The 288358-nt window shown below is 43.3% G+C and overlaps 1 protein-coding gene and 1 non-coding gene across 9 annotated transcripts; one reads left to right on the top strand and one right to left on the bottom strand.

The window, feature by feature from the left end:
* Positions 1 to 133860: 133860 nt before the first annotated feature.
* On the top strand, positions 133861 to 284466 carry TMEM164 (transmembrane protein 164). Of its 8 annotated transcripts, none has more exons than XM_037512074.2 (7): positions 134015 to 134048; positions 135493 to 136162; positions 195919 to 195968; positions 222901 to 222967; positions 255056 to 255134; positions 282405 to 282505; positions 284167 to 284466. In XM_037512074.2, exons 2-7 carry the CDS (start codon positions 135773 to 135775, stop codon positions 284371 to 284373), a joined length of 894 nt encoding a protein of 297 aa, XP_037367971.1. In that variant the 5' UTR covers positions 134015 to 134048; positions 135493 to 135772; the 3' UTR covers positions 284374 to 284466. The 8 variants fall into 8 exon arrangements, with proteins under 8 accessions (XP_037367975.1, XP_037367971.1, XP_054551589.1 ...); XM_054695613.1 differs by lacking the exon at positions 134015 to 134048 and adding an exon at positions 134732 to 134749; XM_037512072.2 differs by lacking the exon at positions 134015 to 134048 and adding an exon at positions 135047 to 135101.
* On the bottom strand, positions 164241 to 164344 carry LOC119246847 (small nucleolar RNA U13). The gene has a single exon (XR_005125598.1). It is a non-coding gene; the product is annotated as a small nucleolar RNA U13 (small nucleolar RNA).
* Positions 284467 to 288358: the final 3892 nt, after the last annotated feature.

Raw genomic sequence — 288358 nt, 5'->3', positions numbered from 1 at the left:
GAAAACTTAAAAAAAATAGAAGATCAGCTGTTGGTGACACTGTTGTTTTATTTCACATTTTGGCCTACCACCAAGCTGTGTTGAAGGAGTCTTACTTTTGGCTGGCCATTCCACATTTGTAATTGATCAGTCTCCCCTTTTAGTGCCCTGCAGAAACCCGAGACAGTATTTGATGTCTGTTTCTTAAATTAAGGCTGCTTTTAATCCAACTTACTCCTCCTCACACCAGATCTTTTAAAGAATATAGGTCTGATGATCAAAGCTCCCATGAACTCCTGGGTCATCCCAGGAGCACTCAGGCAGAGGAAGCAGGGGAGTGAGTTTCATACCCTCTGAGAATATAGGAGCTTACACGGTTTCAGAGATCAGATAGAGCTGTTAGCCACAACGTCCAGAGACTAAGGGTGAAAGACTTGACAGGGCAGTCATAGAATCAGGATCAAGTCACATGTGCACACCTATACCCACACGTCTCCTGTGCCCGTGGCAAATGTGGGGACACTGACACTCTCCTATCCCTTACAAATGATAACAGTCTGGATTTGCAGGTTCCCTGGGGATCACCCTGTTACACTGGTTCTCTGTTTATGTAGTTCCATGGAGTCTTCTGCTTCAGTTCTCCAAACAAGATTCCAAGAGAATGTCAATAGGAACTCCTACTTTTCTACTAAATACAAAATAAAAATTGTGGTGGCTGTTGAGCAAGATATATAGTTTGTTAAGGGTCCTGTACTTCCAAGAGAATTATCTTGAGCTGTAAGAGGTAAGTTTTAAATCACATGCAAAATAACCAACATTGCATATGTTGGGCATTTCCTGACCTGAGGATATCATTGGCACCTTTTGGGGTGCAAAAGAAACTATCCCGTACTTCCTATGGATTCTTTTTTTTTTTTCTTTTTTTTTTTTTTTTTTTGTGGGACCCTCGCCGGTGGCTGGGGACCGAACCGGTGCTGCAGAGGCTGCGGGCAGCCTCGCAGCCCAGCTCTCAACCGCTGTGCCACCAGAGGAGGCCCACCTCTGGATTCTTTTAGACAGGAAAATAATCAAATAAGCATTAGACATATTGTCAAGAGAAAAAAGCCACAAAGAAGTTAAGTTATAACATGTAGACCTCCTTTAGAATGGGAGAGAACTCATAAAACTTAGTAACTGCACCACACGGCTTCAGACACCATCTTTTTTTTTTTTTTAAAGATTTATTTATTCACACAAGAACTGGGAAATAGGCCAGAGGTGTGGGGGGTGAGAGGATTCACCAGAGACAGAGTGGGGAACAGAACAGGCAGATTGCTGAAATACACTGCTGAGGAGAGCAGTGGGCAAGTCAGGAGAGGTCTGCTGCACCATGTGGGCAGCTCCCTGGTTGGGGATCGAACTTGTGCTGCAATGGCTGCAGATAGCTTCTTAGGTGTGTCTCAACCCCTTGCACCACCAGGGAGGACCTTCAAACACCATCTTAAAAAATTTAGCTAAGGGGGTCTCCCTGGTGGCACAGGGGTTAAAGTCAGCACCATCAAGCTATCAGCAGTCACTGCAGCATGAGTTCGATCCCCAGCCAGGGAGCTGACCCACATGGTGCAGCAGACCTTTTCTGTCTTGCTTGCTGTTCCCCTCAGCAGTGTTTTTCAGTGGATCTGCATGTTCTCCCCACTCCATCTCTGGTGAATCCTCTCACATTCCCCACCGCTCCCCGCCCACGAGGGAGGCCCTCAAGGTGATGATCATTACCCCAAGTAGCTGGTTCACAAACCAACGTGCACATCATTTGACTTTTTAAATTAGGCATTGGGACAACTTTGCAGAAAAATGAAAGTCAAGTCCCTAATTTTTGAGAGAAGAAAGCCAACCAGTCTTTCAACCTCTGCTTTGCCAGAGCTGTTTACAACAGCATGGGGGCAAGGTGGAGAAGATTTAGATATGATTGTTTGGATACTCTGAAGATATTTTTGAAATCTCTGAGGTCGAGACTTAATTGGAGTGTTGCATTTCATCCTGGTGGCTACCTGCAGATTCCAATGGCTGGTAAATAAAGTCAAGTTAGATTGTCTAGAAGATTGCAATGACTGACAAAAATACAGAATCAAGTTCCGTGGTGGAGACTCCATTCTTCAAGTTAGTTCATGTCTTCTATATACAAAGAACTTAGCTGAGGGCCTCCCCGGTGGCGCAGTGGTTGAGCACTGGGATGTGAAGCTGCCTGCAGCCTCTGCAGCACTGGTTCAATCCCCGGCTGCTCCCCGGCCACCAGAGGAGGGTCCCACATGGCGCGCAGACCTCTCCTGCCGCCCGCTGCTCCCCTCAGCAGTGTACTTCGGTCCTTCTGCCTGCTCTGCTCCCCGCTCTGGCTCTGGTGAATTCTCTCACCCTCCCGCTCTTCTGACTGTACCCAGTGCTTGTATAAATAAATAAATAAATAAATCTTTAAAAAAACACAAAGAACTTAGCTGAAAAAAAGTCTACAAACAGGGCCTTCCTGGTGGTGCAAGGGGTTAAGTCTCAGCACTATGAAGCTATCTGCTAGCCATTGCAGAGGAGTTCAATCCCCGACCAGGGAGCTACCCACATGGCGCAGCAAACCTCTCCTGTCTCACCTGCTGCTCCCCTCAGCAGTGTACTTCAGTCAATCTGCCTGTTCTGCTCCCCACTCTGTCTCTGGAGAACCCTCTCACCTCCCCCAACACCTCTGTCCTGCACCCCAGCTCTTATATGCATGAATAAATGACTCTTTTTTAAAAAAGGTCTACAAACGTATGCATTCTCCTTTCTTTTGTTAGTCTCTCTTTCTCTACTTGCTTTTTCTCAAAAATAGGTCAGAATATATAAACAGAGTGATTTCTACTATGTACAGGAATAATCTATATCAACTTTCTACTCAGCAGGTGACTTAGAGAACATTTCATGGAACTTACCTATGCCTCTTGGTGGATGTGATGCCAGCTCTTGTTCAAAGAAGTTTTTCAGCTGAATGCACAGTAAGTGAACTAAATGTTTTTAGTCTGAGTAGCTAGCATTCTCTAAGCCCAGCTATATAAGAGTATTTTTACCTATGGTTCTGACAACACTATCTTTCACCCATCAAACACAAAGATAATGAATTTTTCTCAGATAATATCACATCTACACAGTAACTGTATGTAGTAATTCTTAATTATGAATCCAACATTGATGTGTAACTGCCAAAGATTCTGGGGACATTTCACTAGAAAATTATGACCCTTACAGTTGTCACTTAAATCATTTTCTTAGTTGACGGGCAAAAATCAGAGATTGAGTTCAGGAATTCTGAGTATACTAGAAACTATAAATGTCTTTCAAATAGAAGAACCCAATGGGATAGGAAAGTATCCATTTTACACCATCCTACTATTTTGTCAAGACAAGGACCTCTTTGGAAAATCAAGGGAAATGTCAAATGACATCTGGGTCAGGTTCCTTTACCCAAGGTTCATTCACTGGTCATGGGCTTTTCTTTCAAAAGCTCATTGTGCAATCGCAAATTTCAGGAGATAAGGGCTGTTTGGCGAAATGTCATGGGGCCTCACCTGACTGTATATGTGTGGGAGTTCCATTTGGTATATCCAGCCCAAGTTCCAGGAAGAAAAGGTGCCTTTATTCTACAGAATTCTATTAACATGTAAGACTAGGCTTAATGTTCAGAGAAAAAAGTGATCATAAAACAATGTGGATTAGATGCTACCACAGGCCTCCCTGCACTGACACTTCTGTTTCTGTGTGTGTGTGTGTGTGTGTGTGTGTGTGTGTGTGTGTGACTCCTTGGAATAAGATCTAAGAGCAGGGAGAAAGCGATGTCCTTGAAACATGCACTCCATCTGTCTGTATGAAGCACCTCACTTCCCCCTCTTTCTTTCGCCTCTCTCATCTATCCTCACCTCACCTCTAAGCCAAACCCCAACAATCATTTAGGGAATAAAACCTTGAGTTGGTACAGAGTATAATTTCTATAAAAAGGGGAGCTTCCATGTTCCCTGCCTCAGCTGATGAAGGGTGGAGTGGAGCGGGCAGAAGCTGAAGAAGATGGAAGGAGACTTGAAGAAGACTTGGAGGAAGACACAGGAGGAGGCACATGGAGCACAGAGACATGTGAAGAAATCATGCTTGCTTCTCAGCCTTGGATTTGCACCGGGGACTTGTGGGACATGGAAGCAGACATGTGGAGTCGAGGCATATAGAGACACTTGGAAGAGAAGCGTGAGAGAGAACGGGGGGGGGGGGAAAGACAGTGGTGGCCTTTAACTTGATTTATACTTTGACTTTGCTCCTTTCATCCCAGACTTTCCTGGCTCCCTTCTGCCCCTCTCATGGTTGCCTGCCAGAAGGTGCCTTAGACTTGTGGCAAGATTTTGGGCCTCAGCAGTCCTGCTTTGGGTCAACCCTGTTCAACTGGGCGTTTACCCATGAGGGGATGGGTAACTTTGGGTGCTTCGTTGGAGCTTCTCTCTCTATGCTATGCACATTAATCACATCAAAGTTCTTTTCCATTAAAGGTCTTACACACTAAGAGTTTGCTTTGTCTTTACATGGCAGATGGCAGGATGCGTTTAGAGTGTGCAAGTTTGGGGGCTTCAGGGTGCCCCTCAGTCTGCATACTAACAAATACACTTTAAAAACAATCCTTTAGGGGGTTCTTAATGTCGTGTGTGGCTCAGACCAGTTAGTTCATTATTCTCAGTCTTCTGACTCAGCTAGTCCACAATAGTTCTTGATCACATAATCCACATAGCTCACGGCACAGAAGCACAGGCCTATGGTACTCTCTCGGCACAAAGGAAGTTAAAGGATTGTTCATGTTCATTATCTATCAGGGTTCAGGAACCAGCCCCCTCCCTTTGTCCAAAACAACTAATCTCTGTGCCACCCCAGTGACTCACAGACCTCCCTCCAGATGGAAGGATATTTATCCAAATTGAATGTGACAAATAAACTTGGCAGAAGCCTTGGAAGCCAAAGAAAGTGAGGGGCTCTCATGAAGGGTTCTCAAGGAGCGAGTGTCTGCAGGAAGGACTCAACAGAAGAAGGGCACCCTAGCTGAGGAATCGACCCCAATTCAGCTATTACATATAATGGATTCATGTGCACATTAATTTCTTTTAACCTCTTGCTGGTAAAGCTCTTGCTTCCGTGCCCTCCCTTTGCTCTGCCCCTACCCCACCCCCACTCCAGCCCCCATCCCATCAACCACCTGGTCTCTGCTGCTGGGTGGCAACTCCCAGAGTGCAGGGGGATTAAGAGGTCAGGGCAATCACCCCATTAGCCAGACCCTTGGGACAATGGGATCACTGCCCTTTCAGAACGACAAACCTAACTGAGGGGGCGGTGCTGGAGGAAGGTCTAGAGAAGACTATAGAAAGAGATTAGGGGCACAGGAAGGGGAGGGCTTGCCATATGTCAGAAACGAGGCCTGATTAAAAAGATTAGCTGCCTTTCAATCAGAAAAGTGGGGTGGGGGAGATGCATCAGAAAGCTGTGAAATCACAAAGAGCCTCTTGGAGTGAACAATGAATTCCAGGAGAAAAAAGGAAAACTCCACTTTCAGTTTATGAGGCAAATTTAAGCCAAATCAAGGGGAGTCTGATTTTACACTGGAGAGGAAACTTAAGAGAGTCCATCACAATGAGAGATGGCAGAAGCTGGGAATATAAATCACGTCCTCAAAATGGCATTCATAGTAACAATCCCACAATAGATTATTAAAGGGAGTGAATTCTAAAAGGCTTCCCTCAGTCTCCCTCTAACCCATCCTTCAGAGCCTCTGTGAAAGATAAGACCCCTGAGCTGAAGAAGGGAGCGGTCTTTTCCATTCTTAGGTTCTTGGGCAATGCAGTGAAGATATTTTTGTACTCCCAGCACCTTTGGGTTGGAAAAGAATCAACTTACATGTCTTCTAAAGATCTTCCAAGTCAAATTTCTGCAATCTACTGTGTGATTAATAACTTTGAACTTGGAGCTATAAACATCAGTTGTACAAACATCCTGTCCTACGTTGTAAAAATCATGAGTTCGGGTCCAAATGAAATAAGGTTCAAAGACCTAAGACTCCAAATAAAAGTGGAAATCTACCACACGCTTCACTTTTGCTAAAGTGAAGGAAAGGTTTGGGCCAATTACCGGACTCATTGTAAAACTCCATGGGCAAGTTTGAGCAAGGCTGACTCAGAGAATGATCTGCCCTCGAGAAACGGTCACTTCTGCAGCTCACAGGGTGGTAAGCAGCAAATGGAAGGACAGGAGAGACTTATTCTCACATTATTGCTACCGTGGGTGTCTCTGTCTCCTTCACACACGTGATGCCTAGCAGGTGGGAATGATCAGAATGATCATTGATGGAGACTCAGAGTAGAAAACTTGGGATGGAGACATCACAGCGCCAGCAACTGGAGGTGAGGTAGAAATGATAAACACCGTTGTTAAACCAACTACAGAAATGAAAAATTCTTAGGTGCAAACTGCTATAGCACGGATCAGATTGCAATAGAAGGTACCCGGAGGTACAGACAGAGGTGGGGATACCGAGATGGAGGGCCATTGTGGAGAATTACCAGCCCTTACACATCAACCTAGTCTCAGCCTGAAAGTAATTAATTTAACAATAGATAACAGTTCCACAAAGAACGAACCCCTCCCCAAAAGAAGAACACTGTATCAGTACAATTTCTGCACTAGCAAAACACAGCTCTTGTCCCAAGACTGCCCATCTGTGTCTATGCAGGTGTTGCTCTTTTTCTTTCCCCTTTTCCTAACAAACCTATTTCGGTCCTTCTGCCTGCTCTGCTCCCTGCTCTGGCTCTGGTGAATTCTCTCGCCCTCCCGCGCTTCTGACTGTACCCAGTGCTTGTATAAATAAATAAATAAATGTTTTAAAAAAATAAATAAATAAATAAAATGTAACTTCTGGGGCCTCCCTGGGGGCGCAAGGAGACACAAGCTATCTGCAGCACGGGTTCAATCCCTGGCCAGGGAGGTGACCCACATGGTGCAGCAGACAGCAGACCTCTCCTGTCTCTCCCGCTGCTCCCCTCAGCAATGTATTTCAGTAGAGCCTCCCGTTCTGCTCCCCACTTGTCTCTGGTGAATCCTCTCACCCCCTGCACCTCTGGCCTGCACCCCAGCTCTTGTATGCATAAATAAATCTTTTTAAAAAATGTAACTTTCACCTAGTGCCTGTGTCTGTGTATAAGTCTTGTCCCCTGGGTAAACTCGCTGTGAGCTGCTGAAAGGGGAACTCTGCTGAACCTTTTCTCAGAGATTACCCAAGGACCCCACTGACTGAACCCCACATCACATCAAAACCACATCAGTTAGGGTAGCTGAATTCTACCTTGTCACAGGTAATCCCAGAAATGTCAACTAGTCAACCAGATGGCACTCGAACTTCACAATGGCCCCACACAAATGCAAGATGTTTATGGTGCCCTTTTAGAGTTGACTGTGCTAGCATAACTTTTAGACGTTACAGAAAAATTTGAATATTTTCCTGAGGGGTGCTTTTGATGTTTTTCAATCACTTGAATAACCACCAAAGGGGACATTAAATTGGATGGATAGTGTTTTGTGATTTTTAAAAAGATTTTATTTATTTATACAAGAACTGGGGTACAGGCCAGATGTGCAGGAGGGTAAGAGGATTCACCAGAGACAGAGCAGGGAACAGAACAGGCAGATTAACTGAAATACACTGCTGAGGGGAGCAGCGGGCGAGACAGGAGAGGTCTGCTGTGCCATGTGGGATTCTCCCGGCTGGCCAGGATCAAACCAGCACTGCAGAGGCTGCGGACAGCTTCACAGTGCAGCGCTCAACTGCCTGCACCACCAGGGAGGCCCAGTTTTGTGTGGTTTTAAGGAACTGGCAGGGAACCTGTTGAAAGAACAACTTTACTTTGCTCTTCAGATTTATTGCCAAAGATAGTGCCATTTGTTGGGATAAAACCAGTTAGGTTTGGTGACTGAGGCCAAGTGGGCTGTTAAGAGAAATGCCTGAGCATTGTTGCTGGGGAAAATAGAACTTTTACTAAGAATTCCAGGAAGCCAAGAGGCTTCTGGGTAATGTATAAATCACAGAACAAAAATCTCTTTTTCAGACCCAATGCCACTTCTCCGGTGATGTAATAAGTCAATAAGGTATGAGGCCTTTGTTCTTTTCAAGCTGCTTCAAATTGTCCATTTAAAGATCTAATACTCTAATTTATCAGAAACACCCTATCTGAAGGTTTCAAGGAATGAGTAGGAGGAGGGAAGCTCCATCCTTGGATTGAGGCTGTTAGGAGTTGCTCCTTGTGACCTAGGGACTTCCTCTCTCCAGGAAGGGGCCCTTGGTCTTTACGAATGTCCCCCTGGGACTTCTTAAGCCATCTCTCTTCCCAGCAACTTGCATTACCAGGAGCGTTTATGTTCACTTCATGTCTTCATGTCCGCTTCTGACATCATCTTACTTTTTGTAAGTGGTTTTGGGAATTGATGTGCCAAACATTTCCACAACTATATATATGCCTTGGGATTATATTTTTTGATGTCATCTTTATCCTCATTAGTAATGTGGATCCTTAAATTAAAAAAGAGATATGTTATATATGTTAGTTATACAAAAAAACGACTCATACACAAAAGCAGGGGGAAGAAATTTCTCCATAGTTGCACATTCGCCACTCTCAGATTACCACCATATACCCTGTGGTAGTATTAATTGTTCCAAAGTTACCAACTTTGCCCTTTCAGATTTCCTTCCCCTGAAGGGGAACATGACCCTAATAACATCTCAGTCGGATCCATATTAGGGTTGCCTCTGCTCATCCAAACAAGCCCGGTCCAGTTCTTAGGGCTTAATTCCATTTGTTTTGCAACTTTGCACTCCTATTTGGTTCAAAGCTTTCCTCCTCCTCCTCCTCTCTGTGCTCCTGGCCCTGCCTGCTCTGTGGCATTGACCCTCTGTTGTTTCGATGAGAAGAAGAAAGAGAGAAAACAATTCAGTGTCGTGGATCAAGGCTGCCGCTTGAGCCCTTCCCACAACAAGCCTGCAGTTGGTGCAATCACAGTCCTTGCAAACCTGCAGTTGGGCTGCTGAGGGCTCAGTGCTTTGCACCCCTCCCAGGCACTGATGTTCCTCTCTGGACTGGTGGCCTCTCTCTGCATTCCTCTGATGCACATGCTCTTAACTCCACGAGAGGGGTGTGTGTGTGTGTGCGCGCGCGTGTGTGTGTGTGCTGAGAGCCTGCAAAACTTGTACCTCCCAGTCTCCTGGATTGGGAGGATCTTGGGATCCAGAAATCCAAGGAGAATATTTTTGCACCCAGTTCATCTGACAGTCCCATCATCCCTTGGAGCTGTGTGGAGATTTCTGGACCTACTAAACATAGAGCTTCCATATGACCCAGCAATTCCACTCCTAGGTATTTACCCAAAGGACACAGAAACATCAATTCCAAAGGGCACCTGCACCCCGATGTTTATAGCAGCACTGTTTACAATAGCTAAGCTTTGGAAACAACCCAAATGCCCAAAAATAGATGACTGGATCAAGAAGATGTGGTGCATATACACCATGGAATATGACTCAACATTCAAAAAAGATAAACACATGCAATTTGCAGCAACATGGATGGAGCTGGAAGGGATCATGCTCAGCGAAATAAGCCAGAAAGAAAAAGAAAAATACCGGATGGTCTCACTCATAGCAGGAATCTAGAAAACTTAAATAAGGGACCAGGAAAATGAATAACTATAAGAAAGTGAAAATCAAAATCAACAAAAAACTATGAACCAGAGACACTCTGTATGGGGGGTCGGGGGCGGGGAGGAGAGGGATTGGGGTCAAACTAAGGGGGTTGCAATTGTCTGGGGAATATAAAAATAAAATTTATTTTAAAAAAATAGAAAAAAAATAAAATAAAATTCCTGACTCCTTTCCAGTGGCTATAGGCCTGGTCAGCACAGCAGGATGGGGAGGTAAGCAAACTCCTTATCACCCGTATGGGTCCTTTGAGGCCTCCCTCCAGTGGGCTAGGTGAGCCAGTTCATCCCAGCTCACAAAATTGGTTGTTAAATTTTCAGAAAATGTGTTAGTCAATTGACGCCACATTGGTAGCTTCAAATTGACCATGGAAGGAGAGTTTACACTTCAAAGATATCTCCAGTGGGTTGTTAAACATTTACCAAGAATGTCACTGCTTCCCTTCCACCAAGAACAGGGGAAGAAGGGATGGGGTTAATCTCTCACCATCACTGCAGTTCCCAAAAAGCAACCTCTATTTTCCTTTCAACCCAGTTCTAAGTGGGAGGCTGGAGTGGAGGTAATGACAGAGCCAATTCAATTGAAATGGGACCTCTATTATGTAGTTTGTCTCAACAACTGGGGCTATTAGATTGTTTTAATGGCTTCCTACCATTTCATTGTACCAATACACTATGATCTTTGACATTAACCTTATTTTAGGCATTTAGATTATTTCCAATTTTTCACTATTTTAAACAATGGTGTAAAGTACATACTTGCATGAATTCCTGTGTTTGATGAAGGGTTCAATAAATGTTGGTGATGATGATGGTGGTGATGATGATGATATTTAAGTGGGGTTACCAGGCTCGATTCAGAGCCCCTTCTTTCCCATCAATACCTTAATGCTGACATTCAGGCTTATTCCACCAGGCAGGTAATTGGAAGTTTCCTTGAGTCAAGGATACACTCTCTCTCTCTCTCTCTCTCTCTCTCTCTCTTTCACACACACACACACACACACACACACACACACACACACACACACACAATTTCTCAGTTGCTTCACTCACAAATACAAATGAATAGTTAAGGATACTCTTTGTCAGAAAGAGACTAAAACAAACATTGAATTAAAAAACTACAAAAAAAAAAAACAATTCAGGGAGCAGAAGAAACCTTGGACAAAACTATGCTATTAATATTCTCAGAGAAGAATATTACATTGTATACATGAATAATACATTTTATACATGAAACACTGATATTAGAAACAAAAAGGAAACATTCTGAGAACAAAAATGAATTCTTCCGGCCTTCCTGTGGCCTAGGGGTTAAGTCTCAGCCCTACAACCCCAACCGTCTCAGCAAAGTGAGGCGGGAGTTAGATCAGTGAGTTAGATCCCTGATCCTCCACCAGGGAGCTACCCACATGGTGCACCAGACCCCTCCTGTCTCACCTGCTGCTCCCCTCAGCAGTGTATTCTAGGAGATCTGCCTGTTTTTCTCCCTACTCTGTCTCTGGTGAATCTTCTCACCCCCCCTACACCTCTGGCCTACACCTCAGTTCTTCCAAGCAAAAATAAATAAAATTAAAATCTTACAATAAAGGAATAATTCTTTTTTTAAAAAAATGAACTTCAAAATACAAACTGAGTAGAATTATTTCTACTTCAGTAGATAGAAGATACATTTAAATAAATTTCCCAGAATGCAGAAGACAAGGAGGAAGGGGTGAGAAATACAGACAAGAGAGGAGAACCAGAGAACCAATATCCTTTAGGAGACAGAAAACAGAAATATGAAGAGAAGAAATAATTAAAGATACTGGCAAAACACAAGAGAAAAAACTCTTAGACTCTGTAAAAATATGGTGATTGCCAGAAGGGAACAGGGTGGATGGGGAGAATGGAATGGGGAGGGGGTATCAGCTTGATAGAGAGAAGGCACTAGAACTGGGGTGGTGGGTAGGTGAGGCATAAACACATATGCAGGTGTGAAGCTGTACTCCCAAAATTATATATTCTTATAAGTCAATGGTAAATCAATAACATTTCATTCAAAATAATCAAAGTGGGCCTCCCCAGTGGTGCAGTGGGTTAAGGTGCAACCTATGAAGCTGTCCTCAGCCTCTACAGCACGAGTTCGATCCCCTGGCTGGCCAGGGAGCTACCCACATTGTGCAGCAGACCTCTCCTGTCTCACCCGCTGCTCCCCTCAACAGTGTGTTTCAGTCAATCTGCCTGTTCTGCTCCCCACTCTGTCTCTGGTGAATCTTCTCACACACTCCCCACCGCACCTCTAGCTTGTACCCCAGCTCTTACTTATTTATGCATACAGGCCAGAGGAGTGGGGAGGGGGTGTCAGCTTGATAGAGAGAAGGCACTAGAACTGGGGTGGTCAGAGCAAGCTGGCGCCCACCCATGTCTGTGCTAACCCCTTTGCAGACCCTTGCCCAAGTCCTTGTTCTTTTTTCTATCTCCCCCTTTTTTTTCCTTTGTAAAAGTCTCAGGTTCTACTCCCTTGCGTGCATCACTCTAAAGTGAAACGGGCCTGCAAGCCAGAAGAAGAAGACATTCCAACCAGTGGATGGACGGCAGCCCCTGATCCAGAAAGTCCTCTCCACTTGAAACTGCGAAAGGATCCGCCCTCCAGACCAGGGTTAGACAACAGCCCTGCTCTGGCCACAATTGGGAAGCCGGTCAGTCCACACACGGTGGAAGATTGAGGATCCTCTACATGTGTGATTTTTGGGTCGTTATTCCAGTTGGACTAGTAGCAGCCTTCTTGGCAGTTGGTCTGGCCACAATGGACTGGGATTGGGAGGCCTTCTTGCCTTAGGTTACCTGAGGTGGTGTGTGGACATAATTGTTTTCAAATGTTTGCTAAAATGAGCCTGCTTGCCAGTATCCTCCTACACCTGCTCCTCACCCTTGCTTCTGTATGTGAGGACTTATCTTCCATACCCCGAGTAACTGCAATGAAGCCAGGGTTTGTACCCAGCCTGACAAAAGGGCCACAAAGAACAAGGGAGCGCTCTGGTATCCCACCACCCTGGGCTTCTTCTGGTTGCTCCCCACAGATGCCTGTGTCCGAGCTATGAGACATAATCAGTGCTGCACACATGGCTCTCAACCGCTCTAATGCAGCTCTTGCTTCAGATTGCTGGATTTGGGTAGGGCCAGGTCCTGTCCAGTATGAGGGAGTCATACTTGACCCAGGTTTGTTCCCTCCAAAGATATCACCTAACTGCTCCTCGATCTGTGCCACAGATGGCACTTACCTGGCCTGTGCTCAGGGAGTGTATCAATGTGCTCCTCACCCCCTACCAGCCAGTTGATAGTGAGCTGGACACCTTGGAGGATGATGCCTTATGAAATAACAACTCACAAAGGCGTCAAAGGGGGGAAATGAAAAGGAACTGCTAAGCAAATCTTTCCTTCTAAAGGGTCTTAGGCCTGGTGCAGTAAATAATCCAATGCAATTGTAAATAACAAGTTTGCTTACTTGATAAACCTTTCCTTAGAGAGCTTTCCATCTAAGTTTTAGCTTATCTAAACGAGGTTGCATTTTAACAAGGTCAGACAGCCAGCCAAGTGATTTATCTCTCGAAGGACATCCCCAAATGTCCATATTTCCTCCTTTGTCTAGGAGTTTTAGAGCAAATAGTTGTGCTTGCTAACCGCTGTTATCAATGTAAGACGGTTGTGTATAAAACAAACCCTTTGTCTCTAGATGGTTGCTCAGATCTTATGGGACTACCCAGTTCTGAGACCTCATGCACGAGTAATAAAGCTTCTCCTGACCTCACCATTGCTGAAGTACTGTTTGTTCTTCCCTTGCCTGGGTAAAAGGCTAGAATTTATTTCTGCAACAGTCCTATTGTTTTGATGATAATATCAACTGCCAAGAAGGATTTGTGTGGGGTTTAAATAACATAATCCAGATAGAACTCTTAGCACACTACTTGGAGCATATATATGTCACAATTGAAAATCCTTGTTACACAGTAGGTAGTCAGATATTTTAAAGTGCAAAGTTGTTATAAGATTAGTTACAGAAATTTATAGTCAGGAAGGTCAATCAGTTGCATATTGTCTTCAAAGTCCAGTGATTCCTGGTCTTTTAGCCATTTTGGATTCCTTTTTTTAAGATTTATTTATTTATGCATAGAAGAACTGGGGTACATGCCAGAGGTGTGGGGGTGAGAGGATTCACCAGAGAGAGTGGGGAGCAGAACAGGCAGATCTACTGAAATACGGTGCTGAGGGGATCAGCACGCAAGACAGGAGAGGTCTGCTGCTCTATATGGGTTAGCTCCCTGGCCAGCTGGGGATCAAACTCTTGCTGCAGTGGCTGCCAATAGCTTAATAGCACTGTCTTTAACCCCTGTGCCACTAGGGAGGCCCTATTTTGGATTCTTAAGGCTACTTCCCATCTTCTATTTGTATACAAGATTGAGAGTCATCACTTCTGGTGTTCTTCATTATACGCCCATCTCCTGCATTATGAAAGCCAAGAAAAGTATCTGTTTTTGTTCCTCTGACATTTAGCCTCAGAGTGGAAGTGCACTACAGCAAAATAAATGATGTGGCTTTATTTTCTAGAGCTCGAGAGCTTGATTCCTTCAAATAAATGTCTCAGACCAGTTGGAGTTTTCTCCAGCATTGCAAGGTGCTGGTTCTTCTAAGACTGAAGACACAGCTTTCCCCTGACAGCCGAATAATGAAATCTTTGGACTCTCCGGCTGTGAGAATGGAATCAGAATGAACAGCCTAACAGAGCCGTAGCTAAGATCTTCACGACTGAAGTGTGGATGGGGAAGTTCTCTTCCTCCTCAAACAGCCCCTCCTTTTTAATCCTGTTTTATTTATTTTTTTGTTTTTTTTTTCTTCCTCCCATTAAATTGCATACTAGATGTATGGTTTGAGAGAGTCTGATGTTGATTAAAGGTCTAGTCACACTACAATCAGGATAACTTTTCTTATACTACAAAGTAGCAGAAAGTTTGTAGACTAAAAACAGTATATAGGGGGTATGGCACTCCCTGACTCTGGACCTGGTTTTGAGACTCATTTCTACCATGAACTGCCACCTTAAGCAACTTAACTTAACCCTTCTGATGGAGGATAAAGATAGAAAGGGTGGAAAGGAGGCGCCACTAGACCAAAAATCTAGCTTACACAATACCAGGAGCTGGAGGTGGGGGTAGAAGTGATTAACATAGACGTTAAACCAGGTATAGGAACTAAAAATCCTTAGGTACCTCAGATTGTTGTTAGTGTCTTGGGGCACAGACTGGAGGTAAAGATATGGAGATTGAGGGCCATTGTATAGTCTCCGATCTCTTTCAAATTCTACATAGTCATCGGAAATGAACAGCAAGCAGACCACTCCACAAAGGAGTGAGCCCCTCCCAAAGAGCAGACTCTATCACTGCAATCTCTGCGCCCTCAAGGGGCAGCAGTGCTTCTGCCCACCTGTGCCATGCAGGTGATTCTTTTAGCCAATTCTCTCCCTCAGCAGAGGCAGCTCTCCTCAAGTCTGCCCGCCTGTGCCCATGCAGGCCTCTCTCTCAGCAAACCTGTGTCTTTCAGGGCAGCCCTTTCTGCCCACTTGCGTCTATGCAGGTGTCCTTTCTTCTTCTCTCCCTTTTATAATAAACCTGCCCCTTTGGATATAACTAACGTCTCTGTGTTGTGGAGAAACTTGCCTGGGAAACTCGCCTGTGCCAGTGAAAGGGGAGCTCTGGTGAAACTTTTCTCAGAGTGAATCCAAGGACCCCTCTCTCGGCACCCAACAACTCCAAAAACGACTTCACTTACATGCCTTATTTTTCTCAGCTGGAGAATGGGGATAATGATAACATCTCTTTAAGATTCTCATGAGGAATAAATGAGACACAGCATGCAAATCGCTTCACACAGTGCTTGGTGCACAGTAAGCACTGAGAAAATGCAAGCAATTATCTTCATTCATCACATTTCCTTGGGAAGTGTAGCAGTTCCTCTCCACTGGAGATATGGGAGTCGAAAGGTACATAATCAAGCCGAAAGTCTCTTCGTTTATTATCTACAATGAAACATCACAAAAGCTGAAGGATCGCCAAAATTATTAAAAACACTTTTTATTTCTTCAACCTGGCAAAACGAAAGCTGCCTTCTTGAAATCACCTATACTTTCTCACTGAACTTCTAGCGCCCACTAGTGGTCACATGCTAAAAATGTCCCCCAAGTTACCCTCTGCCTAGAGAGAATAACAACCCAAAATGTGAGCTCTAAATTTGAGGTGGAGGGTTAATTCCTTAATTTGCAGTTGTGGTGCTGTGTTTTTGAAACCATGACTCAAATCAAGGTGCCAAATATTTTAGGTGTGTTTAAACTCTTGTTTGTGAGGACGTTTGAGATGGGAATTCTCTAAGTAAACGGGTGAAAATACAGTAACAACCTCAGAGAACACTAGGCTGCATCAACAGAAACCACACTAGGCCGCGATACTCAGTCTTCAGAGTGGCCACAGCAGCTCATGGATGCCTTTGATGTAGAAAACAACATTTTCTGCCCTTAAGGACTTCTGGGAACAGTCATTCAAAGCTGTATGAATTATTCAGCAAATTATATTTATATCTTCTTTAAAAACTAAGAAACTTAGATTGACTCCGTCTAACTGAATTCTTGAGAGAGACTTCAAGAGGTCAAGACAATTCAATTTTCAATTAAAGGGCAATCTCCAAACCTTCTAATTTGGATAGCCATGCAACATTGAGTCTGAGGGGAATGGAAAGGCCTTTTTAAAAAAGATTTATTTATTTATGCATACAAGAAGTGGGGTACAGGCCAGAGGTGTGGGGGTGAGAGGATCCACCAGAGACAGAGTGGGGAACAGAACGGGCAGACTGACTGAAATACACTGCTGAGGGGAGCAGCGGGTGAGACAGGAGAGGTCTGCCTTGCCAAGTGAGTTAGCTCAATCCCCTGGCAGAGGATTGAAATCATGCTGCAGTAGCTGCGGACAGCTTCACAGAGCTGTGCTTAACCTCTTGCACCACCAGGGAGGCCCCAGGGCATTTTTTATTCCAGTGACATCAGTAATATCATGTGTAAGAGTTTTATTAAAGGTTCAATCAAAAAGAATGACCCACGTTGCCTCACGTATTTTTTACTGCTTATTTTTTACTGCCTTCTTCTGATATTTTCCTTTGTGGCTTTTCTTATATCTGGTGCCTCTCCCTCCTCTAAACCTCCCTCAAACCAATTCAAATTTATTTTACAAGAGTTGGGTTTAGGAGTCAGACTTCAAATTTCCTGAGACACCATCTCCATACAACCATTGAGTTAACATAATCACTAAATAGTATATTCCAGAAAATGTGACTATATAACCAAAGTTGCCACAGTTTCTGAGTTCCTAGGAAGGGAGTTGCCTTTCTGGCAGACTCCCAAATGGATCTGAATTCTCTGTAGCCTGCCCCATACTCCTTACTATTGCCACATTGCCTAGGATCTCGATTTTTGTGAGCTTATTTGTATTTCTGCATATTTGGCAAGTGAATATTAGAACGTATTGTACCTACCAGGTGGTGCTGCACCCATTATGAGCTGAGTACAGAACACACCAGAGAGTTTTAATGGGGTACAGAGAGAACATCTAAACAGTAGAGATCATATGAGAAAATTTTCACCTATTAAGCTGAATAACTTCTGTTATGGCCGTTTTTGAAACTGGTTTATGCTATTTAAAATATGAACCTTCCAAAGCCCTGCCAAAATGTGCTGCAATTATACCTGCCATGGATGATAATGACAATCACAACTGAAAAAGGAAAAATCAAGAAAGAAACAGAAACTAGGTCTCCCAAAACACAACCGAAAAAAAAAAAAAAAACTAAATGATGCAAAGGTATAAAACTTGCCTGTTGTAAAACCTAAGTTTACTTTTAAAAGACAAGAATTTGAGCAGAAACTGTATGTTCTGGAATGTTGTTATGTTCTCTCATAACCAGAAGAATATTTGCAACCGGCTCTGAGCATGACAGATATGCTCGATGAACCCTCTCTTTGTTTTATGGAAAAGCAGCAGTTCAGGTAGATGGGTTACCCACTTCCAGGAAAGTGAGCTTCTCTCACTTCCCTAAGACTTGGCAACATTTTAATTGCTGTTTATAACAGGAACAAGATTCTGCAGGACTTTTTGAGCCCTCAAAGAAACTCAATCTTGCTTAGCAGAATTTGAATGTTAAATATATTTTATTGCCTAGGCATTCTTTTACACTGGTAACTGTCATGCCCGACACAAGCAATTCCAAGCTTACAAATAGAGCTGGATCCAAAAATGTCTTAGTAAAGAGCTATTTTGTACTCTGATTCCTTTTTCCCAAGAATTGATGACAAATGATGACACGTTCCAAGTCAGCCCACAAAGAGCTTATTTAACCTTTAATGATGATGAAATGGGGAAGCGTGTCCAAAGCAAACAGCAAAAAAAAAAAAAAAAAAAAAAAAAGGTTGTAGCAAAACTGGTAATTAAATGAAGCAGAAAGAAAATTGAATAATTATTTTTCACCTCTCCCCCACCCCCAAATGGCAATGCAGAGAAAAGCAAGTCTAATTACGAAGGATGAGGGTATCAGTGGAGATTTTGTGTCAATTTAAATGGGGCGGTTTCTGCAGGAGTTCTGGCACTTGGTGACCCGGTGCTTAATTATGCTTTACTGTTAACATTCCTCTAGTACTTCAGAGTTAGTTTAGTTTGTGGTGCTGAAGAATACACCCCATTCCTTATTAGAACAACTAAATGGAATGACATAAGTGAAAGCCTATTGTCTCCTGCACAGCATCCAGTCCAGAGCCTGGCCAAGTGGGAAGCAATTAGTGACCACAGGGTGAGTCTGCACTATAGCAGCAGGTATTAAGCCAGAGTGGGGTGGCATTCCCAAAGAGGTGGTCATGAACCCCAGAGTTTGACATCATTAAAGGCAGTAATGGCATCTTTTTTTTTTCAAATTTCTATTTACAGAGTTGATATTTTTAATAATTTGGTTTTTTTTTATAAATTTGAGTTGAAGTGTTTTTTCTTTTTTAAATTTTATTTATTTATTTATACAAGCACTGGGTACAGCCAGAAGCGCGGGAGGGTGAGAGAATTCACCAGAGCCAGAGCGGGGAGCAGAGCAGGCAGAAGGACCGAAGTACACTGCTGAGGGGAGCAGCGGGCGGCAGGAGAGGTCTGCGCGCCATGTGGGACCCTCCTCCGGTGGCCGGGGAGCAGCCGGGGATCGAACCAGCGCCGCAGAGGCCGCGGACAGCTTCGCAACCCAGCGCTCAACCGCTGCGCCACCGGGGAGGCCCTATTTTTAATAATTTGAAAACTCTCACTTTTTTTTCAGTTATTAGCTTATCAAATATGATAAAAATTGATTTAATTTAAATTTCAAGCCATAGCTATATTCATTGCTAAGCTTTACTGCTTTTTTGTTCTTTTTTTATTTAGGATTGTATTGTACCATTCTGTAAGTTTCAGGTGTGCATATTAAAAATCAGGATGTGGGCCTCCCCTGGTGGTGCAGGCTGTTGAGCGCAGCGCTCTGAAGCTGTCCACAGCCTCTGCAGTGCTGGTTTGATCCCCGCCAGCCAGCGAGGGTCCTACATGGAGCCTCAGACCTCTCCTGTTGCGCCTGGCAGATCCCTCCTGTCGCATCCGCTGCTCCCCTCAGCAGTGTATTTTGTCAGTCTGCCTGTTCTGTTCCCCGCTCAGTCTCTGGTGAGTCCTCTCACCCTCCCATGAATCTGGCTTGTACCCTGGTTCTTGCATAAATAAATAAATAAATCTTTTTTAAAAATAAAAAAAATAAAAAAATAAAAATCAGGATGTGTATTTACTGTATATACACAGTAAATTTACCACTACACTACAAGTGGAATTCTAACCACCATACTATTATTCTCCCTTTTACCCACCCCCATCCCCTTCCAGTCTGGTAACTGCTATTGATCTCATACTTTAAAAGTTTGTTTTTGTTTTATTTAGTTCATCTGTTGGCTTGGTTTCTATGTTTACCACATATGAGTGCAATCATATGGTGTTCGTCTTTCCCTTTCTGAATGATTGCACTAAACAATATACCCTATGGGTCTAACCATGATATGGCAAAAGATAGACTTTTGGCTTTTTTAATAGCTGAGTAACATTCCATTTTGTATATATACATCTTCTTGGTCCAATCATCTGTCAATGGACATGTAGGTTGTTTCCACCTTTTGGCAAATGTGAATAGTGCTTCAGGAAAGATGAGGGTGCATATATCTCTTTGAATTTAATACTTTTGAATTTGGTGGTTAAATACCCAAAAGTGAAATAACAGGGTCATATGGAATTTCCGTTTTCTTTTTTTTAAGATTTATTTATGCATACAAGAGCTGGGGTACAGGCCAGAGACATGGGGGGGTGAGAGGATTCACCAGAGACACAGTGGGGAATAGAACAGGTAGACTGACTGAAATACACTGCTGAGGGGAGCAGCGGGTGAGTCAGGAGAGGTCTGCTTCACCATGTGGATCACCTCCATTGCTGGGGATTGAATTAGTGCTTCAGTGGCTGCGGATAGCTTCATAGGCTGCGTGGTAACAACTTGAGCCACCAGGGAGGCCCCATTTTCAATCTTTTTGAGGAATCTCCATAACTGTTTTCTGTAATGTCTGCACCAATTTACATTACAACAGTGCAATGTAATTCTCCAAGAAGATATACAGGTTGCTAATGGGCACATGAAGAGATGTTTATCATCTCTTATAATCAGAGAAATGCAAATCAAAACAATAGTGAGATATTGTTCCACATCTGTGAAAATGGCTATTACCCAAAGATAAGAAACAAGTGTTGGCAAGGATGTGGAAAGAACGTGGCTTGGAGGGAAAGGCCATTGGGCTGCAAGTGACAATATTCAGTGATGGCAGGGTGGGAATGAAGTCAGTGGTTAAATATTCTGCTTGTGCTATCACAGTTCTGTCATAAATAATATCTAGAAATCAATGTTCCCAAGGGAGGCCTGATAAGGCATGGGTATCAGGCATTTTGGCCTGTATAGTAGTTGATCCCTGGCTTTTTCTTTCTCTGCTATGTCCCAGTGAGCAGGCTGATGAGATCTGTGATAGCAATAACAATGAGTCCCATTTCTGGCATCTTGCTATACTCAAGTACTTTGTTCAGTTCTTACCATGTGTCAGCTCATTCAATGCTCATAAAACCCTGGGAGGCTAGTACATCTCTAGTGTCCATTTTATACACGAGGAGACGAAGGTTCAGAGAGGTTGAGCATCCTGCCCCTGAGCCACAAAGTTAGAAGCAGCAGACTTTGGACTCATCCCCAACATCTATGTGACTTGCAAGGGCTGGGACCTGAAGCTCTTGTATCACTTATTCCCTTTGGCTAACACATTAGTCACTGATACTAAAAATAGCAAAACTGGGAGCATTTCTTTTATTCTAGACTCAGGACCTGCTCCCTGGGATACAGGCATTCTTGAGACCCCAGGCCATGGCGTGGGTATCCTAGTCTACCGTGGTCCTGCCTACTCGGTTGCTCAGGTCACAAACACGCTGGGCTCCCTGGCTGCAAGGACTCTACCTGACTGAGCTAGTCCTCAAGGGCTCCTGGGCCCGGCAGCAATCTGACTTGGAGCTATTTCAGCCCTGAAATAGAAACAGGAGCTAAGGATTTGCTTTCTAACATTTTGAAGCATTCACAAAAAGAAGCCTGTACAAAATATGCATATAATTCTTTATTAAATAACTGTAAACACTTCACTGCAAAAATCCACAGAAGTTTGCAAACATTTTATAAATAGAACCTATATTACAGTAAAAGAAATAACACAATTATTTACATGCAATACTGACAAAATTGGCACTTATTGAAAAGCCATTGTTGTTATTCCCCCTCTCATTGTCTCCTCCTTATGAGTGTCCTGATTCTGCAGGGTACCAGGCCTAAGAAAGTTGAGGGTTCACAGAATAAAATTCAGTGAGTCTGTTTGTGAGAGGGCGATATAGAACAAGGTTAAAAGCATGGGCTCTGAATTCAAATCCTGGCTCTAAGATTTATGGATCATGTGACATTAGCTACATCACGTATGCTCTCTATGCCTCAGTTTGACCATCTGTAGAATGGGCATAATAATAGCTCCTACTTCATAGGGTTATTATGAGGATTATGTGAATCAGTTCTTGACAGTCAGTGCTTTGTAAATGTTAGCTATTGTTTCTTCAAAAGAAGTTTAAACTCTCACAGACCAGGCTGGAAAAAGGATGGAGGGCAAGGGAACAGATATGATTCTTTTTGTGACTTTTCTCAGGAAAAATCATGGACCAGTAGTGACATTTGGAAAAAACAAGTAAAACCAAACCTTCCAGCGTTACTATCATCATGCACTTTGCTAATATCCCAAATGCATTTATGGCAGAGTTAGCAGAGAGCTCCAGGCTGCCTGGCAATATTTCTGTAACACTTAATGTGCTTCCATCAGTTTGTGGTAAAACCACTTGAGTGTTGTCAAAAATGAGGTTAAATGGCATATTCTAAACTAGAAAAAAAAATACCTCTGTGAAGTAGGGAAATGAAGAACCTGTAGGAGAAGATGTCGGGAGTTCTGTGACCCTCATAACCGGGAAGTAACAGTTGCTCACAATAGCTCATTTTCCAGGCCCAGAAGCCAGGGGACATGGAAGGTGGTTTTAGCAGGGACTGGAGGCGAGAGACCCTTCAGACTTTTAGAACACAACAGGCCACATTTGCCTCTTCTGGATTCAGAAGAGAAAGCAGAATGAGGCTCCATGGTGGGGGAGACTGGCTGACTGTAAGTCAAAACCCATGCAAGGCAAGAAGTTTGGGGGGGATTTGGAGTTAACTGGGGTGTGTTTTATCTCCCTGAGGAAGTTCTCAGGGATTGGTTCTGGGACCTCAGGGATTTCACAAGGAAATCATTGGGAGATTTAGGCCATCCTGGTCTGAAAATAGGACTAAGTCAAGGGTCACAGGTCAGGATCAGAGACTCGGGGTTTTCTATGGGTTCTTTGCAAGCTTTGGGGAATCTCAGAGGGGATATATCTCACTTCAGCAGTCTTTGAGGCTGGGAGCTAGACTTTGGTAGTAGTTTCTGGATTCTCTCGCATTTCTCACACTCAATGCCTGTTTATTCACAGCCTATGGTGAGAGGGGCCTCTAGGACAGCATTTCTGAGGAAACGGCCTGGGAAGGAGTGGCTGCGGGAACTTGGGGGGTTATCTAGGGTATTGAGTTGCAGACAGCTGTTATTTCCTGTGACCGTATTTCCAGAATTTCTGGGTCATTCTTAGATCACATCTAGGGACAGAACGCAAGTAGGCATACTGTTGTTCCTAAAAGGAATAAAGGAGGTGGTAGGGAAGAAGCTTAGGGGTAGTTGGGTCCTGGGCTAAACCCAAGGTAAACCTCGTCCCAGTGTTCATTCTTCTTATTTGACAATCTAGTCATATATGCCACACAAATCACATACATGGCTCTAAGCCTTTGTACATGCCCTTCCCCTCATCTTCATTTCCTATTTCTTTCTCTTATTTTTTGTTGGCTGTTTTCTTCAGTATCCATGTCAATTCATCTCTTTCTGGAAGACTTTCCTGATGTTTCCCTCAATTCTGTTATTTTACCTTCCCCTGAGTGATAATGTATCTTAACTTCTACAACAGCATCCACTGCCATAATTCTGCCTACCAGAGCCCTGAGAGAAATGTTTCCTTCCAGAATCCTCCTCCCCTGCAAATGATGAGACCAGGAGAGGAATTCCATTTCAGCTTTCACCTACATTGCTCTTTCTGATTTGTAAACATTTCTCCCAAAGTAAGAGGAGCCTCTAACTCACTGATTTATGACTTGAGACCCCACAGAGTGAAGTACATTCTTCACTTCTCCACTGCTCTTAAACTCCAGAAAAGGTTACTCTTTGAAAAGAATTGTTACTCAACTCTGCCTTAGAAGAAAGTCTGTTCCCACTTCTTCTATTAAACTAATTCATGGGTTGGACAGGAACTGGGTTAAGAGTGGTGGCAACATATGAAAAGAATAAGCCACAGTACTTGACCGGAACCTTCAAGTAGGCAAGACTTCTTCACCTGCAATGATTATAGCATAGTTCAACAAGTGGTAGTTCAGTGAGTCTGTTTGTGAGAGGGCAATATAGAACAAGGTTAAAAACATGGGCTCTGAATTCAAATCCTGGCTCTAAGGTTTATGGATCATGGGACATTAGCTACCTCATGTATGCTCTCTATGCTTCAGTTTGACCATCTGTAGAATGGGCATAATAAAAGCTCCTACTTCATAGGGTTATTATGAGGATTATGTGAATCAGTTCTTGACAGTCAGTGCTTTGTAAATGTTAGTTATTGTTGTTATTCCCCCTCTCATTGTCTCCTACTTATGAGTGTCCTGATTCTGCAGGGTACCAGGCCTAAGAAAGTTGTGGGTTCACAGAATAAAATTCAGGACACTAATGTGCCATAGGCCAACTATAGTCAAGGGAGTCAGGAGCCTGGATTAAGGCAGAGGGACCCCATACCGATACAAATACCGAACAGTAAGAGGCCTACTAGAATAGCTGCTGGGCATGAAGGCAAGAAATTAAACACGAGGCTGAGTCAGCTTGCTGACCTTATTTCTCTTGCCTCCTCCTCCTTACCCCACCCCCACTTCCAACTTGGGCAAGGCCCAATCTTAAGCAAGCCTGGTACAGAGGCAGCAGGTGGTAAGAGCTAACTAACCAGAGAGAAGTAGGGTCAAGAAACCAACGCATTCCAGTCCACAAAGGTGATTTCCAGATGCACCAATGGAAAGAGCTAAAATGTACTCACCGCAGACTCTGCAAGTTTACATAGTAAGGGTGGATCTTCCAAACTTGCAACATTTGGAAGAAGCCTGATGGGGGAGAGTGAGTCATGAGTTTACTTTGCAATCAATATTTTTATAATTTATCCTTTCATTGCCCAATTTCTAGCCCTAAATGAGTAATAACCCTGCCTTCTCGACCCTGTGGTGATTTTCAACCAACTTTGGGGTTTAGTATAGTTCATTCCAATGAGATCACACTGCCAAAGTGAACACTGAGTCGTGTAATCAGCAGACAGCAGCTGTTTCCAGGCGCTGTCCCCGCCAGCATGTGAGGGAATGCTGTTGTCTGGTAAAAGGAAGTTATGTCTAGATGGCATGTAAAAAGTGTCCGTACTTTTGACTCATGGGCTCCAAATAAAATATCATGCAAAAATGATTCTGCACTCACGTAATAGTTGTCTTGCTATATTGGCCATACGGTTCCTTTGATGGCTGAAAATAACACAGACATAATACGTGTAACATTTATGCTAACTAACTTTGTTTCCCTGGCCCCTTCATTCATTTTCAGTCTGCCCCCTCTTCTTGGGAAGCAAGCATACTCTCTCCTTTTTTAAATATAGTTTTTATTTTTATTTTTTAAAAGATTTATTTATTTTATGTATACAAGAGCTGGGGTGTAGGCCAGAGATGCAGGGTGGGGGGTGAGAGGATTCACCTGAGGTTGAGTGGGGAGCAGAACAGGCAGATGTACTGAAATACACTGCTGAGGGGAGCAGCAGGCAAGAGAGGAGAGGTCTGCTGTGCCATGTGGTTATCTCCCTGGCCGGCGATTGAACTCATGCTACAGTGGCTGGAAATAGCTTCATAGTGCTGAGACTTAACCCCTTGCACTACCAGGGAGGCCCCAAACTCTCACCTTTCTAATTTAACTTTTATTGTTGATAATTTCAAACATACACGAAAGGTAGAGAGGCTACTGTTATGAACTCCTATGTACTCACCTTCCAGTTTTAACGATTGTCAACATTTTGCTATTCTTTTTTTCATCTAGCTAAGCCTCCTTAAAAAACCTGTTTTTTGTTTTTAAGCCTCCTTAAAAAACTTGTTTTTTGTTTAAAGGGAAGAAATGCTTTAAAGTGTGTCTCAGATATTTTCTCATTTCAATTCTAAATACATCAGTGTATATCTCTAGCAGATTAAATGGTTTTCTTTTTTAAAAACAATCACATTTCTTTCTAGTCAAAAGATAAATATATTCTGGGGACAAGATGCCCAGCAAAATAAACTACAGTTAGCAACACTCTTATATTTGGAAATTACTAACAGAGTAGATGTAAAGAGTTCTCATCACAAGGAAAAGTATTGTAACTATGTGGGGTGACCATGTTAACTACATTCGTTATAACTGTTTCACAATATGTATATATAGCACATCATGATATTGTATACCTTAAACTTATGCAGTGTTACATCTCAATAAAACTGGAATAAAAAACATGATCCTAATACTACACTTAAAAAGTAACGATAATTTTTTTTTTTTTATTTTTTTAAATAGAGGCATGTTTTATTTATTTATTTATTTGTTTGTTTGTTTTGTTTGTACATGCACTGGGTACAGTCAGAAGTGCGGGAGGGTGAGAGAATTCACCAGAGCCAGAGCAGGGAGCAGAGCAGGCAGAAGGACCGAAGTACACTGCTGAGGGGAGCAGCGGGCGGCAGGAGAGGTCTGCGCGCCATGTGGGACCCTCCTCTGGTGGCCAGGGAGCAGCCAGGTATCGAACTGGCGCCGCAGAGGTCACCGGCAGCTTCGCAACCCAGCGCTCAACCGCTGCGCCACCAGGGAGGCCCAGTAACGATAATTTTTAAGTATCAGTTGATACTTAGTCCAATTTCAATTTTGTCTCATTGCCAAGTTCTGCTTCAGCACAAACAGGTTTTTCTTTTTTCAAAGCACACCCCAGCTTGAAACAGAAGAGATTTTTGAAATGAGGAATCAGAGGCTCTGAGATGTGGCGCGGGTTGCCTAAGTGGAGTGAGTGAATGAAAGGGCTGTGACTAGAATCCTGGCCTCTTCATCTACGGTCCAGTGCTCTTTCTGCCTCCTTCATGTTTTGTTTCACTTTCTACTCTCCACAGACCACCTCTGATGGTCTCTCTTAGCACCCTCATCCCCCCTGCTTTCCATCTGACAGAGCAGTCACCAGTCAGTATTTTAGGGTGAGAAAAGCAACAATAAGAAATGACATCAAAATCTTAGAAGAGGGCCTCCCCTGTGGCGCAGCGGTTGAGCGCTGGGTTGCGAGGCTGCCCGCAGCCTTTGCAGCGCCGGTTCGATCCCCGGCTGCTCCCCGGCCACCGGAGGAGGGTCCCACATGGCGCGCAGACCTCTCCTGCCGCCCGCTGCTCCCCTCAGCAGTGTCCTTCGGTCCTTCTGCCTGCTCTGCTCCCCACTCTGGCTCTGGTGGATTCTCTCACCCTCCCGCGCTTCTGACTGTACCCAGTGCTTGTATAAATAAATAAATAAATCTTTAAAAAACAAAACAAAACAAAACAAAAAACAAAATCTTAGAAGAATGCTCTGTATGTTCTCAACAGATTTAGTAAGAAATCAATGCCAGAGCTGATTGCTAACCAGCTTAGAAAACTCTGACAACTTCCTACTCATATATTAAAACCAGTGACATTCCCATGCCTCTGTCTGTACATGTTTGCTCTTGTGAGGACACTGCTTCAGCCTTCGGACACTTGGGAACTTTGCTAATACTTGCCCAGGATTCCAGCACTTCTTGAAACAGTGGCACACCCTGGCACATGCAACAAGAAATGTTGTAGGGAACAGACCAACTGTATGACAGAAGTTTGGAGAGTTTGGACAGTGAAAGCTCATCATAATAGTTGCCGACTGGGATTGCTGGAGGGTGGGCAGGTGGACCTTAAAGGCCAAGGGAACGGTCCAGGAAAAGAAGGGCTGGATGTGTTCTGTAGGAGTACTAATATAAAGATCAGTCTGATTAAAATCTAGGTTCCGTGTTGAGAGTCTGTGAGATTACCAGTGGGCAGAGTATGGAGTGCCAGATGTGTCTGGCACTACTAACTCTTAAACAAGCAAACAAGTAAACCAACCAATGACTGAGCCAACTCATGATCAAATAGACATCAAAAATAAAGTAGAGGGCCTCCCCGGTGGCGCAGCGGTTGAGCGCTGGGTTGCGAAGCTGCCCGCAGCCTCTGCAGCGCCGGTTCCATCCCCGGCTGCTCCCCGGCCACCAGAGGAGGGTCCCACATGGCGCGCAGACCTCTCCTGCCGCCCGCTGCTCCCCTCAGCAGTGTCCTTCGGTCCTTCTGCCTGCTCTGCTCCCCGCTCTGGCTCTGGTGAATTCTCTCACCCGCCCGTGCTTTGACTGTACCCAGTGCATGTATAAACAAAAACAAACAAACAAATAAATAAATAAATAAAAACATGCCTCTTGAAAAAAAAAATAAAGTAGAATGTTCTATTAAAACTTGGGTTATAGGGCCTCCCCTGGTGGTGCAGCGGTTGAGCGCTGGGCTGCGAGGCTACCTGCAGCCTCTGCAGCGCTGGTTCGTTCCCTGGCCGCCGGCGAGGGTCCCACAAAAAAATAAAAAACAAAAAACCAAAAAACTTGGGTTATAGATTACATTAAACTGCAGGTAATTTTGTCTTTCCTTTGAACAAATAGCTCCATGCAATGTTCGCATGATTTCAGTTTTTCCTCACTGTGTTATTTAAGCCGAATGTAATGCAGCTGCTACATTGGTCTGAAACCAAACTTTGAAAATCGATCCACCAGGATATCGCCCCTAAGTCAGGCTGTGGGGTGGGCTCCTGGCAGCCTAGGTGTGTCAGATGGGATTTGGGCAACACTTAGGTGCCTAGATTTTTGGTAGCACCTGGAAATCATTAGCTGTAGGCGTGGAAGAATGCAGGCTGACCCCTTCATTGATAGGAACATGACAATTAAATAGTAGCAGCCCAAAGTTACGTTCAAATAACCTCACTGTCCTATCACACTGAACTCAAACTATTTCTCAGACCAGCTGTTTCCCACCATTCCTAAAAAGACAACATTTAATTTTGTCTGGCCTGATTGTTATGCATAATCAGGGAGAAATAGAGGTTTAAACAGCTCAGCCCATTCACCGCAGTTATTCGTATAGTTCCTATTAGAGTCCAGAATTCAAATCTCTTGATTCCTTTTTCTCCTTCTACCTTAGTTTCTTTATTTGTTAACTGAAATAATGATAATTCCTTTCTCATAGAATTGGTGTTAAGCTTCAATGAGTTAAAACATTAAAGCGCTCAGTAACTATATTTATTCTCTCACTCATTTACTGGCTCACTTAACAATTTCTTTACTACCTACTGGGGATGCACACAGAACCGAGCTGGGCACTGCAGGTAAAGTAACAGAGTTAAAATAGGCCCCTTTCTTCAAAAAGTTCAGTGTTGTGGGCAAAGCAAGACATCGTGGATCTGTGTTAAATGTGTAAAACAATATGAGCTATAAGAGGGCAGGAGAAGACATAACTTCCAGCTAACTTTTCCTCTTATTGAAAGCACCTCAGTTTTCATCTCCTCCAGGAAGGAAGATAATTTCCTTCCTACCATCTCTCTTCATCCCACCCCTAATCTCTGCTGCCGGTCCTTCCTCACTCTCCCTAATGCCCTAGGCACGACACTCTTCATTCCTGCTCCATTCTGCAGGAAATGGTCAATTTCTCTGTGTCCTCCAGTAGACTGTCAGGGTTTTAAGAGCCCAAACCGTGACTTACTCATCTCTGAGACATCATACAAATACAATGTCTGGCCAATAGCAGGTGGTTAGTTCTGTTGAATGGATGAGAATTTGCTGTCATGAAAAATTTACTGGAAAGAGAGTCATAAAACATGGGTTCTGGTCCCAGCCCTGCTACTAGCCCTAGCTCTCTGAGCTTCAGTTTCCTCATCTGTGATACATGAGGATCAAACCAAACGAGTTTGAAAGCATTCTCCCAGTCCTATCATGCTAATGTGGACTACATGGGGCTGAGCTGGGACTGCCCTCCTCTTCCCTACACTGACGGTGGGTTAAAAGTTGTCATAGAGGGCCTCCCTGATGGTGCATGGGGATAAGCACAGCCCTAAGAAACAATCCGCAGCCTCTGCAGGACGCGTTTGATCCCCGGCCTGCCAGGGAGCAACCCACAATGGCACAGCAGACCTCTCCTGTCACAGCAGTGTATTTCAGTGGATCTGCCTGTTCTGCTCCCCGCTCTGCCTCTGGTGAATCCTCTCACCACTCTCGGCACCTCTGGCCTGTACCCCAGTTTTTGTATGCACAAACAAATGAATCTTCTTTTATAAAGTTGTCATAGAAACTCTAGGCTCTCAGGAACATTGAGCTTTTTCTCTCCAAAACTCCTCCTATGCAAAGCCATATTTCCAGATCATGTCAGCAAGACATGATCAATAAACACTACAATAAACACTGTAGTGTTGCTTGTGGTATGTATAGCTATGTGAAGACCTATACCGCTATTTGTAATAGCAAGAAGCAAAACAATGGATATTCCAATACAACTTTACCTTCCTTCCCCATTCTAGGAGGCCCACCTCAGAGCCCTTCCTCTATGGGCAGCTTCAGTTCTGTAGTTTCTATAGTTCATTTTTTGTGAAAGAACAAAGTATAGGAAAGTCATTCTCAGCCAGAGAAACCACAAACCTACCTTTGCTCATCCCTTCTCTGCAACTTTCCTGCCTTTCCCATTCTTAATCCAATCTCTGGCTCATCTTTGTCCAGGCTCCAATGCCCTGGAGTCCTCGTTCCTGACCTTTTCACCCTTGACCCCATGAACTACCTTTCAGCCTTTCAATGCAGTGGCCCATTTATCAATATTCATAAGTAACTCTTCGCTAACAGGGCCAAGGAATGGATCTCAGAAAGCTTCCTAGACAAGACATTTGAGCTGGGTCTTGAAGGAGAATAGGAGTTTGCTCTGGATGGGTGGGGAATGAATAAGGAACCCTTAATCTGGCAGAGGTGCTAAAGTTATACAAAGTCAATGGGGCATAAAGCTCATAACCTATATAGGGGCCCTGTAAGTAACTCAGGCTACCTAGAGCATAAAGAAAGTGTTGGAAATGATCCTGGAAAAGTGATCACATGAGAGAGGTTTCAACTCAGTTGATTGGTTGGAGGACAGCGCTGTTGATTAGAATTGGGGACACAGGCTTGAGGGGAAAGTAATGAGACACACTGTGGATATGTTTGGTGCAAAAGGACTTCTTTTTTAAGATTTATTTGTTTACGCATAGAAGAACTGGGGTACAGGCCAGAGGTGCGGGAGGGGGAAAGGATTCACCAGAGACAGAGTGGGGAACAGAACAGGCAGACTGACGAAATACACTGCTGAGGGGAGCAGTGGGGGAGACAGGAGAGGTCTGCTGTGCCATGTGGGTAGCTCCCTGGTGGGCCGGGGATCGAACTCATGCTGCAGAGGCTGCTGATAGCTTCCCAGTGCTGTGCTTAACCCCTTGCGCCACCAGGGAGGCCCCAAAAGGACTTCTTTCAAGTGCTATTAGATAAACATTACATGAAAGAAAGGCAAACACCTTCTAAGTAGCTTAATGAGAAGTCACATGATTTGGTATGGCTCATAAAACTGAAGATTAAGTTAATATCAATTTCTTGATTTCTTAGTGAGAAGTCTATTGTATTTAGAAATCGTCATTAATTTAATAAGCAATTTAAGAAACCAAAGCTTTTATAGAACACAAGAGGGAAAAAATACATTTATCTTGACCTTATTAAGTTTCTCCTGTAGAGCTTTTTAGCTGAGTTGCATGAAATAAGTAGGCCAACCCTTCACTCTTTATTATAAAGTCTCTTTCCAGAGACTTAGAGCCAACTCAATTAGCTATGCTGATGGAAAGCAGAATAGCACAAGTAATTGAAAACTACAGATCATTCAAAGCTCCATGGGCGACTCCTAGGAAAAAAATGCGGCCTCCTGTAGCTCTTTGGAACTCTGAGTTAACATCACTGGCAGATACAAATGGTCAGGAGGAGGACTTCATGGAAAGTTTATGTTCTAGAAAGTCTGAGTTTATAAGCAGGAGGTAAGACAAAACAGTGGAGGAAGTAATCACATAACAACAACGAAGCATTAGATTAAAATGAAAAAGACTATCTGTCGTTGGATTCTATGATAGAGCGAAGGGTGAAAACATGGAATAGTGAGTGAGTAACCAAGGCAGCAAGGACAGAGCTACACACTGCTTTTTTTGAGTTACAACTAGACACAGTCACATGTTTTCACAGAGCCCAAAAGATCTCTAGAGTGATCTGAAGTGAGGACAGTTATTTATTTGTCATTCAACCCAAAACTCTAGAAGTTATATCTGTTTGCTCTTTTTCCCTCACACACAATACTTGGTACATTAGTATGCTCCGATGTAAAATATGTTCTGCAAAACACGTCCTCAATCCACCCACTTCTCTGTCTTCTTTGTTACCACCTACGTCCAGGCCACCATCACCCTCACATTTGGGTTTGTGCAGTCGTTTCCAACCAGTCTCCACTCTTACCCCACCCCACAGACTCTTTTCCACCTGTAGTCAGAGGACTCTGCAAAATTCCAGCCAGATCACGTAATTCCCTTGTTTAAAAACCGGCAATGTCTTCTCCCTGTTAAGAAAAAAAATCTAAATTCACTAAAACTGCCTAAAAAACCTCTGTACTATTTTCTATCTACTTCTCCATCTTATCTCTTATCACCCTTTTCCTCATTATTAACCAGCAGCTACATTAGTCTTCTTTCTGTTCTTCAAATAAACCAAGGTCTCCCCACCTTCGGGGCCTCTACACTTGCCATTCTCCCTGCCTGCAGCCCCTATCCCTCACTTACTCTGTGATTCACCCGCTCCCGCACTGTTTTTCTTCTTTTAACCGTTCTACTGTCACCTTCAAATCAGTAGCAAAGATTTTTTTCTCAGGCATTCATGATAGGTCTCTTAGCACTTAAAAATTGAGTTATAGGGCCTCCCCGGTAGCGCAGCGGTTGAGCTCTAGGTTGCAAAGCTGCCCGCAGCCTCTGCAGCGCGTGTTGGATCCCCGGCTGCTCCCCGGCCACCGGAGGAGGGTCCCGCATGGCGCGCAGACCTCTCCTGCCGCCCGCTGCTCCCCTCAGCAGTGTATTTCGTCAGTCTGCCTATTTCTGTTCCCCACTCTGGCTCTGGTGAATTCTCTCACCCTCCTGTGCTTCTGACTGTACCCTGTGCTTGTATAAATAAATAAATAAATCTTTTTAAAAAACTGAGCTTTAATTCATACACAACAAAATTCACCCATTTTAAAGTGCTTCCAGCAACCCATACTCTGTAGCTCTGATTGCCCACCAACTCCTCCCCATTCTAAGCAACCATGACTCTCCTGTGTGTGTCAATTGGCCTATTTTGGATATTTCATATAAACAGGGTCCAATAATATATAAACTTTTCTAAAAAAGATTTATTTATTCATACAAGAACTGGGGTACAGGCCAGAGGTGTGGGGGTGAGAGGATTCACCAGAGACAGAGTGGGGAACAGAACAGGCAGAACAGGCAGAACTGAAACACACTGCTGAGGGGAGCAGCGGGTGAGACAGGAGAGGTCTGCTTCGCCATGTGGGTAGCTCCCTGGCCGGCCAGGGATCGAACTCGTGCTGTAGAGGCTGCGGATAGCTTTGTAGGTTGTGTCTTAACTGGTTGCGCCACCAGGGAGGCCCAATATACAAACTTTTGTGACCGACCTCTTGCGATGAATGGTTTTGAAGTTCATCCTTATCATAGGAGAACTTTAATCCTTTTTACGGTTGGCTGTTATCCCATTGTAAAGATCTATCATCTTTTCTTTATCCTGTCATCAGTTAATGCACATTAGAAAGTTTCCACTTTCTAGCCATGATGAGTAATGCTGCCATAAATATCCACGTACAAGTTTTTGTGTGGACACAGGAGGATATGGGGGCATTACATTGCTTAGTCATAAGCAACTCCCTGTATAACTCTTTGATGACTGGCTTCTACTCAGGAGTCTGCTCAGATGTGACATCCTTTCAAAGCCTTCCCTGACCACTCCATCAAAAATAATCACTCTGGGGCCTCCCCGGTGGCGCAGCGGTTGAGCGCTGGGTTGTGAAGCTGCCCGCAGCCTCTGCAGCACCTGTTCGATCCCCGGCTGCTCCCCGGCCACTAGAGGAGGGTCCCGCATGGCGTGCAGACCTCTCCTGCCGCCCGCTGCTCCCCCTAGCAGTGTACTTCAGTCCTTCTGTCTGTTCTTCTCCCCGCTCTGGCTCTGGTGAATTCTCTCACCCTCCCGTGCTTCTGACTGTACCCAGTGCCTGTATAAATAAATAAATAAATAAATCTTTAAAAAAAATAGTACTTAAAAAATAATAATAATAATCACCCTGGGCCTCCCCTGATGGCGCAGGCAGTTGAGGGCAGCGCTGGGAGGCTGTCCGCTGCCTCTGCGGTGCTGGTCGATCCTGGCCGGCCGGCGAGGGTCCCACATGGCACGGCAGACCTCTCGTCCCGCCTACTGCTCCCCTCATCAGGATATTTCGTCAGTCTGCCTGTTCTGTTCCCTGTTCTGTCTCTGGTGAATCATCTCACCCTCCCACGAATCTGGCCTGTACCCTGGTTCTTGTATGGATGAATAAATAAATCTTTAAAAAAAATTAACATTACATTTAAATAAAGTTCAAGTTAAAATTAAAAAAAAAAATTACCCCACCACTACCACCACGTTCCATTGCATTATCCCATTTGGCTTTTACATAGCCCTTACCACTCTCTAAAATAACGTTGCCTATTTTGTTAGTTTACTTGTTTGCCATCTGCATCTTCCTACTAGAACATTAACTCTGTAAGGACAGGGGCCTAGTTGGTCTTGCTCACTGCTGTTCCCTCAGCACCTTGCACAATGATCACCACACAGTGGGATTGCAGTTTGCATTTATTGAGTACCTGAATGAATTTATGGCAGAAATCTTTGTTTTTTTTTCCACTTCAGGGCCGATCCACAATTCCACTAATAACTATTTTAGTGTTTTTCTATTCCCTTAATAGTTCTTTGGAAAAAATAAAAACATACCCATTTAAATGATAAGAAGAAGTACCTGTAGCAAAGAATAGGGAGTGGTTTGGCTTAGATTTTACCTGGCACCACACCCATGACTGCCCCAGGGATTAAGAAACAACACCATATCCCTTTTGTGACAGCTCCCTAAGATCACAATGGATAAGGATGTTAAAAGAAAGAAAACTCTAGAAATGGGAACTGAGATACCCAACACTGCAGAGCTATTAAATGAGCCTATCTCCTTTGAACAATAAGTACTCTGTGAAATGCCTGGCCTTCCTATCTTTAGATAAAAATGAAAACACATCTTGCAGTTTTGATATGTTTTTAAAATAGAAATCTTTCTAAGAACAACAGTATTAGTTCGTTATATTTTTATCTGGAAAATGACAGAGAAGTTGTGTGATAAACTGGTTTGACCCTGATAATCATCCATTTGCATAAAATAAATGGTACCAGTGTTGGTAGAGGAGAGAGCAGATTATATGAGGGTTTTTTCCGCTTGGGTCTTAATAGGGAAATGAGATGCAAGAGGTTTTCCTAACTTGCTTCAATTTGCCTTCATCTGCCCCTGTTTGAGAATGGAGACTTAAGAAAAAATCAAGATGCAAAACTGAATAGGTGTGAATTCTAAGAGGTTAGATCATTAACATTTTATAAGAATCTGAGCTGCCTGTCTAACATCTGCATGCTAATACCTTCCCAGCACGACTTTGCATTTCAAAGATGCTAAGAATCCCTTTTAGGAAATGTTCCTTGCTTGAAATTGCTGGTTGGATATTTTTATTTTTTTTATTTTTTTTATAGAGGCATGTTTTATTTATTTATTTGTTTGTTTGTTTGTTTGTTTTGTTTATACATGCACTGGGTATAGTCAGAAGCACAGGAGGGTGAGAGAATTCACCAGTGCCAGAGCGGGGAGCAGAGCAGGCAGAAGGACCGAAGTACACTGCTGAGGGGAGCAGTGGGCGGCAGGAGAGGTCTGTGCGCCATGCGGGACCCTCCTCCGGTGGCCAGGGAGCATCCGGGGATCGAACCCGCGCCGCAGAGGCTGCGGGCAGCTTCGCAACCCAGTGCTCAACCGCTGCGCCACCGGGGAGGCCCTGGTTGGATATTTTTAAATATCCAGTGCAGGCTTGGTGGAGAATAGAGGCCTGGCAGAGGAAGTAGGGGCTGTGTCCCAGAGAGTCCTTCAGGATGAGTGATTCCCCCAAATCTAATCACCTCTTCAAAAGTTTCAAGTACATAGACCCAAAGAACACAAGAAAAGTAATCACAGGTATAAATGTAGATACATATGTCACCATTATTTCCTTTTGCAAGCATTCCTAGTAATTATAATAACACAGCAAGCACTCTTGAGCAAAACATATTAAAGAAGGCTAAATTCAGATCATCGTTTCTATGAAGTTTAAAATAATCCAAAACAACATTACATATTGTTGATGGATGCATGTATATGTAGTAAAAGTACAATAATGTGCATGATTTTTACAATAGCTAAGCTATGGAAACAAGCCAAATGCCCAAAAATAGATGACTGGATCAAGAAGATGTGGTCTATATACACCATGGACTATTACTCAGCAATCAAAAAAGATGAACTCATGCCATTCACAGCAACATGGATGAAACTGGAAGGGATCATGCTCAGTGAAATAAGCCAGAAGGAAAAAGAAAAATATAGGATGGTTTCACTTAGAGGAGGAATGTAGAGGAAACAAATAAGGGATCAGGGGGAAAAAGCAATTATAACAAATTAAAAATCGAAATCAACAGGCAACTATAATTCAGAGACATTCTGCAGGGAAAGAGGAGGGAGAAGGATCAAAACAGGGGAGGGAAGAGCAGAAGGGACTATGGTGATGGGACATGGGTGAATGTGGTAGGAATTTCACGGAGACTACTCCTGAGAGGAGAAAACATGCATTGTACAAAAATGAAGAATGATGTAAAATATATAAAAAATAAAAGTGCAATACCATGCATGGGAATGAGAATCGTTGCATTCAGGACTTCTGTAGATAGTAGGAGAATGAGATTGGGAGAGAATACTAAAGCTATACTTGTATCTATCAGTTTTTTGGTAAATGATATTAAAATGTAACATTCACCAAAAAAGAGTTCCAAATTAAAAGGGCACAACTCAAGAAATGTTCACATAAAGTACATACCTGTGTAACCAGTGATGCATCTATAGTTTTGATTGGGTGGTGGATATATGAGTGTTGGCTATATTAGCTATACTCTGCACATGCCTGAACTATTTAAATAGCATTTAAATATTTGAATGTTTTTTCACTATTTCTTAACTCCATACGGCCACAAATAATAGACTACTAGGATTTCAAATTTCCTTTCAGTTGTACAAGCCTATGAAAATCCAGTGCAATAGGGCAAAATGAGGTTAAAGCCCTAACTTCTACAAGTTATAACATAATTTGTCATCTTGTGTCATTTTCATCTAAAGTATAATGCTAACCAGTAAACAATCATGTTGACTTGGATCTAATGCAAGGGAATTTAATGTATATGGGAGTAATGCTCCCCTTTTCCTTTTTTGACCACCTTTCAGATCAACCCCGAATTTCCACAGAGCTGAAAGGGGTCTGTTGCCTGTTGTCAGGGAATCCCTTTCTCCTCCACCAAGGGAAAGGAACTATGAATTTAGGAAAAGGGACTTGAACTCCACGTTACTTCAACTTGGGTAGTGCTGGTGCTGCCCTCTTCTGGCAGAAGTCTCAATGTGCAGCTGACCAGTTGCTGCATTCTTTTCCTGTCATCAATCTAGGCCATTCCCTGTTTATAAAATAAAGTGTGCATGTTGAAATCTTGCCTGCATTTCCCCAAAAACAGAAGCACTGTTTCACATAGTGAAACAGATTCATTTCCTGAAATCAGATTCATTCTCTGAAATCCGCCAAATATTCAAAACCTACCCATGTTGCTATGGGCTAAACGATATGATTCAGATAGAGCTCTTACCTCTAAGAGAGTGATTTATTTCGAAGGGGGTGATAAGACACTAGCATGAATGATTATGGGAGACAGACTTTTTGGAGTGACAGTTGGAGGGATATACACAGAGAGCAGTGAAGATGGAAAAGAGGAAAATAGAACATCTGGAAGGAGAGACCAAGGAAAGCTATAAGAAAGCAGTGGAGGGCCTCCCCGGTGGCGCAGCGGTTGAGCGCTGGGTTGCGAAGCTGCCCGCAGCCTCTGCAGTGCCGGTTCGATCCCCGGCTGCTCCCCGGCCACCGGAGGAGGGTCCCACATGGCGCGCAGATCTCTCCTGCCGCCCGCTGCTCCCCTCAGCAGTGTGCCTCGGTCCCTCTGCCTGCTCTGCTCCCCGCTCTGGCTCTGGTGAATTCTCTCACCCTCCCGCACCTCTGACTGTACCCAGTGCTTGTACAAATAAAAAAATAAATCTTAAAAAAAATCTTCTTAAAAAAAAAAAAAAGAAAGCAGTGGAATTTAAGATGAATGATGGAGGTAAAAGGGATCGGATGTTTCAAAGAGGGGAGCAACAGCAGCAAAGGCATGGCAGTAAGCAAAGGCAAAGATCTCTCCAGTGGAACTGGAATATTTTACGTGCCTGAATAATCCAGACTGTGTGTGACAGCTGGAAGAGAAAACCTCCACCTCCAGCCCACTGTTTGGAGCCGGATATTGCCTCCTCTGGTTAAGTGGGGCTGGGTGAAGATTGGCAGCCTAGTGCATTGAAGGGTGTGGGTTGGTGGGGAAATAATCTGGGATGTAGAATGTCTGTAGATTTGGAGGAGAAGCGCTGGGTGTAGGACACATTCTGCCTCTCTTCCCTTTTCTCCTCTCCCTTACCTCTGGCCAGGCCTAGAAACTGCCACTGAAGCAGCAAGAAGGCAAAGGGGAAAACTTCAGCGGCAGCAGGATAAACAGAGTAGGATGACCCTGCCATCAACTGCTGGGATGGAGACAGGTGGTGCCGGTAGCAGTCATAGGGAGTTGAGAATAGCTGTAGAAGGCAGTGGTTGAAGGAGATTTCCCCCTGAATCCTTCCTCACTTTTTGAAAGTTGGGCTTGGTCATTACTGCCCTGCCAGACCTCATGCAGTGGACCTGCTGTGGGGGAGAAGTGGGGATGGACATGGGTCTCCTCCAGCCTTGCGATTAGAGTGGCAGTTCCTAGGGGGCAGGCACAGGTAGTTGGTTACTCATACATACATCAAAGAGACTCCCTGCCTCTTTCTTCCGCTTGAATGGGAGGAGACATTATGGCTACATTTGGAATATTCCTTGTATAGGAGGAGAGAACAGTCTACTGGAGAGGCTAAGGAGGCCTGCATTTCAAATTCAGTTTGATAGCAGTAACAACAGTGGTTGGAATAGCTACCATTTGTTGAGGAAATGGCTTGTGGCAGGCACAGAACATTCTTTATCTCTTTCCATCCTCATAGAACAAGCAGTACAGATGCAAGCCCTGTGGAAAAGTCAACCTGACTCTCAGTCTTGGCCCTGCCACTTGGTAGCTCAAACAGTGCTTGACATAAAGAGCTCAAGAAACACGAGACACACATTAATCAACTAAATAAACAATTGGTTTTAATAATTAACTCATATCAAAATGTGTTGTGTAGAAACACACATCCATTAGCTATTATTATCTGCTTCTTACAAATGAGGAAATCGAAGTCCTCCAAGTTTTTACAAGTTTACACAACTTCTAAGTGGCAGAAACTGAATCACCCTCCCACGCCTCTGGCCTGTACCCCAGCTATTGTATAAATAATAATAAAAAAAAAAAGAAACTGAATTCAAAACCAGTTGCCAATACGGATTTTCTGCTGGGGTTAATGCCAAAAATTCTGGAAATGGGAGACAGTGACGGCTGCAGAGTATTGTGTGAATATGCTTAATACCACTGGATGGAACACTTGCAAATGGTGAAAGTGGTAAATGTTGTGTTAGATATAGGGGATCCCACATATCAAAAAGAAAGCCCCATTTGTCAGAGGCTGAGATCTTAATCACCATGTTATATAGACAGCTTCCTAATGAACATTTTCTATCCTTCACAAGGTCCCCCAATGACATAGACCAAGGACTAAATTTGCATTCAAAAATTTCAAATACCACATCTGCTTCTTACTGTGTTATCAGGGAGTGACTAAGCCTTGTCTCGAGCTTTCTTGGGTGAAAAAGGGAACCAAGGCCCATGCCAGCTCCTGTCTGAGGGTTTCTATCAGTTGCAGGCACGCAGGCCCTGGTTACACTGCTGATTGGCCTTGTGGAGTTGGCACCCAGGCAGCCTTGAGCTCCCCAGGAGGAGGGCAGCTAAGATATGAGCCAGTTTACCCATTCTTGGTTACTCCTTTCACCAAAGAAAAGTGGAGCAGCAACTGGGTGGGAAGTTCTGAAGGGAAATGAAAGAGTTGCGGATAGGGGAACTTGAAGAGGGCCTCTTTGGAAAGGGGAAGGAAGAGAAGCTCATAATGAGATAAACCCTTTTGGGGGGGAGGGGAGTATGAACACTAGATTAAAAACTGTTTTCACATACCACAGAAGAGAAACCACACCGCAAGTCATCCTGGTAGCTACTTTTGCTGCAGAAATTGTCACTTTCATACAAGGATTTTGGGAACGGAAGTTTGAAAAATCCCCATTAGCCTCTGTGTTCCCCAGGTGTCTTTTTCTCCATACTCAATGGAGAGACATACACAAAATGGCCGGGTTCCCAGATTCACCGTGACACGGTGGTAAGAGAGTATGACACACGAGGAAATCCACCCTCCTGCCCATTTTGCAGACCGCAGCCCTCGGCCCCCAGTTCCTCTAACGCTGTCATTAGACTTGTTACTCGCAGTGCTGCCCTCTGCTGGAAAGCCAGGCTGCGTCAGAGGCTGCAGGACCAGCCTTGGTTCCTAAAAGCCCTTTTGTGTGTTAATGCTTTGAAGTGCATAATACATGCTCCTATGAAAAATCAACTCAGGGTACCCAGTGACGTGCATTTATCCAAAGGAGAATGTGCAGGGCACCTCGCCAGGGCACAAGGAGGGCAAGTCCATTAACCGGCGCGACACAGGACAGAGAATGCCTATTACAGCTCAGAGGAGGAAAAGTACAGCCCACCTCACTGGTAGTTTCCCCACCATGGCCTCATTAAGTAGGTTCAGTCCAGGGGCCTCCCTGGTGGCGCAACGGGTTAAGACACAACCTCTGAAGCTGTCCACAGCCACTGCAGCACGAGTTCAATCCCCGGCTAGGAAGTTACCCACAAGGCGCAGCAGACTTCTCCTGTCTCACCCGCTGCTCCCCTCAGCAGTGTATTTCATCAACCTGCCTGTTCTGTTCTCCGCTCCGTCTCTGGTGAATTCTCTCACCTCCCCACACCCTCTGGCCTGTACCCCAGCTCTTGTATGCATAAATAAATAAATCTTTTTTTAAAGAAATGTAGGTTCAGTCTGTCCACAGAAGGACAGGAATGCAACAAGCCAGCGGGGCCTCCCGTGCCTGTGTTCCACATTCGCCTTTGTCAGCTCTGTAGTCTTATTTCCATGCATCTTGGTCCTCTGAACCCCAATGGACTCAACACATCCAGTGTGCCCCTCTGCCTTCTGCTCCCAAATCTCATGTGCGCTGGGCCCCTCCATCTCAGCAAGTTCTCTCCAATGCCATCCTGTTAGTTTCCGCACAGCCTCACACACTCACCTTCTGCCCATCCTCTTGGACTGAGCTGAGGTGCTCCCTGAGTCTGGGGATACCAGAGACCACCTATTACTGACTCAGAAGCGAGGCTTCTATGCCATCTTGTGCTTCAGTGCCAGGCAGGAAGGCTGTGGATCTATTCTCCCGTTCATCTTGACCCGCCCCCCTCACCACCGTCGGGGCAGCCACCTAAGACATTAACAGGAAAACCCACTCGACGCAGCCTGTTCCGCTCCATCCAGGACTGAAAACTATGGGTCAAAGTCTCCTATGGGAATACTGCGTAAGTCATACTCCTTGTCCCCTCGCTGGCGCACATACATCCCATGCGTCCACTGCCAAGTTATCATCAGGCGTGCAGGAAAGGGGGTTAGCTTTGCCTCCTCAAGCCATAAATGCCACAAGTGTGGGAGGTGATCTGGCAGTCCAGTTCCTCAGAGAATGAAAGGGATCGTTGTGCAGCGAGTTTCCTAGCTCTGCCGAGCCTGAGAGCTTCTGGAAGTTAACAGAAGTTATCTGAAGGTGAAGGCGGTCCCCATTACTTGGCGACCACATGGGCCCTTCCCATGGAAGCCCAAGGGAAGACAGAACTGTTGTACTTGGCTGCCTCCTGGTGTCCGCACGGTAGCAGCAGCAGCCGCAGCGGCTGCCAGTAAAGCATGCCTCGGATGGCCGCAGGGCGCCCGGGGTTTGTGCTTGGGCTAAACGTGCTAGGCTCAGGTGGTATGGGGCTGAAATTTAGCCCATCCTCTCTCTTCATCGAGGCTGGTGCCACCCACAGGGCTGCACCCACCTGGAGGTTGACCCCCCCTTTTATAATTTGCCCACAAGGACTATCTTTTACTAATCTTAATTAGTAAAGTTACCATGTAGGTTCCTGCTGACCCTATCTGAGGAGCCAAGCTGTGCACGTGCAGCCAACCTGTGGGAGCACCATCTCCATTTTTGAAAATTCACTTATCCTAGAAGAATAGCTCAGAGTGTGTGTGTGGACGGTGGTAAAAGGAGCAAGAAATGCCTAGTGTTTTCCTGCACGGTAGATACACTCAGAAGCTTTGGAAAATCGCTTGTTTCAAGCCTTAGTTCAGCACCTCTGCTGTACATCTGACTCGGCTGGAGCCCGCTCCTACATGAGTGGACACCTCCCCCCAGTTGGATGTACTTATGAAGGTGCCAGTGTCGCTGAGCCTCAAAACCCACTTGGCATCAGCTGGCTAGAACCAAGTGGGAGAAACTTCTTTGATAGAGCTCACATGCTCTTTAATTAACTCAGACTGGTTCACTGTTTTATCTGCCTGACGCCTATAGACATTTGAGTTCATGATTCCTGTGACCTACATCAGAAAGAACAAAGAATGTTGCGCTGTTGTGGGTAGCTCCCTGGCTCGGATTGAACTCGTGCTGTAGTGGCTGCTGATAGCTTCGTAGTGCTGAGTCTTAACCCCTTGCACCGCCAGGGAGGCCCCAAATAGACTTAATTTTTTTTTTTAATTTTTAAAAAGATTTATTTTTTATGCATACAGAACGGGGGTACAGGCTAGAGTAGCGGGGGGTGAGAAGATTCACCAGAGACAGAGTGGGGAACAGAACAGGCAGACTGACTGAAGTACAACGCTGAGGAGAGAAGCGGGGGAGTCAGGAGGGGTCTGCTGCGCCATGTGGATTGCTCCCAGGCTGGCTGGGGATTGAACTCGTGCTGCAGTGGCTTTGGTTAGCTTCATAGGTTGTGTCTTAACTCCTTGTGCCATCAGGGAGGCCCTAGACTTAATTTTTAAAGAAATTTCCAAATTGTTTTCCAGCACGACTGTACCATTTTTTAAATTCCCATCAGCAATATATGAGTGATCTGGTTTCTCCCATACTCACCAGCACTTGGTGTTGCTGCTATATTTTATTTTAGCCATTCTAATAAGTATGAGGTGATATCTCATTGTGGTTGCAATTTGCATTTCTGATGATTAATGATGCTGAATACACTTTTATCGGCCTGTTTTTCCATGTGTATATTCTCCCCATTTTCTAGCTGGATTTATTGAATGTGCAATTTGGAGAGCTCATTATGTTTTCTAGCTATGAGTTTATTGTCAAATATGTGGTTTGCAAATGTTTTCTCCTAATCTGTAGCTTGTCTTTTCATTGTCTTCCCATAGGCTTCCACAGAACAAAACATTTTTAAATTTTGATGAGATCCAAATTATCCATTTTTCTTTTGACAGGCTTCTAGCCTTGGGAGTTTTGGCACAGAGTAGGTTATGCAGTAAGACAGGGACCTAGTATCAGATCTGAGTAGCAGAGTGTACTTGTCTTAGAAACAAAGTCCATGTACTAGAGGTAAGATGAAAAGTTTGCTGCCAGTTGCTAACCAAATCTCCTTGCCCTAATACACCTCATCTGACAGCTATAGGTCTGGGGCAGAAGTTTCCAGTCAGTGGGAAATATGGGAAGAGGAAGAGTGTGCACAAGTAGGGCCATAGTGTCATGGTTCAGAGGATGGGCACTAGAGCCAAAAGCCCTCTGTCTCCCATGCTATGTGGTCTTCCACAAATTGATGACGCTTTCTGCATCTCCATTTCTGCAAAGAGGAAGATAATGATAGCACTACCTACAGGCCTGGGGTAAGAACTGAAAGAGGGCCTCCCTGGTGACGCAAGGGGTTAAGATGCAACCTATGCGATCTGCAGCCACTGCAGCACAAGTTCGATCCCCAGCCAGGGAGATAACCACGTGGCACAGCAGACCTCTCCTGACTCGCCCGCTGCCCCCCTCAGCAGTGTATTTTGGTCAGTCTGCCTGTTCTGTTCCCCATGCTGTCTCTGGTGGATCCTCTCACCCCCACATCCCCTGGCCTGTACCCCAGTTCTTGTATGCATCAATAAATAAATCTTAAAAAAAAGAACTGAATGAGATCTTCCATGGAAAGAATTCAGTCCAGAGCCCAGTCCATGGTAAGTGCCCAGAAAATGTGAGCTGAATCCCTTATCCCTTGTCTGAAACTGACCTTGAATAATGTAAGCCCCTTCTCAGCAGTTCCTTAATTAGTGACAATGAAAGCAGGAGCCTTCATGGTTGCTTAGAAGTTACAAAATCGCATTCTAAGGAAGGTCTCATTAATATTCTTGCCACCATTTCTTACAGACAGCACCAGAGACTGTAAGACTGTCAGAGATTTATCTAACGTGGACAACTTAAAATCATAATTTCTGTAAGCATACACATAGCCAGCTTTCAATTACTCACTCTAATGGAGAAAATCAGCGCCAGGGGTAATCCAACACTGTGCCACCTCCAAAGTCATCTTTGTTTGACTTGAAAATGAACTGGATGACCTTCTTTTGCAGCACATTTGTCTTTTGGATTCTTCTCTGTTTGTGCTAATAATAAAATGAATTTACATTCTCTGTGCACACTAGCTGGCAGCTAGTGAAAGTGTACATAAATATTCTTGGGGAGAAAGAGAAGCTAAGATCATGATATCAAATTTACTGCAGCAAAGAGTGAATTTATTATACATTTTGTCAGTGGTTCTCAAAGTTTAGAAGATGAAAATCACATGGAGAACTTGTTAAAAATGCTTATTTGCAGCACCAGTCCTTGAAGTTTTGATTCAGTAGCCCTGGGGTGGGGACTTGAAACATTTTTTTAATTTATTGTGGTAAAAAATACATAGCACTAAATTTACCATCTTAAATATTTTTATGTATTGTAGGGTAAGTAAAAGTATCTGGCTTGGGCCTCCCCTGGTGGCGCAGCGGTTGAGCGCTGGGCTGCGAGGCTACCCGCAGCAGCCTCTGCAGCGCCGGTTCATTCCTCGGCTGCTGGCGAGGGTCCCACAAAAAAAAAAAAAAAAAGAAAGAAAGAAAGAAAGAAAAGAAAAAAAAAAAAGTATCTGGCTTTTCTGCCCTCCCGATTGATGATGGATCCCTGTGGTCCTGAAGGCATACCTGGAATAGGGTGTGGGCATGCGTAAGTGGTCACACCTCGGCTAGGACTGGGCTGATAAGGGCAGTGTCACGGGGATGCCAGCAGAGCAAGAGTGGAACAGGAGAGTGAAAGAAAGAAGCAGAGTTGAGAAGCAAAGCAAAATAGAGACAGAGGCCTCCAGAGAATGCTGGAGAGATCAGAAAGAGTGAAGACTTAGCCCCCCAGCACTCTGCTGTGTACCTGGTAAAATCCCAATAAAAGCCTGCAAAAGCTACTGAGGACTCCAGGATTTCTCCTTCACCCCGTCTGCTCGGGTCATAGAAAACCTGTCCTGTGTCTTCCTGCCGCTACATGTATGTAGTTCAATGGTGTTAAATCTATTCACATTGCAGTGCAGCAACAGATATCCAGCAATTTTTCATTTTGCAACACTGAAACAAATACCCATTAGACATTCATTTCCCTGCCCTCTTTCTGAAGCCCGTGACAACCTCCTTTCTATTTTCTCTTTCTGTGATTTTGACTAAATACTTCATATGAGTGAAATGATACAGGATTTGTCTTTTTGTGGCTGGCTTATTTCACTTACCATAATATCTTTGGGTTTCATCTGTGTTGCATATGTGACCTGATTCACTTCTTTTTAAGGCTGAATCCTATTCCATTGTATCTAACACCTTTTCTTTATCCATTCATCTATTGGTGGATGTGTTTTTCCAATAAACACCTGGGGTGATTGTTACGCTGGCCCTCAGAAACATTGTGACAACTCAGTGACTTGAGACTGGAGTTGGCCAGCCTCTGAGCTGCTCTAAGTGAACCCTCTCTCTGAGCAGGGAGAGTGTGGCATTCTGCTTAAGCCTGCAGGACTTAGCATTACACTGGTCTGGCTTCAAATTCTGCCTCTACCACTTGCTAACTAAGTTGTCTCAGGCAAGTTCTAAGTTCTTTGCCTCTTTGTGCCTCAATCTCCTCATCTGTAAATTGGGGGTAATAATAAGGCTGTTTTTCTTAAATAAAAATGGAACATTTTAAAAAAGATTTATGCATACAAGAGCCAGGGTACAGGGCAGAGGTGCAGGGGATCAGAGGATTCACCAGAGACAGAGTGGGGAGCAGAAGAGGCAGATCTACTGAAATACACTGCTGAGGGGAGCAATGGGTGAGACAGGAGAGGTCTGCTGCGTCATGTGGGCCACCTCCCTGGCCAGGGATTGAACTTGTGCTGCAGTGGCTGCGGAGAGCTTCATAGTGCTGTGACTTAACCCCTTGTACCACCAGGGAGACCCCAATAATAAGGTTGTTTTGAGAGTGATATATAAATATCTTTTAGCAACCACTCAAATTGCATTTAGTAGTATTACTCAATTTCAAGGTTTCTTGAGTGGTGGATTCTTTCCTCTGAAAATCTGAATGGAGATAGAGTGACTGAATGTACATATTTGCCCAGAACTCAGAGTTTTCCTGGAACACGTAACTTTCAATGCTAAAACCAACAGAGCAAATTGTAATGGCAGACCTCTTTTGAGCTCTCAAAGTACTTATTTTTTATTTTATTTTATTTTATTTATTTATTTATTTATCCAAGCACTGGGTACAGTCGGAAGTGCAGGAGGGTGAGAGAATTCACCAGAGCGGGGAGCAGAGCAGGCAGAAGGACTGAAGTACACTGCTGAGGGGAGCAGCAGGCGGCAGGAGAGGTCTGCGCGCCATGTGGGACCCTCCTCCGGTGGCCGGGGAGCAGCCGGGGATCGAACCAGCGCTGCAGAGGCCGCGGCAGCTTCGCAACCCAGTGCTCAACCGCTGCGCCACCGGGGAGGCCCTCAAAGTACTTATTTTTTTTTAAGATTTATTTCTGCATACAAGAACTGGGGTACAGGCCAGAGTTATGGGGGGTTGTGAGAGGATTTACCAGAAACAGAGTGGGGGACAGAACAGGCATATCTATTGAAATACACTGCTGAGGGGAGCAGTGGGTGGGACAGGAGAGGTCTGCTGCACCATGTGTGTCACTTCCCTGGCCGGGGATTGAACTCATCCTGCAGAGGCTGCCAATAGCTTGATAGTGCTGAGACTTAACCCCTTCTGCCACCAGGGAGGTGTTCGAAGTACTTATTTGCATGCATTATTTTTTACTGGCAAACAGAGCTATAAGCCTCCGGCTTTGCTAATTCAACAAGAACTAGTTGCTGAAGGTTATCTCAGAATCTATGAGCTACTCCAGCTAAAATGACTTGGAAAGAAGCACAGGGGAGGGAGCACATTTCTAGGCTCCCTGGAATTCCCTATTTCTGGGATGTGCTCAATATATTTCTTGATTAGGTCATATTTTTTTTCAAATATGCAGGTATGTCTCCCAGTGCTATTTGATGACTCAATAGATGTTAGCTGCATGAATAAATGACTTCCAATCAAAACATCTTGACTGGGGCATTTTGTGGACTTTATTTATGAAATTGGGAGATGATTTGAGAGTTATCTCTCTTTTTTTTTTAAAGAAATCAGACTTCAAAAAAAAAAAAGAAATCAGACTTCATAATTTTTTTTTAAGATTTATTTATTTATTTATACAAGCACTGGGTACAGTCAGAAGCACAGGAGGGTGAGAGAATTCACCAGAGCCAGAGCGGGGAGCAGAGCAGGCAGAAGGACAGAAGTACACTGCTGAGGGGAGCAGCGGGCAGCAGGAGAGGTCTGTCGCTCCATGTGGGACCCTCCTCCAGTGGCCGGGGAGCAGCCGGGATCTAACCAGAGCTGCAGAGGCTGCGGGCAGCTTCACAACCCAGCGCTCAACCGCTGCGCCACCAGGGAGGCCCCGAGAGTTATCTCTTTCTCAGACAGCAATTTCATTTGTACAGCACTAATTCTCTCTTAATGTGGCTTCCCAAAATAAAGATATGATGCAAAGCAGTTCTTTACAATGCCCTGATGGAAAGACCCTTGAGATACCTGTAAAGAGAATTTATGGAGTTTTTGAATTTGGCCATCATGTCATCTGAGATATAAATTTATGTGTATACATATATATAAAGCAAATTGACCGAATTTATATATAAATACTTATGTATCTTTCAACAATACCAACTTAAATTCATGTATCACATCCAGCTGTGTTCCCAGTGGGACATGACCTTTGCAGCACATGCTTTGTTGTAGGATAATGTTTTGTACCTGTAACGGTTTCAGGATTGAGAATGGAACTGGTTTTTCCTTTAAAGGTCCACCGTATATTTTGAGGGTGCAGGGACTGTCATTCACCACTAGATGGCTCATCATTCAAAAAAAATCCTCATAAAAAAGGTTTATCGGACAAGTTTCTCATAATCATTTGATAGATTGCATAGTACTATATACTGCTTTTAATACATTTTTAATTGGCTAAACTTTTAAATATGCCTATTTTAGAAGTTAATTGGAAGATGGGGGTGGGTGAAAGAGAAAGGTATTACATAGATGAAAGGCACAGTGGCCTCAGAGAGAAAAAGCTGTACCGAAGATTCACAAGAAGGGGTAATGGGTCTAGAACTGGAAAGCCAAGACTCAAGGGACCAGGATCAATAACAGAAAGATGGAGGAAGCAGGCAAGAAAGAAAGGATATTAAAATTGAGAGGGAAAAGCTGGCCAGAGGTAAGGAGAGGAAGACAAAGAAAATGACAGATGGGAAGGACCTGAATCAAATACAGAAAAGTTGACAGAAGAAATTTGCCTAAGATGAGCCTGACACGGAGTTAGGAAAGCAAAAGACAGCAGAAAAGATGGGGCCTAAGGAAGAGGTGTGCGGGTGGGCCCAAGAGGTTCCAGAGGATGAAGAGGTATGCCAGACACTCAGCTTGTCTTCCAGGGTGCATCTCCTTCCCGGCCATCCTTCCTTTGGGGGACATTCAGAAGCCCTGCTCGGTAAGTAGGCTCCAAATTGTGGCCCCCATACATATATCACATACTTACATTGCCTCCCCTACAAACCTTGTGACCTTGTGTATTTTGCAATTCAGAATTGTTTGGATTTTAGAAAGGTCATACGAGTATATATCAGACATTAGGTCACATACCCAGTGTGGTCTGGGGGAAATACCACCTAATCATACCTGTTAATATTTCTGCAGTGAGAAACAAGTTGTAGGGTAAGTGAAAAATTATCAGGCTTTTCCGCCCTCCTGCCATTAGCATTAATGATGGATCCCTGTGGTCCTACATGCATGCCTGATGGTGGCACCTGGAGTAGGGTGTGGGCATGCATGGGTGGGCACACTTGGGCTGAGACTGGGCTTTTAAGGGCGACATCACAGAGACGCCAGCAGAGAGAGAGGAGCAGAACGAGAGCAGAACCAGCAGAGCAGCGAAGGAGAAGCAGAGGTCATGAGAGAACGCCAAAGAGCCCAGAAAGAGTGAAGACGCCTGCCACCCTCCCAGCCCCCTGGCCCCCTGCCTTGTAAAAAGCTCAATAAAAGCCTTACAAGCCACTGAGGGCTCCCTGACTCCTCCTTTAGCCGTCTGCCCGGAACATAGAAAACCCGCACTGTGCCTTCCTGGCACTACACATGTGATTTATGAAAATTAATGGAAAAAGACAGGAGACTATAAAATAGTCTCAGGCCAGTCCAGGTTAGGTTTTGTTACCAAAGGAAAACACCTTTTGACTTTCAGAGACTTTCTGAATATGCATTCTGCTTATGTCTTCATTTTTAAGCTGTGTCATGGGTATGTGGATATTTATCATATTACCGTTTGTACCTTCCTGTATTCCTGAAATATTAATTTTGAAGACCTTTGAATTACATGGGCTCATGTCTGATCAGAGGGTGGGTGACATGGTACTGGATGCAGAGCAGGCTTACTGAATACTTAATGAATCGAGTCAACTTGGTTTAGCCCTCCCACACTCGTTGTTATCCCTGTCCTAGAAAAAGCAACAGGTGCTCCGCTGGTTAGGGAGGTTAGTCTCGTTCTGAATAGGAATAAGACAAGGACTAGTCCTAGGAGGAATTCATTCATTCTTTTATTCATTAGTTCAAAAATACATATTGTGGATTACTATGAACCTAGCACTGTACTAGAAACTGAGAAGCTGTGGGAAACAACACAAAATTCCATCTCTGCCACAGATATTTCTGGTCTGGTAGAGGGGATGGGCTGGTCACACCTGCCTGTGATTTCATTGGCCTCATGCCATGGGAGAGGAGCCACCCAATGCAGTGATACCTTCAAGCAGATATGCTGTCTGCCCGGCATATGGACACCGAACCCTGCATGGGACTCTATTTTTTTATTTTATTTTTTTAAAGATTTATTTGTTTATTTATCTATACAAGCACTGGGTACAGTCAGAAGCGCGGGAGGGTGAGAGAATTCACCAGAGCCAGAGCGGGGAGCAGAGCAGCCAGACTGGCAAAGTACACTGCTGAGGGGAGCAGCGGGCGGCAGGAGAGGTCTGCGCGCCATGTGGGACCCTTCTCCGGTGGCCGGGGAGCAGCAGGGGATCGAACCGGCGCCGCAGAGGCTGTGGGCAGCTTCGCAACCCAGCGCTCAACTGCTGCGCCCGGGCTCTTTATTTCTTTAAAAAAGATTTATTTATTTATGCATACAAGATCTGGGGTACAGGCCAGAGGTGCGTGCATGTGCGTGTGCGTGTGCGTGTGCATGTGCGTGTGTGTGTGTGTGTGTGTGTGAGAGAGAGAGAGAGAGAGAGAGAGAGAGAGAGAGGATTCACCAGAGACAGAGTGGAGGGACAGAAAAGGTGGATTGACTGAAATACACTGCTGAGGGGAGCAGCAGGTGAGGCAGGAGAGGTCTGCTGCGCCATGTGGGTCAGCTCTCTGGCTGGCCAGAATAGAACTTGTGCTGCAGTGGCTGCTGATAGCTTGATAGCGCTGTCCTTAACCCCTGTGCCTCCAGGGAGGCCATGCATGGGGCTTTTAAGAGAGGAGCTGAGATTACCAGTCTCCACTCCCTACAATATAAAAAGGCAACCTGCTCTCTCTGCTCCCTAACCTATGGGGTCTTGCATCTTTGTAAAATTAGATTTCTGAGGTACCCAGAACTTCCTCTGTACCCAAGAAGGAGAGCAATGGAAGATGGTGGTTAAGGACTTTCTGGTGCTTAATGAGTATCGACTCAAATGACCCCCTGGGGCAAGTGATCATGGCTTCCTGAATGATATAGTCTAAAACCTTCCCCTCCTTGACAGCCTCCATTTCACTGAGTCCTACTCCAATAACCTACTTCCTCAGAGTTTTTCTGGAGCCTAGAGGCAGTGGAAGTTCTCCAATGGCTGAAGATCCTCGTTTATCTCTTCCTTGATCCTGGCTTAACTCAGCCTGGGTCCACACTATGATGTAAGCCACTAGATTTTTATCTGGAGATAATAAGAAATTAACATGTATAGTACTTAAAATAACACTTGGCACGCAGTAAGCACAGCAGCAGTATACATGCCGCATAGGGCTAGTGTCAGACTTTAAAGGTTATCCTTGTAAAATGCTTAACATTCAATGGTGTTAGCAACTATTATTTATTATTATCATCTTGGTCAAGGCATACCCAGTTCCTGTGCATTCCACCCCTGAATCTACATCTGTAAGAAATGGGTCCCAGTGAGGTGCATGCTTCTATTTGGGAAGATAACCTAGCTCTCAACACCAGGTCTATAAAACCCAAGATAATACACTCATACCCTCGAGGAGCCTGGGGCTGGGACACTTCCCATGACTTTGACCAAGATCATCAAGCACCTTTTTCTTGGTAAATTCAGTGGATGGTTTTCAACCCTTATCTCCTGTGACCTTCCTCTTTTGGTAGCCAGCACTGGCACTGTTGAGTCTTGCTTCTCTCCTTCATGAGACCCCGGGTTGACTTACATGACAGGTCACACTCAGCCTTTCCTCTTTCTCTCTGACACTCCTGATTCTTTGAAGGTTTTTCTTCCTCCGTGCTTTTCTTAACTGCTGGTGAAGATCAGGATGATTAGGGTTATTTCCTAGGAAGTCCTTTCTTTTCACTGCACATATTCTCCCCCTGGACCATCTTATACACACACATGACTTTAGTGACTCATGTGCTAATGACCCTAAATTTCTAGCCCAGATCTCTCTTCTGACCTCCCCATGTGTATAGCTCACTGCCAGCTGGATATTTCTGCAAACACCCTGCACTCCACATGGTCCTAATTTAACTTACTATCCCCACCTCACCTCTACAAACAAAAGACCTCGTCCCTTTTGCTACGTTCCTCTCTCCCTCCCTCTCACCACCTACATCGTTTTTTTTAAAAAAAAAATAAATTTTATTTTTATATTCCCCATACAATTGCAACCCCCTTATTCTGACCCCAATCCCTCCCCTCCCCGCCCCCGACCCCCCATACAGAGTGTCTCTGGTTCATAGTTTTTTTGTTGATTTTGATTTTCACTTTCTTATAGTTATTCATTTTCCTGGTCCCTTATTTAAGTTTTCTAGATTCCTGCTATGAGTGAGACCATCCGGTAATTTTCTTTTTCTTTCTGGCTTATTTCACTGAGCATGATCCTTCCAGCGCCATCCATGTTGCTGCAAATTGCATGTGTTTATCTTTTTTGAATGCTGAGTAATATTCCATGGTATATATGTACCACATCTTCTTGATCCAGTCATCTATTTTTGGGCATTTGGGTTGTTTCCAAAGCTTAGCTATTGTAAACAGTGCTGCTATTTTTTTGTGGGACCCTTGCTGGTGGCTGGGGATCGAACTGGCACTGCAGAGGCTGCGGGCAGCCTCGCAGCCCAGCGCTCAACCGCTGCGCCACCAGGGGAGGCCCTCACCACTACATCTAATCAAAGCGACGATGGTTCTACTTCTAGAATATACCCTGCACACATCCACTTCTCCATTTTCAGTCTCCACCCTAATTCAGCCCACTGTGATCTCTCTCACCTCCTAATTATCACCTTTCCAATACACCCTCCCAACAATGAACTTGGAAGAAGTTTTCTGAAACGATAAAGATGATTAGGTCACTCATATGCTGAAAATCTTTTGACAACTCCTTATTGTTCTTAGGTCAGAATAAGTATAGCTTATATTTAGATAGTTCTTAATCTCTATCAGGCATTCCTCTGAGATATATATTGGCAATATCCAATGAAGATCTAAGGATGAGCAACAACTATGTGAGTGAGCTAGCAACCGGATGATCCAGTCCCAGTTGAGCCTTGAGATGACTGCCCCAGTCAACAACTTGATTATAACTCTAGCCCAAACTACTGGGATAAACCACTCCCAGACTCCTGCCCCAAAGAAACTATACAAAATAATACATGTCATTTTGAGACGCCAATTCGGGGAAAATTTATTACACAGCAATTAGAGAACTAAAACACCACTCTAATGTATTACCTCAGACTTTATTTGTTCATTCACTCATTTATTCATTCATTCGATCAACCAACCAACCAACCAATATTTAGTGAGTACCAAATATGAAAACTACGCTGTCCACCCTCCCTTACCTTTGTCTCCTCTCATGACAGTGATCAGGAACCACCCCTCAATTCCAAAAGGAGACATGAATTTTCATGTTCCTCTGCTTTTGACTGGAGCTATGCTTTGCTTCTCTCTCAGTGAGGCTACTGCCTTGTTTCTCAAAGTTGGGCTCCTGTATTGCCTCCTGTCAGAGTCACATACTACCTTTTTGTGCTTCATTAACACTTTGGATACATAACTCTTATAGGATTTACCTCTCCATAGCATAATAGACCCTTTCCTTGTCTAACCACACTGAACCTTGAGGAAGGAACAATGCCGTACTCATCTACACATCCCCAGTGCCTGCTTATGGGGTCATGGAATGACTGAGTCAATGAGAGAATCAATGTAAGTCCTAGGGAGGACAGGTATATTTGTCTTCTTTGTTCACTGATGTAGCCCAAATGCCTAGCACAGTGCCTGGTAAAAAATTTTAAGAGTTCAATAAATATTTGTCTAATGAAGAAACAAATAAATGAATACACACAGCCCTTAAACATACACAAAGGTGGTCAACCACACATTCATAGTAAGTATAAGTTAAAACTAAATGCACATATGATTTTCCTCTTATCCAATTTGCCAAAATCTGAATGGTTAACAACACTTGGTTGTATAACAGGAAAATGAGTATCCTCGTGTTGTTTTTGGGAATGCAAAATAGTACAACCCCCATGGAGGACAATTGCGCAATATTTACCAGCACTCCTAAAGCTCTTACCCTTGTGAGTATTTATCTTATACATGAGCCCTCACATTTAGGAAACAACTCATGGACAGGCCTATTCATTACCATGTTGTTTATAACAGTGAAAGTTTGGAAACAAAGGTGTCATTGTTAAAAGGCATGACTAAAGAAAATTTCTCGGGCCTCCCTGGTGGCGCAGCGGTTGAGCGCTGGGTTGCGAAGCTGCCCGCAGCCTCTGCAGCGCCGGTTCAATCCCCAGCTGCTCCCCGGCCACCGGAGGAGGGTCCCACATGGCGCGCAGACCTCTCCTGCCGCCCGCTGCTCCCCTCAGCAGTGTGCTTCGGTCCTTCTGCCTGCTCTGCTCCCTGCTCTGGCTCTGGTGAATTCTCTCACCCTCCCGCGCTTCTGACTGTACCCAGTGCTTGTATAAATAAATAAATGAATAAATAAATAAATAAATCTTTAAAAAAAAAAAAAAAAAAGAAAATTTCTCTGTACTGATACTGAAATCTTTTTTAAAGATTTATTTATTTATGCATACAAGAACTAGGGTGTGACAGGAGAAGTCTGCTGCGCCATGTCGGTCAGCTCCCTGGCCGGGGATGGAACTCATGTCACAGTGGCTGGTGCTAGCTTGATAGCACTGTGTCTTTAACCCCTGCAGTACCTGATACTGAAATGTTTTTTGGTAGATTCCATAGTGAAGAAACATACAAATATGTTTGCACAAATAATAAAAGATTATATAACCAGTTAACAAAAGTGGTTACCAATTAGAAGCCAGAGGATTAGACATAGAAAGGGATAAATTAAGACATATTACATTAGGGCCTCCCCGGTGGCGCAGCAGTTGAGCGCTGGGTTGCGAAACTGCCCAAAGCCTCCCCGGCACCGGTTCGATCCCCGGCTGCTCCCCGGTCACCAGAGGAGGGTCCCACATGGGGCGCAGACCTCCCCTGCTGCCAGCTGCTCCCCTCAGCAGTGTACTTTGGTCCTTCTGCCTGCTCTGCTCCCCGCTCTGGCTCTGGTGAATTCTCTCACCCTCCTGCGCTTCTGACTGTACCCAGTGCTTGTATAAATAAATAAATAAATCTTTTAAAAAAAAAAGACACATTACATTAAATTAAGAACATTTCTTTTTCAAAAAAAAAATTGATCAAGGTGACATTGGCTGATATTATGTAAATTTCAGTTGTACAGCATTTATGATTCAACATCTGCATACAATATATCATAATCACCACCAAAAGTTTACTTTCTGTTCATTAACATACACTTCACCATCTTCAGCATCTCACCCATGCTCCCAACTCTCTTCCTTTCCCTTCCCGTAATCACCAATCCATTTTCTGTATCTAAGAGTTTGTTTCTGTTTTGTTTTGTTTGTTCATTTGCTTTGTTTCTTTATATTTCACCTATGAGTGAAATCATACTGTGTCTTTGTCTGAGCTATTCATTTGACATAATGTCCTCAAGGTCTGTCCATGTTGTTGTGAATGGCAAGATTTTGTCTGTTTCATAGCTCAAGTATTCTCTTGTGTATATATACATGGCGTCTTATTTATCCACTCATCTGTCACTGGATACTTCAGCTGTTTCCACAGCTTAGTTATTGTAAATAGTGCTGTGATGAAGAGAGGGGTGCATGTATCTTTTCAAATTTGTGTTTTTGTGTTCTTTAGATAAATACTCAGAAGTGTAACAGCTGGATCATATGGGGGGTGGGAGGGGAAGACTTTCATGTAGCCTTTTAAAACAGTTTTGAATTTTGAATCTTATGAATGTGCAACCTATTTGAAAACATTAAATTAGAAAGAAAACAGCCCTGCTTGTAGCTCGTTATTCATTTGACAAGACAAGCTCATTCCCTGACACATATTAATGTGCTTCTCTAAGGACATGTACATTCGAACAAGGAATTGAACCTGAAGCCAAAGCAATCAGACATGCATGGTGAAATTTCAGGCAGCAGTTTTTTCTGTTTCTGGAAGGCCTCTTCAGCGTCCCTGTGATGTTAGTGTACCCTCTGCCTTCCCACAGGCCTGGCATTTGTCTCCAAAGCACAGCCACTGCTCTCCTCGCCTGCTCACCACCTTGCCCACACATTCAGCAAACGGCTGAGAACGTAGGCCCCTGTATCCCACGACTTATACTAGGCCCCTGGATGTCCCAAGATCTGCAAACGCTAACCCTGGGTGGTACAGATGGATTTCTCTTTTTACTAGAGGATCAACTTTTGGAAGAAATACAGAAGTAGAAAGGTGCTCTTGGCCTTCCAGAAACAGAAAGAAGAAAAAAAAAAGATAGGACAAGGAAAAGCTGTTGCCGGTCATTGATATCAAAGCCCGAGTTTATTTGGTGCAAATCCTATGATCATGAATGTCTCAGAGCTGTAATTTTATCTGATCACCCTGTGCTGTCTGGGAGGTGGAAAATCCCAGAAGATTAATGTTTTGTGTAGCAGTAAGGTGGCAAGCCTGCAACTCTGAGCTTATCTCCCATGAATCAGGATCCTTGCGGAGAGGCTTCAAGAGACAGTGACATTTTATAGTGATTTTTTCTGCGTGGAAAAAGACCTGTCGAGCCCAGACTCATTAGTCTCTGCCACTGTTGGCTTATTTGGTAGACAGGCCAAATCTCCCTGTGTACAATGCTTTTCCGCTTGCTTTGTGGCATCTGGGTATCTAGGAAAGGGTAGTATGTCTGAGCTTGGGTTCCTAACTTCCTTAAAAAGCATATGCCCAGAAAAGGTGGTAATTGTTTCAATGGGAAGGCAACTTTGTAACCACTTACAGTTCTTTCCCAGGTCACACCAGGAAAGGGTGGATTTTTTTTTTAATACCCCTGCTACCCCTGGGTGGCTCGTTTTACTGTTTTTAAAGATTTATTATTTATTTATGCATACAAGAACTGGGGTGTAGGCCAGAGGTGTGGGGGGTGAAAGGATTCACCAGAGACAGAGTGGGGAACAGAACAGGCAGATCTACTGAAATACACTGCTGAGGGGCGAAGCAGGCGCGACAGGAGAGGTCTGCTGCACCATGTGGGTCACCTCCCTGGCCGGGATTGAACTCATGTTTCAGTGGCTGCTGATAGCTTGACAGTGCTGAAACTTAACCCATTGCACCATGAGGGAGGCCCGGGTGGCTCATTTTAAATGAAATTGACTATTCAGTTGGTTTCTCTGTTGACCTAAAGCCTTTAAGCTATGGCACCTAGAATTTATGTGTAAATCTTGTAAATCTGCCCATTTCAATAGCAGTACTACCTCAAATTTGATTGTGGAGCTTTATTCCATATAAGCTGCATGAGTTTGGAAAAGTTAACTTTTCAGAGACTGAATTTATCTATAAAATAAGTCTATCTAGCAAGGTTGTTACGAGGATGAAATGAGATAATCCAAGTGTGCGGTGCTCATTATATAGCCATCTGCAGGGTAAGTGAAAACTGTCAGGATTTTCTCCCCTCCCGCCATTAATATTAATGATAGACACCTGTGGGCTTGCACGTGTGCTTGAGGGCGAACACCTGGAGTAGGGTGCGGGCATGCATAGGTGGGCACACCTGGCCTGAGAGACTGGGCCTATAAGGGCGATGTCACAGGGACACCAGTAGAAACAGAAAGAGCAATGGCAGCAGAAGCAGCAAAGAACGAGAGAAGAACTGGAGGGAAGAACTGCAGAAACAGAAACCATGAGAGAAGGCCAGAGAGCCCAGAAAGAGTGAAGATTTGCTGGGGGCTGGGAGGCCTGCCAGCCTACCGGTCCCCCAGCACCCCTGCCTGCCGTGTACCTGGTTGCCACACTGCAAGTGCTGGAAAAAGCTCAATAAAAGCCTGCGAAAGCCACCGAGGGCTCCACGACTCTCCTTTACCCTTCTGCCGGATCATAGAGATCCTGCTCTATGCCTTGCTGGCACCACACCATCGTTGTGGCAGTCATCAGGGTTCCTAAATTAAGCCCACCATTTACTAATGGTGTGACCTTGGGGCGATGACTTAACTTTAAACTTCAGTTGTGACATCTATTAAGTGGAGATAATAATCTTCACAACGCTATGAGGTAAGTACCACAGGTGAAGAACTTAGCACAGTTCCTTGTGTAATAATAAATGAAGAAATGAAAGCAGGGGCGAAGGAATCCAAATGAACTAAAATGAAGGCCTGTGGGAGCTTTGGTGAGGGTGGTATGGTTACATATATCTGAAGAGGTGTGAACCTACTCCCCTAAATCACACACAGTATTGTCAACCAGGCCTCCCCGGTGGCGCAGTGGTTGAGCGCTGGGTTGCGAAACTGCCCGCAGCCTCTGCAGCACCAGTTCGATCCCCGGCCACCGGGTGAGGGCCCCACATGGCGCGCAGACCTCTCCTGCCGCCCGCTGCTCCCCTCAACAGTGTGCTTCGGTCCTTCTGCCTGCTCTGCTCCCCGCTCTGGCTCTGGTGAATTCTCTCACCCTCCCGCGCTTCTGACTGTACCCAGTGCTTGTATAAATAAATAAATATTTTTTAAAAAAAGTATTGTCAACCAATGTTACCTCAATAAATGGTAATAAAAAAAATAATGAGAGCTGGTCAGAACAGTAATAGATGGACGAGGAGGCGGAGGAAGAAAGAAAAAGGAGGAAGAGGACAGATGTGCATGAAAACTACAGGAAGAGAGATTTGCTTCAGACATACACTTAGTCATTGCATTTTTCTTCAAAATACAAAATCCTTTCACTTCTTTTCCTACCCTTACCGCACACACACCATGAATCAGTCGTAACGCTGACCTCTGGAAGTGGGGAATTGCTGGGAACTAAGGGTGGGGTTAAGCTGCCATGTTTGGTATAAAACGGAACACCTGTGGGCCTGTGGGGGCTCTTGTTTACACCTGCCTTCAGCATGCACCCAGGATCCCAGCTCAGGCAGAATCCCTGGTAGGATGTATTGACCAATTAATCTCTTTCTCTCTCTGTCCCCCCTCCCTGTTCATTTCCCTTGTAAATAAGCCTTTTATTAACCTTTCTCCGTGTCCCTACCCATGGGCCTTTTTCTGAGATTTTTTTTTAAGGTATGCGTGAGGACGCCCACCCAGCCCAGCCCACTTCCCTTTGGGGTTGCCTGTAACAGTACCACATGCTCAGCATCTTACCTGTATTATTCCCATCACACCATAAGTTCCATGAGGAAAAAGACAGCCATCTCCGGCTATTTCCCACTCTCACCCACTTCTAGCGTCTAGCCTGGTACACAAAGGGCCCTCAATATATACTTCTTGATGTCTGTGTGACCCTAATCTTCACAATGAAGCTATAGGTAGTGTAAGGGGCAGGAGGACACGGAGCAGGATCTTTATGATCCAGCAGACCGGGTAAAGGAGTCCTGGAGCCCTCAGTGGCTTTTCAAGCTTTTATTGGGATTTACCGGGTACACAGCAGGCAGGGGTGCCGGGGGGCCGGGAGGCTGGCAGGTCTCCCAGCCCCAGCAAATCTTTCCTCTTTCTGGGCTCTCCTGTGTTCTCTGGTAGTCTCTGCTTCTCTGCTCTCTGCTCTTCTTGTGGTTCTGCTTTCTCGGTTTCTGCTGGCATCCCCGTGACGCCGCCCTTATAAGGCCAGTCTCAGCCCAGGTGAATCCCATCTGCCTATGCCCACACCCTACGCCAGGCGCCCACCATCAGGCATGCATTCGGGACCGCAGGGTTCCGTCATCTCTCCTAATGGCAGGAGGGCAGAAAGCCTGATACTTTTACCTTACCCTACAGGTAGGGATAACTATCATTCCCATTTTACAGAAAAGAAACCAAGGCTTAGCTACATTAAATAAGTCATGAAAATTGTGGAACTGTGATTCAGACCTCAGTTTGACTGCATAGGCTCTGCTTGAGGCCAATCTCTTGCCCACTCATTTCCCCAGTGCATGCCATCAGCTCTCATGCCTGCATTCCCCTGCCCATGCAGCCTAGAACGTTTTTTTCCTCTGCTCATCTGATAAGTTCATCCTTCAGACCCACCAGTGTCATTGTCTCTTAAAATAATTCTACTTTTTATGTTGTACTTAATCCTGAGAAGTATTTGAGATGGCTTTCAAAATGCATAAACTGGCGAAATGACAAGTGATAAAATCATGGGGAAAAAACTACACAGCTATAAGAATAAAAGATAAAATCTTGCCATTTGTAACAACATGGATGGACCTTGAGAAAATTATGCTAAATTAAACAAGGTAGGAGAAAGACCAATACCAGATGATTTCACCCATATGTGGAATAGAGAGAAACAAAGCAATCAGTCAAACAAAAACACGAAGACTTAGACTCTGATAACAGAATGGGGGTTGCTGGAGGGGTAGGGTTTGGGGGATACAGGTTAGTGGTGGATGGCAACTAGGTATTTAGAGGTGGGTGTGATGTGTATAGTTATTAAGGTGAGAAGCTGCACACCTGAAATTTACACAGCTTGGCAAACCAATATTACCTCAGTAAAAGAAGTTGCAGCAAAAAAAAAAAAATCACATAGAAAAGGAAATAAAAATTCAAGGTGGCAGGCCTCCCCGGTGGCGCAGCGGTTGAACGCTGGGGGGTTGCAAAGTTGCCCGAAGCTTCTGCAGCCAGTTCGATCCCCGGCCACCCAGCGAGGGTCCCACATGGCGCGCAGACCTCTCCTGCCACCCGCTGCTCCCCTCAGCAGTGTACTTCGTCAGCCTGTCTGTTGTGCTCTCTGCTCTGGCTCTGGTGAATTCTCTCACCCTCCTTTGCTTCTGACTGTACCCAGTGCTTGTATAAATAATGTCGGGGCAGGAACAGACCGCAGTGCAGGTTTTCTGATTGCATGCAGACCGGGTAAAGGAGGAGTCAGAGTCCTCAGTGGTTTTTGCAGGTCTTTTATTGGAATTTACCCGGTACACAGCAGGCAAGGGTGCTGGGGGGCCGGTAGGCTGGCAGGCCTCCCAGCCCCCAGCAGGTCTTCACTCTGGGCTCTCTGGCCTTCTCTCGGCTTCTGCTCATTCTTGGCTTCTGCTGGCGTCCCCGTGATGCCACCCTTAAAAAGCACAGTCTTAGCCCAGGTGGATCTCATCTACCTATGCCCACACCCTACTCCAGGTGCCCGCCATCAGGCATGCATACAGGACCGCAAGGATCCATCATCTATCCTGATGGCAGGAGGGCGGAAAAGCCTGACATTTTTCCTTACCCTACAAATAAATAAATAAATCTTTAAAAAAAAAATTGAAGGTGGCAAGATTCACCTAAAACAATGCCTGCTAAGATTCTTCTGTTCCTTGGGAGGTAGACCATGAATTTATTTCTAAGCTTGCTGGTAGCCCACCCAAGGATGTAAACCTGATTAGGTATAGGTGCAGAGTATACATAAGTTTTTTTTTTTTTTTTAAAAAAAAACCTCCATTATTTTTAAAAAGAAGTTCCTCCCCCCCCTAGAATTTCCCCACTAGGATTTGAGACAAACACCTTCTCAGAGCTCTCAAACAAGGGAGACTATAACATAGAGTGGTAGCATTTGTAACACTGGCCTCCAACAATTTTGGTAGCAAATTGCTTTGTTCAATATTCATCATAAAACAACAGCTTCCTCTGAGAAATCTTTCCCAGCTCCCTCCCCGAAACTTTCAGGATGGTATAGTGGTCCTTCTGTGTTCCTATAACATCTTGTCTATTCTTCTCTCTGGTTTCAGCACAATTATTTATACATCTATATTCCACATCAGACAGAGAGCTTTTAGAGAACAGGTAGCATGTATTGGTTACCCCTGCATGTGCCTCCTTATCCGTAAAAAGGGAGATAATGGTACTTACCTCCTGGAGTCATTACAATGAATAAATGAGTTAATGCATGCAAAATGCTTGGAGCAGTGCCTGCCTGGTGCCGAGTAACCACACAGAAAGTATTAGCTTATTATTTTATCCTCAGCAAGCACAACACCTGGCACCAGGCATTCAATCAATAGGTGTTGAATGAATGCATAAATGGATCAATGTGTGAACTTAGGATGGAAGCTTGTGGATTCTCTTTGCCTAAAGAGCTATCAAAGAATGGGAAAAAACCATTAGTCTAAAGTTGTTTATTCGCCTTTATTCCAAGGTCACTTTTCAGTGAGGCTTTATTCTGACCTTGCTATCTAAAATTACACTCACTTTTCGAAACAAGTCCTATTATCTCTTTCCCTGCTGAAAAATTTTGCCTTAGCACTTCACACTATCTATGTGTGATTGTTTAATCTTGTCGATTCCTGGGCCTCTGCATTAGATCATAAGCGCTATAAAGCCAGGGATATTGTTTCAAGATAAGTACCTGGTAAATAGTAGATGATGGATACATATTGATGGAAAACATAATTGTATGGAAGCAAGGCAGGTGGGTGACTAGGATGAGGCGGGGTGGGATGGGGTGCCTCTGCGACATTTAGGGAGATACTCTGAGGACAGTGTGCTGAGCGTTTAGAGGAAGTGCCACCTTACATTTTGCAGTTATGTTGTTTATTCACCCTAGTCCTAGCCCTGAAGCAGGGAATGGACCAGATGACCTAGTGGGAAGTAGTAGGGTACTGGTAAATGATTATTAACCAGTTCTTTAGGGGTGGGGAAAACCTGATTTATACTGTTTGTCAGTGGCATAAATATTCCCATCATGACTGATTTCAAGCTATCAACAAGATGTCTCTGCATAGAGTTGGGAAACGTTCCCAAGCAGCTCTTGTGCAACTGGTTCAAGTTGGTTCCAGCATACCACTGGCCAGGATTCTTGGACTTTTACTAAATGCATCCAGGGCCAGCACGGAGAACTTCAAAGAGAGATTAAGAGCAAAAGGTGGATCAGCTTTCTCCATTCCCACCAGAGAAACAAGGTCCAGAAGTGCAAATCCCTGAATGGAGGCCTAATCGCATCACTTCTAGATTATGAGGGAGGGAAGGAGCAACTCTAGTATCATCTGAGGAATATGGACCAATCCCTGTGCTGAACATACAATCCTACAAAGTAGCTACTAATATCACTCCCATTTTACAGATGAGGCAAATGAAGCATAAAAATAATATGTAATTTGTCCAAGGTCACATATGTAACAAGTAGCAGAACTAGGACCTCAGAATATGCAAAATCTTCCCAGGTATTATACATAAAAGCTTCTGTGGATGCAGACACATGTCACAGTGTTGGAGTTCAGTGTGTGGCGTTCTTGGGTTCCTCTGACAGTGAATTCGGCAGTCTCCATTCAGTGGCACATGGCAAGTTTAAGAGAAGATTGCTGCATAGATACAGGTGGGCAGCAGTCTTAAAGGGCAAGAGTTACATTTTGCCAGAGCACGGGTTGTCCATATATATTGCTCTTTGATGGAATTACTTTGTGGAATGTATTACTTTGGGGTAGATTGGGTTGTTTTCTGTGACAACTGATAGTCCCTTCTGCCCCCACCTCTGTTTTTTGACCTTGTGAAAACTTCCATCCTATATTTTCTACTCTAAGCTTCCATCAGTGGTGTATTCCAGTGAATTCTCCTCTGGTCTGGCTAATTTTCACTCACACCAGAGAACAGGAATCACAGCTATTTTGTTCACTCTTCTATACTCAGTGACTAGCACAGTACCTGGTTGGTAGTCAATAAATAATTGTCTAAGATGAAAGGAATAAAAAGAAAGGAAGTAAAAGGGGGGTGAAAATATATTTTTGTTCCATGGATAATGTTTGTGTTTATGGATCACTTGAAAAGACTTTAGACAAGATATTTGCAGAGATATCCCAAAGCAAAGTCCCCATTCTAACTTGTACGAATTACAGGAAATTAAAGCCTGGGTGGATTCCTTCTTTAAAAAAAAAAAATTAATATTTTAAAAATATTTTATTTTATATAATTCTTACATCATTTTTCATTTTTGCACAATGTATGCATTTTCATCTGCTCTGCCAGAGATTCAGGAGAGCATGGAATTTGGAGATGAATTCTGGGGTTATCTTCACTGCTGATTTGCTTTCCTAACTGTTGTGTGCATGGGTTTGTACTCTCATCCCTGCTCCAGTGTGGGTGAATGGCAGGCAGCATTTGGGACATCTCAAGTGTTAGGAGGAAATGGGCTTCGAAATTCCCAAGACTAATTCCTAGAGCAGTCAATCCTTCTGTGGATAATTCAGTAGTGATGGGTTTACTTACTGGTTAAATTTCAGGACTCTTCCACTTGGGAGGCTTACCCAAACACCACCTATCATAAAATTTTTTTAAGACATGCAGAAATTGTTCTAACTTGATCTCTCTCTCGCTCTCTCTCTCTCTCTCTCTCACTCTCTTCCCTCCCCCCCCCAATTCCCTCTGAAGCCCTTCTATTTGTGGACATATAATCAGTGCCAGGCCAAAAATTACCCAAGCTCCACTAATCTGTACTGATTCAATACCTGGGATTCTATATTCTCAGGACCCCCCGTCCAAAGTGGCACACAGGCTGAATGCATCCCAAAGATGTGTTTAGCTCAGCTCGCTCAATATCTGAAATCTCTCTTTTGCTAATTGGGAAATAATAAAAAGCAAGGAAAATTTTTTAAAGATTTATTTATTTATGCATACAAGAGCTTGTGTACAGGCCAGAAATGTGGGAGGTGGGAGGATTCACCAGAGAGAGTGGGGAACAGAACATGCAGACTGACTGAAATACACTGCTGAGGGGAGCAGTGGGCGAGACAGGAGAGGTCTGCTTCGCCGTGTGGGTTGCTCTCTGGCTGGCTGGGGATTGAACTCATGCTGCAGAGGCTGCGGATTGCTTCATAGTGCAGCGCTTAACCCATTGCGCCACCAGGGAGGCCCCCAAAGCAAGGAAATTTTGCATTAAAGAATTTTCTTGAATTTGCGGGGGTGGGAATTTGGAAGCTCTGCTAACCTTATACACACAGTCTGACATGCAGCCACACTGGGCTGGAGCTGAGTAGTGGTTGCCTGTTTGAACAGAGCGTTCACTCCCTACGTAAATCACCTTTCCCTCCACTTGGTCGTGCATGCTTGCCAGTGAGGCAGGCTGTCTCTCTTTGCACTGCTATTTCATAATTTGGGTGGGAACATGCTCTCCAGTTTGCCACAAAACTCCCCTGCCACACCCATCAGACTTATCTCATTGCCTACCTGGCTCCTATAGTCACCAAGTCTGTGTTTGACTCTCTGACCCCTCCCCCAAGAGCACAAAGCTGGTCTCACACATAGGCAGGGTTTGTAGCTGACAGCATAGAAGGAGGGGCTCAGTCACTATCAACCCCAATGACTCAAAAATGGCTCCTTGGTGGGCCTCCCCTGGTGGTGCAGCGGTTGAGTGCTGGCCTGCGAAGCTGCCTGCAGCCTCTGCAGCGCCGGTTCCATCCCCGGCTGCCGGGTGAGTGTCCCACATGGCGCGAAGACCTCTCCTGCTGCGCCCACTGCTCCCTCAGCAGTGTATTTTGTCGGTCTGCCTGTTCTGTTCCCCACTCTGGCTCTGGTGAGTTCTCTCACCCTCCCGTGCTCCTGACTATACCCAGTGGTTGTATAAATATATAAATCAATCTTTAAAAAAAATGGCTCCTTGGTGGCTGACAGGTCTAAAATCCACACCATCACCAGTCACTTCTGAGGGTAAAGAACTGAGTTTTCCCCTTTCAAAATGAAAGTGTGTTACTTGGGAGGGAAGGGCCACCCGCTAGGCTGTTGGGCTAGTTGCTAGAAAGATGAAGGTGAGAGGGTCTTAGAAGGGACTTCAGATTGCTCATATCGGCTCAGGTTACTTGGCTTTCAAAAGAGAAGAGAACGGGTCCCAAAACAAACCAGCTTTGCTGAGGCAGGAGGCATGGGGAAGTGCTCAGAGCCTGAGGGCACAATGGGGCCTGTGGGCACTGTTGGGCAGCAGAGGTACTGCGGCTAAAGGAGGGCTGAAAGGCACTGCCCAAAGGAGGACAGAGCAGCACAGCAAACCACCCACCTCTTGTGGCCAGTGGGACCATCAGAGAAAGAATGAATTCATTCTTTAGGAAAGACGGCTTGGTTGGGTGTAACTCACAGGTGGCATGAAGCCTGGGATTCTATAAACAGATCCTTTTATAGTTAGCAGGGGCTATTTTTTTTAAGATTTATTTTTATTTATGCATACAAGAACTGGGGTGTCGGCCAGAGGTGCTGGGGGGAGGGTGAGAGGATTCACCAGAGACAGAGTGGGGAACAGAACAGGCAGATCGACTGAAATCCACTGCTGAGGGGAGCAGCGGGCGAGTCAGGAGAGGTCTGCTGTGCTTGCTCCGATGGGTCAGCTCCCTGGTGGGAGATCAAACTCAGTGCTGCAGTGGCTGCCCATAGCTTGATAGTGTTATAGGGCAGCCCTGATACAAAATGGGGTGCACTCCACCCTCAGGTCCCAGCCACCTTCCCTTTGGTGGTGACAGGATTTGTCTTTCCCAATGTCTTGATGACTTTGGTCTGGAGTGGGGGTGGGGTCCACAAAGCCTGTATGGGATTAGCTCAGAACATCCTTTCCCCCTAACAATAGCGCTGAGACTTTAACCCCTGCACCACCAGGGAGGCCTGTGGAGGGGGGGGGGCTGTTTTTGATCCTTAAAACATCATGTGTTGGGCAGCCAGTGGCCCTGTTGGGAAGCACAGAGTCAAGCAACACAGCAACTGGCAGCTCCCTGGGGAGAAAGGCTTTTTGTTTTTTCCACTCCCTCCCTGCACACTCTGCATTTCCCTCCTGCAAATCAGGCATTTATTGGCTACAATCTCCCCTCAGCGCCCTTAGGCCCCCAGCAGTCGAGCAGCCCATGTTAACCTGAAGAATCTCCTTCGCAGCCAGGCAGCTGCCCCAACCAGCTCTTCCACCAGTCCTGGCCCTGTTTCTCCAGATGCCACCTGGGCAGCTGGGTTCCTGGGCTCTCCTTCACCTCCCACCCATCACAAGCCTCACTCATGGGCATGTACTTCTTGCTTCTCTGACCTGGATTTGCTTTGGTCCTTCCATTAGAATGGGCTCAGCATTCCGGGGAAATGGCATTTTTGAATCCATAGGGACAACCAGAAGGGGAGGTGTTATTTTGGGGTTTAGGGAGCACTGACCAGAAAAGATCTGTGGAACCTTGCAGGAGACCCAGTGTGGTAAGTGGGGAGGCAGTGGAGAAATTGAGGTAATGCAGGCAGGTGGTAGGAGGGACAGAGGAAAAGGCAGGGGAAAGACTTTCCCTACTGCAACATTTCAATCCAGCTCTTCCTCTATAACTGACTTGCCGCTTGGGCCATGTCCCCTGTGTCTCTCTTCCGGCCCCCAACTTTCACTTGCCTCCCATTGTTCTGGGGCCCAGTTCTTTTTTCCAAGTTGCCTCCTACTACCTGGGCACAGGCTGCATCACGCTGATTTACAGATTAGTCAGATGAACACTTAACACCCACCTCCCTTCAGCCTTGGCAGCTTGCATTTCCATGAGAGTGACGAGAAGGGTGGAAATACTTATTATCTACTTTATTTTACATTGAAGCCAAACCTCCCAAGGCCCACACTATTCTCCTCCAGCAGCGGTAGGTACTTGGAGAGGCTGCATGAACTTTGCAGGCCACTGGGACTGCTTGGGAAGTAGTAATTTACCCAAGTCAATCCTTGATTCCTTTAGTGATTTATCCACTTTGTGGATTATCTGCAGATATTGTCTCTCTCTAACCTGACTTCCCCTGCCTCCCAGCCAGGTTCTGTCTGAACTGTCTTTTCCCTTGCTCTCTTGACAGCCAGTAGATGTGTGCTTAAGAATGCAAACTTTAACATTTGCCTACGCAAAATGGAAATACAGAGGAAAATTGGATAGGGGGTGAGGGTGCAATCCTCTGGTTCCTTCCCTGTAAGCCAGAAATGGTTTGGGGGAGTTCATATTGTGTGCAAAGACCCTATGTTGGTGGCTGGAGAGAAAACACTTTTATTTGCCCTACTTGGTTTCTTTTTTTTTTTTTAAGTTATTTATTTATTTATTTGTTTGTTTGTTTATACAAGCACTGGGTACAGTCAGAAGCGCGGGAGGGCAAGAGAATTCACCAGAGCCAGAGCGGGGAGCAGAGCAGGCAGAAGGACAGAAGTACACTGCTGAGGGGAGCAGCGGGCGGCAGGAGAGGTCTGCGCGCCATGTGGGACCCTCCTCCGGTGGCCGGGGAGCAGCCGGGGATCGAACCGGCACCACAGAGGCCGCGGGCAGTCTCGCAACCAGCGCTCAACCGCTGCGCCACCGGGGAGGCCACCTACTTGGTTTCTTTTTGTTCCTCAAAGGTCCCAGGGATAGGAGAGAGATAAAGATGATTGAGACAGATAAACTATATGCAAATTATACATCATCCTCATCATCACAAAGATGGCTAACACTTGTATCGGACTTACATGCCAGGCACAGTTCAAAGGGCTTTCTTTTTCTTTTAGATTTATTTTTATTTATTTATGCATATAAGAACTGGGGTATAGGCCAGAGGTGAGGAGTGGGGTGGTGAGAGGATTCACCAGAGACAGAGTGGGGAGCAGAACAGTCAGATCTACTGAAATACACTGCTGAGGGGAGCAGAGGGTGAGACAGGAGAGGTCTGCTGCACTTGCTCGTGTGGGTTAGCTTCCTGGCCGGGGATCCAACTCATGCTGCAGTGGCTGGTGATAGCTTGATAGTGCTGAGACTTAACCCCTTGCACCACCAGGGAGGTCACACTGTGTTACTTCTACCACATTCTACTAGTCAAAGTAGGACAGGACACCAAACCAGCTTCATGAGAAGAAAAACATTACAGGCTCTACTCCTTGAAGAATGGAGTGCATGCATATATATTGAAGATGTAATTGCTGGGGGCTATCTGTGGAGACTGCCATGTCATTTGTATATGGAACATACATGTCATTTACATTACAGGCATTCTGGCCAATACTCTGCAAGCATTTACCCACTTCAAGATGCTTAGTGGGTATTGAAATCCATCCTAGGTCTGGATCCCACTACGTGTTTCAGTGCCTCTCTTTTCTACTATACAGTTCTTTTATTTCTGTTGTTTAAAAACTTATTTATTTTAAGTGAGGTAACATTTGGATACCCCTCCCCCCATCAGGTATTGTCACCGTAGTGCACCCAATGCCTCTTTCAGTAGTAGTAGTAGTAGTTCAGTCAGGTTTACTAGATCCCAATAACCTAAGAGGGCTGACCCTGGGTCCTACCTGCATGGAATCATTGTTTTCTTCTCAGACAGAAACTGCAGGGATCCTCAAATATGGTTCTATCCCAGGGCAATAACCCACTGGGATGTGCATAGAAAAAAACACCCAGGCTGGGACAACCCATTGCCTCAAATAAGGTTTCAGCCACTGAAGACGGCAGGCAGTGTGGCATGAAGGGAGTCGAATGGACATAAACAATGCAGGAAACCTGAATTTGTAATCCTGGTTCTGCTTCTCAGCATGGGAATGGGAGCCAGGCAGGAAGGAGGGAGCACATGGGTGTGGCAGGCATTTGTTTGTGAGTTATCAAATCATCTCATTGCTTTTCCACACCCAAACAGCCATGAATAGTGTGAGGCTTTCTTATCTCTACCTCTCTTACCCCAGAGGCGTTTTTGTTATCTCCCTTTTTCCCTCCTCCAAAATAGCAGGGCCTTTGACATAAGTGCCACATTCCATGCCATGCCCATCTTCATTCCACCCTTTTTTTTTTTAAAAAGATTTTTAAAATTTATTTATTCATGGCAGGACTGGGGTGTAGGCCAGAGGTTCAGGGGATGAGAGGATTCACCAGAGACAGTGGGGAGCAGAACAGATGGATTGACTGAAATACACTGCTGAGGGAAGCAGCAGGCAAGACAGGAGAGGTCTGCTGCGCTGTGTGGGTTAGCTCCTGGGCCGAGAATCAAACTTGTGCTGCAGTGGCTGGCGATAGCTTGATAACGCTGAGTCTTTAACCCCTGCACCACCAGGGAGCCCACTCCCACTCTTAACCTAAGGTTTTTCTTGCCATTGATGGCTCATTCATTCATTATTTATTGAGGGTTACTCCATGCCAGGCAGTGTTCTAAGCATTCAAGATACAACAGTGAACACGTCAGAGCAAAATACCTGCCCTCATGGAGCTTACATTCCATCAAAAGGAAACAGAAAAAAAAAACTAAATAGGCAAAATATGTAGTATGTAGGATGGTAAGTGCCACTGGAGAAAAATCAATAAAACAAGAAAGGGGAGTAGAGCATTGGAAAGCTGGGGGGGGGGCGTTGCCATTTTAAGTAGCATTTTTTTTTTAAGTAGTGTGCACACGGGATGCCTCTCTGACAGTAACATGTGAGCAAAGATCAAATGAGGTGCGGAGGGAGTTGTGTTGAAAGTAGACTCTAGGAAGAAGAGGACAGAGCAGTGAGAACAGTTAGGGGACATGGTAGATTGATTATTGTTCTGAATTTTTCACTCTTCCTGTTATAGAATTTTATATACATTATATACAGGAGGTATTTGACTCTGCCATACCACCTTCTAGAGCAAGCAGGGTATATTCCACCACCACATTGCTGCTGAACAAAACCATGTTAATGTTGTGTTGATGAGATGTAGGGTTCAGTGAGCAGGGTCCTTTGGTTACCTCTGAGAAAAATTTCATCAGAGTTCCCATTTCAGCCGCATGCAATGAGTTTACTCAGGAAACGAATATGTTTGTACAGACACAGGCAGGTGAAAGTTACATTTTAAAAGGACAGGTTTATGAGGAAAAATAGGAAGAAAAAAAGAGGCACCTGCATAGTCAGAGGTGGGCTGGAGAGCTGCTTCTGCAACAGGGTGGTCCCCAGGAAAGGGGGAGGTTCCCTGCCCCACCCAAGGGAGGGTGGAGCTGAGCAGGAAGAGGAGAAGCTGCAGAAGAGACTGAGGAAGGAAGCAGGATGGAGCCAGGAGACCTGGAGGAGGCACATGGAGCCTAGAGACACGTGAAGAAACTGCGCTTGTCTTTTGGTCGTGGACGGGGTGACACAGATGTGGGTGAGACCCGTGGGGAGGTGACAATGGCAGCTTTTATCTTGATGTTGATTTTGCTCTTTTCCTTCCGGGCTTGTCCGGTTGTTTGTGACCCTTTGCTGTGGGTCCCCACTGGAAGATGCTTTAGACTTTTAGCAGGCTTTGGGGCCTTGTTCTGGGCCAATCCCATTTGGATGGACTTTTACCCACGAGGGGATGGGTAACTTTGGGTGCTTCATTTAGAAACTAGACTCTTTGCCTTACCTGTATTGTTTCCTAGTTTTATTAAAGTTCCTTCCCATTAAAGTCTCCTATGTTTTGTGTTGATGCGGCGGATGGCAGAACCCATGTAGAATAGGCAGGTTTGTGGGGGGCTTGGGCTACCCCTCTCCCTGTCCTATAACAGATTTGGCGTCCAACATGATTTAGGACAGAGCCATCCGTGGTTAGTCAGCCCCATGGGGAAATTGGGCTTCCCTATGGCACTAGCTACCATAAGCGCAAATGTGATTTTTGGTTTTTCTAGTGTGTTTGTTTCATATGTCGATTTGCTGTTGAAAAACTGGCTTGGGCTTTGTGAAGATTCTGTGTGTTTGTGTGTAATTTGTTTGTAGTGACTTGCTAAGAGATTTTAATTTGTGGAAATTTTTTCTGTGCCAGTTTTACTCAAAAGATTAGGCAGTACATTAGACCATGTGGCCAGATCAAAGATGGCGTCTGAGGCCACTTGGAACTTTTTTTTTTCTTTCTTTTTGTAATCTCTGCTGTCTCATTAGCATTTCTAAAGGCAATAATGGTTCTTCAGTGGTATGTTGCTTTGTCTTTGACTACTTCCTGCCCTTGTGTCTGATGGGTTTTGCAAGCCAACTGTGGAGCAGTGGTGTTTTAATTAGCAAATGTATGCCTGGGTGTTAAGGAAAGAGTAGCCTTAAGCAGTAACTGGTAATCGCTGGTATCCTTGATGGATTCTTGGAGATAACTTGAATTTTTGCAAAGTCTGGATCAGAAAAATTAACAAGATTTTGTCTGAGTCTTGAAGGATTTGCTACTGTGAATTTTGTCTACACAATTTGTTTTGGGCATGTTTGCCATTTTGAATACTGGATTTGTTCAATTGCTGGTGTAAGACAAGATTCTAAGTTTCTGCTTCCTACTGAGGAAGGTCTGTTGTGGAAAGCACTCTTTAGGGTGCATCATGTAACTGTACCAGGTTTTCATACCTGTGTTGTTGTTGCCCCTCCTAGTGTGGGGGAGGTGTAATCTGTGCTTAGATGTTTACTCTGCTCTTTCAGCTTCTGTCCCAGAGTGGCTAACAGAAGTAAGGAGATGACTCCTTTTAATTGAAAGTTAATTACTGATAATTTGATTTTGGTTTTTCAGGTTCTATTCCAGGAAACCCAAGGAGTGCCTGCTTGGTGGCTAACAAGAGATGACTCCTTTTGCTTGAAAGTTAACTGTTACTTTTATTCTTTCAGTTGCTGTACAGAATACCCCAGGATTGACTTCTAATAAAAAGTCTTCAACACTGAAAACCCTAAGGTGATAAACAAGGTCATGTAACTCTTGTGATTAATAAAACTTTTCCTTCCTATTTCCAAAGTCTTAGGTTTGCAGGATGACAACTGGAAATTTTTCTGCCAGCAACACTCCACATTTTTTTTTGGACTTTGACATTTTTTTTCTGAGCCTATGGAGTAAAACTGCAGTTACATAACATATTCTACGTGGCATAACTAAAAAAAAAAACTGTCTTTGTCTATACGTTGTATGTCTGTATGTCCTTGTGTCTAACTGTCTTGACCTCCAGTGATTGACAAATTGGTATACATGGTGCCCATAGACGTTGAAAAAAAAAAAAAGAGTCTCCAGTTATGAGAAAAACTAAAGGTTATGGTTTGATTGTCAACATTGTGCTACTGAACTAAGCCGGTGCCTTCATAGAGATTGAACATTGTTGTTTCTGTTATTTTTCTGATATTTATGGCAAAGCTTCCCAGAAATCTAAATTCAAGTACAAATTTGGTAGCCTGTCATTTGGCTGATGCAAGGAAATTTTGTGGAACCTCAGTAGAGCTCCTGAGACACTCTACAAAGTTTCTCCCTTTCCTCCTGGGAAAGGCATTAGATGAATTTGTTCTATTTGGATTTTACCTAATGAAGTAAAACTGGAAGGGAAGCATTGTCACTTGGGAAAATGGTAAAACTTTGGTATGTACAAAATGTTAACAGTAGTATCTGGTATGTATGTAAATTGTCAATGGTGATTGTCACCTTGTAATATTATAGTTCAATTGTTTCACATCTACAGAAATTGTTTCTGAAAATATAGGGAGAAAAGGTCTCAACAGATTCCTATTGATGGAACTGTTGAGAGTAAAACTTTTCTACTAAGGACTGAATAGACTTGGAAATACACCTCATATTTACTAAGTTTTCCTTGACATAATAATACTGATGATTTTTTTGCATTTTGCTCTAAATCCACAAAGTTTTCTTGTTTTGGTGACCAGGATCTGCAGCAAGGTTGTAATTTTTTTTCCAACAAAGCTAACTTGTGTTTGCATTTTCTCTCCCCTTGATACCAACACGGCATAAAAATAGTGGTAGTAATCTTTTACTACTTATCTCAGAGTCTGTTTTTGCATAACTTCCATAGGGATTTTGTTTAAAGTGAAAAAAATTGGACATAAGTTTCATTGTGTGGCTTTCTGTGTGGAGCTCTTCCAGAAAGTTGAAACAGAGCTGAACCAAGAAGAGGAGAACCTGTTTGCCTTGTTTGTAGGGTTCCAGAGACCTCCAAAGAAGGTGAGGAAGCTTGCCTCCATTGGCAGGACTGGACAACCCGGCCAACGAAAAGTCCCTGGTACCCTCAAGAAGAGGAAAGCCCAGGTGGAGTCTGATGAGACTAACTTTGTACCTGAAGCCTACGTCGACTGGATGCCAATGGTTCGCTCTGATCCTATATGGAGTATTTCAACAAAGCCAGCTAAAAATTGCTGTTAGTTATTTCTGCCCTGTGATTTTATGCAAAAATAGGAAAAATGGTTTAAAAGTAGATTTAATTTGCAAACTTTTGCTATGCTGTTAAAGTTTGGGATCAAGGTTGAGAGAATTCGTTTTTGCATAAGTTGAACCATTTTAACATTTTTTCCCTGTGATTTTGATATATTTGCTGTCTTGTTTTAGCTAACGCTCCAATTTTTTTTTTTCTTTTGGCTAGTATAATGGACTATTTTTCAGAATGGAAAACTGTCATACTGGACATTCATAGACAATGCTGCTGACTAATTGTTGCTTCTCTTACACACATTGTAACCCTAAAAAAAGACTGTCTCCTAAGACTATACCCTGAGATCTGTGCCACCATAGATATGGTGGAATAAAAATTAAAAGGGGGGATTGCAACAGGGTGGTCCCCAGGAAAGGGGGAGGTTCCCTGCCCCACCCAAGGGAGGGTGGAGCTGAGCAGGAAGAGGAGAAGCTGCAGAAGAGACTGAGGAAGGAAGCAGGATGGAGCCAGGAGACCTGGAGGAGGCACATGGAGCCTAGAGACACGTGAAGAAACTGCGCTTGTCTTTTGGTCGTGGACGGGGTGACACAGATGTGGGTGAGACCCGTGGGGAGGTGACAATGGCAGCTTTTATCTTGATGTTGATTTTGCTCTTTTCCTTCCGGGCTTGTCCGGTTGTTTGTGACCCTTTGCTGTGGGTCCCCACTGGAAGATGCTTTAGACTTTTAGCAGGCTTTGGGGCCTTGTTCTGGGCCAATCCCATTTGGATGGACTTTTACCCACGAGGGGATGGGTAACTTTGGGTGCTTCATTTAGAAACTAGACTCTTTGCCTTACCTGTATTGTTTCCTAGTTTTATTAAAGTTCCTTCCCATTAAAGTCTCCTATGTTTTGTGTTGATGCGGCGGATGGCAGAACCCATGTAGAATAGGCAGGTTTGTGGGGGGCTTGGGCTACCCCTCTCCCTGTCCTATAACACTTCTGCTACTTTGCAAAGGGAAAATATTTGTGAAAAGAAACACCTGCATAGTCGCAGGCAGGCAGGAGAGCTGCCTCTTGCCAGTACAGAAATTGTACTGATAGTGTTTTTTTGCGGGAGGGGTTCGTTCCTTTGTGGAATTGTTATACATTGTTAATCATATTTAGGGTGTGACTTAGGTTGATTTGTAAGAACAGGGATTCTCCACAGTGGCCCTAAATTTCCATATCCCCAATTCTGGTCTTCGCCTCCAGATACCTTTTTTTTTTTTTTAAAGATTTATTTATTTATTTATACAAGCACTGGGTACAGTCAGAAGCGCGCGGGAGGGTGAGAGAATTCACCAGAGCCAGAGCGGGGAGCAGAGCAGGCAGAAGGACCGAAGTACACTGCTGAGGGGAGCAGCGGGCGGCAGGAGAGGTCTGCGCGCCATGTGGGACCCTTCTCCGGTGGCCGGGGAGCAGCCGGGGATCGAACCTGCGCAATAGAGGCTGCGGGCATCTTCGCAAACCAGCGCTCAACCGCTGCTCCACCGGGGAGGCCCTCCAGATACTTTCTATAGCGGTCTGTGCCTAAGATTTTCGTTTCTATAGCTGGTTTAACAACTGTTTATCATTGCTACCCCACCTCCAATTTCCAAGCTTGTGATGCCTCCATCTTAAATTTTCTACTCTTAGCCTCCATCACATAGGACTTGCTATGTCTAATGGAATGACAGTGGACATGATGCTAGCAGAGATTTTTAATGTGCTTGCCTGATTGAGTTTGGCCTCTTGTGCACCTGCCATCTGCTGTGAGAAGAACAGGCCCCAGCTGGCTGCTGGTCTGAGAATAAAGAGATACACAGAGAGAATATGAACTTGATTCTCAGCCTGAAGCAGAATATTGCAGCCAACCCATGAGCAAGCAAAATAAATGTAAGCAATTAAGTTTAGGGTTGTTGGAGATAACATTGTAGCATTAGTTGACAGAGGCGAACATGCAATAATCCAGCTAAGAGATGATAAAGTTTTTAGACCAAAGTGATAGCAGTGGAGATGATAGAGGATTATCAGATTCTGAATATACTCTGAAGGCAGAACTGATAGAATTTGGTAATGAATTGGATGTGGAATATGAGAGGAAACAGAGACAGACAGAAGGAACATTCCAGGACAACTCCAAAAATTTTGGCTTCAGAAACTGGAAAGTTACTATTTCATAAAATGGAAATGTTGAAGGTAGAGAAATTTTGGGGGGAAGAAGAATATCAGAAATTCAGCTTTGGGCATGGTTATCATGGCATGCCTATCTTTCCCACCGACTGCCTTAAATTCCAGACTTTGAAAGAATGGCACATCTTCACCCCCCTGAATTGTCTGGAAAACTCTAAAGCCTCCACCCTAGCCTGACCCAGCACTCCATTTCCCATTTCGTGATGGTTTTGAAGTTTTTGTGTTGAAGGAGCTTAAAGGAGGCAATCTGTTTGGAAGGGAGCTAGGGAATGTTTTTTGAAGCTGCCTGTACATAAAAAAAAAATACATGGTTTTAACTTGGACTATGTGCTACAAAATAATAAAATGAACAATTTTTTTCTAAGGATGCTTTTGTTTGCACTTTACATAAGATTGATAAAATACCAAGTTTCTATATCACATAATACAAACCAGGAAGAAGTTTTTATGGCCAATCTCACAATACACATTAGACCAAAGTCTCCTAACAGCTAAGTGCCACAGAACACCATTTATAGAATATCCCAAGAATTATTCAAGGTGCTGAGAATGCGGTGGTGCACAGTTTGCATTGCTGTTTAATATCTTTTGTCACCCAGGCCTAAGAGTATGTTATAAATCCCCCACTCAGGAGACGCCATGTGAATTGCTTAGGTCAATTAAATGTGAGTGGAAATGACTATGCTACTTCCAAGTAGACGCTCTCAGAGACATAGATTGATGAACACTATGATCTGTCTTCTCTCTGCCATGAGAAACTCCATATCACAGATAATGGGTTACTTTGAGAACCTGTGCCCCAAACTGAAGACACATGGAGCACAATCAACTCACAGTCTACCCAACTCACAGTCAAAATGCAACATGAGAAAGAAACAAACCTTTGTTTTGGGGAGTCATTTGTTACTGCAGCATAACTTAGCTTAAACTGACTACTACAGGTTGTAGATGAGATAGGCATGGTTATTGCTCTTATGGAAATTAAAATTCAGCAGAGGAAGCAATAAATAAGTACAGAAAGTGTGTGTGTGTGTGTATGTGTATGTGTAGAACTACTTTACTAGGTAATCAACTAAAGTAGCTTACTGAGCCCTGATCCATAGAACAAAAAGTCAACCCTGTCTCTGTTCTCCATCTTCTCCCTTTTCCTCTTGTCATCCCCTACCATCAGTCTCATCTACCTCACGTTCTCCCTTCCTCTCCATGATACTGTTACCAAATTCTGTCCTTTCCTTTTGACCATCCACATGTGTGTACATCCACACATGTGCGCATATGTGTACATTCATATCCACTTTCACAATGTACACACATACATAGAGGCAGTGCTTTTGAGACTGAACTTGATAATCATAACCCTGGGAGCCCTGCTTATCCTACCAGAATTGCTGCACTGCTTTAATTAGAGCCATTATTCACAATACCTCGCACATTTCTGTCTTGTTGACAGTATTTGGGAAGCAGCAGCTGCTCCCTTACTTTCACATTGATTGCTACTGTTTTGCCTTGCAAAGGAATATTAAATATAACAGTTAAACACAAATCTTCTTCAAGACAGCTTCTGCTCCCAGTCATTCAGATTCTCTCTCATTCAGCTTAGCTCTAAAGAGCCCTCTCAGATTGGCTCCTCTGATTGAGCAATTTCAAAATGTCTAGTTTTGATTTGATTCCAGCCACCCTTCAAATCCTTTTACATCTCTATTCCCTCTGTTGTGGCTTCCTCTCCAGTTTCCTTCAGTCCACCTCAAGATGACATACTTATCCAAAACCAAATCTCATGACTTTATTCTGGAAGAACTCCTGCCTTCCACCCAAGCTCATGGCTCCTGAAATGACACAATTAGAAGGGCATGCCTTTACTTTAATGTTTACTAAAATGTTTGCACATTTTAAAAAAAAGATAATGGACCCACTGATGTAAATTGGTACAGCTACCATGGAAAATAGTATGGAGGTTCCACCAGAAAATTAAAGGTAGAGCTACTATATGACCCAGCAATTCTGTTTATGGGTATTCAGCGGAGGAAAACAAAAACACTATATCTTCACCCCTGCATTCATTACAGCATTATTTTCAAGAGCCAAGACATGGAAACAACCTAAGCACCCATTGAAGGATGAATAGACAAAGAAGACACACTGTGGAATACTATTCAACCATGAAAAATAATGAAATCTAGCCATTTGCAAAAACATGGTGTACCTTGGGAGTATTCTAAGTGAAATAAGGTAGACAAATAGAGACAAATGCTGTATCATTGCATCATTGCACTTCTCTGTGGAATCAAAAGAGCAAAAAAAAAAACCTAAACAAAATAAAAATCATAGACAAAAAACTGATTGGCGGTTACCAAAGGGATGGAGTGTTGGGGAGAGTAGGTGATGAGGGTGAAGAGAATCAAGACATACAAACTTCCAGTTACAAAATAAGCACATTCATGAAAGAATCCCAGGTGAGATTAGCTGTTGAGAACACCAATCTCCCTGAAAGAATCAGAATGTATCAGTGGGAATGAACATAAAAAAATTCATTCCAGAGGTTTCAACGATGAGGGTAACACAAGGATGCAGGCACTTAGGTGTCTGAAAAAGCTTGCCTAACTTCAATGCTGCCTTTCCCCCATTCTATGCTTTCTACAATCTGACACATAATCAGGCCCTTTCCTCATTACAGTCTTCTTTCTTTTTTCTTTTTTTAAAAATTAATTTATTTATTTATACAAGCACTGGGTACAGTCAGAATCACGGGAAGGTGAGAGAATTCACCAGAGCCAGATCAGGGAACAAAACAGGCAGACTGAGAAATACACTGCTGAGGGGAGCAGTGGGCATGGCAGGAGAGGTCTGTCACGCCATGTGGGACCCTCGCGGGTGGATGGGGATGGAACCAGCACTGCAGAGGCTGCAGGCAGCTTTGCAGCCCAGCACTCAACCGCTGCACCACCAGGGGAGGCCCATTACAGTCTTCTTTCAAAGGTCCAAATGCCTAATAGCATTTCCCCAAAGCGTGCAGGATGGACCACCAGATCTGAGATTTTCCCTTGTGGTTTGAAGCTCTGGGCCAGTTGTCAAGGCTGATCGAAGGACCAGCGGGTTTCCCTGAACCCATTCTTTTTATTTCTGAGATCTATAGGAAGCATGTATTTTCAACCTGAGGCTGGATTGATGATATGGCAATGACAGCAGTAGACATTGGTCTCTGGATTTATCCTCTTAGCACTTATTCACACAGTTTTGTATTCATGCTGGCCAGTGTTAGAAAGCTGCTGTTTTTTCTCTGTGACTGGTGAGCTCTGACAAATGGTAAAAAGTAATGCAGGTGGGAAATGATGTGCTTCCTGCCCTGGAAGGCATTCTAAGTCTCCCCTAGATTTTTATAAATAAACAAGCAGGTCTAGGGTAAAAAGAGTGAATATAGAAAATTGATGCCAAGAGGCTGAACTGAATGAAAAATGAATGGAAGAGCACCTTCTCAACTCCATAAATGTAAAGGAGATATTGGGGAGTAGGACTATTAAGGCTGATTGGAGGAGTATGGGAGGCTATAGGGGAGAGGGGAGGGAGTATGGAGGATTCCCAGGCCACTGTTAGCTTTGCAAACTCAAGCAAACCACTTTCTCATCCTGAGACTTAGTTTCTTGAATCTCAGAATCAGGCAGACTGATGGCCCTTTTGTCACTTAACTATGTCATGCAGGTATTTCTTGAAACTTCTCACCCAATCAAGCAAGTAAGGTCGCTGCCTGGTTCATTATCTCCCCTTCTCTTAGGAAGGCATCATGGTGAAGTGGTTAAGAGCACAGAATCAGAGAATAGACTGGATTTCTCACCCTTAGTTGTGTGACTCTATAGGTAAATCCCTTGTACCCGCTCTGAGCCCCAGTTTCCGCATCTGGAATATGGGAATGAAAATATTCACTCATTAATTTGTTAGATGGCTTACATGCAATAAAGCACACTAAACAGGCCAGTTCCTGAATACAAAAAGCATTCAATAAGTACCAACCATGATGATTATAATCTAAGAATGATCCTTTTATACATAAAGGCAGACCACTCCCAAAAGACATGACTATGCTAAGTGACTGGCCTTCAGTCATAGCTGACTAACTCTGGAATAATCTTTGGCTCAGACTGAGTCAATGGAATTTTTTCCTCCAGGAAACATGAACTTTGAATGCAACAAGAGAGAGAGGCCAAGCTGTCAAAGTTGAGTCTCTTAATAGCAGCCCTTTAGAGCAGAGACTGAAGACATGCTTTTTTTTTTTTTAACTTTACAATGTTTTGCTTATTTTTTTTAAATATGGCTTAGTAGTTTTTAACCAGGAATATTACACAATCCACAATTCTGACTTCACTGGATCTGGCATCACTTGGCCAAAATCTTAGATGGTGATAACTGACGAGAGGGAAGTAGCAACTGCCCTGGCTCACCATCACCTATTTGAACCCCAGGGGACCCCCAGAGTTTGGGATCCTACCTCCTCAGGTGCCCTCTTTCTGCTCTTCTCAGACCTTGACTGTCTCACTCCACCTTTGGTTTATAAGATACCCCAGAACCCCACAAATCATTCCCCTCAGCACTTTTTATCCCCCTGAACTACCCTAGAGGCTCTTACATAGAACTAAAAGATGCAAAGAATATCAGAGTGGATGCAGACCCATGATATAGCCTCCAAAATAAATAGCCAGTAGAGTCACTGTAAGTTCTTTATTGCAAGCATTTTCATCCCATAATTAATTGGCCAAAAAGCAATTTTGCCTTATACCCATCAAGAATCACATAACCATTTATTTGGGGTTGGGGTTGGATAGTAGAAGCTTAATTCTTCATGTACCTCCAACATCTAATGTTCTGTGATCAATTTGGTAAAGACAGCATTAGAGAACAAGTTGTTCTATCTGAATTAGCTAAAGAACTGATAATTAATGCTCTCAAAGACTGTTGTGAGTTACTAGCTGCCTCTTGTAAATTTATCATAGACTGGTAAACTTTTGCTTTTGCTAGGTGGGAGGAATGACAGCTCACCCAAGGATTTGGAAACTGATGTTATCATTTTCTCATGTAGTTTAATCTAGCTTTGTACTCTTTTATTTCACACTTCCAGTAAATTTTATCACCATGTTTTCTATCAAGTTGATATACATACTTGTTATCGGCCACATCTGCTTATCACTGTATAGGCCATTATGAAGGCTAAAATTTATGATATAAAAATGGGAGTACTCCATCAGTTGAAGCCAATCTGTCAAGTCAAACTGTCAAGCTATTTAATTTTTATGATACAATTGCCTTATAGCTAATTAGTTACAGGGCAGAAATGCTTGTGGCAAAAATGCTCAAGGCAAAGAACTTATGGCAAAACTGGCAAATTCCATGAAGCAGTCTGCAGATATACTGAGTTAGTTCTCTAAATGTTAATGGTTGCATTTATAAATTTCTCCACCTGGAGTTTCTACATACAAATACTAAAGACAACTTTTGTTTTGATATGATTTCCCTAGACAGATCGAAATTCAAGCACTTGGTTCTATTATTCCTAAAAATTACATTGTGTTTTCTGATCATGTGTACTAATCTGGGAATCAAAAAATACACTTATCATCTACTTCAAAACCTAAAACTTTTTTCATAATTTGAAGTATCTCTAAAACATTAAGAAAAGATATAATGAAACTACTTGAAAGCAATTTTTTAATCTTTTTAAGTTTTACTTAAAAGTGGGGTTGGATATCATTTTGGATGTGCATATTATCCTCTTTCTGCCTAGAATGCCCTTCACCACATGCGGAACTCCTATTTATCTATCTATCTATCTAGATATCTATCTATCTATCTATCTATCTATCTATCTATCTATCTATCTATCTATTTATTTATACATACAAGCACTGGGGACAGTCAGAAGCACGGGAGGGTGAGAGGAAGGGGAGCAGCGGGCTGGCGGCAGGAGAGGTCTGCGCGCCATGCGGGACCCTCCTCCGGTGGCCGGGGAGCAGCCAGGGGTCGAACCGGCGCTGCAGAGACTGCGGGCAGCTTCGCAACCCAGCGCTCAACCGTTGCAACACCAGGGAGACCCACGAAACTCCTATCTTAAGCTTCAAGGATCATCTCAAAAGCTACCTTCTAGATAAAATTTCTCCTACCTGCCTCGGGAGACTATTTACTTTCACGTTGTATTTCCATAGCTTTTTGTATATACTTTCATTTTAACACCTAATTATGATACCACAAATATCTGTTTACTTCTCTTTCACACACACAGAAAAGTAAAAGCCGTTGTCTGTGAGCTTCTTGAAGGTAAAACCCACATCTTAGTCATTGTGTATCCCCAATACCTAACTCACAGTAGATGTATCACCAACACCTACTGTGTAGATGTTCGCTGTTGAATGCATTGAAGCTAGAATAGAAAACATTGCTGAGAACGATGTTCCCATAGGGTTTGCAGGAAGGTAATGAACACAGATTACAAATACTGAACGGCAATGAATATCAGAAAATTTGGTGTCATCTGCACATGAAAAACAAATGATATACATCCAAATAACTGTTGTGGGTTTTTTTTTTTTTGTACTATGAAGATATATAGATGAGAATGGCATAGTTATTAGGAAGAGATAGAAAAAAATGAACATATCAAAGCCTACTATACTTCCATAGTATAAAGTTTTATGAAAACAATATTAACTTTAAAAATTATTTTTAATGGAAAAGCACCTGTGCCTTCAATTGAGGGTGACTGGTTGACAAAACTAGAGGTTGCTAAAGCATATGAAAATAAAATATGGAGCAGAAGTAGAGGTAGACTTGGGGAAGAACATCAAAGTTTTCAGAAATACTTCCAGAATGGGAAAACTTATTCCAGAGACAGAATGGCGACATGGATAGTCTGAAAAACCTGGAGTGGAACCCTCTTTCCTGGAGGCTATGATGTCCAAAACAAGATTTAAAGAGTTCTATGAACTGAAGCCAACTGAATAAACCAGTCAAGGCTCTGAGAGGTACTTTGGAGCAGCTACCAACTTTATAGTCGAACTTCCTTAAAAACTCAGAGCCCAGGATAACTTTAGGAGGAACTGAACACACCGAGATAAAAATATGTAGGAGCAATTAGGAAAAAAAAGTATCCAGATTTGAAAGGAAGAAGTAAAACTGCCACTATGCATAGATGTAAATTACATGGGATATTCAACACTGTACTATATAATAGCCTCCGTGTTAGATGATTTTTCTTACCTGTAGCCTAAGTATTCTGAGCATGTTTATGGTACGCTTGGCTAAGCTATAATGTTCTGTAGGTTAAGTTATTAAATGCATTTTCAGCTTAGTGATAATTTTAATTTACAATGTGCTTACTGGAACATAACCTCATCTGAAGTTAAGGAAGATATGTAAGAAGTCAGACCATGAGACTCCAGAACTCACATTCCGAACTTGTAGGTTATATAAAAATTCTTCCTCCTCCTTCTTTGGTAACTTTTTCCTTTTTCTGTGGACCACTTCAGACATTTACAAAAGTTGAAAAAAAAATAGTATAAGGAATCCCTGATATATGCACAATCCAGATTAAGATATGATTAACTTGCAGCCAGTCTTGTTTCATCTATAGTTCCATTCCCTCACAATTATTTTGGAGGTGATTTTGTTTGTTTAACTTTGTATGCAAATCTGAGCCATCATATCATTTCAGCTGTAACTATTTTCACTACATATCTCTATGACAAAAGAACTAACTAACTTCAAGTTAGGACCCATTTAATAATATGAGACGTGTTATGAAATAATAAAATAAGTTAATGTGAAGGAGAGTGACTGGGTGGGGTAGAAACAGGGGTATATTTTATGTAGGGTGGCCGAGGAATACCCCCTGAAGTAACATTGCACCTGTGAACTGGAAGGATGAGGAGATTTATGGAAACACCATTGTGCACAATTATTTGATTTTCCTTACCTATGTTCAACAGCCCAGGTACAGGAATGGGGAAGGTTACTTGAATTCACTTAAAATTGGAGTTTTTTCCTGGACAGGTAACGCGGAAAGACAACAGGATAAGGATTTAGGTATAGTTGGAGTAATGAACAATGGCATATAAACTGAATAGGAAGGGAGCTGATAGACTGAGGTGAGATACACATGGTGATGTGGCGATGTGCCAACGAGATCATCTTTCAGTACAGGACTTATTGCCTTGGTTGCTGGAAATGCTGTCAAGAGCTGTCTTTAACTGTGTTGCTAGGCCTTCCAGGGATTGCTCATAGCTGCAGAGAACTAACTGATTTACTCTAAGCCACTCCCTTTCTCCAGTGGCCCACATCCAGTGACTGGTTGACATAGTAGTATAAAGAATTGGAAATCCTGGCCCAACTCAGAACCACACTTAAGGGTCTTTATAGCTTCAGAGCTTCTCTATGGGATTGACCAAGACTATCACTGGGCTTGTATTGCATCCCAACTTCTGCCCAATTTTGCTTCCTTCTCCTTTATGTAGGTATTAATCCCAAGGGCACACTTTAATAAACATCTAGCACACTAAACTGCCTCTGAAAGTTTTCTTCCTGGAGAAACCAACCTGTGACCTATTGTCTGTGTACTGAGTCCCAGAAGGTAGAAGGACTAGTATATAGGGGGTAACTGTGTACTTTGAAAGGACGGAAGAGTATGGTCACAGAGTGGAATATCTTAACTTATGATTTCAGAAATGGAGCAATTTTGGATGATGACAAGGACAAGGGTGTGGCCAAGAGAGTAGGTGGTTGAAGTGGGATGAAAGTCATGTCATTGTGGATGAAGGGGTCACACGGATGTGGAGGTCACCAAAAATCCACTAATTTAAGTTATTTATTGAGATCTGATATTTACTTCTAGAGGTTTCAAACAACAAGTATTTATTATATCAGTAGTGTCTATAAATCAGGAATCTGAGTGTGGCTTAGTTGCCATATCTCAGCATATTTCCCAAGGCTGCAAAGTGCTGCCCAGGGCTATGTTTCAAGGTTTGGATCCATTTCCAATTCCCTTTCAAGCTCATTCACATGGCTGATGGCAGTCCTCAAGGACTCTCTGAATATGACCACAAGTTTCAGTTCCTTGACACATGGCCTTTCCCATGTAGGGAGAAACTGGCAGCTGGTTTCCTTAAAACATGGCGGCTGGTTTCCTTCAGGGTGAATCAGCAAATGAGTGAGGGAGGGCATTCAAGACAGAAGCCACAGACATTTGTAACCTAATTTCTGAAGTGACATCCATCACCTCTACTGCTTTCTATTTACTTGTAGGGAGTCAGAGTTTAACACTCACTCAAGGAGAGGGGATTGCACCAGGACATCTTTGAAGCTGCTTATCACACCTACTAAGGGCAGGGCATCATTTTAGATTCCAGATGACCTAAGAGACAAGTTTTTTTTTTTTTTAACACATTCAAGTTGGGGGAGACAGACTAAAAAATAAAAAAGACAAGGTCATTTAAGAATATGAGAAGTGTTTTGAAATAATAAAATAGGTTAATGTGAAGGAGAGTGACTGGGTGGGGTAGAAATAGGGGTATATTTTATGTAGAGTGGCCGAGGAATACCCCCTGAAGTAACATTGTACCTGTGAACTGGAAGGATGAGGAGCAGCTATACGTGCAAAAATTGAGGAGAATTTACCAGACAGAGGGAAGGGCATAAGAGGATGAGCTTGGTGAATTCAGGGAATCACAGGTTGTCCAAGGTAGTTCATGCAGAGTAAGGAAACCCAAAAACCCTGGAAGAGGGGCCAGGAGTAGGTGGGAGCCAGATTACACAGGGCCGTGTAACCCACGCCTGGTGAGTAATATGGACTTTTTCCTGAAAGCAATGGAAAGTCATTGGAAGGTTTAAGCAGATGGGAAATATGATCCAATTTATGATTTAAAAATATTACTTTGCCTGCTGTAGAGAGAATGTAGACTGAATTTTTGAAATGCTGATTGGAGATGCAGAAAAATGGCAAGGTTTGGGATGGATAGGAATACGAAGAACCAGATGCCTACATGTATTCATTGAATCGTGGGGACTTTAGTAGATGATTGTAATGCACAAAGGGAATTGTGGTATTGCTGGCTGGGGTGCAAGGAGAATATCTCCTCCATCTCCAGGCTTGGAAGTTGGTAGGTTGTAAGAGAGTGAGCGGCCTCCATTACAAAACAAGGTTTCAGTTAAGGCATCATGAGTGAAGAACATTCAGTGAGGAGATTAATGCTGGGCCAAGCGGTGGGAAGGCCTTTTGTTATCTGGCATCTCTTACCCATAACAAAGATTGTTGAGGGCACGCCTCTAATTTAGAGTACCCTCATCTAATTTGAGGCAGAAAGAGGCACTATAAATTCTGAGACTTCTAATTTCTGTTAGCAAGATAAGCTGCTTTTTGAAATTAATTTAGGCTTTAGGCTTCATTCTTTGAAATTCTAATGAGGTTATTAGCCGGCCACCCATCACATATCTTCAACTCTTCTTCATCCTTCAACTGACAGTTTCTCTGTAAATGACTCAGTGAGGGCAGTCTGCCTAGGAAAATGTTATGTTCCTGCCTACTGCCGCAATGACCAGAGAAATAGCAGGCTAAGCTGGAAATAAGCAGGCCCACAACCAACTAGATGGGGGCCTGGATTTATAGGTTCTTTATCTTTCCCTTGCACCAGTGTTTCTCATCTTTTTCATTTTTGTATTACTGTTCCTCTAAGCAGCTTTTTCAGACATCCCCACCCCACCATACCAGTGTCTTTCTGCCTGTGAGATTCTAGTACCGCAGATGTGGTCTAAATCTGTTCATGTACTTACCCTTGAGAAAACCACACATCAGTGCAATGTCTAAGTTCCTTTCACTCCTAAGAACCAATTGTTGACCCCATGGGGGTTGATATCACTCACATTGAGAATACATTCCCCCTAATGCAAAGAAGCATCTCCAACAGTCAAAATTTTAGGCACATGGTCCAAACATAATATGAGTGAAATGTTTTAGATTTGGGAGCTGGGAGAAGTTGGGTTCTCCACTGAAACCATATCAAGAGGGAACATATTGCTGCTGCAGATAGAACTGTCGATAGTACTTAATAAACTGGAGGTCAAGTTTGGAAATCAATTTTCTGAACTTACTTATTTTCTTTGGTTGGTTCCATTGGGTCCTGATGGTTCCTCTTGATACTGATTGATGGGTGGAGTTCTGGGGTAGTGAAATAGACCCTACACCAAAGTGACTATCTTGAAGAACATGGTAGTGCCATGAAACAAACCTCTCTCCCCACAAGACCTGGCAGTGTTATTGGGTGGAATCTTCCATTCTTTGTGTGCATGCTAAACAGCCTGTTCATCCCTGCCTCCTTCCCCCCCCTGCTATGGCTCCTTCAACAAGCTAACAAGAGGACCACATGCAACTCTCCAGGAAGGTTGCTCTTCCCCATCTTCTCAAATATTTCTTATTAACTGAAAGGTAGCAGTGCAGCTAGGGGCCTGCACTGAAGAGTTGGATTGTTCCCTAGGTAGCAGCCTCTGTCTGAGCTGCATCGAGGGAGCTGGGAGCTCTTGCCTGGGGAGTGGAGATGGGGAAAGAATGCCTGCCCGCCTCCCGGCCCCGCTCAGGCTAGTAGAAGCTAGGCAGGCTTCCATGGCCAGATGCTCTGTTATTAACCAGGCTTTGGCTCACCTGAGCCTCCTGTCCCTGCTGAGTAGCAGCAAGCTGTCCACCTCAATTTTCAAGCCTATGTTTATAGTACAGAGGGCTTAGATAGACTGCATCTATAAAGAGAATCATTGAATAGCTCTCTCAGGCTGTACTATCTTATTTTTCCATCTCCCAAGCATACCCAGTCTGCCAGCATGCCAGCCAATACAATCTAATCTGGGAATATGAGACTCACATGAGTCTCATACATGAGTCACATGAGTCCCCAACATGGAGACTCACATGTTGGGCCCATATGATGGATGCATTTTCCTGAGCTCACTGATTTCCCTCGGAGAAGGGTCCCATGGGAACTCAAGGATTCCCAACAGGTAACACAAGAAGGACCAATCTAGTAAGGTTTTCGATTCTGACCTAATGGGTCCCACACTTCAGCATATATCAGAACCATTTAGAGAGCTTTCCTAGACAGAGGCCCCAGAGATTCTGGCTTAGTAGGTGCAAAGTGAAATGTAGGCCTTAGAATTTCTACCAAGCTGCATGAGTGACCCAGAGGCTCAACAGTCAGGACTAGAGCTTGAGAAAGTGCTTTCAGGAGCTCACAGTTGTGCTCAGAAAGTTCGTGGACCACCAGTACTCTGCAAATTGTGACTTTGGTGCCTTTGTCCAGGTAGAGGCCCACCCAATTAAAAGAGACTGCTATCACAGAGTAGTCAGAACATACTGTGTATTTCACAGGAAGAAACAGTCAACAGATACTGACTTGGTCAACAAAGAGGCCCATGGATCTCCTGCCATTACCACAATAGCATGATCAAGTGGTCCCCAGAGAGCAAGGTCTTATGAGGTCTTCATGACCAAGTGACCATTGCCTGATAGCACAGTCTTCTGGGGCAAGAAAATCAAGTGCTTGTCAAATCACCCTTATCTACAGCCTCTTCCAGCAAGATTTGGGTCCCTCCTAAAGCCTGCCTTGTACATGAGCCACTATACCCTTCAACCACCTTTCCCCCTGGAGTGAGCATGTGCTTTGCTTGTGTTTAAATGAAAGAAGAAGGAGAAAGGATGGGGGAGGTAGGGAGAAAGATGAAGAAATTTCGAAAAGGGCATTTTTGATCTTCATTTAAAAAAGAGATAAAGATAACTCTGCATGGGACTCTCCCTTGGCTTCAGGCATGTGCACACACAGGCACACACTCAGTGGGATGGTGTTATAATTAAGCATGTGGTATAATTTGAGAGTCCTCTGCACAAAAGTGTCATTTTCCTCTTAAGTCACTCTACCTTTATGGCTTCATTTGAGTCTTGAATCCAGAGGTTTTTTCTCTTTCAAATTTTCCTACTTGGAGATTGAAAATTAAACTAAGAATTCTTAAATTGAATCAATGGTTGCCCCTCAATTGTGGGATGCCTTAGTATTTATCGGAATTACTAGAATATAATCTGCTAAAATGCAGATTCCATGCATCCATCCATTGGCAAAGAGTCAGTGCCTTCACTCTCAGGAGGGGCTCAGGAGTCTGCATTTTTGAACAAAGTTCCTAAGAGATTCTGGTATAGGTAGTCCTTAAGTCATAGTTCAAGAAGCACTACTCTTCATAGGAGAAGTCCCTGAAAGTAAATGCAAAATTACAGGCATGTTATATGTGAGTATATTTCTGGGAATTGGGTTCATAGCTCTAATCCTATTCTGAGAGATTCCATGATTTGAAAAAGGGAGATAACTATTACTAACCAGATAATATTTTAGGAAGAAGTAAGCCAAAAAAAAAAAGAGAGAGAGAGAGAGAGCGAGAGATCCAGAATATAGGGTGGCATAAGCAGGAAAAGATCCTCAATAAAATCACTTTGCTTCCTACAACCCAAATGCCCAAAAATAGATGACTGGATCAAGAAGATGGGGTACATATACACCATGGAATATTACTCAACAATCAAAAAAGATAAACACATGCAATTTGCAGCAACATGGATGGAGCTGGAAGGGATCATGCTCAGTGAAATAAGCCAGAAAGAAAAAGAAAAATACCTGATGGTTTCACTTTTAGGAGGAATGTAGGGTATCCAAATAAGGCTTCAGACTTGTGCAGGGAAAAAAAAGTAATTATAATAAAGTAAATATCAAAATCAACAGGCAACTATAAATCAGAGACATTCTACAGGGGGGAGAAGGGTGTAGGATTAAAACAGGGGTGGGAAAAAATAAATAAAACAGGGGCGGGAAGAGTACAAAGCTATGGTGATGGTACACGGGTGAATTGGTGGTAGGAATTTCACAGGAACTATAAGCAAGATGAGAAAGCATACATTGTACAAAAATGAATAATGATGTAAAAATATATATAAAAATAAAAGGACATAACCCAGAAAAAAATAATAAATTCAAAGTAAAAAAAAAATCACTTTGCTTCCTACTATGAGAAATGTGAGGAACTGTAAGAAATATCACAACTAAAGTGAAGGATATTTAACCTGCGGGGAGGCGGGGGAAGTTCACAATTTATATCACAAAGTGTAAATTTCCTTACTATATAAAGAGCTGGTGTCAATTAATAAAGAAAAGACCACTAAGCCAGTAGATAAATGGACAGTGGATGTAAGCAAACAATTCACAGAAAATACCTCCAATGGCTTCTAACATGTGAAAAGATGCTCAATGTCGCTCACAATTAGAGAAATACAATTTCATATTGCAACGAGATCTTATTTTTCACCTATTAGAGGAATATGAAAATGTTTATTATTGGTAGGTATGTAGATTGGTATTGCTAGATGTGTAGATTGAAACATCTCTGTGGAGGATAATTTGGCAATATATAATGAAAGTTATAAATGCCTACACTATTTGAGGCAGCCTCTACACTTTTAGGAATTTATCATAGAAATATACTCCCACATTTGTAAAGAGCATTCACTGGCAAAAGATGGAGGAACACCTAAATAAATACCTGCAAATACTAGCCTGGTTAAATAATTACAGCAATCCATACAAAGGAATAGTATGCAGCTGAAAAATGGCTAATCTCTTTATGTATTAATGGAAAATATCTCCAAGATATATGATTCTGTGAAAAAAAACCCCACAAGATCCCATATAATGTGTATGATACACTGCCATTTGTGAACAGAGCAGATACATATTTGCTTGTGTTTATATGGATTCTCAAGCACAGTACATTAGGAACCGTTAGCAAAGATTAGATGAGACAGGGTTGGAGACAAAAACTTACTTTTTACTTATGACCTTTTGCATCTCTTCTATCATTTGTATGTATTTCCACTAAAATAAATAAAAGTTTTATAGTGTAGTGTTTTCTCAAAAGATTAAAAATGGATCTGCCATGCAACCCAGCAATTCTACTTCTAGGTATCTACCCCCAAAATACAAACACTAATTTTTTTTAAAGATTTATTTATTTATTTATTTATTTATATAAGCACTGGATATAGTCAGAAGCACGGGAGGGTGAGAGAATTCACCAGAGCCAGAGTGGGGAGCAGAGCAGGCAGAAGGACCGAAGTACACTGCTGAGGGGAGCAGCGGGCGGCAGGAGAGGTCTGCGCGCAATGTGGGACCCTCCTCCAGTGGCCGGGGAGCAGCCGGGGATCGAACCGGCGCTGCAGAGGCTGCAGGAGCTTCTCAACCCAGCACTCAACCGCTGCACCACCGGGGAGGCCCTACAAACACTAATTTGAAAGGAAACTCCCGCTCTCATATTTGTAGCAGCACAATTTACAATAGCCAAGATATAGAGACAATCTAAGTGGCTAAAAACTGATGGGTGGATCAAGAAGTGGTATATATATATATATATATATATATATATATATATATATATATATATACACACACACTGGATTACTCAACAATCAAAAAAGATAAACTCATACCATTTGCAGCAACATGGTTGGAGCTGGAAGGGCTTATACTAAGTGAAATAAACCAGAAGGAGAAAGATAGATATGGGATGGTGTCACTTACATGTGGAATATAGAAAAAAACAAAGGGTGAGAAAAGGCAAACTTTAAAACCCACCCTTGAAACTGACCGTGGATATTTGGCTTTCAGAGGGGGAGCAGGCAGGAGATGGGTGAAAACAGGATAATGGGGGAAGAGCACAATGGACTATGGCAGAGGACTATGGGTGCCTTGGTGGTGGGAGGGCTATGGTGACTATGCCTGGAGGGGAAGAGTCCTGTATTGTCAAAACACTGGCAAGAATGTTAAATAATGGTATTTCAATGATAAATAAATAACATGCTTTAAAATGGAAACTAAAGCAAGCAGCAAGCAGGCAAGCTCTAGCTGCAGTGTGAAGGCTAGGCTGGTAGAATGGAAGAAGTATGGTCCCCTAGGGGAAGGGTAAGTCCACAGCCCAGCACCCTGCCAGCATATGACCGAAGTCCTCCTAGGGACATTGAGACCCAGGCATGCTATAGGCGCTCACAAAATTTGACAGATGAGTGGTATGTTGGGGTGTGCTGGGATATATATATATATGTGTGTGTGTGTGTGTGTGTGTGTGTGTGTGTGTGTGTATTATTGAGAACTACTGGACTACAGGAAGGGACACCCTTTAGGGAGCAGTCCTAAGTGACCTATTTGCACCTTACAATCTACTTCATTCTTCAATGCCTGGTTCCAAGGCTAACTCTTCCACTGGGATTTCCATGATCTCCATCTTCGAAGCCCAAACCCCATCTATGAGGGATGAAAGCTCATTTCTTTCCACTATGCTCCCAAAGCATTTTCCTTAATCTGTTCTTAGAGAATGTATTTCCACCTGATTTATGGTTTAGATAATAATTTGCATGTCAGTAGATTGAAAGGAACATAATGGCTAGGACACTCTCTTCCCCATCTCTGCCTATACCCCCTCATATCCAGCGCAGTGACTATAGATGATCCACACTGAAAGCAACACAGGCCTCCCTACAGGACATCCTGGGCAGAAGTATGGTCTAAATTGTACCATAGAAGATATCAGCACAGTGGGCAATAATTGCCACAATAATAGCCCTTAATTGGGCCATATTCTTAGTCACTTGATTCCCTCAGATGTTTGAGATCCAGCACTAGCAGATGGCTCAGTAAATAGCCTGCATTTCTTAGATACCCTTTGTAGTTCTCTGGGCCTGGAGCAGGCTAGTATCTTTATGCTTCCCCTCCTTCCACCCAGTCCCATAGCAGACTTATTACCCCCTTCTCCCCAGGTGTAGCCTCAAAAATCCCTCTAAAAAGATAACAGCCACCCACCAATCAGGTGTGATTGGCACACAAAACATGACCTATATGTCATCCCAGGCCATGATGGATTCATACCTTCTGGAGCAAAGCACCCTGCTAGCATATGACCCAAGTCCTCCTGGGGATATTGCAACCCAGGCATATTCTTGGCCTGCGAGTCTTGTGATCAAGCCGTTTGTGCACTTGACACTAATAGGTAAGTCCTTGGCAGTGCTAAGCCCTGATCCATGAGCCAGCTTGCTTTACTGTTAACTTGGAGGTAACAAGAGCTCAGTTAACTGGAATCCAATTCATCAGAAACCTCAAGTCACTGCAAACCTCCTTATCTTCTTTCTGTCTCATACCTCCCTAGCAAGCAAAGTACATTCTGCTAGGAAGAAGAAGAAAAAGAGAATGAAGCAAACTCCTAATTGAATTTCTGCTTTAAAATATAACCTGTGTGTCTTCAGGTCTGGCCTCACTGGGCCTAATCCCTTCTCTAGCTTGATTTCCATGGCCATGTCTGGATAGTAAACAGGGGTGTTCACAATGATCTGTGAACCTACAAAATACTCAACAGAGACTCAGGGAAGAGTCACACATTTATGAACCGTAGCCTTCCCACTAATTCTGATAAGGATCTGCAAAATACAGCCTGCAAGCCCAAAATCCAGTTCTCTTCCCATTTTAATAAAGCTTTATTGAAACACGTCCATCTGGCCATTTATAGAAAAAGTTTGCAGATCCTTGCCTTAGATTACCCTTGAAGCTAGTCCTAAACCAGTGATTGATTGTTCCCCTCTTCCCTTCTCCTTGCCCTCCAGCCCTCCCAACGCTCACTCATTCACTGCTGAAGGAAAGCCATTTCTGGTTGGGAAAAGGAGCTGAAGTGTGGGAAAGCAAACTTCAATATTCTTCATGGGTTGAAGTACCTTAATATGGAACACAAAGCCAGAGAACTGTGTACTTCTGGGTGTATATTTGTGTGGGTGGGGGTTAAAGTCAATGTGAGAAAGCATGTGTTTGAAATGGTGTTTTCATGTACACGTACCAGAAGGTGTGTGGTCTACAAGCATCACTAAATCTCAGGCTGAATTGGGAGAGCCACCTGTTCCCTTCCAACCTGAGCCACCTTCAAGTGTCTAGTTCCATTTTCAGTTAGGAGTTGGGCCTTGGAATAAGGATGGTGCGGAATGGGGCATAAAGGGAAATTCTCTTTACACATCTCTTTCTGCAGCTCCTCTTCTCTTTGCTAGTTTAGTCAACAACATGGGAAGCCAGCTGTTATGAGAACACCAATGCAGAGACAATTCCTGGACCGTAGATAAAAGGCTTAGCTAATAGTGGACATGGAATATTGATTTGTTAGTTTTCTCTGTCTTTTCAATTGCTCTGAGTGGGTGGTAGCTGGTTCAATCAAATCATCAATTTGGAAATTTCCTAAAAGAGGAATGGAATGAACTGAGGGCTGAAGACAGCATGGCATTTATGCTCTGACTACATGAGACAACAAGATTATATTAAAACCAGCCCATCCCAGTCAGCCTGTAGGCTTTGTGAAGGTCCATTAAGACACAGATTGGAATATGTGGTCCTCAGTAGATAAGAACTGAATGGTCTGGCTGAACTGGAATCTCTGGCAATTATTCGCTTTGGTTGCTCAGGAAAACAGATTTGCCTTTAATCAGAGAAAGCGACGTGGAGGAAGTGCTAGTATGGAGGAGTTTCAAGGGAAAGGCTTGATAACCTGGTTTTTATGAAACAAAAACATACCAGGGGGAAGGAATGGCCTGGTTCACAGCTTAAAGGAAAGACATCAGACACTGTTCAGAGTCAGGAAAGATACCGGAAATGAAACATCCTAGAGTCAGCTCTCTGGCTGTTGGTAAACATTATCTTAGTAAATGTCTCAAAGTTTGCTCTTTCACTGATTATGTCCTCGCTGTCTCCACTTTTCTGCCAGTCAAGACCAGCTCATGAATGGATCTGAGGTATGTTAATTTCAATTAAAGAATGAAGGGTTGAGAAGACTAAATGTATTACCTCTTCCAGAGATATCTGCATTTTGATAAACCAGTGCTTCTGTAATCATGGGGATTCAGGTAGGAGGGAGATATCCAGAAATGTTCTGAGGAACAAAGAACTTTCCTCCATCCCCTGAAGTCTCATCAATCTTGTTGGAGCTCTCGCTGTTCCTGAGTCTTCATTTGTTTCATGGAGATAACAGCATTATTTGCTTAAATTAAGTTAGATAATGCATGTAAAGTATTTAGCACAGTGCTTGGCACATAATGAAGAATTCATCAAATGTTAGATCTTTATCTTGATTACACTGCTTACTCATAGTGGCAGCTTTCAACGAAACACATAGTTTTACCCAGGTTGCTGCCTGCCCTGGAATTATTGTACATAGGTTGCATCTCCAATTATGCAATGGACTAGAGAAGGTACTGAGAGGGAGATACTGATTATATTGAAAGCAGGAGCTGTTGCATAGGGGAATCCTAAACAGATTACTTCTTTTCAGTGGGAAAAGGTGAAGAGGATGTCATCAAAATGTGTAATTCAAGGGGCCTTCCTGGTGGCACGGGGGTTAAACTCTCAGCACTATCAAGCTATTGCCAGCCACAGCAGCATAAGTTCGATCCCCAGCCAGGGAGCTACCCACATGGTGCAGCAGACCCCTCCTGACTCGTCCGTTGTGCCCCTCAGCAGTGTATTTCAGTAGATCTGCCTATTCTGCCCCCCACTCTGTCTCTGGTGAATCCTTCAACCCCACCCCACCTCTTTATATAAATAAATAAATAATAAATCTTTAAAAAAATGTGTAATTTAGAACATCCTGAAAGTTTGTATGGGAGACAGAAGAGCATATTGGTTAAGAACTTGGGACTCTGGAATATGCTAGACCAGGGTTTGGATCCTAGCTCTGCCACTTACTAGCTGTGTGGCCCTTAGGATGCTACTGTGAGAATAAAGGGAGAACAAACAAAGGTTATTTATTATGAACTTGCTATAGCAAGAGGGTCAGCCACCATCACTTAGGTTTAAGGCAGAGACTCAAAGGCAAGGCAGAGACGTGGGAAAGCTTTTTACTGGAAAAAGGGAAGGCTTCTCGTGAGCCCTGATTGGAGGCTTTTGGCATAGGATGGCTGTAGACAGATTAACTGGAAGCAGAATGTTCTATGGGATTGGTTGGGGTGCATATTTGGCTCTCTCTGGTTGTTGTTTTTTAAAGATTTATTTATTTATGCATACAAGAACTGGGATGTAGGCCAGGGTTGTGGGGAGTGAGAGGATTCACCAGACAGAGTGGGGAGCAGAACAGGCAGATCTACTGAAATACACTGCTGAGGGGAGCAGCAGGCGAAACAGGAGAGGTTGCTGCGCCATGTGGGTTAGCTCCCTGGCCAGGGATCGAACTCATGTTATAGTGGCTTGTGATAGCTTGATAACAAGCTATGTGTCTTTAACCCATGTGCCACCAGGGAGGCCCTTTCTCTGGTTGGTTTTAAGTTAAAAGCAGGGATAAAATTAGAGATGTTGTTGGGCCTCCCCTGGTGGTGCAGGAGGTTGAGAGCTGTGCTGTGAAGCTCTGCAGCCTCTGCAGCGCCAGTTTGATCCTGGCCGGCCAGTGAGGTTCCCACAGGGCAAGTAGACCTCTCCTGTTGCCCCTGCTGCTCCGTTCAACAGTGTATTTCGTCACTCTGCCTGTTCTGTTCCCTGCTCTGTCTCTAGTGAATCCTCTCAACCTTCCGTGCATCTGGCCTGTACCCGGGTTCTTGTATAAATAAATAAATAAATCTTAAAAAAAAAAAGTAGAGAAATTGTTAATCGAGTCCTGGCCCAATTGCTGTAGGGGTTATTATTTGGATCCAGGGTTGTTAGTAGAGATAGTACTCTGACTTACAGCAGGCTGACTTCCTATACTGCTTAGTGTAGGTAAGGGGTTGGGTTTTTTGTCATCTAAGTAACTTGCTGAAGGTTACAAAAGTAGTACGTGGAGCAGGGCTGCCTGGCGATAGTCTATGCTTGGACCATTTCTACTACCCTCACAAGAGTTTGTACATGCTGAGATTAAAAATAGCTTTAGGAAAAAACTGGATAAAAATATTGATTTTTTTCCCTAGAGAATTACTTAATAAAGGGTAAGACAGGGATATTTAGGTCTTCAAGACAGCCTTAGTCTTTGGGGATGATGTCAAAGCATCACGCCCCCCACACCTCATTCACCTGCTTAAGTAAACTTTGAATCAGTTGGAAACTGCTGCCTCAGAGAAGCTTTTATTGACCCTCCAGAGTAGGCTGCACCCACCCTTGCTCTCACCTGCCCCTATACTTATCACAATTGATAACATGTGCAATTATTTTTAAATTACCTTCCATGCAGTAGAGCTGAGTATTTGCCACAGAGATCATGTAGCTTGTAAAGTCCAAAAAATATTTACTATGTGGTCCTCTAGCTCCAAAGTTTGCCAACCACTGGCTATCACATGGGATATTGAACAGATATTGTGTAATGAATGAACAGACTCACTATGTATTTAACATTTATATATCACTTACTCTAATCAAATACTGTTTAAGTGCTTTACATATATATTAGCTTATTTATTCCTCATAATGACCCATCTTATGGAGGAAGGAATTAAGAAACAGAGAGGTTTAGTATCTTGCCCAAAGGTACACAGTAGGGTAAATAGTAGGACTGGGATTAAAACTCAGGCATCAAGCTCCAGGGTCCATGCTACCTATGGCGTGTAAACACACCCTAGGCGGGACTTAAAATTTCTGGTGTTCTGATGAGAAAACTGCTGATGGTTTTCAGAAGGGGAAGGATGTGGTCAAAGTGGCTAAAGGAGATAAAATAGCCTAAGTTCACATAGCCCCTAGGACTTGGTTGATGTCAAGGAGATGTTAAAAAATACAAATTAGCAAAGCATCATTAAGTTATCACCATAGTTAATGGAATCACGATGTCTTCCCCAAAATTAAGCTGATGTTGGCATCATCTTCCTACCGAGGACTGGTTAACACCACTGATTAAAACTTCCATTTATTCTGAAGCTAGACCAGTTTGTTTTGCTCTGTTATTTGGCCAAACCCTCTACCTCTCCCCGACCATAGCCAACCATCTTCAAATACATGCCACATGGGGGGCCTCCCTGGTGGTGCAGGGGATAAATTCTCAACACTATCAAGCTATGGCAGCCACTGCAGCATGAGTTCAATCCCCCACCAGGGAGCTAACCACATGACACAGCAGACCTCTCCTGTCTCACCCACTACGCCTGTTCTGCACCAAACTCTATTGCTGGTGAATCCTCTCACCACCACTAACACTACCCTCCCCCCTCCCCCTGGCACCTCTGGCCTACACCCCAGTTCTTGTATGCATAAATGAATAAAAAATCTTAAAAAAACACACAAATACATACCACATGGAACAAGGCAAAGTAAGTGATTGGTATAGTGCAAATTCATCCCCACTCCTGGAAAAATCAGAAGGTGCATGAACTACAGTTGTAGTAGTAGACACTTCCTGTCTACACACTGCCTGGGCTGTATCCCAGCTGCTTGTAGGGAGAGACAGCAAATGCTGTCAAATGAAGTAATAGCTGGAAGAAAAAATCCTGGACCACCAATGACTCGTTGCTGCTGGCTTGGCTCCTTTGTGGTATGCTGGAGGAAGTCAACTTGTTCGCTCTGTTTGGGAGACCTTATTGCACATGGCTGAGCATGAGGGGTCAGCAGAAGTGGTTAGTTGAGAAAGAAAATTCTGAGAGAACACAAGAGAATGTGTCCTTCTTTTCCTGATAGGGCAAGCAGGATGCCGGGATACTACCTCCATCCTGGGGCTAGACTGGGAAGATGGGTTCAATTTGGGGTTGCACCTGCTTGAGGGCTTCAGTTCTTGAAGCCAAATGTGATCTAAGAGTCCAGGATCAAGGGAAAAGCTGGAAATTACATCCAGACAGATAGACCAAGAGTGCCAATCTCAATGGGCAGACCAAAGAGAGAAAAATCTGGGCTTTTCAATGCTATTAAGATGACCAAGCACAGCAGACACGCAGGAAGAGGGGTCAGAGTCTGTGGAGTTTCCCTGATCTGAGAGGACAGAGTTGCAGCAGCTTTTTATTGAGTCACTGGGCTTTGACTTTGAGTAGGGATGATTCTCCCTACCACCACCAAAGAGAAGCAGTATAACAAAGTGGTTAGGAGTGCCAACTCTAATAGCAGCCTGCTAGAATTAAAATCCCAACTGTGCTGCTTATTAGCTGTGTGGCCTGTGGCTAGTCACTTAACCTAGTCTAGCTTTGTTTTGCATATCTGTGAAAGGGAGAGAAAAACACTGTAGTACTTACCTTGCAGGGATGAAAAAAAAATAAGATAACATTGGCAAGCATTTGTTGTTTCTTAGTACATTTATAAGAGCATCAAATTGTCTTAAAGGATAAGTGCAAGGCAGTTCCAGAAAAAAACCCTGCATATCACCCACCCTCATAGTGCGCCAACGTGTTCCCTTGCAGTAGGAGGCGGGGTGGCACCAGTGCGGTTGCTCCTGTGGCTGGCTCTGCAAAGGGTATGGGGCACGGGCCAGGGGCAGCAGAAGTGTGAGGCAAGTGAAATCACTCTTTGATTTAATCTTCACTAGGGATTTTCTCTTTTTCAACAACCCTTATTCCTCCAAATGAGTGGTTTGTGCCAGTCTGATCTCATGAAGCCACACAAATTTGGATGCTAGGTTCTTAATGTTTGCCATTGTTCAGAAATATCAAGATTACCCAAAAAAGTCTTGGTCACAATGCTGGAAGATGTAAGAAAATAGAAAGGTAAGGCATGGATCTGGAAACCTTATAATTTCAGAATGATATGGTACTGCTTGCTAGAGATATTTCTAAAGAGAATGCTCTACCTTAACTTATAAACATTTTTGTTCATCCTTCCTGTTTTGAAAAATGTTTAGGCCATTTTCCCAAAGTATATTTTACTCACCATTTACATCAGACTCTACAGGGGGAACCAGCTAAAGATGAAGATTTTGACATCTGAGTTCAACCTCATGAAGCTCAGCGTTTTCCACTGATTCTGTTATTCTATTATTTTTGTGTGCATGTGTGTGTTTTACTTTTCTCCTTCCCAGTTTGTTTGTTTTTTCCATTTTTATTAAAGTAACATTGATCTGTATTATGTAAGTTTCATGTGCACAGTCTTAAAATGCTACATCTGCATATATCACATTATAATCACCACAGAAGTCTATTTCTTCGAACAAGTAATAGATTCCCATGGCACAAAACTATTAAAATGTAAAAATGTATAAAGTCTCCCACCCCTGTCCTCATACACCCAGTTGCCAAATTATGCCACCACCACTGGCCACACAAACCTGGGTAAGCACCACTAACCATTTCTTGTGAATCCTTTCAGTGTTTCCTTTTCTTTAAAGATTTATTTTATTTATTTATGCATACAAGAGCTGGGGTGTAGGCCAGAGATGTGGGGGTGAGAGGGTTTACCAGAGACAGAGTGGGAAGTAGAACAGGTGGATTGAATGAAATACACTGCTGAGGGGAGCAGTGGGCAAGATAAGGGAGGTCTGCTGTGCCATGTAGCTATCTCCCTGGCGGGGATCAAACTGGTGCTGCAGTGGCTGCAGATGGCTTCATGGTGCTTAGACTTAACCACTTGCACCACCAGGGAGGCCCTATTTCTTTATCAGATGCAATCAAGTGCAGGTATATATTTTTCACCCCCCCAAAAAAAGTTAGCATTCCTTACACACCATTGTGCATGTTTTTACAAAAATAGTATAATGTAAAGATTGTTCCATATCTGTCATAGAGAGCTGCTTTACTATTTTTATAGCTGCATACTATTCCATTGTGTATGTACCAGTCTTTATTGAACCCATCACCTTTTATTTTTAATCACACATTTTTCTTTTTTATTTTTATTTTAACATTTACCGTTTTTAAATTTTTTTAGACAATATTTGCTTCCCCCTGCCCCCTCATATTGAGTCCCCATAGAATTTCCTTCCCCAAGGCACCCATGCACTATCACCACAGTGCCCTGTGCTCCTCCCTCTCCCTCCTCCTCCCCTGCAGTATGTCTCTGGTTTATAATTGTTTTGCTTTGTTATGTTTTGTACTGTTATTATTATTTTTTACACTGATGTCTTATTTGGTTCCCCTATATTCCTGTTATAAGTGAAACCATCCGATATTTTTCTTTTTCCTTTTGGCTTATTTCACTGAGCATATTTCCTTCTAGCTCCATCCACGTTGCTGCGAATGGCATGAGTTTATCTTTTTGATTGCTGAATAATATTCCATTGTGTATATGTACCACATCTTTTTGATCCAGTCATCTATTTTTGAGCATTTGGTGAACCCATCACCTTTTGATGGATATGGACAGAAGGGTTGTTTCCAATCCTATGCTAATTCATACAATCAATGGATATAATGAATTACCCTCTATCTGCTTCAGTTTTCAGCTGTAACATAAATTTCCAAAATTGCAATTTCTTCTCTGCCTGATTCTGATACACACTGGAACTTAGGAGCCACTGGTTTAGGGGTTGCTTATGTGAAAGGGCTAATTTACGTTTGATTAAACCATTAAAATTCATAGAAAGACAGTGCAGGAGAGATCCTTTAAGATCTTTTCCCTCATTTTAAAGATGAGGAAATCAATTCTCAGATGGGGAAGGGACCTTCTCAAGGTTGCAAGGCATCTTGGTAGTAGAGATAAAATGGGAACCCCGGTCCCAGGGCTCCTAGGCCAGTGCTCTGCTGCCTGTATTACCATCAAGAAACAAACATGGGGCCTCCCCTGGTGGCACAGGTGGTTGAGCGCCACACTGTGAAGCTGTTTGCAGCCTCTACAGCACCGGTTCCATCCCAGCCGGCCGGCTACGGTCCCACATGGCATGGTGGACCTCTCCTGTCATGCCCGTTGCTCCCCTCAGCAGTGTGTTTCGTCAGTCTGCCTGTTCTGTTCCCTGCTCTGTCTCTGGTGAATCCTCTCACCCTCCCGCGCATCTGGCCTGTACCCCAGTTCTTGTATAAAATAAATAAATAAATCTTTAAACAAACAATCAAACATGGAGTGTCTTGTGCTGTGTACTGTGGTGTTTAGCTGGAGCGATGGGGCTTGCATAGCAAAGATAATGCAATGCAGCTTGTGTGAAATACCAGATACCTGGGGGTGGGGGGGTGTGTAATAGGCAGACTTTCAAAAGATATCAGCGTTAAACAGGGAACATGTTCTAAAAACTATTGTATGGAATATTATTCAGCGATCAAAAAAGATAAACTCATGCCATTCTTATCAACGTGGATGGAGCTAGAAGGAATTATGCTCAGTGAAATAAGCCAGAAGGAAAAAGAAAAATATCGGATGGTTTCACTTACAGCAGAAATATAGGGGAACCCAATAAGACATTAGTGTAAAAAAATAATAACAGTACAAAACACAACAAAGAAAAAACGGACAATTATAAATCAGAGACATCCTGCAAGGGAGGAGGAGGCAGAGGGATCAGAGGGAGGCAGGGAGGAGCACAGGGGACTGAGGTGATGGTGCACGGGTGCCTTGGGGAAGGAAACTCTATGGGGACTCCACCTAAGGGGGTGGGGGGAAGCAATATTGTTTAAAAATGAACACTGACGTAAAAAATTATTAAAAATTAACATTAAAAAAAAACCTTGTGAACCACTGACCTTTTCCCACAGCATGGAGAAATCCTATGCATCTAATTTAATCCAGATCCTGGGAAAAACAAAATGTTGAGTTTCTACGCTGTTTGTTTAATGGGCTTGCCGGAGAAGGGCAAGTGTAGCTAGTGACTTGTTACTGAAAACCAAACTCCTGAGATTTTTTGGGGTTGGTAAATTTCCATGGAGACCTGATTCTTATTTTGAGGATCCATTTGGCAATGTAGAGAAAGCCTCCTTAAGAAAATTTAAGATCTGGGCCTCCCCAGTGGTGCAGCGGGTTGAGCGCAGGGCTGTGAAGCTGTCCGCAGCCTTGCAGCACGGGTTCGATTCCTGGCTGGCCAGGGAGATTCCCACATGGCGTGGCAGACCTCTCCTGTGTGGCCCGCTGCTCCCCTCAGCAGTATATTTCTTCACTCTGCCTGTTCTGCTCCCCACTCTGTCTCTGGTGAATCCTCTCACCCTCCCGTGCCTGTGGCCCGTACCCCAGCTCTTGTATAAAAATAAATAAATCTTTAAAAAAAATTCAAGGTCTTTCAGAAGGGACAAGAGACCTGTTAAGGTCCCTCTATCCTAGAATCTCTTTCACCAACATTAGAGATGCTTGCTGTCTCTGTCACCTTTTCTTCATGATGGAAGGAAGGTGGGATGGTGTCAAAGCAATCCTCATCAATCTCAGGCTTTACAAATCCTTTTATAGGAACTGTAACTGTTTTCAGCCAAATCTTTGCCAAATAAGGTGTGTGTGTGTGTGTGTATGTGTGTGTGTGTGCGTGTGTGTGTATTTTAAACCAAGCCAATCATTTTGTGGGGTCTTATGTTGTCATAATGTCTGATTTCAGTGTACAGTAGTCTCCCCTTATCCATGGGAGCTACATTCTAAGACTCGCAGTGGATGCCTGAAACCAGAGAGTATTCAAACCTCATTCATGCTGTATTCCTCCCCATACATACTGATTTTCCTAATAAAATTTAATGGACAAATTAGGTACAGGAAGAGATCAACAATAACATAATAAATAGAACAAGTATAACAACATACTGTAATAAAAGTTATGTGACTGCAGTTTCTCTTCAGAATATCTTATTGTACCTAGTAATTTTGGACCACGGTTGGATAAGGGGGAACTACTGTAAGAGCAGCAACTACGCTACTTGTGGAGTTCGGACAGGCATCAAGGGAGCCTGGGATTTTGAACTGCAGGGGCCGTGTGCACCAGCCAGAGCCGATGCATTCTTTACCCCATTATCAGCACTTTACAGTTCTAATTTTGATGAGAAGGAGACAATTGTTAAGTAGAGAGCTCCTCTCTTAACAGCTTAATCAACTGTAGCTGTAACAGCCTTGCTTTTTTGTCTGGTCAGCAATCACTTGTGTCTCCTGAGAGAGGGGCGTGGGAAAGAGCCTTCAAAAAAGTAGCAGGTAAAAGCAGCCCAAAGAAATTAAATGGTATGTTTTTTTTTTTTCCTTTAACCCTGACATGTATGTGGCCTAATGGAACCAAGAGAACTCCCAGCTGGGAACCCTTCACCCCCATTTCCAAGCAGGAAGATGAACCAGGATTTTGTCAGTTTCACAGTGTTTCACCAAGGACTGCTTGATTGAAATCTGTTACCAGCCTTTCCCCGCCCCCATCCTGCATATACACTCCAGGACTGTCAGCCACGCTTTCTCAGAGCACACATCTTCCTTAAAACACAGCTTCCAGAATCATCTGTAAAACTTGTTAAAAAATGCTTCACCACAGACTACTGAACCAGAAGCTCTGACAGTGGGCCCCAGGCATCTGCATTTTTCTCACAAGTGTGTTGGATAAATGTTACACCATGAAAGACAAGATCTGTTGCTTTTAGTACAGAGGAGCCTTTATTTGGAGGTTCCTCATCCTTCCACTCACATAGGTTCCGTGTTGTTACCACATGTAAACACCTTGATAATAGCCAAGCCTATTAACAGAGCACTGACTATAAGGGAGACACTGTGCCTAGTGCTTTGATTATAATTATTGCATACTTAGTCCTGTATCTCTAGCTCACAGGTAAGAAAATCGAAACTTGGAGAAGTCAAGAAGAAACTAGGATACCGACTAGGTCTATCCATATTCAAAGGCCATGTTAAGAGCAGTTACTCTACCCTGCCTCCAACAATCATTTGATAACTGATTTTAATAGTCCTTGGCAGGTGTTGAGACACCCCCAAATGCATGATGAGGAGTTGTCACTGCTGTGGAGGACTGAAGCTTGTATGTAATACCATTTTGTCATGATACCATTTTTACGAATCTTCATTCTCTGTCCTTGCATACCATCTTCGGCACTCATCTCTGCTTGCTAAAGGTAAACCTGACTCCTCTGCCTTCCCAATCTTTAGGCATTATTTGGGTTGATACACTGTTAGAAAAATGAGTGAATCCAAAGCATACTTTCCACCTAATAGATGTTTGACAGGCAGGCTGGATGCTTGCAAGCAGCCCGTTGGTTTCTCACACTGTTAGACAGATATTGCCATATGCCTGCCACTGCCTGCAAAGGGAAGAACTGCTCTAGATTTCCTAGAAGCCATATTGTTGGGTCGGGATTTGGAAACACATTCTGGAGTCAGAGAGAAGTACAGAGATTTGCTTACTCTCTGAGTCACGCCGGGCAAGGTCCAAATCCAGGGTCCCTCTGCCACCTTTCCCGCTACCCTGCTATGGCAAACTGCCATGGCCACTCTCTCTGCTCCGTAAACCCAGCCATGTCTCTACTGACAAGAGAAAGGAAAAACAAAACTTAATGTCCACCCACTCGAGCCAGCCCTGTGGGAAAAGTCTTTGAAGATGGGATCACAGTCCAGGCAGCTGGAGCAAACTAGCAGGCTCTATTTATTGTGTAAAGATTGCTTAACACACACCCCTTTTCCCTGACCCTAAGTAAAGGTACCCTAGGGTTTCGTGTCAGTGGTTTTATATTTCATTAACAACAACAAAAAGGTATTTGGATCCTGCTTGATTGAGATCTGGTGAGCTTTCCAGAATTTTCTCTCCATAACTCTCCCAGTTTTTTCTCTGTCTTATTAGGGTTCTTGATGATAAGCAGCAGAAACCAACTACAGCTCACCAAATCAAATAAAATGTAACTGAAAAGGAATTTTTGAATGATGTTGGGAGAAAGAGTCTCCCAAAATCAAAGGGAGTTTGGAGGGCCAGACTCAGAAGAGTACATGAACCAAAGGGGTGCCAGGGGCCATCAGAAAGCACTTTTCTAGCAGGAACAGTCTGATCTGGACACTCGGTGATGGTCGGCATTGTTAAAACTACAGGGACTAGATACTAATCACCCTTGTCTCTTGGTCAGTTCCTCCAGATTCTTAGTTCCAGGAAAGAGGGAAGAAGGACGGAGGATCTCAATCCTTCAACCTCTGTGGTGATGCAGGGTACTGCATCCTATCAGCTCTTATCTTGAGAGATTCTCCTTCAAACAGAAAGAGGATGGATGGTGGGCAGCACGCAAGTCAACCAACAAGCAAAGCAATGTTCTTTAGAGTCTCCCACACAGTGTTTTTCAAACTGCCAGTGATAACACGTGGAATTGTGAAATTAATTTTGTGGGTATCCAGTTACCTCGTTTTAATTTTTAACAGCTTTATTGAGGGATAAGTGACATAATTGCATATATTTAAAATATAAAGTTTGATAAGCTTTGGCATGTGTACACACCTATGAAGGCATCAATGTGATCAAAATAATGAACATACCAATCAGCCTCCAAAGTTTCTTCAAGCCTCTCAGTAATTCCTTGCTCCTGCTCCACCCTGCCCTCTAACCTGTCTCCGTCCTTAGGCAACCACTGATCGTCAGTTTCTGTCAATATGAAATAATTTGCTAGAATTATAGATAAGTGGTATCATATAATAAGTACTGCTCCTTTCTGTATAGATTCTTTCATTTAATACAATTACATATATTGTAATGTGTAATAGAAAGTGGCAGAAAGCTTAGTAACATTGTGGTTTCATGGAAAATTGATCATATGCTTAATGAACTTGATCATAGCTAAGGACATTTTCAAGGCAAGCTTTGAAGATAGTACTCAATTTCTTGCCACTTAAAGTAAAATGTGAGCAGAGAGAGACACATTGAGAAAAAAACTTTTAAACAATAGAGGAGTTAGGGATTGGTGGATTTGACCATTGTCAGCCTCTCTATAAAACAAAATATACTAAAATTAAGAAATGGCTTCCCATCACTGTCAGGTAAAATTATCTGAATGTGGAATTGTACAACTTTTTGGTAAGACCTCTGAAAGATCAAAGGACTTAGAATGCTGTTCTGTAACACCAAGAGCCCACCACAGCAATCGCGTGCTCATAGATCTTCTAATTGAATAATCAGGGCTCTAGGCAATTTAATAGGATTGGCTTTCAGTAGGGTCAGTAGTCTCAAGATAGAGAAGGGGTTATTTTACAGGGACTTTTAGGTTGTGTGTGTGTGTGTGTGTGTGTGTGTGTGTGTGTGGTCTAATGTAGCAAGCCCCAATGAGATTCACAGAAGTCCTACAAAGTTTTTGAGAAAATTATCAGCAGGAACACTGTTGGCTTTGGCTGAAAGGAAGAGATGGCACAAAATAAGGAAATAAGCCACAAGCCTATCAACAGTAAATGGGCTGGAAAAACTACTCTTCTGAAAATATGTGCTATCTTTCATAGAAAAAGGAAGACTTAGATGGTGGAGCTCAGAGAGTGCAGCTAAATACAATGCAGAATTATTCCGAGGCTTCAAACTTCAACTATGTCACTTTGAACATTGACCAGGTCTATTTCAGAATTGCTATGGACTCGTGACTCCTTTGTACACCCCACTTCCTCCCATTTCGAACAGGGATGTCTATAGCAGTTATCCTATGCCTGTTACACGTTAGGAGCAGATTGCTTATCGCTTCAATTTTAGAGATCTTCAAATTGGAACTGGTAGTTATATATAAGAAACCATATCTAAGGAGCCTCAAGCTCCCTAGATATCATTTAAATGGAAATATTCTGGGCTTTGAGCTTACGTTTTAATGAGATGAGATTATAATCTGGGGCTATGGAAAGAAAATGAGTCACTGGGGACCAGAGGGCAAACTGTGCTGAACAGCTTCTGACTATGATCCTGGTATTAACCTTCTGTGTAATTGCTTCCCTTTGAGTGTGAGCTGAACTAGGTTCACACATGGAATTCCGAGAAAGGGAAGTGATGTCACTTCAAGTTTATATATCATTGTAACCCTCATCTTGTTTATGTTCTTTCTGACTCTTTCACTTGCTTGTCCTGATAAAAACAACTCACATGCCATGAGTTTCCACATGAAGAGGCTTATGTGTCAAGAAAGTGAGAGTGTCTTCCATCTCACAGCCAGTGAGAAACTGAGGTCCTCAATCAAATGGCCTGTTATGAACTGACTTCTGACAACAACCAGTGAAAGAACTTGGAAGCAGATCCTGCCCCTGTTGAAACTTGAGATGACCCAGACCCCAACACCATGTTTGCCGTCCTGTGAGAGACCCTGAATTGCATGACTCAGCTAAATTGCACCTTGATTTCTGGTCTACAGAAACTGTGATAATAAATAAGTACTGTTTGAAAGAGCTGTGTTTGGGGTAATTTGTTACATAGCAATAAATAACTAATACAATTGATGTCTTCTAATTCACTATTTTTTCCCCTCTGCATTGTATGATCTGCTATTATTCCCATTTAGTGCATTTCCCAGTTCATTTATTTCCTTATATCAGGCAGACTCATAGTTTTCTATTTAATTCAACATGTTACAATAACTTACTTTCATTGTTTATTTTGAAGCACAAAATATCCTTCTTTGGCCAATGGCAGCCCATTCAAGCTGGCTTGTATTTATTTTGACTGTCTTTATCAATCACTTTTGAGTGCTTCTTGCTTTAGAAAAGCATAATAAAATTTTCCAGGATCACACTGTACTTTTCCTGCCATAGTTTTGGAACCAGCTATTTCTTGAAGGAGCCCTAATTCTTTTACTAGAGAATTGTATTTAGAAGCCAAGATTTGTATGTATATACATATACATATATATACACACATATATTTATCTCTATACCTAGCCATGTATATATTTACACAATCCTGTATTTATCTCTACAGTTAGCCACATATATATTTACACCATGTGTGCAGAGCTGAATAATGACCCCAGACACTGTGAATGTGTTCCCTTCCATTGTAAAAAGAAATTTGCAAGATGTGATTAAGGATCTTGATATGTGGCTATTTCCTTGATTATCTAGGTAGCCACAACAGTCCTTAAAAGAGAGGGGCAGAAGGAGGTTTGGCTACAGACAAAAGAGATGTGATGATGGAACAGAGGTTGGAGGGATGTACTTTGAAGATGGAGGAAGGAGATCATAAATCAAGGAATGTAGGAGGCCTCCAGATGTTGGAAAAACAAGGAAACAGCTTCTACCCTGAAGCCTCCAGAAGGAATGCAGTCCTGCTGACAACTTGATTTTAGACTTTTGACTTCTGGAACTGTAAGATAATAAATCTGTGTTATTTTAAGCCACTAAATTTGTGGTCATTGTTATAGAAGGAAACGAATATACCATAAGTTCATATCAATACCTCCAAGTCCAGCCCAGTGCCACAGGTTCATTTTAGTATTATCCATTGCTTTATTTGAACTCTCTTCTCTGACACTGAGAAACCTGACCCCTTTCATCCTTAATTTTCTTGTATGTAACCAAATTCCCCCCTCTGCTATTACTGTTCTCCCTATAAAAATTCCCTCTCAACCCACACATAACAATGTGGATGAACTTCACATTGAGCCAAAGAATCAGATACAAAGGATTATTTACCATCTGATTCCACTTAAAAGAAGGTTGAGAATAGGCCATAAAAGTCAACATGTTGATGGTGATGCAGGTTGGAATGTTACTTCTAAGATGGATGTGTACACTGTGAAGGGGCATGAAGAATGCTAGAATATTCCATGTCTTTTTTTTTTTTAAAGATTTATTTATTTATGCATACAAGAGCTGGGGAACAGGCCAGAGATGCAGGGGGTGAGAGGATTCGCCAGAGACAGAGTGGGAAGCAGAATGGCAGACTGACTGAAATACACTGCTGAGGGGAGCAGCGGGCGAGGCAAGAGAGGTTGTTGCTCCCTGGCTGGCCGGAGATCGAACTCATGCTGCAGAGGCTGTGGATTGCTTTATAGTGTGGTGTTTAACCCCTTGTGCCACCAGGGAGGCACAAGAAGATTCCATGTCTTAATTTAGGTAGTGATTATACAAGTACAGTGATATATAAAAATTCATTGAGCTGTTCACTCATGATTAGGACGTTTGATATGCTTTAATGTGTAAACCTGACATTATAAAAATATTTCTAAATTATGGGTGTTTAGGTGGTAGGTATGGTGTGATAACACACATCTTAGTTGTGATCCTGTATCTCTGAACCATCTACAGTGTTGCAAACCAATGTTACCTCAATAAAAATGATACAATTTTTATTTTACTTTTTTAAATTGAGATAACATTGGTCTACAACACTATACATGATTCAGAGGTATAGGTTCACAGTTCTTTAGATGTATGTTACAACACTACACCCAACACCCCAATTTATTTTTAAATCAAGAAATACCGATACCAGCAAAAGATAGTCACAAAATCTGTTAAAAAATTAAACCAGGGCCTCACTGGTGGCACAAAGGGTTAAGTCTCAGCACTATGAAGCAATGAAGCAATGCACAGCCACTGCAGCACGAGTTCAATCCCGTATCAGGGAGCTACCCACATGGCTCAGCAGACATCTCCTGTCTCACCACTGCTCCCTTCAGCAGTGTATTTCAGTAGATCTGCCTGTTGTGCTCCCCACTCTGTCTCTGGTGAATCCTCTCACCCCCCCACCCCACACCTCTGGCGTACACCCCAGTTCTTGTATGCATAAATAAATAAATCTTCAAAAAAAATTAAACCAGACCAGTGGTTCTTAGATCAATATGATGAAGTGATCAGACCTCCCAGTGGTTAATTTTATTTGATATGCCAAATACCTAAAGAAAAATTTCTTGAGTTATTTGGTCAAGTATAATTGTGTGATTATTCAAGAAAAAAGGGCAACCGTCATGTTTCCTTCAGAAGCGTTTTATGATTACAGAAGGTGATTGTATTTGATTCCAAAGTCTTCATGAATATATTGCAACATTCAAAACTCCAGTAATTCAAGAAAAATTCCAAGAAATTCTAGTAGCAATCTCTATTTACCAGTTAAGAGTCACAATCCTGTGGTAATGGTAAATAGAGTTTAAAATTCCCTCAACCATCATCGTTAAAATGATGTTATCCTTGCAATGTGCTTCTGACCAATAGCTACAGACTGGAGGTTCCCATGACCCCCTCAACAGGCTTCAGGTGCCAGTTTTAAGCCAGGTTGTTACCTGTGCTTCTGGCTATAAATCTGAGGTTCCCACAAACCATTAACTTGCTAGAATGGCTCAGAGAACTCAGGAAACCCTGAGTTTTACACACTAGATGACCAAGATATTAGAAAGGATACTCAAGGGTACAAATCAACAGACAGATGAAGGGAAATACAGGGCAAGATCTTCAACAAAGGAACTTCTGTCCTTGTAGAATTTGTGGTCCAGCCAAGTTAGCACATGGAAGCATTCTGGCTCCCCAGCATGGAAGCTCTTTGAAGCCCTCCTTTTGGGTTTCTTTTTTTCTTTTCTTTTTTTTTTTTACGAGGCTTCAAACAGGCTTTGATTGATTAAGCATTGGCCACTGAAAATTGAATATAAGTGAACTCTAGTCCCTCTCTCCTCCCCAGAGGGCTGGGTGCAGTACTGAAAGTTCCCACCCTCTAGTCACCTGGTTGGTTCCCTAGGCAACCAGTTTTCATCCTTAGGCGCTTCCCCAAAAATGCCCTCATTAACATAACAAGAGACACCTTCATCACTCTCAACACAGGAAATTCTGAGAAGACCAAATATGTATGAGAAATACATCTTGGCCATCTGATTATCCAAAATGCATCTTTCTTGTATTGATAAATCAAAGTATTGCAGGCTCATACGTGTATCACTCCTCACAGGTATGATATTCTCCAGCTGGCTTTATTCAGTTTTTCATTTTGGCTCCTGACTAATGTTTGTTTTTTTCCCAATTATTTATTTATTTTGGTACAAAAACTAGAATATGAAATACTAGTATGAATGTTGTATGATGAAGCATTATTTTCCAGAAATTTGTGTCAGTTACGTACATGTGTGTATATATATGGGTCGTAGTATAAAATATATTTGGGATCTAAGAATTTGAGAAGCCACTCCTCTGAGAACGGAATATTGTATTGGGGGAAGTGCATCGAGTGCAGTGGACATGATTTCTATTCTTAGCCCTAGTATGAGCTTGTTATGAAAATGGACCCCCACAGTGCGGGCTGTGCGGCAAGATGGGTGCTGGCCCAGCTTGATGATCGGCACGACACTGGATGAACACCACCCCAGACCCCCCAACCTGGGGCTCCTGTGCTTGGCCTGAGAGCACTGTTTGCGGGCAGAGCAAGTGGCAGCAGGTGATGGGCATTTTACTGCCCAAGACCAGTGGCCCCTCTGGGGCTCAGGCTGCTGGCGAAGGCCAGAAGTGATGGCGTGCAGCAGTGGTTTCCCTACCATGCTGCCCCAGGGCATGCAGCCCCTGATTCAGGGATGCAGGGAGGAGCATGGCCCCTCCCTAGGCCAGCTCCAGCCTTGCAGCTATCTCCAGCTGCAGGCAATAGAGAGGCTGTTGGATTTGGTGTCTGGCTCATAGAATGGACCTATCAGGTGTGAGTTATGAGCTGATTGGTACTACAGTCCAATCAGGCAAAGAATTGAAAACGTCCAATCAGACTTGTGGGTGGGATATAAGGCAGGGCAGGTGCCAGCTTGGGACTCTCAGGCTTGCTCCTATCAGGGATGCTCCCTGACTTAGATTCTGGCCTCTAAAGTAGAAAGAAGCATCCAGCAGCTGACCTCTGAAAGAAGGGAGAGAAGCTGAGGAGCTTCGCAGAGGCCCGGGCAGCTAACTTATGGCCCTGCCTCTGAAATTGCCTAAAGAAAGAGCTGTTTGTTGTTGGTGTGGGCCAACAACTCACAAAGTAGCTGTTGACTCGGTGTTTCTGACACTACAGCATCCTAGTGACTGGTAGTGACTAGCACTACTGGCAAATGCTACCCAGCACGGTTGACAGGTGACCGACATCTTTGAGAGCTGTTAACCACTACTAATCATCCGGTATACCGCCTTCTGGTGCTGCTGCCTCCTTTGCTGTCTAGTCTGATGCTGTCTAGCCCAGCCCTCAGGCTGTTGCTCTGGTGTCATCTCAGTGGCCCCACCTGTAAGTGACTCTAGCTGTGGTGAGTTGGATCATGGCCCACTGCTTGCCAGCATGTCATGAGCTGCAGGCCCTTGTTGGCAGGACAGCACCATCTTGGATGAGTGACCTTTTGTTTGGGACTTCTGGACACTCTCTGGGGTAAGATAGACGGTCACTTGTGGCTTAGAAATTGTTTCCCCTGTTTGTTAACTAAACCCCATTGCTGTTGTTCCCTAAGCCTGGGTGGTCTTGCGATTAGGTGAGTGGGTGAGGAACCCACAGACAGTGACCTGTCCTCTACTGGACACTGTCCTTTGCTTCTACCTCCCCTCCCTCTCATAGCTCTGTTTCAGTTGGTGGCCTGGAGCAAGTACCTAACTGCTCTCTTCTCTAGAGAAGGAGGGAGTTAGATTCATTCCCATCCAGCTCTTACTGCAGCACAGTAACAACTAACCTCTAGTTCACTCCTACTGAGCAGCAGCAAAGTAGGAGGCACCATTCTACACACTTTGTGTGCGTGGAGTAATTTCTCAGCGTAGTTCTGTGATGTAGGTTACTTTGTTATTATCCCTATTTACAGATGACCTGAAATTGGGACTCTTTTTTTTTTTTTTAAAGAAACTCTTATTTTTTTTTTTTTTAAAGATTTTTTATTTATTTATACAAGCACTGGGTACAGTCAGAAGCGCAGGAGGGTGAGAGAATTCACCAGAGCCAGAGCGGGGAGCAGAGCAGGCAGAAGGGCCGAAGTACACTGCTGAGGGGAGCAGCGGGCGGCAGGAGAGGTCTGCGCGCCATGTGGGACCCTCCTCCGGTGACCGGGGAGCAGCCGGGGATCGAACCGGTGCTGCAGGCAGCTGCAGACTGCAGACTGCGGGCAGCTTCGCAACCCAGCGCTCAACCGCTGCGCCACCAGGGAGGCCCGAAATTGGGACTCTTAACCTGTCTCACTGTTGAAGCCATGCTTGTTACCAATGCTGCTCCTGGTGTACAGTGCTCCCGGTGTACAGTGCGGGCAACGCTGCTTTTCTGGCTCATTTTGAAGAAGTGATGCTACTCTCTCTTGGCCACTCTGTTCATTTATTTTCTAGGAACCTGGGGCTTAGTCACCCTTCTTTGGTAAGTTCACTTGGAGCACAGACTGATGAGACATCTGCAGTATTAAGTTCAAGTTTCCTGGGGTCCTCCTGCATCTCCTCTTGTCTCATCTAGGGTGTAGTTTTGTACATACCAGACAAACTCCCTTTGTCCTCTTTGGCAGCCTCTTCCATCAATTCACTCTCAACAGATCTCCCTGCTATCTCTTCCTTCCCAATATTAGTTTAATATTCTTCATGTCCAAGTACTTTCTAGCCTGACAGATAAGAGAGAAATCAGTAGCTTTCCCTCCATTATCTCTGGGCAATAATCAATATTAAATTTCCCCTTTTTGGACTATGCCATTCAAAACAAAGCACAGAACACTTTCTGCCTCTTGGTGAATCCTAAGAATTCCGGATAGGAGCAGTGTGGAATCTGCTTGGTTCCCTCCTCATTCCCTCTGCATAGTACCCCCTGTAGAGGCATATGACGCAAATCTACAAGCCCAGTGATCTGTCTATCTCTGGGACCAATCATGAAGTCCAGCAGTTTGAGGACCTTTAAAATCAATACTCTGGAGTAAGACAAGTCCTGCCATGATATTGTAGTCTGATGTCAACCTTCATGCTCAATACAAGCCCCTATTATCTATCTCTGTTCTGATTCTTCCTTTTATTCCTGAGTTTCTGTTTGGGTCTTAATAATCCTCTTTAACTGGGAGTCTGCTCTGGTCTTTCTAATCCTTTTCCTCCTCAGGAATTGTAATTCTCCACTGGTTGTGGTCTTGTAACCTTGTAACTTAGTTCTTGATGCTGCCTTCCCAGCTGCATCTCTGAACACCAACTGCTTCTGGAAATCTCTACCTCATTTAATACAACCTGTCAGGAGATCCCAAGTCTCAATACCTCAAAATTTTCTCTACCTGCTGTAACTAAGCCCTGTCTAGACTGCGCTATATGAAAGGACATGGCCCCAGTATAGGTTCTTATTTCTTTGATAGTGTTTTTTACACTAGCGACTTATTCAAAGCATGTTCTCTGGACCAATAGTACCAGCAGCACCCGGAAACTTTTTAGAAATGCAGAAAATTGGGCTCTTCCCCAAACCAAACAGATGGGAGTCTACTTTTCTTTTTTCTTTTTTTTTTTGAAAAAGAGCAGCCTTTATTTTTTAAAAGATTTATTTATTTTTATACAAGAACCGGGGTACAGGCCAGATACGCTGGAGGGTGAGAGGATTCAACGGAGACAGAGCAGGGAACAGAACAGGCAGACGAAATACACTGCTGAGAGGAGCAGCGGGCGAGACAGGAGAGGTCTACTTTGCCATGTGGGATTCTCGCAGGCGGGCCGAGGCCGGGATCGAACCCACGCTGCAGAGGCTGAGGACAGCTTCACAGTGCAGTGCTCAACCACCTGCACCACCAGGGAGGCCCCAAGAGCAGACATTATTACAAGAGAGGATGGCATGTGGAATCTGCATTTTAAAAACACCTAGGGTATCAGCTGACTCTACCAGTGGATCAAGTCAAGGAAAGAACATTTAAGTATCCGTTGCTCATAGGATTGTTTACTCCACTGGAGATAAATCTCCAAGAAAGGTCGGAAATTTACATGTCTTGTTCATGGCTATATTTCCAGTGCTTGGCAGATGGTAAGTGTTCAATAAATATTTGCTGAAGGAATGAGCAAATGAAAGGATGAAGTTTCCCAAGTGGGCTTTATAAGCCTTGTATCAGATATGTATCTGTTTTGTTTAGTTTTTTCACCTACTTCTCTTAAGTACCACTGAGGGCTTGTCTATATGACACTGTTTGGAAGAGTCTTGTTAGAAAGATTCATTCATCCATTCACTCATTCACTGAGCAAATGTTAATTGAATATTATGTGCCAGGCACTATTCAAAGTAGTAGAGTAGTGAAGGAAATAGTCTCTGCTCCTGAGATGTTTACATTGGGGAGGGACATTCATCAAATAAAATTATAATATAGCAGATAGTGATATTCTCAAGGGAAACAATAAAGTAAGGACTCTGAGGAGATAGCATTGGATCAGGAAGTGAAAGGGTGAGCCATGTGGATATCCAGGGAGCGGGACAACCATGGGAACATGTACGGCATGTTTAAGGCACAGCAAGGAGATTGGTGTGATTGGAGCAGAGCGGGAAAAGACATAAGAATGATTGGGGGGGACGGGATTGGAGGAGGGGGCAGAGTGGCTAAATCACATAGGGTTTTGCATGTAGGCCTGGACTTTGGCTTTTACTGAGTGAAGTTGTGAGCCAGAGAATATTCAGTGAGGAATGTGATCTAGATGAAATTTTGAGTAAGTTACTCCAGTTGCTGTATTAAGAATGGACTTTAAGAGATAAAGGGCAGAAGAAAGGAGACCAGCTGGGAGGCTATTGCAGTAGGCCAGGTGAGATGCCAGTGGCCAGCAACAAGGTGATGGGGACTGAGGTGGGACAACCCAGTCAGAGTCTGCTGCTATTTTAAAGAAATGTCTAATATGTTTTGCAGATGTCTTAGGTATGCAGGGTAGGAGGAAAAGGAGAGCCAGGGATGGCGCCAAGGTTTTTGACTTCAGCAATTTGGAAGGATGGAGCTGCCATTAATGGAAATGGGCAAGACTGGGCAAGAGAACCAGATGTGTGGAAGGGGAAATTCTGGAATTTTGTTTGAATGTTATATTTAAAATGCCTGTTAGATCTCCAAGAGGAATGTGGAGTAGGCAGTTGGATAGACGCATCTGAATTTGAGGCTGAACCTCAGATGCAAAATTTGGAATCGTCAGTGGCTCTATGGTCAGATGTGTATACCTTGGGAAGAGTATTGAGAAGAGAAATACACCAAGATCTGAATTCTGGGGCACTCCAATAGCTAGCGGTCAGGAATAAGAGGAGAAATCAAAGGGCACTGAGTGGGAGCAGTCAATGAGGTAGGTGTTCTGGAAGTCACCAGGAGAAAATATTTTAAGGAGGAGGAAGGGTTAAAATGTTTGTTAGGATGCTGATGAAATGTGAAGGAGATAAGGACTAAGAATTGACCATTTGATTTGACAACATGAAGGTTCCTTTATCACCTTGAGAGGAGCTATTTGAATGGAGCAATATAGACAAGAGCCTCATTGGACATGATTCAAGAGAGAAGCAGTGAAGAATTAGAAGCAGTGAATATAGACAGATCTTTCAAGGGATATTGCTGTAACAGAGAGAAAAGAAATAGGACTGAAGCTGGAGGGAGATAGGGGGTGAATGGAGGACTTTATTTTTAAAACAGTAGCTATTGCAGCATGTAGAAAGGAACACATTATTGATGCGAGAGGTGAGGATTTCTGTAGCTCTGTTCTTAAACAGGTGAGAGCAGTTGAGATTAAGTGCACTAGTGGCCGTCGCAAGTGAGGGATCCAGGATTAGAATCAGCTCTCTGCCCCCCCCTTTTTTTTAAGCTTCTCACTCTCAGTCACTTTGCTTTGGTGCTGTGCAGACAATACCTATTAAGCATCTTCAGGCACTTGGTGCTACACTCTCCATCACCTACGCAGAAACCACCTTTCTTGGGACTGAGGCCACCATTTCTACTTGCCTTTGACTGGGGGAAAATGTAAACCTATGAAACATGACTCCAGGTTCCCTAAAATCCCTCCCTTTCCCCTTCTGACTTTGCCACTTCAGAAAAAAATGGGATGGGGATGTCTCCATAAGAGAGGTCAATCTAGGGCCTCCCCGGTGGCGCAGCGGTTGAGCGCTGGGTTGCGAAGCTGCCCGCGGCCTCTGCGGCGCCGGTTCAATCCCCGGCTGCTCCCCGGCCACCAGAGGAGGGTCCCACATGGCGCACAGACCTCTCCTGCCGCCCGCTGCTCCCCTCAGCAGTGTACTTTGGTCCTTCTGCCTGCTCTGCTCCCCGCTCTGGCTCTGGTGAATTCTCTCACCCTCCCGTGCTTTTGACTGTACCCAGTGCTTGTATAAACAAAACAAAACAAACAAATAAAATAAATAAATAAATAAAACATGCCTCTATTAAAAAAAAAAAAAAAAGAGAGAGAGGGGTCAATCGATGCCTGCTGGGTCTTACTTGTAACCGTGGCCTAATGACAGAGCTGATAGAGGATACTATTTCTCTCCCTTGCTTTGTCCCTCTCCAGCCTTTACAACCTCTACTGTTGCTCTTGCTAGTTGTTATAGCAATCCAAGAAGCAATAGTCATTTTTTTTTTGTTTGTAATCATTATTTTTTTTTAAAGAGGCATGTATTTTATTTATTTATTTGTTTGTTTGTTTGTTTGTTTGTTTATACAAGCACTGGGTACAGTCAGAAGCACAGGAGGGTGAGAGAATTCACCAGAGCTAGAGCAGGGAGCAGAGCAGGCAGAGGGACCAAAGTACACTGCTGAGGGGAGCAGCGGGCGGCAGGAGAGGTCTGTGCGCCATGTGGGACCCTCCTCTGGTGGCCGGGGAGCAGCCGGGGATCGAACCGGCGCTACAGAGGCCGCGGGCAGCTTCGCAACCCAGCGCTCAACCGCTGCGCCACCGGGGAGGCCCTAATCATTATTTTTTTAATTTTATATTTTTTACATCATTTTTCATTTTTTAAAAATTTATTTATGCATATAAGAACTGGAGTACATACGAGATGTGTGTGTGAGGGTGTGTGAGAAGATTCACCAGAGACAGAGTGGGGAACAGAATAGGCAGATTGACCAAAGTACACTGCTGAGGGGAGCAGTGGGCGAGACAGGAGAGGTCTGCTGTGCCATGTGGGTTGTTCCCTGGCCAGGGATTGAACTCACGCTGCAGTGGCTGCTTCATAGGTTGCGTCTTAACCCCTTGTGCCACCAGGGAGGCCCCCATTTGTCATTTTTGCACAATATATGCATTTTCATCTTGATTATATTCCCCATACAATTCCCACCCACCACTTGTTTTGATCCCACTCCCTCTTCCCCCCCCCCGCCCCAGTGTGTCTCTGGTTTATAGTTACTTGTTGATTTTGATTTTTTCTTTATTATAATTAGTCTTTTTCCTGGTCCCTTATTTAGGTTTTCTAGATTCCTGCTATGAGTGAGACCATCTGGTATTTTCCTTTTTCTTTCTGCCTTATTTCACTGAGCATGATCCCTTCCAGCTCCATCCATGTTGCTGCAAATTGCATGAGTTTATCTTTTTTGATTGCTGAGTAATATTCCATTGTGTTGGCACTTTTTCACCTGCCCAGAGGAAGATGCAAGGATCTTGGCTGATGGGAATGAGGAAGAGAGTGGAATGCAGGGTAATGTCAGCACCACCCTGTTGCAACTATGCTTTTCTGTGGGGTTGGAGAATAGCAAAGGAAGTCCCCTTAACACAGGCAAGTCATTTCCCCCACTTCCCTCATCTAGCCACAAGGCAGCCTGATTCAGATGTACTCCTGTGATCCATTTGCGGCGCGTGGGTTGTCAGACCCCAGACATGTGAGCTGATCCAGAACAGGAGGAGACAATGAAGAGAGACTGAAGAAAGTATCCGCCAAGTGTCTAGTCAGGTGACACTATTTGGACATTTTAGACTTTTTGAAAGATAGAGTTTTCTGGGCCAGGGTAGGATGAGAATTGGAAGGAGACATGGTAACAAGGAGAAAGAAGATAAACGTGAGAAGGAAGGAGAAGTGCAAGTCTGCTGGAGTGTCAGAAGGAACAGGAAGTGAAAACCCAGGTTGGTCCTGCTTTCTGTTAGTTCTGTGTCCCCTTTAGCCATTGGTGCTGGCTGTAGCAGAATATTGTGTCTGTCCTTCCCCCACAACTGACTTGCACAAACATGCACTTATGACTTTGAATGTTTACGTCAGAGCAAGAAGCAGCAGCAGAATATTTTTCTGCTCTAAATCTAAGCTATTCCTCTGGTCCTCTTCCTAGGTGTGCAGGGCTATGACCAATATAGTACTTGCCATCTGTTTCTAAGAACCACCTTGGCCAGCCTCCATTAAAGATACCATAAATTAGAGAGCTCACATAGTGCAATTGGAGCACTGTATCATGTTATTTATTTCTTAATCCAATCCTCTGCCTTGAGATGATGGAAATGAGAATTAGTTGGAGTCTAATCTCCCCAGGGATATTTTCTTTCCAGGCAAGCCTGGTCTGTCTCCTATAGAAAACAGGATGAAATCCAATCTTTGGATGAGGTGATGGGAAAGAAAAAGAAAAAAGAGGCCAACTGGACTGGGAGAGGCCCAGAGGAGGCAAATGCCCCTATAAAGCTGATAAATCCTTTTTTAGAATAACTATTTTGGGGCGATCCTTTCTCTTGATAGTTGACATGATCATCCCAATCAGATGGTGGGCTGGACCCAATTGGGGGGGGGTGATATTGAAGGCAAAATAAAAAAAAAACCCACAATATCATGAGATATCTCAATCTTCTCTCTGTATTCTTGGGTTTTATTTCTCTCCTATTAACTTCAACACAATTGAATTTAAGCAGGGCATGGTTTCTATGCTCAGAATTAAAGTTCTGTTGAACTTTGAAGGTAACACAACTTTTTGGACCCAGTTATCCACTAATTTCTTTCACTGAGAAACTATAGGCAAAATCTACTCTGTAAATATATTCAATTTGTTCTTTTAAATTTAACTCTTTAACTAGAGATAATTGTATTTTCTCATTGTTGTGAGATGATAGATCCCACATATGCTTTACCTAATGTTGTTTGCCTTTGTTCAAAACCTCTTTATTGAGGGCCTCCCCGGTGGCGCAGCGGTTGAGCGTTGGGTTGCGATGCTGCCCGCAGCCTCTGTGGCGCCAGTTCAATCCCCAGCTGCTCCCCGGCCACCGGAGGAGGGTCCCACATGGCGCGCAGACCTCTCCTGCCGCCCACTGCTCCCCTCAGCAGTGTCCTTCGGTCCTTCTGCCTGCTCTGCTTCCCGCTCTAGCTCTGGTGAATTCTCTTACCCTCCCGTGCTTCTGACTGTACCCAGTGCTTGTATAAACAAAACAAACAAACAAACAAACAAATAAATAAAACATGCCTCTATAAAAAAAATTTTTGTAAAAAAAAAACAACCTCTTTATTGAGGATGATTGACATACATATTTAATATACACAACTTGTTGAGCTTGGAGATAAGTTACACACACCATGATCAATGTCATACACATATCCATGCCTTCCAAAGTTTAGGTAAATAATCTCATCCTATTTACTTGTGATAGGAACATAAGGTCTATCCTTTTAGCAAAATTATAAGCTACTTTCTTAACTACAGGTACTATGCTACTATACTCTTAGATTGTATGTTAGTAGATCCTTCACACTTTACCACCCCCTCCACGCTTCATGATAAAGTTCATATAACATGATGCTGTACAACCTTTGAAGAATCAGGAAATGCCATGGGGTACAGATTGCTGGCACTGGCTCATTGCAAAGAGGAAAACAGAAAGCATCCATCTGAGTCTCATACCGTCACAGTGGTTCATTATTCACTTGCCTTGATGACGATTGTACTGTCCTCTAAAGATAGCTCCTGCAAACTGTTCTAAGCCATAATAAAGGAATGGGATCTATAACTGCTGTGGACTAATAGTATATCATGAACTGCAAGGGTCACATGCATGTCATTCTGTGTATACCTTACAGGGGAAGAAGGCACTTGGACATGAAATCTGGATGAAAGAATAGATTGAGAGTTGATGAAGAAGAGATGGAAGAAGGCATCAGGAAATCTCCCTGAAGTGAAGGCTCTGCTGCAAAAGGTAGTGCCAAGTGGGAGAGTCTCTGGAAAGAGGGTGAGATGCATGGAGAGAAACTAGGAATCTGAGTATAAAATATACATTTTTGGAACTCCTGTTGTAGATGTGATCAGCATGCTCTGGGTCAATCCAAGGGCAAAATGAAGACTGTTGTCTCTTATTCCTTTTCTGTTTCCTTAGAAACCAATCCATCAATATCTGGAGAACCCCATCCAAGAGGGAACTGCTGTGAAGATATTCAATCCCCAAGTGTTTTGAAAGCAGATGCCAACTATGCCCAATGAATCCTTGAAAGAACAAAATCGCTTTTTTATTTGAATCTGCAAGTTAAAAAGTCGACCCATCTCTAACGGCAGGAGGTGTAACCAAGCACTCAATTGGAATGTAGTTGGCCCTCCATGTTCATGGATTCCACCCATGAACTAACCTCAACTAACCTCAGATGGAAAATCCGTACTGTGTAGTTAGGCCTATGATGTTCATGTGTGCTGAACATGTACAGACATTTTCCCCTTGTCATTACTCCCTAAACAATCTAGAACGACAGCTGTTTACATAGTATTTACATTGCATTAGGTATTACACGTAATCTAGAGATGATTTAAAGTGTACAAGAGGATATGTGCAAGGTCAGATAAAATACCATGTTGTGTAAGGGTCTTGAGCATTCCTGGATACTGGTATCCAAGAGAGGTTCTGAAACCAATTCCCCTCGGAACCCGAAGAACACTGAGGGAGGACTGTATTGTGCTCATGTGGCTAAGGTGCTGGGCTCAAGCCCTGGATGGCTCATTTGCTTCTTAACTCCCCAGCCCCAAACAGTAGAGACTGCCATTGTCACATTTGTCCTCTAGACCTAGTTAGTCATTGTGCAAGAGCAAACCACAGGTCATATGAGCCTGGGGGCAAGAGGCAGGGTGGTGTGGGAGTTAGCTGGTTAGACTCTGCATTTAGACCATCTGACTTGTCCTTTCACTGATTACCAGTGGGAACTGAAGCAAATTACTTCTCTTTCTCTATTTTGGTTTCCCCCCAGGGTTGAGATAATTTAGCAGATAACGACTCAGTAAATAATAGCTGTTATTTTTTTATTATCATTAATAAATATTGATTTTCGAAGGTGTAGATTGAGCTCTAAGTGTGAACTTAGAATGATTTCCACTGCCATGCTTCCCCTCAGAATTCTTGGAGGAGATGCAAATTTCCCTGGCTCTGGACACTCTTTAACACACTCCAAGAGGGGGTGTTATTAGTAACGCTAATAACATCTCAAGTCAGAGGAAATCTACTTTCCTCCATCTGACTGCACTGCTGTAACAAGGTATCAAAGTTCTTTGTCTCCCTCCCCCATCCCCACCAGCAGAGAGCTTTATCTTCATGGGTAACAGGGAGAAGATCTTGCCCTTCTACTTATCTTGGAGTATGGGGTTAGGGTAGGGGACTTACCGAGAGCTAGAATGGATGCAGCAACAACTTTGAGAGTCCTCCAGGGGTTCCCTGCTAGCTTTCCAAAACTGCTTTCAGCATATTGATTTCTGACAGTGTTGCACTTCAGGAAAAGAGCAACTACAAACTGCCAGCTTGCCCACATCTCAAAATCAATCACACATGTACCAGATGCTTGGTTTTCTTTCTTCTTTTCCTTCTTCCTCCTCTGCAGGAAAGTGTGTGGTTTCTAATGACACCCCTGTTACATTGTGTTGGCACAGGATGTCGGGTCCACCCAAGGCTGCAGATGTGAAAAGGTATTCAACAGAAAATCAACACATTTCACCCATTTGAGGTAGATTTGATTCTGCCTCAAGATTAAAAGATGAATATTTGGAATTGAAAAGGGGGGGAATCCCTAAAGCAGTTATGGAGGGACTTACTTGCCAGATGGGGTTGCTAGCTACTTTCCATATATATTACCTGGTGGGTCCTCATGACCCCTCTGCAAGTGGATACTGTGAGGAACATATCACACTTGGAGAAAAAGGCTCGGAGAGGTACACTTGCCTGCAGTTGCAAAAGCTCATCTGTGACAAGGAATTGATCCCATGGCTCTCTGATTTCAGATCCAATTTGTTCATTTACTTTGTTACTCGAATATTGATTCGTGAAATGATGTTGATAACTTTATGTTCATTTTAGCATGCAAGACTAAAAACCATTTCTTGCAATATTTGACTTTTGGCAAAAAATGAGATGTGCATTTATACATTATAGTACGTGAAACCACATTGCCTTCAAATTTTAACTACCTGTTCATAACATATTAACTGCTATACAGTGGCCCTGAATACTGTTTATTAGAACTGTTATAGGGCAGCCCTGATACAAAACGGGTTGCCTGACTGTGGGTCCTCACCTGCACGCTTAAAAGGACTTATCAATACTCTACTGCAGGCACACATGAAAGGTTAATAAAAGGTTTATTTACAAGGGAAGGGGAAATGAGGAAATGTACAACTCAGGGAAAAAAGTGGGAGACAAAGTTTTAAAGGCGTCCTACCCGATCCGCCCATCAGGAATCTCAAATGGCACTCTGAGAGCTGGCCACAAGCCAGGAGCCATGAAGCCAGGAGGTGAGGAGAGAGCGAGAGACCCCCAAGGCCCACGTGTTTGGTTTTTATACCCAACCTGGCTGCTTAACTCCACCCTCAGGTCCCAGCCACCTTCCCTTTGGTGGTGATGGGATTCATCTTTCCCAATGTCTTGATGGCTTTGGTCTGGAGTGGGGGTGGAGTCCACAAAGCCTGCATGGAATTAGCTCAGGACATCCTTTTCCCCTAACAGAACCAACAATAACAAAGGATGGGAGAAAACATAACCGCTGGAAATGGCCTCCGCACAGAAAGATGCTGGGTCTTCCACACACCTGTGATTAGCTCAGCCTGGAATGAATCAGTTTATGTCTCTATTCAATGGAGCAATCTCTTCATTACTGTATCATGGTATAGATAGAAAAGAAACAAATGAGCTAGACATCCAAGATTCCAAGCAAAAGCCTGAATTTAGGACTAGTTCTTTCTCAAATTTCAAGGACTATTAAAGCTAGAAGGGAACTTAGAAGTGAGTAACTGAAATAATTTTGGATTCCAAAAGAGAAAGCTGAGCCCAAAGAAAGGGAGTGAGTTGCCCAAGCTAGCTAAAGCCAACACAGGTGTCCTGGCTGCCAGTCCTCTCCCAGCCAGGCTTCCCGGGGCTGTGTCAAGGGCGGAGGGAGCAGCCCAAGTCCTGAAGAGTTCCGTGCCTTGCCCAGTATGCCACAGCAAGATGTTGGCTCTACCTATGCTGTGACATTTAACCACAGACCTTTCTTAGAACCCCCGGAAAAAAACAACTGTGTGACCACTTCATGATTTAAATAGCCAAATAATGCCAAATTGAATTTACGGCGATAAAGTAAGTGGTGGCTTAGGACTACAAGCCAAAAAAACATCTCTCCATGGATAGTTGATTAATGGAATTAAGGGAAGGCTTAAATTTGGAAGCCTGTGCAGTAATTTGTTAGCCTGGAACATTTTCTTCAACTGGGCTTCGGCTTTCTGGATTTTAAAAGGAAAAAATTTAATGTCAGTTTCTGTTTGAAGTTGGTTGTGCTGTTCCTGAATTTTTATTTTCTTAGTATGTACCTGATGTATGTACTTTCATGTGGCTTCCCTTGTCAAAGCATGGATTTTCCTGTTATTTTCCTATTAAGATTTAATGATGGTAATCATCTTTGGAATTTATATATCAGCAAGATGGCAAAGAGACTGTGTATAATCTTATTTGTCCTGGACAAGTTCACATGCAGCAGGGAGAAGCTGGGATTTGTACCTTGCTTCCTAAGGTGAGGGAAACAAAGGATGAAGTTGGTTAGCAGCAAGTTAAGGACCTGAGGTTGGAACCTGGATGTTTTTTTTGTCTCCTAACAGTGTTTTTCTCCCTACCGGTGAGATTTCTTATCAACCTGTATAGTGGGGAGCAGGTGAAAATTGCTGCAAGTGGGTTAGAAGTTAGGAGGCCAAACAAGGAAGCAAACAATCAAACAAAAATTCACTACACAGAAGGGAACCGTATGGGATGGTTAGCTTGATGTCTGGAGACTACAGGAGACTTACGAAGTCCAAAGCCAAAGTTCAAGGTTATCGCGAGGAAACTTGAAATAAAGCCAGGAAATAGAATTCAGGGTTTGTGATTCTCTACCTGTCACACTGTGAGAGCTCAAGTTATTTTCACCTCATGCTGGAGACTGTGAACAGATAGAGCGAAAGAGTAAATCTGTGTCTCTTTCTAAAGCCATTCAAAATGCTTATATGGGTTCTACTGAGAAGAACCAGCACATACCAAATGAACTTCAAAAATCTAGACATTTGGAATTGCAACAAAAATAGAGAAAGTAACTGAACGCAAGACACTCAGGAGAGCTTGGGGTGGAGTGATGAGGGAAGGAGGGAAAGTAGCTGTGTCCAGGGCCTCCCTGGTGGCGCGAGGGGTAAAGCACTGCACTATGAAGCAATCTGCAGCCTCTGCCACACGAGTTCGATTCCTGGCTGGCCAGGGAGCAACCCACATGGTGCAACAGACCTCTCCTGTCTCTCCAGCTGCTCCCCTCAGCAGTGTGTTTCAGTCAGTCTGCCTGTTCTGTTCCCCACTCTGTCTCTGGTGAATCCTCACACCCGCCCCCATCTCTGGCCTGTACCCCAGCTCTTGTTTGCATAAATAAATACATCTTTAGGAAAAAAAAAAGAAAGTAGCTGTGTCCAGTTTATATATTTGGGAATAATCTATGGCATTCTGGGCTCAGTTCTATTAAGGAACATAGGGGAACATTGAGGACTTCGAAACTTCCTAAAGCAGGGTTGCAACAAAAATGTCATGTCTCCCTCCAAATATTAATCATGCTATTTGAGATCTTTCTGAAATTCGGAGGATCAGAAATATTCCTGGTGCTCCTGGAATTCAGTTTTTTTTTAATATATGTATTTTTTACTCCATTGTTCATTTTTGTACAATATTTGTTTTCTCCTCTCAGTTGTCCCCATAAAATTCCCACCACCAATTCACCCGTGAACCATCACCATAGTCCCTTGTGTGTTTCCCTCCACTGTTTTGATCCCTTTCCCTCCCCTGCAGAATGTCTCTGATTTATAGTTACCTGCTAATTTTGTTTTTTTATTTATTATTATTTTTCCCTGATCCCTTATTTGGTTCCCCTGTATTCCTCCTATAAGTGAACCCGTCCAATATTTTTCTTTTTCCTTCTGACTTATTTCACTGAGCATAATCCCTTCCAGCTCCACCCAAGTTGCTGCGAATGGCATGAGTTAATCTTTTTTGATTGCTGAATAGTATTCCATTGTGCATATATGCCACATCTCCTTGATCCAGTCATCTGTTTTTGGGCATTTGGGTTGTTTTCATATCTTACCTATTGTAAATACTGCTGCAATAAACATAGGGGTGCAGGTGTCCTTTTGAATTAATGTTTTTGTATCCTTTGGGTAGATTCCTAGGAGTGGAATTGCTGGGTCATATGGTTGCTCCATTTTTAGTAGTCTGAGGAACCTCTACACAGCTTTCTATAATGGTCAGACCAGTTTGCACTCCCACTAGCAGTGTAGGAGAGTTCCTTTTTCTCCACATTCTCGCCAACATTTGTTGTTGCTAGTTTTTTTTTTTTAAACATGTGTCATTCTCACTGGCGTAAAATGGTATCTCATGTGGTTTTGATTTGCATTACCGTGATTATAAGTGATGTTGAGTATTTTTTCATGTGCCTGTTGGCCATTTACATTTCTTCTTTGGAGAAGTGTCTTTTTAGTTCTTCTGCCCATTTTTTTCAACGGATTGTTAACTTTGTTTTTGTTGTGTTGTATGAGCTCTTTGTAGTCGGTCCCCTAGCAGTTGTGTGGAGTGCAAAAATTTTCTCCCAAAGGGTATCTCTTTGTTTTGGTTAATGTCTCTTTTGCTGCACAGAAGCTTTTTAGTTGATGTAATCCCAGATATTTATCTTTTCCTTCACTTTCTTTGCTTTGGGGAATGAGTCTTTAAAGATGTTACTGAGATGTACGTCATGTAGTGCTTTGCCTATATTTTCTTCTATACATTTTATGGTTTCAGGTCTTATGTTCAATTATTTTATCCATTTTGAGTTAGTTTTTGTGCCTGGTGTGAGGTAGTAGTCTAGTTTCATTCTTTTGCATGTGGTGGTCCAGTTTTTCTAGCACCATTTATTGAACAAACTGTCCTTGTTCCATTGCATATTCATTGCTCCTTTGTCAAAGATTAGTTGTCCACATATGTGTGGCTTTATTTCTGGGTTTTCTATTCCTGTGATTCAGAGTTTTTTGCAGCACACACCTTTCTCTGATTCTGGGAGCTGGCTTCTGCTGCTTCCTGTATTGTGTGAAGTTAATGTATTCTAAGTGTCTTGAACAATTCAGAAGAACTACGACATGGGGGGCCCATTGTTAATATCAACTGTGGGAGAGTGGCCGGAACTATAGCGACAGGGCAGAGAAGGGCTTTCCAGCAACTACAGTTCTCAGCTCAGCAATTTAAGCCCTGAGACCTGGTAGGTCCCAAGTCTGATTGGTTTAGCATCTCCCACATTCTTCGTGTTCATTTCCAATCTAAGAAATGATCTGATGAACCTCCCAGACAGAATGGTGAGCAAAATAAGGCAGACACAATTGAGTACATGCTGTATGATCCCACTTATATGGCATTCAAGAAAAGACAAAACTTATCTATCTTGATGGAAATCAGAACAGTGGTTGTCTCTGGGGGTGGGGATTGACTGTGTGGGTGGGCACACAAAGATCTGGGTGGTGATTAAGAGGTATATCCATCTGTCAAACTCAAAGTCGTATACTTAAGACTAATAATGCATCTTAGTGTATCTTTTTAGTGTATGCTAGCTCTACAAATGTAGAACATTATGTAGCATCTGGTGCATAGAAAGTGCTCAATAAATGCTGCCCATCATTGTTACCCCATTCAGCAACTGTGCGTGCATGTGCATACACATGTGCGTGCATACACACTCAAATAGAGTGCCCTCCCCCACATCTGCATACACAATCTTACCCATCCTTCAAAGGCCACATGAAACTGCACTCTCCCCAACTGCACCCCCAACACCCAGAAAACTCTACTCTCTCCTTCTGAACTCCTACAGCATTTATTGCCTGCAGTACTCATTTTTATTCTGAATCACATACTGCTTTCCATTGTTTACAAAAAAGAACATTTAAAAAGCAATGATTTCTTTGTGGATAGTCAGTTCAAGAGTCTCTGCTTGTGTTTCCCCAGTGACCTGATGGGCTGATAGGCAAAATTGTGGGTGGCTTCAGGTCAGCGGCTTTCAGGTTGGCAGATCTAGGGTGAAATCCCAGCTTTGGTTCTTATAGTCAGTAAGACTTGAGCCTCCATTGTCTTGTCTGTAAAATGAGGGTCCCAACAATAATATCTATCATTATCTCAGGGTATGTCATGAGGCTTAAATGAGATACTATATGGCGAGCAGCTGACCACCTAATAGTGTCTGATCAGCCTTGGTTCAATTTTCTTGCAGTAGTGACTAGATCCATGGTAGTTTTCAATCTTGGCTTAAAAATAAATAAAAATCATAAGGCCCTCTTTCCAGACCTCGTTGTGTCAGTCTGGGGAGGATCCCAAGCTTCAGCACTTTAAAAAACTACCCGTTTGATGGGTGCTTTGGTGGTAGGAGAGCTACAGTGACCATACCTGATGGGAGAGACCCTATACTGTCAAAACATTAACAAGGATATAAAACAATGGTACCTCATTAGTAAAAGTTAAAATATATATGTCATATATATATATATATATATATATATATAATTATTTGATTCTAAAGTATAGCCAGCTGACAACCACTGGGCTAGATTCATTCACATTTCCAATCAGACAGCACTACTTCCTCCATGAAGATGTTCCTGGCAATGCCAATTCCAGATGTTTGCACTCTTCCCTGAATTCTTTAAAAAGCTGACGTATAACTCCGAAGTGTGCAGCTCTGCAAATGTTTACATATGTGGATACCCAGGTAACACCACCTAGATTAAGACATAGAACATTGCCTTGCCAGCACTTCAGAAAGCTTCCCCCTTCTCCTTCCCTGTCAGTATCACCCAAGGGTAAGTGCCATGGTGCCTTTTATCCCCATAGATGTGGTTTCCCTGGTGTTGAACTCTCCATGAATCCTTTTTGCCCTCCTTGCTTGTACAGCTCACTTCACACATGCAAGATTTGCTTTGCTCTAACAGCTTTTATCTGCTTGACTTCTGTGTATACCTCCCTCACCTACTGTTATCTAAGCTTCCTTGTTTGTGAGTCCATTCTCCCTAACTGGATTTTAAGCTTCTTGAAGGCAGAGATTGTGTATATGTCTAGCATATTTCTGTGCACATAATAAAAGCTCAGTAAATATGGAATGAATGCTGGTTTAGAATGAGGGGGGGGGGTGGCTCCCTGGTGGCGCAAGTGGTTAAGATACAACCTATGAAGGTATCTGCAGCCACTGCAGCCACTGCAGCACGAATTTGATCCCTGGCCAGGGAGATACTCACATGGCACAGCAGACCTCTCCTAACTCGCCCCCTGCTCCTCTCAGCAGTGTATTTCAGTCAATCTGCCTGTTCTGTTCCCCACTCTGTCTCTGGTGACTTGTCTCACCCCCCACACCTCTGGCCTGTACCCCAGTTCTTGAATGCATAAATAAATAAAATCTTTTTAAAAAATAAAAAAAAATAGAATGAGTGGGGGGTGGGAAGTAGCAGTAAGCAGATAATCAGATCAAGACAAAGGCTTCTCTCTTCTTTTTCCTCCATACAACATGCAGTTTATTTTTACTAATAACCCCACATATAATATTGGGATTGTGCATTGTTTTTTGTTTGTGGGTGATCATGCATGCATTTGACTTTCAGGTTAGATTGTGGGTAGAGGGACAGGAGTGGATTCTAAGAATATAAAGGGCAGGAGGAGAAAAGGTCAGATGGTCATGACAAGGAGAAAGAACTTGCCCTGGCTCATGCTGCTTAACCCCAAGTTCTAGGGCTCATTCTGTCACTCACTTGGGTGATCTTAGGGAACTCACATCACCTTTCTAAGCCTCATCTTGTCCCAGTATAATGGAGGCAATAATTTTTGAAACTTTGCACTCTGCAGGAGGTCAGCTGAGCTTATAGCTAGGAAGGTAATTTGGATAACAGACTTTAGGGTATTGTTTCAATAAACAGAGGAGTGACTCAGACCACCAAGCCAGGTAAATCTGTCTTCTGCTTTAAGATTTAAACATGCCTATGATGGGCCTCCCTGGTGGCTCAGCAGTTGAGCGCTGGGCTGCAAAGCTGCCCGCAGCCTCTGCAGCACCGGTTCAATCCCTGGCCACCTATGAGGGTCCCACATGGCACGCAGACCTCTCCTGCCGCGCCCACTGCTCCCCTCAGCAGTGTATTTCATCAGTCTGCCTGTTCTGTTCCCTGCTCTGGCTCTGGTGAATTCTCTCACCCTCCCATGCTTCTGACTGTACCCAGTGCTTATATAAATAAATAAATAAATCTTTTAAAAATGCCTATGATGAAAAGGCGGGAAGGCTGAATTCCTAGAATCAAAGAATACTAGAGCCAGCAGGTATCTTAGAAACCAGTCTGGTTCAACCCCCTCACTTACCTGACTACACTGAAGCCTAGAGAGATGATTTTCCCTAAGGTCTTGCTGAACAGCACCGACAGAACCTGAATTCCAGCTTCCCTTTCACAGTCACCTATAAGATTCTACTTAAAAAACAAAGTTCATTTACTCTTATTACTGTTTGGTGACAAGAAGGCTCAGGCTTGGGGCCCAGCAAGTAAATGATCAGGACATGTCTGAAGCTTTTTCAGTCTCTAAAATTTGACATGCTGTTTTTGCTCAATTATTGCTTGTTTGTTACCTACAGGGACAACAATCACCTAGTATTTGTCTCAAGTCTCTTATATTCACCACTCTGCAAGGTGCTGGTGGGGGGATTATAAAAGATTAAGACCCATCCCCTACTGTCAAAGATCTGAGTGTGGGAGATAGGCCTAACAATGAGAGAACAATGGAAGGCAGTATGTGATTCAGAATAAAATGAGTAGTGCAGGCAATAAATGCTGTACAAGTTCAGAAGAGAGAAAGAGAGTTCTGGGAGCTGGGGGTGGGTGTTGGGGAGAGTGCAATTTCACGTGGGCTTTGAAGGATGGGTAAGATTGTGTATGCAGATGTGGGGGAGGGCACTCTTATTTGAGTGTGTATGCACACACGTGTGCATGCACATGCAGGCACAGATGCAGAACAGCGTAACAATAATGGGTGGCATTTATTGAGCACTTTCTATGCACCAGATGCTACATAATGTCCTACATGATTCAGTTCATTTAAATGTGCATAACCCTAGGAATTAGGAAATTCATCATCGATAACTGTTTAATTGGTAGATGGAAATGGAGGCACAGAGAGGTTGAAGAAATTTTCCAAGCTAAGGTGACACAGCAAGTAAAGGGCAAAAACAGAATCAGAAGCCAGGTCTTAAAAACACTTGGCTGCTCTACCTATGAAAAAAGAGAGGAATTTGTGGCTCTGGCAGGGAATTTGGCCTGGTTACAGTTATTATAGCTGGTCAGTTTGCAAACACAAGGGCCCATGAGACCAAATTCCCAACTGAAGTTCAGCATGGAAATTGGAGGAATTAATGAAGCCACTTAATGAGTGCTTCAACCTCATTCTCACTTGCTTGATGAAAGGAACTTGATGTCTCCAGATGCTGCGTGCCATTGCCAGGAGATCCGCAGCCTTGTCTGAATGTTCTGGTGGTTATGTTGCAAAAGATTTAACAAAACACCTAAGGAGAAAGAACCCCAGAGCCTCTGAATCAATTCATGCTTCTTGTTGTTCTTTATTAATTAGCACTGAAGAGCATCAGGCCAGATGGTAGATGCTGTACAAAGCTTGGAATTAGATAAGGCTACCTGGTTATATTTGTCGGGAAAACCAGAACTGGGGAGGGTGGGAGGGCTGTGGCCCGATAATGAGGTAGATTGTGTTTTTTGTTTAAGTGTGGCTGGCAGCTAATACCTGAAAGTGTTCCTAGGCAAGGTGCCTGTGTTTTTTTGGGTATTCTCCTAACTCATTCTGAGTCTTCAATACATTTTAAACCCACATGAGCTAGATTCGGAGAACGTCCTTTTCCTGTTTCCTTGTCCCAGGAACAGCAAATGACAGGCTAGGGGTAGAAAGCGGCAAGACTAGGGACTGGGTTTGCAGCGGCAGCCCATCTACCATGCTTGGGCCCCTCCCACACCCACAGAGTCTAGGCTGGCCTTTCAGAGGCTGGCCTCGAGGCCAGAAGCAGGTTGGGAAGCAGCTGCTCCCTGGGAGGGAGGGAGGCGGGAAAGACAGCAGGGGAAGCTTCTTCTCCCGTGGCTAGTGGGAGACTGAAGGCGTGGCGGGAGAAAGGGAGAAGGAGGACCAGGAGAGGGCGTGTCAGGAGTGGGCTGTGTGGCCTGAGGTAAAGAGAAAAATAAGGGACCAGAGCTGGAAGGGGAAAGAGCTGGATACAAGAAGCAAAAGAAGCCGCCGTCCGTCCGTGCAAGGCACCGAAGTGGGGAGCCGCACCGTGGCTAGAAAGGTGAGAGAAGACGCCATCCCGGTCCCGCGCGAGGCTACCGAGGAGGGGCAGAAGAGGGGAGAGGCTAAGAGAAGGTCATACCCAGGAAAGAGCCCAAAGCAAAGCTTGCCCCGTCGCTGCTCACCAGAAGCAGCGTTCCCTAAGAACTTAGTGCGGGTGGGCTAAGGGCCCTCTAGGGGCCCGGGGGTACAGAGAAGTGGCCCCGGGGGCCGGATGGCAGGAGGTGGTGCCAGTTCTAAGGGCTCCAGTGCGGAGGCGAATTCGTTCCCGGGCGCTGGAGGAAGGTGGATGTGCACGCTGCAGGCTCCCGAGAGCAGGCGACGGCAGGCCGGGGAAGGGGAGGAGGCGGAGATCCAGGCCGGCGGAGGGCGGGGGAGGCCCCGCGGCGGGGGAGGCGGGTGGAGGTGTGAGCAGTGGGGGCCGCCTGGGAGGCCGTCGCGGGCAGCCGGCGAGCGCCGGACCGCGGGCGCAGGGAAGGGGGGCGCGCGGCGGAGCCGGACGGGTGGAGGAGGCGGTGGCCGCGAAGGGGGAGGAGAGAGGGAGGGAAGAAGGAGGAAGCGAGCGCGGCGGCGGCAGGGGGAGGAAGACAGGGAGGAGGAGCCGTGCGCTGCGGCGGCCGCCGGGGGAGCGGGAGCGCCGGGCGCGCCGGGTGCGCGGGAGCCGAGCGGGCGCCCGAGCCGGGGCCGCGGGCGGAGCGGCCGGTGAGTGAGACGGCGCGGGGCGCGGCGGCCGTCCCGGGGCCGGGCGGGCGGCGCGGGAAGCGGCGGCGCCGGGCGGAGGGAGGGCGGCTGTAGCCCAGCCCCGGCGGCCCCGGCCCTCCTCCCCGCTTCCTCCCGCCGCGGCGCTCGGGCTGCGGGCGCTGGGGGCAGGTCCCAGGCGGGCGGCGGGGAGGTGCTGCCGGGAGGGCGGGCGGCGGGACCGGGAGGTGGAGCCGGGGGCTCGGGGGTGTACCCGGGGGCGGGAGGCTGGCCCGGGAAGGCTCTAAATTGGCTGGAGGGGCCCGTCGCGGCGAAGTTGCTAGCTGGGGGCAGAGACGACCACGCGGTTGCAGGAGTAAGAGATTCCCCTGTGGCAAGTGCGCGAGCCGAGGAGTCCGGCGTGCCTGCCATCCCCGGTCGCCCTCCCCGCCCGCTCGGCCCCGCCAGCTCGGCCCCGCCAGCTCCTCTCCTGGCCTCCCCGAGTCCCCTCCGCGAGAGGTCGCTCTCACCCGGTGCCCACCCTCTCCGCCCCCCCCCCCCCCGCCCGTTCCCTCCCGCATCGTTGCTGGGGTCCCTTAGGCCCGCACCCTGACCCTCCCGGCCACCGGCTTTCCCCACCCCTGCTTGCTTCGCCCCAGTCCCCATTCCCGTTTTCTTCCCTCGCTAGTTAACCCGCTCCCCGCTTCATAATTCCCAATGCCATTGCCTCTTTGAGACCTTTTTTTTTTTCCTCTCCTTCCTTTTAGATTGGCCAACGGCTCGTTTCCACCCTGCCTCGTTGGTGGCCACTGGAGAAGCGCGGGGGGCTCCCCAGACAGCCGTGGGGACAAGTTAGAGCCAGCACTTGACCCCGGGCCTCGCGTGTAGCTTCCCTTCCCCTGCTCTAGGTGCCCGGGTGTCTGGAGGGGGGTGAGGGGGCAGGGGTGTGCCCTCCTTACATGTCCCATCCTTCGGGCAACCCTCTGGGCCCGTGTTCCATCTCGCTCTTGTTTACTGCACGGTGGTCGAGGGGAACTGCTTGGCATCATGTCCCGGTATAGCTACCAAAGTCTCCTGGACTGGCTCTATGGGGGCGTGGACCCCAGCTTTGCCGGCAATGGGGGCCCCGACTGTGCTGCCTTCCTCTCTTGGCAGCAGCGGCTGCTGGAGAGTGTGGTGGTCCTGACCCTGGCCCTGTTGGAGATCCTGGTGGCCCTGCGGTACATCCTGAGGCAGACGAAGGAGGACGGTAGGGGTGGCCGCGGCTGCCAGCCAGAGCAGGTGACCCAGCGGCCAGAGGAAGGCAAGGAGAGCCTGAGCAAGAATCTGCTCTTAGTAGCCCTGTGCCTGACCTTCGGGGTGGAGGTGGGCTTTAAGTTCGCCACCAAGACCGTCATCTACCTGCTCAACCCCTGTCACCTGGTCACCATGATGCATGTGAGTCTGTTGACTTTTTCCTGGGCCACCTCCATGACAAGAGTCTTGTGTGCTCAGGACCCGTGGCCGGGTAGAGCACCTCATCCCTGTGGGAAGTGGGATCCTTAAAAATGATTTTCCAATGAATGGCTGTGTTTGTGCAGATTTCAGAGTTGACTCTCTTGCACCTACCGCACACCCTGTGTCAGCCCCACAGTGGAGGTGAGGAACAAAGTGCCCGAGTCCTAGGGACGACTGGCACTAAAGCCCACTGCCCCCACACTCACCCTGCCCTGCCCTTTCACTGGTAGCAGATCCAGCCTCAGCCAGGTTGCCCTTTCTGAATCATATCTGGGGACGGTGACCCAACCCCTATGCCCTCTGCCGTAGTTAATTTCTAGAGGCCTGGTGACACTCTTTCTTGGAGGTGGTCACATAAGTTTCCTTGTCTCCACTGTGGTACTTTGGGGAAATACTTTTCTGGGTTTCTTTTCATGACACTTTCATGTAGGAATTTATGCTGTTAGGGTGAGATCTGTCTCTGAATACTGAGGCGCCGAAGCTGCACAACCTCCTATGAAGTGCACTCTGAAACAGGCCCCGCTTTGGGCTCATGCTCGTGCTCTCTAGCATTGGTCAGAAGGTATTTATTTTTTGCAATCCTCCCTATCTTTCCACTCTTAATCTGTCTCCCTGGTCATGGTCCAAGGGTGGTGGGGGTGGGGGGAGAGAGAAAGAGAGAGAGAGAAAGAGAGAGCGAGTGAGAGAGAGAGAGAGAGAGAGAGAGAGAGAGAGAGAGAGAGAGAGAGAGAGAGAGAAAGTACGAGCGTTAATTTCTTCACCTCCCATTAGTGGTGCTAAGAAAAACAAATGGGATTGAAGAGGAGAGTTGCCAGATACATAAAAATAATCTGGGTGAGGACCAAGAGCGAGACTGTCTTTCTGTACTCAGCCTTTGCGGAGAGATGTTCTAAAATGATAAAATCATGGAGGAGGAGGAAGAGGAGAGAGAAAAAATCTTTTTTAGATTTCAGGCTGTGGAACCTGGTGTTTTATTCAGGTCCAGTTTGGAAACCTGTCATTAGCATCTTTATTGCTTTTATATTTGTAGAAGGTTGTTCTCAGAAAACAAGGCGACAACCCTGTGTAGGGCAGAAGGTTGAGATTATTATCTCCGTTTCATAGGCCTGGAGGGACTGGAGGAGGTTGCTTGCATGCAGCCAAAAGATAAATTAGCGGCTGGGTTGGGAAGCTCACCCACCCTCTTTGGGATCTCCAGGCTGTAGAAGCCGAGGCTGGTCCTCAGGGTGCTGTCTACATGTTGCTGCCTCTGTGTTCCTAGCAACTCACTGGAGTGCAGGTTTCTGGCCTCAGTTTTCCAATCTGGACAATGTGGTGAATAGCCTCAAGCCTCTTCACAGCCTTGCAGATGTGGGAGGAAGGTGTGGACAGCTTTGGAATAAAGAGGCTGCTATTGATGGGCAACGAGCAGGGCTGGAGTGGGCAGCAATTTTTTTTGAGAGGGCTTCTCGGGAAGTGATGCCATTCACAGGAAGCCCAGGGCTCTCCCAGTTAGACCTTCTGTGTAAATTTGAGCCAGTCCTCTTTCTCTCTTTTTTATGAATGGGCTTTTTGTTAATGAGAGGAAACAACACATCTCAGCCGCTGCTGTGAGAGGCTCTCGGGACAGGAGTGCTTTTTGGGGATGGCAGGTGGTGAGGGTCAGTGGGTGTCTCTGCTACAAAGGGGTCTTGAGGCCTTTGGCAACCACATATCTAGAAGGTCAACAAAGGACTAAATTCAGCCTGACTGGGGCTGCTGCTGATGTGATGACGTCAAACCTGGCAGGACTATAGTTTTTAGTGGAAAGGTTTTTAAATAAAGGCTTTTAGAAGACTCGGGAGACTTAGTTCTGGCATTAATTAGTTGTGTGACTTTGGGGAAAGTAGTCTTCCCTGGCTTTAGTTTGTCCATCTGCAAAACAAGGCCGCAGGTTCGCACTCCTAGCTCTGGACGGTCTGTTCTGTGATGCTTTTCTCCTTAAATGTGGCCCAGGATGCAACAGAGCTATTCTAGAAATGCTTTTGAACTTGTGTGGAAAAAGAACAGTTTCTTCTCTGCTGAGGTCAGGTGGTCTTTTAAAAAATCTTTTCACCCTTGTTCATCTTTTGCTCCCTGTGTCTTCCCAGTGAAGTCTACCTGCCCTGGCCACCCTGGGGGAGATGTGCAGATAATAATGGCATTTGGGGTTGGCTGCTGCAGAGAGTTGGAGGTTTAGGGGACAATGGACTGATTGCTATCCCCTGTGCTTTTTCTATTGTCCCGTACTTAGCTTAAACCCGATCAATGGGGGTGGGGTAGGGTGGAGAAGGGAGTCCGTCTGAGGAATTCCTGAGCCCCTTCTGGATTTTTTCTTTACTCCCAAGTCATTGCTTTGTGTCCTTTCACTGGTAACCTCTGTTCTGTGTGACCTAGCTTTGGATGAATCCAAATTCCACACCTTATCACTGACTTCCTGGGAAGCAGGAGTGTATGGATTTTTAAGAGGTGATGTGAGTCCTTAAAAAAAATTAACAACAGATGGTTGGAAACAGTTTTCTGACTTGGTGCAGCAATGACTAGTAATAGTAAGCATGGTTAATAATACCTTATATTTATCTAGCCTTTACTGAATACAGGCCACTTTCACATACTTTATTTCTTTGGCATTATGATAGATAGATTGGACTTGGAGAAAGAGATGTTAAAGTGTTTCCTGTGACCATGTTCATTCCAAGGCAGGGTGGGGGGGGGGATTTAAGTACAAAGAAATGCTTTGGCAAGTGAGTTAGCTGAATTAGGCTATGTTATGGTAGTAAATTCTGTAGATTGCAGAGGTCCCGATAAGGAAAGGGAGACTTTAGCCAGAATGAAAGGGATAACTTAGCAGAAACATTTGTGATGTGCGTCCCTCAACAGAATGACTCAATTTTGGCTTCATAGAAAGACCTTGTTTCTCAGAATCAGTGTGAGTTTGTAACAAGGGCGGTATTGCTCTAGGCCGGGAAATAGAGGAGTTGGTGGGAAATTGGTTAGATTCCCCATCTCCTATTTTTCAGTCTGTAAAATATTTACTCCACAGGCCTTGTCACATAGACCCTCATCCTGGCCCTGCTGCCTTTGGCTGACTGCCAATGTGAGAAGCATAAGGAAAGGCCGATTGGTGTCCGAGTTCTGTTCTTGATTAATACTCCTGCTGTTGGGTTTCTTTTTGGTCTTTTCTGACTTCTGGTAGAGGTTTGTGTGATGGAAGCAGCACCAGCTCACATCTAAGCTGAAGCAGGAGAGGCGGAGGGTTCTCAGGACCCATAAGCACCTAGGTTAACACACCACTGTTAAACAAAGTTCCTTGCTGAATGTCAGTGGGATATACCAATTATACCAGTAAATATTTCTTCAAGCCTGGCCAGTCCCCTTGCGAATGCAATTTAGGCAGGTATGGGTGACGGGGGAAGGAGTTTACTGAGCGATTATGCTGTTTACAAAAAAATCACCCAGTGAGTTAGTGGCAGATGTGGCTTTAGAAATGAGCTGCCACAGTGGGAAGCAGGAAGAGATTCTTATGGCTATTTAAGTCCTAAAATCCAGTTTCTCAACTGAATGGATAAAATGCCAATTTAACTGATTGTATTTATAAAGACTGGTGGTCTTAAATTAGTGGCCTTTCTCTTCCTTTCCTCCAGTTATATTGTCTCTGTCTTAGGAACTAATCAAAAGATTCCACTTTGGATGTCTTGTCTAATTACTCAGTTCCTGTTGGTTCTATATGTGTCTGTGTCGACATCTCCTGATTAGGCGCTGAATTTAACTCTCCTTGTGTATATGCATAAGGCAGCCTGGATACAGGCTGCGTACTGGCACATACCAATTGATCCTGAGGACCCTGGAGCCCCCAACCACTGGTTTATAGGTAGTAATACTGAGTGCACCCTGTTCATTTGTGGAGTGTCATCGCTATTTCATTTTCTGTTTTCTTTCCAAGATATTAGAAGTGTGATAACCACCAAATAGAACTTAGCAGCTTTTGGTTCATCCTTTGATTTTCTTATTCTTGCCCTTCTTGCTATAAGCGTAGAAAGGCACATATTCAAAATATTCCCAAGCTTTTTGAGATACCCTTGGGGACTCAGAATGCATGCTGGTAGGCTCCATTGGTTCAGAGATGGCTTTGTTTTAGAGAAAACTTGATGAATTTGAAAACTAGGCTTTTTGCCTTTCTCCTCATCACACACAGATACCCCCTCTCCCCCCCCGCACCAGACTTCAGACCAGCCATACTGGCCTCACCCCCCATTTGTTGTCTGGAGCACTATAATTGCTCCTGCTTGGAGTTGACATTGGTGGGTAATGGGTACAGTGAGTGGTCCAGCCATCTGTTGACTGCTTATCAGATGGAAAGTAGCCTGTGTCATCAGTACAGAGGGACAGTCAGGGATGTTTATATGGGCCTCGGCAGTGAGGCATGACACCCTTTTTTGTTTGTTTTGTGTTTGCCCTGGAGGAAATTTGCAGAGAATTTTTCCATATTTCATGGTTACAGTCTTTGGGGGCCATCCACTGTAAAGGGAAGTGGCATCGGTTGGGGGATTCAAAACCCACAGTTAGCCCTGTGTTCAAAAGTAGGATATTAGTTTTGCTCATGGCTTGCTAGGGCAATTTGAGCCAATTATTTAACCTTTTCCTGTCTCAGTCTTCTCCATGAAATGGGCTACTTTAGAGACATAGCATGTGAATTCTTGAATAACTATGTGGTCACTTAAACAGAGAAGCTGGGCAAAATGGACCCGAGTTGGCTGGTGACCAGTATTTTATTTTTTACGTCTGACTCAGAAGCTCAAAAACCTCAATTCTTCTTCACTTTTTCTGGAGAGCTATCAGAATCCATTCCTGTAATCATTTGTGGTGCTTTTCTCTGGATCTTTGCCTATGCCCCCCACCCTTCTAATGCACAGCTGAGAAAATGATCCTGCTGTGGCTCTTATCAGAGGCCCAGCCCGCATCAGCAGAGAGGAAAGATTTAGACCCCAGTCCTTGTTTGCCGTGCACATGTTAATACCACCCAGCTTGGTGCTTGCTTTTCAACAACAGCACATTGCTAGCTTTTGCTGGGGGTGGGGGAATTGAAGGTTGGGGAGGGTAAGCCACAGGCTCCCTGGATTTTTGTCTCTTTGCCATACTTGTGCCACTTTCTTTGTCATCTCCATGGGATTTGCTGTGTGTTCCTCCCCTTGGTAGATACTCCTGAAGATTCTCCTCTGTGCAACCTTGCCAGATAACCCTGACCTGTCTCCAGTTAGTCCACTCATTCCAGTATGACTTTTGTCCTTCTTTCTCAACCCTCTGAACAAGCCTCAGACTGTTGTTGGACTCCTTACCATATATCTTTGTGTGCACATAGGTAATTCTGTAAGCCTTGGTCTGGGTCACATCTTTTAGTGTGTTTGTTCATTCCACACCATTATCAGGGACGCATTGAGGAAAGGACTAGTGTGTTTTTCTCTTGAACTCCCTGCAGAGCTTGATACAATACTGTAATACACATGCATTGTTTCATATGTACCTGGATAATGCTGACTGACTGACTGACTGATGGGGCTGACATTTTCCCTCCCTTTTTGCTTTTCTCTCTGGTGGCCCTATCTATGTTCCCTTTGAGGTCCTGCATCTCTTTTGCCCATTAAGAAACTCTCTATTTTCTGAAATTGGGGAGAGAGGTGTTTTCAGCTCCAGGTCACCCATCTTTTTGTTGCATTTCCATCACAAAGAGCTGCTTATTAGAGCTGTAGGCAGCCTCTCTCTGCCTGAAGTATCTGCTTGCCTTTCATCCTAGTGAGGAAATTATGCTGTTGGATCTTGGTCTCCCTCCTTTGGTAGACATCTGGACGTGCCTACTTTCTTCTTTTGCTTCTTTAATAGCATATACATTTTCAAAAATGTTATTAGGCTAGTGACTCACTCTCCATCTCTTTCTCCCTTCTGCAGCGTTCAGTGGGTAGCTCATTGTTATCACGCCTCATTGAAATACCCTTTGCAAGAAGAGTCAGGTTTTTCCACTGCTCTTGGTCTCTCATATCTTTTTTTGGTTACTTTTTTCAGCTTTATTGAAGTATGCTTGATAAAATTGTAGGGTATTTAATGTGTACCATGTGATACTTTGATATACATCCATGTGGTGATTGGGCTACCTCCCCCCCCCCCCATATTTTTCTCAGGTGCTCCTCTTTGCCTGTAACCGACTGAGTGGACATGAAGAGATTCTGGGTGTGGAGAGTAGTGATTCTTGAACTTTCTTCGAGATTCCCTGGATAGCTTGTTATCATGTAGATGTCTGGCTCTCTTCACAGACTGTCAAGAAGGTGTAGGGCGAGGGTGGGAGTTTGCAGGTATTGTAAACTTGGGTGATTCTCGTGCTGGTAAACCTTGGATCTCACTGTGAGAGACATTATCTAGTGGCTAAAGTGTTCGGTGGGAAGTTGGCTCACATACTCATCTTGACTGGCAATCTGGGTGGCCCGTGGGCAGAACATTCGTCTTCTGAAAGCACCTCCGGTGTTTATGTAGGTGTTAAATAATAGAGCTGAAATTAGAGGTTGAGAGCCCCAGGTTACTGTGAGGTAGATTTTAAGGTTGCATTGGAATTGCAGTGGCATTTTTGGTGATGAGGACTTATGTCAGTGGAGTATTTCAGTTGGGCTTCCTGCCAGTCCTTCTGTATTCCTTCCCTTCTCTCCAGTCCCTGAAGATCTTCAGAAACTAATAAGAGAAATTATATACAATTGCGCCGACGCCTTCCCATCCTTCAGGAACCCCTGACACCCAGACTGCTGCGGCTGGCTCGCAACAAGAAATTATGGGCACATAGTTGTTGCATGCTAACTCTTTATTGGTAGGACTCTTGTTTTACATACTCGTGTGAATTTATTCATTCTTGATCCATGCAGCAAACAGTTACCACACGCCTGTTAGGTGTCAAGCATTGTAGCAGGCACTGGAGATTCAAGATAAGAAAGAACCATTGCTTGTTCTCATGTTGCTCACCATTTAGATGAAACAGGCAAGAAAACAGATCAACTAAATTACAACCTGACAGGTACAGTAACAGAGTTCAACAAAACATAGGGGGCAGAGGATTTTTTTTCCCTCGTGTGAGTAAGGAGACCATCCTTGAGGCAGTGATGTTTGAGCTGGTGCATGAAGGAGACATATTAGCTCCACGAGAGTTGAGGCCCTTACACGTCTTGTTTCCTCATCTAGCACCTCCGGTAGGGCCTGGCCTCATAGTAGGCACTCATGTGTGAATGCATGTGTAGGAGTTCACTGGGTGTTGCAAGAAGGAAGGGAATTCTAGGCCTAAGTAACAATTTGTGTATTGGAAACTCAAAAGATGGGACAAACAAAAAAGAAGCAATATGTGCAAGGGAACAAAGTCACTTTCTCTTTTACAGCAAAGTGTCATAACTGTTACCTGGAGTTGTTCACATTTTATTACCAGGGAGGGGCAGATTTCTTTTCTCCCTTGGCAAGCCAAGTAAAACTCGAGGAATGCTCATGTCATTTCTGGGCTGTTGATAAGCGAACGGCAGTTGCCTGTGGATCCTCGGTAGGGGGTTTATGAGATAGGGAATTGTGTTCTCTGCTGTCCCAAGGAGAGCCCGCACTGTCAAGGGCAGACATACAGAGCACTGATGAGTGTGAGCAGACATCCAATCAAGGAAATGAGATAGCAGGCCTCCCACCTGTGACCAGATGATTTTTTTAAGTGAGTCCTGGCCTGGTGTCTGCCTCCGCCAGGTCCACCATAGAACTGATGAAATGTGATACTGACCTTCTCCCTTTCCTTGTCATATTCCTTCTTCCCTGCTTCTAGGTCTCTCCTCTCATCCATCTCATGCAAAATTACCTCCTTCCAGAGTACTCCCAAGTCCAAAACAATCCCATCTAGGATTTGAAATGCCCATGCCATCAGAGGAGGTGATAGCTGTGAAGAAATTGGGAAGAACTGCTGTTTCATTTAAGAGGTTCATACTCAAGTGTGAATGGCTCATAGATTCAACTGGGTGTAGGGGAAGGGATGAGTTGTAGAAAGAACCTTATTTATGAACCTCACTCGATCTCTAATTGGTGGAGTATGCCCAGTCATTAGGTGGCCTTTCCCATGTTCCTTTCCCAGATTTTGGCCTCAAAGCCCTCCCGAGAAACCTGGGCTTGAACCCTACTTGCTGATCTCCATGGTTAGTCTCCCTCCAAGGTGCTTGGATGCAGCCCAGAAATCTGAAGACCTGAGGAGGACTCCTCCTTTATTGGGCAGCGGTCCTCCCTGTTGACTCAGCTCTTTCCCAGGGACAGAGCTGCCAGCTAAACAGGGCACAGCTTGCCCATCTCCCGTGTGTGTGTGTAAAGGGACGCGGACCTGCTGCTGGCCTGGGATCCTAAAGGGGAGGTTTTGGGGAGTCTCTGTTCTTCTTTTCCAGTGGCAGCTGGAGGAAATGCCAGTGGTAGGGAGGGGAGAGTGCAACTTGTCCTGGCTGGGCTGGGCGGCTCTGAGTGGAGGAAATGGATGGTAGAGGCCAGGAAAGTTAGAGAGGATTGGTTTGTTTGGCAGTCCAAGTTATGCCCAGTAGACAGGTGCTCAGTTGGGTAGACGAGGGAGAAGTGGGGTGGTCTGGAGGAAAAAGCAAGTCTGAGCCCATTCCAGTCCCATTCTGATACCTCAGTCTTGCTCTCTCCATCACCCATCAGCAGTGGTATAAATTCGGGGTGTATGCTGCCTGTGAATTGAATCGCCTTTGCCAATCGACCAGCTGTGTTTGCAGAAAGACTCTGACTGACTGTGCTCTGGCTGTTGCTAGCAAAGAGACGTTTCATTCAGGTGCTGATTAAATAAGGCCCAGAGCCAGATTGCACATTAAGGCCCTAACTATGGCTCTGGGAGCCCTTGGGTAAACATCTATTATATGTTCTGGGCAGAGCATTAGCATAGGCTGCTGGATGTGAGGTGCTTTTTTCAGAAATCAGGTTGAGGGGAAATGGGAGTGAGGAGAGACTTGCAGAATGAGCCTTCATCCTCTTTTCCTAGATTAGTTCAATCCAAGTTGCTGGCATGCACACGGAAGGGCTAGTAGCCAGGCTTCCTCATTGACACTGACTTGCCAGCTTCTCCCTGGGACCCTGTAGGTTTGGATTGGAATACGGCAGGGAGCCTGCCTAAGTAGGGCAGTAGAAATGCCTCCTTTTCCTAATGCAGGATCAGCTTAGTGGATTTTGCTTTGGACCACATTTCCTGGGTTTATGTTTGAGCCCTATCACCATGTGGCCTTTGGCTGTTACTTCACTGCCCTGAACCTCAGTTTCGCTCATCTGTAAAATGGGAATAATAATAGTACCTAACCTAAGGGAGTTGTTGTGAGGATTAAATGAAATAATTTAAGCATTAAGCAGTTCTGGCTCTTTGTGAGCACGCAATAAATGTTAGCACTTTTTCATAGTAGTAATAGTCCCACTAAAGATAGTAAGGCAGCAGTGACATGCTACTGGCTAAGAGGACAGATGTATGGGCAGTAAGGACCTGGCTTCAAATCCTTCCCCTAGCTGTGTAACCCTGGGCAAGTTCCTTAACCTCTCTGAGCCGGTTTCCACATTTGTAAAATGAAATAATAATCATACCTACTCTGTAGGGCTACTGTGAGGATTAAATGGGAAAATACTAATAAAGCACTTAAAATAGACTCTGACATGTAGTTAACATTCAGTATACCTTAGCAGTGAAGATGGTGATGGTGACAGTGGGGCCATCATCATTATCATCATGACTGTGAGAGTTGGGGTGTCTGATGGTGGGATAAGTTTTAAGAATCTCAACTGAGCAAAGTTTCCCTGGCATCTTTGTTTCAGGCAGTGGGCAAACGGATGGGTTCCATGAGGTTAGCGTCTACCCAATCTCTGTAGGGCAGGATTGCTTAACTGTTGGAGGCCTGAGATCAGCTTTGTGGGTAAGTCAAAGTCACCTTAAATCACCCAGCTCCCCTCTGAAGAATTGGGAAGTTGGCTGTCATTGTCGGAATCTTGGCTTCCCAGGACCTCATGGCCTCATTAGTGCTGCTCTCCACCGTGGGCTTGCAACATGCTGCAAGCAGTCTTGACCTTGGCAGTTTGAGAAACCAGCAAGTACATGAAAAACGTTATGAAAGGAGTGGCAGAGACAGGTGCGTACATTAATTTTTTACTTTCTCGTGAATTTCGTTTGATCGAGAGGAATGCAACTTTCTCCAGTGCCACCTGTTGCCAGCGTTAGAAGAAAGGGCTATTCCCAGGGCTCCTAGGAGAGAGGCAGGATTAAAGTAGACCAATATTTCAGCTGAAGGGGCAGCATGGTGTGGTGGGAAATATTCCACTTGGGGGAGTAGACTTTCGTGGTGCCTTGCCTTGCACCATGGGAAGAAAATAAAATAACCCTGTATCTCCAGGTTATGGTAACCCTCTCTGTTTTCCAGACCAGCTATTCTCTTTCAGAAAAGACTGTTCTGGGACCTAAGCTGCCACTCACTGCAGGAAGGCCCCTTTTAAGAGCAGGCTTCCAGCACTGAGGCCTTGGTCATATGATTTTACAGCCTTCACCCTCTCTAACCCACCAAGGCCATTGAAAGGCCTCCAGGCATTTTCCCAAGCATTGTGGGTACATAGGCAGTTCCTCGGTCTTGCAGTTGAGAGAATTAAGAAGCCTAAGGTCATGTTTTCTGTAATAATCCTGGTTCCCTGGGAGGAGCTGGCTTGGAGGGCACTTCTAAAACAAACAACAATCCAACGAAACAGCAGTAGAAATTAGCTTGTGGAAGGTCACTCTCAGTCCAAGACCTAAGGGAGATCATAACAAAGGGTCCTCTTCATATCACCACTTGTTCCTTGTCAGTTTGCATTTGTTAAGAATTTCCTTTTTTAAGTTCCAGGCACTTGAGAGTGTGCCTGTGCTCACTCTTTATTCTCTCCGCTGTACTTTATTCTGTGTGCCCTGCAGGAATGTTGCTGAAGGTCAAATGCATAAGTGCGTTATTATCTTCAGCACATTTACACTTAGCCCCTTGGGCTGCCACTGCTGCTGGTTGCTGTTTCATGTGGGCTTTGCTCTCTATTTCCTGGGCCCACCAGGAGTATGGGGTGCCCCAAGGAAAGGGGCCATTTTACCTTTGGATTTCCATACTGCTCCCCGGACTTTCTAGTTCAGCTCTCCTCAGAATAGCCCTGCGAGCTCACCAAGCCAAGGCCATGTTGTTGTGTTTGCTTGTGGCCTTTGTGGCCACTGGGCTGAGAAAATGGATCACCCCCCTCCAGAAAACACCCCCCCCTCGCTCCCAGACAGCCCTGTAGCAGTTCTGGGCGGGGTTCTCAGGGCGGTGTTCTCAGGGCGGGGATGATGTCTTTGGGCATAGGAGCTCAGGGCTGGCCCTCTGGCCGAGGCTGCATTAGATTTGAAGAGAAGAATGCGAAACCGGCTGAGTCACACGCAGGGGGTCCTGACAGACCAAGTGGTGTTTGGCCACACAAATGCCAGTGTTGTGTTTGCTCAGATGGACACAAGATGCAAAGCAGGCTCGGATCATCTTCCCAAATTTCTTACTCCCTGCTTTGGGTCTGTCCTGAAAAACAGTGTGCACAGTACACCATGGCCTGCACCTGCTGTTTTTTTTTTTTTTTTTAATCCCCTTTTCCATGGTCAGTTCACCATGAACTGACAGTGCTGGCTCCTCCCACTTACATTTTCTTTTCACTGCTTCCCCTAGGATTGGGGTCTCACTTTCCAGTCATGTTTCATGAACATTAAGGACAATTGGTGCTGCTGATCCTTTGGGGTCCCCCTCAGACATTTTTAAAACACTGGAATACAGGCAAAAAGAATCATATTTAGGACAAAGAAGTTACTGTATGATTCAGTTATCTCTTACATGGGCTGGAAAATAGAAATCCTACTGATTGTAACTTTTTTTAAAAAAGATTTATTTATTTATTTATACAAGCACTGGGTACGGTCAGAAGCGTGGGAGGGTGAGAGAATTCACCAGAGCCAGAGCGGGGAGCAGAACAGGCAGGCTGAAGAAATACACTGCTGAGGGGAGCAGCGGGCATGGCAGGAGAGGTCTGCGCGCCATGCGGCCGGGGATTGAACCGGCGCTGCAGAGGCTGTGGGCAGCTTCGTAGCCCAGTGCTCAGCTGCGCCACCGGGGAGGCCCATGCTTGTAAGATTTTTGAGCACACTTTATGTTCAGGGCACATTGCTGAGGGTACTGCCTGCCTGTTACTTCTGTCACAACCTTTCACTAAGGTCATTTTAATTTTATGGAATCCGTGGTTTTGGCTGATTTCTCTTTTGGTTGACTAGAAAGAGACTGGTTAATGTATTCGAGCAATATGCTCTCAGGTTGTTGAAATGGCAGCATGCTGCCACGTCAGTGCTACAAGGAACCTCAGAAATCATTTAGTTAAGTTCCCTTCCTTGTAATCATCTAGTTATGCCCACTCCCTTGTTTTCGCAGATACATGAACTGAGACCCAGAGAGGGGAAGTGACTTGCCCGAAGTCACACAGCTACATAGAAGCTGTCTCTCTAGAATACCACACATGGCCTCCTCCTGCCCCTAACCATTCCCACATAAGAGGAGCTGTACTTTTGTTCTTGCCCATTAGCAGAGAACCAGAAATGTTGTGATTTTTGTTGTCTGTGGCAGCCTTGATCATGAGTACCCCATGGCTGCAGGCCACCTCTGTACATGACTATAAAACAGCTGCTTTGTCAATGTGTTTCTCTGCCTCCCTTCCTCAGAGGAGCCTGGCTCCAGTGCCAGGGTTGCTTGCTATTTGCCCTGAGCAGGTCATCCAGGGAGAAATGTGCACTCTGAATTGTGCGTAAAGCTAATGTAATCTGCTACAAGATATTTTTTGGTTGGAAATGTGACCTATTCAGCTAGGGCTATAGCTGAGGTCATGAACAGTTGTATGCGGCTCATGGCCAGGGACCAATATCAGAACCCAGAACCTTTGTCTTACAGAGGTAACAAAGGCCAGGGAAGAAAAGGGTCAACATTATCTTCCAACCCCATGGGAGAGGTTAGTTCACCTTGGTAAACAATGCAGAATGGTAGAATGCGGGCTGGATTAAGTGTTAGGGAGACCTGGACCTTGGCTGCAGCTTTCATCTGGTTGGCAAAACTGAGCAGTTTGGGCTAGTCAGGTAGCCTTTCTGTGCCTCAGTCTTATTTAAGAGGACATAGAATGTAAATGTTAAGAGTGCAGGTTCTGAACCAGACTGGCCAGGTTCAAATCCCAGCTCTGCTATTTTCTAGCTGTGTGGCCTCTGTGGAATTGTTTTCTTATCTTCAAAATGGGGATAATAGTATTTTTTATGGAGTTCTTATGAGAATTAAATGTCTGGCTACGTGGAAAGCATTTAGAACAGTGTGTGGTGTAGAGCAAGTGCTTGGTAAATATGGGTTATGACTGTAGCCATCTATAAGCTAAGGATGATCTTTGCCCTTCCTACCTCATAGGGTCAACATGAGGATCAAGTGAAATAAGGTATGTGAACATGGCTTGTAAATTTAAAGTGCTGGCTAAATGGGCAGAATTATCTTTTGAGAGCAGGAACATAGAAAGGTTTATTAGCCTCTTGGTTCTAGGAGTAGGTATTGTGGACATTTCTCCAGTGATATGGGAAAAGGACAGAGGATAGTTTTATATCTAGCATTATATAAAGGCTGGGACCATTAAGCAATGCATATCTGTGCTTTTCCCGTCCCGGGGTACTCAAGGGTTCTTGCAAGTCATGCAGCTCACATAAAGTAGTTGGATGATTTGGACTGAAAAGCAAGGATTTTCAGACTGTTCCTTCAGTGCTCCTGTCTTGTTAATGACTCTACAGTCCATCTAGTGACCAAGGTTAAATCCCTTGAAACCTTGACATATTTCTGTTCTTCCCTTTCTCCCTTCCATCATCACAGTCTCTGAGTCATCTTGACTCAATCTTTCACTGTCTCTTCCATTTCTTCTTTGATTTCTCGGTCCTAATTCATCTGTTCATCATCATCATCATCATCACAATCACAGCAGCCTCCTGACTGATCTTCCTTTCTCTAGTTGTCTTCCTGCTCTGTCCATTCTTTACACTGCAACCAGAAGTAAAACACATGCTGGGACATGCCATTTCCTCACTTAAAAACCTTCCATAGTTCCATATTGCCTTAGACCTCATGCTTACACCTTATGGTGCCCTGAGTGGACTTTGCTAATCTTTCCTAGGCATGCTTTCCCAGTGAGTCTCCATGTAGATTCAGAATCCTTTTCAGCATAGCATTTTAGCTAGCTACTGTCAATCGCTTGGAGTTGGCACATAGACTAGGGCTGGCAGCTAGATAAACCCTCTAGACAAAGCCCTAGTCTCTGTGATAGGACTCAGGATCTCTATGATCTTGTCTGTCAACCTTTCTTTTCAGCTTTGTTCCATGAAACATTTTTGCATTCGTGCACAATGTACATCCATGCCTCTGAGAGTTTGTTTTGTTTATGCTGTTTTTTCAGCCAGAGATATTCTTTCTTTTCTCCTCCTGTTGAAACACTAGTCATCATTCAATGCTCAGCCCAAATGTTCCCTAAAGCTTCCTTCAAGTCTCCTACCCAGAGCTAGCTGGTCTTGTCTATTTTAACATTTTCATCTGCCTTGTATTGTTTGCTTGTTTATGTCTCTTCCCTATTCCTTTGATTGTATGTTCCCTGGATGCAAGGTGTGTGTTATTATTTCTATTGCCTACAGCATCAAGTGTATACTAGACTTGTAATTAAAAAGCCGTTAATTGAGTCTAGTCTAATCTCTTTGTTTTTCAGATGAGGAAACTGAGGTTAGAGGAAAAGGTCACAAGAGATCATGTTGGGGTTTGTTGAGTTTCAAGTTTGGAGACATTAAGACTGGAATGTCCAGCAGGCAATTGAAATGTAGTTGGTGCTAGAAAGGTCACTTTAGGAGGCATTTGTTTAGAGATGATGAAGGCAGAGAAGACCAGAACATCATACAGGCTAGTGAAGGGACAGAAGAAAAATATTATGTGGAATGCCTACTTTTGGGGCCAGAGAATACTCAGTCAAGTAGTCGTCCAGGAAGTAGGTGACCCAGGAGAGGAATGAGTTTCAGGAAGCAAGAGTGTGTCCTCTATGTCATGTGCTATGAAAGGGTTGAGACCAAGGAGGACATGAGGGAAGGCAGTCAGAATTGGTGAGTACAGCCCCACTCCATGGGCCAGCCGTCCACCCACTTATAAATATGTATCCTAGAAATGTTCGTGGGTGAAGTGTTGCTTGCAGGGACATTTATAGCATAAGTATTGGTGACTAGAGAATGCTGGGAATCAGTCCACTAGTAGCAAAATGGTAAATCTGGCCAGTGGAATATTGTGCAGCTTTTAAAAGGGAGGCTGATCTCTGTATTTACTTACAGATGCTCACACTATATTGTTGGAAATAAAAAAAAAACAAGTTGCAGAACAGTATGTCTGATAGAATCTCATCTCTGAGGTAAGCAAGCAAGGGCTTTTATATGTTCATGTTTACAAGCACATGGTAAAGTATAGAAGAATATGTATGAAATAGTACTTCAGTGTGATTAGGGGCAGAGGGGACGCACTCACTTTTTACTTGACACATTCTTGTAGTGTTTGAATTTGATGTAATTGCAAATTTTGTTGGTAATTTATTTTTTTAAAGATTTATTTATTTATACAGGCACTGGGTACAGGCCAGAGGTGCGGGAGGGTGAGAGAATTTACCAGAGACAGAGCGGGGAACAGAACAGGCAGACGGACGAAGACACTGCTGAGGGGAGCAGCAGGCGAGACAGGAAAGGTCTGATGTGCCATGTGGGAATCTCCCTGGTCGGCCAGGAATTGAACCCATGCTGCAGAGGCTGCGGAGAGCTCCACAGCGCAGCAGTCAACCCACTGCACCACTGAGGAGGCCCTCATTGGTAATTTAGGGAAAAAAATAGAGAAAGGAGATAACTGGGAGCCCGGGAGAAGAGTTTCAATGGATGAACATGGAATCCAGCTCACCAGAGATTTGGTTGGCTGTGTTCACAGTAGTCTCGCTGCCTGTGTGGCTGGCTGGGGTGAGGCAGGGTACCTGGAGAGACTACTCTGGAATGGGCACCTGTCCCATTGCCAGAAGGTTCAGCTGAAAGGGGAGTGGGTCAATTGGGGAGTGGTGAATTAGCTAAGAGGCAGTCAGAGGCTGATTAAAAAGGGATTAAAAAACCAAACCAAAGTGTGTGTTTGTGTGTGTGTGTATGTGTGTATGTGTCTGGGGGGGGGCAGTGAGAGAGGGACAGAGAAGTTTGATGGGGGAAAGTGTGCTGGAAAGGGACAGATGATAGAGGTGAGCATAGAGGGGGTAGAATGACAGGAAGACAGAGTAGGGGTGGGCTGGGAGGGCGGCGAGTGCCGAGCTTTGGAGGGAGTGGAGAGCACTCCAAGCTGTAAGGAGCCATTAGTATGAGGCAGAGTGTATAGGGCAATTGAGAAAGGACAAATTGACTTGTCAATTTGAGGAGTCAAGACGCTTCCCAAAAAGGATGCTCTCTCAGGCCAGCAAAGCCTCCAGTAAGTGGGATGGTTGCGGCATAGGCTGGACTAGCTAATTACATTTACTGAGAGTTAAGAAAGGCCCCTTTTTGTTTAGGTTTTCGTTGCCAAAAATGTTTTGGCAGTGGCATTATTATCTTAATAATGCACAGAATGAACTGGTAAGTAACTGCAGGGGAATTTTTGGGGCTCTTGGAAGACTGAGTTATCTGCTGGACCTGTCATTAAGTTTGGCGACTAGACATAGAGATAGAGAAGTAGAAGCCGGGACTCTTCAACCCTGGCTGCACCTTATAGTTACCTGGGGAAGCATTTAAAAAATATCAAATTTGTTGCTCCTACCCCATTCTTATATAATTGTCTGGACAGGGACCTGGTCATCAGCATTTTTAAAGTTCTTCAAGTGATTTGAATGTGCTTTCAGGATTAGGAACCACTAGGTTGGACAAATGAAGTAAATGTGTTTTCAGCCTTAACTAACTACCAGATGTGCATGTGTGTGTGTCTGTGTGTATGTCTGTGTGTGTGTGTGCATGCATGTGTAACACTATTGCAATACATGTATTTCCTCCTCTGTGTTCCCAAAGCCCTTGGGAGTGTGGGGGACATTCTAGACAAGTGCTCATCTCACATGTGCTAGTTACTTGCTGGTCTGTCAGGAGAGATCTGAGATCGAAGGGCTAAGATGTAGAAGTCCCTCAGTAATAAATGACTGCACTTATTGGGCTTGGCACCGGCCTCGGTGAACTGACTCACTCGGAATCATACAGCTTAGCAGACATGTGCCAGCACCAGGCCCAAGTCAGCCCTTTTTCCACAACAGAGCAGGGTGCCTGGCACCTCGGTGTTCAGTCATGGTCGTTTAAGGTGACAAGAAAGCTTTGTTTTCTTGTGCAATGCTTCTTTTTATTAAAAGCCCGGGAATGGTAAGATCTGACATTTTTTAACAATCTGGTGGGGGAGAGCTTCCTGGCATGTGAAAGTCTCATGCTCTGCTCCGCACTGTGCTGTGAATCTGTGTTGTTCAACAGTTACTATGTGATTACACTGGGTCTAGGGACGGGGGCTCTGAGATAGGCAAGAGATAGCAGATAAGGTTCCTGCTCCCCAGGGAGCTTATTGTCAGGGCTCATTTATGGCCAGTGTACTGCATTTTTGGGTGGCAGGTTTTCTATATTATTATAACAGGCAAATCTAGAGGCCATGGGCCTTTCAAGGTCCTAAGTGCAGGCCCTTGATGTTGCGACTGGGGTGAGAAGCCCCAGCAGGAAGCTGCTTGTCCAAGGTCACACCACTTGGGAATGGAAAGACGAGGGCTGGTACACTGTTCCATTGATCGGTTTCAGGATATATGAACCTAATGACCCATGTTAAAACTTGAACAAGAATTCCATTTTGTGCTTTCTATTTCCAGACTTCCTTATGGTTGAGGGACAGGTGTTTGAATTTTAATCTTTTTTAAAACCTTGCCTTGGGAAGGCCAGCATGGGTTACTCTTGGAGTTAGCGCTAAAGCCCAGGAGGCCTGCAGATGGCTGATTTTCCCTTTGCTGAAATTGTCATTGACTCTAACCTAATTATGACACTTTCCTAATCTTTTGAAGAGGCACTCACAAACTAAGTATGTTTGACTTCTTTGTAACTGAATTCCTCTCTTTAGGTTAACCTTTTTTGAAACTTGCCTCAGAGGCTGGGGCTGCCTGGTTTTCAGTGTGGACCTGAGAATTAGCACACCAGGTTAGGCTCCTAGTGGTCAGGCTGGTTTTTTTAGACATGCTTCCCAGTCAAAATTTTAGTTCTAACTCTGGAGGTTTTTCTGAAGTCAGGTAGAATTCCCAGAGCCCTCTCCTCGCACAGAAAAACTAGAAATCTGGCAGCTCTGTTTTCAACTGTTCCACATTATGGTAGTGGTCACAGTTAACACTTAACTGGATACGTGCCATGTGTCAGGCATCCTGTGGGACCAATGCTATTATTGGCATTCCCATTTACAGATGAGGAAAGTAAGATTCCAAGATGTTAAGTAACATGTCTAAGGTCACACAGCTACAAAGTGGCCAAGCTGGTATGGCCAACTCCCAAGCTGGTGTTGTTAATCACTAGGCTAATACCGCCTAGGATTCAAATAAATTACCAATAGCATTCTTTTTTATTCACAAAGAACAACCTGCCAGTTTTCTGCAAGCCAATTTAAAGAACTAGTCAGTAGACAAGAGTTCAGTGTACAGTTCCCTCCCATTGCAGGGTGGACTGTATTAGGAGACCTGTCAGTCACCAGTACCGCAGGGTCAAGTCAGTCACTTCCTTCCTCTGGGATTCGCTTTCTGCATCTGTAAGTGAGAGGGTCAGATCAGATGATATCTAAGGTCCCTGCTAGCTCTGACATTAAGTGACACTTTGCTTCATTTCTCACTTCCTGGCAGAATGGAAAAATCACAGAACTGGATGAGGAAAAAAAGTATCAAAAATGTAAAAGTGGGGAGAAGCTGATCATGTTTCCAGGAAGGACTTCCTGTATGGGTTAGTTAATCTCAAATGGCTTTACCATAATTCTCTTTTCCGTTGGGAATTAAAAAAAAAAATGGAGTTTTTCTTTTCAGTTATCTATTTACCCACATCAGAAAGTACTAACTTTCTTAAAGCAGCTGTTATTTAATTTCAGGCCTTGTAGTCTCTGAAAGTATTTCTGAAGATCAAATAAAGACTGAAAGGTAACAGCGCACTTAGATATGGGGGGACTTACATTTTATTGGTCTGTGTTAGAATGACTAGAATTTGAGTTCTGTTCTGCAGGAAGGCTTTGGGAGATACTGTTTTCTAGAAGAGAAGCAGTCTAAGCAGCAGGTTATATGCGCAACTTTGTGCAACTTTTATCGCTCTTCAGATTTTAAGGTTGGGTAGATGCATATCTAGGTGTAGTGCACTTTACCTTTCATTCGTTGTCATTAAAAAAATCATCGTGATCGAGAACACTAAGGTTAATAATCTGCAAAATACATGTGATGCTGCCATGAGAACAGTCCCTTTGATATTAAAAATATTTTTGTTGATGGGGAGTGTGGGTATGTGTGCTTGAACACGGAGGCCCTTATTTTGGGTGGCATGTGTATCAGTTGGCGTCAGGCAGAACTTGTCTCTTCTGCTGTCCACTCAGATTAGGGGCTGCCATTAGAAGGCACAGAACCCTGTAGCAGGGGGACTTTGATGGCCATGGTGCTTGTGACTGACAGCACCACGCAGATGTTAGCAATCTGCTTATGGATCCCAGGTTCAAGCCCTTGGGACATTCATTACTAGTGGTTTGCCAAGTTGGTTAGCTCAGTGGTGTTGCCTTAAGGAAGGAGTTAAAAACACAGTAGTTTCAAAATCTAAGCTACATGTCCATCCTGCTTTTCGGCTACTAATCCACATAACCACAAGCTGATTTTTACTTTATTCTCACCTGAATCTGAGTAGGCTCATGTAAGTAGATGATCTAGCCACAAATATGCTGGTTTTCATAAAAAGTGTAGGTGAAATGAGGTGACACAGTGACATTATTTCTGTGGGGTTTGTGGGAAGTATCGCTCAGTTATGCCACAAGTAGGCTCCAGCATTTCGTCTGACTACCTCACTAACACCTAGTTGGATACCCTGCCGGTTTGTTGATTTTCAGTCTTCTGTTCACATAACGAGTGTCTGTATCCCCATTCTAATTCTGGCCTCTGATCTCAAAAGGAGAATTGAAATTCATTGCTTCACATATGTAATGGCCACTTTTCTCCATGCCAGGTACTGACCTCTCTTTTTCTCCTTTCATTTTAGTATAGGGCTTTGGAGTCAGACAGATCTGGAATAGATGCTAATTTCTATCACTTCTGAGCAGCATGCCTTTAAGCAAGTTACCTAATCTCTCTTAACCGTGTTGCTCATTGGTAAAGTGGGGCTACGAATTCTATCTTCCCCATCAGATTATGGAGCAAAGTGAATGAGTTAATTTTGGGGAAGCTGTGAGAACAGTGTGTGGGACATAGTAAGGGTTGAACAAAGTTTAGTTACTGTCTTCCTCCCTCTCCCCAAGAAATGGAGCCAGTAGCATAGTAATTCTGCTCAGGCCCCAGGCTCTCCTGACATTCATCTGGCCAAAAGGATTAAGGTTTGCCTTTTCTTTTGAGGTGAAAAGTAGCCATCAGGAACTCTCAGTTTTGTCCACACAGGAAGCTTCAAGTTGTTGACTTTTGCTGCCAGTTGAAGAGTTGGTAAGATTGGGGCGGAAATCTCTAGAGAAAGGGTGTGCGGTTCTGCTAATTGCTTTGTAGACAGCAGGGTGTGTGGGGGTAATGAGCTGCATCTTGGGCGTGGGATTTCAGCGCCCAGCCTTAGGGAAAACGTGGATGAGTTTCATTGGCTTCTGTGATAGGTGGCTCCCTGATTCTTTACCTTTGAGATGTTTAGGAAGGAGTGCACTAGTTAGAACCTGGGAACTCTTGGTAATAGGCCTATTAACTACTTCTTCACAGTAATACTTACAGCTCATATTTCTTTAGCTCTCACTTTATGCCAGACGCTGTTCTAAGTGTTGTATGTATATTAATTCATTTAATCCTCACAGGATAGCTGAATAGCTTGCCCCAAGTCACACAGCTGGTGGTGCAGCTGGGTTTAGAAACTGGCATCTGCAGACCCAGGGGCTTCACCAACTATCTTGTACAATCTCTAATCATTAAAAAAATATTTTATTTAAAAATAAACTATAACTTTATGTTATAATTGTTAGTTGCTGGTGTCTAGGAATGCTGTTGATTTTCCTTCATGATTTTTGTATCCAGAAACCTTGCTGAATGCTTTCTAAGTGAGTTATAGTTAATTTTATCTAGGGTTTCTTTTGGGTTCTCTCTTGCTAATAATGGTACTCATAATCTGCAAATAATGAGACCTTTGCCTCTTCCTTTGCAGCCATTATATTTTTTATATCTTTTTCTTTTCTTATGGTCTGGTTAAGATCTCTAGTGTAATGTTTAATGGAAGTGGTCCCTTATTTTGTTCCCTGTCTTAAAGGATATGCTTTCAGTGTTTCACCATTTATTATGATGTTTGCTATAGATTATTTTTTGGCTGATATCCTTTATCCGATTATAGAAGTTCCCTTCTATTGAATTTGTTTGGTTTTATTTTTTTAATCATGAATGGATGTTACATTTTATCAAAGGCTTTTTCTTCATCCATTGAGATGATCATGTAACGTTTGTTCTTTAATCTTACAGTGGAGTGAATTACACTGATTGATTTTCTAATATTAAAACCAACATTGTATTCCTGGAATCAAATCACCTTGGTCATTATCTGTTATCTTTCTTGTCCCTGGATGTGGTTGCCTTGTATTTGATTTGGTATTTGAACAACTCTGTTCATGAATGAATCTGGCTCTAGTTTTCTTTTTGTACAGTCCCTGTCAGGTTTTGGTATTACGTTTATGGTAGCTTCAAAAAAAAAAAAAAAAAAAAAGGTTGGCTTGGCTTGGGCAATGGTTCTTTTCCTGAAGTCTGGAACAGTTTGCATGACATTGGATTTACTTTTTCTTGAATGTTTGCTACAACTATATGGACTTTGGTGCCTTCTTTTTGGGAAATAATTGGTTGGGATATTTATTCACTTTTCACATGGTAGGAATTTTCTAGTATTCTTTTGTTTTTTTTCTTTACTCATTGCTGGCAATTTATGTTTTTTGGGAATGTGTCTGTTTTACCTAAATTTTCAGCGTTGTTGTTTTAAAATTATTAATAGTATCTTAACTTTAGAAACTGTTAATATTGAAATATTGTGTAATGTCAGGAACTGGACACGGTGCAGGTTTTCTGATCCCATGCAGACCGGGTAAAGGAGGAGTCAGAGTCCTCAGTAGTTTTGCAGGTCTTTTATTGGGGTTCACCAGGCATATGGCAGGCAGGGGTGCTGGCTGGGGGGCTGGGAGGCTGGCAGGCAAGTCTTCACTCTATCTGGGCTCTCTAGCGTTCGTTCTGCTGCTTCTCAGCTACTCTTTCGGCTTCTGCTTCGGCTTCTACTGCTGCTGCTGCTGCTGGCGTCCCCGTGACGCCGCCCTTAAAAAGCACAGTCTTAGCTCAGCTGAATCCCATCTACCTATGCCCACACCCTATTCCAGGTGCCCGCCATCAGGCATGCATTCAGGACAAGGATCCATCATCTATCCTGATGGCGGAAGGGCAGAAAAGCCTGATATTTTCTTTACCCTACATATTGTCTCTCTTTTCCCTCATACCATTACTTATTATTATTATTTTTTAATAAATCAAGCTCACCAGAAATTCACAGGTTACATTTATCTTTCATGGGATGCAATTTGGGCTTTGTTAACCTTCTCTGTAGTGTGTTGGTCTTCTATTTTGCTCATTTCAACTTTTTAAAAATTGTTTTATTCTTTGTATTTTCTTTGAATTTTGTCTCTTGTTTTTTTTTTTTTTAAAGATTTATTTTATTTATACAAGTGCTGGGGTACAGGTCAGAGGCACGGGAGGGTGAGAGAATTTACCAGAGAGAGAACGGGAAGCAGAACAGGAAGACCACCAAGAACACTGCTGAGGGGAGCAGAGGGCGAGGCAAGAGAGGTCTGCTGTGCTATATGGGTATTTCCCTGGCCAGCTGGGAATCGAACCCATGCTGCAGAGGCTGCAGACTGCTGAACCCGCTGCGCCACCGGGGAGGCCCTCTTGTTCTTTCTCTAATTTGAATTCTTGGCTCATTTATTTTCAGACTTTCTTATTTAGCTATCAGCATTAAGGTCTGACAGTTTTGTGTTACCTGTTGTGTTAGTTAAATTACACAAATTTCGATATGTAGTATTTTGTTATATTGTTTAGTTCCAAGTATTTTGTAATTTCCCGTATGATTCCTTAACTCTTCAGATGTTTAAAAGGGTTTAAAAAATGTTCTAATTTTTTTTAGTTCTCTGTTGCTGATTTCTAACTTAATAACTTAATGATCAGAGAATGAGCTTTGTGTGATATCTCTTTGAAATTTTTGGAGACTTGTTTTATGGCCCAGAGTCAGCACAGTGTCCACTACATGAACTTTGTTAATTTTGCAGCTGTTTGACAGCCTTACCCAGGTTTTTTTGTTTGTTTGTTTGCTTATTCTATCAGCTGTTGAAGGTAGATTTATTTCTTCTTTCAGTACTGTCAACTTTTACTTTATATATTTTGAAGCTATGTTATTAGGTATAGTAAGTTACTTTTTGTATTTCTTTGTTATATCCATTGATCAAATGTTCAATATAGGGGTTCCCATTGCAACTTAGTCTGTAGATAGGTTAATAAGGGTGACTTGGTGAAAGCAAAGCATTCCTCTAGGTGTATTGGGTAAATTGGATTTTGAGCTCTAGGAAAGAAACACATTTAAAATCAGAATTGCACCTTCCCAGTTACAGAATTAAATTCTTAAAGCTATTTGACTTTGCCAAACAAAATTAGCACTCATATCCTCTAGTGCCAGAGGCTTTTGTCACCATTAGAACAGTTTTGAAAGTGGTATTCCCTTTGGGTTGGAGGACAGGTCGGGAAAGAGAGCTTTATTTCTCTTGGGCCTTAGAGACATTACTGGCAGTTGGTCAGACAGGTTTCAGACCCTTAGGCATTTTTCTTCCTATTGCCTAGCATTTTCTATGGGACCTGGCTCAAATCCTGTTAACTTTGGTTTTCAGAATCAGTGGCTGTAATTATATGGGTAGTATTCATCCCTCTTCCACCTGATGGGTGAGGTGTGCAGAAAAAGAGATAATACTTGCATAGGGGTTCTAAATAATATATCAGCTTCTTCATTCACTCTGCAAAAAGGAAAATAAAATCTGTAGGTGACAAGAGTTCACAAGGACCACACAACAAACATGATGGCAACCATTACACCTTTTATTAGATTTTCGAATAGAATCAGATGATGTGAAGCTCGAAGTCACACAGAGAGACAAATTGCATTTGGTAACATTTGGGTGGGGATGGAATTTTCAGCTCTAGCTCCTTGAACCTACATGGTTCTGTGAAATCTCATTTTCAGGATCTGTTAGAGCAGCCCCCGACTCTGATTTATATTTTCCAGAAAGCACTCTGAGCTGGTCCTCTTCCTCACACCTCCTAGCCTCTCAGAGTTCGAAAGAAGGCGGAGCAGGTGAGCAAGATAGGACCACCTGCTTAAGACTATCCTTGCCTTAAAGTGCAATGGTACTCTTCTTTATCCCTCTTCATTTTTTGAAATAAACTTTTTTTTGGTTATAGAAATAACATATGATCATAAGTAAAAAAACCCTAAAAATACAGGAATGTATAAAGAAAAAGTCAAACTTCCTGGGAATCCATCTTCCCGCCCCCATTAACTTCTTTTTAAAGACCTTGCTTAATTTTAAAGAATGTTCCCACCCTCTGAATCTTTACTTCAAATTTGCTTTTATCATAAAAGTGTTGTGCAAAGGAAATTCCAACCTAAGTGAGGAGGCTCTAGGTTTTATAGAATATAACTATGAATTAAAGGTCAGGACTTGAAGGAACTAGAATTGGAAACAACAATTATTCATCTTTATTCAAAAATGGATAAACTTATAAGGCAGAAGATAAGATTTTAGGTATCCACATTCTAATATTTTAGGTATCCACACCAGGATGCCTATCCAAATGAGGATACTATCCAAATGAGATCATTTTTGTGAAACTGCTTTGTAAATGGTAACTTGCTCTACAAATATGAGATTAACATTAATATTGGTGGGGACTCTGGTCTGCGGTCTTGTGTTTGTCTAAACAATTGGAATTGGCAAAATGGTACCCTTTGCCCCTCTTAGTAGTTCTCTTTGCAATTCCAAATGCTTGTTTGTCTTTTTAAATTTAATATACAGGCACAGCTTGTAGCTATTTCCGGTTTAGTTAGTTCCACACCACCGCAATCAAGCGAATATGGCAATAAACCAAGTCACTCAAATTTTTTTGGTTTCCAGTGCTTAGAAAGATTATGTCTACAATATGCTGTAGTCTATTAAGTGTACAATAGCATGTTGTCTAAAAAATGTACACACCTTCATTAAATGTGACACAGAGACATGAAGTAAGCACATGATGTTGGAGAAATGGTGCCAGTGTATTTGCTTCAAGCAATACACTGGGTTGCCACAAGCCTGCAGTTTGTAAAAACTCCATTTATCTGTGAAGTACATTAAATGAAGTATGCCTGTTTGCCACATCAGTAGGGTAGAAAAGCAGAATGCAACCTTAGAGAAGACAGACCAGAACAAGTGTAACTTGTTACTGATGTGCACAGCTAAATAAGCCACCTGATATAGCGAATTGAAGAACCTTATAAGCATCACCTAGTAGTGCTGCAAAAACAAGTGGGTGACAGCTCTCTATGAACTGTAAAGCTGAGTAATGCAAAGGATCTTGTCATCATGACTGTTGAGATTGGCTGTCACTCAGTGACTTAGCTGTGCTATGCTTCCAGGTAGTTCCAGAGGGGTCCTCTAAGTCCTTTTCTTGTACAGGTGCTAGAACATGCCACCAAAATACCAATCTCCTGATGATTGTAAAAGCCAGGGAGCTAAATTTAATAAGACATTTGTCAAGAAGATGGAAGATAATGGCCAATATTTGGTAGACAGAGAGTTGTCTGCTGAAACAAAGCCTATATTGAACTATTTTGGAGTGGGAAGAAGCATCGCTATGACAACAAATTACTTATATTTGATTTAGGAGAGCAGTGCAGCTTAATGGCTCAGAAAACTCGTAAGAATGATTGTTGGCCCTGGGTATATGTTAAAATATAAAATGTTAAGTATGATCTGTTAAATAATTGAGCCCTTTGGTGCATTCTGTAGCTTTGTCTTTCTTGAACCAATAAAATGTAATATATATAAAATTTTAAAAAATAGATAGCAGAGTGTCAGGTAAATTGTTCTATTTTACAAGGTGCCCTAAATGAAATTCACAGCTTTAAATTTCTGAAATACAAAAAGAGGTCATGTGTTTAAAAGAGGGGAATCCCCCCCAAAAAAACCCCAAAGGCCAACTTAGTGTGTTTTTATTCCCTCAGACCTGAAATTATGGTAGTTTGGAGTTTCTTGTTCTGTAGATGATTAATCTTCTTGTGATTGGTAAAGTGTTTATTTGAAAGGAAACTACTCTTCAGACCATTTCCATGGTTCCACCGTGTTCCCGCATGAGAGAATGTGTAAACAGTAGTTTGCAGGAACTGGTTATTTTGCAGTTCATCTGAGGAAGTAGGTCTGAGGGAGGTGATGAAGACTTAGAGAACCTGGAGGAAACCTGTGAATATAGAGACCTTCTTTTACAGATGGTTTTCTCTTCTTTGGAAAGACAAAACAGCAGATGGAACATAGTCCATGGAGATAGGTTTTAGGGTCTTCTTGACTAGGTTCTAAGGGTGGGTAGATCTGTGGTCTCTGTAGGGCTCTTGAGACAGAAGCTTCAAATACTTTCTATTTTCTCCTTTTGTGTCTTTCTCTGCCACACCTCCCCTTTATCCAGTACCATCTCCCTGTTCTCCTTGTGTCCTTTTAGGACAGGAAAGTATAGTAGGCAGGACAAATCTTGGAAAATAGAGGTCAGACTTCAGGAAGACAGCAGTACTGCCATAAACTTTCAAATGGTCTCTTCAGGCAAACATCACAAATTTGCATATGATCTCCCACTTTGGAGGGAAAATTTGATTTGTAATTATGACTGGGGGGGGGAGGCCATTTTGTAGGGTTTATTCAGAGGAGAAAGTTTGAAAACAATAACAAGTCACATCTCAGGTTAACCTTTAAGTGAGGAGTGGCCCAGAATCACAGCTGTTGATGAATCGCAGACTTTGCCTGGCATACAGTTTAAATTCCGTCTACCTATTCCATTCCATCTATGGTGTTTTAGTGGTTGGCATCATGTCAGATCATGCCCCAACCTCAGAAACATCTAGTGTTCCTAGTACTTATAAAATAAGGCCTGAAGTTGTTAGCCTGTTTATTGTGACCCTTCACAATGTGGAAATAAACCTTTTAGGGGAAGGTGGCAAAAGAAAGACATACTAGTAGGAAATTTGGAAAATACAAGGATTGGCAAATGTTTTTAATACCGGGCCAAATAAATATTTTTGGGTTTGTAGGCCATCTTGTTTCTGTCACTAGTACTCAAATCTGCCATTGTGGCACAGAAGCAGCCACAGACAATGACAACCCAGAAATTAATGTGTGTTTATGTTCCAATAAAACTTATATACAAGTCAGTCATTGGGCCAGATTCCAGATTTGGTTGGTAGACTATAGTTTGCTGAGACCTGCTATAGAGAGTAAAAATCACCATAACCTTGTTACCAAGTAGTTAACATTTATTTATTATTTTCCTCCTTCTGTACATATTGTTTTAGATGGTTGTGACTATATATTATAGACTACCAATTCTGTAACCTGCTTTTTATTTTCAACGTCAGAAGGGTAATGTGCCGACATCGTAACAAGGTTTAAGGGAGGCACATCTCACACAGCCGTGTGAACACCCAATCATCATGCTTATGAACCGGAAAAAGATCGTAACCTGCTTTTTTTTTTTATTTGACAGTCTCATAAATGTTTTCCATGTTGTCTAAGACTTCTTAGAAGCAGAATTCTTTTTTTTTTGAAATTTAAAAAAATTAAGTACCATTGTTTTACATCTAGTTAATTTTTATAGTATAGGATTTCTCCCCTTAGGTGTGGTCACTGTAGCTCTGCCAACACAAAAGTACCCATAGTCCTCCACCACAGTCCACTGTGTTCTTTCCCCATCCCACCCCCTGCTACTGCCCTCCTCTTCTAGATGTTTGAAAAGAATGATCAGCTTTCAAGGGTTGGTTTTAAAGTTTGTCTTTGTCTGACCCTTTGTTTGGTTTCTTTATATTTCACATATAAGTGAAACCATCTGGCATTTATTTTTCAGAAGCATAATTCTTAATGGCTGTATAATATTCCAACAACTAGGTGATAATTGACTTAATCCCATTTCCTATTTTTTCTCAGGTGTAAATAACACTGCAAAAAGCTGCTTTGTTTATACATCTTTTATTTCAGGTTATTTTATAGACCATTTTCCTTGACGTGGAATTTTTGGGTCAAGGGTAGGGATCTTTTTGAGGGGCTTTATATTGCAGTCTAAAAAGGCAGTGCCCATTTCCATTTCCACCACTAGTGTAGAAGAGAGCCTGTTCCACCTCATCCTTGCCATGGTCAGATATTCTCCCGAATGCCAACTTGTTTTAAATGTGGCATCTAAGTTAATATATAATGCTTTGATTATTAAGGTGGTTGGGAAAAATTTCAAATGATTTTTTATTAGCTGTCATATTTCTTCTTTGGCTCCCTTGTCCATTAATGCACCCCGGGCCCTAATTGACAATTTCCTCTTGTCATTCGCCTGGCACCTTATGTCAAATTCTACTCATCCATCCAATCAGGCCCAATCTGGATCTGAATTCACATGCCTGTCTGTGCAGTCCTCCCACACAATCACAACCACTCAGCCTCATAGTTGCCCTTTCTCTCACTCTTGCTTCCTTTTTGTAATTTTCCTTATTCGGACTTTCTCCCCAGGGCAGGAACTGGGCCACTTTATCTGGATTGACTCTCAGAACCTAGCAGAGAGCTTAGTATATATATTAAGGAAGCAGAAAGAGATAAAGGCCATAAGAGGGGTCACTAGCCTACTAGTGCTTTCTTGAGAGGTTCCGGAGGTCTGCTGCATGTGACTTTTGTTAATATCATGTTGCAATTACCTGCTATAGTTTCACAACTGGTTGGGATCACTGATAAGAATGTTTTTCTGGTAACTTCCAATGGGCTGTAGCCTACGTTTTATGTATTCCTATTTGTGAAATCTGGATCTTCAAGTTTCACATACATTAGGCTTCTCCTCTCTTGCATATATGGTATAGTATTGCACTGTTCAGTTTTCCGTGATCATGGAAATGTTTTCTATCTGCTCTAATTAGGTGGCCACTAGCCACATATAACTGCTGTATGCTCGATATGTGGTTACTACAAATGAATGATTTTCTCATTTTGGTACTTAGGGGCTGGCCGTAGCTTAGCGGTTACTTCGTCGCACTTTTAAGTACTTTAAATTGAAATAGCCACATGTAGAAGTGTCTACCATACTGGACAGTGCAAGATCGTATAGAATATTTAAAGATAGACTCCCTTTTTTATGACTGAGAGAAGCTGAGAATGATAGTAATATACAGTATAGATTACTTGTTGTGACTGCCTGGAATCCTGGAGAGGCAGCCCAAATCCTGGTAGAGCCACAAAGAGTGAGGAAGCTGTGAATTTGGTTCAAAATGGAAACTGCCTCTACTGGGAGGTCTGTATGGGGAGAAGAGGGAGATGGTGCCAGATTGGTAGGGTGGGGACAGAATGTGACAAGCTGGAATGCTGAGAGGAGACATTTGGGTTTGATATGGTTGGTAATAGGGAGCCATCAAAAATTCACGAGAAGAGGAGTGACAGATGAGTGACAGATGAGAGTGGTGTTGCAAGGTCACCTCTGCCAGGGACGTGCAAGCTGTTGGGAGAGGATGTGAGTTATTGGCTCCTCCTTTTTTGGATAGGGTTGGGCAGTAGTGATTCACCAACTCCATCAAAACCCAGCCACATCAGAAAACACAAATGATTTATTTTCACATTTGCTTCCAGTTATTGTGTGCCTTCCTGTGGCTCAGATACATGCTAGCAAAGAGCTCCAAGGGCTTGCGGTTGGGAGACGGGAGAGACTGGCCGTCTGTGTGAGGGGAGATAGGCTGGTCGCCTCTGCTTAGCCACAGAGTTGCCCTCTGTGACCCTGGGGCCCTGAAAGGTGGTCTTCAGTGGCTCTGTGACCCTTCAGAAACAACCTGGGTGCCCACCCATTGTGTCCCCACTGACCTGCTTCTATAAGGGCCAGTAGCTGATTTCTCATTTTTTGTTAGACTATTTTTAATCTCGTTGCTCATTTCAAACTTCCAATTAAGTTGATCGTTTTTGTTTCTTCTTTCTGTAGGCTCCTTCCTACCCTCACCCCCTTTTACATTACTTGTATTTCCATAAATGCCATGACTTTAGCACATGGGCTTAATAATTAGCCCTTGTTGTAGCAATCTGCCGCTGGGCTCCTTTTTAGAAGAAACAAAAACATCATCAAGGGAACTCTCCTCATACTTCCTAGTATGCCCAGTTAAGGTAGCCACTCCTGTTCTCCACCCTACATGGACTTCCAACCTCCAGGCCAAACTAGGCTCAGTGAGAAAGCCACACTGGGGAACAACCTCCGTTTTGGGAAAACATGTTCCAGCTAAGTCCTACTTAGAAGTCTTCAGCAATCATTGACCCGGTTGGGGCCTTGGGAGACAGCTGATAGTTAAATCTCCATGTGTCAGCAGGCCTTGCAATTGAGAACAGAGTGCCTCTCAACTTTTTCACAACTGGCAGGAGACAGTTGCTGAGAGAAAATGTGGCCTGGGGTAGGCTGCACCTCAGTTGCCTGAGATATAGCTGCTAACTGCGAGTAGCACTTTTGTCTCATATCCTAGTGTAGCATCTTCCTCCTGTTTGCTGAGTTAAACAGCATTTGTCCTAATGAGATTTCACTAGGACAGTTCTTGGTGTTCAAAATAGGTGGATCAGTTAGAAATATTTTTCAGGTCCTCCCACCCATATAATGTTGATTTACAGCACTGTATATGTTTTAGAAATGCAGGTTCACATCTCTTCAGAGGAATGTCACCACACCACACCCACCACCAAAGTACAAGTAACCCTTTACCACAGCCCACTGTTCTTCTCCACCCTTTAATCCCACACCCACCTGCTCTGGTAACCTCATTCTGCAGTCAGATTCAAAAGGTTTTGAAAACTGCTGTTTAAGTCCTAACTTTCAGCTTAATTTAGCATGATGCAATGGATCCATACTGAAATGTTTCACCCTTTGGATCAAGCATCCAGGTGAGCAATAGATTCATTGGGAAGTCTTTTGAAGCAAATCCATTCAATAGTATTACCTTGCGAATAAGTCATAAATACAAACATCTCATGTCCTTGCTATTTTGTTCACACAGCCATAATGAGAAAATAGATCATTTATTTGTCGCTCCAGTTTTGGTTTTACTTGAAGTAAATTTTCATATGAGGCACATTCCTGTTTGTACAGAAGCATCCAAAATATTTGTTGCAAATTGATTTAATCAGCCAGTTTGTCCACAGTTAGTAGATTCTATTTTGGTGGGAGTTATTGATTTTAACAGTTAGTGGTAGGTGAGGGCTACAGGTTTCCCCTTCACAACCAGTATATTATAGTGAAAATAAGTCTGATCAGATTGTGCCACACACATATTTATTAGCAGTCAGGCACAAAAACAGCCTTACAGTCTGATCTGTATACCCAGAGACATTCTATCTCTTTTTCCTTACAACTACTATTTTGTGTGAAACGTTCACTGGAGCAGATGTGGCAATATTCCAGTGGTAGGATTCAGCTTACTTTCTAATTAAAGGCTTTATCCGTATCCTCCATTGGATATAAAATTTATTGGAACTCCTGAGTCTAACATGTCACAGCAAAGGGGTGAAAGATGACGGGCTAAACAGAGTCTTAGCCAATTTCTACAAGGGTGGGAGGGTCTGAATAATAGTTCTAACTGATCCACCTATTTCATTTGTTATTATTTTTGCATGGTTGTTCATTTTGTACAATGTTTGATTTCTCCTCTCAGGTATTGTCCCTGTAAAATTACCGTCACCAAGGCACCTGTGAATCATCACCATAGATTCTTGTGCTCATCCCTCCAGTTTTGATCCCTTTCTCTCCCCCTCCCCTGATGAATATCTCCAATTTATAGTTTGACTGCTAGTTTAGTCTTTTTTTCCTGATCCCTTTTATGGTTTCCCTATGTTCCTCTTATAAGTGAAACCATCCTATATTTTTCTTTTTCCTTCTGACTTATCTCACTGAGAGTAATCCCTTTCAGCTCCACCCATGTTGCTGTGAATGGCATAAGTTTATCTTTGCTGAGTAATATTCCATTGCGTATATATACCACATCTTGATCCAGTCATCCATTTTTTGGGCATTTAGGTTGTTTCCATATTTAAGCTATGGTAAATAGTGCTGCGATGAACATAGGAGTGCAGTTATCCTTTGGAACTAATATTTTGGTGTCCTTTGGGTAGATTCCCGGAAGTGGAATTGCTGGGTCATATAGTAGTTCCGTTTTTAGTAGTTTGAGAGTCCTTCACACTGGCTTTCCATAGTGGTTGGACCAGTTTTCAGTCCCACAAGCAATGTGAGAGGGTTCCTTTTTCTCCATATCCTCACCAGCATTTGTTGTTCGTTTTTTTTTAATGTGGGCCATTCTCAGTGGTGTGAGGTGGTAATCTCATTGTGGTTTTGGTTTGCATTTCCCTGATTATAAGTGGTGTTGAGCATTTTTTCATGTGCCTGTTGGCCATATGCATTTCCTCCTTGGTGAAGTGTCTTTAAGGCTGCTCACTTTTTGACTGTGATCCACCTATTTTGAACACCAAGAAGTTTCCTAATGAAATCTCATTAGAATAAATATCCATTTGTTCCAATTAACAAACCATCTGATGGATTTCACAGTTGAAGCATTTGAGTGTAGCTTTTTTCCACTAAAAACAATTAAGGCCTATTTCACATACAGTAAGATCCACCTTTTTAGGATATAGTTCTGCAAGTTTTAACAAATGCCTATATTATAGTTGAGTTTGCTTCTGTCTCCCCTAAATATTCCCCCATGTCTTGATTGTGGGCCATAAAAAAGGGCAGCTTTAATGACATAAAACCTACATAATAGACAATTCACCTGTTTAAATGTACAATTTAATGAATTTTGGTATATTACATTATTTTTAAAATTGTGATTATATGTTAATAGAATTTACCATTTTAGTGGTTTTTAAGTGTACAATTCCGTGGTATTATGTTCACAATATTCTGCAGTCATTGCCACTCTCTATTTCCAAAACATTTTCATCACCCAAAACAAAAACTCTGTACCCATTATTAGTATCAAGCGATAGCTCCCCACTTCTCCCTCTCCTTGGTAACTTCTATAAGTGGAATCAAGCAATGTTTGTCTTTTTCTGTCTGGCTTATTTCACTCAGCACAGTGTTCTGAACATTGATCTGTGTTGTAACATATAGCAGTGCTTTGTTCCTTTTTAAGGCTGAATAATATTCCATTGTATGGATGTATCATATTTATCCACTCATCTGTCCATCAACACTTGGGTTTTTTCCCCTTTGGCTTCTGTGAGTAGTACTGCAATAAACATTAGTGTCCAAGTATCTGTTTGAGTCCCTCTTTTCAGATCTTTTGGGTCACTATCTAGGAGTGAAATTACAGGGTCCTGTGGTACTTCTGTGTTTAGCTTTTTGAAGAATTGTTCCACAATAACCGAGTCACTTATATTCCTATCAGTAATGTATGAGGGTTTCTACTGCTCCGCATTCTTGCCAGCAGTTGTTTCTCTTTTTTAAAATTATGACCATTCTGATAGGTATGTAGTGCTAGCTCACTGTAGTTTTGTTTTGTATTTCCTGAAAGACTAATGATCTTTTCATATGCTCACCAGCCATTTATGTATCTTCTTAGGACAGATGTCCTTTGCCCATTTTACAATACTGGATTGTTGGTTTTTTTTGTTGTTGAGTTCTTGATTTTGGGCTTTGATTAGAGCTTTCACTTGCTAACTAATCACCCCTGGAGTGTATATTCTCATTTAGGGCTCTTCAGATGTTAGCAGTGGTATGCTGGTAAATGTTTAAAGTGCTAATTTATAACATTTAACCATTTCAGTGGTCCATTTTAAGATACCCATCTGTCCTCACTGATAAACAGAGGAGTTTGGAAGAGCTGCACACTGTCAACTCTTGTTAGTGCTATGGGGCTCTCAGCACACCATTGAGTGTGAACTAGTGGCCCTATAATATATAGACTGAAACTAACATATGTACACAGTGTATCATTTGTCTATAGAAAGTGTTTTAAATTAAATTGCAGACATTATAACTAAAAGTAAATGAAAATGATTTCTATTTCAACACTTTAGCTCTTCCCTGAAAAGAATAGCTACCCTTTGCGGAGCACACCATATGCTAGACATATTCCAAGTATTTAATTCTCAGTAAACAGAGGAGGGAACTTAAAGCAAGTTATTACTAAGCTGAGGCTTGAACCCAACTCCAGAGCTCCTGCATTTGACTTCTGCGGCCCACTGCCTCTGCCCCATTCATGGGATTTACTTAACCATGTGCTGACTACCCATAAACAGTGAAGGACTTTCTTCCCACCCCAGAGACCCATCCTTGTTACTTTTTATCCTCCGGCCTCTCTAAAACCTATTTAAATTGAATTTGAGAACTAAAAGTGTGATGGGCCATCTATTGATGAACTATAGGGGAGTAAAAAAATCTTTTTTCTTGACTGCAAAGGAAAAAGCCAACATGTTCTGTAAGAAAAATTCAAACTAGTTAGAAATAGTAAAAATGCTTCATAATCCCATCCTACACAATCATTATCAACAGCTAGCATTTGTTCTAGTAAATCTCCTTTGTGAATTTTTTTAAATAAAAATGAGATGATTTCTCATCAGAAACTTTTTCACTTTATAATTGGATACCAATGTATATAGTACTACTTCATTCCTTTTAACAGCTACATAATACACCTTTTTAAAAAAAATATAAGGGATTTCGAAAGGCTAGTTTGAGGAAAGGATAATGGGCGATACCTGGGACAAAATGTTTGCTAACTTCTGCTGGGTACCCCAAAATGGAAGCCCAATACTTTCATCCCCCTCCAGAGCTACCATCATGTACTTACCTGGAATGAAAAGATAAATTAGTCTCTGTTGTTAAAAACTACTTGGGGGTAATTATGAGGTAAGATTATGTATCATTCTTTCACATATCTTTAGGGCTTTGCAGTTCTGGTCTTTGAAACCCTATTTGGAATCTCTTCATCATCAGTTGATCCTACTCCAAGTTTGAGAGACACTGTCTTCAAGGGAGCACAACCTTTTACTTTCTCTTCATTTGTTACCCATTTTGAGATGGCCATCACCAGATTTTCTTGTTTTTATCTGTCAGCTCTCCGTGTTCTCAAAGGTTGTGCGTGTTTCTTTGTTTTCTCCTCTGTCCAGGCATTTATCACTAGCAGAGCTCCTATTGACTTTATCAGGTGTGCCATTTATTATCATTGCAACTAGGAATGGGTAGCAGAAAAGGAGGTTATCTAGGGGAAGGGTTAGCCAAGGAGTAGTACAAGTGTCTGACAGCCATTATTAGGTGGCTGTCAAAACAGCACGCTCTGCTCTCTGGCATGTATTACTCCAGGGAATAAAATAATCCAAGAATGATAAGCTCTCAATTGCCATCTGTCAGTTTGTGATGCCGCTTGCCTTGTTCTAGTTAACACTGAACACTGACCTCATATGGCACTTGGAGACACTTATAGGAAGATAAGAAGATCATAGGGTGTAAAGCAAACTGACTGAACGCCTGCTGAGAGATGGGCTGAAGGCCAGTGGTATCAGTTTATCAGGATGTGTCTGTCTCAGTTCTCTTCTCCTTTCCACCTCAGAGAGTTGACGGCATGGTGTTTCCCCCTGAAATACAGCATCCTTACATTATTTGTTCCCAGTTTAATCGAATTTGATTTATAGTTGGGGCCAAGAGTTAAATGATTAGGGTTGGGGTCAGAAGCTACCATTTTCCTAATTAGGAAGTTAAGATCTATGATTTGCAACACCTTCTCCCATTCCTTGTCTTTTCACTTTGTTGATGATTTCTTTTGTTGTGCAGAAGCATTTTTTTATCCCCCCCCACTCAATCATCTTACTTTGATGTAGTCCCATTTGTTCATTTTTGCTTCTGTCTCCTTTATCCTTGAAGTTGAATCCATAAAAATGGCATTTTCACTGTAGCTTTCACATTCCAGTTTTAATCCATTTTGAATTAATTTCTGTGTATGATATAAGATAGTGGGCTACTTTGATCTGTTGGTATGTGCTTATCCAGTTTTCCCCAATTTATTGAAGAGACTGCTCTTTCTCCATTGTATAACTTGCAAAAAAAAAAAAAAAGGAAGAATGTGGGTATTTGGAGGTGATGAATGGACTTGTCATTATCTTTCAAAATTACATGCTAAGCATCAGGCTTGTACATACATATTTTATTGTACCTACTCATCCATCTCTTCCTTGAAGGTAAACCACTCCATGACAGCTGATGGGCAGGCCATAGCCATGAGCTGCACAGAGACTCCGCCCCCCCCTTGCTTGTGTTGACTGGACTGAGAGTGACCACCTGTCCCCAAAACAGCCTTTCCATCACCTGGCAAGCAACATGGGCTTAATACAATGAGCCAGGCCACTCAGATTCTTTCTCTAGGGAATTAGAATCAGGAGCAGAGAGATAAATAAGGGACAAGAGCCAAAAGATGACAGGTGGGGAGAGGTCGTGTCAGGCCGTGTCCAAGCTGGTGTTATGAGGAGACAAACCGTGAGTAAGCAGAGGAAGTTAGTAAGAGGAACAGAGATTACCTCAGAGAAAGTTTCTACTTCTCACCACATTGAGATCTGAACCACCTTCCAGTTTTTTCCAGGTTGAGTTTGATCCTTGCTATACCTGTTTTCTTACTGTAGGCCTCCGTTTTCTTGAGCAGGCTTGAGTAGGAGGATTCCTTTTTTGCATTAAATTTGTCAGCCCTAACTTGTTGCCATTTCCACTCACTTTTTTGATGAAAAGAAAAAGCCAACAAGTGTTGGTGAGGATATAGAGAAATTGAAACTCTTATACACTGTTGGTAGGGATGCAAAATGGTGCAGCTGCTATGGAAAACAGTATGGAGGTTTGTCAAAAATTATATTTAGAGCTACCATATGATCTAGCAGTCCCACTTGGCTATTTATTTAAAAGAATTTAAATCAGGATCTCAAAGGGATATTAGTGTATCTTAGGTATCTCGGTGTTCACTGAAACACGATTCACAATAGCCAAGAGGTGGGCAGAAGCTCTTGATGGATGAATGGGTAAAGAAAATGTACAGTGGGATATTATTTGCCTTAAAAACAGAGGAAGTCCTGTCATATGCTATGATATAGCTGAACCTTGAGGATATTGTATCGAGTGAAATAAACCAGTAGCAGGGTTCCACTTATGCAAGGTATCGAAAATAGTGGTTACCAGAGACTGGGAAATTGCTGACCAATGGGTATGCAGATGTAACCATATGAGATAAACCAATCAAAGATCTGTTATACAGTCTTTTTGCCTGTAGTTAACAATACAGTACTGTACACTTACTGTTAGGAGGGTAGGTCTCATGTTAAATGTTTTTACCACAATCAAAGATAATGCATTGTCAGACCCTATCTAGGCCTCTGCTTTTTCAATTGTAGACTTTTGCATTGAATCAACAACAGTTGGTTAACGTTTAGGGTTAACATTATGTGGTGAAGACTGTTCTAAGTATTATGGGGACAGTGGAAAAACACAGATACCTGATTATTTCTGTCAAGCTCGGTGCTGACGTTATGGGCTATAAATCTGTGTTCCTGGCAAACAGTGAGAATGAAAAGAGGCAGGGATCCTGACTGTTCATTTATCACCTCATAGCTCTCAACCAACAGGGGGCCTTCTTTATCCTATTTAACCTCTCAGTAGAGTATTTGCCTTTCATTTATTCTTCTTTCCAGTCAACTCTTGATTATTCATGTAATAGAGGAAAGCATTAATGTGAATAATAGAAGGCTGCCTGAATTTGACTCTCTTCCTTACCTCAGCAGCATTGAGTTCCAGAAATGGAAACCAACTAGCAGAGAGGTAAGGAGGCTGAAAAAATTTGGGGCAGGGCCAAGCGAATTAACGTTATTTCTTCTTCCACTTTTATACCTTCCTTCTAAATAGTCTCTGTTGAGTTCTTTTCTGGTGCCGGTGGGAGATTGCTGGAAAGGCAATGCCATCTGCTTGATTAAAGTAAAAATATGGGATTAAAAAAACACTCAAATAGAGTTGGGGACAAGTTAACGAGGATGCTGTTTTTCTCTGCCATCTATTTTACCCTTATTCTGTCAATGTCCCATATCAGAGCCACCGAGCTTAATGGCAAGCATTATCCTCAGTTCAGGATTTGCGATTGAACTTGCTGAAATGCCTAAGCGGTGTTCCTTTGAGTACGGTTCTTAAGCCACTTGCATTGGGTGCTTATTAAAAATGCTGATTTCTGCACCCTGCACTAACATGAGTCCAGATATGGGGAGGGAAATTGACCTGGGGATATGAATGTTAACCAACCCATCTCTGGCTGATATTTATGCACACTCAACTATGAGAAGGAGTGTTTGGTAGAATGACCTGAGGGAGTTTGGAGAGTGGTTCTGAGAAATTAGTGACCCTTCCATTTCTCTCATTGTTTGTAGACCAATTGAGTGGTTGGGGAGAGGAAAGTGGGGCATACCTGGTGTCAGAGGGTATTTTTCTCAGTGTAAAGAGACAAGGATTCTCTGTTGAAAAGAAAATGCGAAAAATGGAGATATCACCATGCAAAATTAGGTGCCACTTAGCACTCATGTATTTGTTGAAATAATGCCTGGATGATTCAGAGTTGATTGGTCAGAGACAAGGAAGGTGTGTGTGTAAGTTGCACACTTGGTTTGCATTTGTGCTACTTTCTAAAGAGAGTACCATCTTCTCCATTTCTGCATTGTCTTTTTTTAAGAGTGAAAATAAGCTGTTATACCCAGCACGTTTGGGGGGTTGTGCTAATGTAAATGCATTCATAGGCACGACATGATGTCATTAAATGGTTGTACCTAAATATAAACCTACTAGTCAAAATGAGGATATTGTGTTTATTTTAAGACAGTGGTTATAGTGTTCCATCTTTTTGCAAATACTGACTCTGGAGTAAAGCAAGGTCCTGTATTCCATTGCTTTCTAGGCATTCCCCAACAACTGTCAAATGGGTTTTATTCCAGCAGTTTGTTTGGCAGTCTGTTTAGAATTCAGATTGCATTTTCCGATGGACACAATATTCGTGGGTGGTCAGGTTCCCAGACCAGCTGGCAAAAGCCTATTTACTCTGAACTTGAATGGAAGTACAGTCCCGCAACCCCTAACCAGATTTCCTGACAGCTTTATTATGGGGAAAAAGCATGAGGGTCAGACCTGTGATTCTAGGCACACCTCCCTGTTGTACCCGCTAAGAAGAATCACAGGGATTTATTGTTGGAGGGGACGATTCAAATTCCTTTACCTGGCCACTTACACCTTGCATCATCTGGTTTCTGCTCACCTCTCCAGGATCATATCTTACCAGATTCTCCATGTATTCTGTATTACAGGCAGAGGAGCTACTTTGAGTTTTCTGAACGTGTCTTTGTAACTGCTGGACCTTTGCAATCTTTCATGCTCTTCCATCTGGAATCTCGTCCTTCCCTTCCCCCCATTAGTGGCTGTAACGGACTCTAAGGACTCTAATTGCAGTTCTTATTATCAGATGATATGTGTGCTTGCTGTCATTTCTTTTCCTTCTTGCTAGACAGAATACTCCACAAGAGCAAAGACCATGTCTGTACATGCTGTGGTATCTCCAGTCCTTAGCATAGCTCTTAATAACTGTATTGAAAGTGAATGAATGATTTAGTACAGAGGTTCTCAACATTTTTGTCGCTGCGGTACACATGATTGTCTCCACCTGCTTAGTCACTGAGCTTAAGGCCTCATCACTAAGATGATAATATTTGGGGTTCTGCTGAATTCCTGACCCCTGTATCTATAACTCTCCTTTGTGCTCTGACTCAAAGAATATGGGAATGCAAGTAAGAACAGCAACTCATCAGAGGGATAACAATATACAAATGAACATGTATGTAGATAATATGCAAACTTTAGTACTTTAAAATGTTATTTATAGTAAATCACTTGTTTCATCTCTCACATCTGATGAGACAAAGCTATGATCTCCTAAACTATGCTGAGAAGTCCCAATCTGGCCCACCCCTCTTTTACAGATGTGAACTCTGAGTTTAGAAAGGAAAAGGCTTAAGGCCTCCCCGGTGGCGCAGCAATTGAGCGCTGGGTTGTGAAGCTGCCTGCAGCCTCTGTAGCGCCTGTTCAATCCCCGGCCTCCGGAGAGGGTCCCACATGGTGCACAGACCTCTCCTGCCGTCCGCTGCTCCCCTCAGCAGTGTACTTCGTTGGTCTGCCTGTTCTGCTCTCCACTCTGGCTCTCCCGCACTTCTGACTGTACCCAGTGCTTGAATAAATAAATAAATAAATAAATAAATAAATAAATAAATAAAACCCTTTAAAAAAAAAAGGAAAGGAAAAGGCTTGGGCCTCCCTGGTGGCACAGCAGGTTGAGTGCCGCACTCTGAAGCTGTCCGCAGTCTCTACAGTGCAGGTTCAATTCCCAGCCAGCCAGGAAGAAACCCATATGGTGCGGCAGACTCTCCTGCCTCACCCACTGCTCCCCTCAGCAATATCTTTGGTCCGTCTGCCTGTTCTGCTCCCCGCGCTGTCTCTGGTGAATTCTCTCACCCTCCTGCACCTCTGACCTGTATCCCAGTTCTTGTATAAATAAATAAATCTTTTAAAAAATTAAGCATGATAAAATCAATGGGCCGTCACTTAAAAAAAAAGGGGGGGGCAAAGCTTTTTTGCCTAAGTCCATACTTAGCAGCAGAACTGAGGGCTTCTGACTCCCAGGTTATTATGTTTTCTTCCAGAGGTATATAGTCTATAAATAGTCTGCATATGTTGGAACAAGTTTTCCTTCTGTGGATATTTGGGGCAGTCTCAAGTCACTTGATCAGGGTCACTACTGGTGGTGGACTGGGGAATTAGGAGGATGTAGTAATGCAGAAAGTACATTTTTTTTATAATATTTATTGTATAAATAATATACAGGAGCGGTCTGCGTACCATGTGGGACCCTCCTCTGGTGGCCGGGGAGCAGCCGGGGATCGAACCGGCGCCGCAGAGGCCGCGGGCAGCTTTGCAACCCAGCGCTCAACCGCTGCGCCACCGGGGAGGCCCCAGAAAGTACATTTTGTAATTAAAGTTTGGTTCATTATCAATGGGCGTGGAGGAGAGCAAAATACAGCTTACCCAAGGCACTGCTTACAGAATTCAGACATGCCTGGTGCCTTGTCACTGTTCCAGGACTCCACATCTACAGAGCATGTGGAGCATGGCAGAAAGTTCAGTGGACATTTTTGTGGATATTTCTTGATTATGTGGTTTGCTGAAATCACTCTGCTGGTATGATGATAATACCATATGGAATTTTTTATATCATTGAGAACTCACAATTGATAAGCATGTGACTTGATTAATATTGTCATTGCTATTAGTTTTATATAGTTCCTATAGAGGGAGGAGGAGACTTTAGGCCATTTGGTTCAAAGCCCTGCCTCAGCTATTCAAAATTACATAGTATCTTGAATACCTGTTGACTAATGTCATTTGCCCTTCTCATTATGACTCTTGTGGGCTTCTCCTGCTAAAAATAAAATCTTCCATAGGCTTGAAGTAAAGAACGCCGCTTCTTAGGTGACCTAAGTTGAATCTGAGGCATTTAGGAGAAAGGCCTAGCAGTAGGCCTCTGTAGAAGAAGGAAAGCAGTGATTTTCCAGGGTTGGGTCCTCATGGGGACATAAGGACAGCGTAACTCATTTCTTCACCTACCTTCTAGTAGGACACACTCCAAGAGTCCCATATTAGACTGGTTATTTCTCCCTGTGGTGAAGAAAACAGCCAGCAGGTGGCTAATTTAAAATAGCATAAGCCCCCAAACCAAACTCAAGAGGTTGGGAGAGCCAAGCATCCTTCCTCCAGGCCGCCCAAAGTCCTCAGAGACTGTACCACAATGAGTGAAAAAGGAAAGCACCGTTGGCTGTGTCCCTTTAAAAAAAGGCAACATCTGACTTGGTATTCTCTCAAGCCACTGTTCGCTCCATTGCAGTTTAGCTTGAGTGCCCTTCTTTATTGTTACTCTGAATAGACTCTGGTTTGTCTGAGCTGAGGGAAACAGAGTGAGCCTAAAAGGGCTCTTCTGGAAGTCACACTTTATTGCCTTCCCCCTAGTGACTGCCAGCCACCAAACTCCACGTCTGCTTTAGCTTCTCCTCATAAAGTGGCAAAAAGTGTTTTAGTTCTCAGTACAATGCAGAGCCTCCTGGAGGGAACCAAATGTGGAAAATGCTGTAATTTGAGGTACTTTTCAGATCAGCCCCTTCTGGTAAAGAAAGGCCCCTGTTTTCTCTCTCCTTTCTCTCTTCTTCCCTCCCCACCCCCTTCCTTTTCCTTCCTTCTCTCTTTCTCCTTCCCCTTCCCCTTTCCCTTCCTGTCTCTTTCATATTTCTGCCTCATCACAATTTGTTCGATCTCAGCTCGTCACATACTGAATTTTTCTTTTGATGTCTGCTTTGCAGAATAGCCCCTGCTGGAAAAAAAGAACAAAAACCAACTCTGTGGCTGTCCATTTGCAGTCTCCCCAGCCCTTTCATCTATCCTAGCACTTCCCTGTTCAGGAACAAAACCTGAGCTCCTGGGTCGCACACGTGGAGGAAGAGCACTTTTTAAAAGTCCGGGCATATGTGTGGGTGGGGAAGAGGGAGAGGGCTTGGAGGAGGAAAACTGGTTTATAACCTGGACAAAAGCAGACATCTTCTTTCCCCCACAAGTTTGATTAAGAACAAAGTATGCTTTTGAGGGCTTCACTGGCTAATTCAAGGCTGCTCCCCATCTTTAGGGCATCTGTGTGGACCCGGTTTGGAAGAAGGAGCCGGAGTTTGCTGCGCTGACATCTGGGTGCTCCCTCACACACCACGACTTTGTCCTCGACTTTTTTCTTCTCCTTCCTTTGGTTTCAAATCACAGAAGACCTATCTCTTTGTGCTCCTAGCTTGTTGTCTTGGTTACAGAGTTCTTCAGCCTGCATTTTCTTGAGGGAAATATGCTGCTTAAAGATTTTTAAAAATAGTGACTGAAGTCTCTTTCTTTAGGGATGCTAGGGATTGAGTAGTGGGTAGAACAAGGGTTTGTAAGCTTGGTTTCATGTAGAAATCACCCGGGACATTCTAAAATACTACTGTCCAGGCTGTGGACCCATGCCTGACCAGTGGAGTCAGGATCTTGAGGAGTAGCCTCCAGGAATTGGCATTTTATTTTAAATAAACTGCCTAGGCAATTCAAACGTGCAGTTCAGACTGAGAACCATTGCATTTTAACAGCAAAGCCAAACAGCTGAGTTCTGGGCTGTTTGAAACAGGTGAGGAAATACAATCAACTTTTCTGTACCTTAGTTTTACTTGCCTTAAAGAGGGGACCAGCAAAGCTGGAAGAGTCATTGTTGTCACACACAAAAGAGAGATACCGTCCCTTAAAAAATCCAATTATCCAGCTGGCTTGGTGTCTGGATATTCCTTGGGATTAAGATAAATCTCTCCAATTGCTTGAAGAAGGAGCTTATCTGTGGGGAGGAACAGCAGTTTCACTTTCGCCAATATAGTTGGGATAGAGCTTTCTGGGTTTTTGGACTTGCCCCAACTTCAGACCCCCTTCTCACACCCCAGGGTGTTAGCAGTGTTAGGCACCATATTTTTATTCTTTGTAAAATAGCCTTTTTTAAAATCGAATTTTCAAACATAAAAGTAATATAGGCTCATGATCCAAACCTGAAACATGACAAGAATATGACACATAGCAAATAAAAGTACCCTAGAAGTCTGTCTCTCAGAGATAACCACTGTGAGCATGTCTTTCCTTCTGATTTATGTTTGGAAGGAATAGAATAGTGCATATGATTCCCTTCGACCCCTGGCTCCTAAGAGTCTTCTCTCCGGAAATGAGCATCATTACCAGTTTCTTGGAAATCTTGAGACGCACTCTATGTATAAACAAGTTTTGAATATTTTACCAAGTCTTTCCTTACACAGAGACATTTGTTTTTTTCATGTATTCATTCAACAAGTATCTGATGAGTGTCTTGCGTATTCCAGACACTGTGTTAGTCTTGCATCTGCAATAAGGATCAACACATAGACACTGCCTTCTGAAAGCTTACTGTCTACCAGGAAGTTTGACATTTAACAAAAAACAGCCACTATAAAAGGGGGAATGGTGATGCATGTTATGAAGACACAGATAGCGTTTACAGGCTTCACTCGTAAAATGGTGGGGAAAGAGTTCCCTTCTCCAGTTTTCTCATACAAAAATGTCGATGGGAGATTGGAAGCAGTGACCCCCAACCTTTATTCTTGCCAACAGTTTTAATCTTTTTTTTTCCACCAGGATTTTCATCTGACAAAATGGCCAACTGAGAATTTGGGTAATCCACCAGCCAGCTTTATCGTTGGCTGGCTGAGTGCTAGCAGGACCTCACCCAGATCCAGAGACCTCTGTCACCCACGCTGTGAGCTCCTATAGACAGCTCTGTCCTGCATCTCTTTGCCCAGAACCCCAGCAGGGACAACCTGATGCGTAGGTCATAGGTCCTTTCATCACATTCCTATTTTCTATCTTAGCATCTCTGTAAGTGGTGGGTGCTCTTATTCTCATTTTTAAAGCTGTGAGAACTAAGCCTTAAAGAGGTGTTAAAACCCCCCTCAAAAAATAACCCTGTCTCCCCTCCCCAGAAAATCCTTGAGCATAGTTACATAGGTCCTCTGTGGCACAGCTCTCAAAACATTTGTTGCCCCGTATGCCCGTGACCCTGACACAGTTGACCTCCTTGCGGGGAGCTGGTTACCATCCATTTTCCCCACAGGTTGGCCCAGGGTTTGTTTCTTCAGAGTTGGGTTGAAGAATTTCAAGATTACTAGGTCATCATGGTGTAAATATTTTTCTGAGGGTGAGGTCAAAGCAGCACATGACCCTCTGTTTCAAGAGCTCCTTGAAAGGTCGAGCTCTTTGTTCTTACTGTCCCTCTTCCTTTTTTTCCAGCTTGTGTCCTGGGTCAGGCTCTGCTCAGGGAGCAGCGGCGCTCTTGCACGTGTTTCCTGGGAGACTTGAGTGTGTCTGCTTCTGTGTTAGGTACTGTGGGAGTGGAAACAGAGGCAATTTAGCAAATGACAGATTATCATGGCAATAAAAGGTAGCATTGGTTACAAACTTGATTTCTGGAATCAGACAGTTTTGTGTCCAAGGCCTGACTCCTTCATTGCTTATTAGTTGGGTGACCTTAGAATAAGTTACTTAACCTTTCAGTAGCTCAGTTTCCTCATATGTAAATGGGAGTGGGGTGAGGCCCACTTATCTCATAGAATTTTGCTGTTGAGGAATACATGAAACAGTACTTGTAAGATGCTGAATGTAGTGTCAGGCACATAGTAAGCACTCAATAAAGAATAGCTGCTGCCATTATGATTATTAGTAATAATATCAGTATTATTAGTCTCTTATTATTAACACTAGGAGACTAATTGATAAGTGTATATAGTACTAGTAAGTACAAATGGAGTTCAGAAAAGGAGTGATGATCAATTTGAGTGGGTTATCCAGGAAATCTCTGGAGGAGATAGAAGTGGAAAGAAATATACCAACTAGTGCAATTATGAAAGTGGAAGGCTGAGCTGAACTAGAGTGGGGACAAAAAGAAGGAACAAACTCAATGTCTACCATACTTAAACTCTGCTACCAGCTCACCTGTCTTCACAGCCAATGCCTCCAATCCTTTATGGCTCCTCATTTTGGAGAGTCCTGTATTACTGTTTGCAGTTTAGAGGTGATAGTAAGAGGGGACTGGCTGGCTGACTGCTGTGACTGTGCTTCAGAGGGTATCTGTGCCTTGGTGGAGTTGACATGAGTCTTTTTTAAAAAGATTTATTTTTTATTTATTTATGCATACAAGTACTGGGGTGTAGGCCAGAGGTGCAGGGGTTGAGAGGATTCACCAGAGACAGAGTCTGGAGCAGAACAGATAGATATACTGAAATGCACTGCCGAGGAGAGCAACAGGCGAGACAAGAGAGGTCTGCTGTGCCATGTGGGTCAGCTCCCTGATCAGGGATCAAACTCAGACCTCAGTGGCTGTCGATAGCTTGATAGCGCTGAGACTTTAACCCGTGTCACCAGGGAGGTCCTGACATGAGTCTTTTTTTTTTAAAGATTTATTTTTATTTATTTTATACAAGCACTGGGTACAGTCAGAAGCGCGGGAGGGTGAGAGAATTCACCAGAGCGGGGAGCAGAGCAGGCAGAAGGACCAAAGTACACTGCTGAGGGGAGCAGCGGGCGGCAGGAGAGGTCTGCGTGCTATGTGGGACCCTCCTCCGGTGGCCGGGGAGCAGCCGGGGATCGAACCGGCGCTGCAGAGGCTGAGGGCAGCTTCGTAACCCAGCGCTCAACCGCTGCGCCACCAGGGAGGCCCCTGACGTGAGTCTTAACTCTGCAACTTAGTTTGGGGTTCAAAGCCACCCACAAAGCACCCAAGGATGTTGGCTTCATAGTCCCCAGACTTTCAAAAGACTTCTTGACAAATCACAAAATGAATGAATGGATTGATGATGGGACAGAGACCTCTATAGAGATGTAACATGTCCTACTGTTCCTGATGGCAAGGTTCATGAAGCCAATTTAAACAGGGGCTTGTTTGATAAGCTAAAATGGGAACCTAATGGAGTTGAAAGGTCTCATGAGAGAGACCATGTAAGGTTTATCATATCTTTATATTGACTAGACAGTGTATCCTTTTCTTTCGCCACTCCTGGAGAAACATAAATAACAATTTTTCTCTTGGATGTTCCTGGCTTCCAATTCCATGCAGCACTGTGCATGATAACACTATGTTATTTTCTTTCTTTTTATTTTATTTTATTTTATTTTTTTTTAGAGGCATGCATTTTCATTTATTTATTTGTTTGTTTGTTTATACATGCACTGGGTACAGTCAGAAGCGCGGGAGGGTGAGAGAATTCACCAGAGCCAGAGCGGGGAGCAGAGCAGGCAGAAGGACCGAAGTACACTGCTGAGGGGAGCAGCGGGCGGCAGGAGAGGTCTGCGTGCCATGTGGGACCCTCCTCCAGTGGCTGTGGAGCAGCCCGGGATCGAACCGGCGCTGCAGAGGCTGCGGGCAGCTTCGCAACCCAGCGCTCAACCGCTGCGCCACCGGGGAGGCCCCTATGTTATTTTCTTAATTTTTGAAATATCTTGGTAAGAGTTGGAAAGTACCCACTTCTTAATAGGACTGTAGTTATACTGATTCTCTCTTGATTCCTCTTTTTGGCTTTGTTCCCAACCTCTAGTGATGTTTCCAAGTGGGGCCGCCACGAACAGCTATGCACTGCACAACCCTAGGAGAGAGTGCCATTCACATAGACTATAATTGAATGGCGCCACTAGGGTTGTGCAGTGCACAACCTATACAACTGTACTCGGTGGCCCTATCCTAATGCTTTCTTCGTGAGGGCAAAGTTTTGGAAGAAATAGAGAGTACCTCTTTGGAACCATTTTCAGGGACTTAATAAGAGGGCCAAAGCTGTGAGTTTTTGCATGGGGCATATGGGTAATGTCGACTAACACATTTTGGTTTGATTGAAAGGCATGTGACAAAGGGTAATGACTAATAAGGCTGGTTGGGGATTAAATGATGATGGGGAGGGGGAGGTCTTTGAGTGCTAAATTAAGGAGTGTACGTTTTATTCAACAGGCAATAAGGAGCTAGCTGAAGATTTTCAAAATAGTTTATCGAGGTATAATTCACTTGCTATACAATTCAACCATTTAAAATGTTCAATCAGGGCCTCCCCTGGTGGTGCAGCAGTTGAGTGTTGGGTTGCGAAGCTGTCCGCAGCCTCTGCAGTGCCGGTTCCATCCCCGGCTGCCGGGCGAGGGTCCCACATGGTGCAGACCTCTCCTGCCGCCCGCTGCTCCCCTCAGCAGTGTACCACGTCAGTTTGCCTGTTCTGCTCCCTGCTCTGGCTCTGGTGAATTCTCTCACCCTCCCGAGCTTCTGACTGTATCCAGTGCTTGTATAAATAAATAAATAAATGTTAAAAAAAAGATATAAGGCTATTAAAACAGATTATAAAAAAAAATTGTTCAATCAGCGCTTTCAAGTATATTCTCAGGTATGTGCAGGTATTACCACAGTCATTTTAGAATATTTTCATCTCATACTGTTTGGCTGTTGTTCCCCTGCCCACCCTTACTCTACCCCCGCCTAACTCTAGGCAACTACTAATTTAGTTTCTGTCTATAGATTTGTATTCTGGATGCTTCCTAGAAGTGGTTTGATAGGGTAATAGGGTCTTTTCTAATTTGCATTTTTTATTGAGCACAATATTTTTAAGGCTCATCCTTGTTGTAGAGTGTATAAATACTTCACTTCTTTTTATGGTCAAATAACATTGCTTCGCATGGTTATGCAGTCATGTGTTGCCTAATCGTGGGGATATTTTCTGAGGAATGCATCATTAGGCTGTTCTGTGATTATGTGAACATAGTTGAGTGTAATTACCCAGACCTACATACCTAGGCTGTGGTATCACTGTTGTATATGCATGCAGTGTGTGGTTGACTGAAATTTCAGTAAATACCATGACTGTATGGTATTTTGTGCCTCCATTGGTTCATTGATGAGTGTTTGGGCTGTGTCCACCTTCTGGTTGTTGTGAATAATGCTGGTATAAGTTTTTGTGTGGACGTTTCTCTTGCAGACACACACACACACACATATACACACATGTATTTATGTATTGTACATAAGTATGTATACTGGGTTGTCATATAACTCATTGTTTAACCTTTTCAGACACTGCCATTCTCTTTTCTAATGTGGCAGCACCATTTTTATATCCCTGCCAGCAGTGCATGCGGTTTCCAGTTTTTCCACATCACATGAACACGTTTTGTTTTTTTTTTACTTATCTTAGCCTTGCTGGTGGGTGTGAAGTGGTACCTCACTATGGATTTCATTTGCATTTCCCTAATGATGAGGGATGTGGCACTTCCTTTCTTGTGCATATTGTCCCTTATCTTCTTAAGAGAAATATCAGTTCAAATCCTTAGCCATCTTTTTTTTTTTAAAGATTTATTTATTTATTTATTTATTTATTTATTTATTTATTTATTTATTTATTTATTTATTTATTTATTTATTTATTTATTTATTTATACAAGCACTGGGTACAGTCAGAAGCGCGGGAGGGTGAGAGGATTCACCAGAGACAGAATGGGGAGCAGAACAGGCAGACTGAAATACACTGCTGAGGGGAGCAATGGGCAAGACAGGAGAGGCTTGCTGCGCCATGTGGGTCACCTCCCTGGCTGGGGATCAAACTCATGCTGCAGTGGCTTTGAATAGCTTGATAGTGCTGAGGCTTAACCCCTTGTAACACCAGGGAGTCCCTGGTATCCCACTGTCTTAATTACAGTTGTTTTGTAGTAAGTTTTGAAATCAGGTAGTTGGCTCCTCCTACTTGTCCTTTTCAAGATTGTTTTGACTGGATGTCCTTTGCAATTCCATAGGTATTTTAGAAATAGCTTGTAATTTTCTACAAAGAAGTCAACCGAGCATCTGATAGGGGGTGTTTGATTCTGTTCCAAACTTTTTGTCTGGGAGCATAAAGTGATTAGGGTAGTATTTTAAGAATAGGAACTTGACAAAAGTATAAGAACTAGAGTGAAGGAGGAGAGATAGGAGAACTGGAGATCAAATAGGCAACTGATAAGGTAGTTTAAGAAAATGATAGGGGCAGAAGTAGGAAAAGACAGTGAGGATAGATTTGAGATAAATCAAAAAAGTTAAAGTATCGAGGACTTGAACTGATATTTCTCAGATAGGACTTGTAGACTGACTTCTTGTTGAAAGCTAAAAAAGAAGGGAGGCACCAAAGATTTCTCTGAGGTTTGAAGATAATTTAATTGGATGACAATACATATTTTAACTTATATAATAAAATGATTTTCAACTTACAAAAGAGTTGTAAAGATATTGGAGACAACTTCTGTATACTCTTGATTCAGCTTTCAAGGTTATTCTCTTGCATAAACATGGTAAAATTATTAAAGTTGAGAAATTAGCATTGTTTCTATGAACTAAACTATAGACTTTATTCCAATTCTACCAGTTTTACCACAAATGTGTTTTTTCTATTCCAGGATGCAATCCAGGATATACCACATTGCATTTACTTGCCATATTTTTCTCTTTTTTTCCCCTCATATTTCAAAGGACAGATTTATTGGGAATAGAAGAAGGAAAAAAGAGGGACACCTATGTAGACACAGATGGGCAGTGTTGGGAGAAGGACTGTCTTGTGCCATGTTTCTGATGTCTCCTCTAGTACAATTCCTCAGTCTGTCCTTCATGACCTTGACAATTTTGAAGAGTCCTGATCAGCTAATTTGCATAGTATCCCTAATTTGGACTTACCTGATTGTTTTTTTCATGATTAGGTTTGAACAATTAGGGAAGAAATACCACACAGTGATGCTGTATTCGTCTTGGTGCAGCGTATCAGGGGGTACATGTTGATATGACTTATTCCTGGTGATATTCACACTGATTCTAAGGTGGTGATTCTAGTTTTTTTTCCACTGTAAAGTTACTATTTTCCTTTTGTAATTAGCAAGTATCTTGCATGCAAAAATGATGATGCTTACACTGATCATAGCATCTATCAGTAGTTCCTCCCTGTAACAATTACTGCTGCTGTGTTTGCCTAATTGTGATTTTCTGTTTTGCCCATTCCTTGACCTTTTTTGGTTGGAATTCTACTCTACAAGAGCTGGATCTTCTCTCCCATTTTTGAGGGAACAGTTAGAGAGGAAAGAGGTTAGGAAAAGTATATCATAGTTCAGATTTAGTTATGTTAGGTCTGTGTGACATCCAGATGGAAATAACCAGAAAGCATTGGATATCTTCATAGAAACAACAGTTGATTTGATTTAGTTTTGTCATTTCCTTTGTTTTATTTCTCTATAGTTCACATATGGGTGGAATATTGGTATTCGTCTTTTTCCTTCTGACTTAGTTCACTTAGCATAATCCCCTCCAGTTCCATCCATGTTGTTACAAATGGCAAAAGTTCATTTTTCATAGCCAAGTAATATTCCTGTGTGTGTGAATATGTGTATACGTACCACATCTTCTTAATCCACTGCTATGTTGGTTGTTTCCTTAGCTTGGCTACTGTAAACAGTGCTGCAGTGGACATAGGGGTGCATCTATCCCTTCAAATTAGTATTAGTGTTTTGTAATCTTCTGGTAGATACCTAGGAGTAAAAGTGCTGGGTCATGTGGTATATCTATTTTTCATATTTTGAGGAACCTCCATACTGTTTTAAATAAGGACTGGGTCACTTTACACTCCTACCAACAATGCATGAAGATTCCTTTTCTTCATACCCTTGCCAACACTTGTTTCTGGTTGTTTTGATATGTGTCATTCACGCTGGAGTGAGGTGATATCTCATTATGTTTTGATTTGCGTTTTCCCTCATGATGACTGCATTTTTTTTCATGTGCCTGTTGGCCATCTGTATGTTTTATTTGGAGAAACATCTATTTAGCTCTTCTGAGTTTCCTAGACGGGGAGGGAGGATGGGGCTGGAAACAAAGTGACGAGGGGGCCCAATGGTCAATGGTGAAGACCTATGGCAATGAACTTATTTCCCTAAATCATATACATAGTTGTAAATCAGTGTTACCTCAATAATAAAAATAAATAAATAAATGGTAAAAGCAGTTGAGGTTAAGATATTGAAGACAGGAACTAATACTTTTTTCATTTTACAAATGTAGAAACTGAAGTTCAGGGTGAAAACCGAGACACAATGGTAATTCCAACTGGCAAGGCAGCAGGGAGTGGGGTACATCTTGTTGAGGGCCTTGATTCCCTACCTACCAGTGACTTTGGACTTTGTTCAGTGGCCATTTAAGATTTGTCAAGAGAGAAATTTTAGTAATCACATCCTAGTTCATAATCCACTGCAACACTATATGTGGCAACAAAGAGCCATTTACAACCCCAACTTAAATAAAATCTATATACTTCATAAGTTTTATAAACCATTTGAAAAAAGAATTGTTGTCTGGTGTTATTGAAGAATACTTTGTGGAAGAAAAAGAATTTACCATGGACTTGGATGAAATTTGCAGTAAAAGAAGAAAAAGGGCATTTAAGAAGGATGATGCTACTTATTTTATTTACACTGTGTCAGACACTTAATTAAGTGCTTCAAGCATTTAATTCTCACATGTGCCCTTTGAGATATTAATAATGGAATCCCCATTTGGTAGACGAGGAAACCAAGTCTGTGGTGGGTAAATGTTCACTCCCTGTACGCAGGTAGACAGGGGAAGCCAAGAAGTCTATCAGAATATTATTATGCAAGAATGGAATCAGAACAAGTGAGGTTAGATTAATTGGGAGTTTTATATGAGCTGTTGCTAATAAAGCTCACAGTAGGGATGGATTTTCTTTTGCGATCAGAATAATTATAGCTATTATGTATTGAGTGCTAGCTATGTGCTAGGCAGTGTGCCAAGTGCTTTGCCTGTTTTATTTCATTTGATCTTCTCTGAAATCTTGTTGGACATAGGCCCTATTTTTATCCCTATTTTAGTGATGAATATGACTCCAGTCTCTTGCCAAAGGTGACAGTGCTGGTGAGGGGCAGAGCCTGTATATAGAAACAGGTCTCCAAAACCCATACTTTAAGCCACATGGTAATGCTACCTGTCCTGTTTCTAGCTTCTTAATAGGGATGAGTTTGCTAATGGGACCAGAAAACTTGATATTAAGAGCTAAGATTGGCTGGCCCCTAAATAGTGCTTGGGTGTGGACACTGCCAAATAATGTCTTTGTGACTCCTTATTCTATACCTCAATGATTGACCAAACCCATTCTTTCTTTAGGTATAATTTAGTCTGGTGTTTTGAGCCTGTGAAATTCTCGCTTTGAGGTGACTTTACAACCTTTTAAATTTCTTTTATATTGATTTTAAAGCCTATTAGTAGTATCCTACTTTGCCTTTTGTCTAAATTCTTGACAGAATGCTCTTCGTAAGATCCTTACACTGGCAAAAATTGAATTTCTCAGAAAGAGGTAAACGGAAGGAGTTAATGGGAGGACAGAGGATGGACATTTTACTGAAGGCTTCCTGACGAAAATGATGTTTAATTTTGTATTTGATGGGTAAATGAGAGCCAGAAGAGAAAAGGTGAGAAGGCCATTGTGGATGAGCTAATGGATTAACAGTGGCACAATTTTGTGATATTGGAGATTTAAATTAAAAAAAAATTACTTATTAACATATTTGGGAAATAATAGGTGACTTCGTGTAAGCACAGGAAACTCTCAAAGGATATCAAAGGTTGAAACCATAATGGAAATGACAAATACTTCTAGTTACGTAAAGATAAAAAAAAGCTTCTATATATCAGAAAACGACCACAAGCAGAGCTATAACATTGACAGCCTGGGAAAAATTTGTGTTAAATGTGAAATAGTTTGCATTAAGTGTCATTAAAACATAACTAAATCCTATAACTCAATAAGAAAGAGAACATACCATTTGAAAAATAAGCAAAGGCCACAGATGATCACATTCCAAATGAAGAAATAACGGTTTGCCAAAAGATGTTAGAAAGTAGTTTAACATTTCTGGTAATCCTAGACATGCAAGAAAATGTGTGTGTGTGTGTGTGTGTGTGTGTGTGTGTGTGTGTGTGTGTAGAGGGAAAATAGTTTTCCCTCTACCCTTCTAGGTTCTTGGCTGTGATACCCTCAAAATAAAATAACAGATTAACAGAAGAGAAACAAACATGTTTAATGATACATATGCCTTCTGTGTCCATGGGGGAGACCAGGACAACAGAGTAACTGTGACATATCCCCACTACCTCTAGAAGTTCTACTTCCAGCTAAAGACAAAAGAAAAATAGCAATGGCAGGGAGCCAGAGTATGTCTCTTATGAAGGGATAAATTCTACTTGGTGTTCAGAGTTTCTCCCTTGTCTGCTATTAAAAAAAATAACCAACTGAAAATAATCCTAATGCCAAAGAGACATTTTGGGGTGGCAAATTCTGTTCCCCTTCAGTGGTTTGCCTTTTAAAAAAATGATAGTAACCTATTGAACAAGTTACAGCAAAAGCACATTCTCACATATTGCTGGCTGGAGATAGCATTCAAAGAAAATTTCTGGGAAGCAGTTTAGAATTATAGGTTAAAAACCTTAAAATATATATTCCCTTTGGAGGCCTTAGAAATTCTCCTTCTATGAATGTAGGCTAAGGAAATAGTAAAGGATATGAAAATTTAGGCATAACTTAAGTTGGGGAGGAAAGGAAATTCCATCCTGCCCCTCTGGGTTCTTCTCTAGTTGGTCAAATAATCAAATTAACATCAGACAGATCAGTAGACGAAAAAGAAAATTTTGTTCTTACAGGGGATCTACATAGACCTGTAGATTCCAAAGTTAGTGGGCCAAAATGGGATATATATGCTGAGTTAAGGAATAGCATGGGAGCTTGGGGCTTCCAGGAACTCACATATGACAAAGAAGAGGTGCTCTGTAATTAGATTTTGTCCTGCCATGTAGATAGGCTTTTTTTTTTTTTTAGGTAGAAAGGTTATTTCTGGTAATACCTGTTTCTGGGAAAACCCCCCAGGTTTCATTCTTCTAGGTAAATTGGGGAATGGTAAGTTTCTCAGGAGCCTGCTGGACTTCGATTGATGTCATCTTGAAATAATCTGCGTGTCAAAGTGACACGTTTTGGGGAGGCCTGCCCTTTACTTCCATGTATAGCAACAGGAGGAGATTGGCTCAGTAAATTATTGCCTATCCATACAATTGAATAAAAGGAAGCTATGACAAAATGAGGTTGTAGAAACATATTTATTGATACAGAGAATGCTCAGGATACAATATGGCAAATGCATGAGGCTGCCATGCTGGAGAGAGAGGTGGGGTCTGGAATAAAGAATGCCTGTCATGCTAAGGAGCTGGAGGTTTTCTGGTAGGTGCTGGCAAGCCATTGAAAATTTTTAAATGGCAGATTAGAGTAGTATTTGTGCTAGATCCCTTTCACTGCAGCGTGCCTAGAGGTGGGAGACTAGTGAGGAGCTCCAGGGAGAGAGGATGGGGGCCCCGGGACAAGTGATGGCTAAGAAGGTTGATTAGGGAAGGTGGGACCCTGCAACCAGAGTGGTTCAGAAAGAAGGACCTGGCACAGCTGTTGGTGTCTACAGTGGGTGCTCAGGAAAGAGATGAATTTACAAGTTTCTGGACGGAAACTTGGAGCAGCAACGGTGAAGCTATCCTGGGGAAGCTGAGAGAATGTGGTTTGGAACTGAACCAGTGTTTTTTTTTTTTTTTTTCCATGGAAAATTCAATCCAGAGAGCCCTCAGTTTTATAAAGACTCAAGATGTACAAGCCCCCAAGCACATGTGGGAATGAGGCAAGTTGGATCTAAGCCTAACCCATCTTTACGGAACACTGGACTCTGGTACCCATCTGTGTAAACATACTTGGCTACCTGGTTAGGTTTGTGTTTTGAGGTGTCTCACCTTGTAGAGAGATCTTATCAGCTGTGTGGTGGCACAAGTATGGAGCCTTTGGGGGTGACTCCCTGTACTCTGAGGTCAAGAGGCAGGGATATAGCCTAAAGAAGAAAATCCCCCAGGAGGCGTGGTCCATGTCAGGTAGCATGCATGTTGAACTGGGATTTAGGGGACATGGTTCTTGTCAGAAAGCTTGTGAGAACCTTTCCCTCAGTTTCTTTATATGTAAAATGGGATTTAATAACAAGACCCTGTTTGCACCCAGGTGGTGGGAAAGTGGAAGTGTGTGCAGCCTGCCATGCCCTTTTCTCCAGGTGCTGAGCTGGTTAGATTTTGGCATGAATACAAAATTCCCAGTTGGTGCTGGGATATGCTGAGATGTATTCTTATCTTCCTGCTGTCCTTGTTTGCACTCCAAGTGCCTTCACTTCATATTCTCTTTGCAGCTGAAGAGATGGTTTAGCTTTCTGCCTGCTCAAACACATGCTACCAAAATTTGAAGGTGATTGGCAGCCAACAAGGAAGAAAGCAGCGATATTCAGGCTAGGACTGGGGGCCTTTGTGCCCCTGAATTAAAATGTGACTCCTTTGGTTAATGGTGATTGTGGGTCTGGCTCCAGCATGATAGAACAGAGAGGTTCAATGTTTTTAATATTGAAAGTTGCTGAAGGAGGGCCTCCCCTGGTGGCGCAGGTGTTTGAGCGCTGCGTTGTGAAGCTGTCCGCAGCCTTTGCAGTGCTGGTTTGATCCCAGCTGGCCGGCGAGGGTCCCACATGGCGCCACAGACCTCTCCTGTCTCGCCCGCTGCTCCCCTCAGCAGTGTATTTCATCAGTCTGCCTGTTCTGTTCCCCACTCTGTCTCTGGTGAATCCTCTCACCCTCCCGCACATCTGGCCTGTACCCCGGTTCTTGTATAAAATAAATAAATAAATCTTTAAAAAAATAAAGTTGCTGAAGGAGGTAATGAATTTAGTGTAAATAGAATATGGTGGATTTGGGGTCTACATATATTTGATTCACAGATTGATTTGAAAAAGATACTTTCTGTCCTGATGATGGAACTAGATAGGAAAGACAAGAAACGCCAAAGTAGTGGTGGGGATGACGTGGCCACATGAAAGTAACTGTTAGAAAACTTATTTAGAGTTAAGTAGATTAGCTGTCTCAGAAGAAATTTGATCCATGATTGAGTGGAGGATAATATGACAACCTGTTTGGTTGGGATTAGAGGCTTGCTCCCCTGGTTTATGGCCTTTTGGCATTTGTCCCTATAAGAACCAACCAGGTAGAGCAGTTATAGGGAAATCTGCTCCCCAAGAATCTACATGTCTCCTCTTGGCGGTGGCTATAGAAAAGAGTTAACTAGGGGACCCAGTGTCTCATTTTTGCTTCTCTGTTTAGCATGTTGGAAGTAACTTGGGTATTCCAGAAGCTCAACAAGGCTGCTGGTATCACTCTTAGGTGACCCTGGAAGTATTGAGGACCTTTCTGAGGTGGGTGGGGGCCCCTGTCTGCTCTCTATAAACTGTCACTTCTGAGTGTAGCCTTTGATGGGCCTGATGCTGGGTAGCTATGTACAGCCTTCAACTTGGTCTCTTGCCTAAGGTGAGTAACTTTACTGCTGGCCAGTGGTAAAGAATACCAGCTTTGTTTCTTTCTTGGACTGCTTCTGAGGGGTAGGGTGGGAGTGGGGTAAGTTAATGTTTGGATGATTGAAATTCCAAGTCTACAATCCTTATCCCAAACCAGTGTATTTCAGAAAGCAGAATGTTTTTGCAATTCAGTGCATCTGGAGTATTTTGCACATAGTCCTAGTGGGGCCTGGGGCATATAATCAAAATATATATTTTGATGGAAAACATATGAATAGTCACCATAAGTGGAATAGGTAAAATCTGTAAATGGATTTAGTTCAGTACAAGTCATGTTTTGCTACCAAATGAGCTTTGAAAAAAACAGACTTTCAGTTTTTAGAGCTTTTAGATGTGGCAATTGCCAATAAAGGATTGTGGACCTGTAATTGTCAGTGGTTTTGCTTTTAATCAAATTGATCCACAGGGGGGAAGGCACATTCTTGATGGATATTTCCTCGGAGGGGTTCTTCGATGAGGTATTGTGCAGGGAATGGACTCCTGGCCTTGTTCTTTTCAAAGCCCTGTCTTCCATTCTTCTTTTCTTCCTCTTGGCAGGAATTCAAGCAGGTGTCTTTCCTTAGTGATTTTCATCCATAGTACCCTTTCCTTCCAAATATATAGAAGACTCTGGTAGAACTGAAGAACCAAGCGCCAAAGGATATACACATGGCAAAGCTAACAAGTCCATAATGCAGATTAACTATTTATAAATGTTTTCCATAAGATAGGAACATACTCCGTTATTTCTTAAATCATATTATTAAATCACTGGAGGTGAAGGAACTCTGCAAATATGAGTTTCATTCTTTTTTCCATTCTTAATTCTGCTGAATGTCTTTGATCCCTGGAGTAGTTCAGGTCAAGGTCAAAAACATTCTGTGTGTTTGGCTCCCAGGAGTGGCTGAATCTCTTGTGGTGCTTGTTAAACATAAAGATTCCTGGAGTCTCAGACTTCTGGAATCAAAATTCCTAATGGGAATGCCTGGGAATTTGCATTCTTAACAAGCTCTGCTGGGGTTTCTTTGTCCCATTGGTTTGAGAACCAGTGCTTAGGTGAAGACAAAACTACCACAAGCTGCTGGTTTATGCAGGTCTAGGTCAAATTAAGTAGCATGGAACTGATTTGTCTCCTAGAAGGACAAGGTCTTTTTTATTAATTTCACCCAGGAGGGTAATTGAAGAGTAAAAATCACCCAGTAGTGAAACAGACTGATCAAATGAAAGGGAGGTTTGGAGCCTGGGAGTGACAAAATTGATAGTGTTGCCAGATACATTTAGGATGCCCAGTTAAATTTGAATTGCAGATAAACAATGTGTAATGTGATATATAATACAATTATCTTCCCTGCAATATTAGGCTATACTTCCACTGAAACATTAGTCGTTGTTTATCTGCAATTCATATTAACTGGGCATCCTGTATTGTCATTTACTGCATCAGGCAATGTTGGGTATTGATTAACCCATCTTCCCCCATGGGAGACAAACCAGATGGCATTTGTCTACTTGTCCTGTGCTCAGAATCTATTTTCACTTGCCCTGTGTTAAACCCTTAGACTGGCTACTTGTGTTATATTGAAGTGGAAAAGTTGAACAACTGATTCTTGTACTTGAGTTTAAGGGGAAGTGTTCTAGAAGCTGAAAGGGCCTGAGAAAAGCTTTCTCCATCTCTTAGCCCTCCTATCATATCTTTCCCTCCCCCTGCCATCCAGATATAACACATGTTCGCCATACATATAGATGGATGGGTAAACACAAACATGTACTTTGGAAAACCACCTGCTTGCCTTTTAAATTTTTTCATTACATTTTTTGTGTTAGAGTTTGATTTTTTTTTATTAGTTGTTATTATTATTTAAGTATTATTGACTTGCTATATCTAGCTTTTCTCTTGATAATCTTACTCAATTCTTTTTCAATTGCAGATCTTTCTCCTGGCCTGCCCACCGTGCCGTGGAGCTACCATCATCTTCAAGTAAGTTTTGTCTGATAGCAAAGGATGATGGGCACATTGCTCTGCACACCTTGGACTTGCACAGTTTTGTGTCTTGGCTTCCCAGGGACAACAGTCTATGAGTTCTGAGTGAAACAGGGTGATGTGTGTAGAAATTTGACTTTTGGTGAGTCCTCACAAATCCTGTCAGTGACTCCTGGTGATGTGGCTTTTGGCCCAGGTATGTTCTCTTGGACAGCTTCTCCTGTTGCAAGAATCTTTCTGTTGTGCTCTTACTGCTTTACTGAAATCATGGTTCTTCACTTTAAAGTGCTTTGTTCTTGTTTTATTATTTTTTATTTTTTTTATTTTTCTGAAAGTGCAAATTAAAGTGAGGAAAGAAACATATCACCTATTACAATTTCTGACTTTCTCAAAAATAGCAAACACCAAATCCATTAAACTGTATTGCGGGCAAATAGTGTTTATCTGAAGGCAAGTTGGCTTAAGTGAAATTCTCGAGTCCTGGAACCCTCATTTTAACCATGAGTTGTGACCATCTCACGTATCAAGCCTTTTATTACAGTTGTTAATGAGAAGCTAAATCGACCAAATTAATTTAATCTTTCTCCCTTCCCTGGCCCCCATTTTGGAGCTGTTCCCAAGCAATGTAATGGCCACAAGCCAGAGGGAGGGGACAGGAAGTAAAGAGCCCAGCAGATCCTTGGATAATTGAGAGTGGAACAAATGGCTTTCTGATTTACTTAAGTCATTAAAGTGTTAGGTAGGGGGAAATAGCAAAATATTTCATGAATCCACAACAATTTATTTAGGTATTTCCCTATTGCTGCTTCAAATAGCTTCTTGGAATAGCCACTTAGTCTCTTGCCTTAGGTGAGTAACTTTCTGCTGGATGAGGGATAATGGATCCTGATTTCATAGATCTCAAACTTAGACAGCTCCTAAGCAGAAGGGGCATTTAACCCTGGTTCCATCCCTTGAGTTCCAAAATGAGCTCAATTTTTCAGTGTAATGTTTTTAAAGTAACATTTATTGGTTTTATTTCGTTACGATGAAAGTAACAATTTTCATTATAGAAAATGCAGGAACACATAGAGAAGAAAATAAACATTACCCTTAATTCTACCACTATTAGATAATTTTGGTTATTGCCTTTCTGTTTTTAATAAGCAGAGATCATATTTAGGTTTTTTTAGTCTATCTTTTCTAAATTTAACTCAATTCATGTATACATTATACACATAAAAAACATAAATATGATTGCTGGGCTTATTTTTTATACTGGTTCTATATTTTCTTTTCCTTGTTCTGTTTGACTCCTACCTCTGCTTTCCCTTACCACCCTTGCATATATTAACAAACCAGTAGGTGGTCTGTGTTTTTCTCCATGCTCATTGGTGCACACTTACTCACATGCAGGTTTACAAAAACAGAATCTTGCATACACTTTCACACATCTCGCTTTTGTCACTCAAAAATATCTCGTGGAATCTGTTCATGAGATCTGTTGTTAAAGTGCTTATTCTTTTCAATGCTGCAAAATATTTCATGAATCCACAACAATTTATTTAGGTATTTCCCTATTGATGAACATTTACATTCATTCTTTCTAGATATCTGCCACTACAATTAATGTAAAATGAAATAAGCATTCTTGTGCATATATGCATATATAAAGGACCAGCATATAAAGACATATGCACATACATATTTATCTATATGTTTATACACACACATACATCTATGCACATTATATATATAACTGCTTATAGATAAATATACATATATACTTGGGTTAACAGAGATTTCCACATTACTTTATAAAAACAGACTGCTAAAATTTACTTTTCCCTTCTGTAGATAATAGAGATTATTTTCTTTATTCCTAACAACAGAAGGTGTTATGGTTCTTGTATAATTTCTCCAACTTAATGGATGTATTTCCTTGATTACTAATGAATTTCATATTATCTCAGTTTTTCTCTTTGAATTGTCTATTCCTTTTATCTCCCTATTATTCTATGAATTGTTAATATTTTTCTTAATTTGTAAGATTCCTTTGAGTAGTTAGGATATTAGTCTTTTGTGATGATTATGTTTCCCACATCTGTATGTATTGACTTTGTTAATGCTGTATTTTTGTACATAATTGTTTATATTTTTCATATCCAAATATGACTCTTTTTTAATAATTTCTGGATTTCTAGTCTGTTGAGATTATTTTCTTAAATATGGATAATAACTTGTACTAGTATAATATATTAAATAATTCCTACTTTTCCCTGTCAGCTGAGCTACCATCATTGTCATCTGTTAAACTTTTTATGTGCTAGAATCCATTATAGGTTGTCTATTCTGTTTCACCTACATGTCTATTTGTATTCTGTCAGGGGGGCAAAAATTTCCTTCTACCTTTCTAGGTTCTTTGGTTGGTCTAATAATTAAAATGACATCAGAAAGATTAGAGAAGAAAAACAAGTGAAATTTCACATGTACAGGAACCCCACAAAGACTTGGGGCTATGTGATATCAGACAGTTGGGGTTTATTTGACATCCTGAACTAAGGTGAAAGGGGGCAGGGGTCTGGAAGTTCAAGGGGGCAAATACAATTTACAGAAAGGAGGAAGAGGAAATGTTTTGTAAACAAATTTTGCCATGCTATATGTATAGATGAAGGGACAGAGAGAGCGCGTTGAACAAACAGGCCTTACTATGTTCCCCCCATCCTAGCACATTTAACTTCTATTCTTTGTAGTTAAATCTGGTGATCACTCTTCTATCTAAATTACTCAGGTAGTTAAGGGTGAGGTAAAGAAAAGCCTTCCTGAGATTGCTGGTCCTAATTGCTTTTTGTTCAGATTGTTGGCCTTAATTGCTCTTAGCTCAAAACAGTCCATGTACCAAAGTGGTGTATTTTGGGGGCAGCCTATTCTGCTCCCCACAGTACACAGATCATATTGATTGATTACACTAGTCTAAAAAATGGTTTTCTTGGTTATTCTCGGACTTTTTTTTACATGCACATTTTAAGATCACTTTCATCCAACCCATCCCCCTAACACCCCATCAATGTAATTTGAATTACATTAACTTTATATTTTTGAGACTTGAATTATTATAAGTTATATAGGTTTTAATATGAGAATATTTCTATCTACTCAAATCTTGATTTCATTTTTCAGTGAGATTTGTCCTTTTGTTCATATATACCCTATGCCTTTCTTGATATGTTTCTTCCTAAAGAATTAATAGAATTTTCAGAGTATTTTCCTCCTTTCCGATGTGCTTCTTGCTAAAATAGAAAAAGGTTATTGATTTAATTTTTTTTAAAGATTTATTTATTTATACAAGAACTGGGGTACAGGCCAGAGGCGCAGGAGGGTGAGAGAATTCACCAGAAACAGCGGGGAGCAGAACAGGCAGACGGACCAAAGACACTGCTGAGGGGAGCAGTGGGTGAGGCAGGCAAGGTCTGCCGAGCCATGTGGGTATCTCCCTGGCCAGCCGGGAATCGAACCCATGCTGCAGAGGCTGTGGACAGCTTCACAGCATGGTGCTCAACCAGCTGCGCCATGGGGGAGGCCCGGTTATTGATTTTAAAAAATAGTTCTCATATCCAGCTATCTTTTGAGGTTTTCCTGTTCATTTTATTTTAGTTGTAGCTCTTCTTTTCAATGGTAATACCAGTTATTCATTTTCTTTAGGTGCCTTTCTGTATTCTGTACTTTTGCTGTGATATATAATGTAGTTTTGCTAGAACTCAAAGACAGACTTAAATAAAAATGGTGCTGGTGGGCCACTCTGTCCAAAATGGATTTTAAATGGAAATATTTTTATTTGTATTCCTCCATACTTGCTGTTAGTGTTCGTTAAAGAGATATTTTAAAGGAAATGGTTGCTATATTTTATCAAATATTTTGTCAGTGTCTGTTGATCCATTTTTTTTAATTTAAGTTTTTGATATAGTGAATTATGTCCATGATTTTGTGGTTTTGAACTACTCTCACATTATTGCAAGTAACACTGCTAATCTTTGTATGTTATTCTTTTGATACATTGCCAGATTGTATTTACCAATCTTTTTATTAAGAACCTTGCCTCAGGATTCATAAATGAAATCAGAGTAAATTTTTTTGGTATTCTTTTTAACATGGTCAAAGTTTCAACTTGGGTATATACAATGAACTGCTGAATGTTCTTCCTTTTCTCAGCACTGGAAGGAATCCTTTAGTGACCCTTGGAAATTGTATGTTTTTTAAAGATCAAATAAAACTCAACTGTGAAGTGCATCTGATCTAGATGCCTTTTGCAGGCGGTAGACCCTCAAGCATCTTTCCAGTGTCCTCTGTGGTAATTAATCTATTCAGTTCTTTTGGGATCAATTTTAGTCACTTGTATTTTGCTAGAAAATTACCCATTTCTTCTGAGTTGTCAAATTTATTGCCCCGAATTTAGTTGCAATGTAGTGTCCTCTTATTTTGTAAATTATAAAAATATGTCCTCATCTATACTCATGCCATCTTTCCTGGGCTTAATCTTACCTGCTTTTGTGTTCTCCTATTTTATATTTTAGTTAAGTTAGTAAGCACTGTGTCTATTTTTGGTTGCTTTCTAGAACCTGGTTTTGGATATACGTATACTTTTGACCTTATTATATTTTTTGTCCTTGATTTTTAGCTTTTTATCTTTGATTCCCCCTTCCTGTTTTTCTTCTAATCTCTAATTACAGGTTTCTATTCTGCTCTGCTCACTTAATGATATTATATGGTTTCCCCCATTTTATTACAAACCCTTCACCCACATCATTGTAAAATTGAATTTCATAATTTGAGATTATAATAATATATAATATAAAAATATAGCTGTAGTTGTAAAAAAAATGCAGAGAGATCCTATGTATACATTCCCTTATTCCCTTCAGTGAGATTCTATGTGTCCTTTACTTAGTTTCCTCCAGGGGTAACTCTTGTGATACTCAAGTACAATATTACAACCAGGGTATTGATATAGATATACTCAAGATACAGAACAAGTTTCATCACCATGAGGATTCTCCCGTTGCCCTTTTGTAGCTACACCCACCACCCTCCAACACTATTCATGACTCCTGGCAACTAATCTGTTCTCCGTTCATACAAGCTTGTCATTTGAAGAATGTTATAAAAGTGGACTCACATTTTATGTCACTTTTGGGTTTCCTTGGAGAGCCATGCACATTGTTATAACACACACCATTTTCATGGGTGCATATTATTCCAATCCACTGTGTGGAAATATCACATGCAGTGGGAAGTTAAAAATCAGTTTCTAATGTAGACAATTTTTAAAATAATAACTCTACATTATTGTAGCTTGTTATTGTCCTCAAAGTACTTTGTCTTAAATTATCTAATCTAATTAAACAATGCTGTGAGTTAGTACATTATCTATGCTACGAACAAAGCAATTGGGGCAAAGAGATATTAAATTACATGGCTAAAGATTACATAGTGGCAGACTCAGGGCCCTGGTCTTTTCCTGTGAGTGCTTATAATCAGGTTTACTGTTTATGACTAGCTGTACTTAACATGGATTATCAGATTTAATTATTCCAACATACCTGTATGGGAAGTACAAACAGTATCCTCAGTTAGATCAAGAACACAGAGCCTCAGGAAATTTAACTAGCATAAATGACTTGTACACAGTGCAGGTGGGGTTTGATCCAAGGTCTCTTTACTCCAGAGCCCATACTCCTTATTATAACCTTACTTTGAGTAAATATTTTCTGCTATTCTGTCATTATTTAAGGGGTCAAACACATGAAAGCATCCTATTTAAAATTCTGTAAATCTCAATATATAATAGATGGGCACTATCGCTTCTCGGCCTTTTGGCTAAGATCAAGTGTAGATGGGCACTGCTGTGTTCTTCATGCCAGTATGTTCTGTGGGTTTATTGACTACCACTTTACCCATCTCTTGCTTTCTCTACTGACTCTTTGCTGTGCCAGCCACGCATGAATTTGTCAGCTTCCCAGCTAAGCACAGGCTGGCGTGTTCTTCATGGAGGCATGCCCAGTCACTGCAGGAAAGGGGTATGGTATGCCTAGCAAGCTGTATACCCCATGCTGGGCAGGGGCTGGCAATTCTCTTGGGGTGGGGAAGGGGCAGAATTCTCCACAGGGTTTCCATGGTGCACTTGACAGGGAGGAATGATCGTTCCGGCAATATCCCAGAGTGCTTCATTTATGTACCTGTCAGTTAACATATGATTTGCTAAGTCTGCTTCTGGAGAGTCTACCTCAGTGCAAAGCATGCATCCAGAATATGGAGCTAAGATTCTAAGGAGTTTCAACCTGGTCTCCCACCAGGGCAACCTTGGGTGTGGTGCTCTTTTGCTGTCTGTGTCTCCAAGTACTACAATTCCAGCCTGGCAGCCTTTGGTCCTTGAAGTCTCTTCTTGGCATCTTATCTCTGTGATGTGCATATAGCAGTACCAGAGTTGTTGTGTTTCATGCAGTGCTGCTCTGTCTCTCTGAATCTGAGCCATTTTTTTTTTTTTTACTCATTTGACTGTTCTTACTGGTTCTTTCTTTTTAGAAGGTGCTTTCTTCTTTGTTAGTCCTAGTACCTTCAACATCCAAGCCACAGAATTCTTTCCCTTATTCAGGTTTGAGTAAAACCTTCTATATTTACTATCCTTCTACTAACATTGAAAAAAGTTACCTGTCTCACTTACCTTTAGGGAAAATACTCAGTCCCATATTAAGGACCAGCCTGATTTGTGCAATAAGATTTGTGCAGTAAGATTCCCTTTTGAAGACAGAAGGAAAGGAAAGATGTCCAGATTGTCCCTAGCATCTCCCTTGTGACTTCTCTTTCTTTCTCATTTCCTGTTTTTTTCTTCTTCAAATTTCCCCTTCAAGTTTTTAAAATATTTAGCCTGTCAGTTCATCTAAAATTCATTTTGTGAATAGTATCAGGTTAGAATACAACTTCTATTTCCCCCCTAATTCTCATTTAATTGAGCACTACTTATTGCATAACTGTTTCCCTAGAATTATTGCTATTACATTTTCATCATAAGTAAATTCTCATATAGTACAACGTTTATTTTTAGGACTCTTTGTACTATTCCATTGCGCTCTTGTTATAGGACAAGGAGAGGGGCAGCCCAAACCCCGCAAACCTGCCTATACTAAATGGGTTCTGCCATCCGCCGCATCAACACAAAACACATGAGACTAATGGGAAGGATCTTTAATAAAACTAGGAAACAATACAGGTAAGGCAAAGAGTCTAGTTTCTAAATGAAGCACCCAAAGTTACCCGTCCCCTCGTGGGTAAAAGTCCATCCATATGGGATAGGCCCAGAACAAGGCCCCAAAGCCTGCCACAAGTCTAAAGCATCTTCCAGTGGGGACCCACAGAAAAGGGTCACAAACAACCAAACAAGCCCGGAAGGAAAAGAGCAAAATCAACATCAAGATAAAAGCTGCCATGGTCACCTCCCCACGGGTCTCACCCACATCTGTGTCACCCAGTCCACGACCAAAAGACAAGCGCAGTTTCTTCACGTGTCTCTAGGCTCCATGCGCCTCCTCCAGGTCTCCTGGCTCCATCCTGCTTCCTTCCTCAGTCTCTTCTGCAGCTTCTCCTCTTCCTGCTCAGCTCCACCCTCCCTTGGGAGGGGCAGGGAACCTCCCCCTTTCCTGGGGACCACCCTGTTACACTCTCTTTTGGATTTGGATTTTCCATCCATTTGATGTTCAACATCCAGCATGCCAAATTTGTCTTTGTTGTTCATCTCAGCCTGCTACTTTACCCACGCTTTTTTCTTAGCCGGTCTCAACTATTTTTTTTCTTCCAAGTGACTTTAACATGTTTTTGTCAGATTCTCCCCCAAATTCTGATGGAAATTCGTTTAATTCAAAACTTTCATTAGTGTAGCCTTCATCCATGATTCATGCCTCATAGACCTCCCCCCAAAGCCATGGAATTTCCTAAGTATTGAGAGTGATCAAGGTGTCTTTTGTCATGTGAATGAGGTGAGTTTTGGAAGTACTTAAAGCTGGGACTGGTTGCCAGAAGAACCAACCTTGTGATTAGAGAGTGGAACTTTCAGTCCTACATCGTGACCTCCAGGAGGAGAGAAGTTAGGAAAGTTAATCACCAGTGGCCGATGAGTTAATCGATTATGGCTATGTAATGAAGCTTTCGAAGAAACCCAAAAGTACAGAGTATGGAGAGCTTCACGGTTGATGGACACAGAAATTTAGGGTGAATGAGAGGCTTGTAGAGACATGGAAGCTCCATACCCTGCCCTGTGTATATTTTCCAATGGCTGTTTCTGAATTATGTTCTTTTATAATAGATTGGTAATTTAGTAAGTCAAATGTTTCTGAGTTCTATGAGTTGCACTAGGAAATTAATTTATTTCAAGAAAGGTGATCATGGGTACCTCTGTTTTACAGACAGTGGTCAGAAGTACAGATAAAAAGCAAGCTGGGCTTGCAACTGACCTCTGAATTAGGGGGTCATCCTAAAGACTGAGTCCTTTATCTATGGAATCTGATAATATCTTTGGGTAGACAGAGCAAAATTTAGTTGAAATCTCAGACACTCTTGGTTCTAGGAATTGCTTGTTGGAGTGGGGAATCCTTTCCCATCATTGGAACTTGATTGCAGAACACACCAAAATTAAATGGTTTATCCGTCCAGGATGAGACCTGGGATATTAACTTATTCAGGTTTGTTTTTATGTTCATTTGTACGTTTGTGTATCCCACATATTTCTCATGAAAGTCATTCCTGAACAGCTTGTAGTTTATGATTTTACTTTCAAACTGATTATATTATTTCAAACTTATTATTACCAGTACAAATTTTTTTTTGTATGTGTAAAGGCAGGACCTGGACACTGTGCAGGTTTTCTGATCCCATGCAGACCGGGTAAAGGAGGAGTCAGAGTCCTCAGTAGTTTTGCAGGTTTTTTATTTGGGGTTCACCAGGCATATGGCAGGCAGGGGTGCTGGCTGGGGGGCTGGGAGGCTGGCAGGCCTCCCAGCCCCCAGCAAGTCTTCACTCTATCTGGACTCTCTGGCGTTCGTTCTGCTGCTTCTCGGCTTCTTTCGGCTTCTGCTTCAGCTTGTGCTGCTGCTGCTGCTGCTGCTGCTGCTGCTGCTGCTGCTGCTGCTGCTGCTGCTGCTGCTGCTGCTGCTGCTGCTGCTGCTGCTGCTGCTGCTGCTGCTGCTGCTGCTACTGGTGCTGCTGGCATCCCCGTGACGCCGCCCTTAAAAGCACAGTCTTAGCTCAGCTGAATCCCATCTACCCATGCCCACACCCTATTCCAGGTGCCCGCCATCAGGCATGCATTCAGGACAAGGATCCATCATCTATCCTGATGGCGGAAGGGCAGAAAAGCCTGACATTATCTTTACCCTACAGTATGTATATTTTATATTTGCCCACCATGCTTCATTTGGATTATTTTGGAAACTAATTATGTTAATTCTCACATAACTTTTTAAAGAGTAAATCTTTTTCTCCTTCCTTATTTCAAGCCTAATTGTATTGGCTAGGACTTCCAGGACAATGTTAAATAATAGTGACACTGGCAGGAATTCTTGCCTTGCTTTTTGTGATTTAAATGGAAATGTTTCTAGTGTTGCACTGTTGACTATGATGTTGGCTGTTGGTTTACATTAGAAATCCTTTATATTTTTATTGTTTTACAATTGTATTAATTTTCATTGAGGTAACGTTGGTTTACAACACTATATATGATTTAGTTCACACCTCTTCTCATGTGTATTACTGTCCATACCTGCCAATGTAGGGAATTATCTTATTCTGACATTATAGAGTCCTTTTTTAAAAAAAAAAAATCAGAAATATTTGCTAAATTTAATGTTTTTTGGAACCTGTTTTGCGTTTCATTTGGATTTACCTCCTTTGACCGTCCCATCCTCACTTGATATATTAATAGATTTCCTAATAACCACCTGTAAGGCCAGGACTGGCCACAGAACAGGTTCTCTGATCCCATGAAGATCGGGTAAAGGAGGAGTCAGAGTCTTCAGTAGTTTTGCAGGTTTTTTATTGGGGTTCACCAGGCATATGGCAGGCAGGGGTGCTGGCTGGGGGGCTGGGAGGCTGGCAGGCCTCCCAGCCCCCAGCAAGTCTTCACTCTATCTGGGCTCTCTAGCGTTCGTTCTGCTGCTTCTCGGCTACTCTTTCGGCTTCTGCTTCAGCTTCTACTGCTGCTGCTGGTGTCCCCGTGACGCCACCCTTAAAAGCCCAGTCTCAGCCCAGGTGAATCCCATCTACCTATGCCCACACCCTGTTCCAGGTGCCCACCATTAGGCATGCATTCAGGACAAGGATCCATCATCTATCCTGATGGCGGAAGGGCAGAAAAGCCTGATATTTTCTTTACCCTACACCACCTTGTTGGATTTCTAACGCCAACATATCTTGGAGATTTGCTTTCCTTATTATGAATTTGATTGATTTTGCTCTCTGTCACCTCCAATATGAAATTTAATCTTGCTGCTACACTCTTAGTGTTTTTGTAATTCTTCCTTGCTTTGCTGAGCTCTTTTCACCCTAGCTTGTTGTCTTTCCTTCTCAATGTGTTTTATTCTAATGGTTTTCTGTATTTGTTCGATAAACTCCATATTTTCTCTCATTCTGCTGAGAATGCAACCAGTTATCTAAAATAGTTCTTCTGTCTCAAACACTAAATTCAGGCTGTTGTGCTTCTTCCAAGTCTTCAGAATGATATATATTTCCCTTGTGCTGCCAGAGGTTTTCATAGGTACCATACTGTCTGGGGAGTGTACATAATGCATATTTAAAGAAGGATCAGTGTATTCTTTGTGACAGCGTGTGTGGATTGCCTTTGACCATTCTCATATTCTCTTTGGTATTAGTTAGAACCTGTTTTCGGCTCCGGCGGACAGGTTGATATACATAGCTTCTAGCCTCTTTCCTCATGTCTAATAGCTGGACCCAAATGAAATCACCTGCTCCTACTACTAAGTTCTCTGATATAGCGAACAGATAAAGTATGTGAGAAATGATAACCTCCCACATGCACTGCAACCTGAGTTTTACTTTGTGAAGACTCCCACTCCCAGGACAGAATGCCAGTACCAGTGCCACTTGCACCCTTTTAATTTGAGGAAATTGGAGTCTCTGAATGGATAATAGACCAGTTTTGATGTTCCTGATTTGTTTTGCCCTCAGTAGCCTTGTAATAGAAGCATGGCTGCCACTTTGCTGGTTAGTAGGTGGATTCTGGATTTCTAAGCCATGAGGCTAACTGATGGAAGGCAGTGTCTTCAATTTTTTTTTTTTTTTTTAAGATTCATTTATTTATTTATACAAGCACTGGGTACAGTCAGAAGCGCGGGAGGGTGAGAGAATTCACCAGAGCCAGAGCGGGGAGCAGAGCAGGCAGAAGGACCGAAGTACACTGCTGAGGGGAGCAGCGGACGGCAGGAGAGGTTTGCGTGCCATGTGGGACCCTCGCCGTCGGCCGGGGATCGAACCGGCGCTGCAGAGGTTGCGGGCAGCTTCGCAGCCCAGCGCTCAACCGCTGCGCCATCAGGGGAGGCCCAGTGTCTTCAATTTTCTTTCAGGATTCTGGAGACTGGTACATGAATTGGCTACACATTGGTTCCCCTTCTTCCCCCAATTCAGCATCAAACTAACTGTTAACTGGAGATTTCTTCCAGTGAAATCAGTCCAAGATTTCAATGGTTGGGGGAGTTTTATCTTTTTCTGTATCTTCATAGGTATTCTATTGAAAAGCTGGGAGAAGCTGATAGTGGCTGTTAGCCATGCACTATTTAAAACTAGAAATCCAATGTCTGTTTTGGTTTAGAGTAGAGATTGGCAACCTTTTTTCTTAAAGGGCCAGATAGTAAATATTTTAGATGTTGTGGGCCATGTGATCTGTCTTAATTATGTAACTGTTGTAGCATGAAAGCAGCATACACAATAAACAAGTGAGTTTGGCTGTGTTCCAATAAAACTTTATTTACAAAACCAAAAGGAGCTCAGGTAAAAATTCTAGAGATGGCTGATGGTGAATGTAAATAATGCCACTGAACTATATACTTTAAAATGCTAAGATGATAAATTTTATGTTATCTATGTTTAGCACAGCGAAAAAAAAAAGGCCCCAGAACATAACAGGAGGACCATATTTCACTAACCTTGGGTTGAGAGCAACTAAATCAAGCCCAGAAAGAAAGGGAGGCAAAGAAGGGAGGCAAGGAAGGAGAAGAAAACTGCATGTGGACAGCAGGACAGTGATCTTGTGTTACTTTGGAAGTCAGGGGGACAGACCTTTCAATACCTTATTGGCAGTGGGGTTCTAGAAAGCTGTAATTCATCTTGGTGGCATCATCCCATTGTCTTTAGGGAGATAGATACAGAGTTCATAGATGCCCTTTTTGGCATAAGGATCAGTGCAGAAATTTTCAACTTCGAAGCTTGGGAAACCTCTGCAGCTGTCAGAAGTATTCGTATCAATGCAACTTTAAAAAGGCAGCCAGCCCTTCCATTTTGCTTAAAGTAGTACAGTTGGCGACTGGTGATGCTTCTTGTAGATGATTTGGTCTCTTCCCAAGGCTGGAAAATCCTAGCTTTTTAGTTACTAAGCACAACAGACTCACTAGATCAAAAATGAGCAGCCGCTGGTCTGAGTCAGCTGTTTCTGCACCTTCTTGCCAAAATTCTTGTGCCATCAGGACTCACTTGTTAGCGTGGACCCTTTGCATGTGGAAACAATGCTGCCCTTAGGGCTTTTCTCTCAGTGGTGTGGAGAGGATACTCCTTCCCAGCTCTGGTTTTGGCAGCCCCCAGCTTGACCCCATCCTGGAAAAAGCCTCACATCCCACCTGACTCTCCCATCTGCTCAGGGCATTTAATGATGTTTAATTTAATGTCTTGGAGCTGAATTGGCATGTCGTGTGCCATCTACATTATCCCCCCCAACCTAAAGCTGAAGCGAGGACAAAGCCAAGATGTCTCCATTGCAGCTGATACTAACCTTGAGTTTAGAGCAATTAAATCATCAAGCACAGAAGGGAAGGGGGGGGGAGAAGGGCAGGAGGGAAGGATGCCACCAGTCCCCTGAACTTCAGGCCTGTGTCTGGGAGCAGCCTTGGGCCGTGGAGGGTGCTTTGGTGTTCCTGGTCTCTCTGTTGGGTCTGTTATCCAGGCCGAAGGAGGGTGTCATCATCCCGTGGGAGTAAGTACTCATCTCTCTAGGGTAAGGAATGGACACAGTGCAGGTTTTCTAATATCCAGCAGACCGGGTGAAAGAGGAGTCAGTGGTTTTTGCAGGCCTTTTATTGGGGTTCAGCAGGCATATGGCAGGCAGGGGTGCTGGGGGGCCGGGAGGCTGGCAGGCCTCCCAGCCCCCAGCAGGTCTTCACTCTGGGCTCTTCAGCCTTCTCTCAGCTTCTGCTTCTCTTGCTTCTGTCTCGGCTTCTGCTGCTTCTTTCTCGGCTTCTCTTTCGGCTTCTGCTGGCGTCCCCGTGACTCTGCCCTTAAAAGCAAAGTCTTAGCCCAGGTGAATCCCATCTACCTCTGCCCACACCCTACTCCAGGTTCCCGCCATCAGGCATGCATTCAGGACCGCAACGATCCATCATCTATCCTGATGGTGGGAGGGCAGAAAAGCCTGACATTTTTCCTTACCCTGTAATCCCCCATCCCAATCTCTATGAATCCGACCACCAGGGAAGGGTCTGAGTGCAGGCAGCCTCTTAGCTTCCAGCTTGCTCTTTGGGGTCCTGGCTGCTGTTTTTAGAAGGGACAACATTCTTGGTTTCACAAGGGGCCGAGAGCCTCTCAGAGAAGCCAGCATTTGGGGGTTCTCTTTTCCCTGCACTGGGGTATTTTGAAGGAATGGATGAAGGAAAAGGGTAGGGTTATTAAGATTTATCCTGCTTTGAGCTGTGAGCACACAATTCAGCTGCCTGGTACACACCCACTGCTTAGCGTGCTTGGTTATCCAAGTGTGTGCTGCGAGGGTTGGGGACTCATGGGTGAGTCACTGAGTGGTGCTGTTTGAATGGCAGAGAACTCTCCCCCCACCCCACCCTGGGTGGGAAAAGTGCAGCACAGAGAGTTGGCGCACATCTTCTGCCTCGGCAAGCTTAAGGTGTTCCCCCGGCCCCCACTAAAACCCTTAAATCTGCTCATTTTCCTGTGCACATGGAGAGGAGTGCATCTGTGTTGGAAGTAGGATTATTTGGTCATGAGTATCTGCTGACTCAGTCTGGGCAGGCTTTTGAAGATGAGATGAAATTTCATCTGTGCTGCAGAGAACATGGGGTGCCTTGCTGGATGGAGAGAGGACTGCAGGCGAGGGTGTGAGCTGAGGTAGGTGAGGGAAGCATGCCGATGCGTGAGGGGAATTAGAAGGGCCTGACACGGGATCTTGGCATTGCAAAATTGATGCCCTTTCACCTTTGGGCTACATCATATTACAGGAGTTCAGTAGCCCCGTGGCCCCACTGTCTTTCTAGTTCCCTTTTATTACACTCTCAAATTTTTAGACGGCATGACTTTTCGTAGGGAGACTCACATCTCTTGAACTGGCCTGGATTTACATGATGCCTCAGGTTAAACCTGTTGTGTCTTAATGTCCTGGGATGATTGGGATGATTTTACCCCCCTCAGTAACCTCTTTCCCAGTGCTCAACAGATCAGCTGCTCTGCAACTTAAAAAGCAGCAGACATTTGACACCTCACCTCGGAAGTGGCAGCTATCTCACTTAGCTTGGGCCCATTACTGAAGGAGGTCTTTGGGACGTAGCCTTAGACCTGAGCAGCTTTATGAAGACTATTCTGAGCAAGGGAGAGAAAGCCCTACTGATGAATGCTACAGATTTTAAAAGGGAAGGAGACCAGGAACCTGGAATATCCATAGTTAAGTGCGCAGCAGTTCAAGGAGACCAGTTTCCTGTCTTATGTGGAATGTTGCTGAAGTGCCTGCTTTCCAAGGAGCCCTCGAGCTGTCAGATTGTGGCCCAGCATCCGCATCCATGCTTCCCCAGTGCTCAGAGAGGGAAGGAGCTCTCGGTCGCTCACCTACCTCCTCCTCTCCTTCCATATACAGTGGAAGTTTCTTTCTTCCCTGTGCAGCCATATTCAGTTTTGTACTCTTCTAGGAGCTTTGGACCATATTTTCTGATTCAGTATTTTAATCTCAAATACTCTGCCGGAAGTCTCTCTGAAGGTTTTGATTTCTTCTCTTCCTGTTCCACTTTAATGGCATATTTGGGTGAATGTCATATCTGGGTTAAAGGAATGCTGGAGATTCAGATCACTTTTCCCATCTGGGGAAACATGGAAGGCATGCATTTCTCAGCATAGGAATGGGGATTGATCATTTTATATTTTATATTTTATCAGCCCACCCAGTCCTTAAGGTACAGAATCTACTATACTATAGTTGGAGAAAAGAAATTCCAGGGGGATAAAGTGGTACAGCATTTTAAGGTTTGGGTAAAGTATGTAGGACCTGTGTAGAAGGGAGTGAAGAAATACTACAGTTTCATTTCCATTATGAATGTGATCCATGTTGAAAGTAAAGAAAATGCCAATATTACAAAAAGTAATGAAGAAAATCATAGTGCTTCTGCCAATATGTATGTATAAGATTTTCCCAGTCTTCTGTGTATGTATACCCATTATGTAACAACAAAATTGGGATGATTCTACATATGCTACTTTCTAATACATACACAACTCTAAGTATTTTTTAATCTTCTCATCACTGCTTAGTAGTCCATTATTTGGAAAGTCTAAGATGATGTATTTAACAAATACCCAGTTATTTAACATTTACTTAGATATGTGTTGAAGGAATCTCAAATCATGTAGCAGAAGTAGGTGGCTTAGGTTGTAGTTGTGATTCTACTTAGAAGCCTCTGAGCAAGGCTTGCAGTCTCAGTCAAGGTACATTTCCTTGAGTGGTGTGATAAAATTAGATGAGATGATCCACAGACTAAGTGGTTAGAAAAACCTAGTTTTCCCCTCTGGTCTGTCTCCACTATTCACATAGAACACTTCCCATTTGGCACTTCTGGTCACCAATTTGTGGGGTTTTCCCACATCAAGCAATTCTGTGACACAGCTGGGTGTCCTGAAATTCACCTCAAATTCTGACATTGTCTACCTGGAGATAGATAGTGTCAGATCACCCAGGTTAGGACCTCAGTCCCACAAGACCGCTCCCTCCCACATTTCAGATGCCAGTCACAAGGTCCTCATGTTGCCCACAATTCCTGTCTGACTTGGTTACAAGTAGGGCTTCAGGTGCAGAAGCTTCTGTCCCCATGGAGTGGTGGTACATCACTCTCCTGTACGCACATCTGTTCACCTATCTGGGAGATCTTTGAACTCCTTGCTTTTGAAATTTTAGGGAACTTCTCTTCTAGGCATCAAATATTAACTCCATTTCCAGCCCCTCTCCCCTTTCTGGAGAATTGGAAGTGGGCTGAAAACTCCAACCTTCTAACCATGGCTGACTCTTCCTACTAACCAGCACCCACCCAGGAGCCACCCAGAAGTCTACCTGGAGCTGCATCACTAGAACAAAAGATTCTCCTGATGCTCTCATCACTTAGGAAATTACAAGGGTTTTAGGAGCTCCGTGACACAAGAGCTGGGAGCAGAAACCAACGTGTATATATTTTCTATTATCTCACACTAAGTAATCAGTAAATGTTAATAATAATGTGACATGATGCTTGTCTGGATGTTTTACCAGCTGAGTACCTACTTCGCTGGTAGGATTGGGTCCCTGGGAATGAAAATTGCTCTCACTCAGATAAGTAGTTAGAGGATGAAAGTTGCTTTCAAATAAGTGGCTGCTTTTACTAGTTGAGCACCTTCCAGATGGGGACCTTGGCCAGCATCCTAAACTTCACAAGAAAAATGAGTTTTGGAGCTTCTGCAGTTGTATGGCCCCATCTGGTGAAGAACAAGTAAGTGGGAAACCAGTTGCAACCAGGGAATTCATTATATTTGTGCCCACAGGCAAAGCCAGCCAAGCCTTCCTGTTGTACTAGTTTGCTTTTCTTTACTTTTCCCTTTTTTTGCTTTAAATAAATGCTGTTTCCTATATATTTATTTTTAGTGAGGCAACACTGCTTTACAATGTTTATGATTTAGAGATACAGTATCACACTCCTCATGTGTAAGCATGCCACACCTGCCACCAAGCTACCCATAATCCCTCATCGTAGTCCATTGTGCTCCTTCCCCACTTTACTCTCTCCTTTCCCTCTCTCCCTCTGGTAGCCCCAGTTCTATAGTCAGATGTCTAGGGTTTGCTATTGGTTTGGTTTTATCTGACCCTATGAGTGTTTCTCTATATTCCACATTTATGTGATACCATCCAGTGTTTGGTTTTTTTCTCATTTTGACTTATTTCACTTAACATAATTCTCTCCAGTTCCATCAATGTTGTTGCAAATGGCAAGAATTTACATTTTTGATTGTTGAGTAGTATTCCTTTGTGTATATATACCACATCTTCCTAATCCACTCACCTGTCTTTGGGCACTTAGGTTGTTTCCTTAACTTGGTTATTGTAAATCATGCTGCAAGGAAGATAGAAATGCATCCTTTAAAATAAGTAGTGTTTTTGTATTCTTCAGGTAGGAACCTAGGAGTGGAATTGCTGGATCATATGGTAGCTCTACTTTTAGTATTTTGAGAAACCTTCATAGTGCTTTCCATAGGGACAAAATAAGTTTGCTTTTCTTGTTTATTTTCCACCTTTCATTCTGAAAAATTTCAAACATATAAAAAAGCGAGCATGGGAGTAATTTGAACCCAAGCATGACCTACACCTAGATTCAGCTGTTGTCATGATTTCTACTATGTGAGTTCTGAAATGTAAGGTCCTAATTGCATTCCCTGCCACGTGACAGCCTTTGCTGTGGGAGTTCACACAATGAGCAAAATCTGCACACTCTCAAGGCTGATAGATGGTCAGAGTGGAAGGACCCTGGGCTCTGAGATGATGGAAACAGATATGTTGTTTTTCACATACAAATTACAGACTATAAATCTCAATGTGGCTGCTGGCTGAAGGGAAAAGAGTAGATGGAGACATCCATAAACAAAGAATAGATAACGTGTGATGAATTCATAAAATTGAATAATATGTAGCCATGAAAAAGATAAAATAGAGTTACATGAATAAGTACAAGGCATCTTGACTAAAAATGTAAGTCATTATATACATATAATGTTTATCATTTATAACGGGAATAACATGTAAACACTGTATTTTTGTGGATGAATACAAATGTAATAAATATATAAAAAACAAAAAAAAGAAGGAAGCCCACTACTTCAGAAAAAAATTTCCCTCTGGTTAGGGAATGGAAGAGATGAATGGTATTCAGGAAGGGTACACAGAGCTTCAACTGAATTAGTGATGTTCAAATTTATTAAAGCTGGATGGTGGACATAGAGGCTCTTATATTTCTACTTTTCTATATGTTGGAAAATTTTGGTGTAATAAAAAATAAATCAAAAATATTGTTTAAGAGGCTTAGAATCTTGGATCACTCATTTTTTGGTTATAGGAATTATGACTGGGGAGTTCAGTGTTTTGATTCTCATATATTTTTGAATTCTATTTATCATATACTTATATACCAAAAAAGTCAATTTATTATATGAGATTTTCCTCCCATTTTTTAAATATTAGTAAAGTACATCCTCCTTAAAATAAAACATGTTAATGATTTCAGTGATGTTAAGTACATTTACATTGTTCTGCAAATGTCACCACCATCATCTCTAGACTCTACATCTTGCAACTCTCAAATGTTGTACCAATTCGGCAGTAACTCCCATTCCCCCCTGGCCCCAGCCCCTGGGAACCATCATTCTACATGCTATCTCTATTTTTGACTGCTCTGATGGATACCTCATATATGCGCAATCATGCAGTATCTGTCTTTTTGTGACTGGCTTATTTCGCTTAGTATGCTGTCCTTCAGGTTTATCCACATTGTGGCATAGGTCAGAATTTTCTTTTTAAGGCTGAATGATATTGTATATTATTGTATATTGTATACCTTTATTTATTTTTTTTGTAAGTGTAAAATTTATTTATTTATTTATTTTTAAAAAAATAATAAATTTTATTTTTATATTCCCCATACAATTGCAGCCCCCCCATTCTGACCCCAATCCCTCCCCTCCCGCCCCCCCTAAAAGTGTCTCTGGTTCGTAGTTTTTTGTTGATTTTGATTTTCACTTTCTTATAGTTATTCATTTTCCTGGTCCCTTATTTAAGTTTTCTAGATTCCTGCTATGAGTGAGACCATCCGGTATTTTTCTTTTTCTTTCTGGCTTATTTCGCTGAGCATGATCCCTTCCAGCTCCATCCATGTTGCTGCAAATTGCATGTGTTTATCTTTTTTGAATGTTGAGTCATATTCCATGGTGTATATGCACCACATCTTCTTGATCCAGTCATCTATTTTTGGGCATTTGGGTTGTTTCCAAAGCTTAGCTATTGTAAACAGTGCTGCTATAAACATAGGGGTGCAGGTGTTCTTTGGAATTGATGTTTCTGTGTCCTTTGGGTAAATACCTAGGAGTGGAATTGCTGGATCATATGGAAGCTCTATGTTTAGTAGGTCCAGAAATCTCCACACAGCTCTCCATAGTGGTTGGACCAGTTTGCACTCCCACCAGCAGTGCAGGAGAGTTCCTTTTTCTCCACACCCTCGCCAACATTTGTTGTTGCTAGTTTTTTTAATATGTGCCATTCTCACTGGTGTAAGATGGTATCTCATGGTAGTTTTGATTTGCATTTCCCTGATGACAAGTGATGTTGAACATTTTTTCATATACCTTTATATATTGTTTATATATGCCACATTTTATTTCTCCATTCATCTGTTGACAGACACTTGGTTTGCTTCCATATTTTAGCTGTTGTGAATAATGCTACTATGAAGATGGGTATATAAATATTTTTTAGACACTTTGCTTTTAATTCATTTGGGTATATACCCAGAAGTGGAATTGCTGGATCATATGGTAACTCTATTTTTAAAGATTTATTTTATTTATTTATGCACACAAGAGCTGAGGTATGAGGTGTGGGGGCTGGTGGTTGGAGGTTTCACCAGAGACAGAGTGAGGAGCAGAACAGGTGGATCTACTGAAATACACTGTTGAGGGGAGCAGTGGGCGAGGCAGGAGAGGTCTGCTGCACCATGTGCTTCAGCTGTCTGGGGATCGAACTTGTGTTGTAGTGGCTGCCAATAGCTTCATAGTACTGACACTTAACCCCTTGAACTTCCAGGGAGGCCCCTATTTTTAATTTTTTGGGGAACCACTGTACCATAAGAGTTTCAGTTTCTGCATATCTTTGCCAACATTTTTTCTTAAAGATTTATTTATACAAGAACCGGGGTACAGGCCAGATGCACGAGAGGGTGAGAGGATTCACCAGAGACAGAGTGGGGAACAGAACAGGCAGACTGATGAAATACACTGTTGAGGGGAGCAGCGAGCAAGACAGGTGAGGTCTGCCACGCCATGTGGGACCCTTGCCGGCCGGCTGGGATTAAACCGGCGCTGCAGAGGCTGTGGACAGCTTCACAGCACTGTGCTCAACCTCCTGCGCCACCAGGGGAGGCCCATCCAACATTTTTTTTTTTATAATAGCCTTCCTAATGTTGTAAGTGGTATCTTATTGTGATTTTGATTTATGTTTCATTTTATAATTTCCCTTGTGATTTTTTCCTCCAGTTTTGTTTAAAAGTGTGCTGTTTAATTTTCACAAATTTGTGTATTTTTTAGTTTTACTTCTCATATCGATTTCTAACTTCATCCTGCCTGTTATAGTCAGAGAAGATACTTTGTATGTTATTTATTGCTTTAAATCTCTGGAGACTTAATTTGTGGCCTGACATATGGTCTCTTCTGGAGAATGTCCCATGTGCACTTAAGAAGATTGTGAAGACTGTTGTTGGATAGGGTATTGTTCTCTTTATGTCTGTTAAATCTAGTTGGTTTATTATATGTGCAAGTTCTCTCTTTCATTGCTTATCCTCTGCTTGCCAATTCTATCCATTATTGATAATGGGGTACTGAAGTCTCCAACTCTTATTGTAGAACTATTTTTCTCTTCAATTCTGCCAGTTTGTGCTTCATGTATTTTAATAGCCTGTTTTTAAATGTTTATAATTATCTCTTTATTGTATGGAAACTTTTGTAGTATATAATACCCTTCATTGCCTCTTGTAACCTTCTTTGATTTAAATTCTGTTTTGTCTGATGTTATGTATAGCCTTTCTTCCACTTGCAACTTATTTGTGTCTTTGGATCTAAAGTTGAGTCTCTGCCAACTTTTTTGATTGGAGAGTTTAATCCGTTTACATTTTAAGTCGTTATTGATAAGGAAAGACTTTGGTCATTTTGTTATTTGTCTTCTATATGCCTTCCAACTTGTTTTGACCCTCATGTCCTGCATAACTGTCTTTTTTTGGGGGTTTAGTTGATTTTTTAGTAATGTACCACTTTATCATTTTGTGTATATTCTATAACTATGGTTGTCTTGGAGATTACATTTAACATTATAAAGTTACAGCATTTTACCTTGAATTTGTACCAGCTTTGTAACAAAAACTATGCTCCTTTACAGCTTCATCCCCACCACTTTCATTATTGATGGTGCAAAATTATGTCTGAATATGATAAGTGTCTCAAAGCATAAACTAAAAATTGTTTTTTATGCATCAAATTATGTAGAAACAAAATGTGGAGTTACTAAGTTACAGTAATATACTAGCGTTTAGACTAGTAATTTTTTTAATAAATGTATTAGACTCTTAAATCATGTAGAAAACACAAGGTGGAGTTAACAAAACTGTTGTTCCAGTAACAGTAGCGTTTGTAATTGCTCATGTATTTACCTTTTTCTGAAATGTGAGTTGAGTTACTGTCCCATGTCCTTTCATTTCAAACTTTAAGACTCTTCTTAGCATTTTCATTTTTGCAGGGCACATCTAGTTGTAACAAACCCCCTCATTTTTGTTTATCTGGAAATATCTTAATTTCTCTTTCATTTTTGAAGGACAGTTGCTGAATATAGAATTCTTGGTTGACAGTTCTTTTTTCTTTTAGCACTTTGAATTATCAGCCCACTGCCTTCTGGCCTCCAAAATCTCTTATGAGAAATCTGCTGATAATCTTATTGAGGAGCCTTTGTTATATGATGATTTGCTTCTCTTGCTGTTTTCAAGATTCTTTGACTTTGCCTTTTGACTGTTTGATTATAATGTCTTGATGTGAATCTCTGAGTCCATTTTACTTGGAGCTTGGTGAGCTTCTCAAACGCATGTATGTCTTTTGTCAGACTTAGGATGTTTCAGACATTACTTTTTCAAATAATTGCTATGCCCTTTCCTTTCCTCCTTCTAGGGCTCCTAAAGTGCTTGTTTGTCCTCTTGCTGATGTGTACATGTTCCTCAGGCTGTTAGGTTCACTTTTGTTCATTTTTTTCTTTCTATTCAGATGTGGTCATTGGGACTTCCTATCTTAAAGTTTGCTGATTCTTTCTGTTGTCTGTTTAAATCTACCTTTGAATTCCTCTAGTAAATATTTTATGTCATTTATACTTTTCAGCTCCAGAATTTCTTTTTGATTTCTCTCTGTATTTTCTCTTTCTTTATTGATATTTCCATTTTCTTCACACATCAGTTTCTTCATGTCTTCCTGTATTTTTTTTTCAGTGCCTTTTAAATCAGTTGTTTTAAAGTCTTTGTGTGTCTGCCATCTGGTTGTTCTTTGGGACAGCTTCTGTTGGTTGTTCTTTATTCCCTTTGAGTGAGCCATACTTTCTTAGGTCTTCGAATGCCTTGTGATTTGTTGTTGGTTCTCTTCAGGCTGCGGATACCTTGCAGTGAAAACTTTTGGTCTTCTCAGGTATATTCTGAGTCTGGCTTCCGTTAGGGAAAAAGAGAAAAATGAATGGGGATAAAATGCATGGTTCCATTAAATCCCCTGGAAGTCAAATCAGCAGGAGGGGACGGACTTTTTAACAAAGTCTGTCTGCCTCTCTCTTCACCTTCTGTGATCAGAAGAAGGAATTGGAACAGAGATCTCCACTTTTGGGAGGGCAAGGTCCTGTTTCTCACTCTGGCTCCCCCAAACTGTGTACAACCTGCTTCGGCATCATGTGTATAGCTTCTTGCCACTAGACTGGGTGTTTGGGGAATAGGTAGCTGCTGCTGAGTTAGAGGCTGAAATTATCCACAATTTACTGTCCATTCCTTCCCCTAGAAGTTGCAAGCCTTCAGTAGACAACATAGTTACAAAACAGTTATATTAGATAGATTCTGCAGGGCCTCCCCAGTGGTGCAGCGGTTGAGCGCAGGGCTGCGAAGCTGCCTGCAGCCTCTGCAGCACATGTTTGATCCCCAGCCGCCAGGCGAGGGTCCCACGTGGCGTGCACACCTCTCCTGTCTCGCCCGCTGCTCCCCTCAGCAGTGTATTTCGTCAGTCTGCCTGTTCTCCACTCTGGCTCTGGTGAATTCTGTCACCCTCCCGCACTTCTGACTGTACCCAGTGCTTGTGTAAATAAATAAAACTTTAGATAGATTCTGCCAGTGCAATTATCTTCTTGGTTGGGGAGACAGAGCCCTGGTGCTTCACATTCTGCTGTTTTCTTGGAATTCTCCTATGTGTGTTAGCACATGCATAGATTACTATCACTAAAATCAGATATAGAACAGTTCCATCATTCCTAAAAGCTCCTCATACAGTCTCTTTAGAGTGATAACCTTCCATATGCCTAAACCCTATCAACCATTGATCATTTCTCCTTCACTACAGTTTTGTTCTTTAGATAATGCCTATAAATGGAACCCTACTGTATAACCTTTTTAGACTTTGTTTGCTCAATATAATGATTTTGAGATTCATCCAAGGTGTTGCATTGATGACTGGTTTTATGTGGTATGTGTGTATCACAGTTTATCCATTCTACCACTGAACAGTGTCATGCTAATTCCAGATTGTGTCCATTGTGAATAGAGTTGCTGTGAATGTCTAGGTAATGGTTTATTTATTTATTTATTTATTTTAAGATTTATTTATTCATTTATATAAGCACTGGATACAGTCAGAAGCGCGGGAGGGTGAGAGAATTCACCAGAGCCAGAGTGGGGAAGGCAGACTGGTGAAATACACTGCTGAGGGGAGCAGCGGTCGGCAGGAGAGGTCTGCGCACCATGTGGGACCCTCGCTGGTGGCCGGGGATCGAACCGGTGCTGCAGAGGCTACAGGCAGCCTCGCAGACCAGTGCTCAACTGCTGCGCCACCAGGGGAGGCCCTAGGTTATGGTTTTAGTATAAATGTAAGTATTCATCTCAGTAGGAGTAGTATTGCAGAGTTATATGATAAGATCATTTAAAAATTTTAAACATTTTAAAAACTTTATTAGAAACTGCTAAACTCTTCCTAATTTCATATTTCCACCAACAATGTATTACGGGTTTCTAATTTCTCCACAGCATTTTCTATTGTTAATATTTTTATTTTAATAATTCTAATAAATGAGGAGTTGTATTTTACTAAGTGCTTTTAGTTCGCATTTCCTTAATGATATGAAACATCCTTTTATGTGCTTATTTGCTGTCCACGACTTACCTTCTTTTGGTGAGGTATCTGTTCTAACCTATTTTTTAATTGGGTTGTTTTCTTATTGTTGAGTGTGAATATTCTTTATATATTCTGGATTAAGTTTTTCATTGAATTTGTTGTTTGAAAGTATTTTACCCCATTCTATAGCTTGTCTTTTAATTTTCCTCAAAATATATTCACAGTTCAAAAATTTTAAATTTAGGTTCAGTTTATCATTTTTTTCTTTTATGTATTTTGTTTTTGGTGTCATGTTTAAGAAGAATTTGCTTAACTAAAGAGGATGAAATGTTTTTCAAAAAGTTTTATAGTTTTATATTTTCTGTTTAAATTTATGGTTTATGGTTTAACTTTTATATAAGGTATAATGCTTAGGACAAGTGGACTTCCAATTGATCTAATACCCTTTATTGAAAAGGCAATGCCTTCAATGAATTGCTTTTGTGCTTGTGAAAAACCAAATAACTATATCAATGTAGGTCAATTTCCGGACTATTCTTTTTCATTGATTTGCATGCTCTTCTTGACCAATATTGCATTGCTTTTGATTGGTCTAACTTTATAGTAACCCTTAAAGACAGGTAGTATGTTTTCTTCCTTTTCGAAATTATTTCAGGTATTCTACTTTCTTCGCCCTTCTATATAGATTTTGGAGTCAGTTTAACTATATTTACAAAGTGTCCTGCTGGGGGTTTCATCAGCATTGCATGAGTCTAAAGATTATTTTGATGAGAATTGACATCTTTCCTATGTTGAGCCTTTCGATCCTTGAACAGAGGATGTCATTATATTTATGGAGGTCTTGGTTTAATTTCTATTACCAGCAGTTTGCAAGCCTCGGCATATGTATTCTTTATATATGTTATGTGATTTATACCTGAGTATTTCAATTTGGGGGTGAGATATTATAATAGTGTTTTAAAAATTTTGGTTTTCAATTTTATGTGATTGCTATATAGAAATGTTACTGACACTTGCTGTAAAAATGTAATGAGAGAGTTCAATAAAGCAGTTCATTAGATACTTGTTAAGAATATGTTCACTGTACATGCTCAGGACATCATCGTGGCATTGGTAATCAGTACCAGCAACAAGAAGCAGACTAGGGGATATGAAAAGCAGTCTTGGGACTCCTGTGTTGTTCCCTTGGGGCTCCTTGTAGCCTCTCTTAATCTGTGGTACACTATGGTGTATTGAAAATCTATGGTATTGTGAACTCCAAGAGAAGAGCTAAAGTTCTAGGGGGTTTTCAAGGTGTACACTGCTTTCCCAGTCAGGGAATAGGAGAAGCTATGGTATTGCAGAGCTGCTGTGTGAATGTGTGTAAGGGAAGCAGCAAGAGAAAAAGATCTAGAGCAAATGAGGTCAAGGGAGTGACTTGGGGTCTAAGAGGCAGGTTGACTCAGCAGTGGTTTTACCTGACGTAGCAAATCTGCTTTTCTTCAGGAGGAACAGACTTTCATTTTTTGCTTCCCCATAGTAGCAAAGGACTCTTCCCTTGAATAGTGGTGGAAATTGTTTAAGAGCCCTCACAAAGAGAATTTGACTTATAAAGGGCTTCTAGTATGCAGTCTAACTGATAATAGGAAATAGTACCACTACCCAACGCTGGAGATCAGTGGTTTTGTCCTTATCTTTTTTGTTTTGTATTTACATCATGGAGCTCAATAGGTAAAATAGATCAAAGAAAGCTGGAGCTGCCAACTCTGGCCAACCCACTTCTGCAGCAGCCCCTCGAAGGCATTCCTAAGAAAGTTGGGGGGCACAGTTTGTAAAACCTTGTAGATGGTTCCCTGGGTTATACTAACCTTTTTATGCCCAGGTCTCTATTTGAGGAAAGGGATTGGCCATGGTTGTGTAAATGGCAGCAAATAGGTCTTTACTGTAATAACAGAGCACTTGGTCCCTGAAGGTCCCTTCTCTAATTCCGCCTGAGCTGCAGCAGTTGAAGCCCTTGATTGGGACTGACTGACTGTTTAGGGAGCACACAGCTCATTATGTAATGAAGTGTTGTAACCAGAGTGCTCAGGAAGTGTTTGGGGGATTTGGAGGCAGTGGCGGTGCTCTTCAGAACATTTCAGTTAATACAAAACATGCTGCTTTCAATTTATTTTGTTTATGTGCCAATGCCAGTGCCATTTTGCACAGAGAGCAGCCTGTTTACATGCTCTCCCATATGGCATGGCATAACCTGACCCATTTTTGTATTTCACTGCATCAGAATCCGATCGTGACCTGGTCTTTATTTTTTCCTCTCTAGGCTACAGATGCACATGTTGAATGGAGCTCTTCTGGCCCTGCTGTTTCCTGTGGTAAATACCCGGCTGGTAAGTAGATTCTTTCAGGAACATGCCAGCAGCATATGAAACAGTGTTGGCTCACACCTTCATTATTCAGTGATTCTCCTTGTCCTCAGCTCATGTGCCCGTGTGAGTTTTAAAATACCTTTTTTCAATGTTGAGGCTTGACACAGTCCTGTTTCAATGCAGGGGAGACTGATGGGAGTGGGAGTAATTTTTGGAATTCGGGGTTTTATCTTAGAACCAGGACAAATCAAAATACTTGCAGAAATCCCTGGAGAAATTTGGTGGAGAAAATGGGGGGTGAGAGGGAGAGGAGACCCCCATCATTAGACAGTGCTCAATGGCTTTCTGCTTCACCAAGGGGCTGCCTGGGCAAAATGAGATTCCTTCCCAATTCACCCAAAACCAAGTGGCAGCCTGGGCCACACCCTCCACCATAAGTGCAGGTCAAGTCAGTTGGGTGATAAACCAGCCTAGAAGGAAACAGCGACAAGGCTGAGATGGCAGGGCCTCGTATTCCGACCCCCATATGTGGGACTGTGGGGGGATTAGCAGGCCAGGTAGGAAAGTTTAGGGCAAGAAACCACTTGTGCACTCCTTCCTACTTCTTTCAGTTTTCATGACTGAAATTTGCTTCATATATTAATATCAGAGTTTAAATCTCTAAATGATAATCCTTTCTCTTTGGATAGCATTTCATAGTGTTTCAAGGTCTTTTCACTTAAGTTGTGTGAGATAGGTAGGGCAATTATTATGACCTCTTGCTACAGAGGAAGACAGGGAGTTCAGGGAGTCACGTAAATTCTAAGTGGCAGAGTTAGAACAGAGCCCTAGGCTCTTGATTGTACAATCACAGCTACAGTTTGCTCTCAGGATTTAGTTACTCCATTCCCACAAAATACTCATGTAAATCCTTATGATTGTTACATTTAAAAAAAAAAAAAAGATTTATTTATTTATTTATTTATTTATTTATATAAGCGCTGGGTACAGTCAGAAGCACGGGAGGGTGAGAGAATTCACCACAGCCAGAGTGGGGAACAGAACAGGCAGACTGACAAAGTACACTGCTGAGGGGAGCAGCAGGCAAGGCAGGAGAGGTCTGCGTGCCATGATTGTTACACTTTTATAGGTGCAGATTATATATATATATATATATATATATATATATATATATCAGTAGAAATGAAAAGAAAAATATTAATAATCTAAGGCATGAACCCTCATGTGATGAACCCTCATGTGATGAACCCTCATTGTGCTCTCGGCTCACCTAGGGGTACCACACACACACAGACCGCCCCCCCCCAAATTCATGAATAAAAACCACTCTTTGTCCTGGTCCTACCCTTAGAGAATGTGAGTTCTTGATCTGTGATGCAGATTTGGCACAGTGTATTAAAAAGTACCTTCCAAGGCAGAGCTGCAGTTGAGAACCACTGATTTTGTGCAGCATTTCTGACAATTAAAGTGCAGCAATCACTGGAAGGAATGGTTAAAAAACCAGGCTTGACAGACTCCATCCTTAGAAGGTCTGACTGAAAGGGTCTGGTGTAATGCCAGGAAATGAACATTTTTAACAAGTGTCCAAGTGATGCCAATTGCAGGGGTCCTCAGATCGCTCTTGAATCAGGGTCCTATGAGCTCATGATTCAATGTCACTCTCAGTGTGGGGAACTCATAGTGTGGTCTGAGGACCAGCATCACATCGATGCTGCTTGTTAGAAATGAGAATCTTGGGTTCCACCTAACACCTGCTGCATCACACCTGCATTTTAACAGAATTCTCAGGTGGCTTGTTTGGCCTTGCTCTCTTTTTCCAAAGAGCCCAATGCACCTTAAGAGAGACCATCCAAAGTCCTCACGAGGAGAGCACCGGGGTGGGGTGGGCAGACAGCATTTTCTCTGTCACGAGGGGTACTTCAAGTGCAGTGATCCCCTGTGAGCTGGGGTCAGCAGGCACAGGCTGCTCACATAGTATCTTGCTCTCCCTTCTACGTCTCCACAATATAACCTGCATGAGCTTCATGTGGTGAACAAGAGAATTAGAACTCCTGCTTTCGTCTCAGAGCTGTAGGGGATGGTCCCCAAGAATGGTGCAAATTAAACAAACTGAAAACACTCCTTTCTGGCTCAGGGATGTGTGAACAGGGACAGAAGGAACCCAACCTGAGGACAGAGCCTGCTAAGGCAGAGAAGTGGATCCGATGCTATCTTTTTCCACCTGTCAGGTTATTGTGTCATTGTTTTCTCAGGGTATTATAGGTCAGGCAGAGCAGGAGCAGCTTTCTCCATTTTCTGTAGCCCTCTCAGATTTCCAGAGGCATATCAGAAAATTTCTCCTTGGACTCATAGAGTAATCCTGAATTTGAGGCATCCAGCCCACAACTCTGGCCAGTCTCTGCATCAGTTGAGGTGGAAGTGGTTCCCCTAAACAGCTCACCTTCAGCTCTCTTCCTAGTGGGACTGTCCCCTCAAGGGGAGCCAAACAAATCTCCCCTTTGTAGAATCACTGGGTATACACAGCCATTATAAGTCGCATTGCGAAGCTTGAAAACAAAGACCCCATGGCTCATTCACATACCTGGAGTTGGTTAGCAGGTGGGTGGTGAAGTTTTCATTTAATCCATGTTTGTGTTCTGTCTTCACTGGGCCCGCTGATGTGCTGTAACTCCTAACATCCACCGTGGCAGAGATAGTAGCTGCCACTTCGGGGTGCTTGCTGTGTGCCAGGTACTATTCGAAGTGTGTGCCATGGACCAATTTCATTAATCCTCATAATAAACATAGATACAGTTATCCCCAAGGTCAGGGTACCACCAGCATTGGTTTTCTCTACTGCCTTTCTTGGCTTGCAGGTGGCTGCCAGCCCCTTGGAACAGGATCTTTTCTCTGTGCGCACATATCCCTGGTGTGTCTGTGTTTGTCTAAATCTCCTCTTTCTCATAAGGACTACAGTTAGATTGGATTAGAGTGCACCCCAATGGGCTCATTTATGCTTAATCGCCTTGTTAAATGTCCTTTTCAAATATAGTAACTTTTTTGGCTTGTTTTTAATTATTTAATTTTTAAAATTCTTTTTATCTTTTTTTACATCACTGTTCATTTTTAAACAATATTTGCTTCCCCTACCCCCTCAGGTGTTGTCCCCACAGAGTTTCCTTCCCCAGTGCACCTGGGCACCATCACCTCAGTCCCCTGTGCTCCTTCCTGCCTCCCTCTGATCCCTCTCCCTCCTCCTCCCCTGCAGTAGGTCTCTGATTCATAATTGTCCATTTTTGCTTTGCTGTGTTTTGTACTGTTTTTATTTTATTTTTTACACTGATGTCTTATTTGGTTCTCCTATATTCCTGCTCAAATATAGTCACTTTCTGAAGTGCTAGGGGTCAGGGCTGCACCACAGGTGGTTTTCGAGGGACCCAGTTCTGCCCACAATAGTTTACTACTCTATACAGAAAACCCTTTCTCTCCTGCTCCCACCTCTCCCTCTCCCTCTCCCCCTCCTTTTCCTTCCCCTCTTCGCTTCCTGTTCCCCTTCCCTCCCTCAGTCCTTCTTCCTTCCTTTCTCTCTCCACTTTTTCCCCCCTCTCTTGGCAGATTTGTCGTTATAGTTCTTATACAACCCAATACTTTACAAATAAATGCCAAACTATAGCCAGTCAGCTTGTCAAGAATGTTTAAATACCTTTCCTTACAGATGAAATTACTTGGACAAGCTCTTTCTTAACTGGTTAGTCAAATCATTCTGGTGAATAATCTTGGTGCTCTTTTTTGAAAATGAAACCAAGAAAAGCTCATGGTGTGAGCAAGCTCCATTTGCATGTGGCTTGGCCACTGACTTTGATCTGGTTGTTAGAATGGTTGGGATACTTCTTGAACTCCTGACTTTCAGTACCTTTGATTTGCAACCTCTTGTTTGAGTTCAGATGACCTTAAAATGAGACCCAGGAAGGTAGGCAACCCTTAAGCTTGATGATCCAATTAGGCAGGAAGCCAGCTTTTTACTTCTCTTTTGTCCTTCCTTCCTTTCTTGGCCCTTTATCTTTCTAATCCCTATTTTTTTTTCCCTCATTAGCAGTAACAAGGAAGCAAGGAAGATAAAATGAAATAATTAGTGTGTGTTCCAGTAACACAGACATATGTACACTCACATACATAAAGACGGAGGGAGTTGGAGGAAGTTGCCACCTTCAGCTAAAGGATGTGGGGTCACCAGTGAATTTTCGTGTTCTGTCCTGAGACTCATTGGCATGGGATTCAAAGACCAGCTAGAGAATGCCCAGGTCTAGTTTTCCCTGGTTCTCCATCTTAGAAGCTGGCACCTCAAAGAAGGAACGTGTATTCCAATGGTCCCTATTACAAGTAAGTGCTTGTTGCTGCCTGGGTTCCAGAGAAGGTTTCTTTCTGACTTCAGATAAAGGGGCTTAAAGGTGATTTCTGTTTTGCTTCTTGGAGGAAAACTGCATCATGGACCTATTGATGATTAGATTAGTGGGGAACTGAAAGCTTATCTGATATAATCTTATCTTCCAGAGGAGGGGGGTTTCGGAGGTTACATAATGACTTGCTAAAGAAGCCAAGGTGAGTACCCCTAGAACTCAGGTCTCTTACTTCAGACTTCAGAACTCTTTTTCTTGTTCTGTGACTGAAATTCAGGGCAAGTTGAATGGTACTGAGTCAAGAAGCTGGAGATGCTTCTTTTCTCCTCTTTACCCCTCTATCTAAAAAAGTGGGGTCATACACTTCTTTGAGAAGCGGAAAAGGACAGTATTAGGAGGGACATGGACTGCCACCCCCCACTCCCCAGTCAAGCTATGAAGCCCACCTTGAGATGCCCCTGTTGAAGCTCAGTAGTGTATGGCTTGGATCATCAGATGTGTTGCCTAATTTGTGAGCTCTTTGTTTTAACCATTGACATTTTTGGCTGCTGATGATGTGGGTTCTGATCTTCATCTGTGACCTTGAAAAGACTCTCATCCAAGGTAAACCACCTCTGGAAAGTGGAAGCCAATAGGTGGGAGCTTAGTAAGGTGGCCATGGAAACTGATCGCACATTGGATTTCCAGTTACACCTCTCACCTTGAAAATTTGGAGTTCTGGCCCATGGCATGGAGCCCTGGGCTCAGATTGCCCTCTCACCGCCATGAGAGTTTCTTCTGAATGCACAGTGTCCTGAGCAAGGGAAATTAGAAGCAGAAACTTAAGATACTCTATTATCCCTCTTCCCAGACATTCTCAAGTCTGGCCTGTATTTGTGTTTTTCTGTCTTCTATTAGAATATTAAGAAGAATGATAATGATTCTTTTCATCAAGCTCCTTTATTCTTCAAGCCCAATACCTCATTATCATTATCTCATTATCAAAATTGCCCATTATTTTGTATCCTTGTTGATCCTAGCAGTTGGTTCCTTTTTCCCTCCTTTACCAGCCTCCTCTTTTGCCCGCTTCTTTTTCTTTATTAGAGTATTCCTTTGAATGTTTCTAAGCCTCAGACTAAGTGAAGAGGTTAGTGCAGATTTTTGCATTGCTGGGCATTTACCCATTGACCACAAACTTTAACTCGATGTTTCTGCAATGCAACTTTGTACCTTGCACCCTTGTATGCTTCTTGGAAAAGTTTGTTGTCATCGATGCAAGTAGACTTGAGAATCTTGCTCTTTGCTAACTGGCACTATGAAATGTGCTAATTGACCTAGAAAAGTTATTTCTGTGACTGGCAAATTGAGCTATTTTAAAAAGTTATAGTTTGGATTTTGGACCTGAACTAGGGACAGAATGTCCCTTTGCTTTTCTGGAAGTGCTTAAAATATAGAATGCTGGGTTTCAAAAGAGGCTTTAGCTTTCTGAAGAATTGATTTGGGCAAAATTGTGCCTCAACTTTCTACAAAGGCCAGTGTGTTTCTGATCCAATGGGTGTGAAGTGTGTGTGCACGTGGAGGGTATTGGGAAGAGTTAGGGTCTTGGTTCAAATGAAAGTCTACAAAATTCTCTATCTGAAAATATGTCTTACTTACTGCCTTTCTTTTAAAATTAAGCTTTGAGAATTTTACATCCTCCATAAATCCAGCTCAATCATACCAGCTAATCTAAAGATTTTCATTGAGCACTTTTCTGAGTAAAATATTGTGCTATATTCTGCATGGGATGCAAAAGCAGTCAGTGTGCATTCCTGGCCCTCAAGAAACTTGTTAGAAAGATAAGGTATAAACTCCTGAGAAGTTACGGCAGTATTAGACTCCCAAAAAAGGAAGATCAAGGCAATCAAGAATTAACTGATAAATTGCAGTTGTTTTGAGTTCTAAGAAATGAGAAGAGAATTAATATTTGTATTACCAGGAAATTTATGTATGTTATTTAATTCTCACGACAACCCTCTTCTCATGCGAGGAAAGTGAGGTTTAGAGAGGTTAAATGACTCGCTCAAAGTTATCTGTAAGTGATAAAGCTAAACCTGTGCACACTTTGTACTTTTAACACTCTGCTTCCTGGAGAGATCATTGTGTTCACTGGTCCAGAAAGACTTTATGGATAAATAAAGCCTGGACTGAGGGTTGAAGGTTGATTAGAATGAGCACACAAATTGCAGAAGAAGGAGGCAGGGCATGATGAGGGAATGCTGTGGAGGGAGGCAACAGTAAGATTGAGATTCTGAAGAGCAGGAAGGAGAGTCAGGAATTCCACTTGTCCATATAGACATTGCCATGTCTATGGCAAACCGCCTGAAGATATGCTGTGATGCTGTTTCAGTCCCATCTTTCAGCCCTTAAGGTGTTTAGGTATTATGTGTATTTCTTTTCTTCTCCGCCTCTGCTAAAAGGTTTCCTTACAGGTGGATGGATGGGACTTTGCTCAGCACAACAGCTTTTTCAAATAGGTTATCCTGGTGTGGTTAAGAAAACTTGGTCAAATTATCAAATTTCTACGGTCCTCAGTGATCTCATCTATGAAATGGAGGTGATAGTACTCCCTTTCTCCTAGAGCTGTTCTGGTGATTTAGTTAATATGTCTAAATCACCTAGCACACAGGAAGACCTCAGTCATCATTAGTAGTTATTTTCTTCAAACCCCGCGAGGTGGATATTAGAGTCTCTATTTTATAGACAGAGTCTTTAATGATGCGTGTGGTATGATAACATACATCTATGGAGGTATGAACCTGTACCCCTGTAACATACACAGTGTTGGAAACCAATGTTACCTCAATAGCCATAATTTTAAAAGTTTCCTCAAAAAGAAAAATACACATGTAACCTTAGAAAGTTTAAGTAATTTGCATGGGGTCAAAGAAGAATTATTAGAATGAGCATGAGAACTTTTGTCTTTCTGCTACCAAAAAATCATGGTCGTCCTTCTTTCTCATCCCTAATTATTTAGATTGATTTTCAAGTATTGGGACCAATCAGCTCTCTCTCTCTCTCTGATTAATTTTATACAATTTCCATTAGAGATTTGCAGAATTGATTATATTTTTAGGATTTTTATTTGCAAAAAGAGTACACGTTTATTGAAAAACCATTCAATCAGAGGGGTGTAATGAGAAAATTAATCATCTTACCCCACCACCTTTCAATTTTATACCCCCTGGGGCTAAGCTGTGTGTCTTTTCCACATTTTTCTTTTGCTCATAAAAGCAGATCGAGATTTTCATACTTCTAGGGTTTGGTTTGATGAGGTTTAGGATTCCTACAAAATTGGCAAGAGTCTGTACACTTTATGCCAGTGTTTTTTTCCTATCACTTCAGAATAGATAATCGGTAATCTCTGGGTGCGGGTGTAATTCATGCTTTCCTAATAGCTGTTTAGCACTCCATAGTTTGGTTTGACTTTATGTTCAGCCCATCCGCAGGGTTCCCAACATTCTATCATGATTATTCTCTGTAGCAAGGATAGTGTCTTGTGGGTTCTGTCCCCTACAGGGTCTTGCACCTAGCACATTGCAGGCATCCACATGTAGAATAAATGAATTGGTCAACCATCCCGAATCTCTGTATTGTTCAGAGACATTTCAGGGATCCTATTACACATGTCCTGAAATCTTGGGTGTGAAGGCAGAGGGATGATAGATGATATTTTACCCAGATAAATTCTTTTTTTAAAATTTAATGTAACTTTACATTGAATATTATATAGTAAATTTTATAATGTAAAGTTACATTAAGAGTTAGTTCTCTTATTTTTATTGAAGTGTAACATTGGTTTACAACATTATATATGATTTAGAGGAATAGGATCACCCCCTTCAGATTTATGTTAGCATCCCAAACCCACCACTAAGGCACAAGGCAACCATAGTTCACCATAGTCTATTGTGCCTCCTTATTTTGTCTCCCTCCCCTGTCCCCCAGTAGCCTCAACTCTTTTTGTTATGACTTTGGTCGTATCTGACCCTTTATTTCTCTGTATTCCACATATAAATATTTTTTGAATACTTTTTAAAAAGCACTGAAAATGATGTTTTCCTGATTACTACAAAAGGCATATTTACTGTTGAAAATGTGTGAAATACAGAAAAGCATAAATTAAAAATAAAAATCACCACCAATGCAAAAGTGGTTATTTCTCATATAAATGTTTTCTTTACAAACATAGCATGTTTATAATGCAAAAAAATAGAAAATACAGATAAATGCCAGAATAAAGCTGAAAACATTGAGCAGGAACAACTATTAATATTATTTATGCATATTCACAAAGTCTTCATATCTCTGCATAGACGTCAGCACAACATTCAGGGTTAGCACAGGGTGGAGGTCAAAGGCACTGGCCTGTCCATGGTTTTGTGACTCCTCTCTCTTAAACCTTGTGACCTTGGGCAAATTACCTAACTTGTGTGAGCTCATTTTCCTATCTGCAAAATGGTGCTCACATGAGCAGAGAAGAGATATCATGTGATAAGCACTTCGCACAGTGCTTGGCACCTAGTAAGTGCTTCATATGTGCCGAAAGCTGCAGTTGTGGGCACTACTACTCTTCATATTACCTTAAAAATGGACAGGGCTTACTATGGGCACGTCCTTTTTGATATTGGTCTTCAGAGTTTTGACCGCAACTTCCTGAGTCGTTGGGTGTGTATGAAGTGAAGGGAGTTTTGTTTCCCAGTGAGTCTTGCTGAGTGAGATTAAAATTCCCTGGCAGGCTTTTTCCACACTGAGTTTCAATGCCTTTGTTTTGGCATTTGTTTCCTAGACAGCCTGTTTGATTAGGCAGCTGACCAGCTCTCTACTCCCTCCTGACAGGTGAATTTCTCCTGTTTTTCCTCCCATTTGAATAAAATGCGCAGATGTTTGGGTTGCCTTGGAGTAGGGACAGAGCAGAGTGCAGGGCTGACCTTTTTGCTTCTAGAACCTGACTCTTCTCTTTTCCCTCCAGTCAGATTAGAAGGAACAGCCCCAGGTATTGTAACCACTGCCTTCTTTCCTCATGGAGCCACTTCCCCAAGTGGTATCTCTCCAGTCAAAGCCTTATCTAGTAGTTTCATTCTGTCCAAACGGGAGAGGGATTCTCAGCAAGATTTGAATCACCAGAGACAATTTCAAAACAGCCATTTTTAAAAAGCACTCAAAGCCATTCCAGTGTGCAGCAGGGTGGCTGTGGACTTGCTTCCAGTCCCGTCCTGCCGCTGGGACTGGGGCATTGGGCAAGCTAACATCTCATCAAGCATCTGCTTTCCAGCTTGTCAGCTAGGATTGGTAATATTTACTTTTGCTACCTCACATATAGGTTTTTTTTTTTAATTTAAGTAATTTTTAAAAATTTATTTTTTATATCATTGTTCATGTTAAACAGTATTCGCTGCCCCCCGCCCAGGTGTAGTCCCCATAGAGTTTCCTTCCCCAATGCACCCGTGCACCATCACCTCAGTCCCCTGTGCTCCTCCCTGCCTCCCTCTGATCCCTCTCCCTCTTCCCCTGCAGGATGTCTCTGATTTATAATTATCTGTTTTTGTTTTTTTTTTAATTATTTTTTTACAGTGTTGTCTTATTTGGTTCCCCTATGTGGTATATAGGAATACTATTCAGCAATCAAAAAAGATAAACTTATGCCATTCACAGCAACATGGATAGAGTCTAGAAGGAATTATGCTCAGTGAAATAAGCCAGAAGGAAAAAGAAAAATATTGGATGGTTTCAGTTATAGGAGAAATATAGGGGAACCAAATAAGACAGATAGGTTTTGAATAAAAGATACCAGACAACAAAAGGTAGGATATTTCAGAGCATTGAGAAGTTAAAAGCACTATGCAAAGGATCCTTGTCTTGCTCTCTTTCTTTAGTCACTTTTACTGGAGGAGTTTGGTTGAGATGTAATTTACCTATCATAGATGCATCCTTTCAAAGTGTACAATTCAGTGGTTTCTAGTATATTCAGTGTTGTGCAGCCATCACCACTATTTAATTTTAGAATATTTTCACCTTCTTCAAAACAAGGTCTATACCTATGAGCAGTGTTTCCCTATTCTCCCCTCTGTAACCCCATACACCCACTGATCTACTGTCTGTATCTATCTGGACGTTTCATATAAGTGCAATATGTGACCTTTTCCTGACTTCTTTCACATAGCATAAAGTTTTCAAGTTTATGCATGTTGTACCATCTTGTGTAACAGTACTTTGTTCTTGTTTGTGCTGAATAATATTCCTCTGTGTGATATACTACATTTTGTTTATCCATTCTTCTATCGATGGACATCTAGGTTATTTCAACCTTTTGGCTATTGTGAATAATGCTGCTATGGCTGTTTATATAAAAGTATCTGATTATCTGCTTTTGAGTAGATAACCTAGAAGTGGAATCGCTGGGTCATATGAAAACTCCATGTTTAACCTTTTAAGGAATTGCTTTCCAAAACAGCTCTACCATGTTGTATTCCTACCAGCAATCTATGAGAGTTCTAGTTTCTCTGTACCTTTGCCAACACATGTTATTGTCTCATTTTTTATTATAACCATCCTAGTGATATAATTATGTGGTTTTGATTTGCATTTGCTGATGACTAATGGTATTAAACACCTTTTTTTGTACTTACTGGTCATTTGCATGTCTCTGGGGAAACGTCTTGAAATTCTTTCCTAGCTCTTATATATTTAGTTTTTTAAATTCGGTTGTAAGAGTTCTCGTGTATTCTGGAGATTAAAGCCTTAACAGATAATGATTTGAAATATTTCCTCCCATTCTGTGAGTTATGTTTGCATTTTGTTGGTCCTGACCTTTGAAACACAAAATCTTTTAGCTTTGTTGAAGTCTAATCACTCCATTTTTTTTTTTTTGGTGGCTTTTGTTTTTGGAATCATAGCTAAGAAACTGTTGCCTAATCAATCAAGCTCATGAAGTTTTATGACTATGTTTTCTTCTAAGGTTAGCTTCATGTAGATCTATGATCTGTTTTAATTTTTACATACAGTGTGAGGAAGGGGTCCCAGCATTCTTTTGCATGTGGTTATCTGGTTGTCCTAGCACCTTTTGTTGAAAAGATTGAAATGTTAATGATCACAGTTAATACAGAGGAAGAAATAAACTGAAGCACAGAGAGGTTAAGTAATCTCCCCAAAGGCACTCAGATAGTGAGTGGCAAAGTTGCAAATTAGAACCCAGATTTCTGTTTCCATTCTCTTTCCACTGTACCAACCCACCTTCCTCACTGTACCCTGAGTCCTTGCAGTGTAAAGCTCAGCTCACAGGTTAGCACAATTGGCCTCCCCTGGGAAGTTGTTAGAAATGTAAAATCTTGAGCCTTGTCCCAGCCCTATAGGTTGAGAGTCTTCATTTTAACAAGATCTCTTGGGGGTTGGTGTGCTCATGGATGTTTGAAAAGGCCTAGAAAGCAAGATTGAGAGAAAGTAAAACAAGCAATATATAGTGTGAAAAGGAGTAAAGGCAACTCAATAACACTGTGCAGCTCTTGTTTTGCTTCTGTTCTCTCTTGTGAGTGGAGCATCTCTGAAAAAGATGGGGTCCTTCCTAGTCAGGCATCCAGCTATTGTAAATGAGGCCTAAACTATAGGGCATGACAAAAGTTAAGATATTTTGTACTTTACTGTATTAAGTTATACTGCAATGAAAAGAAAGTTAAAAATAAAAGTTAGAATCTGAACTCCACTACAGGTGAGCTTTAAAATCCACAGGCCATAAATAGGTGAGGTTCCCCAACCTGAAGTTGAATAGCTATTTTGATCTTTGAAAAGGAGCCAAGGTAATATTCTGAGAATTTTAGACTTATCATCTACCCATCCAGAACAGCCTTTAGTCAAACTGAGGAGTGCTGCATGAAGCAGATGGTTTCTGGCCAAGTGGAACAGGACCAGGAGCAAGCATAGCCTTCTAGAATGAATTCTTGTAAAATTCCCACATTTCTTTTGAATAGGATTACTTAGATGTTAATTAGGGAAACCTAGTTTGTGTCTGGATTTTGTAAGTCATTTGCCCAAGTTGCTCATGTCAAGATAGTGAATTATGGACTTGATAATGGTCACTGAAGTTAACTGGCTTCATTTTATTGAACTCCTATAAAGGGTTGATGGCAACTTAGATGAAGACACAGACGACTGAAGTGTCAGATTTTCTTGTGCCCTTAATCTGGGAAGGAAGATTGTGTTGCATGACAATTTCAGTATTCCAGAATATCCTGAAAGATAGATCTGAGGACTAGAGAGGAAATTTCATAGAAGTTATGGTAAAATTCACATAGTTGAGTTAAATCAACTAGATGCTAAACTCTAGAGCTCTGGGAGGCCGTAGGCATTCATGTACAGATACCCTGTCTTAATGCATCTTGCGGTTTTGTACTTTTCACAAATTAAAGGTTTGTGGGAGCCCTACCTCAAGCAAGTCTATCCATACCATTTTTTCAAGAGCATGGGCTCACTTATTTTTTCATTTTTAGTTTCATATTTCAGTTAAAGTATGGCCATTGTTGTTTCAGACATAATCTTATGGCATACTTTAGACCACAGTCTAGTGTGAACATAACTTACATGCACTGGGAAACGAAGCCCTCTGACTCATTTTGCTTCGACATTCATTTTATTGTGGCAGTCTGGAGCCAAATCTGCCATCTCTCAGGTGTGCTTCTAGTCCAGCGATGTCATTTCTAGCCCACAAAGGGGAAATGAGTAGCCTGAAATCCTATAGCCAATGAGTGGCATCTGTAGGACTGACACTCAGGTCACTCTGAAACCAGTCACTTTGCCTGTTGGATAAATACTAAATGGAATGCTTCATGCTGGGGCTGGGGTTCCTCATACCAGACAGTTCTCTGCCAGATGGGTGTCCTAAAATTGAGCTCATTTCTGACACTATCTACCTAAAGATAAGTGTCAGATCCTACAGTTTAAGTCCAACCAGACTGCTTCCGCCCTCACATACCAATTGCAAGTCTAGGAAGCTTCTGACCAACTAGCTCTAAATTGGAGGTTCCCCAATCCCTCCTCCAAGTTTGATTGATTTGCTAGATCAGCTTACAGAACTCAGAAAAACATTTATTTTCATTACCAGTTTTTTAGAAAGGATATTATAAAGAATACAGATGAATAGCCAGATGAAGAGATACATAAGGTAGGGTCCAAAAGGGTCCCTAACATAGACGCCTCTGTCCCCGTGGAACTGGGGTGCTCTGTCCTCCCAGCCTGTGCACTCGAAGTTCATCAACTCTCACTGTTCAAGTTTTTACAGAGCTTAACTGTAGCCCCTGTGTCTCCTTCCCCAGAGGTCAGTAGGTGTGGTTGAAGTTCTTCCCCTTTTATAACTTTCTGGTGAGCAGCCCCATTCTGAGCTAATCTGGTGGCCCCCTCCTATATTACTACAGTCATTATAGTATGGATTGTGGCATGTTCAAAAGGGGGCCCTGATGACTAACAAAACATACTCTTATCACTCAAGAATGTTAAGACGTTTAGGAGTTTTGTGCATGGAATGGGGACAAACACTGAATATATTTCTTATTTTATCACAAATGCCCTGGGATAGCTGCTGTTCTTAAGAAGAAACTAAAGGGGTTAGTCAAACTACCTAATTTGACTCAGTTTCAGTCCCTGGGTATACTGGGGGTGAGGTGGGAATTGGTTCCAGGAACCACCCCCAGCTCCATGGATAGAAAAATCCACTAGGATACTTGATTTTCTTATATAAAATGGTGTGTTATTTGCACGTAATCTATGCACATTCTTCCATATGTTTTATATCATCTCTAGATTACTTGTAATACTTAATGCAGTGTAAATGATATGTGAATAGTTGTTACATTGTATTGCTTAGGGAATAATGGCAAGCAGAAAAATCTTCACATGTTCAGTATAGTATGTATTTTCAATGTGCTGTTGGTTGAGTCTACCAACCATCATTACCTGATTACCTACATCACAGTTACTGTAAGGATTCGGCGAACTAATCCTTTGTTGGGCAGACCACTGAAAAAGATGCCCGTTTCGGTTGCATAATCAGAAGGGAGAAGCAGGCAAAGCCTTTGTGGTGCTGTCCTTTTGCCTCCACAGCCATCCCCCTAGCCTTCCCTTAGGTCCCACACAGCCAGGATCTGGAGTGAACTGATTTGAAACTTTAAGACAAACTGAGGACTTAGAAAGTCCAAGGGCAGGGCGATCACTTCTGGGCCCTGCTGCTGTTACATGGCTACCAATTGAAGAAGCTTTGGTGGTAGGAGTGGGCCAGAGGACCTGACCTGGGAAAGACATTTGGGGCAGAGAAAATTTTGCTTAAGTCAGGAGTTCCCATAATGTGGATAAGAACATGGATGCATGTACATACGTTTATCTGTAATGTCATGCCATAGAACATTGAAAATATATCCAAAAGTAGAAGAAAGTATTCGAATACAGCCATCACCCAGTTTCGACAATGCATCTCATAGCCTCTGTTTTTTTCTTTTCCTTTGAGTCAATATACCTTATTCTTCCTCAAACTGGCACCCCTGTCTTAACCAAACACTTATCTCTGGGTGATTGTGAAGAAAATCTTGTGTAATTTTAGCTTTAAATATCTCATCATATCTACAATAATTAACAGTAATTCCAGTCAGCAGAGCACAGGCTAGGCTAATCCAGCCATATCAAGTTCCAGTCTTGCTTCTACAAAATCAGTTGCCCTTCCTCAACTGGTTACATACTGTAACAGGAGGATGATCATAATAATTTTCAAATCTTCTGTAAGATAATGCATGTAAAGTGCTTACCACAATGCCTGGCACACTGGTGCTCAGAAAAGATTAGCTAGGGTTATTTTTAATAATATTATAATAAAAATATTTGAGTTGCTATTATGGTATATTTGAGAATGGTTTTGACTTAGAATCAGGAGGCAGATGTGGAGCCCAGAAATATGATGGGGGTGGGTTGGGAGGTGGGGCAGAAACAAATGAAAATAAAAGCAAAGCAACTTTCAAATTGACTCACAAAAACAACAAGGCATCCCTGGTATAAATTGGGAAGTGGAACTAGAAATGATAGGGTCCCTGTCATTTCCTGCCACTTTGTACAGTTTATTCTCCCTGAGATTCCTGCTCACTGTGCAGGAATGTGTCCAAGCACATGCTTGTGGAGTAGCTCCCCTCCTCCCCTGGAAGGCTGCAGTGCTAGCTGGAATGGGCCTTGCCACTGCGCTGCTGGAACAGGCCTTGGGCAGGGAGGGGCACTGCAAGCCAAGGAGGGTGTGGGGTCCTCTGAGTACTTGCTCAAAGCAGGAAGCCCCAAGCTCCCTGGGTGGGCATGGGGTTAAAGCTCCACCTTGTGGGGACTGGTCCAAACAGCCAGGTCTGCGTGTCTGGGCATTAGGTCCTGAGGTATGAGGCGGCTCTTCCTGCCTTGTCCTTGAGTCGCCCCTTCCCTCTGGGACGGCCTTGCTCTGCTGCCTGTTCAAGAATCAGCTGAAAGCTTTTTAATAAAAATGGAACCCAAAGCAGGAATGATAAGGTATCTGATTTTAACCCAAAGTGAGAGAACACCAGATGTTTCATTCTGTCTGAAGGTTCGAGGGAGGAAAAGCAATTAGCAGCTGCTACTGATTTAGCAACAGACACCTGCTAAATGAAAATCTGTAAAAAACGGCCAGGCTTGGCACCCGAAGTGGTACGCTGCTTCTCAGGAGTTTCTGGGAATTGTAAATTATGTTGGCTCAAAATAGGCGGGGATGGGGGTGGGGGCTAGAGCTGAACTTGTCCATACAGATCAGGAGTGTGTTTTTCCTATGATGATAGCAAATTACAAGCAGTAATTTTGTGGGTGGGTGGAGGGGAAGGAAAGAGAATGCATCTTCTGGAAGCTGTCCATTTACTCCCTGCTTCTGGCCTGACTCACAGGCTGCCCTCTGGGGCCATGCCATAGGGACAGAGCTAGGGCTGACATAGGGGGTGGTGGGAACCCTGCTGATCTAGACCATATTGCTCCCTCCACTGAGCCCAGCAAGTCTAAAAGCAGGAGCAACTGTACACTCTGGACTCACGGCAGCTCCTGCCCCAGGACAGTTGTAGACATTTGGCTCTAAGAGCAAAGTGGACTTTTGCTACTGAGCCTGTGCTTTGCTTCGTCTGGGAAAAGGCTGATCCATGGCTTTCTGCTTTCCAGAATTCTTTCCCAAGTTCATGTTAACTACTGCTCTGCACCTTCATTTTCTTTAGGCCCACACTGAAATACAAATAATGAAAACATAAGCAATTCATGAAGGGGTGGGGTGGGGGGTGTGTGTGTGTGTGTCCCATAGGAGGACCCAAGGTTCTCTGTGGAGTATGCATTCATGATTTCACTGATTAGAGAGAAGGCTGATTTGTCTTTGGTGTTGAAACAGGTGACGCCCATTTGTGCCTCCTGTCACATACACAACGTAACTGCTGTTTCTCAGTCTCCAGTCCAGGCCAGAGGTTGGCTGCAACTTGGGTCAAAGGAATGGGTCCTTTCTGTTTTTCCTCTTGAGTGAAGGGATGGCAGATTTTCCCATGGAGCAGGGACCGGACAGTGCTGTTGGCAGATGTGTGACCGGAGCTGTCTTGAGAAAATACTGCTGAAACTTTGTCTTGGCCAGGTTTTTTAGTGTAGTGAAAGACTAAACTCCTAGTTCTAATGTTGAATGCAAGAGGAGATTCTTTTTCCTTTTTCTGAGTAGACCCCTCGGTGACAATTGTCATTGCAGAAATATTTGAATTTCACTTCCTCTGCCCTCCAGTGCAAGTGTGGGGGTGGGGTCGAAAGGAGCAGTAAGTCAAGGGTAGAGGGAGAACTGGGATCCCCACTGTCCAGCCAAAATTGGGGGAGCTCCACCTTTTCTGGTCCTAGGAGAGAGAGCTTTCCCATTAATTAGTTACAAAAGTTAGAAAACCAACACAAAATGGATGCTGGGACAGCAGGGTGCCCTAGAGGGAGGGCCAGGGACCTGTCTGATGGAGCCTACCAAATATACTCCTGGGTCTTAGAGCAGGCAGGCATCCCAGGGCTGAGCCCCTTGTGCTGAAGTCATCCACTGATCTGCCAAAGGTATGTTTCTAAGAATCCATTGCACATTAATAATGCAAACTAGCTGGCATGTCAACCTCAATGGGTTCTTTCTCGTAGAACCTAAGCCCTATAGGCCTCCAACAATTGGACAAATATTTTGGTGACCAAACAGAGGCTGTCCCATCCCAATGTGGCATTTGCTTGGTGGCCCCAGACTTTACATGGGGGATTTGTTTCTCCGGGAGTCCCTATTAATGAAGGGGGGAGGGCTGGAGACTCCATTCATCCCAAACTCCAGCACACGCAGAAAAGCCTGCTTCTTGGAGCAGGTCACTTGGATTGCTGCTGCCTTTTGGTGCAAGTGGTAAACTCCACGTTGGCACATCTTGTCTTTTTTTTCTAGCTTTTTTTTTGGGGGTGGGGGAAGGGTGAGGTTTCATGGGATGTTTTCTACTCATTCTATTTTCTTTCTACTGGCTTAGAAGTTATGCATATGATTTGAATTATTTTTTGTAATGGTTATCCTACCCATGTTAACATAAATACTTATTCAAGTCTAGAATTAATCAGTGTCTTTACTTTTCTGTCAAATGATATAAGGATCGTATAACATTTTTTTGATAATAGGTTTATGGAGATAAAATTCACTAATTTAAAGGACAAAATTGAAAACCAATGTTACCCAATATAAAGAAAAAACTAAAAATAAATTAATGTATAGTTCAGTGGGTTTTATATATATACATATATACATATATATATTCACAGAGTTGTATAACCATCACACAATCAGTTTTAGAACATTTTCATCAACACCAAAGAAACCTGTATCCTTTAGCTATCATCCCTCTGACTCCCAACAGCCTCCACACAGCCCTAAGCAACTACTGATCTAATTACTGTCTCTATAGATTTTCCTGTTCGGCACATTTTGTAGAAGTAGAGTCATACAATATTGGTTCTTTTGTACCCGCTTCCTTTCACTTAGCATAATATTTTAAAGAATCATCCATGTTGTAGCATCTACTAAGCTTCATTCTGTTTTCTTGCCCAGTAATCTTCAGTTGTATGGATATAGCATATTTATCCAACCATAAGCTGATAGATATTTGAGTTCTGTGGATAATGCTGCCATCAACATTCACATGCAACTACTTGTGTTGACTTGTTATTTTATCTCTTAGGTATATCTCTAGTAGTCTGTATGCTGTGATAAGTTAGGGTTACAACCTCATTCTCTTTGCATGTGGATCTTACAACATTTAAAGGCTGCTTGTCACCCTTAGTTACGGGCTTGTGTTGTCATGTACTTTAAGGCTGTATTGTTTTAGCTTTTCTTTTAAGAATAATGCAAGACATTATAAAGTCAGTGTTCATTTAGGTTTACCTACATATTTACCACTTTATTTGCTCACTATTTTTATTGCATTTCAAACCTGTCATTTGACATTACTTCGTCTATGCTGGAAATATATCCTTTAGTCTTCCCTTTGGAGATGATGGCAAATTCTCTTGTTTTTTTTTTTTTTTTTTTTTTTTGCCTAAAAGTCTTTGTATTCTTCATTCTTCACTGGATAAAAATTCTAAGTTCATATTATTTTTGTCCCAAAACAATTAAGGTATTGTTTTATTTTATTGTCTTCCCTTGTAGCTTTGAAATGTCAGTGGTCAGTCTTAACCTTCACTCCTTAGAAAGCGATCTCACATTTCCTTCTGGTGGTTTTTAAGATCTCCTTTTTGTCTTGTAGGATGTGGTTCAGTGTGCATTTACTTTTTGCTTATTCTGTTTGAGAGTCTTTGAGCTTCTTGAATCTGTGGAATACGTCTTTATCAGGTTTCTGAACATTCTTCCCTGCTATATTTGCCTTCAAATATATTTGCCTACTGGGCCTCCCCTGGTGGCACAGGCAGTTGAGCGCCACACTGTGAAGCTGTCCACAGCCTCTGCAGTGCCGTTTCGATCCCAGCCAGCTGGTGAGGGTCCCACATGGCGTGGCAGACCTCTCCTGTCTCACCCGCTGCTCCCCTCAGCAGTGTATTTCAGTCTGCCTGTTCTGTTCCCCGCTCTGTCTCTGGTGAATCCTCTCACCTTCCCACGCATCTGGCCTGTACCCCGGTTCTTGTATAAATAAATAAATAAATATATAAACAAACAAATAAATAAATCTTTAAAAAATATATTTGCCTACTATTTTACCATTAGCATCTGTCCTGCTATATTAGTCCATCTTACTCTGTCTTCTATATCTCTTAATCTTTCATATTTTCTACTTCTTTCTTAGTATGCTGCATTTTGGGTAATCTTTTCATCTTTATATTCCAGTTACTTACCCTTCTGTTATGCCTAATCAACAACTAAGCCTATCAATTAAAACTATGGAATTTTAAATTTCATTTATTATATCTTTTGTTTTTTCTTTTTTGTTTATAAAGTAGGACTTGAATTTTCCTTTTTTTTTTTTTAAAGATTTATTTATTTATTTATTTATACAAGCACTGGGCACAGTCAGAAGCGCGGGAGGGTGAGAGAATTCACCAGAACAGGGAACAGAACAGGCAGACGGATGAAATACACTGCTGAGGGGAGCAGCAGGTGGCAGGAGAGGTCTGCGCGCCATGTGGGACCCTCGCCTGGTGGCCGGGGATCAAACCAGCGCCGCGGAGGCTGCGGGCAGCTTCGCAACCCAGCGCTCAACCGCTGCGCCACCGGGGAGGCCCTATCTTTTGTTTTTTCAAACATTGTATTTTGAGGTCCTTAAGTCTATTTTTCCTGTAACTTGGCTTATTTTCTTGTGTATTTAAGTTTTAAAAACATTATTATTGCTGCTATTTTGCTTTATGTCATTTATTTTCCTTGAGATTTTATTTGTGTAAATTTTTTGAATCTTGAATTTCTATAGAGAGGTTTTGTCTTTATTATTGACAGGCATGCAAGGGCTAGCAGTCTGGAATCATACTAAATAAAATTCTCAACCTAACATTTTTGGATTATTCAACTAGCATAAATTTAGCTGGCAAGCTCATGTGAGGACTGGCTTGTGATTTGAAGTATTTCTTAATTTTTACATTTTAAAAGGATGGGTTTATTAGGAAAGGAGGTGGAAAAAGAGAGGCACCTGCATAGTCACAGTTGGGCAGGAGAGCTGCCTCTTGCCAGAGCAGAAATTGTATTGGTGGTGATTCAAATCTTAGTAGAGATAACTAGATCCATCCCACACTGCTCAATTCAGTGTTAAGATTTGAATTTGGGATTTTTTAAACCATTCTGAAAGGGGTAGTTTGTATTTCTAATTCAATTTTACATGGATGTGTAGCTTTTGGAAACCCCAACTTTATCAAGGTTATCATCTATTAGACTCCTTTGGAAATCTTTGCCTTTGTCTCAATTTCCTATGTCCCATGACTCAATGAAGAATCAAAACCCAAGTTCAGCCAGCTTGGAATACTCTCACGTTAGTGAAAACTGTATGATGTAGTGTTCCACTTATTTCTCTGGGGTCCCACTGCCACTGAGTCTCTGATCAGTAAATTTCTTGCATACTTGCAGCTAAGGTTTTTATAAAACAATTTAAAAATATTTTATCTATGAATTTTGAATGTTTTAAATGGAAGATCTCTAAGTACTAGCCTTGGTTATAACTGGAAATGGAAGTCTGTGTCTTATTTTCCAACCCTTTTGGCTGCATTGCTCCAATTGGTGACAGTCAAGAGGATGTTCTAATTATGTCCACTGGTTTGACTATCTAGCTGGTGTCAGTGCCCTTCTGAAATATCTCTGTTGAGAAATATCTACTGTGTCTGTCTAGTATTAAGTTCTAGGAGGCGTCAGAAAGTCCATTTTACCCACCCAGTAGCTAACAATTTGTTAATATTAGTGATCATAAGCCATTGAAACACTGCTTTAAACCATTTTTTAAAAATTTATGAGCCCTCTTAGTCCCTCGGGAATCAGCATTTGGTGTGAGGTGGATGTAAGAATGTAAAGTGCATGAAGACAGGGAAAATTTGTATCTCTTTCATAATAGTTGACACATAGTAGGGGCTCAATAAATATTTGTTGATTGATTGAATGCATGAGTTGGACTCTGAGGTGGATCCTGGAGGTAGATTCCAGTGTGGTCAATTCTCATGGCAGTATAATTAGAATATTCCAGGTCTGGGCTCACATGGCAGGAGTGGAGGAGAGAGGATAGTATCTCAGTTGCAGGAGACCAAATCATCATGGATAAACTACTCAGGATAATGCATGCCAGAGAAGTGCTATGTACCAGCAATTATGATTATTATTACATATTATTACCCTTATTATTATTTGAACACTATTTACCTCATTGCCCTTACCATTACATTTCCTTGGAACTGGCTGTCACTTCTGCAAAGCAAATATTCTTAGTTCTACACCTGTCTCTTAGACTTTTGCAGCCTGGCCTGCTGTAGTATTTCTCCAAATATAGGTTAAGCACTGCTGCATCAGAATTACCCTAGAGAACTCTAATAACGAACAGAATGCTGGGCCCTATCCCAGTGGGTCCAAAGAATGTTTTTTCTCTAAAAATCTGTGATGAAAATAAAGATTCTGTACATTCTTCTCTGTGTTAGATTAGCCAGGAGCTGCCTTTGAGTGTCAGTCAACCATTCTCCAGTGCTGATTGAGAACCTGGGTATAGGCTTGGAGCCTGGGAGATAATAGAGAATAGGAGGGTTAAACTGAACAGAGGAAAAGAAAACAGGTAGAAAAGGTAGCATAATGTCCTCAGGAAATGGTCAGGTACCTTCACTGGTAGCCTCAAGGGAACATGTGACATTGCCTCCCTTTGATTTAGGGACTCATGATCCTGGCTCCAGTTTGTAGCAGAGGTGATGGGCCTTGTTAGGAGGAGATGATGAAAGCAGCACAGGAAGGTGGCCTGCCTAAAATATGGCTGTCTGGCCCATTGGCTACCTCTAAGCAAAGGCCTCCAAGGAATTGATGATGAACCGTGCTCGGCTGATGGGAGGTGATAGGTTGGTGTTGAGTGCCCCTGAGCTACTTTGACTGGACTGAGAGCTAAATTTCAGATGCTTTTACTCATAGTGCTAGAGTAGGGTGGGCCTTCCTTAAGTCATCTGATCCTCAGTACTTTGAAGGCACTGCAGTATAGACAGACACTACCACAGATTGCCTGGGCTAATGAGGGACTGGGAACTTAGTGCTTTTACTCTTGTACACACTACATGGCTTACATTTCTGGGCGGAATCTGTAACTTCAGTGGAATGACCTCAGTCCTGTCAGTGGTGTGAAAGGTCCTCATGGAGCCCCTTGTCACGTCACCTAAGCAGGAAGTCATTTGCAGGCACAGACTGGCTTCAACACATAAGCTGATTGTCTTTTGACTTGTAGCTGCCCTAATTTCTCTGTAGGCCCTTTGAACAATCTCTGTCATTAGCCTTTCCCCCTGAGTTCTGTGGAGCGAGCTGCACAAATATTTACTTACCCTCTGAGTAAAAAGTTAAATAATGTGTTCAGGGCTGGACTTCTAAGTCCTGAAGTACCTTCTTGTATACTCAAAGATTCTCTCCTATTTCCACATAAAAGTTGAACTCTGGCTCAGTTTGAAGAAGTGGTAAACCTGGATTTCGTGACTTTCAAGCTCCCTGGGTCCACTTTGATGATTGATGCCTATATCTTGGTAGCTTCCTAAGGTGAGGCTTTAAGCTTTTATAGCAGGCCCTGTTTCTTTTGCTTTGGAAGAATAGGCTATAGTATAGAACAGGGAACAAAGATTAAGATCTTAGATTTTATTTTATTTATTTTTTGAAGATGTATTTTAATTTATCTATGCATACAAGCACTGGGATATAGGCCAGAGGTGCAGGGTGTGAAAGTATTCACCAGAGACAGAGTGGGGAACAGAACAGGCAGATGTACTGAAATACACTGCTGAGGGGAGCAGTGGGTAAGACAGGAGAGGTCCTCTATGCCATGTGGGTCACCTCCCTGGCTGGGGATCGAACTCATGCCACAGTGGCTGGAGATAGCTTGAGAGTACTGAGGCTCCAAACCCTGCACCACCAGGGAGGCCCCAAGATTATAGATTTTAGAGCCTGTTTCCCCACATTCACATCCTGGTTCAGGAGTATAATGAGCATTAAGGCTGTGGAAGTTATTCCATTGAGCCTCCACCTTCTTTTTTCTTTTTAAGCAGAACTTGGGTGCACATAATTGGGAAAATCGTATTTATAATCTGAATTCATAACAAACTCCACCATAGCAAACTCCATGCATGGCCTGATTTAATTTTATTCATGAGTGCATTTGTTTATTTGTGGGTAATATAAACAACTATGATCCCAACCCAAGAACTAGCGACATCGATAACTTAGATCTGCCTATGAGATCTACCTTAGATTTCCCCCATCTTACTTCCTGCCCTCCTCCCCACCCTGATGGAACCACTAGCTTAAATTTTGGTTCCTATTCATTTGTTCCTTTTAAAAATAAAGTTCTTCCTCCCTCTACTCTTCCTCTTTCCCTCCTCCCCCCTCCCTTCTCTCTCTCTCGCTTTGTATGTAAGATATATTAGGCATTTACTTGCATTTATAAAATGGGTATCATGTTATATGTAGTCTTCTGGGATTTGTGTATTTTATTCAACATTATATCACTGGCATTCACCCTGTTATTGGATATGACAAGAGTTACACTTTCACTGTGGTGTAACATTTCATCATATCAGTACACCACAGTGTCTTTTGCCATTCTCCTCCGATAGGGTATTAGTCATTTCCTGTATTGTGCTATCATGGAAAACTTCTGTTGCCTCAATTTCCTCATCTTAAAATTGGCAAATAACATTACAAGCTACCTCCTGAGTGCGTTATGAAGATGAAAAGAGTTAAGACTTGCAAAGTCCTTAGCATAGGGCATGGCTGTTAGGCTGTGGTTGGTCAGTCTATTAGTTCAGGCTGCCATAACAAATACCACCGACTGGGTGGCTTCTACAACAGAAACTTGTTTTCTCACAGTTGTGGAGGATAGAAGAACATTAGAAGTCTAAGAACAGAGTGTCAGCATTGTTGGTTCCTTCTGAGGGTCTTTCTCTTTAGCTTGTAGATGGCCATCTTCTTCCTGTGTCCTCACATGATCTTCATCTGTAGCTCTTTGTCCCAATCTTTTTTGTAAGGACACCAGGATTAGGGCTCACTCATAGGCCCTCATGTTATCATAATTACCTCTTTAAAAACCCTGTCGTCAAATACTGTCACATTCTGAGGTACTAGGGGCTAGGACTTTAACATATGAATTTGGTGGGGGGGGGCATAGTTCAAGTGATAATGGCCAGTATGTCTAAGCCATTATGACTATCATTGTCATCTTCTTCCTCCCCATTTTTCTCTTCCTGCCCCACTTCCTCATTACAGCTCAGGAAAATGCAATACACGTATTTATGGCATATCCCCTGGTAACACTGAAATGTGAGCACCTCCTCCTCCTTCAGTTCGTCCTTTTCCTTTATGTTCATCATCATCATCATCATCATCATCATCAGAATACCAGAACTTTCTGCCTGCCCTTTTCAGAAATGACTTTTCATATAAGCAACCAGTCAATACCAAATATCAAATGCTAGAGATTGGCCCTTTTATGGTATCCTGGGATGGACAGGCAGGGGCTCCTAAGCTTGTTAGAGGCAGGAGGAGAGTAACAAGGAACTTTCATTTTCATCTCCGTTAAAGGAGACAGCTAAGTAAGGCCTTGCAGTATATCCATCGACTGAATGACCTGAAATTGCTCCTCTCTAAAGATCTATGGGCTTGTCTGGTCAAGCCAGGCAGGTCTGGGCTGCTCTTTCACACCAGGGAGCACACTTGTCCAAGGAACAGCACCTCCAGAGAAAGCAGCATCCTTCATGGACTCAAAATATTTTGTTTGACATTATGGGGCAGCCACCTGACACCACAAGTCTGTTCTCTTGCTCTCTTGAGGACTCTGAGCTCCAAAGAGGAATTTAGGAGTAGCCTTGATTGGGTTTGGACTCCAAAATAAATGACCACTCTCCCCCACCCCCAGTTGCTCACCCCTCCCTCTCTCTGCATCTGACCATGATTATAACATAGAACACCAGGTGCCTGGCAGGGCCCTAGGCATCTGTTCTTACTGGGAGTGGAATGGGCCTCACAAAGGAAGAAGCACTGAGAACAAGGGACTTGGGGGAGGAGGTCTAACCCCCCTTTACATGTTAATTTCTTAATACACTCAGATACTATGAAAGAAGAGGATTTCTTTAAAACTAGAAAAAACACACTAATTATCCCATATAGCTTAATGCAGCCTATTACTTAGAGTCCTGTAATATCGAGCCATGAAGAATACAACATAAAACTTTTCTCTTTCCATTCCCCTTATGTATTTGCTGCTAACAGTTTGGCATATTCATTCCTCTTTTGGCCTCTTTCTTTGATTTTTTAAAACTTTTAGCTACGAGATTAAGAAATGAATATATTGATTTGTTGTAAAATTGAGCTATACAAGTATATAGAATCCAAAGTCAAGGTCACCTGTTTCCTCCCAAGCCCTATCTCCTGCTCAGTTTGGTAAACATCATTGCAGTCCTTTTTCTGTGCATTTGCATACATCTCAAAGTACGTATGTTAATTTGGCTTCTATGAAAAGGATTATCCTTTATACAATATACATTTGCTCAATTTTACCTACAAATGGTTGTACCTCCTCGTTAATGAAAGGTTGAATAACCCACCAGAGTATTTCTTGATGATGTTTCTCCTACTAATGGACATTTAGGTTACTTTTTTTTATAATTTTTTTTTACTGCAAATAAGGCCACAACAGATACTTTATATATACAGCTTTGTGTATGTATGTATGTCTGTTAGTGTATATTACAAGAAGTGAAATTAATGAGTCAAAGTAAATGGGTGCTTTAACATTTTTGATAAACATTGACAAATTATTCTCCAAAATTAGTGCATTCTGTTTTTCCTTCCAGCTAATATATGTTAGCATTTTGTTATATTCATTAATATAGATTTACCTCATTAAAACTTAATAAAATTTAAAAGTTTCCTTCAATTTTTATTATAAAAATTTTCAATATACCGAAGACGTGAAACAATAGCATGATGAACAAGAAGTAGGTTCAGCATTAACATTTTCCCATATTTACTTTCTAATTCTCTCTGTCAGTTTGCTGAGTCATTTAGAGAAAGTTGTAGACCTTCTAACACTTCAGTTCTAAAGATTTCAGCCCACAGCTCATAAGTATAAGGGCATTTTCTTGTACAACCACAATACCATAATTACACTAAAGGAATTTTCAAAAATTCTCTAATTACCATCTGCTTTAACTAATAATCAGCTTATATTCAAATTTCTTGAATTGTCCCAAGAATGTCTTTCTAAATGTTTTTAAAAATTATGATCCAGTTTCAGTTATTACTTTTGATTGTTTCATCTCTCAGTTTTTGCTTATTTTTCTTAAAGTCTAGGTATAGTCCCCACTCTCTCCTTCATTCGTGACATTGAAATGTTGAGGAGTCCAAGCCAGTTGGTGTCCAGAATGTTCCACATTATGGATGTCTGAGTGTTTCCTCCCTGGCACTTTGTTGTTTTAATGGCAGCATGGTATTCTGTCCTGTGAATGCCCTGTGGTTTATTTTAGATAGTGAATATTTTTATAACAGCTGGTATTCAGTCCCAAGGAGTTTGTGGCCCCACTAGGCCATAGTAAAAGTTTGTGGTTCATTAATGAAGATAAAGTATTCTAGAGCCAAACTCAGCTGACTGGAACACAACCAAGGACAGAAGTAACAGTGGTTGCATGTTTCCTTCCCTTTTCCCTTGAAAGGAGATAGATTGTTTTTTTATTCTGTTCAGGTTGCTATAGCAAAATATCATTGGCTGGCTGGCTTATAAACAAAAGAAATCTGTTTCTCATAGTTCTTGATGTTGGAAGTCCAAGATTAGGTGCCAGCATGTTGATTCATGACCCCTCTGCCAAGTGGCAGACATCTTATTGTGTCCTCAGTTGGTGGAAGGTGCTAGGGAGCTCTCTGGGGCCTCTTCTAGAAGGGCACAGATCCGCGCTTATGACCAAATCCCCTCCCAAAGGCCTCACTTCCAAATGCCATCATAATCAGGCACAAATTGAGGAGTAGGAGACACACACATTCAGACCGTAGCAATGATCCTTTCTGATTTCTTTTGAGAGGCTGTAGTCTGGAGCTGAGCTGAGACTAGGGTCCTTTCTTTGTAACTCCCTAACCTCACTTTTTATTTCATTATCAACCAAGGACACTTTGAGTAATGCAAGGTCTCCTGCCATGTAGTGTGAGCTCTGGAGTTGTGAACTTCCTAGATTGTTAGTATACCCCTCCATCATAGTTATTCCGACTTCAGTTCATCCTTCCCTTCCAGTCCTTCTCACTTTGCACTGGGTACCACCTCTGACTACTTGAGCACCTCCCACCATCCAGTGTCCATTGCCCCTCTTTCTTTTTTTTTTTTAAAGATTTATTTTTATTTATTTTATACAAGCACTGGGTACAGTCAGAAGCGTGGGAGGGTGAGAGAATTCACCAGAGCCAGAGCGGGGAGCAGAGCAGGCAGAAGAACCGAATTACACTGCTGAGGGGAGCAGCGGGCGGCAGGAGAGGTCTGAGCGCCATGTGGGAACCTCCTCTGGTGGCCGGGGAGCAGCTGGGGATCGAACCGGCGCTGCAGAGGCTGCGGGCAGCTTCGCAACCCAGCGCTCAACCGCTGCGCCACCGGGGAGGCCCTGCCCCTCTTTCTTCATCTGCTTCCCTCTCCAGTGACTCCTTCCCTCAGTCAATAAATTTACTCAAGTCTCTCCCATTCTTATGGTTAATTCTGTCAATACCACCCTTGAATGATGGCTTCTCTCTCTCCACCCATTCACTCTTCTTGAAAGAGTTTGGTAGCCTAAAGGTTTGCAAAGTGGGGTGCGCAAGATCTTCCACTAGGGTACTTGAAGAAAATGTTAGCATTGCTATGCATCTTGGAATTTCATCATTTTATTTTTCCATGTTGGTAGTTTAGAACATATTTGTATCTATTTATTTTATAATGTAGTTATACGTGTATATCATTTACCTTTAAACTCTTGTTTTCTCTAGCCTCCTTGATTCGGACATACATTCCCACTAGCTTCTTCTGCGCATCTCTGCCAGACTGTCACACTGGCCTCACAAAATCAGCATGGCCAAAGTCTCTTTTCTTGTGTCCCACCTCTTCTAGTTTGCTTCCTTGACTACAGGCCCCTAGCATGGGGAGATGCCACCAGTCACCTAGGTTGTCAGCCTGGGGCTCTTTGAATTCTTTCTGCCTCCTAGTCCTGTGTATGCCCTATCTGATCTATTACAGTTGCCTCTTGAACGTCACAGGTTACAACTGCCCAGGTCCATTTATACTCAGATTTTCTTGTGAAGAGATGACACAAACTGAAAGCATTGATAAATACAGTACAGTGCCATGTTTCTCTTCCTTATGATTTTCTTAATAACATCTTTTCTCTAGCTTACATTATTGTAAGGATACAGTATATAATGTATATAACTTATAACATATATATTAATTGACTGTTCATGTTATTGGTTAGGCTTCCCATCAACAGCAGCCTATTAGTAGTTAAGTTTTAGGGAGTTGAAAGGTGTCTGTGGATTTTTGACTGTACGGGAGATTGGCACCCCTAACTCCCAAATTGTTTAAGGGTCAATGTATTTAGTTCTGGTGATTCAACTTCCTTACCTTCTCTCAAATCTGCTCACCCAGTCTTCTCTCACAGCCTCGGCATTAATCCTCACATAGACATTGCTATTGCTAGTTCCTAAATGCCTTCGCTACCTCCATTAGCACCCTCTACACACAGCCAACAGCAGGAGCTCTGCACAACTGCACATTATATAGGTCTCTGTCTTACTTTCAAAGAAAAATCAAACCAACACTTGATCTATAAGACTTTCCATGGTCTTTGCTGCACTGTTTTTATCCCTTTATCTGTTAAAAAAAAAGTCTAGCTCAGCTAGACTTTGAGCTCTAGTAGGATAGGGACCGTGCCTCCCCATATATGAGAGCCAGGTACATTACCTGCCACTTGGAGTGTCTCAATGAGTGGTGTTTTCAAAATTGCATGGAGATGAGTTGGGAAACTAAATCCCCCTGTAGTCATCTGATCAATATACTGATAAGTAACTTAGGGCTGTGGGGCAGGATTTGATGCCACCGTTTCTTGCCAAAGAGCTCCTCCAGCTTTTGACCCAGAGAGATATGGCATTAAGTCTTGTTGGCTGGAATTGAAATCCTAGCCACTTACTGGCTAGATTGATGTTGGAGAGAAGATGATATTAACAGCATATATTTATTGAGTACATATTATATACCAGGACTGGGCAATAATTCTACGTGCATTATTTTGCCTAATTTTATCTTAATTTGTTGAGATAGGTACTATTATTCCCAATTTATAGATGGGCTAACTGTAGCTCACCAAGATTAAGTGATTTGCCTAAAGGTGTGTACCAAATAAATTATGGAATCAGAATTTCAGTCTTAGCAGCCTGACTCTAAGCCGGAAATATTAATTTGGGAGTCATCAGTATATGAGTAGATTTTAGAGCCTGAAACATGAATAAAGATATCTTTTGAGTGAGAGGCAATAGAGGACAAATAACTTGGTTATGGGCCCCTCCAATATTTCCAGGTAAGATACATAAGATCTGGCAAAGGAGGTTGAGAATATGAGTCATGTCCTAAAAGCCTAGTGCAGAAAGTGTTTTGAGGATGAGGAAATGATCAGCGGCATCCAGTATTGCTGATATGTCAAGTAAGATGAGGGCTGAAAGTTGACAAGGGCCAGCATATGAAGTTATACAGGTTGTTGACTGTCAATGCCCAAGGGAGTACTCATAGCCATAATCTCCCTGACACCCTGGCATAGGAATGACCTCATCTAATTAACCTCATCTAAACAAAAGGCAGCTACTTAAACTTCATACAGAGATGCCACATGGGCTAGCTTCCACCCTTGTTGCCCATTGGGATTATGAATGTGGAGGTCATTGGCCACCTCACTAAAAGCAACTGAGGGGGCATGATGGGTATAGCAATTTGATTGGAATGGATGGAAGAATAATTCAGTGGAGAAGAAATGATTGCAATGTATAAGGATAGTGATATTTTACCTGTTCACCTTCATGATGTTTTTGAGAGGGTTGGGTAGGTCAAGGAAGTGAGAACATTAGGAGAAGCACATATCAGTATCCAAATTTAAGATTGTAGGGTGATCCCAGACCACATGACTGTGAGCATCCAACATGGCCTCTCAGGCCCCCCAAAGCCAACCAGGATGGTGATGGCCATTGTCAGACCCATGACCTTTTCCAGCTAATTCCAGCATGATCTACAGAGACTCTTGTTATCTCATCTCTTTTTCTGAGATTTTATGTTTCCCCCGTGAGCATAAAATAACAGTCAAGCACCATTAGGATCAATAGGATATTTTCCTATATGGATCTTTATTTTCAAGAACCAGAGCCACTGTCACTGTCCAGAGTCCACAAGTCAACCCAGCTTCTATTCTGGGAGCTCTGCCATCTTTTGGTTTCAGCCCTTGACACAGGGCAAGCTTAGGCTCCTGTGCCTGGGGAACTAAGAACTGCCTCCTCTCATTAGCACGCAGCCTTGTTTCTGTACTTGCCTTGTAGGGAAGAGGGAGACAGCTGACCCTTCCCCTGGGTGTCCTTGTCTCCTGGGCTTCCCCGTGGGTATGTGTGTGTGTAGGACTGTGTAAGCTCCAGAGGCCAGGCCTCTTGCCAGCTGCCAAGGTTCTCTTTCCCAGAATTGGGTTAGCCCCCAACCATTTCCATTCTCAGCCTGCTGCCAAGTTCTGCAGCAGGGTCCCCATGCCAGGTGGAAAATGTGCTCTGCCTTGGTAATCCAGACCTTGCATTTTAACAGAGATAGGAAACAGGAGTGAGTGAGTAGGATTTTGGATGGATGGAGGGAGGGTAGGGAAGTGCTTTTTGGAAAACCGTGCTGGAATTGATTGGCCCAGCAGCTTGGTTTTCACCCCAAAGTAGGGCTCACTCTGGACTGACCCCAAATAGCCAATGGGGAAACTCTTTATTCTTGGATCTAGACCATACTAGACCTGACAATCATTTTTTTTTAATCTGGAAAGTGGGAATAATAAATCCTACCCCATATATTCTTCATGTCAAATGAGAAATAAGCTCTAAAATACACCCCTGCCTACTCACTGGGAACAGGAAGTGCAAGGTTGGGTTTCTTTAAGTATATTCTGCAGAATATGGAGTGTTATTTAAAATAAGGCAGTGGCTAAATAAGTTTGAGAAACACTACCTAAACATGTTACAAAGGTTTCTTTTTTATAGGTCCCACTCAGGCCTTAAATATACCACTAACATATATGGTGGAGCTGCAGGGGATGTACGTACTGTATGCAACACTTCTTCCACTTTTAATCACACTTTCTTAATGAGCTTTTTCTCTAGTGCCATTTCTGCAAAAAAAAAAAAACAACACTTTGGAAGATGCGGGTCTAGGTCATAAGTATTTTAAGTATATTCATTTCGGTCTTTTGTTCTGTAATTGAAATGAGTGCTTCCTGCTCTGAAACACCTCTCTCCCTCTCATCCTTACAGCTCCCCTTTGAACTGGAGATTTACTACATTCAGCATGTTATGCTCTACGTGGTACCCATCTACCTGCTTTGGAAAGGAGGTAAGGCCACCAAACCACACCTAGCAATTCCCTTATGTTTTGGGGAATCATAAGCTCTTAGATCCTAACTGGGATCTTGAGCTGCTGGCTGCCCGGGTTTCTGCAGCAGGCTTTCGGTCAGACACCAGGCAGTAGGGAAATGAGCATGGGCATTGTCAGACCCATGACCTTTTCCAGCTAATTCCAGCATGATCTACAGAGACTCTTATTATCTCTTTTTCTGAGATTTTATGTTTCCCCCGTGAGCATAAAATAATAGTCGAGCACCATTAGGATCAATAGGAAATTTTCCTATATGGATCTTTATTTTCGAGAACCAGAGCCACTGTCACTGTCCAGAGTCCACAAGTCAACCCAGCTTCCATTCTGGGAGTTCTGCCATCTTTGGTTTCAGCCCTTGACACAGGGCAAGCTTGGGCTCCTGTGTCTGGGGAACCAAGAACTGCCTCCTCTCATTAGCACACAGCCAGAAAAGGGTCTGGAACCTTTTCTGAACCGTCCTTTGTGGGTGAGCATGGTGCCACTGCCTGCCTATCCCCACAGCCTAGGTCTTGGGCTCTTCTTTGCCCATGGTAGCCTTGGTTTTACACAGAGCCCCCCACACTGTCACACGCTTATACCTTCCCCCACAGCACGTGCAATGTAAGGTAGGAGAGTAGGTGGTACTCAGAGAGGGACCTTGTGCTCTGTTCATATTTCCATCCTCTCAGAAGCAAAGATACTGAAAGGGGCCCTTGAGCCCACTGAAAGATGCTTTGAAAGTTGTACTGTCTTTAACTCAGGAATGCTGGCAAAGCTTAAGAACTTCCAGCATGACATAGCCTCAAGGACCAGCCAGGCCAGGACAAGCTGGCCTGTTGCTCTCTATGAAGTTGGACCAGTTGAAAGATTTGTTCTCCGTGCCCTAGTTTCTATCAGTTAGGGTTCAGAACTTTGATTCTTTCAGGCTGTTTTTACCCCGTACAGCCACTTGGGGTCTCCACTGTCAAAGAGCACTTCTTTACAGTTTGCTCTAAATAGACTGTTTTCCCGAGTGACTGTTAAGGGAAGGAAGTCAGAAGTTCCAACATTCAGAAGGTGTGTGAATTTCTCAGGTCTGTCCCTTGTGGCACAGGAAACAGCTCCCTAATAATAGTCACATCTCAGAGATGATACATATCTCTGGAACCAGGCAGGCAGCTGTCCCAGAGCCCCAGAGGCCCACTACTTATGGTTCTTGCTTTCTGAGGTGTTTGATACATGTTCTGGCCAGATACACATGATTAGTAAATTGAACTTTTTTTGCTCATAGAAATCTGTCAGGTAGCTCAGCTACACTAGTCTGGCATGGAAAATACCAAATAGCCATTCTTCGTCTGTACCCCCCACCCTAAAAAACACACACAACCTGGGAAACTGCATCTTCTAGAAATGGATGCTTCCTGGCTAGGGAAATGGGCTGAGAAGGTGGGGGGTTGCAAATGTTAATCCTAATTTATTTCTGATGCTTAGTGATTGTTCCCTCTCTCCTCTGGAGCTTAGTCCTGAGAAGATGCAATAATCGTCCTAGCAGAAATAATGGCCACAGTAAATAGCGATGGCTACTTTTTATTGAGCATTTCCTGTTTGTGAGATATTCTGCTAAGCGTGTTTATTTCATCCCAAGTAACCTGGTGGAAAATCCTTCTTCTGTAGAGGAGAAAATATTAGGTACCTTGCTCACAACCATACGTAACAGAGTCAGGATTCACAGTCCAGCCTAGACTCCCTCCCAAACCAGTGCTCCTTCCATCATCCCCTGTTGTCCTAAAAGACAGCCGTCTGTCTCCTAACCACATCAGGGTCAGAGTCTCCCCTCCACCTCCACCCCTATTTAGCCATTCACTCAACACATATTTACTGAATGCCCAGCCCTGGCATGAACGTCAGAGCTGGGCCAGTCCTTCCACAAGAGTTCCTGTCTAAGGGGAAAGATAGAGAATTGTAACACAAGGTGATAAGTGTGACAGAGGAGTTTGATTTCCAACACCTGTTTTGCCTTCTCTCCTTCACCCTTCTAGGCTTTCTGGAGATCTAGGCTTCATTTCCGGTTCTTTGCTACCATCTGCTGTTTACTTTGGGGAATGATGAGAGATTCTGAATTTCCTAAGTCTAGTTTCACCTGCAGTGGCAAGCCTGGGATCTAGGCTTTGCAAAGGTGGAATATATCTGGAGTCAGCAGTGGGAAGACTATTTATTCCCTGTAAACTAAACATGTTGAGAGTTTGGGTCTTTCTTCCCCTGAAAGCTCTTATAGTTTTTTCAGAAATAAATGCCTCAGGAATTTCTATCCAAGGCAAGATAGGTGTGCCATAGATACTCCCGTGTCCAGGAACATTGTTCGCCTGAAAGTCAAGTCCTGCTTCTTCTGATTTGCAGGGGTCTGGGGGGTGCTTAGGGGAATCCCATTTCTCACTGGCTCTGCTGACCTTCAGCGCCAGCAAAGAACACGCGACCTCCGTTGTCCGCACTGCTGCACTGGAACACTGTCTATTTCTGTTTCCTTTCCTCCAAACCTTGCCTTTGGCCCTCTGAACAACGTGTTTTCTAAGCCCCCACCCTCTTCTTCACAAAACACAAAGTCCTTCTATCTCCTCTCAGAAGCTCTCTTCCCGCCCAGCCCATCTGCTGCCTGGCTCCCACTGTCTCTTCCAGGCCATTATTTCATCTCTACCTTATGTGAAAATGCTTTGTCCTTAGCATTCTCTCTCCCTGAGAGACTCCCAGCAAGGATCACTCATCCCACCCCCAACGTGTGGGCTTCTTAATGGCAGTGACATCTATATCCCCTTCAGCCACCTGGACCTTGTCTTCCCCCAGGTGTCCTCTTTGTGAGATCATAAGCCTCGTTCCCTTTCTGTGATCCAAATGTCCACTCCTCCCCCCGCCCCCAATCAGCCTGTACTACTGTGACCAATTCTTGGAACTTTCCTTTCACCAGCTTCTGAGAGTGTCTCACTCATCCCTTCTGACGGGATCAGTGTTCATTCTCAGTACCCAATCTTGGCCTACTGGAGAAAATCTCTCAACTTACTCAGATCTGAGCCACTAAACTGTCATGGTCTCTTTTATAACTGTGCTTTTTTCCCCCTCAATTATTTCCAGTCTTTCATCAGTTCCTCTACACATGGCCCTCACAAGTCACATGCAAACCCTTTACTGCCTGCCTCAAACTTCCTGTCCAGTTTATTCATACTTCCTGTTCTCTCCACTTCTAATAGATGTCCCTCAACAAATGACTGAGAAAATAGAGATTTTCAGGCCTCCCCGGTGGCGCAGCGGTTGAGCACTGGGTTGTGAAGCTCCCCGCAGCCTCTGCGGCGCCGGTTCGATCCCCGGCTGCTCCCCGGCCACCGGAGGAGGGTCCCACATGGCGCGCAGACCTCTCCTGCCGCCCGCTGCTCCCCTCAGCAGTGTACTTAGGTCCTTCTGCCTGCTCTGCTCCCCGCTCTGGCTCTGGTGAATTCTCTCACCCTCCCGCGCTTCTGACTGTGCCCAGTGCTTGTATAAATAAACAAACAAACAAACAAACAAATAAATAAATAAATACATCTTTAAAAAAAAAAAAAGAAAAGAAAATAGAGATTTTCAGATGGGAATTCCCTCAACGGCTTCTGTCCACTCTACAAGCCATCCTTGTATCCTCCCTGCCATCTTGGAGGAAGTGATATTCCTCCTGAATGAGGCCAACCACACCCTGGTGTGTACCTCTTATGCCTTCCTCCTCTACTGGAACCTCATTCCATCAATTAGTTCCTTGTGTAACAGGATTTTCAGCCCTTTCTTCATGACTAACTTTTTAGCCAATAAGGATGCTGAAGTCTTTCCCATTCTGAAGCACTTTCTCTCAACCCCATATTACCCTATCTTTCATCTTCCCTTCATAGCTAAGTATATTAAAAGAATAACCTAGACAGTGTTTCTTAAACCTCAGTTCTTTCAACATGACAATTTTGTCCTTATCTATGTAAGCACACGTTATTATGTATGTCTTACATGTCCTTAAATCTAGTAATTTTTTTTCCTAAAATATATTTGTTGTTAAGAGGAACTTTACTTGTGAAATTCTAGATTCAGTGGTTACCTGTTTGAATACTCTTTAAATACATAACTTATAAAAAACAAAAAAACTTTATAAAAAAAAGTGTTTACCACTTATCTACACTGAAGAGCTGTAGACACTTATCTACAACTGAAGAGCTCGTCTTCCCACTTAGCTTTCATTTGTCAGAACATTGCCATCTGATACCTTCCTCACCTACCCCTCTTCTAAAGATTTCCACCTGACCAATCTAATGACCATCTCAGACTGTGTCCTGCTGGAGCTCTCTACTGTGTTGGAATTGTTGGTCACTCGTTTTTGGAATGTTCTATCAGAGCTTCCAAAATCTCCTCCTCTCCTGGCTTACCCTACCTCACTGACCCTACCTGCCCATGCCTCCTTTACGATTTATTTTTTCTCTATCCTCTGAGAAGTTGATTTCTCCAGAGTTTTGTCTGGACTCATTTCACACACTCTGACTCCCTGATATATAGTCTCATGTGCTTTCACACCTTAGCCACCAGTCTGTGTAGTGATGCCTCCCACATCTACATCTGCAGGCCAGACTTACGAGGCTCAGTTTCATATCCATCCCTTACCATAGTCATCTGAATATCCCAGAGCACACCTCAGGTTCTCCTGCCCATGCTTGACAGTCAATTTCCTCATCAGCCCTGCTTTTCCTTGTGGCTCTTTCCAAGTAGCACCACCCAGTTACCCCAGGCTGGAAGCTGGGATTCATTGCTATCCTTGCTTCTGATTTATTCACTCATCTAACTCGTATGTCTTGTTATTTCGTGCTGGTATAACAAAACACCACTGACTGGGTGACTTATAAATAACAGACGTACAGTTGGGGGCCTGGGAAGTATGTGAGCCAAGTGGCAGCATGGTCACCTACTGGTGAGGGCCTTCCTTCTGGTTCACAGGTGACATCTTCCCACTGTGTCCTCACTTGGCAGGGAGGACAAGGCATCTGGAGCTTCTTTCAAAGGGCACTAATTCCATCTGTGAGGGCTCCACCCTCATGACCTGAGCATCTCCCACATGCCTACATGCTAATATCGTCATCTTTGGGGGTTAGGCTTTCATCCTATGAATTTGGGGGGGGGTGGGCAAAAAGATTCAAACCATACTAATATATTTCTATCTTTCTCCTTTCTGTTAGTCTCTGCATTGACTATTGGGGTGCCCTGAGGAGCAAAAATCAGCTAGCACCCCCTTCCCTCCTAGAATTGATCATGCAGTGGTGGTAGACCAATATGAACCCAATTTTCACTTACATAAATGTATAGTTATAAATGAGATAAGTGCTCTGGTTAAAAGGAAAATGCTTTTATGAGCACACAAAACAAAACAAGCTATTATAGTTTGGAAGCTTTGGGGACGAGTTCCGAGGAAGTGACATTTCAACCAAAATCTGGAGGATGAGTCAGGGTTTACTAGCAGGACAAAATGACATGTGTGACAGCACTGTACAAGCCAGGGCAGGGTAGAGGACCTTGGGCCTCAGGGACAGGCAGGGATCAGATAGGGAGGGCTTTGTCAGCCATGAGTTTGGCCTTTATTTAAGAGCTGTGGACAGCCAGGGAAAGTTTCAAGAAGTGGCATAACATTGGCTTATTTTTCCTAGTGATTCTTTTCCTATGAAATTCATTTATATAGTTAAAAATGAAATAGACAGTAAGCTATACTGCACAGTCGCTTTCCCGCCACCTTCCCCCCTCCCACACTGCCCTTTCTGCTCCTCCTCCACAGGTAACCACCATTTCAGTATTTGCATATTCTAGTTTCTTTTCACACATATAAGTAACTTTAAAAAATATTTTATTTTTCTCCTTCTTGAGACAAACATTCCCAAATAGCAAACTACGTAATTGTTTTGTCATTGTTACTACTTTGCTGACCGGGATTTCTTAGAGCGCTTTCAGTGTGAGCCCATAGGAAGCATCCTCATTCTTTTTCATAGGCTTGTGTGTTCCACCTGTGGGTGATAAAATACAGCCTAAAAAATAGCAGTACTTTATAACAGCACTAAGATGTAACAGACATTGCTTCAAGCTCTTCTCACACATTAACTCAGGCTTCACCGCAGTCCTCTTAGGCAGACCTTACTGTTTGCTCCCTTTTAAGATGAGAAACTGATGCTCAGATAGTACATGGCAGATCCAGGATTTGAGCCCTGAGGTATGGCTACGGTGTTCTCTCTGTTAAATATAATATGAGGCAAAGGCTCTATACCGTGATTTATTCTTTCAATCTCCTATTGATGGACATTTAGGTTGCTTCAAATCTTTTGCTAATGTAAATAACTGAACGACTTTGTGCCATTTTGCATGTCTACAAGAACAAGTGACACATGAGCAGTGTAGGGTTGGGTCTCTGACCCTCTATGCAGTCGAAAATCTGCTTATAACTTGATTCTCTACAATTTTAACTACTAGTAGCCTGCTCTTGCCTGGAAACCTTCCCAAGAACATAAAGACCTGGGTCTCCCCTGGTGGCGCAGCGGTTGAGCGCTGGGCTGTGAGGCTGCCCGCGGCCTCTGCAGTGCCGGTTCGATCCCTGGCCGCTGGCGAGGGTCCCACATGACTTGCAGACCTCTCCTGCCTCCCGCTGCTCCCCTCAGCAGTGTATTTCGTCAGTCTGCCTGTTCTGTTCCCCGCTCTGGCTCTGGTGAATTCTCTCACCCTCCCATGCTTCTGACTGCACCCAGTGCTTGTATAAATAAATAAATAAATAAATCTTTAAATAAAAAAGGAACATAAAGACCTGATGGACACCTATTTTGTATGTCCCATGTAATATATACTGTATCCTTACAATAAAGTAAACTAGAGAAAAGAAAAGGTTATTAAGAAAATCATAAGGAACTAAAAATACAGCAGTATAGGGTATCATCAACGTATGTTCACGTCTGTCTATAGGATGAATCATTTGTCAGTCCCTACATCAATATTATCTTCTATGATACAAAGCCCTGAGGAGGTTACATGTATTACTAACAGTTGACATCAAAAATGAAAAGAGAGTTGGGAAAAGAAACACATGTGTATTTGCAGATATAACGATTATGCATGGGTAGCAACACAGCAGTGATGTGATTGCTTTCTAGTCATCTCGCTTCTACACTAATGAATGAATTGTTATCACATTTTGATGGTGTGCAGTATGGCAGTCATACTCATAATACTCTATTGGGAACATTTTTGCCCATCAGATGGGGAAAATGACGGTATGTCAACTCAGTTTTAATTAGAATTTCTCTTATTTTGAGTGAAGCTGAGCACTGTTTTTACATGTTTAAAATTGGCATTCACTTTCTTACCTGAGCCACATGTAGCTCGCACATGCTCATTTTTCTCCTGTGTTGTTGGCCTTTTCTATTAAATTGAAGTCTAGGAATCCTTTATAGACAAATACTGTCAATCATCTCCATACTCACCCAGCCTCTGGTAGAAGATCTGTACTATGTAGTTAGGCTGTGATGGTTGTGCCTGTACTGCATGTGTGCAGATTTCTTGTTGGGAATCCCTAAATAATACAGAGCAACAGCTACTGACACAGCATTTGCATTGTGTATTAGGTGCCATAATTAATCTAGAGGTGACGAGAAGCGTACAGGAGAGTGTGCGTGCGTTCTACACAAACACTATCCATTTTATTGGAAGCATTTGAGCATCTGTGGATCATGGTAGCCAAGGGCTCCTGGTACCTTTCTCTTAGGATACCGAGGGATTGTATTAGAAGTTGGCAATATGAACTTCAGATACTGTCTCCAGTTGGGTAATTTGTCTTTTAACTTTGCTCATGCTTTATTTTTGCCATATATGATTTTTACATTTCTATGTCATTTAACTTATTTACCTTTTATTTTATGGCTTCTGAGTTTTTAGTCATGGCTGCAGAGCCCTTCCCCACTCTAAGGTTATTTGAAAATCCCATATTTTCTTCTGCTATATGAATAATGAATAGTTCCATTTATTTTTAATAAAAATAAATCGGATATCATGTGTTTAAATCTCACATCCCCTGGGAATTTATGTTGATTTACAGTGTAAAATAAGGATCCAGCTTTATTTCTGGATGGTTTCCCATATGTCCTAACACTGTGTATCAACTCATCCAGCATAGTCCAACCTGCTAGTGGAATCCATCGTGCTGCTTCTGTGCGGAGAGATCACTGTGTTCTCCTGCTTTTACCCCCTCAATGGCTCTCAAATCCATTCCCTTGCTGCCATCATGAGAGCCAGTACCTTAGGTCGAGCTTTACTCATCCCTTCCCCCAACCGTGACAATTGACTTTGTGTCATCTTCCTGCCACCAACCTTTCCAGATCTCCCTACCAGCGCATCATATAGCTCCCAAAGCTATTGCAAAGCCCAGACAGGACCATAGCATGTTCCTATTTGGAAAATTTCAGTGGCTCCCCCTTTTCCCCAGTAACCAGTGCAAGCTGGCAGCACAAAGACCCTGTGTGACTTGGCCCTACCCCTACCCCTTTGCCCTCTCTTCCTTGTATACCACACTCTGGTGATACCAAAATCCTTAGGGCTCTATGAGTTTGCTGCATGATTTTCCTGCCTCTTTGCCCTTGAAAATGCCATGAATTTTCCTGGGAATGTCCATGTTGAGCTTGTTGGTCTGAAAGATATTGATGAGTTTAAAAATTCATGTCAGTGGTCACCTTCTCCAGGAAGTCCTCTGTAACTCTTCTGTTGCAGTCCTTCCCATACTGCCCTGCAGGTGTCTCTCTATAAGCCGGGTCCCTATGGACAGGACTTGTTCTTTTATTCTTGATGTTTCAGGCTGAATGAATGAGTGATTGTTACATCCACACACTGCACTTTTCAAATATTAATCCATCTTACAAGTTAACATTTATTGTACATTTTCCATAAACTGGGTACTGGGTTAGCTTTTCATGTGTATAATCTTGATCTTATATGATCCTCACAACACTCACTGGACTTTACAGAGCCCCTGATCTTGGATGAGTAAAATAGACATGTGTTCATTTGCATGGACTCAAACTGAAATATAATATTTCCTTCAGTTGTGAATCATAGGCAGTAATCCACAATTACTTTAGCAGTACTTGGCATGTTGTCGTTAATGTAAATCACAGATTTTCTTTGCATGTTACACTTGCAGCAGAGATCTTGAAAAAAAATGCACTTCATTATGTTAAAATTTAAAAAGATTAGGTTTTTAAATTATATTTTGATAAAGGTATTTCAGCATGAGTGGTTCCTGTTGTAATCCTGTATATTTTATTTGATATACTTAAAACCTTTATTCTCAGACGGGGTCTATTTCCTCTCCCCAGACTCCTCCAAACTCCCCAAGGCACTACACAGTTTAGGTGCCTCTGTACTATAGTTTAAACTGGCATTTGATGCCCCAAAATAGATGACTGGATCAAGAAGATGTGGTACATATACACCATGGAATATTACTCAGTATTCAAAAAAGATAAACACATGCAGTTTGCAGCAACATGGATGGCGCTGGAAGGGATCATGCTCAGCGAAATAAGTCAGAAAGAAAAAGAAAAATACCGATGGTCTCAGTCATAGCAGGAATCTAGAAAACTTAAATAAGGGACCAGGAAAATGAATAACTATAAGAAAGTGAAAATCAAAATCAACAAAAAACTATGAACCAGAGAGGTGGGGGGTGGGGGGTGGGGAGGGGAGGGATTGGGGTCAAAATAAGGGGGCTGCAATTGTATGGGGAATATAAAAATAAAATTTAATTAAAAAAATAATAAACTGGCATTTGATACCAGGCAGGCAGGTTTCACCTCACACTATGCTCCTTCTCCATGTGGCACTGAATTAAGGTAGAATGTGGGTTCAGATCATGGTTCTGGGGCTTGGTTTAGTGCCTTATCCTCTCTGCGTCTGTTTTCTCATTTGTAAAATGAGGGCGGTAATTGTACTTCACCGAGTGTTGTGAGGATTCAATGAGCAGATAGATGAATAGGTAGATTAATAGATGGATGGTTGAATGAATGGATGGATGGGTGTGTGTGTATGTATGTATGTATATATATATATATATATATAAAGAGAGATAGTGAGTTGTCAGCAAAGTCATGACATATTTTTTTCTATGTTTTTCAAGCAAAAATGCATCATGACTTTTCTGACAAGAGAGACTGATTTAGTACATAGTACAGTGCCTGGCACATAATGCTAGATACTCTCCTCCTCCTCCTCCACCTCCTCCATCTTCCTTCTTCCTCTTGTGCCTTCTTTTCCACCACTGTTCTACTACCTGTCATTCATTAACTGCACATCTGTCTCCCAACTGGACTTTTTGGGCTCTGGCGGTCAGAATTGTGCCTTGCTCAATTCTAAAGCCAGAGTCTTGCACTTACTGAGTGCACGTTTGTCAGTGGAATCCATGCGGCTGGTATCTCTCCTTTAAGGTGCCTATTTCACCTTTGGGTTCCATGTCACCCCTATCACTGCTTCTCTTCCTTCTCTCCTCCTTCGGCTCTTTGCTCAGCTTGCCCCGTGGATCCAGTGTCCCCCAGCTGTAGATCTAACTGCAGGTTGGATAAGTAGCAGAGGTGCTTAAAAAGAAACATGTCTGCAATCAGACTTTTCATTTTTTTTTTTACCCTTTCCTCCAACCTGCTCTTGTTTATTTCGTATCTTAGAGGTTCACCATCCATCCAGTGCCAAAGCCTAGACAACTGCCTGGATCTCCCTCACTCCCTCTACCAATCAGTTCATACATTCTGATGATCCAGAGACTTACAGTTCTTGCAAATTTGGCTCTTCGTCTCTATCCCCACCACCCCTCCTAGTCCCAGCTCCCACTTTCTATTACCAGGGCTACTTATGTTTCTCTCTTATCTCCCTGCCCACTAATTACCCAGATCAGATTTTGCTCCACTGCTTAAAAATCCTGGCCTAAAGATTAACTCCTTCACATGGCATTCAACACTATTTAAAAATATGACCTTTGCTGTCTTTTTAACCTCATTTCCATGCACTTAGACGCCAACCGCCATTACTTTACCTCCCATGCAAATAAATCTGCTGACAGATTTATTCCCTCCTCCCCCCCATGGCCACGTACACACCAGCCTCTCTACCCAGAACCTGGCAAACTCCATGTCCTCCTTTATGAATTGTATCAAAGGTGCTACCTCCTCTCTGGAGCTGTCTCTGATTTCCCCAGGCAGCCTAAGGCACATTTTTCTGAATCTTCCCCTTATACTTTCTATATATGCACAGAGCATTGCAGCTGCCAGCTGTGGAGTCTAATTGCATGTCGCCACTAGGTGGCAGTACTCAAACCTGTTCATCTTTAAGAGCAGAGGGTGTGGCATGAGGTTCAGGTGTTCATTTTTATTTTAATTAATAAATTCATGGTAATAATCGGTAGTCTTCATTATAATTAAGATGCCATGGGAATGAGGGAGACAGTGAAGTCTATGAAGCCCCAGGAATTTGACCTAATAGGGGCTTGTGGAGGGGGCAGAAACCACTGATGAAAGGGGCATAGAAAGGAGTGGTAGAAGGTGATTTTACTTCAGTTTGAGGTGCTTCTAAGCTATCTAGGTTGAGCTGTCCAGGAGGAAGTTGGGTGGAGTATTCTGGAACTGTTCAAGGGAGTCTGGGCTAGAAGCTGACTCAGTACCCTTGATAGAAAGGTGGTGGATAACAATGTGGAGACAAAAGCTACCATAGAAACAGTAGCAAGATGGCGTTGACTGAGACAGCATTGTTGGAGGACCTGCTCTACAAATTTTCATCAAAGTAGTCATGATGCTCTAGAAATTTTCATCAAAGTAGTTGTGATCAAGAGCACCAGGTTGTTTCAGAGAGTTCCATAAAAGTAAGGCCTTTGGAGAAGTGGGGCCAGACAGGAAGGAGAAGTTAAGGGCATTAATGAAGCAGGGTTAGGGTTTCTCTGATTCCCCCCCACCCCCTGCCGCCCTCTGTCTGCCCAAGGCTGGATGTGTTCGGGTGCTAAGAGGAAACATTGAAGGCACTAGAGAGAAAGGGAAGCAGATGAATTACAGTGCGACACAATCTGAGGACAAAAGGCTTATGGTCGATTGAGGAGGGGAATGGTAAGAGCAGTACCTGCTGTAGGCAATGGGGGGAGGGGTCAGTCTGGGTTGCCTCCATGCTGTCCAATAGCGTTCTCTGTGATGATCAGGATATTCTTTATCTGCTCTGTCCAGTACAGTGACCACTGGTTCCAAGTGACTGCTGAGCAGAAGTGAGACTAAGAAATTGCTAATTTTTGAGGAATTGAAATCAAAATAGCTGCACGTGGTCAGCTAGGTTGAGGAGCACTGAACAGCACTCCTCAAACAGATTTCAGAACATTTTCTTGGCATGGTCTAGGATCACCCCATTTTCTCCAGGAGGGTGAGCCTGAGTGCAAGAGCAGATCCCCTGGCTGGGGCTTTATAACTAGAGTTAATATTGTAAAAAATCCAGAAAACAAGGGGTGTTCAGAGTTCAGGAGAGATTCTTGTTCATTCTGCTATACTTTTTTCTATCCAGATTGCCAACCAAGGAACAAGAGCAGAATGGGAAAGAGCGTGCCTTTATTACTAGCTGAGCAGGTACCCAGCACCTCCAATATAGGGCGCCCCTGGTTAGACCTTGCGATTTTGACCTTGACACTTAAGTGTGCTTCCTTCCTGCTCTGAGGATCTAAGGCGGCCAGGTCTATAGAGCGAGCCTGAACTTAATTTCCACTCAGTCAGAGCACGGAGAGGTTAGACAGGAGGATGAACAGGCCTGGCTGCCCAACGAGAGAGCATCTTCTGAGATATGCAGCAGTGAAGAGCATGTGCTGCCCATGACGAAGCTAGACTTCCTGGTTTCAAGTCTTGGGGCTGTCACTTCCTTGCTGTGTGACCTGGGCCAAGTTCCTCAACTTCTCTGTGCTTCAATTTCCTCATCTAGGTAAAATAAGAATAACAGTAGTACTTCCCCAGAGGGTCGTCCTGAGCAGTAAATGGGTTAACGTGTGTAAAGCGCTCACGAGAGTTTCTGTCACTTAGCTTGCCAGTGTTAGTTTGGTTCCTGCTTGCTGATATTCCCTGTCTCTGCCAACTAAGCCAATAAAACGTGACCCAAACCATTTCTTAGGTCCTCATCTCCAGAAGCCACACTTCAGGGATGAGTTAGTGTGGGGTAGGCAGAAGTGTGGCAGAGAAGGATAGAGTTCCCTCTGCCCCCCTTGTTCACCCAGAGAGTTGAGGGAACCTAGGTGAGAGTTCAAGTGCTTGGTCATGGGGTCCAAGCTATTATGGAAGGAAGTGATGTTGGAGACCTGAAGAACAAGGAGATGCTCATTGGGGGAAGAGATGGGGCCCCAAGGGATCAGAGGTCACAGGGTCTGTGGGTGCACAGCAGGTATGAGGGTAGGAAGGTGGGAGCTCTGGGAGGTTATGGTCAGAGGGTCCTAACTGAGGTGTGGCAATTGGGAGATCTGACTGAAGCCTGATGTGTGGGTGACGAGGTGGAGAATACAGATCTCGAGTTGAGGAGGTTCAAGAAGCCATGAGGTTGAGGTGTGGGAAGGAACACCCCTCCCCCACCCCCACCCCACTTCCCATCTCTTCCCCAAGGATGTTGAAACCACCCAGAATACTGGCAGGTAAAGAGCTAATGTGAAATGGCAGGCGGTAAGCCAAGTGACAGCTATCTACGATAAATCTGATAGTGACCTGGAGCACACAGGGTGACCATGACAAGCAATAGGAGCTGAAGCTTGAAAGGAGGAGAGAGAAGAGTGAACATCTCAAAGCAATAATGGGGGTGGGGTAGGGGTAGGGGTCAGGGGAACATTCAGCTCCCTTTTCCCCAAGTAAGTTTGCTGCTAGGATAGAAGGATGAGAAACAATGAACCACTGTGAGAAGCCAGAGGGTCGAAGCAGTGTCCACAGGGGAGAGCCAGGCATCCTTAGGGCGAGGGGGGTAGGAGGACCTTGTTCTGCAGAGGTGGCGGGTACGAAAGGATTGTGGATGTGAGACCTGGTCTCAGGATCTAGCGGGGTGGAGGCAGTCAGCCCCGGATGGGGGTAGGAGAGCCTGCTCAGTGTTAAGGACACCTGGGACTGGTGACACAGCTCTCTCCCCTGGGATCTCCCCTTTCTTCAGCCTCGTGGATTTTTTTTTTTTTGAGGGGGGTGGGGGTGGGTTGGTTATGATGGTTTTTATTTTGGCTGGTGTTCTTAACCTGAGGCCCACAAATAAGAATTGAAGGGTCTGTCAGCTTGGATGGGGACAAGCAGTCACATCGTCATTGTCACTAGTCTCTAGCAGAATGTTCCAGCACCAGCCATGTCAGCAATACCTGCGACTTTGTTGTCAGTGGCAATCAGGTGACTTCTTATCATATTACAGTGGTTGCACACAGCTCAGAATCCTGTTTGTGTTCATCACGGCTTTGAAATTACTGTGGGTGGTAGACTTGCTGCTAGATCTTATTATTAAATTCATTAGTGAGGAAACCCAAAAGTACTATGTTACAAATCTGTTTCAATATTTTGATAACTGTGTTTTAATATCACTGACTTCTTTCCTAATCCTTTGTCTTTTATTTTAGGCCTTTGAAGCCTTGTTCTGAGAAGGGGTTTGTCCGTGGCTTCAAGCTGCAGGGGAGGGTTGGGGTTGGGGGGAAAGATAGATCAGACAACCCCACTGCCTGGCGCTAGCATAAGCCCTACCTCCAGCCTGCTCGGCAATCCCTTTCCATTTCACTAGAGGGAGCGCTTGCTTCAGAATCTGGGAGCAGTGGACTCAACTGCAGGGTTTGGAGGTTGTTTGGAAAATACAAGCAATTCAATTGCTCTTTGGGGACATTTTCAGAAACTAGGGTGTCAGAACCCCAATGTTGTTTGATGCAGACCAGCCACTTCTCCCTGAATGGGTTTTAGGCTTACCTCCTTGAGGATGAGGGTTGGGATACAGCCCCTGTGCCAGTGCCTAGGGCAGTTAAAGCAAGAGCATTTTGGCTTGTGACAGCTTCAAAACTGGCCCGAGGTCCTACCCATCTTGGTTCTGGGTTGTGCCTCTTGCCCTCCCCTCAGGTTAGCCCATCGCCCCTCCTGCCTAGGATGCTGGGAAAGTTCACATTCACTGGCTTCCCATTTCCGTTCTGCTGGTCAGGTGAGGACCCAGGGAAAAGGGTTAGTGACTCCACAAATGGTGATGGCTCTAGAAGGGTTAGTGGGTGGGGGAAGAGCTGGGGAGTTTGAACAGCTGGCTAAAAGCTGAGCCTTGTACAACAGGTTGGGTCGGTGAGTTTCTGAATCCTTTGGGGGTTTCCCTGCTAAGGAGGAAGTAATTGGGCCACCAGAGTACCTTGTGGGACTAAGGTATTAAGTTAAGCATTTCCCACCTTAATTCTACCAGTTTCTGGGGCATGCCACTCCTCGCTCACACCTGACCGCTTGGGGCCCCTCTGCAGTGACTTGCTGTGGGTCTCTTGGTACCTCTTCCCACTCTAGGATGCCCACTAAGTCAGTTTCTCCTGAATGGTCAGAGAACCTGCAATCAGAGTCCCTGAGGTGCTTTTCCTAAAATGGACATTTCCGGGCCCACCTAGATCTCCTAGAGTCAAGTCTCTGGGGCAGGGCCCAAGAATTTGCATTCACAAGTTCTCTAGGACAAGGGTTCTCAAGGTGTGTGGTCCTTGGAGCGGCGGCAGCAGCAGCAGCCTGGCCAGGGAACCCATGAGAAGTGTAAATTCTCAGATTCTGGCTTCCAGGCCCTGCCCCAGACCTCCTGAATCAAGAGCTCTGGGGTGGGGCCTAACAAGCTGCCTTCTGAAAACCCTGCAGGGCATCTGGATGTTTGTGCAAGTTTGACTAGCACCCCCTAGGGGATTCTGATACACAAGGTTAAGTCTCATTGCCTCAATGATCCCAGTATTGCTCCCCCCACCACAACTTTTCAGAAAACTCACCAGAGATCCAACTAATACTAATCACCTAGCTTATGTGAGATACAGTGGTGTTCTCTGTTTCAGCAGCTTTTTCTGTAGAGCATCTCTGTGCTCCTTTAGCTATCCAGTTCCTGCAGTGCTCCTGTAGTGCAGGGAGGGTCTGGAATTTCCTTGACAGAGGGACACTGAAGCCTAGAGGGGTTTGGTCTGCACAGATCAAACTTGGATTCTTTGCCTTGGGGTCCTTTTCTGCATGCATTTGGCAGAGGACTGGCTCTCTGATCCTCATGGATGAAAGTGGCTCTTTACATTGTCTTAGTCATAGACCGGTTGTCTCTGTCAGCCCCACAAGGTACTTGGAGGGTAAAGCCTGGGCTAAGTAGGCTCACCAGCCCCTCAGGATAGGAGGTCGACAAGATGGACCTTCCACATTAGCAGACAACTCAGGCCATCCTTCACTTCCTGTACATCCAACAGGACAGAATACAGTTGCTTTGGTTAGTTACCTGGATGAAGGCTAACCTGACTTGGGCCTGCATTCAGTGACTGCCAACGGGGAGTGACATATTCATGGTCGTTGTGGGGTTGTGCCATGCAGGTATATCTTCTGGGCAACTAAGCCTTGCAGAAGCTGGAAATGGAGTTGTCTCCTTTAGAGGGTACTAATATGCTAATATGGGATGGCATAGTTGTGAGAAACTAAGCCTGTCACTCTCTTCCCTGTCCCCAAACTTTTGCCTTCTCTGATATTCCCCACCCCATTGAATGACATCACCACCCACTCATTACGCAGGCTAGAAATGTGACAGGTAACCATTGACCTTCACTCTTCTCTCTGCCATCTGCAATCACTGACCACATCCTGTCAGTTCAACCACTTGATCAATTCTCAAATTCATTCCCAGTTACTCCTACTTTAGTTCAGATCACATTGTCATTGTTCCTGAGTCAGTGTAAGGTAACAGTCTCCTCACTGGTCCGCCTGCCTTTATTCTCATCTTATGTCCATCTGCAGCCAGACACTGAACTATAGTCCTTCAGTTCAATGTATGATCTGAGGACCAAAAGTCTATGGAAACTACAGATACGCAGGGCCCCACCCCAGACATACTGCAACTGAACCTACCTTTCAACAAGATCTCCAAGTGATTTGTAAAGTCCACAATATCTAACACACAAACGATTCCTCATGAACTGGCTGTCATCTCCTCTTTTGCCTTCCCTCCCATAGGATAGTGCGGTGATACTGAACTGTGTAAAACATACTGGGTTATTCATTCTTTCAGCAAATATTTTTTGAATCCCTACTCTGTGTCAGGCATTGTTCTAATTGCTGTGAATAAAGCCGTGAGCAAAAAGATAAATATCCTTGCTTTCACGGGGCTTACATTCTTGTAGAAGGAGACGGACAGTAAAGAAAAAAAGTAAAACATGCTGTTTTATATTAGATTTATCATCACATGATGTTAAGTGCCATAGAGGAAGCAATAAAGCAGGGTAAAGGGTATAGTGCTATCGAGTAGATGAAGGGGGCTGCAATTTTAAATGAGGTGGCTTCATATAAAAGGAAGAAGACCCACGGAGAAAGTGACAGATGAGTGAAGTCTTGCAGGCAAAGAAGCAGATTCTCGGATATTTGGGAGAAGGATATGGCCAGCAGATTACATGATACAAGTAAAGGCCCTGAGGCAGGAGTATTTCAGGAATATCCCAACAATAGCAAGAAGGTCATTGTCTGGAGTGTGTGAAGGAAGGGGAATGTAGTAGAAAATGAGGTCAGAGAGGAGATACAGGCGAGGGAGCAGATAGTATGTATAGGGTCTTGGAGACAACTGTAAGGATTTGATATTTTATTCCTAGGGAGACTGCAGGTCGTTGAGGGATTGTGAGCAGAGGACTGACATAATCTGATTTAATTTTTCAAGGGATTACCCAGTTGCTATGCTGAAATTAGACTGTGGGGAAACAAAGTGATGTTTGTTATCATCCAGGAAGGACATGATAGTGACTTGGACTAGTGTACTAATAGTATAAGCAGAGAAAAGTCATTGCATTCTGGGTATATACCAACAGTATTTGCTGATGGGTACATACGAGAGAAAGAGAGGAGTCAAGAATGATGCTTGGGCCTCCCTGGTGGCACAGCGGTTGAGCGCTGGGTTGCGAAGCTGCCCGCAGCCTCTGCAGCACCGGTTCGATCCCCGGCTGCTCCCCGGCCACCAGGGAGGGTCCCACATGGCGCGCAGGCCGCTGCTCCCCTCAGCAGTGTACTTTCTTCTGCCTGCCTGCTCTGCTCCCCGCTCTGGCTCTGGTGAATTCTCTCACCTTCCCGCACTTCTGACTGTACCCAGTGTTTGTATAAATAAATAAATAAATAAAAATAAATCTTTAAAAAAAAAGAATGATGCTAAGATCTTTGACCTGAATAACTAACATGGATAAGCATTTATTGAGATAAGGCACACTAGAAGAAGAAGGGTTTTGTGCTTGCTTCCTGCCCTTTGGGGGGGTGGGAAAAAGGAAATGCTCTTTCAGTTATCTGTTATCTATGTAACAAGCACTCTTGCAACTTAATGGCTTAAAACAAGGACATACTTCTCGCAAATGTGTGCATTGACTGGGATGTTCTTTGTTTTGGACTGAATGTTAGTTTCCCCTCCAAAATTCATAGGTTCAAATGTTAACCCCAGTGTGATGGCAGTTGGAGATGGGGTCTTTGAGAGGTAATTAGGCTTGGATGAGGTCCTGAAGGTGAGATCCTTGTGAATGGGCTTAGTGCCCTTATATGAAGAGGCCAGAGAGCTCCCTCACCCCTCCCACCATGTGTGGATGCTGCAAAAAGATGACTATGTATGAACCAAGAAGTAGGCTTTTAACATGACCCTGAATCTGCCAACACCTTGATCTTGGACTCCTTAGCCTCCAGAATTATGAGGAAATACGTGTCTCTTGTTTAAGCCACCCGATATGTGGTATTTTGCTATGGTGTCCTGGGCTGACTAGACATTTTCCTCCTGGTCCTGACTGGGACAGCTGGGATGACCGGGTCTCACTATCCACATGGCCTTTCATGGCATGGGAAGCACTCCAAGAGGGCAAGCCCCAGGTCACAAGTACTTATTAAGCCCCTGACTGCACCTTTATGACAGTGCCCTGTTGGTTGATGCAAGTTACTTGGCTGAGACATGTTGGGCCACACATTGAAATTAGTCTGGGAGGGCCTCCCCGGTGGCGCAGCAGTTGAGCGCTGAGTTGCGAAGCTGTCCGCAGCCTCTGCAGTGCCGGTTCGATCCCCGGCTGCTCCCCGACCACCGGAGGAGGGTCCCACATGGCGCGCAGACCTCTCCTGCCTCCCGCTGCTCCCCTCAGCAGTGTACTTTGGTCCTTCTGCCTGCTCTGCTCCCCGCTCTGGCTCTGGTGAATTCTCTCACCCTCCTGCGCTTCTGACTGTACCCAGTGCTTGTATAAATAAATAAATAAATCTTAAAAAAAAAAAAAGAAATTAGTCTGGGAGAGGAGTATTTGTACATGTGGGTGCTGGGAGGAGGGAGTGATTCTCTGAGAACAGTAGAGGAGTCAAGATCAGAAATTTGGGTTTAAGTGTAAGATGCCCCCTAGATATCCAAGTGTAGATATTGGTTAGACTGTGAGTGTTTGAAGCCTTGGTGGGCTGAGTATCAGTTCTGGGGTCATTAGCATGTAGATCATATTGAAGTCACGAGTTTGGTTGAAATCACCTAGGGGATGAAAGTACAAATTTTCCTCAATTTACCATAGGGTTGCATCCCTATAAGTGAAATATAAGTGGAAAATACAGTTAAGTTGAAAATGCTGACAACATAGTACACAGCAGAGTATTGGTTATTTATCCTCATGTAAGTGGCATGGTAGCTGGGGCTCACTGTCGCTGGCCAGGATCACAGGAGAGCCTCACTAACCTGGGAAGAGATAGAAATTAAAAATTCGAAGTATGATTCCTACTGAATGCACATCAATTTCACACCATCATAAAGTCAGAAAAAGTGTAAGTTAAATTGTTGTAAGTCAGGGATCTTCTGTATATAGAGAAGAGAAAAAGGTTATGATCTTCTTCATTATTCCCAAGTCAGAGAGATGAGGAAGAACCAGTAAAAGAGACAGAAGGAGAACTGCTAAGGGAGCGCAGTGCCCCAGAGGGCAAGCGAAGGATGTTCTAAGAATGAGAGGATATGTAAGATGAGACCTGAGAACTGACCATTCGATTTAGCAATGGAACGTTCATGTGTGACCTTGATGGGAGCTGTTTCGGTGGGGTGAAGGGGTTGGGGGAGGAGCCTGGTGATAGTGATTGAAGAGATAACCGCAAGAGAGGAATTGTAGACAGGGAGTACAGACAAGTGCTGTTCGGTAAAAATATGTGTGGCACATGTGTAATTTCAAACTTGCTAATAGTCATATTAAAAGGGGTAAAAGCAACAGGTGAAATTAACTTTAATACTATACACTTCTTGTATCTTATTTAACCCAGTATATCGAAAATATTATCAGTTCGGTATGTTCAATATAAAGTAATTACTAGGATATTTTATTCCCTTTCAAATCCAGTGTGCATTTTTACCCTAATAGCTCATCCCAGTTTAAACGAGCCCAATCTCAAATGCTCAGTGGCCGCGCATGGCCAGTAGCTGTCATATTGGACAGCACCTGTATAGACAGTTCTTTTCCAGGAGTTTTGCTGTGAAGGGGCGCAGAGGAGCCAAGTGGTTGCAGGGGGAAGAGAGGTCAAGCGTTTGTTTCAGAATGGAGCTATTATGGTACATTGAGTTTCTATGTGCTAAGGGGAATAAGCGAGGCAAGAAGAGCTTGCTGATGGAAGAGAAAGGAAACAGTTGCTGGACTGATAGTTGCATAGGTGAGAGGGAACCGGGTCTTGATATAGTGGGGACGGCTGGATCCCCGAGATAACAGGGGTGAAGACAGAGTATTGGGCACTGATGTAGGTAAGTGGTTAGTTGTGGTTGTGAGAAATTGTGGAAGTTTTTGATCCCCTTTTTTTCAGTGAAGTGGAAATCAAGGTCATCGTTTGAGAGTAAGGAAGGGAAAGAAGTATTGAAGATCTGAGCAAAGAGGAGATGTGGCCTGAGAGCGTGAGAGTGAGAAGGGGCTGGGAGTGCGGTGTGATTGCACGGTGATAGGAAGGATGCACTGGAGGTTTTTTGGTCACACGTTTGAAGTGAGAACAGTCAGCGCTAGTTTTTCTCCCACCCTATTCAGCTGTGTAGGTGCCAGCAGAGGGGAGGAGGGGATTGGAATATGGCCAGGACTGATTTTTATTCAAGAACTGATGTGCCTTTGAGAGGAGCAATGGTGTTGAAGGTGTACGCCAGGGATAATTAGAATGATGGGCCATGGAATTTAAGGAGGAAGGAGGGAGCCATGAGGAGCAACGAAATCATGGCAGGACCAATGAATCAGGTCCTGCTGAGGTCAAAGAAGTGTTGGGGCCTGCGTTAGAGGGGATAGCTTAGAAAGATCGATGTGGTGGTTGAAGAGGAAATGCTTGACTTGGAGGCTATGGAGGGGCATCCATCATTATAAGACATCCATCAATATAAGGTCTGAGTCACAGCCATGAGAATGAGTGGCTAAGGTACACTAGAGACGAGATCATTGAAGAGAACTGTAAGGCCAGGGGATAAGAGACCAGGCGACTGCTGAAAGTTTCATCTAGGCATATGTGGAAATTATCAAGAAATATGACCATGGTTTTGCTACCAGTCAGGTACTGATATCTTTAGGTAATACTGTCGGCCACAATCCACATGACTATAGAATGGAAGGTTATCAGATGGCAACAGTGTGTGGTTGTGGGGTTTGAGGGGGAAAGGAGGGCCGCTGCTCTGGAAACAACAATGCCAAGAAAGAAGTTATCTATTGTATGTACATGGGCCAAAGGAGAAAAGCCTTTAGAGGGCTAGAGATGAAGCAGGTCCCTTGTGAGGAGAGGTTGGTTGGGCAAGAGCAAAAGAATGAAGGGGACATTCAGGCAGGTGATTGAAAATGCTGGGAATTTATTTAAATGATTTCTCTGTTACTTTGCATATGCTGTTCCTTGTTTTGGAGTTCCCTTCCTTACCGTGTGTCCCTGGAAAACTTTTCTCTACCTCGTACCACCCTGCTCCTGCATGGCTTCTTTCCTGGTATTGCTGTAGAAAAGATGAGCAGTGATCAGCATGTAATTGCAAAACCCAGTGGAAATGCTTGTCTTTTTTTTTTTTTTTTTAAGATTTATTTATTTATTTATACAAGCACTGGGTACAGTCAGAAGAGCGGGAGGGTGAGAGAATTCACCAGAGCCAGAGCAGAGAGCAGATCAGGCAGAAGGACCGAAGTACACTGCTGAGGGGAGCAGCGGGAGGCAGGAGAGGTCTCGCGCCATGTGGGACACTCGCCCGCGGCCGGGGATGGAACCGGCGCTGCAGAGGCTGCGGACAGCTTCGCAACCCAGCGCTCAACCGCTGCGCCACCAGGGAGGCCCGGAAATGCTTGTCTTTACTGTACCTCACCAGGGAAGTATGTTCCCAGGGGAATTTTCTCTGAGGAGGAGGAGGGGGAGAGGAGAAGGAGGAGGACAGAATGTTCTGGCCCAACCTGGCCCAATAGGGTAGCCACTAAGCACGTATGGTTATTGGGCACTTGAAGGGTGACTGGTGTGACTAAGGATCCAAATTTCTAATCTTATTTAATTTTAATTCCTTTAAATATAAATTACCAGTATGGGTAGTGGTAGCCTTTAATCTTTAGGCTTTTTTTATGGATCTACTTGTGGAAGCTATTGCTCTTTCCCAGGCTATGACCTGGGTGGGTCCTCTAGGCTCATTCTGTGAATTCTTCATTGAGATTCTCTACACCCCAAGCTCTGTTTTTAGGCCATGTCCCTCCCCTGAGCTCTAGACCTGGACACCCCCAGCCTATTGGAGATGACTACTTTAATACCTACAAGCATTCAGTGTCCGCATGGCCCAAGCTGAACTCATCTCTCCCCTAAATCAACTCCTCTTGGTTACTGAAGTCATTGGCTTGGGAGTCACCCTAGACTAGTCTCCTTCATGGCCAACACATTGCCAGGTTATCTGTAGCACCACAGCAGTATCTGAGCCAGTCTTCAGTCCTGTCCTTCTCCATCCATCATCTGCTGCCAGAACACTGTAGTTAGCCAAAACGTGAATCTGACTGTGCCCCACCCCCACTTTAAACCCTTCTCCATGGCTCTTCCTCATGTAGGATTAAGGCCAAGTTCCCTGGCATAACAGACAAGGCTCTTCATGACCTGGGCCCACTTGCCTGTGTCTCCAGCTTCGCCTCTTACCCATGTCCCCTCCCACTTCATGCTCCAGTAACACAGACTTGCTATAATCACATGCCAGCAGCACGCCACTCCTGCCCCCACGCCTTTCTCAGGCTGTGTCCTCAGCCCGGGATGTTCAGGCTCCTTCCCCAACAACTCCTGCTCTTTACAGCTCACCTCGAGTGTCATATCTTCCAGCTCCCTTTCCTCAGTGCCCCCACTGCTCCCTGTGCTTTCCTTGCTGTACTATCTCGTCGTTCACTTGTCAGCTGCAGGCTCATGCTCAGGGCCCAGGCTACCTTTACTTCTTTAGCCCACTGCCTTGCGCCGACTCTGGTGCTCACTGAACACTCGGTGGATGGTGAATGAGCGGGTAACGTATAGAAAGAAGTGAGCGAGTTGAAGGGAGTGGGAAGAAGATTGGAGAATGTGACGCCACCCTGCCCGGTCCCGTCCCTTGGTGTAAGTCCTTCCTGGGTGGGACCATAGGATGAGACACAGGGCCCTGGGGAGGACTCTGGGGATAGGTCTTTGCAGCTGGTGGCACAATTGACTTCTTTCGTAGCACTCATAAAGTTTCCTTCTGGCAGAAATCGATTTCAGAAAAAGCTATTATCTTGGTTTCCTCCTACCTTCCAGAGCTGAAATACTTCTACCTCCTGGGATAGAAGATGCTAGTAGAAAATGTCACATTTTTTCTTAAAGTAGGAGAAAAATGTTTTATGTGTTTAATTTTTCTAAAAGTGCTTAAGTTTCTATTTTCCTTTAAAGGAAAACTGGTTTTCACTGGGATTATCCCAAGGGCCACATCCAGGTATACAGAAGCAAGAGAATGATGTGCGGATGCAGACGATCTGCATGTGTCTATGCAGAATGGGTCACCTCTTCTCAGGGTGCTTCCCTTTCTTATTTTTCAAAGACATTGAGGATTCGATCATCTTTTCAGTGAAAAGAACTAACAGGCGTGAAAGGGCAGGAGACACCAGAGTCAGCGTCCCCTTTCAGAGAGAAGATCGCCTCTTCACAAGAGGCCCCATCTTCTCCAGTTTTTTACGAGATTTTCCAGTCTGTTATGAGGTGGTTGTGGCTGCCATGATAAAAATAGCAGCTGCCATCTGTGTGCCAGCTGAGCTGTTGTATTTACTTTTCTGTATCTCTTACTCCACTCAGCAACCTCTAGAGGTGCACCCTCCAGGCTGCACGTAGGACAGTGGACTTACAGGGGCAGAGCAGTTTTCCCCAGGATACCCCTATAGGCAGTGGCAGAGACAGGATTCAGACCCAAGGTTTTCTGACCCCCAGGCCCTTGTTCTGAACCACTGAGCTGTATTTTCCATCTCCAGTGTACAGTTTGCTGTCCTCTCTTTTGTACTTGCCGTGACTAGCCAGGGACTTTGCCACACAGGTACATAGTTGGTCTGGTTGTCGTTTGAATGGCCGTGGACTGTTGCACAACCTTGAGTTGCTGCGGTTTACTCACCTTATCTGCCCGCTTGGTTTGTTTCCAGTTTTTCAACAGTATAGGTAGCACAGGTATAAAGATCTTTGTGTAAATAAGGGCAGTTTGCTGAGTTTTTTAGGTATTTGATGGTGGTCCTCAAAGTAGTCGTATTGAACCAAAGGGTTATAGTTTTATGATTTTCCAGAAAGTCTGTGCCAGGCATTTGCCCAGGCAGTGATTGTTTATTCAATGCCTACTGTGTGCCAGCTGCTGGAGGTGAAGAGGTGCTTCAGAGAACTAACAGGGTGACGTGGATGGATGTTGCAACACAGAATGAATGGTGCTAAAGTGGAGGTTAGGGCAAGTGAGAACACTGGAAATCGTGACCCTGGCAGTGTCTGGGTGTTCCTTCTCCCCTATAGCATAGGGCAGCACAAGGTTGGGCTTGAGGGCAGGTTGGTGGGGGAGGAAGAGGATGACAGACGGGTTGCCCAAGGTCAAGGCCTCCTTCCAGCATTCCCCAGCTCTGAGACTGCTGTGCCGCCTCCTGGCCGAGGCCGCTTCCTCTCCTTCCCTTTCCTGCAGCCTCCACCTGGCCCACAGGGGCTGTCACTACTGTCCAGCTGCCACCAGGGGGAGCCAAGCCGAGGCTGGAGGGAAGGACACCTGTAGAAATGGCTCAGGGGCTCAAGGGAGCAGGAGACGGAGCCTAAGGACTAGCCTCCCCCAGGTCCTTGGTCCCTCTTACCATGAATGTGAGTGGCCCAGTTGCCACTCATTTAGCAGGCGAGAAAGCACACAAAGTGCAAGTTCACAGCCCACTGCCTTCCACACATCAGGCACTGTGCTCAGTGCTAAAAACTCAGAGACCAGTTCCCCACGGTCCTTAGCCTTGAGGCGCTCTCTACTAGATGAATAGAAAGACAAAGAGAAAGAGGGTACGACTTGGGGTGATGGAGGCCTGGACAAGTGGCAACAGGAACATTCAGGTCTGAGTCTCCTGGCAGTGTCTTGAGACCCCAGGGCAATGTTTTTGTGACTTTGCCTGGCATTGCCCTCCAGCCTCAGTTTCTCCATCTATTAAATGGATGAGTTGGATGCTCTCAAAGGATCTTCTAGCACAAATGGGCTACAGTCTCCCATCGCCCCCTCTTCTCTCCTCACCCCCACCACACTGCCCTGTGGTGTTCATGGCATTCTGCATCAAGCCTTCTTCCTCCCTTTGGCCCTCTATGCTTCTGTGACCTTCGTTACTGTTACGTGCTGATGACACCTACATCTGGATGTTCGGCTCCTCATCTCGTCTCTATTTGAGTTTGTGACTCCATAATAATAAAATTTCTTAAATCTCAGTACAGCACAATAATCATGAGCTAATTAAATTCATACATCTGATCTATCCAGCCACTGGGGAAGTAGGCAATGGCACCCCTTTTTATGAATGAGTGAAACTGGGTTCAAGAGATACAGAGACTTGCCCAAGGCCCTGAAGTAGCCAAGTGACAGAGCCAGAGCTGGAGCCAGGATTTGAAAACCTGCATCTGCTGGGCCCCAGTGCCCACACTCACCCATCACAATGCGTTTCCTGGGTAGCACCCAGCCCCCAAGAGACATTTCCATTCGGGTAGTCCACAGACACCTCCATTTCAACATATCTAAAGTGGCCCCATCACTCATGCAACCAGGACATGGTCAAACACAAATTTGAAACCAGAGATGTGTGATGTCAGAATTTACATTCTCAACTACCATGCCTTACTTACTTACTTACTTACTTACTGGCCCATGCCTTACCTGGGCCACCTCAGTGGCCATTTGTCTCTAGAAAAGTTGGAAATGATAAAAATAAATGTGGGGATTATGGAGATGCGGTAATGGATAGAGATGACTGTACACACACATCCAGTAAGCTCCCAGTAGTGAATTTAAGAAGAAAGAGGGGAGTGGAAGGAGAAGGTAGGGGAACCAAAGGGATAGGGCATTTGCACAGGAGCTTTGGTGCAGGGTGAGTAAAGTGAACACATCTGTAGATGTGTAGCCCAAATTTATATAGTTATGTGCACGATTGGCAAATGAATAAAAATTTGAGAAAATATAAATATTAAAGGAAAAATAGAAGCGCCTGAGACATAGAGAAAAAACAACCAAGGAGACATACCCACATCCTAGCTGTGGGTCCCTTCGAGTGGTAGACTGCTGGGGATGTGTCTTTTCCATATTCTTGTTTCTGCTTTTAACATTTTCTAAATTGCCTTTAATGAGCATGTACTACTTTTCTAATCAAAAATCTCTTTGTAATGTCCCCAGCAAGTATGTGGCAGAACAGAGGTCAGAGGGGGCTAACTGAGTCTCTAGCTAGTTAATCAGCAGGCTGTCTGTTGAGTGGCTGTCGCTGAGCCACCAAAGGGGTGTAGCCAGCAGGTGGCAGCTGTGGCCTTGGCACCTGTACCCTCCTGAGGTGGGTCACCAAAGCAGGCCACTGTCTCACCTTCTCCTTTCTTCCTCCAGGTGCTTACACCCCAGAGCCTCTCAGCAGTTTCCAGTGGGCCCTTCTCTCGACTGGCCTCATGTTCTTTTACCACTTCAGCGTCTTGCAGATCCTGGGCCTGGTAAGTTTGGTTCTGTCCCCTCTGTTTGGCGCTCTCCATAAATCTCGATAATCCTGGTTGGCGCTGGTGTATCGTTTTGTTTTGAAAATAGAAGATGCCAAAGGCCAGGATGTCTGGTTGTTGTGTCTGGGTTGATGATTTATGGTCCATAGCCTCGGCCTCTCCAAAGAGTTTTCAGAATCCTTCAGCAATAACTGTTTCTTTCATCCCTGGGGAGGCAAGGATGCCCTTCACCCACGGCCATTTGGGTCGGAAAATGGTTTGCTGTGGTCCCTGCGGGGAGATAGTACCCTACCCTGGCCCTGGGCCTGGGAGATGTTTCTGAGCTTGGGTTCATTCTGGGCCTGTTTCAAGGCCCTGAGCTGTGTGCGCAATGGCAGGATGGTATTGGAGAGCCACGGCATTCTGGGGTGTTCAGAACTCCCTGGAGAGCTGAGGTTGGCTGGACTCAGTAGTTGAATTATCTGAAGCCCAAGATTGCTGAGTGCATGGGTGGTTACTGGTGACAAAGTGAATAGAAAGAGCTTGAGCTGTGGCTAGGGGTCGTAAGTAACCAAAGGTCTGCCACCACTCCGAGTCACCTCACCTTCTGTGACATGGTCCAAAATCCCCAACCTCCCTAGAGATGGTGAGGACTCATCTTGAATGTGAATGGGCACGAAGGGCTCTGGAAGGCGGGTGCTGTGGCCGTCCTCGGGCGGGAGTGGCATGTCCGGTTTTGTGTCGCAATAGCGTGAATGTCGCCTTAGCCATGTGCAGCCTTGCGTGACCAAGCAGGATGAAGGCATGTAACTGATGTCACCAGCGCCTGTGTAGAGACAGTCACTTTCTCCCTCCCCTCAACCCCCCCGGCATGTTGCTCTGCTCTGGTTTGGCTGGGGAGTAATTTGAGTTCCTTGCCAATGGCGCGAATGGCTCCTGTGCTCTGGGAGGAAGCAGTGTGACCTTCACACCCTTATCTTCACTGCTCTCCACTGGGATCCCTTGATTCCAGGGGAATCAGTGTCCTCATGTCACACCATGCATACCATGCTCAGCCCCACCGTCAGGCCTGGCTGAGACCACACCTCCTACAAGGAAGGCTGTGCTCACCCCATTCATCGCCATGACGCCCTCCCATCCTCCATGAGTACATTCAAGTGCCACTTCCCTCATGAAATCTTCTCTGTGGACTCAACCCCATTCTGTCCAGTCCTCAGATCTCCTCATGGTGGGGAAGACCTGGGGAGCGCCATCCGGTCTGAGGTCAGATAGAGTTAGACTGATCACCCCAACTTGAGTGATTACTAGTTATGTGAAGGCAGAGACCAGGCCATTGGCCACTCTTCCAGCCTGTAATACTGCTCCGAGAACTAGGCACATAGTCCATGCTTAGGAATGGCCATGGGCTTTGAGCCCCCGCCCCCCCCCCCCGCCACGCCCAGAAGACAAGACTGAGCAACACCCAACGGCCTTCCTACCCCAAACACCGTATCACCTTCAGAGGGCTCTAGACTTGCCCGCTCAGAAAACCTAGGGGAGAGAAATCCCTTTATGAACAGGTGGGGATTTGCCAATCCCTCCTTGTCTAGTTCCCCATTTGGTAGAGACGGCTGAACTGGCAGAAGCCAGAGAAAGCCCAAGGATGGTGAACGCTCACTCTACCTCCCTTGTCCCTGCAGGTCACCGAAGTGAATTTGAACAACATGCTGTGTCCGGCCATCTCAGACCCATTCTACGGCCCCTGGTATCGCATCTGGGCCTCGGGACACCAGACTCTCATGACCATGACCCACGGGAAGCTGGTCATCCTGTTCTCATACATGGCTGGGCCCTTGTGTAAATATCTGCTAGATTTGCTCCGGCTTCCAGCCAAGAAAATAGACTGAAGGTGCTTGTTGTTTTTTTTTCTCCCTGAGGAAACAAGTCCTGACTTGACTTGGAGGAACACCCAGTTCTTGATGAAATCATGGGAGAGGGCAGTAGGATATTTGGTGTATTTCTTCTTTCCTCCTCTCTGTCTCTTCCTTCCACCGTTCTTCCTCCCCCAGCTCTTCCCCCAGGACATCTCCTTGAGCCTGGGGTACGGTCCTGAGGGCTAGATTTTTCCTTCTTCCCTTTGTCTCTTTCTCTCTGCTCCCGGTGGCCTTACTTGGGGAGATGGTGGTCAGTGACTCTCTCACTCTGCTTGTTGGTGCTTTAACAACAGCTGGCTGAGGAGAAAGGAACAAAAATCAGTCGTTCTTTTGGCAGCGAAGCAATGAGATTGGGTTGTGCTTCACTCCTCCACTGCCAGGGACCTCCAGGCTCATGCTGAGGTCCCCTTTTGTCTCCGTCCTAGCCCCCGCTGTAAGGGGACTGAGGCCTTGTTTCTATACCAGCGGCAAGGGGAGAGCCAAGGGATTTCCTAGCTCATGGCCAAAATAGAACTGGCCAGATTCTTCCCACTGGTGTCCCATGACTCAAAGCAAGTAGCCAACCAGCCACTCCCTCCAGGATGCTGCCTGGGGTAGGAGGTGGCGGCGCTCTCCGGCCCAAGGACTACATTCTATTGAGGGGGTGGGAGAGCAGTTGCCATGGCAAATCCAAAATGAACCAAGTTCAGATGTCCACAACTAATACTGGGCAGGAACCCGGGTAGATTCTGCCTGTGCCAGCAAGAACTGACACATATCCCAATCAGGAGTGAGTGTAGAAATTAATCAACAGAAGTGGTAACTTGACAAAACTGTAATTTGAATCATATGCTCCATTTTAGTTTAATGTTGATAATAGATGCCATTTCAATCTGGAGTAACCCTTCAAAGTTCTCTTAAAAGGCAGTTGCAAGGAAGGATGAGCTGGAGTTAGGGTTGTTGGGGTTTTTTTGGTCTTTGGGGGGGGGGGGTTGGGTTTGTTGACTCGTTTGTTTTTGGATGCTTGAGTCTGAACAATCCTGTTACCGAGGCCTGATTCCAGGGCAGCTCCTTCAAGCCATTTCATCTACAGCTGATCTGCCAGCAGCCTAGGTTTGGGCAAATAATAGCCGCTGCCAGTACTGTTTTCCCTCGGGCCAGCCGTTGTCTCTATGGGCAGAGTCAGTGCTGAAGAGTTCAGCCCCGCAACCAGCCACCCCCAAAGCCCATGTCTAGATTCAAAGGCAAGGTACCAAGGAAGCAGGTCTCCGTGGGTAGAGGTTTGAGCGCTCTGAAAGGAAGACTTGTTGAAATGTGAGTTCGGTCCTGTGTGGGCCGCAAGCAGCGTGGCAGTCGCAGGGCATCTGCTACGCCTTGTTGGCTCTTAGAACAGATTTGTGTATGGACAGGAAAGAAAGATGGTTTGGTGGCTTCCTCTGATGGGCCTCCCTTCCTGTCTGCCACCCTAGGTGCCCAGTTGCCCCGGACCCGTTCCAGTATTAGAGGCGTTACTGCTGTATTAGGGCTGGCTGGAGCTGCGGTGGCTCAGCGGTCATGATTTTAGCAAGGGGACCTACAGGAGGCAGCGGCATTGCTGGGAAGTCTCACTAGGAAAACCGAGTTGCGGAGATGCTACCTTGGGAGGGACCGCCCTGGCCCAGAGGCCTGTGGGCAGTGGGCCACCCACCCCCATGGCAAGGGGCAGCAGGAGCGAGATCACTGAGCACCCCCCCTCCACATGAGTTCCTGGCGATGTGTAACCTTCACTGAGCTGTCTTTCAGGGCGTGGCCAAGCCATTCTTAGTGCCTCTCACCCCATGGTTACCCTTAGCAAGGGGCATCTCTTGAGTGGCTGAGTTCGTGCTGCCCACCAGCAAACTGCCACCTGTGGGAATGGCTGGTAAGGAAATGTGCAGCCTTCCCTGCCCTTGGCTTCTTTACAAAAGGAAAGGTTGGAAACTGGTCAGAGGAGGAGGCCTCATGGCCCGTCCTGTCCCCTCCCACAACATGAAGACGCTGCAGGCTGGGGGCCACCTGGGCAGGGGCCAGACGCCACAGTGGCACAGCGACTCTGCAGCTGTCTTCCATCCCATCTCTGTGGCATGGCAGGGGCTGCCGTTCAGCCGAGCTTTCCCCACATTGGCATGCCTCAAAAGACTTGCCTTGGCCCTAGCTAGAACTCAGTGCCCCACATCTGGCTGGTACTTGCTGTTGCTCACAGGAGAGAAGAAAGTGAGAGCCATGTGCCAGGCATGGCCAGGCCAGAGCTGTCAGAGGAAGGGGACAGTGAAGAAAGATGCAGGGCATCTGTAGCCCAGGATGGCTCAGAAACATGCATGTGGAAGGAACAGAGTGGGCCCAGTCTGTATGCCTGAGGAGGAGTCATGGCCTGCGCTTGAGGGCACATGGGAGCAGCGGTTATCTTAACTGGTCTGTGCCATGAGCCAGGTCCATGCAGAGAGGTAACCTGACCTGACCATGGCAGCCTACCTGGGAGGGTGGTCCCCATACCAGTGGGTCCTGGCTTTCTAACTCCTCCCCACTGCTTTCCTGTCAGTGCCAAGGCAGTTCCACAACCGCCCTGGCCAAATTTCCACATGCCCCTTGCCAGCGTGTAGGAGTGCCCTGTGTATCTGGGAGTGTGTTTGCAGGAGTGGACAGTTTCCTTGAAAACAGTCCCAGGAAGGGAAAGGAGCACTCCCTCGGGCCCCCAGGTAGCTTTGGCCAAGGATCTGAGCCAACAGGAACCATCTGTTCAGCTGACCAGCTCCCAGCACCAGCTCAGAGTAGCAGAGATGGCTATGCCCGCTTGCAGGGCCCCACCGAGTAGCTGGCTCTGTACACCAAAGATGACTGCACCTGCCTTCCTCCCGGACTCGCGGTGACACGTGCCTGTCAGCCTATGTGGAAGCCACGGACTTAGTCTTCCCACGTCAGCTTTTCTCCCCAGACTTCTCAGCATTCAGAAGCTGCTTGTAGGGTGGTGGGGATCATGAGGACGGCTGGCGCTCTTCCCCGTCTGGTCTGTCACGTCACCCCTTCTGCTGGAATGTGTGTCAAGGTTTTGTTTGCTATTTGTGCTCGTTGATAATTCAGTGTTTCTCGGAGTGGGCGCAACCCCCCCCCCCCCCCCGACTGCGAAGTGTCACCAGGCCTCTTTGTGCTGGTGTTGGGGTCCAGGTGGCCCTCCCTCCCCCTCCCTCTGCCCAAAAGTCTTCCCTGGATCTGTAGACATTGATCGAGAACCATCTGTCTGCTTCAGAAGAGGATTTTCTTAGTGGTTTCTACCGAAGTGTAAGGAGGGAGAAGAAAAGAGCTGAGTTGAGTGACACTGTGGGGCGAGAGGCCAGTGCTGATTTTGGTCAAGCCAGAGCAGCGGCACGAAGCCAGGTTTCTTGCAGGTCCTTGACTGCTCCTTGTCAAGGCCCGGGACTGGCAAGGGACTGCCCTGGCCCCTGACCTTGCCTTCGCAGAGGTGGGAAGAGTCCGTGAGAGGGAGTGAGCCTTCCTCTTCTGTATGTAGAGTGAGCCACTGTGTGCTCAGGAAAACGCGGCCCCTTGCAGTTACTCTTATCTGTGGCATTTTTTCTGTACACCGGTTCGCTATTCCTGCGTGGCACAAAACAAAATTTGTTTCGAGCAAAGCTGTTGTTTTGGAAACTGGTTTCTTTTCCATGTCAATTTCGTATTCTAGTTTAAAGACGTCCTCGTCTATATGGGTGTTGTGGTGCCGCGTAGAATAAGATAGGTGGGTCTGTAATTTACTCAGCCAGAAAATTGGCACATGCTGCGCCCCTCTTACCCACCCACCCCCGCCCCCACCCCCAGCATTCCTCAATCCCAAGCTGGGGTTGTCAAATCCTGGGCCTACCTTCCATGTCAGCCTCTCCCCCAGTGACTCCCTCTAGAACCAGTCTTTGTAATCCCCAGAATGGCTGGTTCCCAGGGCTTTGGGCTCCCTACCAGTTGACTCACCTCC

Source organism: Talpa occidentalis, unplaced genomic scaffold (genome assembly GCF_014898055.3).
Source record: "Talpa occidentalis isolate TD23 unplaced genomic scaffold, MPIMG_talOcc4v2.1 talOcc4.15, whole genome shotgun sequence".
NCBI classification, from domain to species: Eukaryota; Metazoa; Chordata; class Mammalia; order Eulipotyphla; family Talpidae; genus Talpa; species Talpa occidentalis.
This window is presented reverse-complemented; position numbering and strand designations above follow the sequence as displayed.

What these genes read in the sequence shown, in the direction of transcription:
- TMEM164 (XM_037512074.2), top strand. Translation starts at nt 135,773, where the DNA reads ATGTCCCGGTATAGCTACCAAAGTCTCCTGGACTGGCTCTATGGGGGC. An exon ending in GGAGCTACCATCATCTTCAA is followed by an intron (nt 195,969 to 222,900) that starts GTAAGTTTTGTC and finishes TTTCCTCTCTAG; the next exon opens with GCTACAGATGCACATGTTGA. An exon ending in CTACCTGCTTTGGAAAGGAG is followed by an intron (nt 255,135 to 282,404) that starts GTAAGGCCACCA and finishes TTCTTCCTCCAG; the next exon opens with GTGCTTACACCCCAGAGCCT.